Source organism: Gymnoscopelus braueri, assembly GCF_963280865.1.
Source record: "Gymnoscopelus braueri genome assembly, chromosome: 13".
Lineage (NCBI taxonomy): Eukaryota > Metazoa > Chordata > Actinopteri > Myctophiformes > Myctophidae > Gymnoscopelus > Gymnoscopelus braueri.
The window spans coordinates 15,467,845-15,717,844 of record NC_137615.1 but is presented as its reverse complement, the minus strand read 5'-3'; the positions used below and the strand labels follow the sequence as shown (position 1 = coordinate 15,717,844).

General features: G+C 42.3%; 5 protein-coding genes and 1 long non-coding RNA gene across 8 annotated transcripts in view; 5 read left to right on the top strand and 1 right to left on the bottom strand.

The window, feature by feature from the left end:
• Positions 1 to 60,319: 60,319 nt before the first annotated feature.
• Positions 60,320 to 112,717, top strand: ttyh2l (tweety homolog 2, like). The gene is made up of 14 exons (XM_080448021.1): positions 60,320 to 60,982; positions 71,841 to 72,013; positions 87,668 to 87,779; positions 91,422 to 91,642; positions 95,361 to 95,456; positions 98,191 to 98,263; positions 101,581 to 101,650; positions 101,853 to 101,908; positions 102,607 to 102,699; positions 102,810 to 102,902; positions 104,345 to 104,487; positions 105,942 to 106,127; positions 108,775 to 108,853; positions 110,392 to 112,717. Exons 1-14 carry the CDS (start codon positions 60,854 to 60,856, stop codon positions 110,470 to 110,472), a joined length of 1,605 nt encoding a protein of 534 aa, XP_080304147.1. The 5' UTR covers positions 60,320 to 60,853; the 3' UTR covers positions 110,473 to 112,717.
• A 445-nt stretch (positions 112,718 to 113,162) lies between these two features.
• LOC308098163 (charged multivesicular body protein 6-like) lies at positions 113,163 to 119,230 on the top strand. The gene is made up of 8 exons (XM_080446407.1): positions 113,163 to 113,353; positions 114,059 to 114,168; positions 114,553 to 114,640; positions 116,239 to 116,325; positions 116,946 to 117,011; positions 117,468 to 117,548; positions 118,577 to 118,652; positions 118,792 to 119,230. Exons 1-8 carry the CDS (start codon positions 113,288 to 113,290, stop codon positions 118,839 to 118,841), a joined length of 624 nt encoding a protein of 207 aa, XP_080302533.1. The 5' UTR covers positions 113,163 to 113,287; the 3' UTR covers positions 118,842 to 119,230.
• A 1,886-nt stretch (positions 119,231 to 121,116) lies between these two features.
• LOC308097886 (BAR/IMD domain-containing adapter protein 2-like) lies at positions 121,117 to 189,795 on the top strand. 2 transcript variants are annotated; one of them, XM_080445993.1, is made up of 15 exons: positions 121,117 to 121,396; positions 137,879 to 137,954; positions 142,835 to 142,921; positions 157,820 to 157,881; positions 159,933 to 160,004; positions 162,938 to 163,075; positions 172,654 to 172,806; positions 176,876 to 177,124; positions 177,675 to 177,900; positions 179,187 to 179,388; positions 180,006 to 180,074; positions 181,150 to 181,303; positions 181,708 to 181,745; positions 186,285 to 186,327; positions 186,800 to 189,795. In XM_080445993.1, exons 1-14 carry the CDS (start codon positions 121,325 to 121,327, stop codon positions 186,310 to 186,312), a joined length of 1,626 nt encoding a protein of 541 aa, XP_080302119.1. In that variant the 5' UTR covers positions 121,117 to 121,324; the 3' UTR covers positions 186,313 to 186,327; positions 186,800 to 189,795. The 2 variants fall into 2 exon arrangements, with proteins under 2 accessions (XP_080302119.1, XP_080302118.1); XM_080445992.1 differs by lacking the exon at positions 186,285 to 186,327.
• LOC308099428 (lysine-specific demethylase 6B-like) lies at positions 189,421 to 195,932 on the top strand (the record flags this gene model as incomplete). Its single annotated transcript, XM_080448172.1, has 6 exons — positions 189,421 to 189,424; positions 192,902 to 192,974; positions 193,405 to 193,592; positions 194,210 to 194,351; positions 194,661 to 194,789; positions 195,869 to 195,932. The coding sequence occupies 6 exons, from the start codon at positions 189,421 to 189,423 to the stop codon at positions 195,930 to 195,932; spliced, it is 600 nt and encodes a 199-aa protein (XP_080304298.1).
• A 3,765-nt stretch (positions 195,933 to 199,697) lies between these two features.
• Positions 199,698 to 204,430, top strand: LOC308098048. Its single transcript, XR_013934254.1, has 3 exons — positions 199,698 to 200,058; positions 201,605 to 201,721; positions 201,978 to 204,430. It is a non-coding gene; the product is annotated as an uncharacterized lncRNA (long non-coding RNA).
• Positions 204,431 to 215,326: 10,896 nt separating this feature from the next.
• The window catches only part of LOC308098158 (serine/threonine-protein kinase LMTK1-like), a 44,845-nt gene continuing 10,171 nt past the window's right edge, over positions 215,327 to 250,000 (bottom strand). Inside the window, exons 2-14 of one of the 2 annotated variants that reach the window (XM_080446400.1) lie at positions 240,909 to 241,042; positions 235,005 to 235,149; positions 229,149 to 229,228; positions 226,415 to 226,533; positions 226,027 to 226,114; positions 225,300 to 225,433; positions 224,173 to 224,257; positions 223,059 to 223,180; positions 222,337 to 222,486; positions 217,619 to 221,048; positions 217,347 to 217,527; positions 216,363 to 216,560; positions 215,327 to 215,707 (exon numbers count right to left, since the gene is read on the bottom strand). In XM_080446400.1, coding sequence (XP_080302526.1) covers positions 215,679 to 215,707; positions 216,363 to 216,560; positions 217,347 to 217,527; positions 217,619 to 221,048; positions 222,337 to 222,486; positions 223,059 to 223,180; positions 224,173 to 224,257; positions 225,300 to 225,433; positions 226,027 to 226,114; positions 226,415 to 226,533; positions 229,149 to 229,228; positions 235,005 to 235,149; positions 240,909 to 241,042 — 4,895 coding nt within the window. In that variant the 3' untranslated portion in view covers positions 215,327 to 215,678. Of the gene's footprint in view, positions 215,708 to 216,362; positions 216,561 to 217,346; positions 217,528 to 217,618; positions 221,049 to 222,336; positions 222,487 to 223,058; positions 223,181 to 224,172; positions 224,258 to 225,299; positions 225,434 to 226,026; positions 226,115 to 226,414; positions 226,534 to 229,148; positions 229,229 to 229,831; positions 230,525 to 235,004; positions 235,150 to 240,908; positions 241,043 to 250,000 lie in introns of those variants that run through there. The other variant, XM_080446401.1, reaches the window with a different exon arrangement.

Sequence of the window (250,000 nt, the reverse complement as noted above, 5' to 3'; positions counted from 1 at the left end):
TTTTAGCCCAAGGAGTGGTTTTGGTGCAAAACAAACGCTTGCAATGGATTCAGAATCATAAAAACACCCTAGTTTGACCCCTCACATGCTACTTAAAACAGAATTAAAATTAGATTTTTTTAAAACCAAGGTTATGGTGGGTACCCCAACTTTCAGGAGCTGTCAAAAATTCTCCTAGGGAAACTGCATTTCAGTCTTTGTGAGATGTGTTACTAGACACCTTTACAAACACATTGGTGAAGATTTTTTTTGGTAAGGAATTTATTCCAAGATTTTTTTAATATCCCCTGACTATTTGTACCGCAGAGGGTTATTTAAAGGAACTAACTGGGTTGATCATAATTGCAGAAGTGAAAACAGGCATAGCCTATGTGTGAAATAACACAACATTTACATGAATGTGATAATTAAATAACTACGTAGATGAATCAATTAATCATTAGGAAAAAAACAAAATCCCAAATCAGGGGGGACAAATGTAAAATTGCCAGTGCCTGAAGGTCTCAATGATGTCACGATTGTTGTAGCAAAGTTTAGCTATTGGTGCCCTTCCGATTTCCCGCGGCTATGTTATTTAAGTTTAAGAGCTCATAGGTAGGCCTAAAAAATAATTATAAAATAACAGCAATGTGTTTCGTGCCAAGGGTAACTAAACATGACTGTGTGTGCACTGTGCACCTGTCATGGAGGCTAATTGAAAATAAATTATGTTGAAATAACTGGATATTGTAGTCTAGTCACTAGTCAGAGATGACGTGGGCCTATACTGGAACATGGGCTATAGCATTCTCTGTAAAAGTATTTGCTACTAGCTGTGTGTTATCCATGGCCCTGCTCTAGAAAGATGCCAACGGTTGAATATAACAATTCAGAAATTAAATGATGGAATACATAATGATAGGTTAGGATATTAAGGGATAGGGAATATCAGACTATGACTGTCAAGAATGCACATTGCCATGACATAACTAATTCTCTCTACACCCAGAACCCAATTAAAAAGGCAAGGATCAAAAGCTTATACAAGTAAACAGAAATGATGATGCATCTGAACAGTAGAGATGGCTTTGTTGTCCTTACTCCTTTTGAAGTCAATGGTAAATACATGTAGGGCCGGGCAAACTTCAAACAGCATAAAACATGCACAAGTGTGCACTGTTCCACCTCAAAAACATACAGAGACGGGTGACAAATTATATTATTATTATTATAGGAAAAACATGAATAAATGAGAAGAGAAACATAAAGAATGCAGCTGCTTCCATATAGGTGTAGGCCTACTGAATGACATATTTAATCAAACATCTGATCATGCACTGTATGTTTGAAAAGGTCCAGCAGGTCCAGTTGACCTTGATTTTGGATCAAGATGGTAAGAAAGATCTAAGTGAATATGAAAGAGGGTTCGTATTGGGGCATGAACACATTCTCACACCCGTTTCGTCAAACAGGTGATGAGTTGGGACCAAGGGGCCAGCTTCCTGCTTTGAATTTGAGTCGATATAGGAAGAGAGTTCAAGTGACAGTTCATATGAGTGGCCTGTAGTTTCGCTGTTTTACCCCTGCTGGTGTCATAAAGAATTTATCTTAATGCAAGCGGATGGATTTTTGACAAGCTTTAGACTTGATTTTCTAACCTTAATAAACTTTGTCATAAATACTATATGCTTCCAGTCACTAGTTTAAAGTCTCCTTTCAATCATCATGATATGCGTTTTATTTTAAAATTGACGATAAAGTAGGTTATGCTCTAGGAGGGGCGGGATGATTTGATTGACAAGCTACACAACCAATAGCATTCATTCCCCGCCCCCGCTCTTGATTGACAAGCTACCCAACCAATAATGGTCTGGTTGCATTGCGCAGGATATGACTCGATATGACGCGATATTGAAAGATGGTGGATTTGAAATTCCTGAACAATCGGCTTCATTTTCGGTCTGTAGAAACCAGGGGTGTGGCGTAGTCCATTCTTTTTACAGTCTATGGTTGGGACACGATTTAACCATGTGGCACCCGTTTGACGTTACAGGGCTCCCCTGCATCAGACAGAAGTTGACGTGATGGGACGGTCCTGTTGCGTTGCACTTTGACGAGGACAGATGATATGATTCTCTGCCTATCGGTATGCAGCTCGAACAGCTCTGAGTCAGCAGAAGCAGACTTCGCACCGCTCGACACGGCCACTCGCTTGCCTAACAGCTCAGGAGTGCTTCACAGGGCTCAAGTCCGCTTTTGACGGTGCGCCTGCCTTGTTTTAAATGTTTTTAGCGGACACGTCGTCAACCTATTACGAGTTGGGAGTGAGAATGGCACTTCCGCTAATGGGCTGAACTGCCCAGAGCGTAGAACAATGATGTGACAGGGGATTCCCGTCGTGTCAGTGACACAATGGTCCGATTTTGCCGCAACTCAAACTTGTCATTTTTGCTCCAATTTGACACTAGAGTACGACTTGAGAGTGACTGTCTGAGAATAATGTTACAAAGACTGCTTCACTGGTGTTGCAGTGACTAATGTGACATCTGCATTTCAATGTATAAAAGAATACATCAGGGCAGTGTTGCCAGATTTTGCGAGTGAAATAAGCAACCAGGTGTACGAAAAAAAAGCCCAAATAAGCAACTACACTTTAGAAACAAGCCCAAAAAACTGCAACCCGCGACTACCAATATTTACTAGTGACATAACAGAAAAACAAGCCCAAAGTCGCTTATAATAAGCATACATGGCAACACTGTGTCAAGGTTCAAGGATATCTTTATTGTAGTCTTGCAGCCAGGGCTAATGTAAAAACATAAAAGCAGAAGACAAAAGGACAAGATCAACGACAAGATAATTAAAACACAGAGCAAGTACAGGGAATAGAAGTCATATAAAGGGAAATGGAAAGACAAACCAAGTAGCCTATAAATGTGCAAGTGTGTAATGTGCAGGTTAGTGCAAGTAGTGCAATTAATGTGCTATCTGGCATTAAAGGAGTAGTTCACCCAAAAAATTACTTATTTTCTATCAATTATGCACCCCATGAAGCCTTGAATTCATGGAGATTTTTTTGTTTATAGGAGACTCAAAGAAGGTGGATCCGTTTTGGCAGTCCAATATTGCGTTAGAGGAGGGCTACATCAGCAAAAAGGGTCATAAGTTGTGGTCAAAAGTGCACTTTCGATGACTGTAATGCTCATGCATTAGTGCAATATGTAAGGAAAAACAGAAGAGCGATTCTTCCTCAGGTGACTGAGAATATCAATGTGGGACGTGATCAGACTGTGTGTGTCAGCAACAGCAACTACAGAGAGGGATGTAGGGTGCAGTGCATAAACCCCCCATTACAAAGACAAATGCACATTTGAGAGTTCAGTGGTACAAAAACATAGACACTAGTCTATGGAGATGTGGAGATAAGTTATGGTTAGTTATCCTTCACCCGGGAATGTTTGACCCTTACAGTGAGGAGGTTAGGTGGCTCTGTTTTGCTGTGCATTTCCAATGTGTCATCTTCCAGGATGACAATGCCCCCACCCACAGGGTGTCACTCAGTCACTGAATTGTTTGATGAGTATGAAAATTATATGAACCATATGTTATGACTTTAACAGTCACCAGATCTCAACTCAATTGAACTATTACAGTAAGGGAGATTTTTTACTGATGTGTTTAGACCGCATTCACCACCACCATCACCAAAACACCAAATGAGAGACAATATTAATGTTTGAATGTTCCATCACTTTAGTAGAGAGTCCAGAAACTTGTACAAGGCGCACTGCAGCTGTTCTGTTGGCTTTTGGAGGCCCTACACCATACTAAGACGTTTTTCCATTAATGTCTCATGTGTATTTAATATTTAATGCATATTATTGTGCACTGCGAATTTTGAAGACCTGCACCAGTGGTGGAAAGTAACAAAGTACATTTACTCAAGTACAATTTGAGGTACTTTTACATACTCAAGTACTTAACATTTTTATACTGTATACTTCATACCCACTCCAGGTAAGTGGCAAATATGTTACTTTTTTACTCCACTACAATTATTTGACAGCTTTAGTTACTAGTTTACAGATTTACGTTATTAATACAAAAACATAAATTAACTGATACATGTTGATGTATTATTATAGGTTGAGTTACCCAGCAGCACATGAAGTAATTAAATCAGCCTCACCTTTACCAGGTGCAACATAAAAATTATGAACAAAGTAATGCATTAGTAATTGCAATCCAAAAATATGATCGTGAAATTTACATTTCACATTCTCTCATCCAAATTAACATTTTGAATGCAGGAATTGTAATTGTAATGGAATATTTCTACATTGTGGCATTGTGTGATTGGAATTCCACCACTGGCCAGCACTGACCCTTTGAGAACATTTGAGCTGCTGTTGGCTACTGGAGCCAAGAGTTGTTTAACACAGTGGTTCTCAAACATTTTCATGTCAAGGTCCTCCAAATTAATATGTATTAGGCCGCTGACCCACATCTGAAAAGTCTTTGTGCCAGGAACCCCCATAAGAGAAGGTATGTTTTTTGAAAATAGCACAACGGTTTGTTGATCGTCTACTTTCGAATAGCTGCAGAATTTAAAAAAAGTGGTTTAACTGATTTTTATGGTATATTAACACATTTTGTTAATATACCCACTTGAGAACCATTGGTCTAACGTAATGGTATATTAACAAAATGTGTTAATATACCATCAAAATCAGTTAAACCACTTAAATAAGTGGAAGTAGGGGTTCTACTCTGCCTCTGGGTGGTGGCTTCATGTCTGCATCGCACACAATCCCAAAGTGAATCTGCTCATCTGCAGCCCTCACAATACCACCCAGGCACCCACCCCGTCTTATAAAACCTTATCTGCAGCCTGAGGAATCATCTTGTGCCCCCTCCCCCCCTATTCCCTTTCCCTTGTCCTCACCCTGTCGCGTTTTCCACCCCATCCACCGGCCCCTTCTGCAAACGATGTGCTGATTATGAGGCTCTCAGACCCGGCAGATTGCTCTCCAGTCTCATTCACATGCAGCAGTAAATTGCTGCTGTCTTGTTGCTCTCCTGCTGTGCGTATCAGGCATGGGTTGACATTAGCAAGCTGCTGGGAACAGTGCTCAGGCATGGGGGCAGGTGTTCTGGAGGAGAGGCACCGGCTCCCTGCTGCTAGAAGCCACGCTGGAGGGGCTCTCTGGGCTGATGTCAAGCAGCAAGGCATTGTGTAGCTTGACAGACATACATTTACTGTCAATAGCGATTCCGAGCTGTCAAGTGAAAATTCACTTGTGTCCCTCCCTGTGCTCCATTCCAGATTTTGTGGTGTCAAATTTAGCAACCCCAAATTAACTCAAACAGATTCCCCAAATCATGGACCATGTAAATATTTATTTGAATTGCAAGGAGAATATAAACGACAGATGACTTGCCTCTTCCCAACCAGGGGCTTAGTGTTTTATACAGGACCTACTCGTAGACATGGAAATCTAGCCTACTTTTCAATAACATAATGGGACGCTTTTTTTTTTTCAAAACCCTTTGAGTTATTGTAACCTTTAACTACATGAACCCTAGTCTGGGCATATAATAATAAGAAAATATTTTCAGAAAATGAACGATCTCCAAGCTCACAACGCAATGCGTTTAGCTATTTTTGGTGAAGAGATTTGGTGTAGAGGGGAAAAAGGACAGGACCAAGTATAGACTCTCGTCAACAAAGTATAGGTATGGGGTTTTTAAGTGGTAAAGTATGCAAAAATAATGGCACCAATTTAAAAAAAAAGACCATGCAAGCATGCATGAGTAGGCCTACTTGATAAACAGACAATTTTAATGGCTTTACTTTTTGTCATGTTTTCATAAGCCATTAAAATGTTACAGAACTTACTTGGATAATTGAGTCAATATTGGCTAAACATCATTGTGTGGGAATGAACGGAACTCAATGACTTCCTAGAAAAAACGAACTATTATGTGTTTTGGAAAATGATCGACAGTAATGTCTCGTGAGTCGCAGTCAGTGGGCTAAACGTGCCAGACTACAGGTATACACCCTCAACATGCAGTTATTAGTGGTCCAACATGCTGTCATACTGGGTGACGAGGGCTTTCAGGCCACACATTAAATTACAGAATGGCCCAATTAGAGGAACTATGTTCATCTCGTGACTCCATGTCCAACCTCACATCTAAATAAAATATACACTACGGGCTGGGAAATGGGATAAGCATCATGGCCTTTTCGAGGCTGTTCTTTCTCCATCAGCCAGCTTGATTTGAAATGGGCCTGGGTTGAGATTGGAGCTGTCTTCACCCAGTGAAGTATGCAGGCATGGTGGAGCAAACGGAAACAAAGTGCCCATGAAATACCAATCCCAATCCATTAGACATCTGTGGGTATAAACAGTGAAATTACCCTGTCCTCCCTTTTTTAATCATGCAAACTGCATTGCCATTCACTCCAGTATGGTCCCCTGCTCTCTGCAGTCCTCTGTGGAGGCTGCCGTTATTTGACACAGATGTTGCTATTGTTTATTTTCCATTGTGGCTGGCTGCTCATATTTTTTATTTTGTTTTCAAATAAATATGGCTGCACACACAGAGGCAAAAGCACGAAATGTGCAAATGTCTGTGTGCATGCTCGTGTCCATGCGTGCACAGAACTGCACACACACACATGTGCGCACGTGCATACACGCACGCAGAGACACACACGCGCCATTGATGTTGCATCATCAGTCTTGAAGACCAGATCTATAGTGTCTCTTGGAGAAAATGTGATTTCTCACCACCAACAGATCATCTCACACAGCCCAGTCCTTGAGACAGTTGTAAAACCCAACTGCAAATTGAAACATGAAAAATACAACCAAACTGCTGCTGCGAGAGAAAAAAATAAAACACTCCTGAATGAAGAAATTAGTGGGTAGTTTCATATATCTCTCTGTTAGCCCTACGTTTCCCACAACTGACAATAGACATATTTTATATGTTTGTTATTGTGTTTTTAAATTGTGATTTTTGTATTTATTGTAAATGGTTGGTCAGTACCAACAATGATTATTTCATCATGCTGTAGCAACTGCAGATATGTATTTTAACCCTATACTTGAACCCTATATTCTTAAGTTGTACAATGAAATGAAAAAATCTCATCTACAAGCTCACAATGTCACAATTCAGATTTACTTGTGTCCTTTTTGCTATTTTTGAAAGTTTTTACGTAAAAAATAAAAAATTTATATTTTTTTATAATGACATGCCCAAAATATTCAAGCCAGGCTGAAAGTGGATACAGCCACATCACAATTGGCCTCTTCCGGTCTCACTTTGATAAATAAATACATTCTCCAGTCATTATGCATTGATCTTCCACTGTAGCAATATGTTGGAAAAAACTGCTGTACTGTATATTGAATGCTTGAAATTGGAGGTGTGTGAGGTATGCATTTCCCTCAAGCTGGCAGAGAAATTGCACTTCCGGAAAGATGCGACATTACCGGGATTGATTCTGTGCCTTGCCCAAGGCATTTTCTGTCCACCGCTCAGCCCTTGCTCAGACAAACACATCAATTGGTACCCATACACACGCAAGTCATTTTCTTGGCCAGTGCAGAAATCAACCAGTTACACTATGTTTGTGTGTTTTGATATGAACACAGCACCCATTCCAGACACTCCTCTCACCACACTGATTTACCATGCAGGCAATGTGCTGCTCGACTATTTGACATTTTGTTCTGGTGATAGCTGTGTTATATTTATGCTCCGAGCCATTCTGCGCCACCCCATTTCACCCTCCCATGTAGCTCCCTGTGACCTGCACCAGACTGATTGGCCGATGTAGTCTTTCAAGTTCCTCTCCCTTGTTTACAGTGTGCAATGCTTGCTGGAGAAGAAAATTGTGGCCCAAGTCGTGTATTATTATTACCACTGCCCTTTCTTTTCTTTAAGAAGCCATGCCACAGAGGTTCCCTCTAAGCAGCTGATTGCCAGGGTGAATGTAATTGTCAGCCCTGGGCGATGGGGGGGGGGGAAGGAATTGAAATGTAACAAATCAATACAATACTGCTCGTGCTCACGGATAATGCTGTCCTTTCTCGTGTAAAAGAGTGACCCACCAGACATACTGGATCGCTGCAATCAAAACGTGAATGATAATATATGTGTAATGTGTATATGTGATAATCATGTGTAATATAATAACATATTACACATGAAATGGGGAAGAAAAAGCGAGTGTGTCGAGTAGATAAAGGTCATCTTAATGAAAGGAGCTCAAGTGAATAACAAACCTATTTACCCGACTAGTTCTCCATTGTGTTGTTTTTGCCTGTCAAACAAATCCCTGAGCCTATACATCCTGTCATGGGATGTCTTGTCACACACAGTAGAGATTAGGTGGAGTAAATTGAGAGACCAGAGGTTCCTTTAGCACGTCTAAAGCCTATAATTCATACTCCATCATAAGAGTGTACGAGTGTACGTGATGTGTTGTTAGCTTGTATACAGTATCAGTTCTTTTTGGAACATAAATTAAGCTAATTCGTCCCTTCAGTATAAATCATCAGTCCACACTGATCCTGTGCACCTGTTAAGTCTAAAACAGAATCAAGTAAACAGAGAAGAATCCATATTGATTTTGATCACATTAGCTTCTCTGTGTGGGTTTGATGCCTCTGAGCAGCTGTTCATTACAACCTCTGTCATGCTTTGGTGATGCTACTATAATAGTAATACTGTATGTTCTCTGGCAGGGACTGTGTGAACTGATCCCCATCTGACCATAGTAAATTCTAAATGAGGGCAAAGACAGAGCCGAGTTTGAGGTGCTATAAAACTCCTTTCACTAGTAAGAGACCACACCTCTACTTAAGTTTAACGATTTTTTGAAACGTAATGAGGTGAATGTGGAACGGGAGAAGCCAAGGTAGGGCGAGACTCAGGGTGGGGGCGTAGACTCAGGCGCTGACGGCCATCGTTGCTGTGAGGATTGAGGAGGAAGGAGGAGGTTGGGGCGGAGGAGGAGGTGAAGCAGGTGTATTTATACTGTGGTGATTGCAACAAGGATTGGGTGCGGTGAGTGATTGTGAATGGGGGAGTGGCTAATGAGTGAAGGCAGGTGTGGTAGATATAATAGGGAAGCGATTGAGAACGGAGAGTGGCCGTGACAAGCAGAGGGTGGTCTCTACTCCTGAACTTCTATCTATGGAGATTTTTGGGGTGAGAAAAATACTTGACATGGACCATATTGATCAAACATTTATATTTCTGACCAAGTTTGGACGTGTGAACGGCAACTCAAAGACTTGAAAGCCAAATGACTAGTTGTTGTCCTAAGGTAGACAGAGTATTAACATGGTCCCACCGAGATTTGTTTTCTGAGTCACAGCTATGTATTCCCTATGTGTATTGTATATTAAATGGCCCGAGTGTATTTCTTTAGCAAGCTAAAGTGAAGCCAATTGAAATGCTCAAGAAGCCGAACAGTGACACAGTGATTTATTTGGAGTGTTTTCATGAAGCGTTGAATGTAGTAGTAATACAAATGAATACATTGAGGCTGGAGTTGTCCCTTGAGGGCCTCTCATAGCACAAGAGTAGGTTTGGAGGAAATTTGAATGCAGTTAGGAAGCACTGGGCCATCTTTTTTCGAATTACCCTGCCCGCAGCAATGGTAGGGTATTGTAATAGTTCCTCCTATCAGTATTCGTGTATCTTGTGTGTCTGTGAACAAAATAACGTGACAATGGATGGCAGAAATTCATGTTGAAACAAAATGACATAACTGGTCATATCTCAGGAAAGGAGAGATGTAGAAGAGAAAATTAAGCACTTAAACCCTAGGCCTATACTTCGTTGATCAGGGTCCCCAGGGGTTCTTTGCTTCCTTCCCCAGGGGTTCTTTGCTTCCTTCCCCAGGGGTTCTTTGCTTCCTTGGTCCCCTAGTCTCGCGTGGCCAGACTGTTGCCTCCCACAATTTTCAAATGTTTCCGGTCATACAGTCTGTGACTCGGAAGCTCTGATCATGATTAGAATATAAACCGGATGTGAAGCTTCCTCCCCACTTCCGTTTCGTTTTTACAGTCGCGCTAATTTATCCGACTATAAATCAAAATCATTTAAGTATATTTAGCTTGCTGCTTAGCAGAAATGGAAATTAAAAAAGAAAATGTAAAGATATTTTAAAATATATTTTTGTGAACGGAAGTGCCAGTTTCCTCAATCGGATTTTGGGAGTTGTAGTTCCTGACTCTATATAGCATTCGGAGATTGTGGAATAGTTGTCTGGCTACGCGAGACTATTGGTCCCCTAATTGTCTCGCTCTACACCTAATCTCTTCACCGAAAATAGCGTATCTACAAGCTCACATCGTGTCAAGTTGCGAGCTTGTACCGTAGATCTACTATTTTTGGTGAATGTTCACCTATTTCTGCAGAATGTTGTCCTATTGTATTATGACATATGAATAGGGATGCTAGGGTTCAAGTGGTTCAAGAAGATCTATTCCTTTGGTGTTTGTGACATGACACTGAGCCATCATATTATATAATTTGCAAAATAATAAACTTTGTTTTGCACTTTTTAAAATCAAAGGTACAAAGCACTTTACACAGCATTATATATAAAAACAATATAAAAATTGTGGAAGAAACATAATAAAAGAGCATGAAAGGATACACATTTGTTGCACATTTGCAAGAAACAGTAAACATGCATACTGTAAAAGGATATGAGATTCCATGAAACATAACAAGAGCATACAAAGAGAACAACACGTAAAAGCAAGTGTAAAGTACAGAGCCTGAACAAATCGGAACAAAATAACTTCAGAACAAATGGCCAGATTTTCATAAAATTGGGAATGATCAGTATGGCTGCCTTCAAGAAATTACTCACTTTTGGGTAAAAAAGAAAGGATGAATAGATTTCCAAATTTGAACAGATTTTTCAAACTTTGCGCAACTTGGCTGCAATCTGACTCAGAGCATGAATGAGATGGTTGCTTCATAACAAGTGAGTCAAGTTTTTCAAAAACTATTCAGGGCATACATTATGTAATAATTAAATTAAGTTGGGCTCCAAAGTTAAATGGAGAAGTTTACAAAAAAGACTAATTACTGTCTGTCTCCATAGAGACAGACAGTAATTAATACATGTATCTCTCAGAGAGACAGATGGACAGACAGAAATATCAGAAATATCAAAATAAAGTTTGGTTGGTAGGAGTGAACGATGACAAAGAGGATTCACAAGGATGCCTGGCCAGTGCTTTGGTGACTTCCCACAGAGATATTATACCCTCTAGAGTGAGACTTACTGTACACATTAGAGTCGTGCCCTGTAAATGAGGCATGAAACATGGCTCATATACTTTTCCCTATTTTAATTGGCCATCAGAGATTTGATGACCCATTTAGTGTGGAGTGACACAGTTTGTAAGAACTGCCATAAAATGACATATTGATTTTCATAAAGCAACAATAAAGTCAGCTGTAAAATACATCCACCCCTAACCTACCGAAAGTGGACAGATTTGATGGAGCCGTTAGGGTTATGTCCCTGACGTAGTTCCTCGTTTTGAGGAAGCACTACTCCAGCGTTTAACACCTGGGTGTTAAAGGTATCATGACATTCATTTTGACTTTTTTTATTTTCAATGTTTTATTTGGGGTTTTATGACCTCAATTACACCCAAAAAACCTGAACTTAAAACATTCAGTGGATTTTCTGTGGTCTGGGGTTTTCTGAATAATTAGGCTGAAAAGTAATCTGAGCTTGGCCCTTCGACAGTGAGGTCACTGTCGAATAATCCCGCCCACTCTCCTCCTCGCCCCTCCCCTCCCCTATCCTTTCCTTTGGGGGGGGCGGAGCTGAGGCGATGATTGACAGGCAAAATCCCTCACCAGCGACACCCGCAGGCAAAGATTTCTTTTTTCATTGCAGTTGAAAAGGCTTTAGAAATGTGAGAGAAAAACACCTGCCATTGATCACTGGAATGGAATTTTCACTTAAAACTTTTTGTACACTTTTGAAGGACCAGGACAAAGACTTTGAATGTGGTGTAAAAGTGAATGTCATTAAACCTTTAAAGCCACCCAAGGTTAACAAAGCGAGTCATCATTTTGATTAGAGAAGCTACTTGAGCTTAGCATAGAGAGCTCTCATAAATTGATTATGTCAGACACATAATTGGAGCCTGACACATGACGTCAGGACACTACGTTTGAAACTGGGCAGTTTCAGTAAATTGTACATACACTTATAACAGAGGTCTTTTTTGTCATTAGCACCCATAACCCAGCCTATTTTCTTGGTTCTGAATGTGGAGTTTTACATAAATTTGACACAGGCCTGAGGGTAATCGTGTCCCCTGAGTCCATCAATCATTTAATCGTTGAGCGGGCCTGATGTGGTTTCCTTTTAGTTACTGACAGTTTTGGGTCTGATTTACTGTGCATATCATTGCTGTCGGGCAGAAACCTTGTATCTCTATATTTCAACTTTTTTTGGTTTTCTTTTGTAAATGAATGGCCTACTTTGTCATATAAGAGTGTCGCACAAGAGTACCGAAAACAGCAGATTTACACGCTAACATCGTGTTGTGCCGCATTACATTGTGAGCTTGTGTATCTGTTACTTTCGCTATTCTTCAACACATTTGAAACTTGGAAAATAGGTTGTTCTTTCCATTTTCTGAAAAGTAACGCTTTTGGACATACAAGGTTTTTGCCCGATAGCAACGATATTCTAGGTGCACAAATATTAATATTTTCCACCTCAGGCAGAGAGGAAAGTCTGGGGACCTGATAGAGTTTGCTGTTGACGTATTAGCCAACATCAGACGGCGTACAGACAGCCTCCAACACCTGGGAAGAGCGCCTGAGGGCATGTGGCAGTTCGAGCTTTTATGGCGCCCTGGGCGAACCCCCTCCCAACTTAAAAGCATCATTCTGCACTGCACTGTCTTTTTTCCTCCCCAAGACATTTGTAACAACACAAACAACAGTTAAAACAATTTAAATATACAAATATAAGCACCAACTTAGTTCACGTAGTGATATGAAGATTGTTTTTTAATTGTTGTCTCCGCCAGGCCGAAAGGCATGGCGAGAGAGTATGTTTTACCCCCTGTCCGTCTGTCCGTCCGTGTGTCCGTGTGTCCGTCCGTCATTCTGTCATTTTGTGTACAGCTAATCTCCGGCACCGTTGGCTTGATTGCAGCGAAACTGTGCACACACACTCCCTGGATGCCAGAGCAGAACCTCTGCTCCAAATTTTTTACATGGGCCTTTTATAGCGCCACCAGGAGGCCGATTTGTGCAAAACACATTTCTGAACAGTACTCCTACAGATTTTGGCCAAAAATCCCCCAAATCGGTACACAGTATCTCTATAGTCATTAAAAGAAACGGCTAATTTCAGATTTTTCATATTCCATCCTGATTGGCAAAAATTGTCTTTCAAAGTTTGCAGGAGTACTCCGTTTCGAACAAAATGCCTCAAATCATGAACACAGCATGCAATTTCTGTGAAATTTTGCACACACATTCCCATTAGGCCGAGGAAGAAATGCCATTTGAAAATGTTCAAATCAGCCTCATGGTGGCGCTGTAACAGGCCGATTCGTGTTTTTACCTATAACTGCACCGATCAGTGTAAAACTTTGTATGCACACTCTCTAGAGGCCAAGGAAAAACATTTGCCCTGCATTTTTCACATTGCCTTTTATAGCGCCACCAGGAGGCCGATTTGTGCAAAACACATTTCTGAACAGTACTCCTACAGATTTTGGCCAAAAATCCCCCAAATCGGTACACAGTATCTCTATAGTCATTAAAAGAAACGGCTCATTTCAGATTTTTCATATTCCATCCTGATTGGCAAAAATTGTCTTTCAAAGTTTGCAGGAGTACTCCGTTTCGAACAAAATGCCTCAAATCATGAACACAGCATGCAATTTCCGTGAAATTTTGCACACACATTCCCATTAGGCCGAGGAAGAAATGCCATTTGAAAATGTTCAAATCAGCCTCATGGTGGCGCTGTAACAGGCCGATTCGTGTTTTTACCTATAACTGCACCGATCAGTGTAAAACTTTGTATGCACACTCTCTAGAGGCCAAGGAAAAACATTTGCCCTGCATTTTTCACATTTGCCTTTTATAGCGCCACCAGGAGGCAGACTTATGTAAAACACATTTTTTTATATTAAGCCTTCAGATTTGATCCAAATTTCACGCAAATCGGAACACATGATCTTTATAGTCATGTGATCAAGACGGATCTGTTTGATTTTCCATCCTGATTGGCTAACATTGACATGTAATGTTTGCAGGAGTGGCCCGTTTTGAACAAAATGCCGCAAATCATGAACGCAGCGTCCGATTGCGGTGAAACTTTTAATGCACATTTGCACTACGTTGAGGAACAAATGCCACCCTTTTAACATGTGATCAAGACGGATCTGTTTGATTTTTCATATTCCATCCTGATTGGCTAACATTGACATGTAATGTTTGCAGGAGTGGCCCGTTTTGAACAAAATGCCGCAAATCATGAACGCATCGTCCGATTGCGGTGAAACTTTTAATGCACATTTGCACTACGTTGAGGAACAAATGCCACCCTTTTAACATTGGCCTGTTATAGCGCCACCAGCAGGTCAAATTTAGCTAAACACATTTTTAGAACAAAATTTCTCAAATCATGCATGCAGTGTCCGATTGCTGTGCAAGGCCTAGGAATAAATGGCACCCTTTTCACATTGGCCTATTATAGCGCCACCAGGAGGCCATAATAACCTACCTGACCTGGCGGAGACTTGTGCTCCGAGGAGCACTTTTTCTAGTTCTTAATGGTTTACAAAGGTTGAAAATGCAATCAAACAAAACATGAAAAATAATGTATGTAATCTATTACCACTATTATGGATTAATTGTTGTTTATTTGGTAGCATTTTGTAGTGACTGATATAACTAATTGCATCAGTAATGTACAAACTATTTGATACAGTATTATTCCTCTGCTCCCCCTACTTCGGGCTTCCAGTAGGTACATCTAAATCCATCCTATACCTAACCTCCGCATTTTGTACTTCTGAGTGGGAGACCATCCCAGGTCTTCCCACAAATTAGAATCACGACACACACTCCAACAAGATTAATTGTCCCACACAGTGTTATGAAATTAGTACGCAACATGCAAATGAGTGATAGAAAACTGATCGGGCAAATGTCACCATTCCCTGCCCTGGGCGACCTGCTCATGTCGCCCATGCCTAAATCGGGCCCTGCCTGAGGGCTCCAGCAGCCTCAAAGCCTACAGCCAAGCCCTAATGCCCATTGTTTTGTACGGTGTCTTACTTTTCTGGTAATAACATACATACATATATGATAGGAACAGTACATCTCACAACTAACCACAAAGATTGATTTATTTCATGTAATAATTTTGAATGAAAACCACGCCCCCTCTTTATATTGTTTACGCATCAATTTAGTAACAATTGTTAGACTTCGTTTTTGTAAAAGTGGTTAAAATGATGATGATTATATGACGATGATGACGACGATGATAATAATCAAAGAAAGAAGCCCAGACGATGATAAATTGCAGTCAATAATTTTAGTAACTTTTTTACTAGCATTTTAATGCTGGCAATTGAGGTTTCTTTATGGCATTGGGGTCACACAATTTTCAAAAGGTTTTAAAAGCACAATTTGTCACTAGCTATGCAGTTATTACAGTAATAATGCCTTTAGAGGACGGGTAGAAAAAGGCCAAGGTTACGATTATAGACCAACCAATTGTTTGTTGACAATGTATTGTAACATTTCCACTTCAATCTGGTTTTGATACAGTCAGTTGACATTATATCACAAGTCATAAAGAATGGGATATAATTAAAAGAACCCCAATAAGTGCAGAAGTGCTCTTTCATTAATGCACTGTAATTAAGCATCATCCAACCATGAAAAGATATGATTCTCAGATTTAACCTGTTATTGGATCTGCCATAACGCTGTCGATGACTTTGTCATACTACAGTGTCACACAAAAGTTACAAAAATAGAAGATACAAGCTCAAAGCGTTTCGAGCTTGTAGATCTGCTATTTTGCAATTTATCCTGAAAAGTAACAGTTTTGGACACACAAGGTTTCCACCCAACAGCAACGATATAATACTCTTGAAAGTAAATGGGAAGTATAGCTAAACACAATAATAATTGAAGATACGACAGGAGCAATATTATGTACTGACTGTCATAAAGGTATAGCGTGAATGTAAAGAGTTTTATTGGAAAAGAAAAACCTGGTTCCACAGTTGACGGGTCCCCCAGGGCTCTATACTTGGCCCGCATCTTTTCCCCTCTACACCAAATCTCTTTGCAGAAAATAGCCGATCTACAAGCTCACGACATGTCACTTTGCAATGTGTTGTGATCTCTAAACTTAATCGTCTGACAGCAAAGAATTGTTGAAGGGACTATGGAATGATTGTGACCACTCACACATATTCAGAGTCGGGACTGTCCAAAACTTTCATTTTGGCAACTGGTAAAGGACGGATACAATTCTGGAAATGTTTCTACCATTGAACCCAAACTATTTCCTTGATGCAATACCTGATGACATACTGTAGGCCTATGTAACAGAAATCAGAGGTTTATTGGAAGTGTTTTGATGACCACAAATAAAACGATAACAATTAACTGAAAAAAAAGAAAGCACCGGTATTACCCATCAATAGTTAATACTAGAGTAGTGTGCCATCCTCTAGAGCACCATCACTCTTATAAGCGGGGCTGAATATAATATAATATACTATTATATACTATACTATAATATACTATAATAATAAAATATAATCTAATATAATACAATTATTATTAGTGGCAGATTTGGGGCTGGGGCATATACTGTATTGAGTATTATTCACTGTAGGAGGCCTGGCTAGAGGCAAATTCATGGGGTCACTCAAATGGATAGGGTTCATCCATCGTGCACAGCTCATTTTGTGGCAATCTGCCCATTTGAATTTGAGATATATTGTATGCAAGTTGAAAATTTGACCTAAGGGACCTCAACCAACCTCTGGCAAGCATGAATGCACACAGCAAGCAACTCATCTCAAAATCTAATCTAAAGACACAGTATCTTGTGTGCAAGTGACATCGAAGAAGGGCCAGAGCCGGCTTTACTTCCTGAGGAGGCTCAGGTCCTTTGGCGTGTGTAGGACTCTGCTGAACATGTTCTACCAATCAGTGGTTAGCCATCACAGTGTGTTGGGGGGGGGGGGGGGGCAGTAGTATCAAGGAAGGTGACAGCAGGAGGCTGAATAGGCTTATTAAAGCTGGTTTCTGTCCTCGGTACCACACTGGACACTGTGGAGGAGGTGGCCAAAAGCAGGATGGCCAGTCCAAACTCCTGGTCATCATGGACAATTCCCTCTCAACCCCTACATGACACTGTGGGAGGGCAGAGAAGCTCCTTTTGCAACAGACTGTTACACCTTACATTGCGAGAAGGAGCACTATAGGAGATCTTTTCTTCCTGCTGCAATAAGACTGTACAACTCCTCCTCTGGTTGCCTTGATCAGGCTAACTAGGATGGGGGATGTTGAAATCAAGCCATCTGTCTTTCAGTATTGTAGGTTGACTATTCTTAGATGCCTATTTTAGATGGTGTTATTATGATGTAATTTGATTGATGTTTCCTTTTATTGTCTGTTTATGAGAGCTGCTGTAACACCTTGATTTCCCCTCGGGATGAATAAAGTATACCTACCTACCTGCCTTACCTACCTATAGAAGTAAGAATTGTTAACTTTCTGAGAATGAAGCTAAATTATAACATTCAAAGAAACATGTTACTGTATACAAAGAGCAATGGCAAGTTAGGTATTTTTTGCATGGTGTATCAAGTTAAATGATAAAAATTCTTGCCTTGAAAAACGTGTCCTGACAATAGGGATATTTCCCCCTGCTGTATTCATCCTTTTGACCAAGTATGTGTGTGTAGTGTGTACTAAACACCATGATGAAACATGACGTAGGAGTGATTAGACAACAATATTAGAAGAGATATTTCTTCATATCTTGACAGGCTTCATGATACATGATTTTTAAATTCAGCTATAACTTTCTTTATAATGATGTTATCCCATTGATTTTATGTGCTGTTTTAGCTTGTATGGTTTAATGCTGCTCTTTTATCTTGTTCTGTAAAGCACTTTGTAACCCTGTTTGGAAAAGCGCTACACAAATAAATTCATTATCATTGTATTTGAACCCTGTCTTATTTTCTGTTATTTTCCTTTTTTTTTACCATCCTGGCCCCTGTTATCTCACTAATGAAATCATTTTCATTTTCCATCTCTCTGTTGTCATTGCACTTTTCTGTTCCTCCTTATGTCTAATTCTCATTCTCTGTTCAAATGTCAAGTAGCAGCTGCCAGGGCCTTTGCCCGTGTCAGAGTCTGCTACCCATAAATCTGGGCTAATTCTCCACCTCTCCACCACAGTGTATAAATCCTCTCGCTCACGAGAGCACTGGTGCTTTTGATGAATGAGCTCGAGCATGCCCTGGATGCCAACAGAGCTACCCTTGAGTACACTGTCCACACCCAGACAGTGGAGATACCAGCATAGAACCACCGCAAAGGAGCCTCTCTGTCTCTCATCCTATAGCATCTGGTGCTTCTAATTTTTTACATGCAGTTCAAACAGGAGCGTGTTTAGGGTCTCTTCTGGCGTGGCACTAGGGCCCCAGCCAGCCGTCTAGAAGAGGGTCTGTGAGTGTGCGTGTGTGTGTGTGTGTGTGCGTGTGTGTGTGCGTGTGTGTGTGCGTGTGTGTGTGTGCGTGTGTGTGTGCGTGCGTGCGTGTAAAAAAAGCGACAACCAAAAAAACTACCTAAAATGTTTCAAACCATTCAGACAGTACATACCTACTAGAAAATGTATGCAGATCTCCGCCAGGCCTGAATGGGTACCCAGGGCTTTGTCAGTCCATACCACCATAATGCCGCTTTGAAAAATGTGGTGTGGAGGCTCTTCCTTGGCCTACTGGGAATGTGCATGCAAAGTTTGACGCATGCAAAGTTTGACAGCGATCAGTATACAAAAACACCTATTGCCTGTATCGTGTCAGACCTGATGAAGAGCCGCTTGGGTTGAAACATCAAGCTTACATTCTCTACTGGGAGCTAAGACACAGTTGTGCGGACTTCCCTTCCTTCTCCAGTGTACATATTGTTGTTCAGCACCTGTACATTTTTGTTGGGATGTGTGTGCTTCCCTTTGGACTCTGTTTCCGAGATTAGCTGTGCACAGATGGATGGACACACACACGCACACGCACACACACACATGGACACATTGGCAGGGGTGAAAACATCCTCTCTGGCTATCGGCCTGGCGACCTGGCAGAGATAACAAAATCTGCCTGTGTCTATTGCAACTGTGTTTATCCAAGCTAAAAAATAAATGGCTAAATGAGATGACATCACTGTCACATTTGCCTGGGTTTGAATTACTATCTTTCAATTATACTTACTTTGAATGCAGTTATAATAGTTTAAATTCATGTAATGTAATTCTATTGCTTTATCCCAGGGAACCATTTTGAAATAGGTGAGGGGGAAGCAACGATAGTTAAAAATTTAATTTAGAGTAGATAAACAAGACAAAGATTTTGAAAGCCTTGCTAGTAAGTTTCATGGCAACCTGCCCATATTTTGTGTGCAAGCTGGTGGACATTTTGGCCTATTTGGCCTAAAGGTCTTTACACACCAGGCGAAAGAAAAACAAGTGCAACTAATTCGCATCAAACTATTCATGCCTCATTCATTCAGGTTTATGCATTTATTCACAGTGTAAAATCGAGTCTTGACCTGCAATGCTTTATCACCGGATTCTGTTTGCCTTCTGCGTATTTTGTTTCCCAGTTTTTTGGCATTTATTGTTAATTATATCTCCATTGTGCCCATGGATATGCTCTAGGAGTGTGAAAAACATATTTTTTGAGGTCTTTAAGGTCAGGGCTCTGTGGAGGCCAGTCAAGTCCTCACTCATTGAATTACACGCATAATTAATAAACGTGCATAGACTATATTACACTACTGTAGAAATGCTGTGATGCAACATGGCGGGCTCCATGGAGGAGGACCCTCTCCCTCTGAAGATATAAATAGTCCAGGCATTTTACCCAAAAATGTGGGTCAACCTCACACACAAATTGCAACAAAAACAAACTCAATGGATTGCGTGTCACCAATAATTATGCTCTGAATAAGAGACAAAAAGTCAGAAAGAATTGAATGAAGGGAAAGTTTTGAAAGTTTTTTACATTTTGTTCTACCAGCCATTATGTCGTGACCATACAAGCCTAATGTTGTGCATCCTAGATATGACCATGATGTACTTTTCCTTTATCTACCATCTATCTACCTATCCAAGAGTTACTTTCCAACCCTCTGCGACTGCTTGCAAATTATATTGTTGTTCATATGCCTCTATTTCCTGAAAGGGGGGGGGGGGGGATACATACAATTAATTACAACTGGGCCCATGAACTAATTTCTGTATGGGAGAGCATGGGGGCACAGGGGGATTGTTTTTCTGAAACAGGAAATTGCCTTCCGCAAAGTGTTGCCACAAAATTGGAAGCACACAATTGTCTAGAATGTCATTGTAGCCGTTGCATTAAGATTTCCATTCATTTGAAACAAAGGGCATTAATTAGAGACACAGATTAAAAAGGGTGTCCACTGACTTTTGGTCATATATTGTGTCGTGTATTATAGTCCTGTATAAGCTTATGCAAATGAAAGCCAAAGATGCTAAATCCACTGACTTGATTAACGCACAAAAAGTGGAATCCTGAAACCCCAGCAACTAACTCATCAATACACATAGATTCATGAATCCATAAGCAAAACATTCTCATGTGTTGATAATTGGATTCTGTGCGATGAATTGTGATAAGGGTGTACCAAGGCATACATATATAAGCACTGGTTAAGGTTTGACTAAGCATGAAATCAGATCTGCTCATTTTCTCCTAAACAAATGAGTGCAGGCTAGTTTGTGGCGTAAGACTTGCGTGTTATTATTATGAGGAGTCCCATGAGTGGGTGTTGTGCCTAATGAGAGGGAATGAGAGTTTGCACAGCCAATAGCTAACAAACAGTTGTTATTTTGTGCCTCATTAATAGCAGCTGCTTGAGCAGGCTCATTTGATCTCCATGTCAACACACATTACCAAGTCAATCCTGCAGATCGACTGCTTGCTGGGAAACCAATCATAAATCGATCCTGTTACCCCACTGCGGCTAAGAGAAAGGCAGAAGCACACTACCAGCTTGTCAAGTGCCAAAAACACTTCTTCAAAGGGACATCCATGATGACACGGTCCCTGGAAAGAAAGTCTGGGCATCTGTCCATCTCTTTGACCACTAAATGAAAGAACTACAGATGACATCAGTCATGATGAAAAGCCTGTCACCCTGCGTCTCCATCACTCTTCTAATCTTCCCCTGCATCTGGTACAGTATGCCATTGACAGAAGTTGCACGTTAAGCTCCCCAGCTAGCAGAAAGGGGAAAGAGCTGTTAGCTGAGCTGAACAAACGGAACATTCCAAAACATGACCAACAGTCATGTCGTAAAGAGTCTTTTGAAAAAAGTCCAAAACCCTTTGAACTACAACAAGACTGTGTTCCAGGGTATGGCATTGTAGCTTGTTTAGCATTCAAGCCACTAAAACTCATTTTATTTCAGTCTGTAATCCTCAGTGCCTGAGCCATCATCCAAACCTCACGGGCTGGGTTTGTGTTAAATTTCCCTTGATTTCCCTACTATTCAATAGGCTTCAACTTCAACTTTATGTGTCCCTGCAGGGCTATTGGTTTTGCAGCAAGACATATAAGATACAAGACGAGGCCATGGCTCAGGAGCTGAGGCCGTCTGGGAATAGGAAGGTCGCCGTTCGATCCTCAGATGCCTACTCAATGCTTCGTGTCGAAGTGTCCCTGAGCAAGACACTTAACCCTAGCTGCTCTCCGGATGCTGTTAAAAAATGTCACCACTGCTCCTAATAGTTAGGATTTGTAAATGTGAATGCAGAGGATGAACTGTGTCAACTAAAGGGGACAATTACTGTTACTAGAATTATGCTAGAGTTATGCAATACCTGTTGTACCTGTTGTCAGAGAACTTGCTGTATCCAGTGCAGCTCTGGTGACCAAAGTACTAATAACGTTAGATATTACAATCAATGGCTGATTTATAAACGGGCATCAGCTTACTCGGGAACGATGCAGGAATGATGCAAGTTGGGAATGCATGTCCCACCCATTTATACAATAACCATTGTACTTGTTGTCAGAGTATCTAGTCCGGTACCCAAAACCACTTGACCAACGGACCAAATTTGGTAATATCCCTGATATCATCAAAAACTGCTGATGTCGTGTGGATGATGTACAAGGGCATAAATGATAGACAGACAGAGTTCCATATTGGCACACGACACAAACATGATCCAAAGCTCGGTCAATTTGTGAAACCGATGGGTCGAGACCGCGGACAGACAGACATAGACTTTGGTGATGTTTCGGTTCTCGATAACCGTTGGACTGCTCGAATTCCACCTTGACACTGCACACCCCCGGATCATCTGCCAGCAAGAATCCTACAATGACATACAAGCCTAAGGCCTATTATCCTTTGTCGTACGTCTGCATTGCTTGCATAAAAGAACGGATTTTTCAACTGAAGAACATGAAGCATCGTATTTTTCAGTTGAAAATAAAAAAACGTTTTGCGTCGTATAACAAAGTATAAATTAGCCGTTGGCCTTACTGCTCTTAGCTACACACATACAGTATATCCCAGAGACTAATGCTTAATTTATGTGCCATCGTATGATGTCACGCACTGAAAAAAGCCGATATATAAGCTTGCGACGTGTTGAAGATGCGACGTGTTGTGAGCTTGTATGTCGGCTATTTTCTGTGCATGTCATCGTCGCACGATGAAGGACAGGTTAAATTGGACTTAAGCATGCTGAATTCAAAACATTACAAATGCAAACGGCCTAGTAACCTTTCTTGCAATGTCTCCTTTTATGTTTCTGTCTAAAATAGCCGGCCTTAGAGTGTTAGAGTGTTCTACAAACATTCTCTTTTGCCTTCCCTTCCTTTCACCTCTCTCCGTGGGGTTCGCTACCTGCCAATTAGATCCAACTTCCTGCCCAGTTGATAGGTGTGATGGAGAGATGCGAGGTGCTGGAGTACAGCCCTTGGGGGACGGCTGGGGTGAAATACGAGTGCCTTGCCAATCCAAATGAAATGCTGGAGTCGACTGTTACACAGTGTGCCCTCCCTGCTGCCATATATCAGCCCGCGCTGCCATATCTTTTCCGACAGGCTCAGTAAATCTCCCGCCGTTTTTACTGTTTAAACTGTTATTCATTGCCCCATCCTGAGTCATCCTCTGTAGTAGTCAGGGCGAGCAGAGGACCAGCCGGTGGACATCTGGCTGCATGTTGGTGTGGTCAGGTTTGGATATCCACAATTTGACTAAAATCATTTTTAACTTCAGTACATACTGTACCTTGAAGTGTGCGGACTGCGGACTCCCATGCACTTAATTTGTTTATTTTACCAGGTTTGTCCCATTGAGATTAAAATATGTTTTTTACAAGAGATACCTGGCCAAGAAGGGCAGCAATAAACGTAGTTACAACACAACATAAAAACTCACATAAAAACAGTAATCAAGCTAAAAAGTGCAAACCGTACTTCATAAAGAAAGTATTTCTGCATGAGAATACTAATTCTTGGGGATCTTTTCATTCTGTTCACTAGGTAAAGTGTGTTACGGACAGGGTTCGCAAGTGTGCGTGCGTGTGCGTGCGTGCGTGTGTGTGTGTGGTATCAGCACATAATTTAATTAGCCTGACACTAAGTGAGGGGCGCATAAGGATTACATAGGTTAAGTACTGGCTTCCATTAGCAGGCTGACACTTATCACCCCAATCAATTAATTATCTATAATTACCCTGATATCAGCTGAAAAGTCAGAGACTGAGAGAATCCAAGACTGCGCATGATATTGAATTAAGCATGCATTAAATCCCTTGTTGCGTCCTGCAGCATTTCCTTATTCCCAATGATTCACCAACAGGATGCCTCGCAGAGGAAGCTGAGGATTATCCTGGTGTTATCGGGGCTCGTGTGAGCGTGCTTTGGATATGAGAGCCAGAGTGAGCGAGAGCTGAAAGACGTTTAGTCGCCCCTGGCTGTAGTGGCATCCACTCATCGCAGGTATATAACGTAATGATACCTCGTGTGATTTATACTACAGTAAACACACTTCGGCAGTGGAGTGGTCATGTCAGATTGCTACAGAGTGAGTTTGTATGTGCATAATAGCCTTCATGTGAATACGCCAGTAGCACTTGCGTGTGTTCATGTGAATATGCCTTGTCCCTCCTGCAGTGCACGCGTGTCACTCCTATCCTGTGGCCGGTGTACGGGTGGGTGCAAACATGTGCGGGGAGGTGCTGCCTGAGCTCATCACAGGTGAGGGCTGACACCTGTCCTCCATCACCTTCTCCCTCCCTCCCTCCCTCCCTCCCTCCTTGCCTGTCCTGGTATCTCCCAGCTGTGTCATGTCACTCATTAATGGATGCCCTACGGCCAGCAATAGCACACCACAGCCTTTTATTACTGTCACTTCCCTATTGGAGGCGTCAAGGTCAAATCGACTTCACCACCGTTCACCTGTCACTCGTGGCTCACTGACATTTGTGTTATAAGCAGCAAGAGGAATTGTGTTGTGTTGTGCTGTGTGTGTGTGTGTGTGTGTGTGTGTGTGTGTGTGTGTGTGTGTGTGTGTGTGTGTGTGTGTGTGTGTGTGTGTGTGTGTGTGTGTGTGTGTGTTTCTAAGGGAGGGACACCAGGGAAGCATGCAGGAAAACAATAAAACGAATGTCAGGGGAGCTGCTATTTGAGCAGATGCACTCTTTTCTCTGTTCTTCATTATCTGTGATGAGTATTGGTGCCTTGAGAATTCCACACAGCCAGTAAAGATATAAGGCCAATCTGTTTTGCTGTTGAGAACTTTTATTCACCAGATAATTACAGCGAAAAAAATAACCCGCTTTGAAAAAGGACTGGAAGTTTAACAAAGCAAAAATTTGCAAATGTCATTCATCGTACTGCAAATTAAATTAGAGCAGCACCAGTAATGTGAATATTTATAGAAATGGAACACAATACCGTACTCAACGGCTTGTAATGGAGAAATATGTGTGCAACTGTACAAGCATTTTGATGAAAACCGTTAACATTTACGTATTTGCATTTACAAAGTCATACATTAGGAAACAGCAGACATTCATGCAAAGAATCTGGGATGGGTGGGGGGGCTGCAGTTCTATAACCTGTCCAACATCATTGTTACATATTAATGGTTATTTCCTATTAAATGGTGTATTTATATAGCGCTTTTATCCAAAGTGCTTTACATGTGCATTACATTCACCCATTCACACACACCGATGGCAGAGGAAACCATGCAAGGCACCAACCTGCTCATCGGGAGCAATTAGGGGTTCAGCGTCTTGCTCAAGGACACTTCGACACTAACTCTGGGGGAGCCCGGGATCGAACTGGAAACCTCACGGCTTCCATCCGGCCGCTCTACCGGCCACTCTACCCCTGAGCCACTGCCGCCCCAGTATTCTTGTCCTGTGTACTCTAATATGTTATATAGGCTACAGTAGTATAATACAATTTAGGATAATAATAACATGCATGTTCAGCCCCCTGTATGCAGTATAATGTATAATTTATACTGTTTGCTGTACATGCACAGTATTCTGATGCAGTCTAGCGGCCATGCTTGGTATTCTTTCAGCAAAATCATCAATTCCTGATGGCTTATCCTAACTGTCAATAATCATCCTAAAATAAAGTGGTTCCATTAGGCTCTGCATTGCTGAGGATGAAACTCAAATCTGAACTGTCGGTCTACTACGCTATAGCCAATGCATAAGAAAATCACAGCTCATAGTAGTGTCAAAACTAGTGCTATAGCAGGGAAACAAGAACAGACAGCCGACTGGAGCAGAGCAGGTGCAGTTCAAAAGATTCCATATACAAAAAGGATGTAGAAAGGTTTACAGGATGTTGAAGCAGACAATGACAAACCAATTCACAAAATCCCAAATTCAAGATCACACACAGCCACCCAGGTCAGGCAGGCAGGAACAGGTATCCAGGTAGCCAGAAAAACAGAACATAAAGACCAGAGGGTAGGAAGTCAAGACATCTCTCTCTCTATGTCGTCCTCAGACAATCGAGCCCTCCATCGTCCCCTCCAGTCATCCCGGTTCTCCATGCATCTGAATGACATGAAACACAAAAGGAAAATAGAAAAAGTGCTCCTCGGAGCACAGGTCTCCGGCTCCGCCAGGTCAGGTAGGTTATTGTGGCCTCCTGGTGGCACTATAATAGGCCAATGTGAAAAGGGTGCTATTTCTTCCTAGGCCTTTCAGGCAGTTTCACACAGATCGGCATTTCTCCCTCGGCCTAGTGGGAATGTGCATGCAAAATTCCACGGAAATCGCATGCTGCGGTCATGATTTGAGGCATTTGCCAACTTCCGGGAACTATTGAGAGGCTCCATGATCTGCCATTGCTGTAAAAGATTATTTGGTGCATTGGAGGGAACAGATTTGTTGCCACTCTCTCTATACATCCTCTGGATATTTGCGGCTGAGAGAAGTGGGAACAGGGTAGAAGGGAGGGGCAGTCAGGTGATGGGTAAAGGAGGGAAAGTCCTGGGGTATCTGCCATCTGGTGGACAGGTAGAGGATGGCAGGAGTTGAACAGGAGTTGAAGGAATGTGGCTGGAGTGAAGAGACACATAGTCAACTTTAAAGTTGCAGTGCTGGGGCTGACTTTATAGCTGAATAGTTAGGGTGCATATGCCACTTGGACGCAAAATGCCTTCTTGTACCGGATCGACTCCCAGGCGGCCAGGCTGTTTGCTGTGTGTAATTCCCTGCTCTCTGTCCACCTTTCCAGTCTCTCACTGTCACCATCAAAATAAAGCATTGGGTATTACTGCTGGGTATTACTGTTATCCCAATTCCTTCTCTTCCAAAAACCTGTACATTTAAATGGTAAAAAGCTGTATTTCTGTGGCCACATTCAAATACAAATACTGGATTTAATTTAGTCACTGCTCACTTGTGGTCTCACCAAAGACTTCTCTGTCTGTTTATCTGTGTCCCTTTTATGGCCATATATGGAGATCCGTGATGTCATTAGTATATGCCCATACCCTGTATATTTGTATACATATATACCGCATATCCGAACAATTTGGCGGCGGGCACCGCACTCCCTCGAGTTTGAAGTCGGTCGGTCCCATATATGCACATGACCATATAGTGCATAGCGCTCAGATCTGTGGCTCTGGACAACCGGATCTCTATATGCCTATATGGGCATATCGGGTTTGTTTATGGTTATATCTGAGTCAGAGTGACGTGGCCGTGGTCCTGCCTATATGGGCGTATGGGGTTTGTTTAAGGTTATATTTGAGTCAGAAGTGACGTGGCCGTGGTCCGCCGGCCCGCCAGCCGGTTCTCCCTTAAGCCAATTTGAATATAGGATCGATAGAGGATAGATACTGTGTGTCATGGACGACTGACGTCATAGATGACTGACATCTAGGGCTGGCTACATGAAGCCTGAGATCTGCAAGCCATGCTGTTCCCATGTGGATCTCGAGAGTCACATGATCTGGCTTGTTTTAGATACCATAAGTAATAATTCACCATTGGATGATGTTGTATTTGTTGGCTGGTGTGCTCTTATTAGTAAGGACGCTGCATTCAAGACACAGATTGCATGGTCTGATTAATGTGATTGCTTCCTGACAGATTTTTGTAATGATCAGCTATTTTCAGAGTTAGCTACAGTACCTGGTCCACATGCAGAAGGTTTAATTTGTCCAAAACCTTATTATGCAAAGTACGCAATCTGTCATTTTTTATTTTTTTTTTCATTTTGTGGGTGCTGCCTTTTTCTTCTTGATTACTTTATCATCATATAATTCAAGAGGTGCAAAATGAGATGCATTGCCATGATTTCACAATCAACCCGCAATTTTCCTCTTCAAACCTGTTTCTGATTAATCAACAAGCAATTGTGTTTTGTTTTGTTTTTCCTAAAAAGCTTCTGGTATCCGTAGGTACGCAATTACTGATTTTTCTTTCTATTTAAAGAAACTAACTGAATACATTTAGCCATGTTTTTGTAATCCAGTTACTGTAACCTTTTAATGTAATCCATTATTCCACAAGCATTCCTGCCACCACTACTGTGCCACTCTGAAGATCCCGTGATGATCTAGGCCAGAGAAGGAGCCTTCGGATTAAAGTAGTGCTTAAAGCAGAGAAAAGGGGGCCAGTCGGGGCTTATAAATTATGGTTTTAGTCAGAATACAAAAAGATGCTCTTTGTTGAGACTGATGACATTCAAGGATGTCACTTTCTTTTGGTGGTTCACTGACATATTCATCCTCTGTGTCTTAGGAATGCATGAACTGATAGCTTCAGGTATGGCCTCTGGGCCACAGTATGACGCATGCATACTGTAATGTCTCAAAGTTTGACAAATCGTCAGCAGGCATATCAGCATGTACACTGTATAATGTAGGTGGCTAGAACTTTGCACTAGGCTCGAGATAACGCTCAACTAAGTCAACTTCAACCGATGTTTAGGACAAGCTGCCAGCCAATTATCAGAAGTTTTTTTTCCCCCACCTCACAGAAACCGAGTTGCACGGTGCAAGCTGCTGCTCCAGCTGCTCTCAAGCCCCGGCTCTCAATTTGAAGAGCCAAGGATTTTTTCCAGACTGTGAGATCTCCTTAGATATCTTCTCCTCCAGTGTCGGTGTGTGGTTTTTAACAGGCAGACCCATGGGGCAGCAGTCCTGCAAGCCTTGCAGTTCCTGTCTGGAGAGTGAAGGGGAACACAGACTGGCTGGCGGCTGCTCATGTACATCTGAGGATTGGGGCAAATGCTCTGACCGCTGCTGTGATACCTCCTGCCAGCTGTGTGTGGACGTGTGCTCTGTTCTGTGTTCAAATGACTGCAGCTATACATTCTGCACTCTCTGCCTGCGTCTGGCCCAGACCTGCATCTCAGTCTTTACGACACAACCAATAGAGACAGCAGAGCCACCACAGCAACGTGAGTCCATCATTAATTCAGCAATGGTACACCTGTTCTCAACATTGAACCACATTGGAGAAAGTAATTTATTTGTGTCCGCTTATTCTTGATACCAGAATGAGGTTGTGATAAAAAAAAAAAGACAGAGAGGATGATGAATGTGTGCTGATTGAAAATATGGCAGCTAACCAATCAGCACACATATAAAGACCAATTGGCACAAGCAAAAGTGCCACTGTCTCTCTTGTTGCGTTCTTCAAATGCTATTTCTCATGTCTTTGTGACTAGATAAGGCTATGGGACAGGTTATGTGATAAAGTATCACAGGGCATTCGTCCTTACTCACATACGGCTAGGTCCGATACACCAGCCTTTGGTTGGGTCATAATCTATATAATCTGTTGTAGAAGCCATGATGGATGCAGCAGGTAGAGAGACCATGCCCAAGGAATGAAATAATGTCCAATTCAGGATAAAGGTTATTGGACAGCTCTGTCAGGTAAATCAAATCATGACTACTGTAGTATTTTTGTTCCACACCAAACACCTGTGACACCTTTGAGAATGGATTCAAATGTGTCTTTCTTCTTCTGAAAGACTAGATGAATGAAGATAAAATTACATGAATTGTATAGTTTTTTGTGACAAATTGATGCATTTCTTTTGAGATGAACTAACTTGAGTACTAAGTTGCAGGTTCATTCACCCTCGTTGACCCTTATTAGCAGGCTTACTGTGAAACAAATCCCGGCATTTGTATTTTTTACAAGTGCATTTCAAGTGCATTTCGGTGAGTGCAAATTGACTAGCTTAGATTTTTTAAAGTTATTTGATCCCACGATGATGAAAATGACCCCAAGAAAATCACATTGAATTCACCAACAATAACCGGCCATTTCATTGCAAATCCCTGAGTGTCAAGTTAACTCTGAAGTGTAACATTTGATCCATTAACAGGAAATTCTTACACTCTTGAGTTATATATTGAAATTCTTTATTGGGAATTACTCCTTGAGATAAACCATCTCGTTTTCAAGGGGCTCCGCAGTTACAGAATACATAATAATACATATATTAAGAAACAGAACAAAAACAAAACATACATAAACAGGACAAAAACAACATCAACCAAGGGGGGAAAACAAATCAAAACATACAACAATAACACAACAACAATGCACAGAGTACATATATGAATCATTGCGTCATTGATCTGTTATACTGAAAATTCGTGAAAAATTAACAGGTAGTCTCAAGGTGAGAGGACAGCGCTATTTTAAACAACTGAGGAGATGATATTGACCGAATATGAACAGGTGGATTGTTCCAGTCAGAAGGAGCTTTAAACCTAAAGGATTTTTTTGGAAACTGAATAGATACTTTTAAATACATTTAAAAATGAACCGTAACCAGTGCTGCTGTCGTCTTACTGTGGGAGATGGCAAGTTAAGGTTTTCATACATGGTGCAATGATGAGTCATATGGACAGCCAAGAACAAATCTACATAAACGGTTGTATATTGTATTAAGTGGAAGAAGGTTATTTTTAGATGCAGTCTGATAGACTACATCAGCATAGTATGAGTTGAAGAGCAAGTTTTTTTCTGACTGTTGTGTTCAATTGACACCACCTACACTTTTGCAGTGTAGGTGGTGCCCTGTGTTTTAGCATTCAGAGTACAGGGATAGACTTATATTTCCTGATATGACCCTAATATTAATTGGATTCTTCTTCCCAAGAAAACTCATACGGGTGTTTTCAGTTACTCTTCTTATAGGCTGTGAGGGCTTGCACAAACTAGGTTTGACTGACAGCTCCCTCACAATACTGTTAGATTTGTTGCACCTCCAAGGGCAGGACCATTTAACTTATCATTCTTTTTTGGCCCACAGGTTCTTGAGACATCGTAAAATTGTCAGCATTTTGTAGTTCCACCCAGCTTCAACCTGACTAGAGGTGCAATCAGCAAAGAGTAACTGAAAACAGTGTTTAGGGCTTTTAAAGTAATCTTTAAAAGACACCACAGTTGTAAGAGCTCACAGCCCAATACAGAAAGAACTTGAATGCACATGCACACCCGCACACACACACACACACCCTTTTGGGAATCTTGAGCAGGGATCGGTTGCTCAGCCAGTGTATTGTGACAAGAGAACAGGACTGTAGGGGCACATTTGAGAACTACATTCCTGTACTCCAGGAATAAAAAGATGTAAGAATACATTATTTGTTTTAAAAGAACAGGAGAAACTTTCATCAGTGCAGAAAGAAGCAGAGATTGCCACAGTGCAGCGCAAGGTAAATAAACATGTTTATCTGTAGTGCCTGGTTTTGTTTCCTTATCATAATGGCAGCTTTGGGAATGCAGTGCAGTATTTATGACTTTGGACACAAAAGCTGTGCTCAGTTTCAAGGACAGGGTAATTCTGTCAGGGGTGCCTCTGCCTTTATCATAACAGTGCTCAGGGTCTTGCAATGATTTCAGGGTTAAAATCCAACCTGTAAGCGTGTCCTCATTCGGCTGCGTGAGACACGCAACGTAACCTAGAGATTATTCTAGTTTATTATTATTGGTTATTGTTGTTGGGTTTTTTTCTTGTCATATATGATAAGATTTTATTTGTAATGCTGTGTCTAAGAACATTACAATTGTAGCCTTATGTACCTTGACACAAGATAACAAAGGATAAACTCATTAAAAAACCTTGAGATCATGAAATGGTCAGTCAATGTTGAAAAAATGTGTAAGGTGGGTGATGGCTGATTTAATGGTGGGTGGGTGATGGCTCACACCTGGCCTGAGTCAAACTAATGAGGCTCTGGGCTGGATGTGACTGCACACCTGTTGCACACTGAGCTAATCGATGCACATGGAATAAATCAGCCATTCCCACACACACACTCTCAGAGAGCTTCTGTAATACTTCTATCTGTGTGGTGATAGTGATGCTGGTCCCTCATACCGAGCCCTGCAACAGGATTGATTGACAGGAGAGAATAACGGACTGTTTCTACAGGGAAACGTAACTATGGGCTGTTGTCAGAGTGGGAGCGATGCAGAGGGAGATGAGAAGCCCAGAGACTCCCACTCCGACAGTGGCTGCAAGAGGTGCTGTGTGCAGACCAGGAATTGTCTGATGAGTGCGGAGTGTGGTCGTGCCCTCCACATCGCCAGTGTCTGTTCCATGTGTGGCATGTGCGTAAGCATGTGGACATGTAAGTTCCACGTTCACTGGTTTGGTGAAGCATAAAGAACAGATAAGGCATATTCAAGATTCTATTATTGCATCATTCAAAAGGGTAATGATGGCATTCTTGGGAAGAACTGTGATACTGATAGCATTCTTTGAAATCAACACATAATGTCTTGGCGTGTTATTTATGTTTGGTTAAACACATATCTAGTTCTCAGAAAGGATGGTGTCCAATGTGTAACTTATGTGTTCTGATGGACCTTAAATGTGGTATTCATATTTCCTTTTATTTACAGAGCAATCGTTTCCTGCAGTAAGTTTGGACAGGTCTCTTTGGGTTACCACTCTGCTCCAAGAACAAAACATTGGGACACACACCCAGATAACGATGGAGGTACTCCACCCTAAGAGCAGCCCCATTCAGGACCCAGTGACTAACACCTTAAAGAGCTGTGTGCTGGCCTACTTATCCAACAAGATGACTACTGCTGTACTGCATTTGCAGAACTGTTGCTGTGCAAGTAGCAAAAATAAAACTGAGAGGAACAGGGTTACTAAATGTGAACTCAACCTAAATACTGCATTTGTCCACATCGGGACCAATACAGTCAAGTCTAGAAATGGATTTATAGTGGCAAATAAATAATACTTATACTTCAACTTGGGGGTTTCTCAGAGAGAAACAGAGGTGGAGACTAAATATGAGGGGAAGCAGAGAGTGCATTGAGTGCAGCATTGTTGTTGAGGCAGTTACTCGACATGGAATCTTTGCCTGATTTCTGAACCATAATTACCTGACAAATGCATTACATTGATTTTCTCATTTATGGAACTCAATCATTTTCCGGTGGGATCATTATTTTTCTAAGTCTGAGGTGCAGGGAATATCTGCTGCTTGTGTGTCAGATTCTGATCTCTCCACATGAGATCAGGTTGCCTGAGGAGGCATGATGCTGTTTGGCTCGGCTGAATCAGACTCCCACCGCTGAAATTCTCTGGCTCATGTAAATTAGTATGATTGACTGGTGCAAAAACCCATACAAAATTGTCAGGGTAAGGATACAGGGTATACTGCATGCTACTGGACACAGTATCCAATGGTCTTGTACTACTTTCCTTCAAATTTCATTTATAACTTATACATACCTGTGTATACTATCGAAGCAAAAATGTTTATGCTCAACCTTTTTCGATGGGTTAGTTTTGTATGTTCTGTCAGAGTGGTCATACTGTGTATTTATTGTGCTCTGGTAATAGCTGGGGAGGAAAACATTGCTTTTGCAAAGGTTTTATTTGATATTAAGTTTCATTGTGGCTAGAAATGTTATCGGGTGTTCACAGATGATACATTGAAATCAATAAAATCAATAAAAGAAAGAAACAGTTGGTTTTATTGCTGAAAAACAAGGGCATAATATTCCAGCCCAGAGGACACGTCGGGCATCTCCAAATGTATCTCATTTGTAGTCGTTTGCTTGTTAATTGCGGAACAGTACATGATAGGACAGGCAGATATATTATGTATACTGTAGATCTTAACACACTGTAAATCTAGAGGTCTTGCCTTGAGGCATTGCGTTCACACCTAGCAGAATAATACTGGCACAGGCCTTGATCAGTGATATGAAACCAGGGCACAGGACCCTCCCTGGTTTGGCTCCTTCCAGTTACAACAAACAAAACAGGAATTTTGCAAGGATTTCTTCTCCCCCTCATTCTAGCTGTCTTTCATTCTCATCCCCGGTTATTTCCTCCTGACTGAATGCATTTCTCTCCCCTGGTCTCCCTCAGTTTCTGTTCTCTGCCAGTGATTTGTGTTGCTCTTTCAGCAGTGTCTTCTGGGTAGGTGTGGAGAAAAAGCATTGTACGCCGCTGCTGTCAGTCAACTAGATTAGAGCTCCAGAGGATCCTTATTGCTCTACCTCTAAAAATAAGCAGGTAGCTCCTTGTAGCTTCGCTGGTGAGATATATATCTCACATTACGGTGGCTCTCGTACAAAATCTCAACACCAGAAGCGTAGTCAATGATGGATGCCAAGCAGCTGTTTCAAACCTGATTCAGCAATGAAACGCCATCAATTATTCATCGCTCATTCAAAGATGAGATTGGAGACGAGGTCTGATCTTAAGTGCACCAGACAGTCCAAAGGAAAAAGGTTTATTTGACCCTTCACTCACTCTTCAGCTTGTTCCTCTGAAGTTATATCAATCTCCCATTTCTTTGAACAAAAATGGGAATCTGCAGCCATCTGTCAACACTCTTGACAGAGTTGTCAGCTTACTTAAGACCAGACCATGAGAGGTGTAAGGTGTGCCCCCCACAGACAACAGCAGAATGACTCCTGTCGTCTCTGACAGCTTGCCTGTTGCTGCTGCAGGAAAAAAAGCACTGCTGTGTCATTAGGTTTATTGGGGGGTGCACAAACCTTTTGATGGACAGATGGTGATTGAAAGAGACGAGGAGCTTGCTCTTAATGTGTCCAAGGGAGTCCGATCAAACCCGTCCCTCACCCACCTACATGTAGCTAGCCAGCTATCACAAGGCTCTGTCAACAGTGATGATACAAAGCCCGTTCAAAGCTTCAACTACCTATTTTTTTGGCTTCCTCTTTATAAAGTTCAGGAACTCTGATGAGACATTAACCATTGTTTGGAGCGGAGGCTCTTTTTCCTCCACTCCATCTCTTGCGACGAATTGAGTACTGACTTTGAATGGTGTGTGTCCAATCTGAGAAAGAGCAGAGGTGGGCTTGTGCGCTCCTATCTTGCCCTCCCGCCACATGGCGATCTTTGAGATTCAGGCGATGTGCAGACGAGCGATGCTGAAGATGGGATGGGACAGCTTGAAGGGCTGGGGTTGCAAGAGGCGTGTGTGTGTGTGTGTGTGTGTGTGTGTGTGTGCGTGTGCGTGTGTGTGCGTGTGTGCGCGTGTGCGTGTGCGTGTGCGTGTGCGTGTGCGTGCGTGCGTGCGTGCGCGCGCGTGTGTGTGTGTGTTGGGGGTGGGGGTTACTGGTAATGAGTTTTGTTGAGATTGGGTTTTATTTTTGTCCACTTTCACAGACCTCCATCTTATCCTACTTCCCATGCAGTCCTCCCACTCCATTTCCATCGCACTGTGTGAAAATTGGAGTGATATAAAGATGTGAGGTAGAGATGGAGAAAACAGTCAGAGATGGCAAAAGGAGGAGAGTGGAGGGATGTAGAGAGATATCAGGAGGGCGATAAGGGGAGAGAGAAAGAGAGAGAGAGAGAGAGTAGAGAGGGAGTACAATGTGGCTGCACATCCCTGTCAGGCAGAAACCTTGCAACTCCATTGTTTTTGTGTATTCTATACTTCATCATATGACAGTGTCATGCAAACGTACCAAAAATAGCTGATCTACAGACTCACCATGCATCGCAATGCTATGTGTTGTTGCAAATCTGCTATTTTCACAATTCTTGAACACGTTTGACAATTTTCACATAATGACATGCCCAAGGTTGGTTAAGTCTATCTGTCTGTGCGTTTTTATAACTATATTTAAGAAATGGATGTAGTAACGAGAGCTTTTGACTAAACTACTTGGATCCACTGGAACATGAGTTCTTTTCTTTTTTCCATTTCGTGAAAAAAACGAACTGTTATGGACATACAAGGTTTATACCCAACATCGATATACACATTTCAGTATTTCCAGTGTGTAGCAACGCCAAGGTCTTGAGCAAATGTCTAATGATGGCTTTTATTCCTGCTGTGAAACTGAGTGTATGGCTATCACACTCTCCTAGAAATTATTTGCCCTAAGCTGTTTCCTTGTGGCACCAAATACATACACAGCTAAACACAAATAAAACATACCTGCCCAGGAATTTCCAAGAATGATATATAGGGCATTTGAGAAAAATGATTCTAATCATTTAAATGGTAATATGGTGTGAAATTGCATATATCTAATCTTTCCAATCCACTTTGTATTCAAAACATGGGAGCATAGAGGAAAAAATAAACGATAGACAGCCGCCCCCCCACCCCTCCGGTGGACAGGCAGAGGTGCACTCATACATATAAACAGAGACAAAGACATTGCTCATTTTTCATGCATTACATAGTCTTAAATGAGAACAGGGCACAAAATATTTGTACATGCAAATGCATTCTAAAAACGTATCTTCCTGCAGACTATAATCCAAAGTATTCAAAGGCTTCGAACCCTAAAAAATAACTGACTTTGCTGGGAAGTATATGTACTGTAAATGCACGTTGGACCAGTGTAATCTAGATTTGTAGGAAGGGGTAATGAACATGAATCTAACACCACAATGAGTAAACAGAACACAAGGTTTAAGGTTCCCCACAGTCCTAGAGTTCGGGCAGTTACACGGCCCTCACACCTACGTCGCACAGCCGATCTGAGATCCCTGATCAGTAATATGCCCATATATGGGCATGTGAGTCATAGTGACGGGGTTATACAGTTCTATGAAAACAAGCATAAACAAGCTCTTATATTAAGTAGACCAAACCACTTTTTTTTTTTCCTTCTTTGCCTGTACCAATATTTCCAGTTCTTTGTTCCTCTTTTGTTCAGCTATTGTTGGTTTGCCTGTCCTGCACCGCAGTCTTCCTGTTTTACTCTGTACTGGGTGTTGGCTGGCAACCAAACTCCTCCTGCTTCCCTTTTTTTTCCTTCAACAGGGCCTGTTGTCTGCAAGCCTTGCCCTTTGAGCCTGCAGTGAGGATGCTGTCCTGTCAAGGACCTTGTCAACCTTTGAGAGCTTCACGTCTTTCCCTCTCGAATATCTGGATGGCTGTCTGAACCCTGGGCCATTGTGGTGCTTTTGTTGCTGATGTTGTTGTCTCCCATGGTACTGAATGATGACTCCACCATGTGTCCATAGAAAATGGAGAGAGCCCCTTGAACCACATAGTTCGAGGTGATTGACACTGGTAGAGTGTCAATCACTTTTGCCCAACGAGTTCAACATGTCGTCGCCATCAATGTACAGGGGAAGAGTGGAATCAACGGTCGGACGGTTCGCAAGATACGTGAACTACAGACGGACACACGGACAGAGATATTTGTGCATTTATTGTAGGTTTGTGTTGTAAACATCCGATGTGATACGTTATGAGCTTGTAGATCTGCTATTTTCGCTATTTGTCACATGATGAATTATACGTATAGGGCCTACACCGTATAGGGTCTACACCATGAAAATCACTTTTTTCTTGTTTTTTTGTATTTTTTGGGGTCCCCAGTGTCTCTTGTACCCAAAAAATTGAAAGTCAATTCAGTCATTCCTTCTCATTTCATGGATTTCCAGAATGGGCGTGTCTGAACAGGCAATCTCAGAATGGAAATGTTTATGATGTCACAAACATTAATGATGGCAAACCCAATGTTAAATGAAAAGTGCCCGAATCGCTCCGAAACTTTTTCTACCCCCCCTAAGTGGGGGTCTACGAACAAATACTTTGGGCTCGGATTTTGGCTCCGCCCCCCGGAAGTGGGTGAAACAGGCACCTCAAACACTTGGTGGAATTGTTCAAAAATGTTCAAAGTGTTTTTTTTTCGATTTTGTATTTTTCTTAGATGCTTGTTTTTATGCAGATTTTTTACTTTTTTTTTTTTTTTTTTTTTAAATAATTTTTTTTAATATTTTTTTTAATTAACAGACAGAATTGCTCAGTAGCCCCCCCCTGCCCAAGAGGACGTTTTGGTATTGCAGCTGAAAGTGCTGTATAAGCCAGAGACAATTGACTTGGGATGAGTATATCTGAGTGATGATTTAGGCTCAAACCTTTTGAAAAAGGTTTGAGGGACATACACCATATGATATTAAATATCAAATATTTTTTTTAAATTCATGGTGTAGCTCCTTTAAGTTGTTGAGGAAATGTCCCCCACTCGAACCCTGCCTGCCAGCCACATCAGGAGTATATGAGCAGACAGTAATTGTAGAGTCCTGCTGTTCAGTGGCAGGTTTTTCTGCATGTAGGCTGCTGTGGACACGTACGCAGTCTTCACTGTGTCAAGAAACTGCAGCACACTGGAAAACATTATCAAGAGGTCAATACATACTTTTACTTAGAAGTTAGATAGTTTTATGTGCCATTTTCAATACATTTATGAACTGAATAATGTGTATTACTCTTTTCTGCCTTCAGTTTCTTAGGCACCGGTACAACATACAAGCTCCCAGAGAAGCAGCATTTTGTCCATCTTCTCTGATGTGATGCGATGTGATGTGAAGATGTCTGCCTCGACAGAATGATATTGGTGACCACTCCAAGCTGTTGAACAACGATTTGGCTGCCCTGTGAATAACTATTTCCTGATCAACGGTGCAGCTTCAAGTACCTCGGGGAGCAAATCACAGAGGACCTGACTTGGAGAATGCAAACATACTCGTAGACTGTGGCCAAGAAGGTCGAGGCAAAGCCTGTACCACCTCAGGCAGCTGAGCTCAAGGTCTCAGAGAAGGTCAGAGAAACTTTCTACTCTGCCAAGTGCCAGGCTCCTGAAATCTTTCTGACATCCTGAAATCCTTCTCTGCTACAACCAGAGCATCCTGACAGAGGCCATTGTTCCCAGGATTTCTGAGTGCTGCGGAAGCTGGTGAGGTCGGCTGAGCGCACCATAGGGAGCTCTCTCCCATCCCTGCAGAACGCATACGACAGCATGGTGCTTGAGTAGGGCAAAAAGGATTATGAAAGACAAACACCATCCCAGTAATGGGTGTGTTTAAGATGATGCAAAATGGAAAGTGCTGGAGGTTTCTCACAGCCGGGGCTCAAAGCTCAGAAAGGGTTTTTTTCCCCTACGGCTATATCAGTGCCCTGAATGACACGGTCGAAAAACAAAAACAAAAACAAACTGCTTTAAAACCGCAATAATACTGAGCAGTTGCTCAAAATGTTACTTGCACAACATAGTCATGTGAAATAGACAAGTGAATGTGATTTTTTATATTATGTATACCTTCTGCTTCTTGAACATTTCCCACTGCTGCTAAAGACATCATACCTGCCTTAAGGGGTTATCATGCCGTTCTATCAGTACTTTAACTTTTTTTCAATCTTATGAAGTTTTTCTTACTTTTTATTTATTAGTATTTGTACTTCATTACATCCACTATTCATGTAAAATGTATCGTGTTAGCACAGTCTCTGTGAAACAGAGAACAACCAACATTTCGCTGCTTGTACCAGTACTAGAATGCGGCCCGAACGTCTAGCGTGACGCGTCGTCCACTTCGCATCGCAGATCCACCTTACAGCCACCTCACAGTGTGAGAGAGAGTATTGTGTGAAAGTAAGGCAAAGTCGCTTATGATTTTCAGACATGGCAACGCTGTGGGGAAAAGTAAGGCAAATGTGCATAGACTCCCGCGAGACCCTTGGGGGTTCCCTGGAGACCCTTGGGGGTCCCTGGAGACCTACAGACAGGGTTTGAAAATACCCACTTTACAAACGGGTGACGTGCATCACCGTTCCAATGACCAAAACTCCACTTCGGGATTTCGCAAAGACCCACAAAAGCGTTCAGTAGTCCATGTGTGTGTGTGTGTGTGTGTGTGTGTGTGTGTGTGTGTGTCGCACGGTGAAAGATGATCCCTCGCAAAGTGCAGAGGCACGTCCACGCATGCGCAGTGCGCAGTTTTTTGCAACAAACTGCAGGGGCACGTCCGTGCATGGGCAGATATGCCGATTGTATTATAGGATGAGTGAGTGACAAATAAACCCCTCTTGATTCTCTTGAAGGAGATCATCATGTGTTCGGCCCTGTGTGTGTGCGTGTGTGTGTATGTGCGTGTGTGTGTGCGTGTGTGTGTGTGTGTGTGTGTGTGTGTGTGTGTGTGTGTGTGTGTGTGTGTGTGCGTGTGCGTGCGTGTGCGTGCGTGCAATAATGTTGCGTACTACTAGGCCGATCAGCATCATGTTTCTTGTCCATGCTGACAGCAAGGCCAAGGCAAGGACCTCACTTCTTGAATATTTTTCCAAAGGGTCGACAACTGTACAATTTTGTTTTATTTATAATTGTAGAGCTAACACTACGATTCAGCGGTTAAAACACCACGAGGGCTATGCTAGTTCACAAATTAATTGGCTAGTGTGGGGTCTCTAGTGCACATGCTTTGATGTTCAGAACGTGCAGAGAAAAGAATAAAATGAAGATCAGATGTTCTCATGGTCGCTTCAATAGTTTACTCTTACCTACTCAAATAGTTTTAACTTTTTGCTGTACAGCACTATATCAAGTATCCTACAAGTAACAACTAATATCGCTTCACAATTTCAGTATCTGCTGTCCTCTCAATATGCTCCCCATTTTATTCACACTAGACAGCATCTCCCTAGCCTGAATGTAGAAGGCAGGGTTGTGTTTTTTCCAATAGAACACTTACTGGTGCAAAATGAAACCTCTGTTATTGTATTATTCAATATAGAATCAAATAAAGAATGTGATTATTAATTAAATAAGGAATTCTCAGTGAGGGAAAATAGTTCTAAATGTTCTAGTAACAATTGGTTGTCCAGCGGCTTAGAAAAACTAAATGGGGAAAATCATTAGGTAACAGTAAAGAAGAGAGAAATCAATGAATAGAAAAGAACCTAATGGCCAGATGGGATGGGCTTGTGTTCACTTGGCTTGCATTTATAATGTAAAGGTTGACAGCCCATTAGACACTGTTTAAGGGAAATCAGATCTTGGCGCTCCTCCAAAAGCCATTAGCTGGTGGGGGCTGCCTGAAGACAAACTGCTAATTGACTAATAGATTCAGGTAAATTGCAGGTAAATTGTTAGTCCCTGGGAGGAACAACAATGTTGTTAATTGCATATTTATAACAGGTGAGAGGATTTGGAATTACAGGTGGGAAAATGACCATGACCCATCACAGCTAAGGGCACAGTTATGAGACAGGCCTATTACTTCTTGTTCTATAAACACAGGTCTTCACGGCCCCTCCGCGAACATCACAAGGAGAATTAACATTCTCGAATGGCATCTCTGGGGCTACAGTATGTGCATGTTAGCCAGCAGAGACCATGTGAACAGGACAACATTCTGTATGAGATGTAATTTCATGGGAAAAAACAGTAGTTATAAGTGCTGCATGATTGAATAAAAAACACAGGTACGGGTTTATGGGGCCAGACCGACCGTCTATGACCACTGAATACTGATAAAATCTCAGTGGAGCCAGCTGTCACTCCCACGACAGAGAGCAGATACTGGTACAGTCAATATTTGCATTGTGCATTTTTGTGTGTACAATTTGCCCACATGACAACAGTGTGTTCAGTCTCTTTCATAAGCCACCAAAGAGCGAGCAGGATTGCCCACATCAATTGATCACGCTTTTCTTTTAAACAAGCTTGACCGTGATGTTTTACTCTTGCAAATTACTTATTGATCAAGTGTCACCGGAACTGTGATTGCACGCACATGGTCTAATAATCTTCTTAAATATCAATGTAGTCTATGGGTTCATGTGTGAGACAGTTGACAAATGCCCTCATTGGTTCCAGTGTCCAGTGATGAACTTTATTCATCCCATTTGTCTAAATGAAAAAGACCCAGCCACTGATTGCTCACAGGGGTTCCAGGGAATTTCAAGAGTCCAGTGACCAGTGATCAATACAGCCGTCATTGTAGCCTACATCCGTACAAACATGTCAATAATAAAATAAATTGAGCACACGAGAGCTGAAGGACACTCCACTGACACACAGCCTGTGAGGAAAGACATTAGTCCATGCACTGGATGGTCGCCGTTAGTGGCGATACTTTGTTATCATGCTGGTCTGGACACATCTACTGTGATTTGCAAACGCCAGTGGCCTTCCGCCCGCCACCTGACAGCCATGTAACACACTAAGTGAATTCCAGGCTTGGCGGTAAAGGACTGATTAGGGAGCATGATTTCACAATAATGCGCGGGCTTGGATTTCATCAAGTGGATCAGGGTAGGAAAGCCGGGGCGGCGGGCACACAATCACCCCAGGGAAATCTCCCCTCCCCTCAGACTCTCCAGGGCCCTCTACAGTACTGCAGAGGAAGCCGGTGGACGGCAGGGCGGGGTGGGGCGGAGGCAACGGAGACGGAGATGGACCCCCAAGCGTGCAGGTACTGTATGATGCTCGACCATAGGAGGGACCCCGTTGCTCAACAGCAGTGATGAACGAGTGTGCCAACCCTCTGATAATTGCTCACTCAGGGGCAGAGAGAGGTCCATTAATCAAAATGAGGAGAGGTGTTACAGTGCTTGTCCACCTATGGCAGCCTCTAACCTGCCTCTACAACCCCAGGGCACGCCCAGAGGCAAGGGCTTCAAAAGCATGCCCAGTAGGTTCGAAGATGCTGTCATTCTGTTATGACATCAGATGCTTCTACCTGACGTTCTGCAGCAGTCAAGCGTGCCAAACAGGGGAAGGTGACAGATGGAAGAGTTTCCTTATAGTGACTGCCAAGCAGAATGGTGTCTCTCTCTCTTTAGCCGGTCTTCCGAGCATACGCCTTATGGGAACACTGTCCAGACTATGTGGACATGCATGAGAGATGGATGACACAGTTGGTCAAGGGAGAGAAAGAGAGAGGGAGAGAGATTCATTCACGCATCCGTGCACTGGTATGACAAATAGGGGTGGGGTTGTGGGGGTAGGGTCTGGGTGGAGGCTAAAGCCCGATTAACGCTTTGTTACACGACCCCGTCGCTCACTGAAAAGAACCGATTTCCGTCAAAAAACAAAATGTGATGCGCAAACACAGTCACATGGCGAGGTATAAATTAGCCATTAGGGATTGATTCCCGCAATAATGCATCAGCTGTTTTCTTATGTCTGTTCGCGGGTGGCAGCAAAATGTTTGCATTTTCCGTAAACAAGGGAATTGAGGCAGCTAGATGACTTAGTCTCTGGAGTCAAATCCATTACAGTGAGGGAAGGTAATCTCGTTAAAGAACCATTGCCCTTGTTTAGATGGATTCATCATGTGGGAAATCACACTCAGCCCTCCTGTCAAAGTCATCAATTTCCCCGTGTTTGCCAGTGCATCGGTAGCCGGGAGCAAACGCTACAAAGGATTCATTCAAACTGTTTTGCAAAGGCAGGAGACATTATTCAACCAGGGAGAATAGTCAGATATTCATGAAAATACATACAGCGGCTCTGAGATTCATGTTTAAATCTGACGTGTAGTCTAATGAAGTGGTATGTTCAGCAGATGTATTGAATGGACCAGTGTGACTAAGGGAGGCGAGATGGGCAGCCGAATTCCGATCTTCCATCTGTCTGCCAGTCCTCCGAGAGCCCCCTCAAAGGCAGCATCTCCATGCCCCCCTCCCACCCACCACACCCCACTTCCCACCGAAATCTTACCTTTCATGTCAGCGGGAGCCAGATTTTATTAGGTTTCCCAGCTGAAGGCTGGCACAATGGATCTTCTTCTTTTTTTTTATTCCCACTGAATGGTGGCCGATGTTTTTAGATGGGCTGCATCGCTCCACATCACACGGATGGCCATTAAGGGAAAATCAGTTCCTCCCACCTCATCCTCACATAAAATGAGCTAGCTCCGCAGCTCTCGCCAATCTGCAGACACCCTCCTATTTCATGGCCCCAGTTTATGTGCTGTGCGTGTCCCTCCTGTCAGCATCCCTGTCTATACCGCACATCTGCCATAATGAGAGGCTGGAGAGAGAGGAGGGTGAGGCTTGGATTCAGGGACACACAGTGGAATCCATATTGTCATTGCTCAGCCTTGGCCACGCGGTAGCTTTTCTGCATATCAGCTCTGCCCATCACAATGTGCATCAGCATCTCATTTTCCAGGGGTGATTGAGGCCTGCTGTGTAAATGAGTAGTTGCGGGCACTCTGTCGAGCGCTGATAGAAAAGCACGATGCTGATGTCAGGTCGCTGCAGAGACAGAGCTTAACGTCGTTCTTTTCCCTTCTGATTCCCTGCTGCCGCATGCACATTTGTAGTCTTACTTCCTTTGGAAACATTGCCAGGCATTCATTACCCAGCTGTGCATTCAAGCCATCTGTTTTAAATACAATTGTAAAGACAGAGGAAGTGCACTCTCTCTCGCACACACACATACATACGCGTGTACGTGCGGATCATCTGCCAGACAGCTCCATGCATTAATGGTGGGTTGGAGCTCACGATGCCATCTCCCGTCTCCCTTCAGTGCAGAGACAGGTACAGCGGGCCTGCCAACGCTCCTGGTCTCAGCTGTCTATCCTGCAGGATGCCTTCCAGAAACTTCCCAGCAGTGCTGTCCGTCTTGGCACTCCCACAGTGCTTTGTAGTCATTACATGAAACATATTCTACTACTATTATTCAGTATTCTAAGAGAAATCATTGGAGATAACATTGCCTCGTCAACATCAGCTTAATGGGTTTTTTTCCCCGAGCGTTTCATGCCCATTCGGAACAGACACAACAGAAACACTTACTCTCTAGACAGTTTTATTGTAATTCATATTTGGCCTTAGATACAAGGAATCCTAATCCCCACCAAGAATTCACCAGACTGTGGCAGCATATCTGTATCATGCTCTGAGGGGAAGAGGGTTCATGTGGGCCTGCAGGGTAGGTTTCAGTGATGGATCTTTAAGCAGTACTCCATTCACATCGAGGCACGTGGTCTCTGGTGTGCTGGGCAGGGGGTGGGGCGGTGGCAGCGATGTGTGAGTGTGTGTGTGCGTGTTTGTGTGTGTGTGTGTGTGTGTGTGTGCGTGTGTGTGTGTGTGTGTGTGTGTGTGTGTGCGTGCGTGTGTGTGTGTGACTGTGTGACTGTGTGTGTGTGCGTATGCGTGTGTGCGCGCGCGCGTGTGTGTAAAGCTTTGGCAACCCTATGCATGGCCCAGGCCCCGGGATTAGTCAAGAAGAGTGATGGTGTGTTCAAGGTGAAAACCAACTCTTGAGTGTACGCTCATCTATCTTCCCTCTCTCATTCAGAGGATCATGGCACTCAATAAAAACATGTTCTGCACCAGCAGCACCAGCCAAAAAACAGTCCCGTTGTTTAAAACTAATGAAGACCCAGCTGGCCCAACTGTCCTCAAGCTGTAATAAACTACTCAGTGATAAGCCCTGATAAGCCCCCTCTGCAACGTGCAACACCACATATTGCCAGATTTATATTTTGTCGTACGACAGATTCAAGTGCTGAAATGAATAGCAGATCTACAAGCTCACAATGTGTTGTGGATTGTAGAATCTACTATTTTCAGCATGCGACACTGATAGATCTGAAATAAATATGGCATAAATGTATGTGTATCATTTTGTATAATTTCATAAATCATGTTGCCATGGCCTATTCAGATAGGCTATTCATGCTCACATCAAGGCCTATTTTTTTTTTTTTTTTTGGGCGGTGAAACCGCCCCTATATGTGAGGTTTGGACATCGACATTCGCTGCACTGTGATTGGCCACCATTGTACCCCCCCACCCATTGCACCCCCCCAACCCTGCGCTGTGATTGGCCACCAGTGTACCCCACTAACCCTGCACCGTGATTGGCCAATCACAGTCTATTCAGGACTGTGATTGGCTAGTGAAACATGACACATGTGCATAGCCCTATAAATAAGACTATGCACTTAAAACATTTATGGTTTTTTTTAAGTTAGGGGTGTACAATGGTTGGTCCACAATATTACTTTTCTTTAAATGAACTTCCATCACTGTGATGACCACTGTGACCACACCGCCCACTTCACACTGCGTGTGATTTTTTATTATCTTGCTTATGTCACTTTGACACAGAAAGCCTATCTCTGTGTACTGAATTGTACTGAAATGTCCCAACAAAATCTGACCACTGGTGCCTCGAAAGGCAGTCTCCAAGCTGATGGAGACAACATGACGACCACTCCAGCCGGACAATCGGACACACGTATATTGATAGCACCATTGCTCTGATGAAAATGTCCTTGATTCTATGACGTCTGTAAAACATTTCTAAACAATGTGATAGCATGTGCTATAAATTGTGTACCATTTGAAGTTGTACCTCAGGACACTTGAGAACAACTGAAGCAACCTTGTTGTTGTTGTATTTCTTCTCTCATAGAGTAAAAGCTGAATTGTAGGACTGCATTCTTGCCTTTTTCTTGGTATTGGTATTTCTTGTTAAAGCAAACAGTCTCTATTAAACATATATTTCAGACACTGTCGTGCGACGAAGTATAAATCTGGCTTATAACTCCACAGACCTCCCATAATTCAATACAACGCCGGCAGCTACGGTCCGAGTCAGAGTAGAAATTATACTTATTTTTTGTCTTTTTTTCCCTAGAAAATCCTTCCTTGAAAGTGTGTTCTTATTATTTGCTGAATGTGTTTGTCTATATAATGAGGAGCGGCAAGGGAAGTGAATAGAAAAACAACGCAATAATTCCCGCTGTAATGAAAGTGAAACCATGTGATGGAGAGCGTGGGCAGTATCTGTGCATCAGCGGGGAAGCAGGATGGTTATCATTACATGCTGTGCAGAGATGCCACTGGCGGTGGACCTGTTCCCCATGGCTGTGTTCCAACAAGCACACACACACACACACACACACACACACACACACACACACACACACACACACACACACACACACACACACACACACACACACACACACACACACACACACACACACAGAGCAGAAATTGATTACCACCTCTCCCTGATTGCAGTTCCTCTGTCTGCTAAATCTAAATTGCAACTCCAGACACGAAAGCAGCCCATGTTGCTCGAGTGCACTAAATCAATCTCCCACTTCCAGCCTCTCCACTGCCAAAAGTACAACAATCGCTGAGAGCTCCAAGGAGGCCTTGGAATATAAAATATATGCCATGTCAGACAGGTTCTCTAGGTACTATGACCTTGTCACGGCAAAATAAACTTTTCCTATCAAAAATAAATGGTCTGTATTGGTAAATGGTCTGCATTTCTATAGCGTTAAAAGGAAGGTTGACAACTCACTTTTTCGCTCCGTTTTGTCAAATCTTTTTACGTAAAAAAATTTCATTTTAACCGGAAGAAGATATGACCAGATGGAAAAGTTGTTGATGGAGAAATAACGTTTCATATGGAGCAAAAAAGTGAGTTGTGAGCCTTTATGAATCCAGTTATTTCACTGAATTTTGCAGTTCGGCTCAGCACGAACGTAGGGGGATGTGCGTGAAACTGATCACAACTGCACTCTTCTGTGCCGTACAAAAGATTAAAACAAATATATTAAAACTAAAGAACTAATAGAAAAAACGCTGAACTAAGCAAAACAACTATAACTGTTAAAATTAGAAAGGTAAAAAAAGACATAAATGGTGGGCTTTGAGAGCAGTTTTAAAGGAGGAGAGGAGAGGACAGCTTATGTGAGTTGTGAGTGAGTTCCATAGAGAGGGGGGCAGCAAGTGAGAAGGCCCTGTCACCCCATGTTCGGTGCTTTGTCCTGGGGACTACCAGAGGAGGTTGGCATCACCAGACCTGAAGATCAGGAGAGCATGGTGGTGGAGGAGGTCAGCGAAGTAGCGAGGACAGAGGTTGTTGAGGGTCTTGTAGGTAGGCAGTATTTTGAAATCTATTCTGTATTTGACTGGCAGCCAGAGAAGTGGGCAGGCAGTGGAGTGTTGCAGTGGTGGAAAAAGTACTCAACTTCTTTACTTAAGTAAAAGTACCAATACTGCAATATAGAAATACTCTGTTACAAGTTAAAGTCCCGAATTCAAAATCTACTTGAGTAAAAGTACAAAAGTATTGGCATCAAAATGTACTTAAAGTACCAAAAGTAAAAGTACTCACATGTTTGAAAATAGCCGATCTACAAGCTCACAACGCGTCGCAATGCGACGCGTTGTGAGCTTGTAGATCTGCTATTTTCAAATAGCCTATGTATAAAATAGGGCTTAGGTGGTTAATGTATGCATCATAATATCATCATTTATATCTGGAAAGTAACTAGTAACTAAAGTTTTCAAATAATAGTAGTGGAGTAAAAGTACGATATTTGCCTCTGAGATGTAGTGGAGTAGAAGTAAAAGTTCTGAAAATTGGACTTACTCAAGTAAAGTACAAATACCTCAAAATTGTACTTAAGTACGGTACTTAAGTAAATGTACTTGGTTACTTTACACCACTGGAGTGTTGTGCATGCTGTAGTTTCTTGCAGACACCATAGCAGTGGCACCATATAGGAGGCTATTGCAGTAGTCAAGTCTGGATGTGATAAAGGCATGAATGAGTGTTTCTGCAGGCAGCAGTGTGACATTTTGGGAAGAAGGCAGGCATTGTTGTGTTGGTGGAAAGGGGCTGTTTTGGTGATCTGGTTGGCTGGAAGAAGAGGGCGTCAAGGATGATTCCAAGGTTATGGACTTGTGTGGATATATCAACATACTGTACATCAAGATGAGTGAGAAGGGATAGCAATTGCACTTCTTGCCGAGTACCCTGTTTTGGGGTTTCCCGTTGATGCACAGTCAAATCCTGTGTTAGGTTACCCGCGCACCAAACTGGACTACATACCTCGCCCAGGTGCCGTGTTAAGTTCTTTGGGGTAACTACATTCCTTCCTCATCCTAAAGACAATTGGGCATTATTACACTAGCAAGCAATCTATCTAATTACCCATGGTCTCTCCACTCCATTGATTTGCATTCTTAGCTATTCAAATTATACAAACCACTGCATTTTAAACATGAGCAAAACCACTTAAAATTCAGTGATTAAACCCACTGAGGCATATCAGCAGTTTTGAGAGTACGAAGTTGTGGTGCCGATTCGAAGATAATTTCTCCTGTCCTCATTCATTGCATTTATCAACCACCCATCCCCAGGCCCTGACCTCCCCCATGCATTCCCCAGGGCTGGTCATGGGTATCATTTGTCATCACAGCCTGGTCTTTAATGTGTCCTTATCGCTCACTCAGACAAGGTACTTAACATGAGAATGAATCGGAGACCTTGTCCATATTGAATGCCTGGGCCATTATCTGTAATAGCTGTCAGCTGTTTGGAATGCATTACCTGTTTGCCACTAAAATTCTCTCATTTGTTCCTACGGCATGTCTTGTTTTGCATTGAATACGCATGAGGACTTCTAGTTATTTAAAAGTGGGAATTGGAAACATTGCCCAATGGACCGAATGGATGCTATTGTGACTTGGACTAGTCTCTACATACGGTCCTGAAATCGCCATGGCTGAGTGGTAAAATGGTCATTTTAACTGGAAATTCATATCTGTGATGGCCCTCACCTGTTAGCCTTGCATGAAGTTGTACACCTGCTTTCTCCAAGGAGGTGCTCATCACGAACATCACCAAGGCTATCCTTTCATCAGGGTTCTTACTATTTTCTCTTTTTCAAAAGCACTTTCACTTCTCTATTGGCACACAGTCACGCCTTCGGTTGGGCATATACAAGGACAACAGGCTGCAGATGCTATGACTCGAGCTGTGATATCACAATGAGTTGTCAGAATAACATCGTTCTGGAGAGGAAGGCACAAAAATGATGTTAGTCCCACATGTTATATTGTCCTTGGTATTAAAAAGGTTCACATTTTAAAGTAATACTTTTAAAATAAACCAAATGTGTCATTTTTTATATAATCTTTCACTGGTATATTTTTCACAATAACCACATAAATGTGTTTTTGACAACTTCTCTAAACATGATTTTAGTTGCGAGCGTCTGCCCTGACACTTGTGCCAAAATGACCCAGGCACTGGAAATGTATTTTTTGTAATGAATTTTAAAGTTAATACTGTTTCTGACAACATTGTTGTGCCTCGGCACTGGGATCCTAGAGCATTACTGTAGGCCTATACATAAATGGTGCTAAATTGCACTAAAACAGTTTATTTGGCTCATAATCAAAGGGGGACCTCTTTTAAAGGTGATTTATACTGTAGCATCTTTATCAAATAGAACGATTAGAGGAGCCTCAACTGCAGTAAGCCGAAAAACCAGTAGAGAACCTCTAAACAACCTCTAACGCAGTGGTTCTCAACCTTTTCAGGCCGCGACCCCCAAAATAATCATATTGGAACTGGGGACCCCCCAACATAATCTTATTTGAACTGGGTACCCCCCACCCTGCCAAGCACTTGGAATTGTAGGAGTTATTGAGGCATTACATTTTGTTTGACTCGGTTCCACAGATAAATATTGTGAAAATAGCAGATATACAAGATCTTGTACAGTAGATCAGCAATTTCTTTTTGCCTCTTTCTTATATTATCTGACAATTCGGCCAATGTTTGACCAGTTTTTATAGTATAGTTTGTTGATTACTTTTGAAGCAGTAATTGTCTTTTTTCTTTTCTTTCTTCCTTTTTTCTTTCTTAGTTATAAAAAGGTCTTAAAAATCCTTAAATTGTCACTTCACTGTCATCTGGGGACCCCCCAAAAATAATGTGGGGACCCCCCTAGAGGTCCCGAACCACAGGTTGAGAACCACTGCTCAAAGGAACCATTCAGGGGCTGAACAGCTTTGTTAACCACGTGAAATGTTTGTTTTTTTTACCTTTCCATGTGGCACGAACTGAGCTTTAGCACCTTAAGAACACTGTACCTGCTGCTATATATATTTTTAACCCAGCCACATGGCAGAACGTTACACACACACCTATGCTAATGTTTCTAAAATAACATTTACATACCTGATGTCACATACGTTATCTGTACATATTGTTTTATTTAACCTGTTTCTATTTCGTTCGCTTCTGCTCTCACTTTACCTCTATCCTCTCTCATCTCACAGAATACTACAATAAAAAGAGTTTCAACCACTTCTTTACACCTGTAAACCTGTGATGTGACAAATAAACCAGATTGTGATTCTCACCCTCTGCAAAGAACCACTGAAGCGCCACCAAAGACTGAAGAATCCAAATATGCGTGATGAAAAGGCTGTTTATATTACATTATGATGCAATCAAACTATTGCACATAAGAGGCAGCACATTTCTGTTGCATGTTGTCTAACAAACAAAGAAAAACAAATTCTCAACGCTGCTCCCATTGGTCTGGGTGAGTTTATAAGCTACTATCTATTGCTAGCACGGTGTTCCAACATTGAATAAATCATTAAGACCTGAGGCCGATTCTACAAATGTCAGTTTTCTGACAAAACAGTTTTCTAAAAAATGTATGTTAGTATATTAGTGGTGCTCAAACTTTTTCATGTCAACGACCCCCAAACTTACATGTAGACTATTTGGCCGCAGACACCCATCTCAAAATATTTTGTTCCAGGGACCCCCAGAAGCAAAGATTTTAGTAAAAAAAATCGCTTTAAAACTATATATATATTCAAAGATTTGCACACATTTTCAAATGTGAAAAAAAATAGCAGATCTACAAGCTCATAGCGCTAAGTGACACGCTATGAGCTTGTATATCTGCTATTTTTGAATAGCCAAAGTATAAAATAATGGTTAGAGTTGTTGAAATGATTGTGATGCTATACTATCTAAAATGACACAGATCTGCTTTCCCGGTTTTAATGGGATAAAGGAACACAAGGCATCATAGATGCTTTTTCATCACTGCCCAGACAATAAAACTTAAAGGCCTATACTTTATCTCAATGCCTCACTATTACATCTTCACAAACACTATAAACACACCACCAGCCATTATTGTACACGTGAAGCACCTTCTCTCAACGTGCTTTGTTTGTTCTTCCTCTGTGGGCCCACTAGAATAGATCAATAGAATGCTGTTGCAATTATTACCATCAGCGACCATTTGGAATGATTGGATTTGCTCCAACGGCTGAAAAATAGACTTAGTCTACATCATGTAGGACTTTTTGCACCACTGTAATTCTATAATTGGATAAATTGCAGGCTAAGAGAGCCATTTTCCTGGACGAGAATAGAAAAACATAACAAATATGTCAATAGCAGTTTAGTTTGTTCTTGACTCAAAAAAATCATTACTGCATGAAATACCCCTGGCAGCTGGGTAGTCCTAGAGGCAGTAATAGCATATTCTTGACACCCAAGGAGTTACTGTCCCAATGATGTCTGACTCAATCATTTCAAATGCCAAGCAACACAGAGTTGAACAAGAGTCTAAACACCTCTAGAAGCTGTGTCACGCACCCACCCATGCAACCAAAGTGGTTTGATCGGTCTGATATTGCCATCTATAGAGTTCCATGAACTCACAGTAGGGTTAAAACAACAACAACAAATAGGGGGGACATTTTTAAATGTAATAATGGCAGAATCGGGGGTTGGGGGGGGGGGGGGGGGGGGTTGCACAAGAGGTGCTAGAGCAAAAAGAATAAAAAAGAAGAAGAAAGAAATGAATAACTATTTATTAAAATATTCACCACCAGTTATTATCTAGCTGTGTGCGGCAGCCCTCGCCACTGTGCTCTGGCAAAGCTGCCTGTGTGTATCAAAAACAATGGAGGCAGCAGGTAGCCATCCGCTGTGTGTGGGAACCTACATGGGAGGGCTCTACTTACGCCATCTCACCCCTGCCCTGCATGTCAGCGCTGCAACAAAGCCAAGAGGGAGAGAGGGGCCTTGCAGGAGAAGTTATGCATATGCAAATATCAAAATCGATAAAATACATCTATGATAGTCTTGATCCAAGGCTAGTACGATGATGTAAATGTATAGGCCTATGTTAAATGTAGCAAAAGCCTGAACATTTTCAGAAATCTCAGCAATACGTTTGATTAAATCCAATGGACTCAACCATCAACAATTTATTTTTTCCGAAAATAAATGTTACACAGCCTGCTCTGCTACACTGAAGTCCACTGGTTGAGGAGAGGGTCTATGCTCAAGCATATTTCAGTCGGCTATGTCTGGAATTGGAAATTGGAATATTCATGAACAATAAAGTTGTTCAAGACAGAGCTTGAATGGGACTGGTATACTCACCAGTACAGTTACTGTATGCTGATTTTTTGCCCACCTGAGCACCATTATTAGCCTGCTTATAATTATGTACCACCACTTACTGCTGAATCTACTTGGTACTGTACTGCACTGTACGTATGCATGAGGGGAAACCATGTGCACTTCATTTGCACAGGAAATCCTGAAAAACTGTGAGTTTCAAAGTTGGATACAGTGATTAACTGCCACATATGAGACCAAAAACCACCACTGGCACTGGTACTACTTCTTTTGGGTGAACTAAATGAACAACTCACTTCCTGAAAAGATCTGTTATTTGTCAGTCAGTTGGGTTCCGGGTCAGTTGCACAATTTTGATTGGCCTAAAAGACAATTCAATACTCTTTCCTCGTTGGCCTGAAATACTAGCCGTTAGCCTGTAATTGCCAATGGCCAAATTGAGCTAATTGAGGGCTAATTGACAGCTAATTGGGCTCTCCTGTGTATCCCTGTGAACAAACAACATATTATTTCATTCAGTGAACGAGATCTGATCGTCAGTCCCTGGCTGCATAAGATCCCAGAGGGAAATTCCTTTGTCACAGCAGCAACACACATACAGTACAACACACGCCATGAGTAAAGTATAGAAACAAGTAACAATAAAACAAAATATGAGTGAGTGATATAATGTACGACAAATAATGGCAAACAATGAGTGGCAGAACAAAATATATAAGTGTCAATTATAACATTAAAATGTGAGTAGAGTATGCATAGTAACAAATAAGACTTGCAGAATTTGCAGATTTGTGCAATTTGTGAAAAAGAACACAGGGGGATTTTTTGTACTAGAGGTTCTACGCGTACTACTCGGCCCTCACACCTACGTCGCACCGCCAATCCGACTGATATGCCCATATCTGGAGATCTCTGTATCTGTCAATCCTTGTCTCCTTCATGCTCATACAGTATATGCAGATCTCTGTATCTGGCAGTCCTTGTATGCCCATATATGGAGATCTCTGTATCTGTCAGTCCTTGTCCCTAGTATGCCCATATATGGAGATCCCTGATGTCATTAATATATGGAGCTGAGTGTTTTGTTTGCGCCTGCTGCCATGACGACACATTGAGGTTAGACAACACACTCATATCATAGCTGAGTCATGGTGGCATGAGCGTGACATTTCCTATTTATTTTTAGTTTTATTTCCGTTTGTCAAGGAAAACATAAATGTGTGACCCTCTCCCCTTGTACACTTGGTTTCGTGAGAACCATGGGGCGTGAACCAGCGTCAGCTGTCAGAAATCAGTCAGTGGAGTGGAGTGGAGTGTAGGTTGGTGCCGTGCAGCACTGCAGGGGTTGTGAAGGATAGAGAAGGAAACAATTCCCCAAAAATGGGGAAAGTAAAAGCACTTAGCGCTTAGAAAATAACATTCAAAGTTTTTTGAATTTTACCTTTGAACTTCAAGCCACCATGTGCTTTCATTCTTGTTGTGCAAAGTGATCATCTCTCTCTCTCTCATTATGAATCTGATTGCTTACCTTATGATCTGGGCCATACTTTACCTGATTACATTCTTTCTAGTAGCTGGGTGAAACAGTTAACCTTTTAGTGTATTACTTAATATATTTTAAATGGAAATTAAAGCTGTTTCTCAACTCAGTTCATGTTTTTCCTTTAATTTGTCAACTGTCTGTAGGTTCAAATTAATGTTATCAAGCATCACATCACGCCCTATAGTCTCTAATTTATTCCACAATCTTCGAATGCTACAGAGTCTGTAGCATGTACAGAGTCTGTAGACTAATTTCGCCTTGTAAAAGTTGAGAACAGGAAGCAGTTGTTATCTGTTCTTCACGAAAATGTATTTAAAAATATCGTTAAAATATATTCTTTTCTAGCTAGCGAGGCGTAAATTAATCTGGTTTCCAGTAGGACTTGTTAAAGTGACTACAAAAATGAAGAAGTGTGTGTGTGTGTGTGTGTGTGTGTGTGTGTGTGTGTGTGTGTGTGTGTGTGTGTGTGTGTGTGTGTGTGTGTGTGTGTGTGTGTGTGTGTGTGTGTGTGTGAGGGCGCCGGATTTGTGTCATGGCCTGGTCTACAAATGTAGATAAAAATCTGTCAACATTTGTTCATTTGCGCAAATTCATTATGTGGATATGTAGCCCTGATACGTGACATGCCTTGGATCCATGGCTAGGGCAAATGTACAATAGCAAATACCCCGACAACTAAAGGGGACACAATTATTGTTATTGTAAAACACATATTCTATTTATTTATTATGCTGTTTGTTTAAAGGTGCCGTTTAAATACAATCTTTCAGTTGTTTAGTCTCTTAAGGGAACAATATTTGTATGTTGTAGTTCATTAAAGACAAAATGCATAATGCTAGCTGTTAAAGGAATGGTGCATGTACTTTCTGTTGTGCAAACATTTGTTTGCTGTGAAGTTTGGTGAACATGTAATGTATACGTATACATATTTTTTCATTCATTACACTTTGGACTTGAAGCCAGCACCATTGTGTCTGCTTCATTTCTTTCTAGCTCCCCTTAGAGGGGCATAACACCTATTCATTACCCCAGCAATCTCCTGCAAGCCATCCAATGAAACATTTCCTAAATAGACAAATCCCCTTGATCACACCATGAGGATATAGCATTGCAAGGACCTGAGCATTTTAAAGTGGCAATATCCCAGGGATTGCGGCATTGATATTACACCTTAATGCAATCTCAGGAGCCACTGAGCAGTCCAGTTTGATTGGATAATGCCGACACATTGAGCTCTGAGGCATAAATCTTCATTCATATGTATATATCACTCAAAATAGAGCGGGTGGGGTTGAGGGGGGGTGCGGTGGATTTGAGTCGCAAATCCCAAAAAAGCAATAACCATGAAGGAACAGTCCAATACAACACATATTTCCACATTCTGCTGAACAGTAACTGCTTTGGCTTGGAAGAAACCCAGCGGTAGTAAAATAACTAGAAGATGGAACACAAGGCACTTCAAACACTTGTAAATGAACCAATCATCCCTAGTAGTTATGGAAACAGTCAATCAAGAGATAAATCCTCCGCTCGTTTGACGACACTTGAGCACATGATGAGGAAGAAGTAATATACAATATATAACCGTGCTGCACGGAGATGGGCAAAAAATAATAGACACCAGCCACTGCAGACGAGTGTGAGTCATGTTGTGTCTGGGCAGCTCATACATTTCTTATTCTATTAGTGAGGCGTTTGGTATGACAGAAACAGTCACTGGAACAGGGGTTCATTGGAAAGTCCAATAGGGCTACTCTGTTATTCAAGGCAAGCCAAAGGTGCATGCGACACTATCCTTGAGCCGGTGCCAGCCGCCGGGCCCGAATGACATGGGACCACTTACAGGGGTCAAGGTTGGAGTGCCATTAGCTCCTATGGGAGTGGTGCGGATTTGCAATTCAATAGGCTTCAGTGCAATGTGCAACATTGCAGTATGTATGTTTGAAGACATGCCGACCTTCAGACTTGTCACATATGTGCCTTCCTTTCAATCCCCCACTTTTAGTTTTTCCCGAGCTCAGAGTAAGCTGCAACTTACTTGACTTCAAAGACCCCTTTGATATGTTGTTTCCGTAACATCAGTAGCTGATCAGTGTGCCCAGGAGATTCTTTCTGAAGCAAGACCCCAGACAGCATTGGGTGTGTGATCTATCAGCCACATTTCATTAAGATTAGATCTCCCTCTATAGGTAGAATAATGCACGAATGAGCTCTTCCAAGATGTTTTTTTTTAAACAGATATACAACAACAGTATACAAGTCTCAGCCAGCATGATGAATGAAAAGACAGTCATGTGGCTGTGCGTGGCAGTGTTGGGGTGCCACCTAATGGTTCAAGTTCCTTGTTTGTGCAAGGGGGTGCTGACTGCTGATAGAGAAAGGCTACATTTTCAGTGTGTTTCTAGTGAGTTCAATTAGAAGCAGACTCAAGGCTGTAATTTGACTTGAGCACACACGTTTTCATCACAAAATATTGAACGGGTGGAAAAGTGGATAAAGATTAATTTGGGTGCAGCTCAGGATAACAATAGTATTGAGAGGCTTCTTTCATATTTTATAATGGAGTGTGCCACATTAAAAGGGGTGGCGTTGTATTTTATGATGATTTTATAACCTGCTAAGCGGATACTATGGAGTCAGGCCAGCAGTGCTAAATGACATCATCCAGGAGGCTGACAGGCTTTATAAAATGTTTGAATTCATTTGAGTGATCTCTTGACCCAATGTTCATATTTTATATTATACTCTCTCCATTTTTATTATACTATTTATTTACAATACAATTATGCAAAGTACAATAGCATTAACCTGGCATGACACAGACATTCCTCAACAGCAGTGAAATATCAAAGCCCCAGCTGAGATTTAGTGGTACTTTTTAATCTATTAAGTACAGTGAGCCGTAATATACTGCAGTGTTAGACACACTCAGTGTGATATAGAAAATTGTCAAAAGAATAGTAATTAAAGACCACTTCTTTTCTAGAATTGTAAAGACATAACAGAATAATTCTCATGCTGTCATAAAATTGGCCAACAAAGCACATTAGGGAAATTGAAATGATTGTAGTTAGGCCATAAATATAAATTATATACATTATACATGATGTACAAATATATCATAGTATAATTAGCGTTATTAGTAACTAAATATATTACCTTTTTTTCATTATATTTTTACTGTTAATGTAAATACGACTTCATCATTGTCACAGTCCAGTGGTGTAAAGTAACTAAGTACATTTACTCAAGTACTGTACTTAAGTACAATTTTGAGGTAGTTTTACTTTACTGGAGTATTTCCAATTTTCAGTACTTTTACTTCTACTCCACTACATCTCAGAGACGAATATTGTACTTTTGAGTAACTTTAGTTACAAGTTACTTTGTCGATTTTGATTATTACTACAAAACATACAGCACTTTAACCACTTCAGAACCATATATTTCACCATTTGAAAATAGTCGATCTATGACAAGCTCACAATGCCACATTCTGAGCTTGTAGATCTGCTATTTTCAAAACTTGTGAAACGGGACATTCTGCATAATGAGTACTTTCTACAGTAACTTTTGGTATAAGTACATTTTGATGCCAATACTTTTGTACTTTTACTCAAGTAAATTTTGAATACCGGACTTTTACTTGTAACAGAGTATTTCTACATTGCAGTATTAATAAATGTACTTAAGTAAAACATGTGAGTAGTCCAGAGTAGCCTACTTCGTCCACTACTGTCACAGCAGTCGTCATTCACAGATGGCATGGGAGCTTCACCTCAGTGACCCTGGTCGTCCACAAGGTGTCAGACACAAACAGCACATGTCTTCAGGTTCATGTTGAAGGCCTCTGGCAGTTGACTGCTCAATTCGCCCCTCAATTCGTATGCGAGAGCTGGCGAAAACTTCTGGGAACTCAGATTAACTGCTCAACTACAGTCAAATTTCTACTTTAAGGTTAAACCACCAAAACGGGACGTAGCCTGCTATTCATCAAAAATGTGGAATGCCCTACAAAAAGGAGTAAAGGAGTGTAAAACCCGACTCACTTTCAAAACTGCCCTAAAGATACACCTTCAGGAGGCTGCAATTCGAAAATGGCCCCTGTCTAAGTCTTAACCTACCCCCTACCCCCCCCCCCCTATTTCTTTTTCTTCTCTTGTAATTTTTTTTTCACTCTTCATACCAGTAACCTGTAAGCTGATTGTATGACATTCTGTATAGTAGTGTGTATATCTGTCTGTCTCTTATATGTCATCATGATTTGTGTGCATGGGGATCTCATCTTAAACAAGCTCAGTGCTTAATGAGTCTTCCAGTTTAGTAGACCTTGTATTGTGAATTTGTACTTCCATGTACTGTTGTTCTCATGTCTTACTAAATAAAGTACATCAATCAATCAATCAATCAATCAAAACCCTGCTAATAACTGTTCGCTCACTATCGCTCTTAAGATTTTGATTTGACCCGGAGTCAAGAAAGATTTTTTGGGCGACAGCTGAGGTAAAATATTAAATAATAATAACTAAGGTAACTATGGCTTGCTTGCTTGTCCCAGTATGAGAGGTACAGTAGGCCAACTTTAGAGCTGCAGCGATTTCAATTATGCAAATTGTTCGTCTCTGTAAAGTGGGGGCAGCAAAGATAATTTAAACTCCACCTCTGGACCAAAAACGGCTGTAAGGACAATTTCCTTAAGTTTGCACACATAAACATGGATATACTTTAAACTCCGTTTACCAGATAATCAGATCTCGGTGCTATGGGCCCTGGTGGTGGTGTTGTTCTGCATTAAAGTGGCCCGTCATGCAATCAGGAGACAGGTTGATGTGATGTGATCATGTCGTCATTGGTGTGATGTCTCGGGATTCGTGCGCCAAACGTCGTCCAGTCCGCTCTGGTCCAGTCAAAGAAGCCGCGGTCAGCGTTGCCATGTCCGCTTATTATAAGCTACTCTGGGCTTGTTTTTCTGTAAAGTTGCGTGTAAATATTGGTAGTTGCTGATTGGTTTCTAAAGTTGCTTATTTAGGCTTGCTTCCAAATGTTTTAATCATTATTTAAACCTGTGGTTCTCAAATATTTTCATGAAAATGTTTTGTGCCAGGGACAAGGGAGCATTTGTGTTGTTTAATGTTTGGGGTGAGGGGGGGGGGGTCATTTTATTGCAAGAGGTTTTTTTTACAAGTTTTTTAGTACAAGAAAACAGCCGATCTACAAGCTCACAACACGTCGCATTGCGACGCGTTGTGCGTTGCCTATTTTCAAATAGCCAATGCAATGGGATGCATTTAGGTTTAAAGTGCTCATTTGGCCTAAGTTGCTTCTTTTGGGCTTGTTTTCCTAGACCTGGTGCTTGTTTCTCTCACAAACTCTGGCAACACTGACTGTAGGTCTCGCACTGTGCGCTCATGGGCAGATCACTGATCAGTCATACGGCAGGAGAGTTTTGACAACAAATCACATCGAAACATGGAAACAGAGTTAACAGACTACCAGGATACTAATAGTATGCCTTGTTTGAGGGGTACAATCAAGCGAAAGGAAGTTCTTCCTCTCTAATGTTCCGTGCTGCTCAAAACAGTCAAAGTCGCGGATTTTTGCTTGCTTTGCGCAGAACCTGGAAATATTTGAAGAAATTAAAGGGTATCGAGACGAAGACGCTCTCCGACGACTCCTAGAGGTGGGGTTGGTAACCGGAAGACTCGCCCCAAAACACGCTCGCCCCCCTTTTTTTCACGGACCACTCGCCCCCAGCGGTTCTTGTATTCTTCTATTTGTTTAACTGAGGATAATGTTAGAAAGAAGTTTAGGTTAAGGCATAGTTTACTGCGGTTACGTTTAGGAATACCAGGTGGCGACCGTTCCGAGGTCGCCGGATTTGCCCCGGGGTGACTGTGTTTTGGGGCGAGCGTTTTGGTATTCGGGGTCTGGTGTGTGAGTGAGCTTTAAAGTCGTCTGTTCGAGCGACTTTTCCAGCAGCTATGGCCATCGCCAGGCTCGACTACATCGCTCCGTGGTGGACGTACTGGCTGCACAACTTCCCTCACTTCAACCTCACTTTCCAGCCGGTTGGCAACACTTTCAGACCAGAAGATGCAAGCTATCAGCAGGTTGGTGATAATAACTTGGCTACTACGGTGCGTAAAGCGTGCGTACAATGTACAGTAGTTTGGGTGCGTAAAGCGTGCATTACTTTAACTCAACTTCAGCATTCCAGAGTGATACATAGTTATTGTATACATAATTTGTTAGGATCCCCATCAGCTGTGCCCTAAAGCAGTGGTTCTCAAACGTTTTTATGTCAAGGACCCCCAAATTGATAAATATTTGGCTGCGGACCCCCATCTGAAAATATGTTGTGCCAGTTACCCCCAGAAGCAAAGATGTGTGTAAAAATGTTTCACTAATGTTCAAGATGTTTGAAAAATAGCATATCTACAAGCTCACTTATAGCCAAATAGCCAAAGTATAAAAGGTTAAAGTGGTTAAAATGATTGTGGTCTTCCTGCCTGGGGTCCACATAAAAACAATACATACATTTAAAAACATACACTTGAAAAACATAAAGAAAAAGTACATTAAACTTTTTAGTCCATACAAAATCATTTTATGAACAAATATAAGACTATTTAAAAAGAATTAGAATCAATCTAGTACATCCTACAACAAATATTTTCCCTGTTGTTTCTTTATTAGCTTTTTGAAAGTGATTTCTGTGTCAGCTTGGTCATTAACAGTGGCAAAGAATTCCATGTTTCCATTTCTCTGTATTCTACTGTGGCTTCAAATGATTTGTGTTTGCCTTGGGAAGTGAAAACCGGCCTTGTGTTGCCTGTCTGGTGGCATATGTAAATGAGTCTAAATTGTGTTTCAGCTGAGTGTGCCAAAATGATGGGCTTTTGGATTGTAAAACCTTCCATGTTGAAAGTAGCAGTGCAGCATAGTCTACATAGTAGACCTGGTTCTCCAAGTCTGGTACCTGTCAACTCAAAGACTGACAGTGACGTGTCAGAAAGCAAATGTACCCTGTGACGCGTGACCTGTATGAACCTGAAAACGTTCATTTGAAAACATGGCATGGGTATACATTGACAAACTAAATCTAGTCACAGAAACGTTTCTGTGGTTCTCACAAGCCTCTTATCTTGCTCATCAATGTCTGTTTTTCTTAATTTTTTAAATTTAGTTTATTTAAAATTGAGTTTATGGTTTATCTTTCAACCTCGACAGTTAGAAGTAACTATTTTACAAAATACATTTCCTTTTGGATGTGAGTGCTTTTTGTGTACAGTAGTAGGCCTAACCAGACTACAGACTCAACTTTAGAATGATTACACATCCCATTATTGGATACAAAGTTTTGAATGTTTATGAAGGTTTGTGCCAAGACTCTATTATTGATTTGATGAAGCAGATGGTGGTCATTTGTCTCTCAATCCAGATCCGGATGCTGTGGCTTCCAAAAAATAAACGATCCCATTTATCCTCAAGTAAAACACTTGTGTTGTACATGGCTTGTGGCCATGTCGATGGGATAAATTGTCCCTGAGGAGGATTGGATGAACAAGATGTGGGCTATCAAGAAACTGAAATATTAAGGCAAGCTATGGTTGGCCACCACTGCCTCACTGAATGCCTTATGTGTAAAGGACTTTGATATTTTGGCTTTATGGATCTGTTATGTATCAAACATGTTAATTAGAGTTGTTCTAATACCAGTATCAGAAAAGCTGCCGATACGGATACTGCCTACAATTCTAGCATCGGTATCGGCGAGTATGTCACTCTATGCCATTCCGATACGGTACCATGTAATTTATCACATGATTATATGTCATTTACAGTCAACAATTATTTTGTATTTTGAATGCTTCAGTTCATTTGGAACTACTGTTTTATACTCTTACTGTACTATTTACATTATTATTTTACTAATTTGTAGCTGCACTTTAACAATTATTAATGGAAAGTTTCTTTATTCCTAGATCAGTGGTTCTCAAACTTTTTCATTTCAAGGACCCCCGATCCCCCATAACTCTTACGGGTCCACTTGGTTCCATTTGTACACTCGGAGTTACAGACCTGTAAGGGTCCATTTGGAACCCCCTCAAGGAACCTAGAGAGTCCCTGGACCCCACTTTGAGAGCCACCTCGGGATTTTAACCTGCGAATCGCTGCCAGGCTACAGTACATTAGAGATATATGGTATGCACCTTAACCGCTAGGCCATCGGCGCCCCCATATCGTATATTTCTAACGTAAAATGTTGTACTTTACCCAAAACATCACAATATAAAAAGTTCACATGACATCAGATTGCCGTAATGTGAGAGGGGTAACTAATTGGATTAAAAAAAAGAAAATCACAAATTAATGTCATGTGCCAGACTAAGAAAGCAGCGTGCTACTTATCTGATCTTTCTCACATAAAGTGAGATCAAGGGAGCCGTTCTGTTACAGAAAACTGCATTTTACTTCATTTATTATTCTGTGAAAATATTGTTCACAGAATTGCAAATTGAGTCTCACTGGATACTGGAAATGCATCTTTTGTACCTATTCATCAAAAGCCTTTTATTAATATGAAAGGCTCCATTTTCTAACACAACAAAAAAACTTGAATCAGCTAATTTCAGTGGTTCTCCACGTGGGGTCTGGATAACCCCAGGGGTCCTTGAAGGCATTCCAGGGGGTCCCCCAGAAAAAAAAATTGATAGTTAATCTCCACTATTATTACTATTGGCTCCAAGCCATTGTGAATGTACATAATATAGGCCCATTGCAGTGGCCCTAACACCGTTGTAGACGGAGCATAAATTAGGCATTAGTCTCTCCAGATCAGATTTTGTGTTCTCGGCTCCAAACTCTCCCTCCATGCATCAACGACACATACATGTGGGTCACTGAATCCCAGCAGTGTCACCGTAGTTCAGTTGAGAGCCAGTTCAAGAGGAGCGCGCTCTGCCATGTAGACTCAAGCCTAAATGATACTGAAGCGTAGCCTACGTATGTTCCCTCAGCCCTATGTTCCCTCAACCCCAACTCTAGGGATATGGGAACATAGGGCTGACCCCAAATATTCTATGACTGTTTCGCTCGCCGGAAATAACACAAACTTGGTTATTATCACTGAGCGATGCAGTTGTGCAATGAAGTATAACGCTTCCCTGAGCCTTTTCACTACTGTCTAGGCCTGACACAGCCTGGCAAGCCCGAAAATAACCCTTGTTCTTTTTGTTTCTGTGATGTGATGTTGTCTGCTGAGGAATCAATGCACCGTGAAGGTACAGAAGGACTTGCAATAGCATACCGTCTCTCCTGCAAAATTAAATCAGCGAAGCCTTCACACTTTAGGCCTAGTTTCAAACAGCCTTTATGAAAACATCTTCAGGGAAAAGAAAAATCAATGTATTTCCGGTCAGTGAGCTGTGATACTATATGCTCATTCTCTCTCTTTCGCTCTCTCACTTCCTTCACTTCTTTCTTCTATCCTCTCGGTTGCTTTGTTGTGGCATGGCAGTCAGTGGAAATTTGACTGCCTGCATGTCTAATTAAAAAACAATGGAGTGGAAAATTGGGGGAGGAGTGGGCGTTAATGGGTGCAGTGGGCTTGTAGTCTAGACTGGACTGAGCTGAGCTGTAGTGACAGTCAAATGAGGGCCGAGCCGAGGACACGGTAGGCTCTTTAGCCACTTACTGTAAGCCCCATGTACTAATTAAAGGTAGGGTGAGTGATACTTTTTTGTTAAAATAAGTGTTAATTAGCTATATATTCTGTTAGTACTCATTGCTATCAAGTGTTTGAAGAAAAAGCATTTTCAGATCGGTATACCAATTCTATCCAATCAGGAGAGATAATTTACACAGGATACAGATTAAACAAGTGAAATTGGAAGTGATGACACAAAGAAATGAGCAGACAAAATTGGAACTGGAACACTGAAAATTGACCCTGGTACTTTCTCCTGATTGGCTGAAGATTGGCCACCCACCTGAACATGTATTTTCTGTTTATTAAAAATCTGGAAAGATGCAGAGACCCCTGCTACTAAACAAACACTCTATAGAAATGATTACTGTCACAATAAAGTTAAAACTTTAACCTTTTATTTTATTTTGTTTTAACCAAAAAATATCGTACCCTACAATTTATTTTGTAATTAAATGTTTATTTAAAAAAAAAACTTACTTATATACAGTATATACAGTAAGTACAGTTCAATACAAGGTCTGTTAAGAGGATTTTAAAGCCAAGAAAGCACTATGGCTTGTTTCCATTGGGGTCCTTTGTACTCAATTCATCAAAACTTTGAATGACAGACTGACAATGACAAATATACAATACTATGCAAAAACATCATATAAACAGGTAGATATCGAAAATAGAAATATGTACAGTAAGCAGCAAGGATTGCAAGGAGAGTAAGGACATGTTGTTATGACTGTTGGGAGCCTATCACCAGTTTAGGCAAATGTATTTCTTTCAGTTGAAATTACTATTTCCATCACATAGTTATTAAGGTATCTTCCATCAACACTGCCCATTGCGAAATGGGGACTTTGGACCATAAAATACAAATGTGAAGTCAGTGGAACGGATTGCCTGGAATTTACCATCGATAGATGGAGATGACTATATACAGTGCTTTATAACACGAGACCAGCATCTCATGATATATACTCATCTAGTATGCTCCTTTGGCCTTTTCCCTCAAAGACGGCTATAGGGCTGGGCAAATCAGTATGAAGATTATTCCCAACTTTTGCCTTGATTACGATTAATGTAATGAATGATAGTTAAAATAGCTGATCTAGAAGCTCACAATGCATTACGACACGTTGTGAGCTTGTAGATCGGATATTTTTGCTATTTTTGTACGCCACCAATGTCCCACAAAGTATAGAACAGGGTTAAGGGGTAAATCAGACTGATTTAGTCGATTATAAAAAATCTATTCGATTTTTTTCGTGTTGATTCCTTGATATATAAGAAATTAAGAAACAAATATCCCCCAAAATATGCTTCCTCTATTATTCAGCTAACCTACGTGAGTAAGACCGTTATTGGTTCTAAAATAATGTCTGTTTCGATATATTTTCAGTTAATTGACCAGCCCTACTAGTACTAGTCAGTATTTTATTTTCATAACACGAGACCAGCATCTCATGATACATACGCGATATGCTTCTTTGACCTTTTTCCCTCAATGACGGCCATAAATCATGTTGTAACAAAGCTGTCACAGGAAGGTCACTCCAGCATTATACAGTACAGTACCATTAACTTGTACTGTACCATTAAACTTAACCATTAATTTAGCACGTGGTGGTTGCCCTCCCATGGCAATCACAGCTCCACATTTAACCGTATCAAATGTCTCCATTCGCAAAGCAACTCGTGTGATGTTAATTCCTGACTGCAAAAGCAAGTGCTGCTGTGTGCAGCTTACTGCTCCCAACGGCCTATCCTCTCTATTGCTTGTGTGCGTTCACAGTGCTTGATTGCCTTACAAAATAAAAAGCTGCTGGTTAAAGACCAAACATTTCATTCAAGCACATTGTCCATTCAGGTGAATTGCAGGACATTTTAAGATAGGGATATGGTTTGTTTTCTTGAGGGTAAATCCCCACATAACTGAAATCAAAACTCAGGCCGTTACTTAATTGGTTTGTGTTCACATTTTAAAATGTCAGCTGGTCCATTTCTATTTTTAAACTTTCCAAGTTAAATTCTCTGTCCTGGTCTTATAGTGTACCATCCAAACTACTGGTCCACTCTCAGGTCCTCTTACCAATCATTTGTCTGCTTCTGCAGGCCCTGACCGCTTTAAGAATCACAAGACTGTATGGAAGACAATTAGTCACATGACACCCCCCTGCTACAGCCACACATTTCTCTTTTTCCCCCTCTTAACCCCAGTCTGTACTGTTACCATGGAAATGAGCAGGGAAACAAGAGACCTGGTCTAGGACCACCTAATCTGCTCAAACCCCTCTCTCTCTCTCTCTCTCTCTCTCTCTCTCTCTCTCTCTCTCTCTCTCTCTCTCTCTCTTCTCTTCTCTCTCTCAGTCTTATCTGTCTACTAGCAATTGTCTTGTCCAGGAATCATCTCAGCATCAGCCAGTGATACTGCTGATTGATGGAGCAAACGCCATCCCTTGACCTCTGTATCTATACTACAATCCGAGATAAGGCGCATGCGCGAGGAGTAATTGGTATTTGGTGGTACTTGGTATTTGGTGGTACTTGGTAATAGGTAAAAAATAAAAAACTGCGCACTGCATATGCGTGGACTAGCACTTTCTCCTTTCTCTGTGCCATTCGTCTTTCACTGGTGTCGTCTTTCACCGGTGTTGCCAGATTGTGCGTGAGTAACAAGCAACCAGCTTCATGAAAAAACACAGAGCTACACAGAGCTGCGCGCTGCGCACTGCGCATGCGTGGACGCACAGCAGCTGCGCACTGCGCATGCGTGGACACGCTTACAACACCTGGACATGGCAACCCAACCTGAGCCTATCAGCGTCGTCGCTCATCGTTCTGTGATTGACAGCAAAAGTTGGTGCTATACAAATAAAATTAATTAATTAATTCATTCATGTGACAGTTCTTTTCTGGGGCACAGAAAGCAGAACTAAACTGGCTTTTAAAGTGAAGTAAAACTAACTAAAATCGAGAAAGAAAAAATTGCGCAGGAGAATGGTCTGGCTGGGAGCACCCGTTTAGCAGCGTGGGCGGCGACATCGAAGCCTCCTGCTCACTCCGTCTTGCGCCCGCCGGAAAACGTGCTCCTTTCTCGACCTGACTGAATTTCCACACGTACTGTAACATATATCATGTTTGTTTCATTTCATTCATTTCCTTTTTTTCTATTATGTTGTTGTTTTGCTTTGTTGTGCTATTTATTCGTTGATTTTGGGAGGGGGGAGGGGGAGGGGTTGTATGCTGTTTTGTAAAAAGAAAAAAAGTGAGTATATGCAACGACATTTGCCATGTTTTCACATGCGCTTGAGGAACAGCACAATTAGCAGGCAGGAGACAAATCAGCCGGACACAGCGTTCGTTGTGACTGGTGATTTCAATCGGGCTCAAGAACACCCCCTCGCCCGTCTGCCGCTTGGCAAATCAAATCATTGCTCCATCCTCCTCCTCCCTGCCCATATGCTGGGATGCGTTCAAGGAAAACGTTGTCACCCACAAGGGGAAAAAAAATCACAGCACGTCCTGCGAAGTGACGTGCTTACATTTTTGACATTATTATTAATTTCATCATGCGTCTCGCTAGCCAATCACAGCGCGTCTGCGAAGTTTGAAGTTAATTTTATCATGTGTCTCGCTAGCCAATCACAGCACGTCCTGCAAATCTTAGCCTATGGGCGTGTTTTCCACAGCATGACGTCACAGCGAAAGACACATTTTCACGACGGAAAGAAAAACTTTCACCACGGATGGGTCCTAAACCCTCTTATAGGAGCGGTTGCACCGCTCAAAAAAGCTTAGCCAGAACATCTACATTCGGCCATTGCAGACTCACACAGACAGACTGACCCTGACCCTCTTCTGACAAACGCTGGATGGCTCAACGATTTTGTGAACGTTTGGTCACCATGTTCGTTCCTTCAACCTTCACTATAACAGTCTTTGGATGGATGTCCCTGAGGTAGAAATTGAGACCCTTATGAGTTAAAAAACGCATTTCCTCGACTTCCATAGCCTGTCTTTGAGTATCAAGTCCAGGGGCCTTTCTCATTCGTTTCTTCTGGGCATGAGTACTCCCCTGTGGAAAATAGATGACAGTTACTATCTCCCTTACGCCTGTATCCTCCGTCGTATCATACTGGACTTCAATAAGACTAGCAGTCGGCTGGTCTTGTGGCAGTAATGTCACAAACTCATCCCAGTCTTTTACTCGCCTCGGGTAGCCAGTTCTTCTCCAATCTGCGGAAAGGGCCTACTCTGTGTGGAGTTTGCATGTTCTACCCGTGTCTCCTAGGGTAGTTAATACCCTCACAAAAACATGTAGTAATCCTGGTCGCTATACCGCCTCCCCCATAACAGCCGGGGCGCTACGTCCTACCGGGGAAACTCCCCCCTGTCAGGTGACAAGAAGGTCAGTTGGCTCTCATGCATTGAAGGAAGCATGAGCTCGGCCCTGGCCTCCCTAGTGGGAGACTGGGTGTAGTGCTGGTGTAGGGCTGGTGTAGCGCCCAGGATCACTTAGGAAATTGGCACCGGGTGAAAAAAATATCACACCCTGTGTGAAGTGGGCGGTGTCTTGCTAGCTAATCACAATACTGAATGGAGTCAACCAATCATGTATAATAAATAAATACATTTATTGAAACACTCTTTATGAAAGTCATGAAAGTCATATTCCGATGGAAGTGATGGAAGAAACCATAACTTTAAAAAAAAAGAAATTATGTTTTTTTTTAAAGTTATGGTTTCTTATATAGGGCTATGCACATGTGTCATGTGACACTGGCCAATCACAGTCCTGAATAGACTGTGATTGGCCAATCACGGTGCAGGGTTAGGCGGGGTACATTTTTGGCCAATCACAGCGCAGGATTTGCTGTACAAATATCCAAACCTCACATATAGGGGCGGTTTCACCGCCCAAAAATGGGTTACAAAAATCGCGGGATAAAATCGCGGGAAAAAAACTAAAATCGAGAAAAAAAGAAAAATAAATAAATAATGAAAACTATAATAACCTTGGTGGAGACTGTTGTCATCAGTTGCTGTTGGTAGTCATGGCTGCCAGTTCCCACCTAGTGTCATGGGGGAGCTCTGACTGCTCCAGACCATACTGAATAACTGCTAGCTTGCATAACGTCTTCAGACTAGGATTTAAATCTAAGATATATAGCTCATCAGAGGGATTTTCTCCGTTGAATCCTCCAAAGGTGATGATATGATCTCCCACCATGCAGCAGCGTATGCTTGTAATAGATGAACCTGGGCCTTTCCCCTTTGCCTCAACCTTCTTCCAGGACAAGGTCTCTGGATTGAACTTCAACAGATAATTTTTCGAGTTTTGTACGGCAAATATGCACAGCTCTCCATTGTAGGCAAAAGAATAATACAACATATGTTTTTCTGGAGGCTGTGCAGAAGGTGTGTTCATCCAGCAGTTGGTCTCTATGTCAAATATTCTGATGCCTATGTCAAATCCGTTGCCCTCATCAAATACAAACATCTTTGTCCCGACGACGGTGGCAGAGTGCGATACCGCGTCAGATGCCCGAGTGCCTCTGGCATAAATTGAAGACCAGACCATTGTGGTGGTGTCCAGCTTGTACACTAAGTCTCTGGAGGGTTTGTAATCATATGTTGTCTCTGACCATACCTTTTGTATATAAGGTGCCCTTATATACCCTCCATAGATATACATGACCTTTCCGAGGACACAGGCTGAGTGATCACACCGCCGTGCTGGAGCGGTCCCTGATACCGTGGGTTTGAACCATCTGTGGGTGTCGACGTCAAGTGCATAAACCACGTCGTAAAAGTTATTTGTTTGCTCATCATTACCCCCCAGATGTAGGCGATACCCTCTATCAGCACAGCTGTGTGCCCGCAGCACAGTGGGGGAACCTCAGGCAAACGCTCTCCTCTTCCAGTTGTCACCGGAGGCAACTTCATCCAGCATAAAGACACTGTGTTGAAGATACACACACTAATCTGATCATGGGTGACGTACTCCTTTCCGAAACGGTTACATCCAAAGCAGTACACTTTGTTCCCCACTGCAATAGAAGCACCATGGTTGTTATGTAGTCCTCCGTTCAGATACACTGTGAAGCGCAACATCTCATAAAGCAGAAACAAACAGATGAATGTTAAAGTCCAGTTGTGTAAATGAGTTGAGTCCCACCGCGCATGCTAGCACTTATTTAACACCGCACAAACGACACGCACAATCTGGCCAATCCACAAAGCCGATAGGTTGGGTTGGCCAATCAGGGAAGTGGATGCCTGTTGACAGTGGACACGTATTTATGTAAAGATATACTGGGAAGACTCCCACTAGACGTTCGGCCCGCATAGCGGGCCGAACTTCTAGTATCTTTACATAGGAGTGTTGCTTGATTCTCACGCTGGTTGTTGAACTGCAGGGTGGTGGGGTTGGGTGTGGGGGGGGGGGGGGTCACTAACCCCTCATGACCACGCAGAACAGATACACAGTGTCACTTAAGCAGATAATAGGCCTGTTGTTTTGGCCACTGGCTAACATCTTGACTTCGCAATGGACAAATTCTACTGTAAAGATAAGATGTTAGCTTCTAGTGCAGGGTCTTCAACATGGGGTCCGGGACCCCTAGGGGGTCCTCAGAGCTACTATAGGGGGTCCACCAAATCTTTGTGTGATAGGATGTTTTTTTTTACATTAACCACTTGAACCCTACCATCCCTATTCTGAGGGAAACATTAGCCGAACATAGGAGATCTACAAACTCACATCGCGCTGCGAGGCGAGGCGGTGTGTGCTTGTAGATCGGCTATTTTCGGCAAAGAGGTTTTGAGGGAAAAGGGAGCAAATCGAGGTCTAAGTATTGAAGGTTTAAGTGGTTAAATGTCTGAAATGAACAAAAAACATTAATTTACACAACACTGATGATAGTCAATGAAGCTATCTATGAAATCTATGATAAAGTTGAATCCGCAACACAATTTTATACAATATAGTGTGTGTGGGGGGTCCCTGCTTCATCTCTCTCTCAGCTAGGGGGTCCTTGGCCTGAAAAACGTTGAAGACCCCTGTTCTAGTGTAAAGACAAGGTGTTAACTTCTAATGTGAAGGCAAGATGGTAACTTTCAGTGTAAAGTCAAGATGTTCAACTTCCGGTGTAAAATCACCAGTTTCACCATGTACTGTGTATCACAATATACTGTACTGATATACTGTCTTATCATGTGTCTCCCATGTTGTCCCTTTCTCTCTCTGTCCCTGCTTCACCCAGTCACTGATCCTCCTAGCGTGCGTGGGGGCGTTGGGTTTGGCTCTGAGCCTCCTGCTGCTGGCTGGGTACCTGTGCTGTCTGTGCTGCTGCCGCAGGGATGCGGCCGACGAGACCAAGAGACCCCATGGCTGCTGTGTCACCTGGGTCGCTGTCATCACGGGCCTCATCATATGGTAGGTCTCTGTGCTCGTCTGTCTTGTAGCCCAGAAATGCAAGGGAGAGTCCCAACAGTGTCCTCCTCTCTTGTGCGTCTTTGTTTCAGACTAAAACTAGAAAATGTGTTCCTCGGAGCACAAGTCTCCGCCAGCAGACCTGTGCTATTTCAATAGCACGGGTCGTCTTGGTAGAACGGGTCGTCTTGGTAGAATGCGCGTGGTTTTTGGTGTTCTGCAGGGGCGACTGAATATGTAGTGTCTGCATCTAAAAAATGTTCTTCTTGAAGCAATGTGTCATATGGGAGTCCTCGTAATTGACTGGTTTGTTCAAATTCTTGTCTGTCTTCTTCATCTTCATTGTCTTGAACAGTTTCAGCAGTTGATTGGTGTGTTTGATCTATGTCAGTTTTCTCTAGTGCTACATAATGTATTTGATCAAGGTGGCCAATTGTTACAGTATTAAGACTTCGGCCTTGTTGTGGGATCAATTCAACTCTATAGTCCTCTTCTGTGTTACTGTTGTAGATGAGTATGCTTTCTTAGCTTTGGCCTTCTGCGCCTTTGCTTGACCAATGTTAGGTGTTCTCAGAGGGACACACACGCACGGACGGGTGATTTGTACTGGAAGGTACTGTTCCAATCAAGACTGATTGATCCTGTCTTACCTCACTTCAAAAACATAAAAGTGTGAGAGAAGTGACACACCTATTTATAGGATTTTATTTCGTCATGCGTCCCTCTAGCCCAGGGCTACTCAACTTAAGATGGCTAAGGGGCCACTCAGCAAAATACCAAAAGTCCAAGGGGCCGCCATAAAAATTACGGTCCTATTTTGGATTTTTTGATTTTGTAACACACAATAAAATGTACATTTTGACATCATATTCAGGGGTGCACATAACTTTCCGTTTTGTCAACGGGGGGGGGGGGGGGGGGTTTCAGCACGGTGCCCACCGGGACAGTTTTGTCAACGGGGGGGGGGGGGGGGGTGCTGCGCCGTTTTTTTTTTGTCACTCACGCAGTTTGGTGAACCCCCCAAGGTTGGTGCCCTGTGCTGCGCTGCTTTTATCCGCCAAATTTGGGACGTTCACGGCATATTTTTGCACCATTACGGTACGTTCATCATCGGTGACTGACGAGTGCCTCTAACAGCCGCTGCGTGCAGCGGGCTGCGAGTCGCAGCCTGTCTGTGTGTCAGGATGCGAGGCTCACACAATCACAGCATGCGTCCCCCTGCGCCTATGGCTGTACATGGGGCCGACACGTGCTTTAGCGTGAGTGTGTGAGTGTGGCTTCAGGAAGTAAATCTCCAGGCTTTTATTTTTTAGTTTTGCTAAAAAATTAAAGCTTGGAAATTCCGGTCCCAGCTGTTGGTACGCAAAAGCGCCTCGCGTCGTCTGATGTGGTGCTCATTATTTATTTTGGGTGCGCATGCGCACCTGCGCACCAGTTATGTGCACCCCTGATCATATTCTTTTCACTGTACCAGTTTATTTTGTGTGTATGTCCAGTGGCATCAGTTCAGCAAAAGCTAAGGTATGGCAAGGTTAGGGTTGCCAACTCCCAGAGATTGAAATAAGGGACACCTATCCTGGGCGGGAAAATGTGGGGGTCAAACCCCCCCAAAAACCCCAAATGCATAGAAAACTATGCATTATACCTGTAACAATTGACGCACCTGTATGTATGTCTGTCTGTTTGTTTTTGAAAAATGTTTTAGCAACCCATACATTTGAACGGAAATGTATATTTTTAAAATGTATATTTTTATTTAATTTTATTTATTAATTTATTTATTTTTTTTATTTTTTGGGGGGTTTGACCATCGGGCCGCCAAGACGCGGCGTGCGGGCCGCATGCGGCCCGCGGGCCGCGTGTTGAGTAGCGCTGCTCTAGCCAATCAAAGGCATTGGTGTCAACATATTGACACGTGTCACGTGGAGCTTGACCAATGTTAGCTTGGCTAGGAGGGAGGTGAACACACAGCGGGACGAAGCGAAAACATACTCTCCGCCTCCGGCGGAGACAATGAATAAAAAATATTGCAATTTAATTGCTGATTGATTATGTTAAATTGTTAATTTTCTACCAATTTAGCCGTTGTGCCAATGGCCAATTCCCCCCCATGCAGTCCCTGTCACTGCTGTCCGCTACTGGTTTGTCTTGGTGAGGGTATATGTAGACCTTAAGCACTTGCCTCCTCAGATTCACGTCCGCTTCTTTTTACCTGACAGTGATGAGTTTCACCAGGAGGACCACGGTATTCTACCCAGTTCACGATTATGTCATTTTACTTAACGATTAATTGTTGTTCAAATAATTGCGATTAACGATTTAATGTCTGTTTAATGTTTCTGTAGTTGAACGTTGGAACATTATAAATACAAATTACATTTCTGTTTGGCTTTTAGATTTCGTAAACAAAATGTGCACAGGGCAGATATGATAACTTACATAATGTAATAACTTTATACTTTATACTATAACTTTATACTATACTATACTTAAAACATGAATAGTGGACATAGCCGATCTACAAGCTCAAAACGCGTCACAATGTGACGCATTTGAATTTGTATAGATCTGCTATTTCCACTATTCTCAAAAATGGAAACCATGGAAACATGGAAACCACTATGACGATTATGCAAGTTGTGATCAAATAATTGTGATTAAGCGATTGTGACAGAGATCGTCCTTCCCACCACGCTTCACACACACACAATCATGTTGGTTGGAAGAACGCCCTACCAAGCGAATCAATCCCCAGGCTCCAGGTGGGAAAGAATTGTACCCCTGCCTGCACCACTTGGATGCCGTTGTTGGTGTACATGTCATGGTCTTGACCTGGTTACAGACTAAACGGTGATGTAGTCTGTGTTTGTGTACCGAAGGCTCAGAGGTTGGCCCACACTGTGAACATATTGACAGGAAATCCTTTCAGTCTCTCTCTGCATGCGCGTGTTGTGCTAACAGCTTGCAGGTTTGCCTCGCTGATCACAGCACCGAGCGCTGACTTTATGCTATCAAAACACATGGTCACTTGCTGGTCACGGCATGTTTCGCCGGTAGATTGATTATCCGGGGTCACTTTAACGAGGCACATAAAATTGTCAAAGGCAAAGGGCGATCAAAGCGAACTCGATTATATGTGCAATAATTTAGCTCCATCTGCTGTTTATTTAACGCAGGGTTCTTGTAATTGGATTGCCACATATACTCACCGTCAAATCTTTAGAATATAAATGATTTAAATAAGCATTTATTTATGGCAGACAGAAAAGTATAAGCATAATGATGATGCAGCCTGACCATCGTACTCTTGCTTAGTGAGAGAGCTAGTTGGGAGGCGTTCCTCTTGGGTTCTGTAGAACAGAAATGAAGGTAATTCAGTACAAATGATTCCTCCAAAGAGCTTGATTGAATCTTAATCTTGTGACTGTCATCTAAGTGCTGGGTCTTAATTGAGTTATCTTGCTGTTAACATTCCAAACCCCCAGTTACAGTACAGAAAGAAGGCTTGTTGCAGTGTTAAGTGCCTGAGCATGATACCGCTTATCCACAGAGCAATATTAACTCTTCCCTTTCTAGACACCTCTGGGTTTTTTTTGTCAAAGGAACGTGATATTTAAACACTTAAACCCACTATACTTGAGTTACCTCTGTATCTCACAACACGTCATGTTTTGTAGTGTGTTGTGAGCTTGTAGATCAGCTATTTTGGGTGAATGTTCCCCACCAGAATAGGGATGCTAGGGCTCAAGTGGTTAACGAACAAATAAAGCAACGCACACAGCCACACATTACTGATAAATGAGTATGTGATTGCACAGATAGCTTTTGGCTTCCTTCCTCTATTCGCTGGTGGAAAGCCTTAGTGATATTGATGCTTTTATGTCCTTGTGTAGTAACGAGTGTGGTATCAGGATGTACAGACACTGCAGGATGTTGTTTCTTTGAATAAACAACTCTCCTAGCTAGTTATCCAGCTGGTTCTCAACATGGGGTCTGGGGGACATTGAGGGGCCTCCAGGGGGTCCCCAGCTAAATGACTGATAGTTAGTTAGGAACCAACCAAACCGTGTTGGGGTCTGTAATTCAGAGTTCAACCATAATGTCCGAGCTAAAAAATCATATACAATGGGGGACTGTGGGCTAATGCATAATCAAACTGGGGGTCCTTGAAATTAAAAAAAGGTTGAGAATCACTCTCTGGAGCCTATATATGAAATAGAGCCTGAATTCACGAATACTGTATGTATTGAAGTAACTGTCAGTTTGACGGATATTGTGGTACTGTGCTTTTGTCACTGGATAGGAGCAAAAATCTACATTGTTACAACTGCAAACTTATGCGCACAAAAGGAACACACAAACCATTCCTTCTGTCCATCTCTGGCTTGACCTAATGCTTTTGTAAAACACTGTTCTAATCCAATAACACAGATTTGTCCTTTATTCTGTCCCACTGCATCACAAGATTTTTATTAGTAAAAAAAAAACTCCTCTTTGGTTGCTCTTAAAAAAAGCAAATGATATTGTGTGTGTGTGTGTGTGTGTGTGTGTGTGTGTGTGTGTGTGTGTGTGTGTGTGTGTGTGTGTGTGTGTGTGTGTGTGTGTGTGTGTGTGTGTGTGTGTGTGTGTGTGTGTGTGTGTGTGTGTGTGTGAGAATATATATATATATGTCTCAGGCCGTCTGAAATGAGGAAGGAACAGATATATATATATATATATATATATATATATATATATATATATATATATATATATATATATATATATGTATATATATGTATATGTATATATATATAAGAAATAAAAGCCTTTATTGTCAAGTAGCTACATATTGAAAAAGAACACCAGCATGTTTTGACCACACAGATGGTCCTCATCAATGCATAACAAAAGAGAAACATTCACCCATGTAGTCTAAACCAGGGGTGGGCGACCTTTTGGGGCACTTGGCCGTTTTCCAAGGCTGGCAAGATCTACCAGTGCCAAAGAGTGAAAACCAGCATTGCTTTTACATCTTATTATAGGCTGCTAATTAGAATAATACAAACACAGAATATTATTAATATTAATAATATTCAAACCTAACAAAGAATAGGGCATAGCAGTGGCGGCCATTTTCTGGTTCCACTCCAAAATATTTAATGCATTTTTCCCATTGACATTTCCAAAAATATTTATATAAATTATTTTAAGCCTAGAATCAAGCCATCCAGGGTCCTGGTGAATCATGACCATAAAACGTTTGATTCTGTGAAGAATTTTTTTTTGAAAACGGCAAAACAAATTGTATTTATTAAATATAGTATATCATATAATTAAATATAAAATAAAATAAAATCACAGAAAAAAATGTTTTATGGTCATGATTCACCAGGACCCTGGATGGCTTGATTCTAGGCTTAAATTAATTGATATAAATATTTTTGGAAATGTCAATGGGAAAAATGCATTGACTATTTTGGAGTGGAACCAGAAAATGGCCGCCACTGCTATGCCCTATAAGTCAATATTTCCATGTGAATAATAAAGGCAAGTTACTACATCTGGGAAGAAAGGTACTATGCACATGATCCTGTTTCATATATAAATCGAGTTTTGCCTAGTTTAGTTTTAAAATTCAATATTCGGGCTGCTGCACAGCCCTCACATCTACAGTTCGGGGCCCTCACACTTGCTTTGTCAGAGTACCCGTTGTAAACGTCTGAATGCCCTTTTGTCTGTCCTCCCTTAAGCCAATTTTAATATCAAATCAGATGACGCCACAGAATAATAACTGCTTTCTGTAAAAAGAAAAAAGGAAAAAAAACTACAAGCAGGCATCACTAGACTGGAAAGATCCACAGTTGGGCAACATTAGTAATATCTGTTGACTCATCCAAATGGATAGAGAAACACAGGATTTAATGTCTGCAGCTGTGCCTCCAAGTCTCTGAAATCCCCTAGCATCTGTGTCACTGTTCTCCTGGACAACTGTTGATGACATCCATGATTTCAAAATTCAAGCCCTGTTCTTAAAATGGCCAAACAAATCCTCTCCAGCTGAAAGCAATGCCTCGAATAACTCGCCATCAAGACATGCCGCATGAAACAGTAGGTAGGCTGCCTGCAGTGGTCGCCTTAACTTTACCAACCAGCTTCATGAAAACAGACTGATGTGTTGCCAGTTATGTTTTACAAAACTGTCGTTCCAGTTTCCCCTTCTTCGCTATTACATAGTTGTTACAGATGAGACAAATAAATGTTTCATTCAACATTATGAAAAGATTTGTCTTCCTATTCTGCGTGTAACTATATATTATACTGGAGGCTATATGGGTAAACCGTTCTCTCTTGTTATGTCCTGATGAAGACCAGCTGTGTGGTCAAAACATACTGTTTTTTCTTTATAATTATGTAGCCACTCGACAATAAAGCCTTTTAAATATATCTGTTCCTTCCTGTTGTTGTTTGACTGCCTAGTGGGAGCTACAGTATGTACTCTAGTTTGGATATGTCTTCATTCCTATTGTTCCAAGAGCACCAGATAGTATAATATTTGTGCCAGGGTATTTTTACTCACTTGCACACCTGGTTTTCTTTTCTGCAATTCTTAATTCACTTCAGAGTGAAACAAAAAGAACCACCTCCCCCTTCATCCAGCCCCCCCCCCCCCCCCCAATCTAGCACTAACCGCCTTTCTGATGGACCGCTCTCTCTGTCTGGTGGGTGTCAGTCAGTGTGCACATTTTTGCTTTTTCGTCCACATTTCTCATCATGTGTCTCACACGTCGACGACGCCTCTGTTATCTACTGAGCCACAGGATAATTGTTTCTTTTTTCCCCCCCCATTGCCATCTCAACAGGCTGTAGAGGCTCAGTAGAGGATTAACGATGAATGCTGGGCAAACATCTGTTTATTACTTAGCCATAGCATTATTTATTAACAAAGACAAATGAGAAAGTAGCACTTGATCAACAGTAATTAAATAAATAGATCAACATTACTGTCAACAACTAACTTCCCCAGCGAACAAAATGTCCCTCTGGGATTTCACAATGGTGTGGGCAGGGAGTAGGCTGAAAACACATTCGCTAAGCCCCCTCCGTACAATAGCAATTGTTCAAAACGGTTTAGCAACCGTTGCTAAACCGCCATAGACTAGGACACGTTCACATTCGTACAATATAAATCAATATAATCTACGCGTCACGATAAACGGCAACATTATAGGAATAATAACACTATGGTCAAATGCTGCTGCTGTGGGATATACAACAGGGATTCCAGGTGCTCAGAGCGGTTGGAGGGTGCATTTTTACCCCTTTACCCCAAGCTCCAAGTCCACTGAGAAACGGAGGCTGTGTTTTCAAACACACACACACACACACACACACACACACACACACAGCTTAATTTCTGGGAAATTACCTCACACAGCGCCTAGGTGATGACAATAACACTAATGATTTATGACATGAATTGTAACCGTGTTGACATCATGGTGACGTTGGCATGTTGCATAGTGAAGAACACTTTATTAGATTTATGAGCATGTGCAGTAGAAACACTTGCAGTTTAAGCCGTTTATATTTTTGATAACTGTTGTGTATTTGTGTGATGGGGACAGTCAAGTGGCTAGTTCAACACACCATAATCACAGAGCATTGCTACTATAACTTGTACCGCACTATAGAGAGCGGGCGTAGCGACGTCACAGTTGATACAAGCTGTTGTTATGGTTATCCAAGATGGCCACCGGAACTAGGGGCTTCTGGGCTCCAGGGACTTAGGCTCCTCCCTACGCCCTTTCCATAGCCTGGTAGACCATAGACCCCGCCCACTCTCTGAGTGAGCTCCTCTTGGTCTGGTGTCATAATGTGAGCCTATGGCTTTTCACGGTCGAAGAAAAACCTGTCAAATCAGAGTCGGAGGTGGGAGTGGTCTAACGACAAGCCAATCAGCGAATATCTGCTAGAACAAGCTGTGCGATGACGTCAGATGCAGGCGGATCCGTGGAGCTCTTGTGATTGGTTTAGGGAGATTTGAATCCCCTCCCCCTGGTAATCGTGGACACTGAAGCTAATGTCAGACTGAAGGTCCACGCAGCTTCAGGCTGATAATCAGGCTACCCTTTCCCTATACCGCTCGTTAGTGTTTATTCATTTGTTAGTCTATTTATTATCCGCTGCTATCTGCGCTCCAAGGAACGCACATTCCTACTTAATTTATCTTCTAATGATGGAGCTTGTATGACAAAAAAATGCACCCACTTTTTTTTATTCCTGTAAACCTGACGTGAGTTGAGATAAGTTCTGTACTGAATTCATCATTACCATCTTGCTTTCACAATAGTTTTTTTTGGTAATCACTAATTGTGATTTCCATACAGGATTACATTTGAGGGGAAATGTAATGGGAATAACACACCAGGAAGTGGCGTGCTGCTTTTGTTGCATTAATCTGTACTTTCTATTTCACTCACATATCTCAGTCTTACCCCTGAGAGCTATCATAGCTGAAATGCATTAGTTTCCTTTTGTTATTTATTCATGAAGTGTGGCTGAAATCTTAATTTTGCGCATTGCGCTGCACGATTCATCACTGAGATAGAACTGTGAAATGAAAAAAAATTCTGACTCCCTCCTCGCATTCATCAAAGAGCTGATCTTTGGTCACCATTTAACCCATTAAGACCTGAGGCCGATTCTACAAATATCTTCTAAACAGTTTTCTGAACAGACAAAATTATATGTATTTAGCCGCGGACCCCCATCTAAAAATGTTTAGTTCCAGGCACCCCCAGAAGCAAAGATTTGAGTTACAAATGTTCACTTTGAAAATATATATTCAAAGATTTGCACACATTTTCATGATCTTTCAAAAATAGCAGATCTACAGGCTTGTGGCGTGGCATCGAGTGCCGCACTAGGAGCTTGTAGATCTACTATCTTTGAATAGCCAAAGTATAAAATAATGGTTAAAGTGGTTAAAATCTAAAATGACATAGTATGCGTTCCTGGATTGAATGGCTTAAACATTCTGAACTCTGGAGTGAATCACTCATGTTTGAATCATATGCTTTGTTGTGAATGGCTGATGCTGCTAGATGTTGATGGAAGGCCCAGCTTCTGTCTCATGTCCAGAGCCACCCATTCATACACGAATACACAGTAGAATTCTCAGAGAGTTTAACCAAATGGACCCTTTTGGTCACATTTGTACACTCTCAGAGATACAAATTTGAATGCATTAAAACTAAGGATTTGACTGTGTAGATACCCTGGAAGCTAAACTTAGAAAGTCTAATGTCCCATGTCGTTACAGTGTCAGTAGTGTGTCATTAATGCCATTTATTTTGTCAGTCTGTCAGACTCACAAAACTGGAGGCTGTTGAACATATGGAAATGTATTAGAACGTCATTTATGTTGAACAGCTCACTTTAGGATAAGGGATTTAAATTATTTTATCACTTGATTTTCCTAAAGAAGGATTAGGATATTGACTGGTTGAAATGACTGCCGAGGTGCACTCGAAGTCTTGCAGCAGGCAGAGGCCTTTTGTGGTTTTGCATTTCCTGTATGTGAGCTTCACCCGCTGCACACAGTACGTGACATACAGCCTGTATTTATGACTGATCAGTGAGATCAAAGAATACCCAAGATTTGACAGATTTAACCAAAGGTTGCATGCACACTAGCAGGTGTGAATTATTTGATTTTCTCATTTATTTAATCTGACGTTATTAATGATTTAATGTGCACTGTATTTTGAGTACCACACTGTTTCCTAGTTAATATACAGTAATTCAGTGATTCCCAACCTGTGGGACGCCAAATAGTTTGCAAAATAGTAATATCCTATTGATAATATAACATTAATATTAAAAAAGTAATAAAATGTCTTGGTATTTTTACTTTAAAACATTGAAACAAACATTTGTTTCAATTGTGATACGGATAAATAGGAACTTAAAGTGTGCTATGTTAGTTCCATTGATCCAACCCGGAACGCAATTGGTTGATCATTCAAATAAACATGCTCTGAAAAGGCAGGCGGCCGACCCGCCTGATCCGTGGTCAGATGGGTGGGCTGAGAAGGCTTTCAAGATTTTAAAGTGGTTGCTGATCCTGAATAGGTTTGGAACCACTGCAGTAAGTCATGTTTATCTATCCATGGCTTGTGTTAGGAACTGATGTAATGGTCTGTGATGCTGTCCATGCACACACGTGACAGGACAGGGACACTGACATGGAAAGCATCTTCCCTCCCCTCAGGGAGACTGTGTGTGTGTGTGTGAGAGTGTGTGTGTGTGCGTGTGTGTGTGTGTGTGCGTGCAATGTATGTGTGTGAAGGGTCACTTTAGGCCGATAATTAGCGATTTGGGACGTTCTTTTATGACACATACCAGAAAATATAATTTCCTCCGACCTCCAGACATCCTGGCCGGTAAAAAAAACACAACACGGTGTGCTCTCTCTCTCTCTCTCTCTCTCTCACTCACTCACTCACTCACTCACTCACTCACTCACTCACTCACTCACACTCTCGCCCTCTCTCTCTCTCTCACTCACACACACACACACACACACACACACACACACACACACACACACACACACACACACACACACACACACACACACACACACACACACACACACACACACACACACACACAAACTTGTATGAGAAGTTTGGTTTAGTATGCCTAATGAAAACCAGGTCAAATGCAAGCTGTACAATGCCAAGTTGTCCTACCACTAATCAACAACAATGGACCTGCATATAAAGTCCATCCAACAGAGATGCCTAAAGAGACTTCACAACAACTGTCTGTTATTGGTGTCACTGTGAGGTCGCGCTGCGTGCAGGTGGAACCATATTATACCAGTCCTATAATCCTTATTTTTTTCCCCCTTTCATTCAAAGAACCGCGTCGCGTCTCTGCATAAAACAACAGCATGACTGAAGCTAGGTTTATACTTCGTCACGTGACGGTGTCGAGAGCCGAAAACAGCAGATCTACAAGCCCACAGTGCGTCGTGGATACGTACGCTGTGAGCTTGCAGGTCTGATATTATCTACGCTCACTGACAGCTTGAGCGTCACAGCGTTTGTAAATGCCCGCCACAAACAGCAGCTATAATCTGACTGGACAAACCGCACTTGACGCCTCAGATTATAATGCAATAATAACTAAATACGAACTCAACATTATTTTTACAGCATAGGTTTCAGTGCTCAATCTTTTCTGGTGTTGATAATAATTAGATGCATTAATTATTTCAAATGATTAAGCAGCAGTAGTGGGCAGTAACGAAGTAGGCTACATTACTATTACTATTTGTATTTTGGATACTTTCACTCCATTACATTCCAAAGACAAATATACTTTTGACTCCACTACATTTCTAGGAAGCGAAAAGGTATGTCATGATGCGATGTGTTGTGAGATTGTAGAAATGTAACTATAAAACATATTGCTTAGCAAAATGCAAGCACACCATTCCATATTTGACATACGACATGTGTCGTGTGTGTTCCATCAAAACTGTGGTAGGAGTAGCGTTTCGGGTTGCTCTACTCTTTAATAAAGGTGAACAAAAACTATAGTGTTGGTTGCCAGCCACAATAATAAGAACTGTATCCGTATAATGCTTTTTAAACCCATAGTTTACATAGGCACTTTACAGATTTTTTTTAAGAAACAAAAATGAAAAGAAAAGGCTAAAGCAAACACACACACACACACACACACACACACACACACACACACACACACACACACACACACACACACACACACACACACACACACACACACACACACACACACACACACACACTTTACAATTAAAAAAAAGGTAGACATTTAGTAGCACTGTTATCCAGAGTGCGAGTAAGTGATCCCACAAAGCAACAGGGTAAATACTGTACTAAATAGTCGTAAGTAGAGTGCAAAGAGAATAATAGTGCCTCAAAGTAGGCCTACTGTATCTAGGATACCTGGTAAACAATGAATCTAGTACAGCATGACCTGTAAATAACATTCTTGTTTGTCTGTCAGAAAGTATGCTCTAAAAAGGTCTGAATGGGAGGAGTTTTTGAACATTCGATCAATACGGAGTGTGTGTGTGTGTGTCTGGTCAGATGAGATCTGAGCTCTTATGCTAAGCTGTGCTAATAGCTCCTAAGCTGTGAGGTTATAGATCTGAACATTTTGGGAAATATTTATAATGTGAAAGTGGTTAATTCTGTCTGTGGTTTGAATACATATTTTAACCAACAAAAAAAATAACAAGAGCTTGTGATTAGATAAACAGCTGCATTGGATCCATCTGACCACATGCAGGTTATTTTTGTCCATTTCCTGTAAAGTAACGGTTTCGGACATACACGGTTTCCACCCCACAGCGACGATACACAAATACACAGAAGCGGGTACATGATATGACAGGATGTGCATCACCTCACTTGCACCCCCACCCCCACCAGTCACATTCTCACTTCAGAAGGTGATATCATTGCCTGTGGTGTCCATCTGGCCGTCGCATGGCCTATATTTATCGTGTGGCTTGGTAGAGAACGGAGGGTGCTAGGCGACATCGACGGTGTGACACGTTTATGAAAATATAAAAACAGAAGTTGATATCAGTCATCATCTCATCACTTCCCACTTCTTGGTGTGAATGGTGTGAATTAATCCAGTAAGACCGGGAACGCATCTGTGTCATTTTTAAATTTCTTTTGTTATTCAAAAAAAGTTTTTCAAAAATAGCAGATCTACAAGCTCATAGCGCGGCACTCGGTGCCGTGCTATGAGCTTGTAGATCTGCTATTTTTGAAAAACCTGTGAAAATGTGTGCACATTTTTTAATATATATACCGGTAACTCAAATCTTTGCTTCTGGGGGGGTACCTGGAACAACATATTTTGAGATGGGGGGTCCACGGCCAAATACATATAATTTTGACATGAAAAAGTTTGAGAACCACTGACATGTGTTTTTTCAAAAAACTGTTAGGATTTAGAAGACATTTGTAGAATCCCCAGAAGCAAAGATTTGAGTTAAAAATGTTTCGCTTTAAAAAATATATATTCAAAGATTTGCACACATTTTCAAGATTTTTCTAAAAGAATCTACAAGCGCAGCACTCGGTGCCACGCTATGAGGTTGTAAATTCTAAATGATAGTTAAAATAATAGTTAAAGTGGTTAAAATAAAAAATGACAGATGCTTTCCCGGTCTTAATGGGTTAAGAATGATGTAGCTTTCAAGTAGCTTGGGGGTAGCTTCATTACTTTCAGAATGATGTAACTTTCAAGTAGTTGAGCAATTCTTTTCCGCTGTGTACTTGGGCAGCTTGACAAAAGCTACATCACTAACATTTTCAGTGGCACATCAACATAAAGTAGCACGACAGACGAGTTTTGAGTGCAGTCTGTCCATCACGTAGTCTCTCGAGACTTGGCTCACTCAATTTTTCAAATGCTTCCGCCTAACATCTCTGTAGCATTCAAAGATTGTGAAAGAGTTGTCTGGCTTGACAGACTACCATCACATCAAAAAAGAGAATTCTCCATCTCCATCAATTTGTAGCTTTGATACAGTTTTATGTTTTATTTAATCACTCAATGTCATAGCATGTCCTCAGCCACATTGCCAACTTTATTAGGTACAAAGTGGCCTCAATATAGCTGAGCTACTGTACTTCTACTGAGTAACTTATTTTGAAAGGGAGCTTTTGGTGTGTTGTAGCTCACTAAGTAAGTAGATTTCTTTTTTTAAAGTAGATTGCCCAAAACTCTGTGTGTCTATGTCGTCATAATCTCTGCATTTAGAGGTTAGATTTAGGAGTAGCCGATACACTTTATTGCTAATAGAATATCTTCAAATACCTCTCATCTTGTAAAAATGTTGTGAACCCATTGGCTCCTGGATTTATTTATCTGTCTCAGCTCAATGCAGGAGCGTGTGTGCGTGTGCGTGTTTGAAATTCAGATTTTACAGTTTCAATTAGATACACATTCACATACTTCCAGAACAGCAAGACAATATTCTGCACGCACGCATGAGTGTTGTACTACAGCCACCCAGTCTCAGTAACCACAATTGTGTCTAGAATATGATGGATGAGGTTTTGCTCCCAAGGCAATGTGACCCTCCCCTAGAAGATGACCAGACCACTGGCCTCTGATCTCACTGCTATCGCATACAACAAAGTTGATTCATTCATTTCGATTCATTCATTACTCTTTCGGTCAATACAGCCTTGTCCGGTAACAGTGGACGTACACACATTGATGAGGCTGGTTATAGTCTCAGAGGCTTATGCCTGACTCATTACTTGGCTGTGCGCCATGACGCGCACCAAAAATAGAAGATCTGCAAGCTCACAGCGTCCCCATTTCTCTCATCACTGAGTCCAGAAGTGCACAGTTCACTGGCCACAAGGTCATTGGCCTGATTTAGTTTTTCATTCAGACTATACTGTACTTCACCTTTCATCAAAACAATAATAAATATTATGACAAAAAGGCAGTGGACACCCACAAATAGTGAGATTCATTAAAAAGTTCAAGAATAAAAACAAACGCACCTGCCCGCACAGATAGATGACCCAAAATGTTGACCCAAAAGTTAATTATCTTTTTGGGCCAGCCAACTGATCATTCCAACCAGGTTTCAGGGAAATCTGCCCACTCGTTTGCCAGTAATTTTGTTTGCAGACAGACACACAGAACACACAGAAAAACCTGTAATGATGTGACGCGTCTCGTAGTCTAGTGGTGTAAACTCAATACTCTCTTTCTGGATGTAGGAAAACAGTTATTCAACTAGAACAGCTGGTTTGTTTCTTCATGCAAAATAGATTATGGGTTCAAATTCAATGAAGACACTTGGTCATAGGCAGCTGCTCATTTATGACCCTTGTGGATGTCGGGTGCATAATATGAAGATTACACAAGGGTTAGAGCTGTAGACTTTTTTCAGGAGAGCAAAAACTTCATCAAGCATGAAATGAGAGGGATATCATGTTGCTTCAGTGTGTTTCGTGCAAGGCTAGGTCAGCCAGAAAGAAGAGAGGAATAGAAGAAAATCCATACTTTCTTTTTCCTTTATTTATTCAGGGAAGCCCATTGAGATATACTAACAATGAATGCACATGTGTTTTGGTCAGATCCAGGCCCAATTAGTCCGCTTACATAAATAGAAATGGGCGGAAAGTCTATACAGTACCATTGCTCCCAGAATCTGTAGTTTTAGTTCAATACATTTAATTATTTGTCCGCCCACAGTAGTAGCTGCCTTGACCCGAGTTCATTGCGAATGTTGGGAGTTGTCAGTAGCTTGTTAGTAGTTGTTATTTTATTGTGGGTTTAGGAAAGAGGAATAGAAAGAACAAACACACATGTTGGACAGGGAGGCTGGTACTCTGGCAGACTTTAATGACTGGGGGACTTTTTTGAAAAGAAAACGAAGCTAATGCAAAGTTATCTCACTTTGCCTCAAGGCTCTACCTTCCCCACAGGGAAATTGGAAACGACACTGTTCCGTCTCAGCTGTCACGGGACAGCCCGTGTGGTTGTCGTTCCAAAAAAAGCAATATGATGTAACATTGAATTAAATATACGCGTGCTTCATCTTAATCATCTCTTTTCTCTTTTGAACAGTTCCGCTGTTGGGGTGGGTTTCTATGGAAACAGTGAGACCAACGACGGGGTATACCAGCTGACCTACTCCCTCTACAATGCCAATCACACGTTGGGTGGCATCAACAATCTGGTGAGAAACACACACATGCCCAACCCTAGGGCTGAGTCTTAATTCAACACTGAGAGTGTACAAATGGGACCAAATGCACCCGTCAGGGTCCCAGGATCTGTTTTTGTTACGCATTATTATCATACACACTGCTTAATTGATTATCGTGCCCACCATTTCCCCTGCACTTGGGGCATTAACATGATATTACAGATAGTAAATAACAGAGATAACCCCCATTGATGAATGTAATGTGTATTTGCTTCTAACAGCAGACAACCATTGGGGGTCTGTTTCAGCTTCTTGGCACTGGGTGGGGGGATTGCAGTGTGGTGGCCCTGGCTGTGTAATTGGGGCTTGTTGCAAAACAACTCCTGACCTGCATCCAGAGTGGGCAGACTTATTTGCAAAGTGTAGCGGAAGAATGAACAGAGGAATAGAAGAGAGAGAGAGAGAGAGAGGGGCAGGGGGTCACCTAAGAGCCCAGGAGGAAACGGTAATCACAATAAGGAAGTAGGGGATTAACTCCCATCTGCATTGGATGAAAGGACAGTAAGCCTACCTCTCTCTCTTTCTCTTTCTCTTTCTCTTTATCTCTCTCTCTCTCTCTCTCTCTCTCTCTCTCTCTCTCTCTTGTTCTCTCTTTCTCTTTCTCGCTCTCTCTCTCTCTCTCTCTCTCTCTCTCTCTCTCTCTCTCTCTCTCTCTCTCTCTCTCTCTCTCTCTCTCTCTCTCTCTCTTTCTCATTATCTTCAAACATGCTCTCCCCTTCAAACTAGCTTTTATCCCACAATGTTGTACACAAATAGCCCAAAGTAGAAACCGGATCTTTGCTACGCATATTTATTTTCGACTGTGTGCACCGAATGGATTTGGATGATTTCATAGTTCATTACTGTGGGGTTTTGATGTTGCCTTAGTATTGATTTGATACTATAGCTGCATACTGGGGATAGCTTGTGAGAAATACAGCTATTCTCCAGGGGAGCAAACACTTCCTGCTAGAAAACAAAGAAACTAAAACAATGACAGCTGCATTTACAGAGTTGTTTTGCTGTCTTTCCCCATCTAATCCTAAAACTGACTTGGATGATGCCACGGTTTGAGTTGGAGAGAAAAGGAGCATTCTTTAATGAAGCTGTTATAGAGAATTGATATATTTTGCATTACTTACAGACAATAATGCCTATAGCAACAACTCCGTAGCAGTATTGGGTATATTGTACCATTAAGAATACATTGCAAGAAGGTGTGTTGTTTATTGCAAAAAAAAGTTGGCAAGATCTTATCTGGTATATCTAAACACATGTCCATCTTATTCTTTAGTACCTTGATAACATACTGTTAGTGTATAAAATATGATGTTTTTGTTCAGTAATTAAAGGGGTTTGAGGGCACTTTTATGAATGGGTTAGCGCTTAACCCTCGATCTTGCAACACACATTTCCATCAATCATTATGACATTATGGTCTATGTAAAATCACAGAATAAACTACCAATACAAGAACAATGTCCCTACCAACAATATCAACACTTTCAAAGTTCTGCTTCTTTCTCTGCTTTTTAAGGACCTGTCAGTTTGTTTGGTTGCTGTTTTATTTGTCTTATTTTGGACACTGCTGGCAAGTACTTCCAGACGATAATGAACCAGGCAGGTTGTGTCTTGTGATTGTTGGAGCAGGCTAGTGGTTACTGCTCATCTTATAAATTCTGATTCTAACCGGCAAGTCATCATAGCTTACACTACTTATTTTTTTACCTGTAATATCAGAGTTAAGGTCTCCCTCGTGTGCCTTATTTCACTTTCTATCAACCTGTTTCTCTTTTCACTGTCGTGATTGTAGATTTTTATTTGTGCGCTTAAGGCACATTTCAGGTGCTTGGTATCCCCAAAAGCATCACAGCAGGTGAGGTTGCATGGAAATTGGTGTTTAAAGAAGTGCTGCAAGCCTCAAGTGTGATCCATGTTGTTAGAAAGGCATGCCCAATCTAGAGAGGCTTTCTCACTATCTTTTTTAAGTTAAGAGACCCAGCTTCATCCAGACGCATTTTAAAGGCGTACATGATGGTTCACACCAGTGAAGGTTGAGGGCGCTGACTGCAGACCTGGCTAGTAGATAAGATTCACTCAGGGCTCCATGGCAGGGGCTGTGAAACATGATGAACATGGAGACTGGTAGTAGGAGTGTTTTTACGGGCAATCAGGTCTTTTTCCCTTGGGAGTACTGGAGTGCAGGATGAGCTGTGTATTATCTCAACACATGGCTGCTCTCTGGGGTCGCACGTAGACTGAAGACCGCATGGATTCACTCCAAGTTAATGGAAGGTGTTTGAAAGGTTTAAGGCTCAGTGATACCAAGAAATGATTTCAACTCAGTTGTGTCGAGTTCCCATGACCTTATAGCATATGTGGTCCGATATGACTCGATTGTATGGTGTCTTATTTCTGCCCACTGAATAAAATTAAAAAGTCCTGAAACCTGAACGTTTTTTTATTTTTTGCTCTTTTTTTTTGTCACAGTTCCGACTTTATGTTATATGCTGTACAGTAGAAGAAGAAAAAACTGAGATAAAGTCAAAATTACGAGAAATGAAACAATTCAGGCTTTTTAAAATTTATTCAGAGTCATAAATGGGCTTTCATATCGATTTCAAATTTAGGCGGTGAGAAATCAGAGATATCAATAATATAAGTGTTAATACAGCAACAACAGCACTCAAGTGGATCAGTTTCTTAACATTGTTTCTTAACATTGCCGTTTATAGTGCTTGTTAAACTACTACGTGTTTCAGAACAAAATCTATTTGAAACTAGCACAGCTTTCAAGTCGGTGCGATTGTATGTTTTGTTTATGTATTCTCTATTTCAGCCAAAGCACATCAACATAATGAGGTTTAAATATAGACTTCCTCTATTTGTCTTTATTTTAAGAAATCAGATCCTTCTATCCTGTTTCATGATATATACCCAAACACAGAACCATCCAAACCCACATGCAAATATAGACACAGATGTACAAACAATCACACATAAACAAAGCGCTGTGCCAACAAAAGCTGCAGGCAGGCACACGTGTCCGGGAAAATTCTTTTTCACTACATGAAACCGCCTTGGATTCGATTCGAAAAAAATAAAATGGGGGCAAATGTTATATGAATTGTTTGTGCTGCTTCAGTGTTTTTTTTAAGACAGTATCTGGCGGCTAAAATTGACCTGCTGTTAGCTGTATTGCTGCGTTTTTTTTCAGGAGGTTTTATAGCAATGACAGCCACTCTATCAAAGTAATGTACAAAAAGAAAAATTTGTTCATTCCTCCACACATCCCCCTAGGCTCTCAACTTCACACACATCAGTGATAAGATCTCTCACCCAGTGTTATCATCAGCATTCCTCTCAGCATCATTGTTTATCAGAATAAAACACAGATTGGGGGGGTTCTTCCAAAGGGTTTCTTTGATCTGTTCACCTTTTGGCTACATCTCCTCTCATCGTTTAATTTACAAATAGTTACTAGTTTCTGATCTCTTATCTCGTCTCCTGATGCACTCCTTCTCCCACCCCTCTCCTGTTAAACCTTCCTCTCCACGTCTCTCTTTCTGCCTCTTTTCCATTTACTGCAACCCCACCAAAACAGTCTGTTGCCCTCTTGCTTTTGTTCCCCAGGTTGGGGGTTCCCTATCCAGTATGGAAAGTGGTGTAAGGCAGCACCTGGAGCGACTGGATGAGATCTTTGCCAAGAGGAAAGACTTTGTCAAGGCTCTCCGCTTCATGCAGCTCATGTCTTCCAACATCATCAGCCAGCTGACTAACCTGCCGGATATTGGCAGGGCCAATGTGGACCTTGCAGCCATTGCTGACCAAACAGCCTTCTTTGAGTATTATAGGTTGGTGGAATTAACACATTTTTGTTTGTTTCTGTCAACCACTTAAACCTTCTATTCTTAGTAAAACTGACATGAGTTGCAACTGTACTTGGACTGAATTTATTTCCCCCAAAATAGCTATTTTCGGTGAACGTTCAATTTAAACAATTGAATCTATCTATACAATTGGAAACCGCGAGCATGCGCGACGGTGGTGTACGGTGTTACTCATACCAATATCAAATATCTCCATTATGCAACTATAAAGTACAATGTTATATCCATTGTTGGACATACATTGTGGGTGGTTGGTAATGAATATGGTATTGAATATATTGGAAGGGGTCCTTGGGGCCAAAAAGGACTGTTGCTGTACAACACATAACCAAATACAGAGATACAGAGATCTCCATATATGGCCATAAAAGGACTGACAGACACACAGATATATATATATATATATATATGGCCAAATCTGTCACATTGGCAGTGGCACGTACTGTAGGTGTCGAACTCTAGAGAATTTCTAGTATAATACGTACTGCTTGCACTCATGCGTTTTGAAAAAGCTATTCCATTGAGAAATAAATGAATGCACTTGGGTTGTTTTGTACTGCGTTATTGCACAATGTTTTGGCCTGAAAGGTACACCTATAAGGCAAGTAGTATACATTAGTGGTTCTCTACCTTTTCAGGCTGTGACCCCCCAAAATAATCACATTTAAACTGGGGACCCCCCACCCTGATAAGCACTTGGAATTGTGGGAGTTGAGGCATTACATTTAGTTTGACTCGGTTCCAGACCACAGATAAAGAATTTGAAAATAGTTGATAGGCAATTAATTATTTTTGCCTCTTTCTTATATTATTTGACAATTTGGCCAATGTTTGACCAGTTTTTATAGCATAGTTTGTTGATTACTTTTGATGCAGTAATGGTATTTTTCTTTTCTTTCTTTTTTTTTTTTAAGGTATTAAATTGTCTCACTGTCATCTGGGGACCCCCCCCCAAAAAAAAACAATCATGTTGGGACCCCCCTGGGGGTCCCTAGTCCGACCCACAGGTTGAGAACCACTGGTATACATGACTGTCTCTCTCTCTCTTCTCTCTCTCTCTCTCTCTCTCTCTCTCTCTCTCTCTCTCTCTCTCTCTCTCTCTCTCTCTCTCTCTCTCTCTCTGCGTGCAGCCATGTGTGCAAGTCATAGGGATTATGTGGTGAGTTATAAAGGGAGAGAGAGAGAATAAAGAGAATCAACTTTATTATAGTCACATCACTGGTTTACAGGTGTAAAGAAGTGGGTGGAATTCGTTTTTGTGTAAGCTCCATGATTATAGTTATTATAGTTGACTAATGCAGTGGTTTTCAAAGTGGGGTGCCAGGGTGGCCAATTGGACAGGATGGAAAAAAAGTAATTCCCAATTCAAATTCAATTCATGTCAGATACCTGTCAAATGGTTTGGAGTGAGTCTCAGTGTTGGAAGAGAAAATGAAGGAAGCAAGAACGTGACACATGATTGGTTATCTAATTAATGAGATAAAAGCACACCAATCACACACCATTGGCTGTCAGCACCGGAGACGGAACTCAGTCCCAGAAATGGGAAAATGCACATGCAATCTGTAATTGGCTAGTTCCTCCTCTTAGCCCATAGCCTGGAGGGATGGTTTACTAAATACTATTAGTATTTTTTCCTCCACCCGTCTAGATAATGACAGGAGGGCTTATATTTGTGGCTAGTCTATAATTACTGATTACTTAAAAAAATGCCTATAGCCTACTAAGTGATGGTTGGACCAAAACAGCAAAACACATCCCACTGCGAGCTCAACACATCTCCCCAAACCTTTACTATTAGGATTGTGGTGTTGCATTGTAGCAGTAGCGCCACCGGTCATTGCAATTACTTACTGATTCCTGACGTGATTAAATACAGGCAGCGACTGTTGTACTGTATCACAAGGCAGTGTTGCCTCCTTGACCTATTTATATAATTAATGTCATCAGTCTGTCCTCCATTGCCAGCTCCACATGGAGCGTTCTCTATAGCCTCAGGACCAGGTCTCACTGTTCTGGACCTGCTGCTGCTGCTGCTGCTGCTGTGTGCAACCTGACACCAATCTCCTGTGTAATGATTGGGTTTCATACAACCAGTCAGTGGGCTATAAAATGCTTGTGGAGAGGACTGTACAGTGCAAAATCCTGAGTGTCCTTAGTGCAAAATGGGTCCATTTTTACACTCTCAGCATTAACCACTTAAACCCTATATAAATTACTTCATTGACCGGTGTCACCCAGGGGCCTGTACTAGCTCCCATGTTTTTCCCCTCCACACCAAATCTCTTGGCCGAATATAGCCGATCAGATCTGCTATTTTCGCTGAATGGTCGCCCCAGAATAGGGACCCCAGGGTTCATGTGGTTAAATTGACACTGATGATTTTGCAGTACGTTGATGAAGGGCTCATGTTACAACCAGCCTAGAGTCATCGAATAGGGGAACAATGCCACCACTCCTTTTTTCCACTTCTCCTCCCTCCCTTGTATTGTATGTCTCTCCATTCCTTCATGCTCCATGTGTTCACCTGAAGGTTTTTAGTACTCTGTTTATGTGGAGAAATTGAATAGCAATCTGTGTTAAAAGCTCTCCTACTGCGTGCCCACTGCTTTCTGGCCTGATGAGTAGTTATTCCACACTCTTCTGGTGTACAATTACAAATCAGCCATTGTAAGAAGTAGCTTGGAGCACTCCAGGATTATTACTTCTAAAACCACAAGTGACTGCTACTGTAGTTAGTGGCAATCTTAATATGCATACGCTGCATTATACAGTACAGTATTGTGTTCCTCTTACACTTATCAGTATCAACTTTATTGTCACATCACACGATTACAGGTGTAAAATAGTGGGTCAATTTTTTTTAACTCATAATATCGCAGTTACAGGAAGAGTTAGAATAGGGAAGTGAGGATAGAGAGGAAAGGAACACAGAACAAAGGACAAGTAAAATAACAGGAAGGCACAGTCAAATCAAATATACAAAGTCCAATATAAATAAGGTGCATGATTCAAAAGTTGGTTAGATGCCACTGCGAAAGGCAGAAATGCTTCTTGTGCAGGTGGAAAACATATCCGGCATATAAAATTAGCAGGTATATAAAATTACAGTTTCATGTGCTAAACTGCATAGGGTATGAAATCACATAAAATAGCAGCAGGTATAAAATCATGGAATCATTTACAACATTTTATGAGTGAGTGACAAATGAGACCCCTCTTGATTCTTGACATTAATGCTTTGTGTCGTGTCCTGGCGATCGATGTTTTTGGCCGCTGTCATAAGGTTTACAGTTCCACAGGGCCTAGTGATGTTGAGAATGAGTCAGTTAAGTGCTCCCACGTGTGTCTGGATCAGAAGCCACATTCATACACACTTTAGTTAGGGATTCAGGACGCTGTGTGTTCCATTCCTGCAGAGGACACTTTAAGAGCATGAAAAATTCATGTGTATGGATTTTGTCCTGTTAAATTATTAAGCTAACAGGCTGGAAATGACCTGGAACAGATGGGCTCTAACTAATATACAAGCTTGCTAATATGTACTGTATACACACATAGACGCCTTGAGTCATGCGTGTATCACCTTTTTTTATTGTACATGTGTGTTCAGTAAACTGTCAGTCAAATCGATGGTGATGATCATTACGCTTACGCCTCATTTCCTGGCCTTGTCTTGTAGATGGTTGACCTATCTACTACTGCTGATCCTGGATCTGGTCATCTGCGTAGTCACCTGCCTGGCGGTGGCCAGGCAGTCGCGGTGGCTGCTTTCTATGTAAGTACTGGGTGGATTTTGTGCATGTGCATACCTATCAACCTCTATTTGAGTCTAAATTTGTGTGTATATATCCCCTTGCCAGCGTAATTACCTTAAATAGACGATCGTTGAAAAGTCCCCGTGGGTTGGCGGAGGGATCCGTGTATCCACTGGAACGATAACATTCCAACCGCGATCCACCATTTTGGGGCTATGGCCCGTTGAAAACGGGTGGTTTTCGTCACAAAAAAAAAATAACTGAGTTAGGAGTGTTTTTCAAAAAATTCTATAGTTGGGGCGGACGCATGTCTTGTCTTTTGGAATGACGTCACATCCGTCTTCTGCTTCTCTGAGTGACGAGGGACCATTCCAAAGCTGTGTTAGAGCGCCCCTTGTGGAATCCCCCCCCCCCCCAAAATAAAATTGATAATAGAATGCAGATCTGCGTTCTTGGCGGGCAAGTGATGCATTTAATAGAACGCAGATCTGCGTCTTTAGCGGGTAATGTGTTAATAATATATGCATATTTTTGGGAAACATTATTATTATGTTATGACAATTTTGACAATTATATAAAAAATACAAAGATAATTACTCATTTACATATTATACTGTAGGTCCTTAAACCATAACACCTTCCCCACCCAGCCCACGAGCCATGTGGCAAAATCTTCTCCAATCTGGTCACTAAAACTTTGTATAGTATTTTATTATCCACATTAAATAAGGATATTGGGCGATATGAGGAGCAAAGAAGTGGGTCCTTGTAAAAGTCTTATTGTTTCTTGTCGTAATGTTGCTGGGAGGTTACCAGATATCAAGGATTCGTTAAACATGGACTGAAGAAGAGGACTTAAGTCAGATTTCTTTGTAGAATTCTGAAATGTAGCCATCTGGTCCCAGTGTTTTATTTGTTTTTAAGGATTTAATGGCTTCCTGTATTTCTGCATTAGAGGTCTCAACCCCTAAGGAAGATTTCTGTTCTTCTGAAACAGAGGGGAAATTCAATTGAGGAAAAGAAAAACTACTGATGGCTATTTTAAGGATGACTGAAACATCTGTCTTTTTTATTTCCCCTTCGCACTTGAGAACTGGACACTGGACATTAGATCATGATTTATAATAGTCGTTAAAACAATTTCTCATGCCTCTGGGTGTATTTTGATGTGCCTGTTCGTGTTCAACAGTGTGTGGATGTTCTATACCCTGCCTATCACGATAAACCCTCCATGAGGGCATTCTTCCCGGAAGTTTATCTCTACTTTCTGTGGCTTCCTGCTGAGGCGAAGCAAGTTGGTCAGCCTCTCTGGCACCGTGTAGAGTGCTGCATGAACCTAGAGTAGGACTATCATACCATTCTCACTTGGTCCATGTATTTATTCCACTCACATGCTGCACAAGTGGAGATTGTAGAATTAGTGTTGAACCCAATTCAAAGTCATATGAATGCGCTATTCATTCGTTGTTTTCGGACAAGCAAACCAACAGATCAGTTGCCTGAATGCAGTTATTAGGTGCTAGATCTCAAAACTCTGCCCTGCCTTATGAAACCCTTTTTAATTTATGAAAATAATAATAATAATCTAAGTAAAGAGAAAGTAACCCTTTTGGACAATTTTCCACAGAAAGACAAAGAAGTCCAATATTGAATTGGAAGTGGCAACCGGTGTTTCAAAGCCTGCAAATCCAGTGGTTAAATTTCCTGCTGTCATGTCTCCCTCTATTAGGAGCAGTGTGTTGTGTTTCAGTGTCAGTGGATGATGTTGAGCATTCTCAGCTTCTCCTCACATCCCTCTCTGATGGACCTCACTAATGTCTATTGATCGCCGGGGCAGGATGAGCCCTATACTCCCCTAACTAAGTGCTTTTAGGATACTTCATTGGTGATTTCAAGACAATCAGGAGAAAGGGGGTTGGGAACTGAAGCGGCCTTTTACATCCATCAGGGAGCCACACACTCTCTCTCTCTCTGCTCACTGTTTATTACTTTCTGACTCCCAGCACTTTCTCTAGCCCGTTATCACTGTCACAGGGAGTGGAGTGATGTCTAGACATTGCGATGTTTATTCATAAGCAGCATCTGTTGTGTTAGAGTTATACTGTACATTTTCGTCAGAGACAAACTCAATATAACCCTCCCAATTTAGTCATTATGCCAATTTACCAATTCCTCACACGCTTGTGTTAAATCGTGTCACTGCAACAACCCCTACTGGTTGGTCTGCGGACTGGTTGGTCCTATAGGATGGTATCGAAACCACATGCCTTCTCCAATACACATGGGATTACCTGCCGCTACTTTTCACCTGCCAGTGAGGAGCCTCACCGGGAGGACGTAGCCGTAGCGCTTGCAGAGGAACACCCTATTCCTCACAACACCTCTGCTGACAGGTGCACTTCAGGCATGCAAACAGGCATTGTCGCTTGTTGGCGAAGATCGTTGTCTTGAATCCAAAATAGATCATTTATGTGATTCGTGCAGATCCGAGGAGAAAACGTTTTGGGGTGTGTCGTGTCGATCACATAGGCTCCGCTGGTTGATCGCATGGCATTCACAAGAGAAAGAAGGATGTCCTGGACTTAAATTAAACCTGTGTTGACTAATCATATTACTCTCGTTCTTGTGACCTGTACGATGTTTAGTTGAAAACTGGGTAAAGTATGAATGAAATAAGGTGGATAAAATGCTCTCATATTCTATCTGTTTTTAATGTGCCATTGTCTCTCTCTACATGTAACTTGTTTCATCCAGGAGCATGGCTTTTGTGGTGTTGTCACTGGTCCTGAGTTGGACTTCGCTTGGAGCAGGAACCGCTACGTCTGTGGTGAGAATAGACGCCATGCCGACGCATTGATACATTTATGTATGAGACATTATCATGTATACACACTTTAAATCCATCCCACACTTTTATCAAGGCAATGAAAATGCTCTTATTCTTTTAAGTGAGTGCTTATTTCTATATAAGTGAGCATCAGTGAGAAAGATCTATTGTATAATGATGTTGTATATTGATCCATACGGCTTTAAGCAGATTAGTGAGGCGTCTGGCTTGGTATTGTTGACTGACTGTGGTGGAATGACCGTCCAAATGTTACAGTCGTGATTCTACGGTTGTCAGAATTAGCAGCTGAGCCGTAAGCTTCCCATCCCTTGTAAATATTTACCTGGACCATTTCTAAAATAAGAATCTGTTCCTTAGTCAACTTGTCAGATTAAGTTAGAGTATTGTGCCTGCATTTTATGTTTCCCTATGGTCAGCCATGCTGTAAAGCTGATAACAAGCTCATGCTGTAGCCTTTTACGGTAGGATACTCAACCTTTGGCCTTATCGTAGTAAACAAAGCTGCTTCGGACAGTAATTACAGTGGCAAGCTAGCCAATCTCTCTCTCTCTCTCTCACTCTCGCCCTGTCTCTCTTGCTTTCTCTGCTCTCTCTTTCTCTCCCCTGCTCTCCTCAGCCCTCCACAGATTGGTTTTTTTCCTTATCTTTCGCTGTGGTCTGGCTTTAGTTCTCTTCCAACCCCCCCCCCCTTAGACCTGGCAGATTGCACTCTGCTCACTGATGTACAGTACATTTGGACTTAGTAGGTGTAAATGAGCCAAACTGTATTTGGGACAGATTCCAGGGAAGCAACCTTCCCCCGTGCCTGCCCTTCTCCTCTTCCTCGCTACAGTCTTCTGCCTCCAGCAGAGAACAGTCACATTTTATTCACTCCAGAAGAACACCACTACCAATGACCTTTTTCTCAATGGCCAGGTTCTGCTGAATGTGTTGGACTTAACCACTTAAACGGACCTGAGGCTGATTCTACAAATTTCTTTTTTTCCCAAAATGATATGTATTTGGCCGCGGACCCCCCATCTGAAAATGTTTTGTGCCAGGAACCCCCCCCCCCCCCCCCCCAGAAGAGAAGATTTTGTGTAAAAAAAAAATCTAATTCTCCAAAAATAGCAGATGTACAAGCTCGCAGCGTGGCACGAAGTGACGCGCTGTGAGCTTGTATATCGGCTATTTTTGAGAACCACTGTTCTAAATCCTAGTTTTTAGAAAAACTTATGTTGCTGTTTAGCCTATATATAGCTAAACTCTAAAATGACACAGATGCTTTCCCAGTTTTAAAGGGTTAAGCCCTATTTTATACTTTCAGAAATATAAACAAATAGCCACTCTACAAGCTCACAACGCGTTGCATTCGTGACACATTGTCAGCTCATATATTTTTATAGCTATTTTAGCTATTTTCTTTACATGTTTTAACACTGTTGAAATTACATTGCACATCCCTACTCTGAACTATTGGAACGGTCCAGATCTAGTGTAGTCAATGAGATTTGGGTCAGAGGTAAATCCTCCCCATGGAAGTGGATTATCGAAGATCCCTTCCTCCACAAGTTCACTGATGGGAAGTGAATGTGGGGCAGAGGGCCCAGAAGCAAGCATGACAATTTGGGACAGAGTCACATGCTGAACATCTCTTCAACATTACCCAAAGGTCCATAGCAGTTAGTCAGTAAAAACTGGAGTATTTCACTTTATGGTCCACATTATGGCGATGTCCTAGAAAATGCCAAATTCTTGAATATCTTATGAGAAGTGTGATATTTAAACAAAATGTACATGCTATGTGTTGATGGAGATGGATTGGTAGAATTGTTGCAGTATTCACATGCATTGGTGTGCAACCAAATGTTCAATCAAAATCCATCTGTGAATGCTATTGCTATGGTTTAGATATAATATTGTGATAGAAAGGACAATGAACTATGGACAGTGAAAGCAAAGACACTAATCATATTGCGTTTGACAGAGGTCAATGTGAGTTTAGGTTTCAGGCTATAAGATTATATGAGACATTGATATTTGACACATTTGACATGAATTTACCTCCATCCTTCGTAGCACATGTATGAATGGTAACCAGAGGGTTGTGTTGTGATTTGCCTTGCCTTGCCCTTTAAAAGTGATCCAAATGTAAACAAGTAGTTCCACCACCAAAATAATATTAATAATGACAATATTAATTATTATTATTATTATCTCAGCTCTTGATAGGGCTAAAAGTAGACAATAGATGCATTCTTTTTGTATTATTATAACACACTTATAGGCCTATTTGGATTTAACATGGGGTATGGAACATCCAAAGAGCATACTGGATTTTCCTTCTACAACTAAACTCTTCCAGAATAGGTGTGAATACATCCCAAAGTTTACAGCATCTTAAAAACATCCCAGATGTGGCATTTAACGCCATTAATGGCCTTATTGTGAGATTTTGAATTCATTAGCATTTTCTCCATAGTCATTAAAACATTACCGGACATTGATGAATAGAGTCAATGTTGGCTAAACAATAACATCATTACATCTGCATATCTTTTCTCCTGGGACTATTTTCATCTAGACTTTTCATTTCAATACATGCTTTAAAATCCATTAAAATGCAACATAACTGACAAAAAATATATAATTATAATTTCTGTGTTGGATTACCAATTCATCTTGTGTTGCTGTGACCATAGACATAAACAGGTAGACGCCTCATTGGGCAGTGGGACGGCATGTCAACACCACCCCCATGGTAACACTTGCTATGCATTATAATACATTATAAACAAACTTATAATGCATTATAATCTATTTATAACACATATAATTATAGTTATAAGCAAGTGTTACCAAAACCTTTTTCTGTTTTATACCCATTACTGTTACGGTGTTTTTGTATGGGATTGTTTTAACATACTGTAAATCTGGGCTGTATTCACACTTCTGATAAATGTGTTAATCCCATGCAAGTTTCAAGTCTCTTGCGAGTTCATTTTCATACCAAAATTAATGGAATCCAATGGCTTCCCTGAAAATCAAGCTAACTACGGTATGCTTGTGGTCAGCACAGCCTTTACAGTAATGTCAAGTATATTGCACCGTGATGGTCCTTTTGAAAGGTTGTAAATCTAAGTTGTATTAATATTTTCACAATCTGGGAACCCATTCTGTAAATAAAAAAAGGATTCTACTGTTAGCAGAATCTGTCTTGAGAGATTCATATTTTCATTGTTATCAAATGGCCAATGTAAAATTTCACAGCAGTTTATGCTCATGTTTCACATATTGTTGCTCCCCTTTGACTGCAGGGTGCCAGCGACTTCTGTGTGTCACCTGATAAGTTTATTGTAAATCAAACCAAGGAATTCCTTACTGCAGGCAAGTTATGTTTAAATACGTTATATGCACTTATCTACCAGAAATGCCCTGTCACAGAATGGTTAGCATATTGTCACACAGTGGTAAATATAAATCTCAGAATGGTTAGCATAATGTCACAGAATTATAAACGTGTCACAGGGTGGTAAAAAATTATGCAAAATTCTCTCTCTCTCTCTCTCTCTCACTCCCTCTCCTACAGATGTGGCACATTATTATTTGTTCTGCAGTCCAAATCTACCCAACCCCTTCCAACAGGTATTGGACAAATGTTATTTATATTAGTTGTCAGAGACTGTCTGAAGTCCTTTTCCTGATTTCAAGAACTATATTTACTCATTTCCAAAAATACATTTTTACACATTGCCAAGTAAAGCTCTTTATCAAACCCCAATTGGCTGAAAAATTAGTTTTGAACAATAATTTAATTACTTTCAAGCGATAACCCAAATAAAGTTTGATCAAAGAATATCCCTTCTTTTTCATGTGGGTCTTCAGTAATTAGCGGTGTCTAGACTGAACACAAACTGCCTCAGGGTATTCCCATGCTCATCGCTTTTTATTTATTTACTCATCATTATTTTATGCAAGGATTTAACATAATTTAATGGTATTTGTGCAGCCTCTGTTGAGCAGAATCAAGGACATTAAATGCGTGACCAATTATCACGAGCCTCATGCCTGTCTATCCTAACAGCTTCCATTTAGGTCTTAATATGATGCCTGTTAAGTAGATAGAGATTATCCGTTCTTTGATGACCTAGTTGATGTAAATATTGGTCTTTTATTTATGCTTGCGATCAGGGGGTAGGAATTTGGTGGAAAATGCCCTGTGGGCTACATTACTTAAAAGCCTTACATAAAAGTATTTGTTGAAATGCTTAACAGGGGCCACTTTTTGATTGTGTGTGTTTGTGGGCGTGCGTGGGTGCGTCCATCCGTTTTGTGGGTTGCAGTCTCTGACCGTCTTCCAGCGGTCCCTGACCACTATGCAAATCCAGATCCAGAACCTGCTCCGATTCTCGGTGCCGATCTTTCCCACCTCTGAGGTCAGTGGTTGGCCCAGACACTGCTATTCTCCGTCTGTGGTTCAAGTTGATGATGTCACTAAGTCCTCCCCCGCACCTTAAATGTATTCATTTATTTCTTCGTAACACAGAAGGATCTTCTGGGGATCCAGCGCCTTTTAAACTCTACCGAGTTCAATCTCCACCAGCTAACAGCTCTGCTGGATTGCCGCGGGCTGCACAAGGTGAGGTCAGATGCAGGCCAGCAGCCTCAAATAATTGGATGCTGCAATGTTGTGTTGCACCGTTTTGTTGTGCAGAAACTTTTCAGTCATTACTGTACAGTATGTGTGTGTGAGTGTGAGGATGCTTGTATACAGTACGGTATTTAATCATGATGTGTGCGTGCGTGTGTGCGTAAATAAATAGTAAAATCCTTACCTACAAGGCAACCCCCATATTTGCTAAATGCCCTAATTGCAATTAAATAAGATGTTAGCATACTCTGTATGGTAGATTATGCTAACACAATATAACATGTACATCCGCAGTGGTTGAAGGGGGTCTCCCTACTCTACCATTGAGAAATGTAGACCCTGGTGTCAGGTACAACAACTACTGGTTGACAGGTGGTACTGCCTGAAGGGCATGAGTGTAATATTTCCCCCGGCCAAGAGGGAAGGGTCAATGTGGTAGAAATGTGATCTCATGTGGGGGACCCGGGTTTGAATCCTGGGTAGGATATAAAAGTAATGGATTGCAGCTTTACATTAGCGGCCCATTTGGTTATATTTGTACGCTTTTATCTTAGAGTTACAAACGGATGAATGAACACTGAGGAATTTACTGTGTGTGTGTGTGTGTGTGTGTGTGTGTGTGTGTGTGTGTGTGTGTGTGTGTGTGTGTGTGTGTGTGTGTGTGTGTGTGTGTGTGTGTGTGTGTGTGTGTGTGTGTGTGTGTGTGTGTGTGTGTGTGTGTGTGTGTGTGTGTCTGTCTGTCTGTCTGTCTGTCTGTCTGTCTGTCTGTCTGTCTGTCTGTCTGTCTGTCTGTCTGTCTGTCTGTCTGTCTGTCTGTCTGTCTGTCTGTCTGTCTGTCTGTCTGTCTGTCTGTCTGTCTGTCTGTCTGTCTGTCTGTCTGTCTGTCTGTCTGTCTGTCTGTCTGTCTGTCTGTCTGTCTGTCTGTCTGTCTGTCTGTCTGTCTGTCTGTCTGTCTGTCTGTCTGTCTGTCTGTCTGTCTGTCTGTCTGTCTGTCTGTCTGTCTGTCTGTCTGTCTGTCTGTCTGTCTGTCTGTCTGTCTGTCTGTCTGTCTGTCTGTCTGTCTGTCTGTCTGTCTGTCTGTCTGTCTGTCTGTCTGTCTGTCTGTCTGTCTGTCTGTCTGTCTGTCTGTCTGTCTGTCTGTCTGTCTGTCTGTCTGTCTGTCTGTCTGTCTGTCTGTCTGTCTGTCTGTCTGTCTGTCTGTCTGTCTGTCTGTCTGTCTGTCTGTCTGTCTGTCTGTCTGTCTGTCTGTCTGTCTGTCTGTCTGTCTGTCTGTCTGTCTGTCTGTCTGTCTGTCTGTCTGTCTGTCTGTCTGTCTGTCTGTCTGTCTGTCTGTCTGTCTGTCTGTCTGTCTGTCTGTCTGTCTGTCTGTCTGTCTGTCTGTGTGTGTGTGTGTGTGTATGGCATTTGTGCGCACATGCATGTCTGTACAGGATTACGTGGACGCTCTGATGGGAGTGTGCTATGATGGCGTGGAGGGTATCTTGTACCTGTGCCTGTTCTCGCTGCTAGCTGGCAGTGCCCTCTGTGCCATGCTTTGTGCCATCCCCCGTGCCTGGACGCTCATCGCCAGCAGGTGAAATCCAAAACCCATTGTGCTAACTTTCTTACATTGGTAGTTCTCAACCTTTTCTATTTTTTTTGCTCTGAACCTCTATCCTCAAGGACCAGCCCACCCCACCTCACCTCCCCACAACAATATACATATTTAATATATAAGAAGGCATATATTGTTAAAATTTAACAATAATGATCTTAAAGCCAGATTTATACTTAGTTGCGTCTTGCGTGTGTCATGCACCGAAAATAACTGATCTACAAGCTCACAATGTGTCATTGTGCGACGCTTTGCGAACTTGTAGATCTACAATTTTCTGTATGACACTGCGTGCAACGAAGTATATCAAGCACTTACAGTCAATCTTTCATTTCAAGCTTTTTTTCCCACTCTACTATTACTTTAAAGATTTTCTTAAATTTGATGACCATTGATGAAATTAAAATAAACATTTTCCCGTAGGCCACCTGTAATTATGCCATGGACCACTGGTTGAGAAACAGCGAGTACAGTAATGCACACATGGCATCAGGGCAATATAGGCAAACTAGGCAATCACCTAGGGCGGCACTTGACAAGGGCGGCAAAATGTGGGCCAATTATCAAATAATTAGCCTATTGCTGTGGAATATATCAATCACATTCTACAAAACAGGAATGTGCCTTCAAGCTGCCATGCCGAGTTCACCCATGACCCATGACGATAAGGTCATAATGTCTAAACGACTGAAATTAACAGGCTGTTAATATAAAAAACAAGAGACTACTGAAGGAGTTGACTGCTTTGAGTAGACGTCGAGAAGCTGGAAATAAACCACTAGGCACACGTCAAGTTCACTTCTGACAATCTGTCTTTCCCATGTGTCATAAGCATTACGAGTGTCTTCCCCGTTTCAGTCGCTTCAGGAGAACTAACTATGTTTCTGAAAAACTAAAAATACACTCAAATAAAAACTCAGCAGTATGAAACCAGATAGACTCGATGTGTGAGTTTTATGCTCGAGAAAGTGGTGCATATGAGAGATTGATCTGGTATTATTTTGTTTGAGGAGCTGAGATTGTATTAGGTATTTGGAAAATAGCTTCACTGCTGAATTTATTTATTTTTTAACCACAGTTATTATGCGTATCCTACCAGTTTTTGTACATGATCCTCAAAATGCCAGCATATTACGTCCTGCATAGTTTACTCTTTACACTTTGCGCAAACAAGCGTTGCACTAGAATTTGAGTTGGCTATGTGTGTCATATTGACATGTGTATTGTTGCTTTTTTGCTGTATGGCATACTGTAACATGCATGAAATGATGATGACCTGTGTATGCCCCTTGTGTGTGTGTGTGTGTGTGTGTGTGTGTGTGTGTGTGTGTGTGTGTGTGTGTGTGTGTGTGTGTGTGTGTGTGTGTGTGTGTGTGTGTGTTGTGTGTGTGTGTGTGTGTGTGTGTGTGTGTGTGTGTCTTTGCGCTCTGCAGGGACAGAGATTATGACGACATAGACGAGGAGGACCCGTTCAACCCCCAGGCTCGACGGTTGTCGTCTTACAACCCCAGGTCCAACATCCACAGCTTCTGCAGCTACACCAGCAGCCTGGGCAGCCAGACCAGTCTGCATCCCCCTCCGCAGTCTGCCTCCAACATCATGCCGTCCACTGAGTACATGTAAAATGATCCTTTAATGATATATACATGTCTCTGTGTTTGTGTGTCTGTCTGTGTACTTGTATTATTACTTTACTTGCCAAATGTGGGGAAGTATAGTACAATTGGAGAAATAGACATCGTGAGGAACCTGGTCCTCACTAGAGAAATGGTTGTTTTATGATTTAGATTTTTAAAGTTATGCTAATTAGGAAAAGATTCAGGTTAGGATTAGACATTTAGAGGTTAGGTTTAGGAGTAGCCGATACACTTTGTTGCTAATAGAATATCTTCAAATACCTCTCATCTTGTAAGAATGTTGTGAACCCGTTGGCTCCTGGATTTATGTATCTGTCTCAGCTCAATGCAGGAGCTACTAACTGTCATCAAACTTTTAGAGCTCCGACACAAGGACGCAGCATCGCTCTCATGCTTTAATTAGTGGTTTTAAGAACATAACAAAAAATATACATGTGATTATTAAGTTGATATGTCGAGACATCATGGATGTGTCTGGGACATAAAAGAGACAATGCTGGAGGAAGGTGTGATTCTTTGCATGCCCAAAATGCCAGTTTCCCCCATCTCCTGAAATCATTATATCACATTATTAATACTGCTAGATGGTCGCACACTTTCATTTTCCTCAGCAGAAAATTCTTCGTGTCTCCTCCAATCTGTCATTTAGATCGTCCTTAGATCGTCTAAATAGGTCCCAAAATTGTTAAATGTTTTACACAGAGTAGTAACAATCAGTGTGCAGGCTTGAATGCGTTTTTCAGTCTTGAATATGAACAACGAGCTGCTTGAAGCAACCGAAAATATTGAACTGGACAAAGTCGGGCCCATTTATTAATTAACTTAGCAAAGATGAAATGTAGATAACATTCATTTGCAGGCTGAGTGCATTATTGATTCAAAAGTGTTGCTTTATTTGTGTGAGTCAGAAACAGGCTTTATAATGTGGAATAAACAGGAAGTATTATCTGATCATTTTATTCAGCATTCATCTAAATGAATCATCAATGGGATTAATTTAATTAGGAATGGAATGGAAATTGGCTCATGTAACTGCGAGCTGACAAGGCACACACTGGAATTCAGAATGAGTTATGGCTCGCAGTGTGCCGCCGATAATGCAAATGACTGTAGTTAAATAACGTCCTGATCCTAATTTAAACTATATTTCATGGCCATCTAGTCTGTGATATTTCTCGGTGGCCCATTCAAATGTGTATTTATTTAATATTTTACAACTTTTCACTGTTCCGTCTAAACCAGGGGTGGGCAACCACCTCTTTTTAACCACATTGACCGGATTCCCCCAGGAGTCTACACTACAGAAGGCCCCCTCCTTTTCTCCCTCTACTCCAAATCTCTTCTTCAAAAATAGCTCATCTACATGCACACAACGCTTCGCAACGCATTATGAGCTTGAAGATCTGCTTCTCTCCAAATGTTTGGACCCAGAATAGGAACGCTAAGCCTGGGGCGTAGCGTGGCGGTCCAGGCACCCTAGGCTGCAATGCCAGCCTGACAGTGTGTCGCGGGTTCGACTCCCGTTCCCGACGACCTTTGCTGCGTGTCACCCCCCCATCTCTCTCCCCATTTCCTGTCAGCCTACTTTCCCTATCCCTCTCTAATAAAGGCATAAAAGCCCCCCCAAAAAAAAGAATAGTGACGGTAGGTTGGGTTGGGCTATTGAGGTGGTCAATTGAGTTTACACCATTATCAACCATTATTGTTTCATGTGCATAAAACTTCTCTCATTATAAAAGAAAAATAGAGTCCGCTCACTTGATCATGCTCCAAACGTTTTACAATTTATTTTTCTGAAAAATAAATGTAAAATCTTGTGGAGCATGATCCAGTGTGCGGACTCTATTTTTCTTTTTTAGTTTGACTTCTGTCCTGCACCCGGCACTTTAGAGTGGATGTGCGTGCTTGTTTGTTTGTTTGTTTGTTCATAAAACTTCTCTCCCCTTTGTCTTACCTTCGATATTCATAAAATGATTCATTCATTCTTTGTTAGGTTTTTTATAAACTTAATGATTTATTCAATGTGCTTGTGTTAATCCAATCAGCAGCCTATAATCGGCTATAGCAGGGGTCTTCAACGTTTTCAGCCCAAGGACCCCCTAGCTGAGAGAGAGATGAAGCAGGGACCCCCTCTATATTGTATAAAATTGTGTTTCAGATTCAACTTTTTTTGTTTACGTGGTCTGCTCCTTTTTCCCTCTACACCGATAGCTCTTTGCCAAAAATAGCCGATCTACAAGCTCACAAGCTTGTAGATCTGCTATTTTTGGCTAAAGTTCTCCTCAGAAAAGGGATGCTAGGGTTCAAGTGGTTAATGTAAAAAAAAATATATATATGTATATATATATATCACACAAAGATTTGGCAGACCCCCTGTAGTAACTCTGAGGACCCCCTAGGGGTCCCGGACCCCCTGTTGAAGACCCTTGGAAAACGGCTAAGTGATCATGTGCCTGAAAAGATTGCCCACCGCTGCTCTTAAGTGAATAAAAATGGAATCAAACGAGCCATGTAATTGTTGTTTTCAAAGGCAAACACTTTGTAGAAAGATACTTCCTGTATAGGCCTGTGCACTCTTTGAGTTAAATTAACACCATGGACTTTTACTCTGTTGTGATCTCTGTGACAGGAATCAATCCATGCTGTTTGGAGGGAACCCTCGCTATGAGAATGTGCCACTGATAGGGAGAGGATCACCGCCCCCATCGGTGCGTTTTGGCCCCAAAGGCCCCAGTGTCTCAAATGTGACCACAGTGGCACGACTAATGTGAACACAACCATAGCACACAACAGAAACACTTTGTGCATGTTAATACTGTTGTCTACTGTGTCCACTGCCAGTGGTGTAATAGTTAAGGTGTATTGCAAGTGATGAAAGACTGCTCTCTGCTGGTCATTGACTGTCGTGCATTTATGTTTGTCTGTTGTAGTGCAGACAGTCTCACTGCTAAATTGTGTGTATATTACTCATATCCTTTTCATCATTGCATTAAATCTAAAGCATTTTTGATCCACAGTTAACACGGCTATCACTCAGGGTGAGCTGCTCTGGTTAAACTTTGGCTCTTTGTCAGTTTAAAGGCCACTACATATTGTACTCTGCCCGCTTGAACTTACCAGTCTCTATTTTTAATGGCATGGCTCATCAGTGTTTCCCTAATGCTGGCGTTAAATTAAAGCTAAGCCTGGTTAATCCACAGTTAACGCGACTATCACTTAGGCTGAGCTACTCTGGTCTGATTCTTGTCCTGGGTCACAACCATCTCTTTAATTTAGCACTCTCCTTATGCTAGGAGGTCTGGTACTTGAACCATGGCACCAAGGACAGATTTGTCATATCTTTATGTGTCATTATGTGAAACTTATAGTAGATTACATTGGGAAAGCTTAATTCCACTAAGGTATCAAGAATTCTGAACACTGACATGAATGGGAATGGGTCTTTTAGAAAGAGAGAAGGGTGGGAGCCTCTGACACAAATATGGAGACTTGTTCAAATTTTATAATATCTAATGTTCAGTAATGAAATGAACTGTCACAGTCCAAATTAACAGTCAAGTCTATGTGTAAAATGTTTATTTTATTGTCGTGCTTTGTTCACAGTAAATAATACAGAAGAGAATTTATGTTTGCTATATATTTTTGCTATGTTTTTTAATAACCTATTAGTGGTTGCATACTAGGCTATTCAGCTACAAAACATTAACCTATATTTTGCAACTTATGTATTTTTATAGTTTTTTGTTCTTTCTTTTCATTCTTTTACTCACAGGCATTTAGAAACAGTAAGTTTTGTGTTAAACAACTAAAACCTTATAATTTGACTTTTGCTGGCTGTGCCAAACTCAATGTCTTGCCATTCCTTCCATCTAACACTATTACCTCATCAGTGAAGCTGCTTGCCAGTTGCCAGTGCTAATCAGAATGTTTAGTGCCTTACCCAAAGATCTTCTAAAAGCTCTCTACCTCTGTCGCTGTCGTATCCACATTCATGTTACCTATGAGTGGAACTATTGCTTGGCCCCACAAATCTTGCCTTTAACCGCAGACTTCCTCCCCTTATTCATCGTCGTTCATCACTGTACCATCACCTTCAACTACCCCTGATTCGTCAGCTTCTAAAGACAAAACAAATGTTCCTCCATTTTGCACACACACACCCTTAAACATTTCACTCTGAGTCTTGATGTCTCCAGCCGCTGTGATGTAAATGTGCTAAACTGTTTTGTGTTGTGTTTCCCCACAGTATTCTCCCAGTATGAGGACTACGTACCTATCTATGACTGATGCCCAGATCAGACACTTTGGGACTGATTTCCAGGTATAGCCTGCCACCTACTGGTTCATTCTCAGGGAGGAACTGTCTGGGAGGTTGTCTGAATCCTTTTAAGAGCCAAGTGTCTTCTTCATGACCTCTAAACAATTCACAAACGCCATAGTGCGCTGTCTCAGTGTGGGACATTACAGCACAAAGAAGAATAACAATTCTGAGTGTTAATTTAACTCATTTAACTCATTTATTTGTATTTGTACATTTGTACGAATGGATAAATTAACACTGAGAATTTGACAGTGTACGTGTACGTACTCTGAAAGCCCTGCATACGGTTTTGAGTGCAGGTTGATGATTCTTGAGACTATTGTTGCTGTCATTATGTACAATGATGAATGATGCGGCTCTTACACAAGGATTTATTTTGAGCCAGAAGAGACTGTGAAGTCATTTATGGACCTATAAAAGAAATTGTGTGATGACTTGGCCTTTGTGAATATGATGGGACCACGGACAATGTGACTATTTTGATTTTATATGTATATAGATTTGGGGGGAATTTAAGTGATTGCCACTGTTGACAGACCTTTAATTGTGACACTTTCATAACAGTCAGCTAAACCATACAGCTCCAGGTTTCATGTTATTCCTTGAAGTGTCCATGTCTCCCTCTCCCAACGAAGAGACATAATTGCAACGATGTCCAAACTACGGTAAATATGGTTGCGTATCTAGTGTAAAACCCTCACGAAAAGACAGGAGGCAGAGCTGAAGGTGGCAGAATTGAAGATGTTTTCGATTCTCATTAGCAGTTACGAGGATGAACAAGATCAGGAATGAGCACATTAGAGAGACAGTCCAGATTGTAGGCACTGTGGGATAAAGTAAGAGAGGCAAGGTTGAGATAGTTTTTGGCATGTGCCGAGGACAGATAATGGGCTTATTGGGAGAAGGATGCTGAAGATGGGGCTGCCAGGCAAGAGGAGAAGAGGAATGCCAAAGAGGAGGTTTATGGATGCAGTGAGAGTGGATATGCAGGTGGCTGGAGTGACCGAGGAAGATACAGAGGACAGGAACAGATGGAAATAGATGATCCGTTGTGGCGACCCCTAACGGGTATTAATCGAAACAAGAAGATCTAGTGTAAAATCCATTTCGCCACCTGCCTCAAATAACTTTGACGTAATCAGCCAGTTGGTGTCTTTCCTGACACCTGGGTCTAAATATCTCAATGGAAGAGTATGAGGACCACCTCCAACGACTGCAAGTGTATTGGTTATTTGTATTAACATACTCTACTTACTATACAGATTGGTTCAAATAACCTTTTATTCATTCAAAAAAGTCTGTATTGTAGCTCTAATGCTGTGAGGACTTCATTTTCAGGGTGATGAAGTGAGTTAAGCACCATACTGCTCAATGTAGCATTTTATTGACATCAAAGAAATGTATACCAATATTATTTTGAAGTGCCAGACAAAGATGCTGTTCATGCTGGTCCATTGTGATGTCTTTGTTAGTTCTGTTTGCACAGAAAGGTTGCATGTTATCATGTATCATAAGATTGTGTCTTTTAGCCCCCATTTTTGTATTTAATTGTATTACTGCTCATCAGGGATGTTAAATAATAGCTTATTGCTAAGGGGTAAACTGCCTACATTAGCATGTGAAACATTGCCCTTGCAAAAAAGAAAGTTTTTTTTTGGTATGTTTTTGCATTACAGCTACACATTAGTAGCTACTGCAGAGCTCATCTAAAAGGACATAACCCAATCACAGAGAATATAGAAATGCACTGGTCATTTGTTTTTGTTTTTGTACTTATTTTCCATGTGGTTATGATCCCTTTGATGTACAACAAAATAGCCTATATAGGTTTTAAGTGTTTTGTGTTTAAGAATACCGGACTGAACTGTTGAAAAGCGTATAGGATCAAATCCAGTATGCTGCTATCACAGCAGTGTAAATATATCAGTACTGCAGCAGCTGGTAAAACGTGAACTGAATATGTACCTACCACTGGAAAGTTTAATATTACCCATCCACTCTATGATGCATATATTATTGTGGAAGTGAGTGAACTATGTCATCCTTTTCACTTCATGAGGTACCTATTCATCTCATACTCTCATGTGTTTGAGTATCAGGCTGAATTGATATGAATTATTTTATGCATAAACTAAATTAAGCAAATGTGTGTGTGGCTTTAAAATGTCTCTTTTCAGTTCATAAATACAATTCTGTGTTGATCATCATAGCATAACACCCTGTCACATAAAACCAAGCCATCCAGGCTCCTGGTGAGTCATGACCCTAAACATTTGATTCTGTGTCAAAAACTATTTAAAAAGACGGGAAAAAAATGTTATTAATTAAATATAGTATATCATATAATTATGTCAATTGTTCAATAGACAGGTGGCGTCATCTTGTGAGGTTTTCAGCTATTACTGTACTTTCATTGGTGTGATATTACACATTTGTCAAATAATTTCTAGATAAAAAAAAAAAATAGCAGATCTACAAGCTCACAACGCGTCGTGATGTGAATCGTTGTGAGCATGTAGATCGGCTATTTTCAAATAGCTGTGTCCTGTGTGTGTGCTCATATGGCCATACCATAATGGCCAATAGTTGTTTTTTGTTGTTGTTGTTTTTCATAGACCTGGTTACTTGTTTCCCTCGCAAAATCTGGCAACGCTGAGTGGGCGTGGCCATGTTAGCTAGCTAGCCTCAACCTGCTATTATAAACAATCTTATCACCATGGATATAGAATGGTTGTCACATGGCTTCGATTTTTTTGCAATAATAAGTAAGTAATAAGTTGCTCATTGGTGCAGGGGGGTCTAGCGGGGATGTGGCTGAATAATGGGAAACGTTTTTGGGAGAAAGAGTGGCCCTTCTCGGATAACGGAGCAAGACAAAGCTGTCCTGGTGAGTGGATTGTCTGTTTATTTACAGTAAAAGCCGATGACAGCCTGGCCATAGCTGATGGATTATAGTTCAACTTGAGTTCATTTAACTAGATTTAGAGTTGTCATCAATAAACACCCTTTAATTTAATCATTATGCTAACTGTAGGCACTGGGCAGTTAGTATTATTAGGTCACTAACTAATACATAGTAGTAACATAACAGAATGTGATGCTAGAAAGGAGAGCTAACAGCAGGTAGCCTACTGTAGATAAGTCCTATGGGGTAACAGGATAGGTGGGCATCAAGGAAGAGTTAAAAAATAAAATATTTGGAAAATGTTTTAAAGTATGTATGATTAGATTTCTCCAATTGCTACAAAACCTGTATATACAGTCATTTTGGGGCATAAACAAGAAGTTGAAGGATACAATTAAGTATGATAATGATGTTCCATGCATGTTCACATCATGTATACTTTACATTACTTAAAATATTTTACTTTTTAACATTATGGACAAAATTTCCAATTTAACATTGAGGTGCCCAGATGTCCCTAGTACCTGCCTATCCTGTATCCCATTTCTGAGTTCATTTTAGTAACCCAAGCAAAGCTGTCTGTATTTAGCAAAAACATGGCAGACATTCACACAGTACACCTTGCTGAACTAGTATGCCAAGCCTGTATGTTATTCCTGTAGACCTGTGTTGTCTGTGTTTCTCTAGCAACTGAAACAGCAGAGAGATAAGCTCAAGCAGTACCAGAAGAGAATCACCCTGCAGCAGGAGAAAGAGAGGCTTCTGGCCAGACAGCTGCTGAAGGATGGGAGGAAAGAGTAAGCATCGTGTGTCTGTCATTTATGTAGTTTATCTCATTACGTTGTTCTAAAAAACTACAACTGGGATGCTAGATTTAATACCATGTTGTTGTGAAAACCTGGAGAACACACACTTATAGTATTTTAATTTCAGAAAAGACATTCTGACAAAAGCCTAATTTATTGAAAATAAAAGGACTTTGAACTGTCTGGCAGTGGTTAGTCAACTATTCATTTACTGGCTACATAAATAACTTCTCAAATGCAATGTACTGTTAGTAAATGCTCCAGATGTGTGAGGCTCTGGGACATAGTAGTCTCTAATTGTATGTGGTAGTGTGCAATACCAGCCATTCTAGAACTAGCTTCATAATCATGTTTTTCATTTTCATTTTTCTACAGGAAGGCACTGCTACTTCTTAAGAAGAGGCGGTTCCAGGATCAGCTGCTAGACAAGACCGAAAATCAGATTTCAAATCTAGAGCACATGGTAGGCAGCCTTTTGGATTAAGCCTACTTTACACTTCGTTGCACAGCTGTATTGCTCAATGAAAGTAAAGTAACATTGCATCAGTTTTTTTCAGTTGAAAATCAGTTATAGCTGTTTTTTAACTATATGGTCACTTGCCGAAGTATAAAAGAGCCCTGAATTCACACCAGCAGTGTATTCCAGGGGCGCAGCCATGGGTGGGCCTGGGTGGGCCGTGGCATAGAGAGCTGGCCCACCCAATCGATTTAGCAAAAAATAAAATTGGGAGATTTTTTTTTTTTTAATACTTAATTTTTGTATAAAAAATAGGTAAAATCAGGCAAAAATAAGAATTAGATAACATAACCCTAACCCAACCATAACCCTAACCCTAAAACCGAAATAAAGTAACAAAAAACGCCCCAAAAATGTTGGCGCCTGCTCAGGCCCAGCCTATACTAGCGTTCTGGCTGCGCCACTGGTGTATTCCGCTTCTGCGTTCCGAGAAAGCGTCTGCGACGCGTTGTGAGCTTGTAGATCAGCTATTTTCGGCGAAGAGGTTTGGTGTACAGGGAAGAAAGAGCAGACTAAGTACAGAGCCAAAGGTCAAGTTTACAAAGTATTGAGGGTTTTAAGTGGTTAAATGTCTGAAAACACACATTTACATGAATCCAATATGTAGTGGGGGTCCCTGCTTCATCTCTCTCTCAGCTAAGGGGTCCTTGACATTGAAGACCCCTGATCTAGAGTGTTCAGTAACAGGTCTCCCCATCTCTCCAGCTCTTAAGTAAACAGAAAATGTATTTTCAGGTCAGGATACCAATATTATTAAATCAGGAGAGAGAACTGATACAGGATAAACAAGTGAAATTGGAAGTGATGACACACAGAAGTAAGCAGACAAAGTGGCAACCCACATGCAAATGTATTTCTGTTTATTAAAGAGCTGGAAAGACGGGGAGACCACTGTTATCGAACAAACACTATAACAGTGATTACTCTCTGAATATAGAGCTTTAACTTTTTTAACAAAGAATGTGACCATAAAATATCACTTACACTACCTTTTTTAAATAACCAACATAATCCTATATTAAAATTGGTTAATGGGTGGGCCGGCCGGCGGACCATGGCCAGTTACTATGACTCAGACATAACCAGAAATAAACCCGATACACCCATATATAGGCATATCTGCAGCCCGTCATTATGCGACCACCATGCCCATAGTCATGCGGACATGCGCTGATGCGCATATATGGGACCAACCGACTTCAAACTTGCTGCACGCATTGGTAAGGACTCAAGGGAGTGCAGTGCCTGCCGTCATGGCATTCAGATAGGTGGTTGTTTATAGATACAGATAGGTGGCCTATTTATGGTATGCTATGGTCCATGTGTTTAAAAATGCAAACATTGCTCATTATATTCCAACTTCCAACTTCAAATTAATTACTGCTCCCTTTTATTTTTATTAATTTTTTCCCCCATTTATAAGTGTTGTTTTATTGTTGCTTTTTTTCTGTGAGGGAACCGGGGAGGGTGGGGTATATGTGGGGTTGTAATTTAAAATCCTATAAATAAAGTTGTAAAAAAAAAATGCAAACATTTCTCAACAGGTTCAAGACATTGAGTTCATCCAGATTGAGATGAAAGTAATTGAGGGGCTCAAGGTCGGCAACGATTGTCTGAAGAGCATGCATAAGGTAATATATTCCTTTTACTATGTGCATTTGCCTGTTTTAATTTTGGAATGTGACCCTAACCCTGTCTTGTGATGATTCACCTTTAAGCTGTTGATATGTGTCAGTACCATACACAACCATACACAAATATTATTTCAGTACAATATCAAAACTTTGCTACAAGCATGTGATCTCTGGTGGGCAATTGTGAGTTTTTAGTTAGCTTAGCCTGTGCATATTGTTTGAGGATTAAAGGATTAAGAGGCAAATCCTTGACTACAGCAGTGTAGCTGCACCATATCCTTGGAAACAGTGCTCACATCTTGCTCATAACATTCTCTCATCTCACAAGTAAACCAAAAAAGGGAAATGAAATGCATGTTGGTTATGTGCTGTTATTTAAACAGCCATTTACTATTTGCTTGACCACAATGTTATTTATGTTATTTAGATAGCATTTTCTTTAGTTTAGTGAGTGAGTAAGTAGTTACTTTGTAGCTCTTAATTATCTTTCTTTGCACTCTATTTACTTGACCATTTACACTATCATTTGTTTACTAGAGTTCATGCCATTTACTCCAATCCGCTCTCTTGATAAGAGCATCTGCTAAATGCCTAGTTTTCTTGTCTTGTTCATGCAGGTCATGTCCATAGAAGATGTGGAGAGAATCATGGATGAGACACAGGAAGCTATTGAGTATCAGAGGGTAAAACATTTTCATTGCCCACCACATATTCGATGTCATGTACAAGCATTCTGAGCTGTGTAATTTTGTTTAGTGATCCTGGAATTGGATATCAGACAAATTGCCAGGCTCAAGTACTGCTACCTATAATTTCTCTCATTCATTAAAACTAAAAACTGAATTCCTATTTCCTGAATTGCTATTTAATGGCAGTGACATTTTGCTTGTTTGTTTGAATTATATAAATTCGGATGTTGGGAGGATACTGTTTGATTATATTAAATATGATGGAGACTTGTTTTCTCCACAATCTTTGACAGACTGACCAATACAAAAAAAAGCATTTAGAACATGACTCTGTAATAAAACCACAAATTAGACATAAAGGGAAATTATACTTTAACTTGGTTGGTCAGCAAATAATTCTACTGTGCCGTCATACACATCTAATACACAATTACTTTGTTGTTGTGACAGCAAATCGACGAGATGCTGGCTGGGTCCTTAACACAGGAAGATGACGACGCTGTTCTAGCAGAGCTGGAAGCTATCACTCAGGTTGGTGTCCATGTGCCTTTTTGCTGCCTTTAATGTATTGAAGGCAAGGTAAAATTGACTGAGCATATACTTCGTGCTCTTTCTTATAAGCAACAAAGCTTCGCATTCATACCAATGACATGCTATCACCCAAGGAGGACTGCAGGTCCAGTTGGGATTGAGTGCCTTTCTTAAAAGGAGAACAATTATTACATTACAACCCATATTGACAGAAACTTCCCATTTCTGTCTGGTAACTCTGATTCGGTGTTTCGCTGTGTTCCTAGTGACATTACTGGTCACCTTTCAGCAGCATTTCAGAGACACAGAATACTGCTCAGTTTCATAGCTCCAATTGGAACATTAGCCCTAAAACAAATGTATGAAGACAATGTTAAATATGATGGTGTACATTAAAGAGCACCTTAGTGTGAGGGGTTGTCCAGGGATTTGAACTGACAACCATCTGGCAATAAGTCCACTACCCTCACCCGGTCCCACGGATAATGTCATTTGTATGAGAATAAAAATCAATGACTGTCAAGCTTACTTATAATGGAAGTGCATGGGTATTGGATGGCAATTGAAAAAACATTCGAGGCACTCTTATTATACATTAGAAATCCTTTATTAAATGATGGATTCACTGGCGCGTTTCGACCAAGAGTGAAGTGACGGGGTATGTCACTTACCCTGATGAAGCCTCTCCGATTCCAATGGCATCAGTAAAGTCATGATTTAATAATGGATTTTTATTTTGTAATAATAAATAAGAGTGCTTAGGGTATCTTTTCGGCTTCTTACTCGACTACTTGCTCTATCCTTGAAGAGCATCTTTTTTTACTTACAGTGCCAACACAATTTTTCTTAACCCAGTGCAGCACTCCCTATTTTTTTTCTTCTATGTTATTTGTATATTGGCTTTTCTGAAAAGGTTGCATAAGGTTACCAGAACTTGGTACACCAGCATATTTTTGGTAATATTGGCCCCAACAGATAAGTGATGCAGATACAGATTGTATTATCTATTGTCTGTGTTCCTGAAACAGGGAGAAGATTTATCACTTCCAGAGGTCCCTGCTGAGCCACTGCCAGAGGTCCAAGATGCAGCTAAACCTGAGCCAGGTATTAGCTGTTCATCACTTTGTTATATACCATCATACAGTCACCTTCACCTACACTTCAAAAATGATCCCATCCCTATATACTGACATACTTTTTCCCTGAGGATGACCATTTATTTGTCTTTGATTCTGTTTTCTAGAGAGGAAACAAGCCAAGAACAAGTTGGACAGAGAGATGCTGACTGCTTAGAAAACTAGATTTGGTGTTTGATTCCTACATTTGCATACATTGCATGGATGGAGCAGGTGTAACGCCCGGGATTCGAACCCCGGTTTACGTATGGAAAGACAACATCTTATCCACCACTAGACTAAAGGAAGATTCTTATAGCCAGCCCAGGGGGAGATATTAGGCTTTTAGGTAATCAGGCTGAGGCTGTGAGCCACGCTGCTACCACAGGCATGCTGCTGTCTTACTGATTGTCTTGGTTACAGTATTTCATCTTCAAGGAAAGGAGGCTGTGTTTTTGACAGGATACACAGACATCAATGCTCCTTCACTCATTCCAGAAGACTAGCACTGTAGCTGTGCTCTTGTATCCTACATCCTGACTGTGCACAGTTTTACTTACTTATTTTTTAACAAATAATGAACTACATATTGCAAAGAAGATTGTTCTGTTCTTTGTATGAGTTGCATTGCAAGGGTATTTATTAGAATGATGGGAGTACTTTTAGATGTTTTACATATTAAAGTCAAGTGTGGCAAACAACATTTTTGTGGTTTTGTTGGTGGTTTTAACAAAATCATAGTCATATTTTACCTTTTTGTTATAATTATCTTACTGTGATTATAGTTAATGTAAATTACACTATAATAAAGCCTACAGTTAGAATGGAGAACTTGCATGCATTGACCAGAGGGGGGCACCACTCTCCAGTTCTTTATTTTTTGTTGGCACTAAAACAGGTGTCCACATTCACACCCCAAGTGATGTGTGGCATTATTGACAGAATGTAAAAGCCACTTGTAGATATGTGGGAAACAATTTACCCAGACAAGTCTTATCTTTAGCTACCAATACACTGTTTACAATCTTAATGGGGCACTCAGAATCTAATTACAATGTACAATGTCCAATGGCACTAACCTTACTCTAATTATCCACTGAGAAAAAAAACAACACCTTTGGTGCTACTGAAAACAATTGGAGTGCAACTGAGCTCACATAAAACAATTATACCAATTAATATTGACTGGGCAAGATGACATTTTATTGTGGGCTCTCAGATGCAGTGGTGGAAAAAGTACTCACATTTCTTACTTAAGTAAAAGTATCAATACTGCAATGTAGAAATACTCTGTTACAAGTAAAGGTCTGGTAATACAAATTTACTTGAGTAAAAGTACAAAAGTATTGGCATCAAAATATAGGCTACTTAAAGTACCAAAAGTAACTAGTAACTAATGTTTTCAAATTATTATAGTTGAGTAAAAGTACAATATGTCTCTGAGATGTAGTGGAGTATAAGTAAAAGTATTGAAATTGGAAATACTCCACTAAAGTAAAAGTACCTCAACATTTTACTTATAAGTACAGTACTTGAGTAAATGTACTTAGTTACTTTCCACCAATGTTCAGATGTTTGCATCATCATGGTGGATGCATTTTTATCTTTTTACACACACTTTATTAGAATACACAATTCCTTCTCAGTAGACAGGGATTTTGGTCATGGGCACAAGCCTTATAAAAGCGTTGTTTTCCGTTTGAGTTGTTAAAAATGTCTAACAAACTGATTCACTATCCACTGAGTTCATAGTGATAATTGTTGCATTTACTGCATAGGTATTTTAAAATGAGTTTGTTGCTTGGTAAAAACGAGTTTTTCGAGGGTTGATTCATTCATTGATTCTATATAAATGTGACTTATAATAGTTATATCATTGGTTCTCAAAGTGGGGTCCGGGGACCCCCAGGGGTCCTTGAGGGAGTTCCAGGGGGTCCCCAGCTAAATGATAGATTAGGCACCAAATCTAGCCATGGTTCACATGACGCTTGTATGACAGTCATGTTTCAGGGCTAGCACCAAATCGACCCTTATGGGTCTGTAACTCTGAGAGTGTACAAATGGAACCAAATGGACCCTAACGGGTCCATTTGGTTCCATTTGTACACTCTCAGAGTTAAGTTAACATTGATTTTACAATATGAATTGGGGTCCCAGATGTATAAATGCCATTAAATGGGGGTCTGTAGCCCTAATGCATGTCAAACTGGGGGTACTTGAAATTAAAATGGTTGAGAATCACTGATAGATAGAGCCGTAAAAAATCTTCTCTTATGGGGGTCCCTGGCATATCTTTTTAAATGGGGGTCCGCGGGCTAATAAGTGTCAATTTGGGGGTCCTTGACATGAAAAAGTTTGAGAACCACTGAGTTATATCATGGGAAGGCGGTGATTCAGGCACCGAGGCGGCGCATCAAAACCTTCTATCTCTAACACACAGCGACGCTCCACGTTGATCAGCTCAGAGTACTGAGGCTGCGTTCCGTTCGGTTGGAGTGCAGGGTGCTGAGAGAGAGAGGAGCGTTTGATTCAATACACACCGCTTCTCTGTTAGCTTATGTGATTGAGCTATAGTTTACTTACCTGTATATATTTTTTATTTTTTTTGCATTTTACGTTGGATACCTTTTTTTTTTCTTTCCTAAAAGGATAATACCGTTTATGGTCTTGGCTGAAGATTTCAAGATGTCTCGCACCGACGAGGTCCACCGCGTTACAGAGAATGTCTACAAGGTAAACGAGTGTCGTTCAACTAATGAAGAAAGTTTTCACCTTCGCGATACAATGTATCGTAACATATTATTGATTTATAAGACCCAGGCCATCGATATTGTAATTTGTGCCAAATGTGTCAAATATAATTTGCTCAGCCATTCCTCGATCATCAGCGCATGATCATTTTACATAGAGGTAGAGAGAGGTATAGTCTGTCTACCGAAGGATAGTCTTATTTACCTGATCAGTTATGATCAATCCTTTAAAATCAGTGGTTCTCAAACTTTTTCATGGCAAGGACCCCCAAATTAATATGTATTTGGCCGCGGACCCCCGTCTGAAAATGTTTTGTGCGGTGCCAGGGACCGACTTTTTCAAAAAATCTTCAAAAATAGCAGATGCCGCTAAAGGTTGCTTGGAGGACTCCTGAGGGTCCCCGGACCACACTTTGAGAACCAATGCTTTACATTGCTCTGTCAGAGTGCCACAACACAACAAATCCAAATTCATACAAGTTTGCCTCATAGTTGCGTATTTAACCTGTCTTGTTTGCCACAATGCCTTTATCTTTGTAGAATTTAAATCTCTCTCTCTCTCGCTCTCTCTCTCTCGCTCTCTCGAGCTTATTTATTAACCATTACGCGTTCAGAGTATTCCTGTGATGTACCTATTCATTCACCATTGGTCTAGTGGTGCTTTTACATTATGTTTAAACAAACCACACTTGCTGGAGTAGAGAGGGATTTCAGGAGTTAGTGTGCTGTGTTGGGTGGGCAGAAGGTCTGCTGTGTTGCAACAGGTAGCCTACTGCAAACATGAACCCTATAGGGATTTCAACATCCAAACCTGTTCTGCACAAATATGTCTCTCCCTCTCTCTCTCTCAGACTTATGCTCTCATTTTCTATACCTGTCCAGTCATGATTAATAATGTTTGAAAGTCTAATAGAATATTGTACCCATGAACTGAAGGTTATACTGTAGGATATATACTGTAGGAAGTCTAGGAACAAATCAGATTTCCTTAAAGCACCTCAGAATTTGACAGCCCCCTGCCTGTGCATACTACTGAGTATAGACTTGACTATTTGTGATTGTTTCAATGAAATTGATTGACAAAAAGTTCAACTTTGGCCCACATTAGACACCTGGATGGCTACTGTAGGAAGTTACTTTCCTTTCCAAGTCGAACCATTTGTCTCTAACACATGTTCCAGACTGAAAAGCACGGTCGATGCCAACAGAATGTGAGGGCAGGGCGCCACACCTGTGTTGGCACTGGGATTATTTTTTGCATAGCAAAAACGGAACCACGTCCCTACTGCCCTGGTCATCGTTCTGTTGCCCTAAACCCCCACTATTTCCCCTTTAAAGAAGGCCATACTCCAAAAATAGGATGAGGGGAGCTGCTTAATTCTCTACAGGGAATATGGCCATCTATCAGAAAGGAGGTCAGATGAGCAGAGAGTTGCCAGGGATGAGTGACTAGTGCTTCTTTTAGAGCCACCAGGGGAAGGGGACTCTCTGTGCTAAATTGGTTACAAAGCCAGGTCTTATCCAATACTCTATGCATTCTACCTAGTATGCGGGTTAGTCTGTATGGGCTACGTTGGACATGTGATCCTTCAGTAGAACCTGAGGTGGCACTGGCTCAGGCGGTGGAGTTGCCATCTTTTAATAGGATGGTTCCCTGTTCAATCCCCGGCTCCTGGCTTTTGTGTTGAAGTGTCCTTGAGCAAGACACTGAATGCACTGAACTGCTCCGCCAATGAGCAGGTTGGTGCATTGCCTCCAGCATCAGTGTGTTGATGTGAATTGAGGTGAAGGTAATGCACATTGTAAAGTGCGCAGACTGCGCACCATTTAGAACCGGCATCGTGTCTGTGGATTCTTCTCACCCCACAGCAGTGGTTGTTGGCTATTGAGAACTTAAGCTCTACTCAGACCTGTTGACACCTCAGTCCACTGGTGGGTGGTGAAGTGGAAGGCAAGAGAGACGGCATCACTGCCAAAAACCAGGGATCTGACCTACGGCCTGACAGCACACCGTTTCTCAGTTCTACCCAGCCCTGTAGCTTTGCATTAGGAAGGGAAGGGGTTAATTTGTTAAGACCCCAAGACGCCATGTCAATTGTAAATCGGCCTAGTCTTTCAAAGTACACATTCCACAACAATAAATGGTCTTCAAGGACTGGTAATGGACAGTTTCTTTTATTTTATTAAATACTCTCCAGTGACAAGTTGTTTGAGTTTTTGGCTCCATGATCTACCGCTATTACTTTATCAATATCTGGGGCTAAGACCACACTGTCCACTTTCATTTGGGGTGGGTATGAATGAATAGCTCGCCTCAAATGGACCTGTTACAAAGGGCCAGAAGCATTTAGATATATTCTATTCAGTAATCACACCGTGCCCTTAAAACATCACTCTTGACATCTTGTCAAATTCTCTTCCCAAGCCTTTTGGCATATCGGCTGCGATGGTGCATGTTTGGCTCTAGATTACATAGAGGTAGTGTGGAGTGGAGTACAATTGTTTGGCTGAATAAATCCAAGTGAACAAAGGTCCGCGTTATCAAGCCAGCTATGATTCATTCATCATGCTTGTTGTTTCTCCCTAATCTTATATAACGCAATATTGGTAGGGAGAACAAACAACCTTTTTGTAAGTAAATCATGACATCACGTGTACCTTTCAGGATCTTGAAGAACTTGTTTACTTGTTGTTTAATAACCTTTGCACTCAATATTGACTGCTGCCTGCCTCCTGAAAGCCATGTTGTGATGTTTGAGGCTTGTTCACCTCTTACGGCTAATTTATACTTTGTCACACGACCGTGGCGCTAAGATGAAAATAACAAATTTCCATATACATTTAAATATAAGTATAAATTAGGCTTAAGAGTCATTGTGTGCCACGTTTCTTATATGATTTAGCGTTGACAGTAACCTAAATCTGTCCATCGTTTCATACCAGAGCAGGAACAAAAACATCTGTCCAAATCCTGGCAGAGATGAGTATTTGAATCCCCATTGTGGCAGGTTATAGTACTGTAGATAGCATTCCATTGTGTCGGAAGCTGCTCCTCTGTGCTTGACTGCATGCGTGACCGTCTGTCTTGTTTGTTCACTTGAGGAAGAAAGGAAGAGAAAGATATTGGAGTCGGACTGATATCAGATTGGCCGATATATCGGCCAATATTTGCTTTCTTTAAACAACATCGGTATCGTCAATCACGCAGCCAATGTGTCCGGAATTTTAACCACATTAGGCTTGGTGTCGCTATCTTGGTATATGTCATTACAGGCAAAAAAAAAAATCCAAATTAGTTACAAGCTCACAACGTGTTGCGATGCGTTGTGAGTGAGCTGAGTTTTTTAAAACTTTAATCAAATCTACGCTTTTCAAATCGATTAGAATTGATTTAGCACTTTTTGACAAAATATCGGTCAAAACATTGATAATCGGTGGTCTAGGTCTTGTGATCGGCATCAGACCCACAAATCTGGCATCGGTCGGGCTCTATCACAGTTGGTGGAGGAGACGGTAGGATGGTTGTACAGATGCTGAGTGATCACAGGGGGGAGGAGAGGGGTGGACCAGCTTCCGCTGTGACGTGTGTGTGGGTGTGTGTGTGTGTGTGTGTGTGTGTGTTCAACAGGGCAGGGTTTGTAAGCACAGTGAGGGCGTGAGTTGGAATCCCATTATGAGCATTATTGGTTTGGTAAAGTCCAAAGGCACTCCTTGGCTTGTCGGGTGCCTTGATGCTAGTCAAAAGGAAAGAATCCTGTAAACCTTAGCAACCGAGCATGATCCATCAGTGATTCACTTCAACTCTCGCTCAGTCACGTTGACGGAGACATTTTCCAGACATGTTGATAAGGACCTAGTCATCCGTGCATGCGCTGACCAGCTGAGGGAAGATCTTTCCGGCTGACACATCGACATCGTGTGCACATGCATGTGTGTCACAGTGTTAACGGTGATCTCCACCAGCTGTCTGTGTCACCGGCGGGCAGCCCCTGCACCTCAGGGTCATGTACAATAGTGCACCAGGCCAAGCCTCTTAAGGCTGCTGTCACATCAAGTCTCATTACAGACTTGTGTGTGTGTCCAGTCTGGTACCATGTGAAGTTCAAGTGTAGCAGTGCTTAGTGTTCTCTCCATTTTGTGCACTAGGAGGGTTTTGTATATTCCCTGGCAGGTTTAGGGTGTGTACCATCTGTGCCAGCCCTCAGGACAACACTCCTGTTCTAATGCAACACACTCCCAGTCTGTCAACATAACTGGGGTAGAAACAAAAAAACAACAACCTGCTGCTACTTTTCCCAAATAGTAACAGTTGATCAAGTAGTTTATGCATCACACTCTCTGGATCTAAATGGTATGAAGTCCTGATATGACTGGTGATCATTTAAGTTAAATTAACCACATGAGCCATAGCATCCCTATTCTGGCCATATCATAATAATAGCTGAACATTTGACTGACATACAACAGTATGTATATACAGTAGGATTTAACATTCAGAAATGTATTGTCTACTTACCAAAACAGCTTCGCCACATACTCATGCAGAAGTTGTCAACAGGTGGTTTCTTAGCAACAATTGCTCCTGTAAAGAGGGAAAGGCAGAGAGAGAAAGTGTGTATTTGTCTACATGCATGTGAACACGAGTGTTGGAGACTCTTTATGTGGCAGTTGATGAAAAATGCATTGTTGTTTTAATAGTGAATAGCCATCGTCTTATATAGGCCATTGTGAAAAATGTTCCCCCCTGTCTAGCATTAAGAACTATGCAGTCAGTGCCAACGATTGGAATAAAGATGCTATCAATCACCTACTACTGTATTATTTTGTCATTTGTCAATGTCAGGCTGCACTGGCCTTCACAGTGCTTACATTTGATCAGAGCTTAATGGCTTGAGTTCCTGGACACCTAGCTCTAAAATAAGGCGCTTCAGCAACTTTAGCGATCCGTTCCTTTCGAATGATTGCATTATGTTATACAGGAGACATCATCATAATAACATCCATTGCCTGTGGATCTCTGTAGATTTCTTTCACTGGGCTTTTGTGTGTGTGCGTGCGCGGTGCAGAGTGAGCAGTGTGCTGTGTGCTCCATACGCCCACCTTCTCTCCGCGTCCGGGGGCGGATTGGTTTAGAGACCGAGACGTTCTCTCCTTTTCTTTTACAGAGCTCTGCTTTTTTTCCTCCACTGTTCTTTTTTCAATGATTTGAGATAGGAACCGAGTAGTGAGACTGAAGTAACGGCTTAAATGCGAGGCTATGCCGTTTTATTAGGTGCCATCACGGAAGGACGGTTCTCGGATGAGTCACTTTTCACTGACATGATCGCTGTAAAAAAAAGAAGGGAAAAAAAACAACTCACTTGAGTCCAGTGATTAGGCTATTCTTTGCATTAAGATGCATGAAGATGCTTTTGTGTGGGGGTGGTACTAGGGAGAGAAGGAGACATTCCACATCCTTGTTGAAATAGTCCATAATTACTGTGATCGGGCCTAGGCTGTAATTACCCATAGAGAGAGGGAGAGACATAAGGGAAGAAAGAACAGAGAGTAGAGGATTTCGGGGAGTGTTGTGGCAGTGGACGGTATTCTTCGGTCATGGGTTAAAGTTGACATATCTGTGGGTAGCAAATCATTCCTGTGGCAGCTTCCTCCTCCAGCTGCAGTAGCACTGGCCGACCGTGCACCGGCCATGGCTTGCACACGCCCACCAGGCCCACCCAGCTGAGCAGCGACCCACACCGATCCCCTCAGCCCCACACCATGCAGTCATGGCCATTATTGCTAGAATTGAAACTTAAACATGCATCACCCACACAGATGAAATGTTCCCTTTGATGAGGAGGCCATTTCTCCCGGCAGTGAAAGTTTGTGTAAACCAAGTTCATGGGATTTGAAGTCCATGGGATTTGAAGTTGAGGAATACAACTGGCATGTTGCCATTGTTGCACTAGGGCCAATGTTAAGTTCCTTGTGTACTACAGATGAACTCACCCGACTGAGTTCTCCCATATTGGGAGACACCAGGTCTGAGTTTTAGATCCAGAAGAGGAGAGGTATAGAGAAATACCTCTCCTAAATGGGAGTCATTCATCCGTCAACACCCTTCTAAACGAGCCTGGCTAGCTGTAATATTTAGATCTTCTAATTACTGGTAAGCCTACCTGTAATCCAACATTTTCAGCAAAGAGTGGAGAGAATTAATTTGCAGCAATACTGCAGTAGCCATTGCACGTGACCTCTTATCAAGTTATTCACTGACTCACTGAAATGTGTCAGGGTGACATGAACACTATCTGGATACTTCAGCTGTAACAAAACAATTCATCAATTTAAAATATGTTTTGAAGTAGTATTTTACCTTCTGCTTTCCTTCTAAATGCCTTGTACTGTACCTTCTGTTGCGGATGGCTCTAAAAGTTTTAAAAAGAGAGGCACTCGCTAAACTGCATCCATTAATAGTTACCGTACTGTTGATGTTGATGTCCAATCAATGGGGGTGCTGTAGAGAATTTCAATTAGCAACTTACTCTCCACTGAACTACCTCAGATACCTCAGAGCCTTAATGATTTTTTAATTGACTGGAGGAGTTATAAAACTAATTGCATGACACATGTTGATCTCCTCTTGAATCTGTTCTTTGGAAGAACTCCCAGTACACATTATGAAGTTGTATTTGGGGGTCAAGTTCTTGATGCTTTTGAATACTTTCCTCAATTTCTGTCACTTAGGATTACTTCCTGGAACTTGCATTTAGCAGAATAGTATATGCACTAAAAACATCTGATTGTTAATTTAACTGCCACTTTTATGTGACACTTTTGTGTTCAATGACACAAAGAGACTGTGACAGCCTGTGACTGGTTAAGGTTGCCAAATGTACTGTATGCGACTGATGTGGTACTCCAAACCAGTCTCTTGGTTGCCACAGTAACTGCGATCTGTGGTGTTGGATTTTCTGTGGTGTTGGATTTAGCCTATCTGGGGGGTGTTACTCTCTGGCCAGTAGTTATTTGCCAGTCTGTTTTCAGCAGGAGGCTGTAGCTTGGTGGAGGTGTGTACAGTAGTGTTGTGTTTGAGAAAAAAGGCTAGTGACCCGGTTTTGGTTTCCCCCAGCTGGGACCTCTATCCGGATGATGATTATTATGGATAAGATGGTTATCAAGTCCTCAAGTCAAGTATATGTGATTGAATCTGTGAAGTGTCAGTATTTGCATATCTGGCCCTTTGTTCCACATTGGCAACAGGCAAATGAAAACCCAATATGAATACATGGCAATGTCTCAAACATTGTTTCTTTCTCCTTCAGTCTCACTCCCTCTTTCTCTCTCTCGGTCAAACACGCACGCTCAGCGGTGCAGTAATGTTCTGTTAAGGGGTCCGCTGGGTCACAGCACAAGTCTCTAATTGGACCCCTGCTACCAGTGGGTTAGACTCGCACCTCACACTGATTTCAATAACTGAACAAAAGGCTGATCGTAGGCCAACTTAGTAGCCAGTTTCCCTGACACATCACAAATGCTCCGCCATGGAGGTTTGTTTGTATTCAGGTCACGGAACAGTTTCTGTTTTTCTCCTTAAGTGGGAACTGTATGCTTATAAACAATAAACAACAGGTTTTAAGGCTTTTTTCCTGTCTCAATACGGTACCATTACTCCAATGTGCACACATTTCATTTGCTTTAATGACATTGGGAAACACAATTCCGTGTAACTGCAGGGGAAGTGCCAAAAGTGCATGCCGGCCTATTTGTTTGGCTGGGTGACTGTTAGCAAACGTGATTTGTTGGGACACCAGCAAAGTTATGAGAGAAGAACCTGGTTTCTCATGAAGCACTCTCGCAACAAGCTCCAATTGCGTCACCAGTGTAGACCTGTGAGCTGAGCACCCAAAAAGCTGTCCTTACAAAAGTGTACAACTCGTGCTCACGCGGGCACTTGCCTCTTCACATACATTAACCCATTCTTCTTAGATTTCTTTGGCTATTCAAAAATAGCAGATATACAAGCGCACGGCACCGAGTGCCGCGCTACGAGCACGTAGATCTGCTATTTTTGAAAAATCTTGAAAATGTGTGCACATCTTTGAATATATATATATTTTTTTTAAAGCAAACATTTGTAACTCAAATCTTTGCTTCTGGGGATTCTACAAATGTCTTCTAAATCCTATAGTTTTTGTTGCTATGTCAGTGGTTCTCAAACTTTTTCATGTCAAGGGCCCCCCCCCCAATGTATTTGGCCGTGGACCCCCATCTCAAAATATTTTGTTCCAGGGACCCCCATGAAGCAAAGATTTGAGATGGGATTTGAGAAAATGTTCGTTTAAAATAATATATATTTCAATGATTTGCACAAAACTTCACACGATTTAAAAGAAAATAGCAGATCTACGAGCTCGTAGCGTAGCACTCGGTGCCGTGCTATGAGCTTGTAGATCTGCTATTTTTGAATAGCCAAAGAAACCTTAAAATGACCCGGATGCTTTCCTGGTCTTAATGGGTTAAGACGCAGCCTACTTAACAGCGGTTCCGCAGTGACTCTGTGGACTCACTGTATTGTACTGGCTAGTTTCTACCTCCTCACATAAAAGTGCACTACATCACAGTCCCCACAGAATCAGACGTATACTGGTAGCTTATCCGTGGATGTCTTTACGGGCTTGTTACCGTCTAGCCCAGTGGTTCTCAAACTTTTTCATGTCAAGGACCCCCAAATTGACACTTATTAGCCCGCGGACCCCCATTTAAAAAAATATGCCAGGGACCCTCATTTAATGGCATTTATATCTCTGGGACCCCAATTCATATTGTTAACGGGTCCATTTGGTTCCATTTGTACACTCTCAGAGTTACAGACCCATAAGGGTCCATTTGGTTCCTGTCCATCATTTAGCTGGGGACCCCCTGGAACCCCCTCAAGTACCCCTGGGGGTCCCCGGACCCCACTTTGAGAACCAATGGTCTAGCCTAGTGCAAGGTTATGGAGTCTAAAAACCATGTGACGAATTGTTTCTCCCGGACTATGATCTTTGAATTTTCATAATACCCTTTGGTAACATAATATCTAAATGAAAGGTTCAGAGCCTGAGTGTTGGTATTGTCTTAACATTATGAAGTTATCAAAGGCGTCCATGTTTCTCTGCGCTTGCTGCACTGTTAAAACAATATGTATTACCACCAGCGTAAGAGAGATGGACTGTTGGGATGCTACCAAATGTTCCTCATTAGTAATTTCACTAAGTTGCACTGCAACTAAAATAAGGTCCATAACCATTAGTGGGATAAATGAAGTTCATATTGAAGGTCTCAGCTCGACTCCAGCAATAGACCTTCCCTAACCCCTCAGAGCTTCCATAATGTGATTAAGGAATAGAGGACTAACAGCATGGCTGTCATTAGTCATATCCATTCACTATCCAGTTTATGCATTCCTCCCCGATTACATCAGTAACCAGCCACTTAAAGTTTCTTAAACCCTATAGTCCCCCAGGGGTTTAAGCACCCTCCTTTTTCCATCTACACAAAAATTCTTTGTCGAAAATAGCTGCATCAAGATGCGTTGTGAGTCTGTATTGCTATTATCGCCAAATATTCGTTCCAAAACAGGGACGCTAGGGTTCATGTGGTATATCATCTGCCTTATCCCTTATTATATTGAAACGACTAAAAATGAGAAAAGTTTGAATTACTGCCGGAAAGGTGACGGGTAGCACAATGTAATTGAAGCATCATGACATCACAAGCGGAGGAAGTTGATAGTTATACGTACTGTGCTTGGTACAATACTGGCTTATAAATGTACTTTGAAAAAATGTCTAGCATTCAAGCCCAGTTACAGTTGCAATGTTCTGGAAGCCTTCCTACTGTTAACTGTGAAATTAAATGCATACTGATATCTGTCCCTATATGAGTTTATGCAGAGCTTGGGCGAATTTGCTGGGGTGAACTGACACACTGACGGTGAAATCGATGATGACCCAGCTCCCACACACACCACCTCTTAGTCACTGTAACTAACACTACAACAGCACAGGTTTGTGCTTCGTCACACGGCCATGTTACACGGCATTACACGGCTCCACAGAAGTAAAATAAGGGTCAACATGAGGCGTGTGTTGACATGATTTGTTATGTGGACTGGACACTAATTGGATTTAATGGTAGCTCCTTTGGCAGGTTTACTTCCAACTGTGACATTATTTTCTGGAGTGTGGAGGATGTTGGGTAGCGGGGCAGGCAGACCTTTACAAACGCAGAATTTCTAAAATTGATAAAACGTGTTGTGGTGAGCTTGCGCGGAAGAATGAGTCGTCAGGCGGACATCTTCATTTTTATGCAAAACTGGGCCCCATACACGTCATGACTCCGGTAATGGCTTGTATTCAATATGCACAATGCAACAACAAACTCAATACAATGACAATGAGTGAATCAGATGGATGTAGCTTGTGGTGCCTGTGGGGGGGGGGGGGGGCACCAGAAGCTACATCTATCTGATTCACTCATGTTGGCTCTTTGATCTGGCACCGAATTACACCTCGAGCCACTTTAGTACACCGCCCCCCCCACCACCACACCATTCCCTTGAGCTATAACAGTGCCGAACGAGAGTAATTGCGCGACTGACCTCCCAGGGTCACCACAATATATATTGTTTACTAGAAAACATATATTAGAGGTTCTTTTATTTTACATTATTTGACTTTCCAGCGTTTAAAATGTTTCGTTGCCCTCTACTTAAAGCTGCACTATGTAACCTTCCTGTTCTACCCTGGATTTGAACCCGGGTCTCCTGTGCAAATGCTGCCATTTCTACCACTGAGCTAATAGAGCTTGCCTGCTTGCTCAGGGGAGGAGAAATTGAAGATTTGTGCCAAACCACAAACAGGATTGTGTCGGGTCGTGTCCAACCTAGACACAGGATCTAAATGTCTCAATAGAAGAGCATGGAGACCAAATTACAACCACCCCAATTGTATACGTTATATTGTATTAACATACACCCGCCAGATACCATACAGATTGGACAAAATACATTTTATTCACACAAAAAACTACATAATAGTACTTTTTTTACATTACAAGTCAATGCATGACATGATAATTGGTGTTCAAACAATGCCGGGTGGACTCAAGTATTTTCAGGCCTGATGCTGACTGCTACAGCATGTAGGGTGGAGAAACAGATGATGGCATTCACTACTCATTGTGAGTGATTCCCACTAGTGGTGGGAAAAAAACATGAACGGACGATTTCGTTCATGTTCACGGCAATGATCCGTTCAAATGATTCGTTCACGTTCACCGTTCAGTAGCGCAATTGTCTAGTGAGAAACACTATCGCGGGAGCGTTATGTCAGCGTTATGTCACGCGTACAGGCCGCCCTCCCGTCCTGTGTATGGGGGGAAGGGACGAGGGGCATGAACGTAACAGTTTCAGGAAGTGAGCGATTTTGTTCCTATTCACGGCAATGAACTAGTTCTTTTGAACGAATCGACCATGAACGACCCATCACTGATTCCCACTGGACCTCATCAGTTGGTGGTTCTCTCCTGAAATGGTTCCAGTTGCGTGTCATTTCCGTTTGTAATATGTTTGTGTGTATTTATGTGTGCACTGTTTGCAGGACAGAACAAGTAGCTTTTAGAGATGGATGAATGCCCTGGAGTGGAAATCAGCAATGTTTTCTCAAAATACACTGACCTCATTTTGTTTTGCTATCTCTAGCATTGAGGAGAAATCAATTTTGGCACAGAGGAAAATGTTTTTCTTCCCACCCCCTTCATCTTTTATTCTTCATTCTGTTCTGTTCACTTCAGCACTCCTAACATCATGGCACAAATCTATCAATCTGAATTCATTCATTTTGCATGAGAGACATTTTTCATGTTTTTTGCCCTATATCCTTTCATTGTCTCCTGAAATTTTTGGACCTGTCTAATAATGAATTGATTCAGTCCTCCTTTTAGACGCTCACAAAGACAGACATCCTCACTTTGGTCAAAACTGAAAGATGATACTCGACGCGATGGATATTTTAACTCTTGACTCTAAAGCAGGGGTCTTCAACAGGGGGTCCGGGACCCTTAGGGGGTCCTCAGAGTTACTACAGGGGTGGGGGGGGGGACTGCCAAATCTTCGTATGTTAGGGACTTTATTTTTACACTAACAACTTGAACCATATCATCCCTATTCTGAGGGGAATATTAGCGGAAAATAGCAGATCTACAAGCACACAACGTTGTGAACTTGTAGATCGGCTATTTTCAGCAAAAGGAAAAAAGAGCAGACCAAATGGAGCGCCAAATGAAGGTTTAAGTGGTTAAATGTCTGAAAACACACATTTAACATGAATACAATATGTAGAGGGGGTCCCTGCTTCATCTCTCTCTCAACTAGGGGGTCCTTGGGCTGAAAAACGTTGAAGACCCCTGCTCTAAGGACAAGCCTGCAAGGGTCCATCTTCACACTCTGTGACATACAGTATGTGTGTGTGAGAGATATGATATATTCCACTCTTTTCCATGCATCCTTCCTCTCACACCCCCCACCACCACCACTACCACCCACTTTTGTTCTCTACTTCCTGTGCTGACACTGAAGAGCTTTTAGACCCCCCCCACCCCACCCCCGCACCCCCTCTCTGTCTCTCCACGTCACACAACTTCAAGTGGCTCTCGACCCCATTTTCCAATTAGCCGCCATAATTAGGTTAACGAATGTAGTACAAGAGAACAGGGATGGCTAATTTAGCGACGTAGGGAAGAGATGCGGAACAGAGGCTACACTGTGAAGAATTCATCCTCACATCTCTTATGTAATATAGTCATAAGGGCAGCCAATCATCACCCTGCTTGTTTACGTGCCTTTGTTCCATAACTATAGAGATTTCCGATCCATCTTGCGTTGTTGTTTTGCCCCTGTGTGCTTGTGGTCTTATCTTATTCATTCAATGGGTGGAGGTCAAGCTGGATGTGGTGGTGCTGGTGGTGCACTGGGCTTTGCTTTATGTAATCCTCCCACCAGTTAGAAGAAACACCACCACTGTTTATTTATTATGAAGTGTTTGTGTGTGTGTGCCTGTTTGGGGAGGGGGGGGGGGGGTGGCGGGGGATGGTGTGAATGTACTGTATCTGTAAACTCTGCATGCTCAGTGTGTTTGTGCTCTCGAACCCGATCTGCCTCAATGACACATGCTCTAAAGAACAAGTACACAGAGGGAAGAGCGATGTAGGATGTGAATATTTTATCTTCCCAGAGATGCAGAGTGGAGCTGCCGTGTGTGTGTGTGTGTGTCCATGCGTTAGGCTGAATCCTCCTTCAATCATGCTTTATTTTTCCCGATAATTACAGCAGATAAATATAGCCATATGGAAAAAAATACACAATAATTAAGCAACCAGTAGCTATTGGATTTGACCATTTGCTTTTCCTGACAAAGACCTCACCTCTTTGAGAGAGTGCACCTACAATAGGATAAGTGGTAGGACAACACACTACCACGTCACTTATACAGTCAATATAACTAGAAATTGGAATTTGCAAGCTAGGGGGGAAAAAAACAGACATGCAAGATTGAACTAAAATAAACCTTAACCCAACCTAAAACATGGAAATACGAGAAAAACATTTGAAATAATCATAAAGTGACTTACCTCAGTTTGGTATCCCACTTCCTGACACCAAATTGTTGTGAATTTAGTTGACCAACCATGTGGTCCTAAGAGTCTCCGTCTAACTAAGGGTTAGACGGACTAACAAAAATAAAACTCTTTAAATGTTCCGTACTGTGGATAAAAGCAAAGGTCCTCAGACATACTGTATAAACATTCTGTGATGGTTCAGTTGAGTGACAAGCTTTTGAGCCATGGACCACCGTTTGATGAGATTTAGACTCTCAGACCCAAAACTTAAGAATATTTTGTTGTCGTTGGATACGATTTTGTCCACAATTCCATGTGTATTGATGTGATGCCATAGGAGAGATTAACAGGCAAACGTTGATCAAAAACAGTAACAATTCTTTAATTAAGTAATGCAGATGTTTAACAATAATTTTACTCTTGAGAGCGGTAACATTTTACACTCTCAAGAGTTAAAGATCTATGAGGGACCAATTGGTTTCCAACTCTTCCATCACTTAGCTGGGGACCACCTGGAACCCCCTCAAGGACCACTGGCGGTCCCCGGACCATTGGTTGAGAACCACTGATATACTGGGTCAAGTAGATAAAGGTCAGTCTAATCATAACAAGAGTTTCTAATAAAGTCTGTGAAGGGGGATGAGATTTGTACACGTTTTACACGGTATCTCCGGTGGTCTCAGCATCTGTCCTTCTGAGCCAGTGTGCTCCAGACGTGGTGGGTGGGCGGGCGTCCATTTCCCCTCGGGCCCAGACCCAGTTAGGAGAGCAAGAGGAAAACCATTGGCTAGGCAGAGGAAACGACCTCCGTTTTCAGCCTGAAGGGACCTGATGATCTCCTTGAAAGTGAACCTGAATGACCCCACATTCAGCATTGGTAAAGAAATATACAGCACACTATTGTGTTCTTTAAAAAGAAGAATATGCCACAAGCTCAGTTGATGGAAATAAGCTTGTGTTTTCCACAGGTTCTATTCTTATTATTTTGATGACCTGCATTGTAATCAGCCTGTCAACAGGCAAACCACTCCAGTCCAAAAGCAGCAGCAGTCAAGGAATGTTGTTTTTGTTGTCTGTTGCTGTACACACTGTAAGTTCCTGTTCCCACCATCTATTAAAGAACTCGCTCTGGCTACTTTAGATGCACACGCCGTCTCTTGACTCATTGTTGGCCATGAATTGTGTCATTGTGCGACCTGGTCCAGTGACTGACTCATTGGTATTTACAGGTAGGCTGTACTGCACTCAGGCCCCTTGAACCACTGTTGACCAGATAACACACACCAACATAGCAATCATGCGTGTGCTCTCTCTCTCACACACACACACACACACAAAGACTCTCTCGCTCGCTCTCTCGCTCTGTCTACCCATGAAACGACTCCTCATTAAAAATGAAAGACTTAGCGGTAAGATAAAGGAGATGGTGATGTCTGGCACAACATAACAGGGATATGAGGCTTTCTGTCCATCGTTTCAGGTAGTTGCAAATGGGCATATTGTGCCATTCCATTCCTTCCACAGTGTGGGGAAGGGCTAGCTAGCTAGAGCTATTATTATGGAGTATTCTCTCTTGCAGTATTGATGGCTAGTGTAGGGACTGGTGCTGGCTGCTGCTGCAGTGCTGTGGCTGTCTTTTCTCTGTCCCCTGGCTGTTCCTGACTAGCTGACTGGGGACCGGATAATTGGAGGAAGGCCTGAAGGAGGACAGCAACAGGCGAAGGGGGGGTGGAGGGGAAGGAGAGGTTGTGAGGCGAAGATGGAGATGGGAGATGTCAGGTGTCACCCAGGCTGGCTCCTCTCGCCGTCCATTGTGCGATACCAACACGTTATTTACATTGGTTTTGAGGTACGGTCGTCGTCTTCGGATGCGCCAAGTCGGCCAGTAGGATTGCGCAGCTGTCCTGTTATTTCACGGCCATGGTGGTTCTGCATAGCTTGCTGGGCAATGCAGTCAGTGGACTGTACACATGCTAACATGCTGTCACTCGGGCATTGAGTGTGAGCCTGTCCTACACAACATGGTGTCCCTATAATTGTGGCCATGATGGTTTGGACCACATGAAGGGGACGCGCATATTTTTGTGTCGCAGCACATTTATATGTGAGGTTTGTCCTCTGCATTTAACCCAGCTTAACTATTACTATAGGAGCAGTGGGTGCTATTAATACAGCGCCTGAGGAGCAGTTCAGGGTCAAGTGTCAGTCTTGCTCAGGGACACTTGAACACATGGGGGTGGGGGGCAGAACCGGGGACCTTCTGATTCCCAGACAGCCTCTCTACCATTTAGCTATGGCTGCCCCTCATCAACCCAAGCGTCCCTAATCAGGGGTGAACATTGAGCGAAAATAGCAGATCTGCAAACTCACAACACACAGAAATGTGATACTTGTAGATATTTTTAGAGAAGAGATTTGGTGTAGACGGAAAAAAGGAGGGGACCAAACTAGACTCCTTAGGGACCCAGTTCAACTGAAGTATATAGGATTTAAGTGTGTTTGAACGAGAAGGGGATTGGAGAGCAAGAGAGATGGAGTGTGGTCAAGGTTCAAGGCGATTGTCACATACAATACAGTTTGTAGCAGCATTGCTACAAACTGCATTAAGTGTGTGTGTGTGTGTGTGTGTGTGTGTGTGTGTGTGTGTGTGTGTGTGTGTGTGTGTGTGTGTGTGTGTGTGTGTGTGTGTGTGTGTGTGTGTGTGTGTGTGTGTGTGTGTGTGTGTGTGAGAGCTACACACACATGGCAGAAATGTATTTTCTTCTCTGCCCTTGAATCTCTGCTGACAACTGACATGCGTTCTCTGTCTCTCTCTTTTCAGACCATCATGGAGCAGTTCAACCCCTGCTTGCGGAACTTTGTTGCCATGGGGAAGAGCTACGAGAAGGCCCTTGCCAGTGAGTTTCTTTTTAATCTTTTATTAATTTCTCTCTCTCGCCATTTCTCGACTTCATCCTCACAGGTTGAGTCAGATGGCCAAGCTGCCAATATCTGCTATTGTCTGTGGGTCTCTCTCTTGCTCTCTCACCACCCTGGCCTGTATGTATATCCATCTCTCTTTCCTGATTCACTGAAAGAAAGAAAGACTATTTATTCCCCTGCTAAACAGGCAGGCCTTATCATCTGGTCTGCAGCCTCTGGCACCGGCTCTATGGGAAGAGTGTTTGGGGCAACACAAAGCCCTACGGCTCGCTAATCTGATGCAGTGCACATTCAGAACTGGATTGTTTTCGATCAGGTGATAGATCACTTGCAGTAGTAGATCAAATGAACAAAGGTAGGGGGATGGCGTGTGCATTGTAAGTTGTAGATGTTTCGTTTCCCAATGCGGGAGACCTGGGTTCAAATCCAGGTGATTGCATTGAAGGCCCGTCCGGATCGGGTTTTCCCAGTTGGATTGTGCTGGTCAAAGGGGGATGAATGTAGCGGAGCGGCCTTGCCCCAACAAGCCTATTATCTCTCTTGGCCATTAGGGGATTCCCCTTTGGTTGGCAATAGCTGTTTGATTCCCCATGCAAATCCAGGTGGTTAACACACACACACGCACATGCACACACACACACATTCACACACTTACAGCTGTAACATTGTGTGATGATGCTGAATGGGATTCAGACCTAATTAAAATTTTCAATTCATCCTTTGAATTAAGGACGGCTTTACTGAACCTTTTCCCTGGAACTCAACTCATCTTCATCTTCTGTGCGAGGTAGTAGATGATAACCCATACAGTCCAACAAATCCAGCCAAGGTTTAGGGGCCCTATCCCCCTCCATGCTCCCACCGCCTCTTACAGAGAGTATAACTAATCCTCGACTTAGTCTGGTAGGAACTCACTGAGCTAACCAGTAAGGACCCACTCTGCAGGATTGGCCTCAAACCAAACGAACTAAGAGGCTCTAGATTTGATTTGGGTGAAGGGAGTGGTTAAGGTCACACATGTATCCATATGGTCCAAATGCTGAGTACACTCTGTGTACACACACCAGTCAGGCTTTCTGGGGTACGTCTATACAAAAATGAATAACTTGCTTGGTTATCTGCTACAGAAGCTACAGTGCATCTCCCAAAACGTGGAGAAGTGTCCAGAAGTAAAAAGAAATTACTCATCTTCTCATTAACCACTTAAACTATTTTCCCCTCTACACCCCTCACCGACAATAGCCAATCTACAAGCTCATAATGTTTTCGTCATTTTGACACATTTGAGCCATTTCGTTTGTACGCCTATTTTTGCCGAATGTTCATCAACTATTATTATGATGTGCCCAGAATAGGGACACCAGGGTTAAGAGATGAGTGGTTAAGAAATAAGTTCCTCTTTCTCTTCTCCTCCGCAAACAGAGGAGAGGAAATGGATGAGTGTAGCTCTGAGATGAGCTACTCATCCCCACCCACCTCCCCTTCTTGGACCAACGGTCTGTCTGAGTCTGCCCTGCAATCAGAGGTCCGGTAATCCTCTCAGTCTGTCCGCGTCAGCCCCTCACCACACATGGCATCACAAGGAACTAAAGCACTCATATAGTAGATCCAGCTTATCTGCTCAGCTGCCCTGCAACTGAACACACACACACCCACACACACCACTGCCTTTAGTATGAGAACACATGGCAAAATATTCAGCCCTCTCCTAGGCCTGTCACAATTATTACATAATTGTCTAATCGCAATTATATGAGATAATCACAATTATTTCGTCCTAATCGTCATAATTGTTTCCATGTTGAAAAAGGTTTAAAAAAAAATAAAAAAAGAGTGGAAATAGCAGATCTACAAGTATACAACGCATTGCGATGCGACGCGTTGTGTGCTTGCAGATCGTCTGTTTCCACTATTAATGTTTTTTAAGTATAAGTATAAGAATTATATATAAGTATAAAGTTATTAAATATGTCATTTCTTTGCATATTTAGGTTATGTGTCATATTTGCCATGTGCAACTTCAAAGCCTAAAAGCCAAACAGAAATGTGATTTTCAATGACCAAAACACAATTAAATAGTTAATCGCAATTATTTGAGTGACAATTAATCGTCATGTAAAATTTCATAATCGCGACAGCCCTAGCCCCACACACACACACACACACACACACACTCCTTTCAGAGACTCTTGTCTCTCAGGTGTCCCCCTGTAAAATGTCTGCTGCCGTTGACTCAGCTGTAATTGGGATTAGCATTAGCGTATGTTCCTCCTCCTCGGCCACGGCGTCTGTGACAGCTCTGAGTGACTGACTACCAGTCTCAGTGTCTTCCTGGCAGCGCCTGGCTGGAGTTAAGCCTCACAGCCGTGTGACAAGTGTCGCTTGCTGAAATGTAAATACAGTATAAAATAAAAAGGCTTTAGTTTAGTTTCTTGGCCGGCCACTATCGTTGTAAACGTGTGTGTACCACTCGGTAGCTTGTCTGCAGGTGCGGCGCCCATCTGTCACCCAGCCTGGTGCATTATTCACCTCCAGAAGGCAGCCGCCATAATTCAATGGAGACGGCGTGATTGGCAGGCTGGCAGGCAGGCGAGGCAGACCACATGGCAATCAGGCCGACAGCGGCACGTCGACTCTGCCCTATGTAACCTTTTGCTTGGCAGCGCAGCTGTGGGTGGAATAATGGGATTTGTACGGATATTGATCGGAGTAAGGTAGCAGTACTTTAGAGATTGTTTGTTTTATTGGGAGTGGCGAAGATGTGTTTATTGATCAGGATTGACCTCACAGAGTGGCGGGGTCGGTGTTGGATTTGTAGCTCTAAATCAAAGGTGAAGCCGTGTGCGTGTGTTTACAAACTTTACATGCGTGCAAGCTACCATGGGATTTCTTTGAGTTGTTTGTATTGTACCAATACAATTTCAGGCATTTAGGCGCCGTAGTCATTTACTAAGTGCAAGGTTGGAGTAAGTGCCATGAACCTTTGTCAACCTAGAGTAGACGTACGTTTTATTTTTTGCTAGACAAGTGAGCCACTTAAGTTTCGGAGGCAAGATACGACAAGTTGCGTTAAAATATGAAACGAAAGTAACGGGGTAAATGAACATCCACAGTGTGATATACAGTATAGTAGGTTATCACCTGGGCATTCATCATTACACGTTATCCAACCAAGGTGTACCATGCATGCTGGGTGATAATTTGTTTATCACTGCATTACTGGGTGATAATTTGTTTATCACTGCCTTATTTATTAAGAGAGACAGTAGCATTTCAGCAACACTTTAATTGAATAAATAGATTGACATTGCTGTCAACGAGGAACTGCTCTGACAAACAAAATTATAGTCTTGCCAGCCCCCCCATTACACATCCATTCTGTAAATTGTCAAAGGTCGCTGTCGCGATGTGTTTGGGTCCCTTTTGCCTGAATAAACTCTAGTTTCTCCTCAGCAATGAATTCTAATACATCATCAGCAGTAATTGAGTTTCGTCCATGTTTGACATGGTTGAGTTTGTTCACCATCGAGGTTACCCACTTAAGCACTCGGGTTGCTATTCTGGGGGGCATGATGTCATAGTAGCTGAATATTTTTGAAAATAGCAGATCTAGAAACTCAACTTGATGTGTTGTTGATACGCGTTGTGAGCTTGTAGATCTGTCATTTGCAGTGAAGAGATTTAGTGTAGAGGGGGAAAAAGTAGGGGGCCAAGCATATACAGTGCAGTACCCCTGGGGAGCCCCGGTCAACAAAGTAAGGCGGGTTAACCCTTTAAAACCAGGAAAGCATCTGTGTTATTTTAGATTTTAGCGTTGACATTTTTGAAAAATCTTGAATAATTTATTTAATTTTTTAAAACACACAACCTCTCTTCTGGGGGCCCCTGGCACAAAACATTTTCAGATGAGGGTCCGCGGCCACATCTATATGAATTTGGGGGTCCTTGGCACGAAACAGTTTTGAGAACTACTGATTTAGAAGGAATTTGTGGGATCGGCCTCAGTTCTTAATGGCTTTTAAAGTGGTTACTCAAGGCGGAAGTTTAATGCCCTGTGGCACTTTAATTTGGCCTGCTGTCAAATCAGTGCAAGCTTGTTTTCACCTTCTCGATCCTTTTATCGTCCCCTCACCCAGGAGAAATATTCCATGGTATATGAAAGCATCTGATATCCTCTTATCGTACACAACTAGAGAAGTGTCAAGTGAAGCCAGTGTCACACTGTGGGCTCTAGATGGAGGGTGGTAACTCGATAACTACCAAGTGCCGTGTTTTCTCAGAGTTCCAAGCAGATGCTATCAAACCCTATGGAGACATGTGTGGTGCTTGTCGCTTGGCACAGCGCCAGGGTAGTCCAAAGAAAGTCCACCTCAAAGACAGGATATATAGCTCAGGGGAATCAGACGCTGCCAAAACAGAGTTTATTTCACACTTTCCTCCTACTTGACTACTTGTTTCTATTGGGCCGGCGGGGATTTTGCCACACTGTGACTGCGCCTCGTAAAAGTTCAATAATGTCTGCGTGTAAAATCTCAGCGCTGCACCACGTATCCTGCACCACTGTGTCTGCCACTTAGCGCCAGCTGTACCACTTATGCTACTGTGTCAAAGTACCCATTGATTGTGCCGCCTATTAACATTAAAGTTACTGCCCTAAAACTTGAGGCCTACGTGTTGTGTCTATTTGTCTATTTACCGATTTGATAGAGAGAACATTCGCTTCAAGGCTTTTTTCTTTTGTGTAATAGGAATATTGATGTGCTGTATGGTCAGTAATCATGTTATTTTATATCTCCAACCGTAGAGTTATTTTGCTGTCTCCTCTTGACTTCCTTCTGTTCTCTTCCATTTCCAGATGTGACATTTGCTGCCAAAGGCTACTTTGATGCCTTGGTGAGGATGGGTGAGCTGGCCAGCGAGAGCCAAGGATCCAAAGATCTGGGTAAGCCACTGATGGAGTTGATGGATGTCTGACGCTCCCCGTTACCCCCATCTCTTGGTTCTGCACTGGACGGCACTGGCACCGTATTATGGCAATGTGACTGCTACATGTTCTGACCACAACACACCCAAATCTAACAAATACACACATGAAGACACATGCACACACAATCCCAGCATGCAACATTGGCTCCCTGTCTGAAAATATGGAATCAGAAGTTAATCTGATGGGAGTTATGTTGGATCTATTTCAGTTCTAGGGCAAGCTGAGGCAAGATGTTGCCTCTGAGGAAATAATTTCATATTGACGCCGGGCCTACTCTCTCTGCCACAGCTTGCAGGAGGAAAAAAAGAAAGAAAAGACGAGAGAGACAGGCAAGTGTCAATAGGTGCAGTACCTCTCACCCTGCACCGAGTGAAGGGAGCCAGACATTTATTGTGACAAACATAGATGAGAGCCACAGGAGAAGATGGCAAAATGCTTTTCATCCGAGCTGCAGATTAGATTTTTGAGAAGGCATATCATGTGATAGTGCCCCAATTTGATGCAGTTCCACTGTAAAAAAAAATTGATTGGTTTCGCATGGAAGGAGCTTCTTCCTATGCTGTGTGTCTTATTGAGGGAGTGCGTGTAAATTGCGGTGTACCTGTTGTGGGAATGTTTGTGGGAGTTGCGTGGGTGATTGTGTGGGTGGAAGGGAGAGTGCATAAGAGTACTCGTGTAAATTCAATGCTTAGGTGGAAGCCTAGTATATAAGCTAACTGATAAAATAACTGTTTTTCAACATAAAAACATAATAATGTTTGGTGAGTGACACGTACCACAAAGTATAAGTTAAGCTAGGGAGGGACGTCACCCAGAGAACCACCAGCTGGCCCATTGTATCTCAGATCTACCGTACAGTATAGTATGTTGGCCATCGTCAGCCCATGGGGAAATCATCTGTTATTTGAGGAGATTTCACTGTCACTGTTTGTACCGTGGGCAGCTTGATCTGTGTAGAATTAGCTGTTCATATGACAGGGGCTTTGTGGCTTAATATGGAGGGATCCAGTTTGGGCTTCCCTCAGCGCAGCCAACAGGAACCGACTTGAAAGTGCTCAGTGAATATTTTATTCAGCAAACGGCCATTCCCTCTCGCTCACTCTCGGCCTCTTTTGAGCGTTTCCAATTCCATTGATTTGTGAGTTTACTTCGCTCCCACCGTGCAGAATTTGGGGTTTGCTCGCTTACAGTTGTGGAGCTGTCTAGTCCAGGCAGTCAGACGTATTAATCTGAATTTGGCAGCAGTAAACACATGATCTGACAGTATGCTCATCTTATCTTCACCTTGCTCTGTTCCGCTGCAAATCTTTCTCTCTCTGCCTGGAACTCAGCAGGGTTTAATCTCACTTTAAACACAGACAGTATATTGAGCGTGTGTCTCGTGCACTGCATGTGTTTGTTGTACTAGTATGTGTGTGCGCGGTTTGCTGTGGATACTGTATGTGTGTGTGTATGTATATGTACAGTATATATGTGCATGTATGTGTGTGTGAACTGACCCTTTTTGTGTCATTTTAGTTGCAACTGAAAGCTGATGCCATTTTCCAAAAGTGTGTGACTGTGTGCGTGTGATGGTGGTGGGGGGGGGGGGTCTTTCACTCACAGCTTTTGTCACTCACTAATATGTATGTATGAGGGAAGTGAAAACTGATTCCACTTTTTCAGAACCACTGCCTGAAGGCACTCAGTATTTGAAAGAATGACTCATTCTTCTCATTATTCTCATTCTATCTGCATTTACCATTATCTATCTGTTACCATTATCTACTCCATGCTGGTACCAGTATCTATCTGTTTCTGATTTAGTTTCACTATTCATCAAGCTTAACAAAACAAAACAAAAAGGGTTTCCAATTGAAGTCTTTCCTTAAAAAACATGTTGTGATGGAACAAAAGATATCAATCAAATGTATCTGTCATTCGGTTACAACATGCATGACCACACCCAGCACGCCCCCTGCTGTGATTTCCCAGGCAGATCACAGAGGCTATTTGATTTTCCAACCACCTGTTGACCGTGGTTTAAATGTAGGGTCTTTGATAGTGGTCTAGTGCTGTGGCCCCCTGTCACGTTTAGGTGCTGAGGCCATGCCCAGAGGGCTTGCTGCGTCCTGTTTCTCTGTGCACAGAGGGACAGGGATCACCTAACCTCGCATTCTCCTCAGAGGAAAGCCTGGTATTTGTTCTAAAACCAGCCGTGTGATCTGGTTTAGAAAAAAGGGAAAAAAATAATTGTGGTTCCGGTTGGCGTCGCATTGTTTTTGTTCCCAACATAATGCGAATCAATTAGTTTAGTCTCGCTAGTCGCGCTACGAGTTAGAATAGAAAATGCACATAATCTAACGATAATTATACCAAAAGAAACAAAACGATTATACCAAACTAAACACGTTTTTAAACTAGGGGAATCATTTTGCAGGTGCACGGCGCCGGTGGTGGATCAGAAACCCGAAAATGGCATTGATCCCAGGCTAGGGATCACCCAGCCCACCAAATGGGCCTTGACTCTTTTAGGTCACTGTTTCCCCAAACACTGGGTCGGGACCCATTTGTGGGTCACTCACGAGTAAAAACATCCCTTAATTTTTTGTTTCCTACATTTAGTTTTTAATTATTATTATTTCAAAACAAGAAATTCTATAAATTAGAAAAAAGGAAGTAGTGAAAATTGCCGATCCACAAGCTCACAATGCGTCACATCGTGATGCGTTGTGAGCTTGTGAGCTTTAGCTTTTGGGTCTCGAGCTAAAAGGTTTGGGACAACCAGTGCTTTTAGGTAGGATCCATTTGTAACTCCATCATACCAAACCCACTGCACAGAAACATTCTCTGTGTTCATTTAACACTGGTGTAAATGGACCCTTCAGGGTTGCATCATGAACACAGGAATCTACTGTTTAGCAATGGCCTGTTTGTCTAGACCTTTGGTTCTCAAAGTGGGGTCCGGGGACCCCCAGGGGTCCTTGTGGGGTTCCAGGGGGTGGGGGTTAATATAGCATGAAAATAATTTTAACCACTTTAACCTTTTATACGTTGGCCATTCAAAAATAGCAGATAACACAGCTCATAGCACGGCACAGGGTACTGCGCTGTGAGTTTGTAGATCTGCTTTTTTTTTTTTATCGTGAAAATTTGTGCAAATCTTTGAATATAATATTTTTTTAAGTGAACATTTGTAACTCAAATCTTTGCTTCTTGGGAGTCCCTGGAACAAAATATTTTGACATGGGGGTCCGCGGCCAAATACATATCATTTTGGGGGTCCTTGACATGAAAAAGTTTGAGAACCACTGGTCTAGGATCTATTTTCTCTATCCATAGCAAGTGGATGGGGAAATGATGTGCACAGTAAAAACCCATGCGTTAATTTAACTCTTGAGCGCTAAGTGTCAATTTAACTCTCAGAGTTAAAATGACAGTTTGGGATTTGACAATGTATTTGTGGTAATGTAGCACACTGAGCTTGTAGTAGTGCAAATTGGTCTAGATACTGTGTAGCTGATGATTGCCATTTGTGTGTGTGCGCGTGCGTGCGCACATGTGCAGGTACTGCGTGTGTGATAGAGAGCCGTGCATTGTTGATGTTGTTGTTGTTATTGCACCTCTTTTAAAGCCTGTTAATGCCATAGGGGCTCAGTATGAGACAGGCTGCAAATGGACCCACCTACACACATCTGAGAGCAGGCAGCTGCTCTCCATCCCTTAACCCCACCCCCCCCCCCCAATCGTTCACACATAAACATTAAAAGCTCAACGCGGGGAGTGCAATTTCCCTGTAAAATATTGCCCTCTGATGTTGGTTTTTCATTGTCCACATAAATCATCCTGCATTGTACCCCTGAGAGCTTTGCACATGTATGTGTGTGCATGCATGCATATTATGCAGGAATCTCTGCATATAATGTGCATGTGCTGTTAATTCTGTGTGCGTTTGTGCACACGCTTTTTAATCCACTTGCGTATATCTCTGCCTGGAGAAACGGACTCGCTCCATCTCTAAACAGTCCCCAGTACGCCCACCCGTTCCCTCCCACGCACCCTCCTCTGGTTGGTCTAACCATCGCCTGTCACTCTGGTACCCACCCACTCGCACGGACGGACACGTGCACACATACTGTATACACACAGTCACACACACACACACATACACACATGCACTCACTCGCACGCGCGAGCGCGTACACACACACACACACACACACACACACATACACACACACACACACACACACACACACACACACACATACACACACAGCATACAGTCACACACTCCTGCTCTTCCTCCCTCATCCCACATTCCCATTCTTTCTCTCTCCCGCCACCGTCTAACGTCACATGAAAGGAGCAGGCGTGCATTCACCCTGTGTGGCTTTTCTAGGTTTGGATTGTTGATGCCATCTTGGCCAGGTCTCCCTTGTAAGGTAGATGTGTATCTCAATGGGACTTCCTGGAAGGTTGCATGAAGAAAAAAAAGAGGGAAAAAAAGGTTCAAACTCACGGGGAAAACGGAGAGCTGGAAGCTGCCGAGGTGTTTACGATTGTCTGGAGCAATGAGCACAGCTCCACTCTATTTATGTTACTCTGAACTAAGTGCTTTGTAATTGATGAGGCTCCCACTGACTTGGCAAAGGTGTGTGTGTGTGTGTGTGTGTGTGTGTGTGTGTGTGTGTGTGTGTGTGTGTGTGTGTGTGTGTGTGTGTGTGTGTGTGTGTGTGTGTGTGTGTGTGTGTGTGTGTGTGTGTGTGTGTGTGTGTGTGTGTGTGTGTCTCTCTCTCTCTCTCCTCAGGTGAAATTGAGCTGAGGGCTGAACTATGTTATGCTGGGCGTGTTCCACCATGTCGTCTTATGGCTGAGGCTGATGTATATACTTGGCTGTGCATTGTGTCATGCACCGAAAACGGCAGATCAAAATGCATCGTGCTGAAATGCATTGTGAGCTTGTATTTCTTTCTGCTATTTGCGGTGTGCGACACCGGTGCACAACTAAGTATAATGGGCCCTTTACATGGCTAGTGTTTCACTGTCTAAATGGAAAGAAGGATTAGTGCAAAGCAAGGCAGCTCACCCAAACCTTAAATGGCAATTCCAGTGCATCCGTGAAAATATGTCTTTGTCAGGCAGTTAATGATAGTGTGCGTTATCCTCTCATCTGCCTTTGAGGATCATGAAAGGTCTTTACAGTATAGAAAGGTACTGTATAGCCCTTTCTGTAAGCTGAATAAAGTCAGTCTTTATTTGTGAAGGACTTGGAGAGGTATGCAAAGTATTGCCTTCGCATTCCAGAGCCCAGGGGCATCAAACATATTTTGTAGCCTCTTATCAACTTGAGTAACCGTCGTAAATTAATTTCCACCTTATGAAAAAAAAAATTCATGTATGATTCGGCACAGTGGCGCCCCGCGTAGGGAAATAACTTGTAACGGAGGAGAGAGGGGTCGTATTAAACTGTAGCCAGCAAATGTATTGCATAGGCTAGAAGTGGTGGGAGAGTTCCCAGGAAAAAACATCCCCTCTCCAATGGTAATTGAGAAAAGAAAGCATACTGCACACAGTGGGGAGGAAACGAGATGCATTAGGCACAAAGTGGCATGGCGTAATTGTCTTTGTTAGGTTAATGGATCTGGGACACTTGAACGTTAAATTGCTGCTGGTGAGTGGAGGCCATCTTGGGGGCTAAACTGATGACGGCAGGTCTGCGTTTGAGAGCAGAGTTTTGTGGCGGCAGGCCAGGCAGAATTGGCATCTAAACTCCACCATGGCCGTATTTGCACGAGTGCTCACAAGTAAACATACTGTTGTGTACAGCTAGCCTAGGACTGTCACTCACGGTCATGAAACTTTACTTAACAATTAATTGTCTCACAAATTATTGATGAATGATTTAATTGTGTTTTTGGCGTTCAACATTGGAGCATATAAATAAAATAAAAATACATTTCTGTTTGGCTTTTAGGCTATGTAAACAAATATTGCACAGGACAGATATGACAAATTACTGAAACAAGAGATAGTACAAATTTGCCGATCTACAAGCTCAAAAGGTGTCGCGTGTTATGAGCTTCTATTTCCACTACTGTTAGAAAATATATGAATTTCTTTCAACATGGAAACATTATTATCTGTTGGAAACATCTAATTATCTGGAATAATTGCGATTATGCGATTATGTAATAATTGTGGACAGCATGTGTTATTTGTGGACACACGTCTCTCTCTCTCTCTCATGTCTTTCCTTCACTGTCTGTGTCTCTTCCTCTTCCTCTTCCTCGCTTTGGTCTGGCCTACCTCTCTCTCGCTGCAACACCTGCCCCTGTTTAAATGAGAGCAGAGGAGCTCTTTTCTTAGCTCTGCACCATTATCCCTTGGGGTCCCCTGCCTTCTCCTGCCCCATTTCTGAGACACGCACTGCATGATGGGAGACCAGTGGCCGACACACTCTCCCAGGTCCCTGACAAACACACACACACACACACACACACACTCACACTCACACACAGGTTTGTATAACTATACTCGGGAGGACATCAAACTTTTAGGACGGCATTGAAAATAGCCAAACAATAGCCAAAAAATAGCAAATCTATAAGCTCAAAGTGCGTTGTGCGCCGACACGTTGTGAGCTTGCAGATTCAGATTTTTTTTCGGTGTGTGACGCAACTGGGTTTAGAAAACTCTTAACCCCTAAACCTAACCTTGAAATGTCTAATCTTAACCGTAACCTCAACCTGAATAATCTTTCGAATTGTAAACTCTAAAAATCGTTTTAACACTTTTTCTTATGATATTTTTTTCTTATGAGATTATGAAAATGGTACACACGCATGCGTACACGTACGCACACACATATTGTCCTTCATTTCTTCTGGGCTTGTAGAGTGTGTATATATACTGTACACCGCAAAATCCTGACTGTCAATTTAACTTGGTGTAAATCAATGTACTGGTATGGTTGTCTAATGTCAAAAGGTCATCATCAAAGCAGAACTTCCTAGTACAGTATGTGTTGGCCAGGTGAGTATTGAGTTAGTTTTCTGTCCTTGCTCTAGATGCTTTATTGGGGACAAGTATGCACTTTTTTCCTGTGTGTTCCTTACATAGCCCATTAAAACCTGAGGCCAATTCTACAAATGCCTTCGAAATCAGTTGTTCACACACTTTCAAGATTTTCTAAAATCACGAAGTGACGCACTGTGAGCTTGTATATCTGCTATTTTGAATAGCCAACGCAAAAATCGAAAATGACACAGATGCTTTCCTGGTTTTAACTTGTTTTTGCGTTTGCCCACTGCCAGAGATTTTTCATTGAAAAAAAAAAGTACTCAGGAGCCGAGATACAAAATGTTTAAGTTTTAAGTTAACAAGGAAGTGGATGGGAGTCTCCTTGGTCTTTGGGTTAAAAAATAAATAAATACGTCGTTTTAGTCGTTCTTGGCAGACAGGGCTTAAAGGACAGAAGTCGTTTTAGTCGTTCTAGGCAGGGAATGAGTTTATGGGATAGGCCACATTTTGGGACAAATTCTGGACATCAAACCAGTTAATTTGGGATTTCGGTTTCATCGAGTTATGCCTGGAGTTATGCCTGGTTTATGGTTTAAAGGCTACTGTTGTGCGCTGTTGCTGTGCACCAAAAACAGCAGACCTACCAGCTCACAACCCGTCGCAGCATGCCATATTGTGAGCTTGTAGATCTGCTATTTTTGGTGCTCGACCGGCATGGTCCTAAAACTTTTATGTCCTTAAAAGAACAGTACTACCCCTGTGTGTGTGTGTGTGGGGATGTGTGTGTGTGTGAGTGAGTGTGTGAGAGCACGACGCGTGTGCTTGTGAATTATGGAATCCTTTGAAGATCTGTGGGGGGTGCTTATTTTCCCCCTCATGTTTGATACTGTAGGCGTCTTCTCAGAGACTCATCTCATCTAAGTTCAAAGCCCAAAAAAATAAATGATGTTATTATGAAATGGGAACAGACATGTGCTGGTGAAAATTAAGTGAGAGGACGAGGGAGAGAGAGTTATTACATAGAGGAAATGGTGTTGGTAATAAGTGATAGAGAGTGACAGCTATATGTAACGGAACAGAGACTATTGTGCAACATAAGACTCAGGCGGCGGTGAAGTTTCACCCAGAAGGCTCCAGCTGAGCTCTTGATATGCTTAATAAGTGCCAATGGAAAAGAAAACACAGACTCATGCAGGTACCTGTTAAGGAATGGAGCTGCGTGCGTGCGTGCGTGTGTGCGTGCATGCGCGTGTGCGCGCGTGTGTGTAACACTGAGATTTCTGAATTTATCAAGCCATTTCAAGCTAGCAGAACACCAGGGTCACTGAAAACACTATGAAACATGCTGTACCTGAATAAGCATTAGGCCTGCATGTACAATTCATAGAGAACAGAAAAACATCTACTGTACTGTATATACACAGCCTATTGCAATCGCAATGTTTTAGAAGATTTGTGTCTTCTGCTGTCAACCTTTCCACCAGGTCTAATACACGCGTGTACGTACATACACACGCACGCACACACCCACTGTGCACTATACCCGGCTGTCAATGTTCTCCCTCTCAATTTGGCTCTTTCTTACTCTTGTCTCTCACGTCGGTTTGACTGCAGCACAATGTGTCTTCCTCTGTTCTCTCCGGTGACAAAGCAGTCAGTGTGCTTTGCAGCAAGGTCACTTACAGTACCGTGCAGTACATGTTCTGTATGCTGTTCAGAAGGAAGGAAAAGAGGTTTACCGAGTTTGTTTTGCGATGAGTCTTGTTTCACCTTCCTTAACGACATCACGTCTCATGGGTGCGATTTGCCGCATAGAACAATACATGGAATACAATACAAGTGTCACACAGGTGGCACAGTGATCGATGACCTACCTGGCTGAATGTAATGCAGTAAACCCCCATGTTTCAGACAGTCCAATGAACTTGGACTTGGTATTATTTGAAGGAAGTCATTCACACGATTCTCCTCTGGAGTCTACTGTACTGTTAACAACTGCATGGCCTAATACATCGAAGCCCTCTGTTAATTTATCCATTTGTAACTGAGAGTGTACTTTAATGTAACCAAATAACCAAATGGACCTGAAAGGGTCTTCTTCCTGTTTGAATTAGGAAGAAGATCTGGACAAGATCCACAGATAACCCTACGCTAAATCAAAATGGTAAAATTAACAGGAAGTTGAGACATTTTATTTGAACCAACCTGTATGGTAGAGTATATGTTAATATGGAGATGGTCTCCCTACTCTTCCACTCAGATGTGTAGACTCTGGTGTCAGGTAGGACACCTTTTGTACTGGTTAACAAGTAGTACCGCCATGAGCACCATATCTCCCCTGGTCAAGCAGGGATTGCCCCTTGTGTGAGTGGCAAAGATGTGGTTTCTCTGTCTCATGCAGGAGACTGGGGTTTGAATCCTGGGTAGGACTTTAAGTTACAGATTTGCAGCTTTTACATTAACTTAGCTTTGAAAAAAAAGGCAAATTAGCAGGATAGCCAAAGAGGTAGGTCAGATTTAGTCAATAAGAAAAAAATGGATGTACTGCATGTTTGAGGATGTGTGAGAGGGAGAGAGGGGACAGAGAGACCTTAGTTCTCATTAAAGATTAACTCTGTTTATTTGGTGTTGCTTGCGGTAAATGCTTTCAGCCACCCAGGCTCTCAGCTATTATCTGCATCTCGCACATTCTCTACCACACCATTATCTGTTCTTAAGCCTGTTTCCCTAGTGAATATAGAGGAAAGGACTGCCAGGTAGCCACGCACGCAAGCACGCACGCACGCACGCACGCACGCATGCACACAGAGTTGTAGTGCCAACTCCTCTATCCGCTTCCGAGCAGATGCTGAATGATGTAATGATGACTGATTGTGAGGGAAGAGATCTTTAAACTGTGTTTAAAGATCTGTGCTGTGTGGCGTAACGCCACACAGCACTTTTCAACCGTTGCCCCTCGCTTTGCAACCTCTCCCATAGCGACGACCCTGGCATTATCCTGCTTCCATGACAACCCGTAGTGAATGCGGTTTGACCTTCACCAATGATTCAGTGTCTCCCCATCCACGTCCACTTTCCCTGTCCATCTCTCTATGTCCCTCTCTCCCTCTCTAACTCCCTCTCGCTCTCTCTCGCTCGCACACGCTCTCTCTCTCTCACTCGTTTCTTTCTCTCGCTTGTCTCTCTCGACGCCACTGAAACATTTTTCGTTTTCTTTTTTTTTCCAAAGTGCTCAAACCAACATCGTGTTTGTCTCTACCTGTGTGGGTGTATCCGATGCCATCGTTACACAAGCATTGAATGCATCTGCAGGGGCTGATGTCATACTTCAGGGGGAGAGACTGAAGTTGAAGTTTCTGCGTTTCCGTGTTTCCTGTCCTGACTCAGTGTTTGTGGCTAATAGGCGTGTGCCTTCTTGTAGCAGAGCCGCAGGTGCAGATCAGCCTAAGCTCACCTAACCGAAACAGAACACTATTGTTCTCCCTCTGCCCTACGGGGTGGAGCCAGTGATGAGATTGGAAATATTGATACAATAATGACGGAGCATTCGAAGGTGGATTTACTGGTTTGTGTGTGTGTGTGTGTGTGTGTGTGGTCCAAATGTTTAAGTCATGGAAGGTATTTACTGTAGAGTAGTTTATTTTATTTGACATAAACTAATGTTTGGTTAGCCTACAGTAGGTATGTGGTTCTCACTTCATAAGGTCGTGAATTAGGAAGTGAATGAAAATCAACGCACATGTTCACGTGTGTCGGTGTCCAGAAAGACCACGCCTATCAACCAAGTCTGTCATGTATTTCATTGCTGTTGGGTGGAAACCTCTCAAGTCCAAAACCATTCCTTTTTATTATTATATAAAAAATTGTAATAGTCGATCTGCTGCCGATCTATAGCCGGTAAAGCTCAGAGCTTGTAGATATGCAAATTTTACTACTTTTGTGCGACACTCTTGTCTTGTATAATGAAGTAGGGCATTCATTTACAGCAAAACATAAAAAGATGAAATATGGAGATACAAGGTTTCTACCAGACAGCAACGATTTAGCATTTCACTGGTAGACATCCAGATATCCTTCAACAGAGCCTCTCGGGTTGCATACCTGTCTGCCTGGCACAGTCTCACGGCCTCGCCGTGTTGGTTGGTTCATAAAAAAAAACACTGGGGAATGTTACATAATCCAGTGAAATGTTCGACATGGTGCCTCTCGATACTTGATCGAATTAGTTTCTGTTACCACCACCAGCTGCCGAGGTTTGCAGTCGTCCAGCTTTCTGTTGTTGTTGAAGTTGCTATGGCAACTGTTTTGCAAAGTATTGGCAGTGCAGCAAAAGCGTATTTTTTTTTCTTCCCCCTGTTCACTGGCATCTCGTGTCCTGCAGTAATTAAAAATCAGATGACTGTCATAGATTCATTCATTTACTCATTCATTTTTGAGCAAACCTCATACTGCTTTGACCTGTTTCAACCCAAATGACGTGTGTGTGTGTGTGTGTGTGTGTGTGTGGGTGGGGGGGGTTTGTGTGTGAGACACAGACGGGGGGGAGGGGTATTGAGGGATGAGATGAGCTAATGAAGAGGTGAGATTTTGTGTGTGTGTCTCTATGAGGTCTGCTCATTCTGTTAATTGATCCAGCCAGTTCAAGCTGTTAGCAGAATGCCACAGCATCTAAGCCTGCAGGAGCAGTGATCAGGGATGAGTAGATCTGTAATCGGCTTAGCGTGCCTGGATGCGTTGGCCTCCCTCTGAATGACTCCAGATCAGCAGGGTTGCACAAAGACAACAAACAAACATCTCCTTAGCAACTACTTGAGGTCAGTGTTAATTTAACTCTGAGAGTGTGTGCAAATGTAACGGGTGCCTTTGGGTTATATTTACACACACTCTTCAGAGTTACAAAAGTTGCAGAGGTTACAAAAAGGAACACTATGAGGATATTACGGTGCGGAGCAGGCAGTGTCTGGTCTGTGATGGCATTAACCCATTCAATCCGGGAACACGTCTGTCATTTTAGATTTCTTTGGCTTTTCAAAAATGGCAGATATACAAGCTCATAGCGCGGCACAGAGTGCCACACTATGAGCTTGTAGATCTGCTGTTTTTGAAAAATCGTGAAAATGTGTGCAAATCTTTTGAATATATATTATTTTTTAAGCAAACACTTTTAACTCATCTTTGCCTCTGGGAGTCCCTGGAACAAAATATTGTATACAAATATTCGCTTTAGAAATATATATTCAAAGATTTGCACAAATATTCACGTTTTTTTTTCTCAAAAATAGCAGATCTACAAGCTCATAGAGCTGCACTCTGTGCCGCGCTATGAGCTTGTATATCTGCTATTTTGACAGAGATGCGTTCCGGGATTGAATGGGTTAAGCAGATGGGTCAGGTCGAGTGTCGCTTGAGGACCGTGGCTGATGGCTTTAGTTATGACAAGTACAATTGGTTATGGAAACACTGAACCGTATCAACATTCAATGATTAACACAGCGTTAAGTTAACAGAATCATTGAGCTGCCACATGTTTCAAGAGACAGTGATTAGATTGATTGACTGTGTGATCAAGGTTCATAGTTGTTTTGTTTGGAACTAGAAGAGGATCATACTGGTGGTCTGGGATTTTTTTGACCTTGTCCAAAGCATATGCCGAAATGTTTTAGATGTTGGATATGGAATAATTAAAACTTCTCTTGTCCAGGGACAGGGACTATTTCCGCCAGCAAGATTTTTTTCAAATCAGTCCATGCTTTCAACTGCATTGAAAATTGAATGCAACAAATAATATGATTTTGACAAACAATGGCAGCAGATTACTTTCACGTATCTCAAGCAAGTTTCAAGTCTCTTCAAGTTGACTTCAATGTTAAAATGAATGGAAACCAATCGCTTCTTTGGAAATACAAAGAAATTACAGCATGCTTTGGAGAATTGTTGGCAGCAGCAATAAAGTACACGTATACTGTACTTAAGTCATTCAGTCCCAATCAGTGCAGTCTAAACATGCAATGCCACCAGTATGATTCCTTTTAAATGGTGCAAGAAAATGCCAGAGCTTTTCAAGAGTTCCAAAGTGTGCTATTGATTTTATAAAACATTAAGCCAGTGATGCTCTCTCCTGATAAAAGAGCCAATCTACAAGCTCAGTACGACACCATCGTACAACAACTCACTACAAATGAAGCATAATGACTTACATTTTTATTTTCTGTCTGTCACAAGGGGATGGACGGCCAGGCTGCTTTGCTGCTCTTGTTGCTTTTTGTGTTGAGTTCAAGTCAGCGCTGGTGCACTTCAGCACCTCGGTGTCATCTGTATGTAGCAGCTTGCATTGTACACACTTTCTGTATATGGAGACCACTCCAAAGCCCCTTGTGCTGAGAGAACAAACTGAAAATCATAAGACTTACACCAAAGTTAATTAAGTTAAACCCTTTTTTTTTGGTTATGGAACAGGAAAGCATAGAAAAATGTTGATGTACGTTGACCTTACTATGATATTTGCCATAAATGTCCCTCGCTGCATGGGTCAGGCCTGAGTATTTGTTTGCATCAACATATACAGTATGTGTAGGTGTAATGATTAGATATTGATAAGATGCCATTTGTGATCATTCATTTGTGTGTTTTGCAGCTTAATCTTTTTATGACGCATTCAATTTGCGCCAAGTTCTAGATCACATAGAATGCACCCACCCAGCCATTTATAGTATATTGTGTAATACCAAACATAAAGGATATTGCAATAATTGCTATGGAAACCTCATGGCTTTCTATTTGTTATGTCCTTATTATGAGTTTTATGCAAAAGCTGGAAACAGTCACATGCAATCCATTAAAAAATGCTTCCAAAAGGTTCCAAAACATTTTTTTTTTAATTCAGGAAGGTGCCTGTTCATTTTGATTGATGAAAACAGGCTCATTAAAACTTAAGCAATCCAGTCTGACCTACTGACATACAGTACTGTGAGGACCCCCTCGAAAACGAGATGCTGCATCTCAAGGGGCTTTATCCTCCAGTGAAAATTCAAATAAATAAACGGACTGTATATTCTCTCACGGCACTAATATAATTAAATGACGCACTTACAGTCATAGCCACGATGCTATTCCATGTGCTAAAGGGGCTTTGGACCTTTGGGCTTTTGATCAGGGAAATCTGTATGTGTCTCATGTCTCTGTAGGTCTCTCACCGTCTCTCCACCAAGGTGTCTGTGTGTACTGTATGTGTCCTTCGCTCAATCTAGGTGTTTGTGTTCCTTTTCTTTACAATGCACTGCATATTCAGAAGAACCAGCATGTAGGTATAACAATGACACCCTTCCGCAAGCTGCATGACTCCCCCCTCCTTGGCTTTTTTTGTTTTGTTTTGGAGACCTTGCAATTTCTTTGATTTTTGTTTCCGTAAACAACATTGCTTGATCTTAAGAACAAATCACAGAAATCACTTCAGCTGATCTCAGCAGGGCATCAGTGCTGACATAACGCTTGAAGAATCATTATTCTGTAACCTGGACTGTTGAGAAGTTATTTCTCTTCCTCAGTACTTTGTTTGTGTTTTATTTTGCGTTATTACCTTTCTTCTGTCATTTCTTGTTAATGGTTCGGTCTCTGTTTTCTGTGCTTCTTGATGTTCCAAGAATAAAGTTCCATCATTTTCTTCATCGTCACAGTTACCTTACATTTGTCCTGTATATTTGTCTGTCTTGTGTTGCTGCATGGGCTCTGCACGCTAGGGTCTTTCTTTCTTTCTTTCTTTCCTTCTCGCTTTCTCTCTGCCCTAGTGATGCTCACATTCGTTCACTGCTGATCATGTCTTTCCTCCCTCTCTGTTGGTGTTTCTCTGTGTAGGGGACGTGTTGTTCCAGATGGCTGAAGTACACAGACAGATCCAAGTGCAGCTAGAGGAGATGGTATGTATTCCAAGCATCTATAGCTATACGACATGACACACATAATGTTGCACTCTAGTACACTGTTTCCAAAACAGTGGGTCGGGACCCATGTTTGGGTCGCTGACCAATTTTTATGGGTCGCGAGTAAATAGCCCCTTTTTCCGTTTCCTACATAAGATAAGATGGTTTCAAAAGTATTAAATAAATACAATAAAAAAATCTAATAATATCCATAAATATATATATTTTTTTAAATGTTTAAGAAGTAGTGGAAATAGCAGATCCACAAGCTTGCAACGCGGCGCGAAGCCTCGCGTTGTGAGCTTGTAGATCTGCTATTTTCTCTAGTTTGGGTCCCGGGCCAACGTCTAATTTCTCTTTTGGGTCTCGAGCTAAAAAGTTTGTGAGCCACTGCTCTAGTGCACTGGTTCTCAACTTTGGGTCCGGGGACCGCCAGCGGTCCAAATGGACCCTTGCTGGTCTGTAACTCTTGAGAGTGTACAATGGGTTATCGCTGGGACCCCAATCTACACTGTAAAATCCACAGTGTTAATTTAACTTTGTACAAATGGACCCGTTAGACCCGTAAGGGTCCATTTGGACCCTTGGTGGTTCCCGGACCGATGTTGAGAACCAATGCTTTAGTACACAAGGAGATGCAACACATGCGTAGCTCAGGCTATGCTAGCACAACTCTTGATTATGTGAAAATAGGCTAGACACATCAAGGTAGAATTGGCATTCTAAAGAGTACCAAATATCTCCTGATAACAGTATCACTCTGCCTTATTTACCATTAGATTATACCTGTAACCTAGCAACGGCCGGCAGCTGTCAGAAGCAAACGTAACGTCAGCCAGCCTTATTTTGTTACTGGGAGAAAATGAATCATAACAACTTTTGTCAAATCTAGTGAGACTCACTGTCAGGTCAAAAGAAGCAGCTGGTGTATACAGGAGAAAACGTGATAGTGTCTACGTGTGCCTCAAGGCCAAGTAGTAGGTGGGCGCTCGGGTGGCGCAGTGGTAAAGTCCCTGCCCACCACCACAGAGGTTGTGGGTTCAAAATCCACCGTGGTGCATCCGGCTTTGTCACAATTGGCCTGTGTTAGGGCGGGGAGGGTGATATTTGTCATTGCACGTACTCCTACGGGTTGGGGCGGCACCTGTCAGCAGGTGAGTGTTGGGCGGGAGGAGTAGGACGAAGGCCCAAGTCCTCCCAGTGGGGCTCCTCACTGACAGGTGAGTCAGTAGGGTGCAACAGCAGTGACAACACACAAATATGTGTGTGGGGAGGAATTAATTGGCATAACTACTAAATTGGGGAGAAACGGGGGTAAAACAATTATTGGCTACTCTACATTTTTTGGGGGGAAAAAATAAAAAGATAGACAGAGACAGGCGCAAATAAAATAAAAGTAGTAGTAGGGTTGGCAGTGAAAGGGGCCGTGGCGTGTACTGTACATGGGGGGGAATTGACATAATGACTAAATTGGGGAGAAAAGGGGGGAAAATTGTTTGTCAAATCTATTGACTTTGGACATATTCATTTGATAAAATCTTTCATGGCAATGAACCTAAAACCGACTAGCCAGCCTGCACCAACAACTATCCCAAATGGCCCCATCAGTTGTTAATCCCATTTAGGAATGAGGACGTGATGAAAGGAATGCTAAGGTTGTGTCATAGTTGTGTGCTTACTCTAAGCACTGTACAGTGTGCACCACTGTTATATCCACTGTGACATGTTATATCCACTACTATTACCCTATTACTGGTGAACGATTGTGCATTGTACATTATACTTATGCCTACTGTATATTTATATCTATTACCCACTCATTCCAAGTTCGTATTGGCCAGGCCAGACTTAAATATATTATCTTTAATTATTGTTGCCTTACTATTTCTTATGCATCTCTCTACTCTGACCTGTATCTGTGTTTCATGCCTACTGCGGTGCCGCTGTGACACCTGGAGTTCCCTTGGGATCAATAGAGGTCTATCTATCCGTCTATCTATCTATCTATCTATACTGAACTGCCTACTGTGCCACTTTCCCCTCCCCAGCTGAAGTCCTTTCACAACGAGCTGCTGTCTGAACTAGAGAAGAAGGTGGATCTGGATGCACGTTATCTGACTGTGAGTATCTAATTGCCTGTTTACATCCACCGGGTCCCCACCCACACGCACAGGCCCCCGGGACAGCCCCCCGCAACCAATAACTCGCAATGAGCATGTCGTTGTATTATGGAAATCCGTATAGTGTGGCGTGTTGCATAGGATGGTAATGGATGTGGAACTGCGTTCTAAACACTTGGATGTTACGCAACCGAGTCTGACTCTCTGAGGCAATTAAGGAATGTCTCTGTGAAAAGAAAGGCTTTGATATGGCATCTCTGCAGAGTGGGCTGAGATTTATTTTTTCATCTTCGGCGCCACCATTAAAGGCCGGATGATTACAACACAACCTTTTTTGGTGTGTGTGTGTGCGTGTGTGTGTATTACTATGCATGTGGGGACCAAAAATCCCCACAAGGATAATAAGAGGATATTAAAAGAGTCAGGTTGGGGTTAGGATTAGGCATTTAGGAGTTCGGTTTAGGGTGAGGGGTTAGGGCTAAAAATGCTGCACAAAAATGACATTTATTTTACGAAAAAATTGCTTTTGATGTACCCACGAGGATATAAGTGTGTGTGTGTGTGTGCGCGCGCATGTGCATTCGCATGTGTGCCATTCACGAGTGCAACCAAATCGGCAGAACAGAATGTTCGTGTTGTGCGTTTCTGCAAATCAAGGATGCATTGAATGTTTCTGAACCAATATGGACCATGTCTACTCCCTGTGTTTATTGTATTGCTGTTGTTAGCAGCCTTGTGGAACATGCCACACCAACATTTCCCTACTTGTACTGTACCTGTATAAGTGAGCGACAATTAAACCCCTCTTGATTCCTGACGTTTTGGTGTAGGGTTACAGGTCAGGTTTTGGGTTACGGGGTTAAGGGTAGTTTACACATGGGACATGCGTTGTGTCGACGTAATCCGCATTTCGTCATTGTCAACAAAGTATCTAGAAATGTTCATACGAAACGTTTTTTTTTTCTGAAACATTGAGACTCAACGTATCCCTGGTTTGCAGGAACGCACAATGCCAACATTTTTCTTCTGGCGACCAGGCTGGTGTGTGATATCTTTAGAACGAGTGGGCTGCAGGCTGCAGCGTGGAGCAGCACTGCGGTGCATTGGTTTGGGGGTGGGATGGTGCCATCTTACTGTAGTTGTGTATGCTTGAAAAGATCACATTGGGAGCCGTTTGATTTTTATTTAATTTTATGCCACATGCTGCGCATGAACAGAATTGCTTTCAAAGTGAAATGGATAAAGGCATTGATATACTTCTGAAAATAGCAGATCTACATGCTCACAGCAACACATGAGCGTATACTGTAGCTATTTCCGGTGCATAACACCAGTGCGCAAGTAAATATAAATCACCCTTAAGTTAGCCATGACTAGTAGTACATTTTTGAGTGATTGAAGTTAGAGGTTTATACAGAATTGTCTGTTATTGCTCTACTTGCATCATCCATATTGTTTTCGTTTTCAGCCCTTAAGTTTTCACAGATAACAGCCTTCTGATGTTATTTGCTGCAGACCATGTTCTGGGAAATGTTACAAAAGCAAGGTCATAGGATGCCTATTGCGATGCCAGATTTGGCTAATTTTCTGCCAACATTGATCCGAGATCAGGAAAGGGTTGATCCCTTCTTTAATCCATCAGCCAATTATTCTGTTGAACAGGCATCTTACCCACAACATTAGTTTCTGGCAAGTGTCAACTGTTACATGGATTTTCCCCTCAGTCTGATCTCACGGTATTAACATCTATTGCTTTGAATAAAATTTCAAAACAATCGTATCAGCAATAATGGCAAGCATTTTGCTTCGTGAATTATTCATATGCATTGTGTAATTCGGTCTCTGAAGACACAAGGGACAACCGTCTTCTGCTGTAGACAATGGTGTACAATACATCTCTCACTCTCTCTCTCTCTCTCTGTCTCTCCTTCTCTGTCCCCCTCTCTCTCTCTCTGTCTCTCACAATCAATCTCCAAATTCTCTTGCCTTTTATCTCCTGACCTGGTGACCCGAAACAATGACTTACCCACGGTTTTCCAACTCGTCTCAATCATTCACAGTTGGGGGGATGGCACAGCCTTGAAACGCTGAGTTGCCAAAATGGCCTCAGTCCACATAAGTTACCAATGAAGAGGGGCATTTCTCATACATCACCGTTTAGAGGCAAAGGTCACATTCAACCAGTGTACCCAAGTTCATCTGAGGGCCAGACAGGTCGTGACCACAATTAATCACTCATTAATGTGGCTGTGGCGTCGAATTTGGCTTTCTGATTGAGGGCCGTGAAGTGAACACGCGGTCTGACAAACCGGTCGAAAGGCTCTTGTGTTTAATTAAAGGGAACACGGCAGCTCATTTGCGCTTGGTGCTAAGGATATTGGCTTGTTCTGTTAGTGTTTCATGACCCTGCAAACTAAACTCTTAACTTTTCACAAGATCTAAATTGCATAGCAGATTGACACGATTGCTTCTGCTTAATTGAAGACTGAATGACTATTCTCCACCATGGTTGTCTGCATACAGTAGATGGCATAGTTTAACCTAGACATTTTAAAAGTCTTGCTGTGCATGTCCCTCGTGGCCCTGTGAGGGTAATCATTTAACAAACAGTTTACGGCTCGATAATTTACTCAACAGTGAATGAAAGTTAAATGTAAAACGTTAAACAGTTAACATAACATAATTGTCTACGATTGGGAGGAGCGAACCCACCCAAGTAGTTTTGTCTAACATGTCAAATCCAGCTCAACCTCACCATTATTATCCCTATCATTATCTTCATTCACAAAGCGTGCCAGACCCTCAATATCTCCTGTGACCGCATCTCCAACAATTCCCCCTGGCTTTAATTGTCTTTTATTTATTTTTTTTACTCTTTTGGTTCTGTGGGAGATCTAGCCATGTGCTCATGTGCTCTCTATCGCCCCCCGCAGGCTGCTTTGAAGAAGTACCAGGTGGAACACAAGACCAAAGGGGAGAGTCTGGAGAAATGCCAGGCTGAGCTGAAGAAGCTACGCAGGAAGAGCCAGGGAAGCAAGAACCCCTCCAAGTATGGAGAGAAAGAAATGCAGGTGAGTCACTGCAGGAGGGCCTGAGCTCTGCCCAACTGTTTGTTTGCATTTAAACTATTAAACCTCTTAAACCCTATACACTTTGTTGACCAGGGTCCCCCAGGGGTCTATAATTGGCCCCCCTCCTTTTTTCCCTCTACACTGAATCTCTTTGCTGAAAATAGCCGATCTACAAGCTCACAACGCGTCACATTTCAAGGTGTTGTGAGCTTGTGGATCGGCTGTTTTTGCCCTAAATACGTTTTCGTAGGACAAATGGCGAAAAAAACTTATCTACAGGAACATAGCCAATCATTTTCACCTATGATGACATGCCCAAAATAGGGACGCCGGGTTGAAAGTGGTATAACGTTTGCACCTCCAAGGCATGATTGGCCTGACCCTGGACTATAGTGTACTCCAGTATTCCTATGATGCAGTCATCTGAACCAGCTCCATGTCTCTCAAATCGGCCGTCTATTCTGTAATTATACTGTATGTCTGTGTTTGTGTTCCCTCTGCCAAAGCACACCCTTGCCAAACACAAAAATACAAGGCAAGAGTAGAGAGCTGATTGTTTGGAGAGGCTGCTTGAAAAGCCTCATTCAAGCATACAGTACATAACGTACAAGCATTTTACCATTACCGTCTCATCCCAAGCATTCTGCAGAGTGACAATGTACAGAAATGGCAAAATGAGAAACGAATCAATTAAAAGATATGGGCTCTGCAGAAGGCCCAATATGCCATCAGCCTTAATAGGAGAATCTGCGCATGTGGGCAACTATTGGAAAGTGGACAGTTTTGAATCGCACTGGGAAATAATGAGCTCACTCTTCATGAAAAAAACAGATAGCAGATTGCAGAGTGCACAAAACGGCAAGAACGGGGGTGGACGCAACATGTGACCTGAGTGGGAATTCTAAATAGCAGAGGCTTGGTATGAGCTGCAGTGAACATCCGACCAGATCTTGAGCATGCATAAACAAATACAGCAACACTCTGCATTGTTGGGGACGCTACTTGGAACGTTTTGCAAGCCGCCGGTTACGTCACACTGGACGAAGTTGATCTATAGCCAAAGTGCTTTCAGGATAAATAGTTTAGCAAATAAAGCTACTTACAAGTAGGTAGAACTGTGAACGGACTATGCTGTGCACAGCTTGAGTTGCATTGTCTGGGCATGCCTTCTCAGTGGTCAGGATGAAAGAAAAAAGCAGCCTTTCTTTCTTTGCTTTTATGGCTCTAACATTGTTGGTAGACTTAACTACACCAAAAAGGGCAAGACAAGTAATGACACTATTTAAATTGCAGTGCAAATGTTTATTTAGTTGAACTGCTAGCATGGTACTGCAAAATGTAGTTACTAGTTTAATTACATTAACCCATTAAGACCTGAGGCGATTCTTTAAAATGTTTTCTAAATCCTAACAGTTTTTTGAAAAAAATAGATTTTTTTTTTTCAATATTTAAAAAAAATAGCAGATCTACAAGCTTGTATATCTGTTATTTTTGAATAGCCAAAGCGATCTAAAGTGACACAGATGCGTTCCAGGTCTTAATGGGTTAATGACATGTACCACTGATGGTCTGTATACATTTTTAATACATTGTGCCACTTGTAACGGCAACGACACCAGCGCGCAACTAAGTGTAAATCAGGCATAACTCTAATACCTAAACCAAACTTCTAAATGTCTAATCCTAAACCTAACCTGAATCTTTTTCTAATTGTAAACATATCTTTTTACAACCATAAAGCAACGTCTATTTCTCATATTCTACCATACTTGTGGGAACACTTGGTCCTCACATGTATAGTAATAAACACACACACACACACACACACACACACACACACACACACACACACACACACACACACACACACACACACACACACACACACACACAGGCAGCTTTTTTCTGCTTTATTGACACTGACAGTGAGCAGAGAGAGGAAATGCAGGAGAGAGGGCATGACATGCAGCAAAGGTTCGATTCAAACCTGGGCCTGAGTCTCATGTATACTCATGTATACTCACTGTTGCTTGCCGATAGGACATGTTGTTAGCTTGAAAATCTGTTATTTTCGTCAAGCGATGGCGTGTAAAAACCAATAAGCCCAATGTTATACTTCATCACACAGTGGTGTCGTGTGGCAAAAGTAGCAGATCTAGAAGCTCACATTGCGACATGTTGCGAGCTTGTAGATCTGTTATGTACGTATGTACTGTTATGTGTGTATATCCTATAATAAAATTGGCTTAAGGGAATATGTGTGACAGCAATATATGTGTGTGTGTATATTGCTGTCAGTGCAAAACGTAGCACACAAACAGCCTGAAGCGCCATCCCTGGCCTGCCAGTGGCTGCTGCTCCTGCATTGGGATGCGTCAGGGGGGAAGGCTGGAGGCGCACAGCTCCACTGAGCTAACAGGCCAGGGCTTGCGGGGTAATTACTGAGCCAGTGTTGGTCTGGTTGTGAGGTGTGGCCAACCATGACAGCGGCATTCTAGGAGAATCGATACTCGGGCCAGAAACGTTGCTCCTGCTGCCGTTCAGGGATTCCGCGTTTTCCGGAGTTCACTGAGCGTGAAAACCCACCTCCTCGTCCGGCTACAGCAAAATAAGAGGGCAAGTCCCAAGGCTCTCATTACAAGCGCACGTACACACACAGGCGAGTGTGTATGCCTTAGCATTTCAGATTGATCTGACCCCCGTGTCGTGCCGTATTTGTTCCACCGTGCCAGGGGACATGCATTATAAACTGCATTATAAACTGTCATTTTCATGGCTCATAGTTGGTAGAGCAGCCAGCAAGCCCGGTGGTGGAAAAAAAGTACACCACTAGGGGACCTCCTAAATCTATGGATTTTACACCCGCGGCTTATAGTCCAGTGCGGCTTATATATGTACAAATCATTCAATTTAGCTGCTGCGGCTTATATTCAGGTGCGGCTTATAGTGCAAAAATTACGGTACTCAAGTACTGCACTTGAGTAAATGTACTTAGTTGAGGTGCTTTTACTTTACACATTTTTTGATACTTTATACTTCTATTCCAACAATACATCTCAGAGACAAATATTGTACTCTTTACTTTACTACTATTAGTTGACAGTTTTAGTTACTTTGTAGATTTAGATTATTGATACGAAAACATACATTAATAAATTAGGCCCTTCGGCTATTTGAAAATAGCTAACCTAAAAACTTGCAACGCGTCGCATCTAGCTTGTAGAGCTGCAATCTTTTAAAAGGTTTGACATTTTCTTTTTTTATTGGAGTACTTTTACTATGGTACTCTAAGTAATGTATATTTTGATGGCAATACCTTTGCACTTTTACTCAAGTAAAATATTTAATACAGGCTTTTTACTTGTGACATGGCATTTTTTATCTTGTACTTTTTCCACCACTGCCAGCAGCCCTACATTTCTGCGGAGGGGTGCTTTCCAGTGTATTGGAGTGAGTAATCTCTTCCCACAGAGAAGAGAGGAACAGGACTAATGTGGCATGTTGCTGCAGGTAGCCGTCTGCCTGGAGACTGTTTCAGGCGTTAGACGACCACACCTCTCTGAAGTTTCACATAATGTGACATTAACCAAAGGGTTTGACGAAGAACACAGCAAAAGCAGTAATCATTGGATGAACGTCATACCGAATCTAATAAACAAACAAAAAATAACCTCTATAAACATTTAAACTTTATTTAAGTACCACAACAAATATAACCACAAAAATACCACTTAAAGGGATAGTTCACCCCAAAAACTACTTTTTTTCTATCGAATAGTTACCCCATGAAAACAAAAATTCATGGATATTGCTTTGTTTTTGTCGCATTCCTAAGACAATAATTTGATGACCAGCGGACCGGTAGGCAGCGGTTCCGGTTGGAGGCGCAAAGGAGACTATTTGGTCTCCAGCGCTGGTCTGCTTTGGCTCTTTAACTATACACTATACACAGTATAACATATTGGGTCCTTATTGCACAGAGAGACTGACCCAATTGACAGACCCCGGACTCATAACACACGCCCTGTTCTGATGGAGATGAAAGGCAGAAAGCAATCTCTGTTCTCATTGTGAGTCTGCTCACTTTTACTGATCATATCACAAACCACGGGCGGGCAAGACGAAAATTATACCCATTTTCAATTGTACCACATGCAGGCATTCTAGTGATTGCCAATTCATAGTATTTGATCACAGAAATCTTGGTGGCAAACAGCAGGTCTACCTATCTTAATCTACCTACCTTTATTGATCCCATGAGGGAAATTCAGATGTCGTGGCAGTACCGCAGTTGGATATACAGAAAAAAAGAGATACAACTAATAATTAAATAAGAAATGGTGTGGCATTGCACCATATTGTGGGAAAACGCATCATGAGAATGCAAATGACTATCTCTCGATGACAGCACTCCAAACTATCACTTTATTTACCTTAGTATACAGAGTAGCCTAGCAACGGCCACCAGTACTAAGCAGTGCACTGATATTAACCACTCTGCTACTGGGCAAGAATGAATTACAATGACTTCAAACTAATTGGTTTTTATACCATTTTCAAGGACAATGAACCTAAATGGATGTCCAGCCTTGCACCTAAAAATACCACAAATGGGCCGAATCAACAGTTTATCCCACTTACAAAACAGGATGCACTACTAAGGGGAATAGAATATAGGGACAATTTTTCTTCATGGAATAAACTTCAGTAATAAGCTGAAGTATTAAAATTAGCCGCAGTCAGAACTTTGATGGCAGGGGCGAGGCAGAACATATACAGTGTATATATCATGTCATTTGCACATGAACGCACGCTCAAGGATTGCTTGTGTTTGTATCTGGCGGAGGTGGCCATAGAGATATATGAGAAATCCCCCCTGACTCTGTCATGTCGGCAGATAAGACACCCCGGGATCTCAGTTTTTATCTGTTCTCTTTTCATTAAAAAGTAAAGAATGTCTGAGCTCAGGCTGACGGCAGACGCAGATGGGGAGTGTGACAGCTCTCCTCATTTCATCTCTCTCTCTCTCTCTCTCTCTGCCTCTGCCTCTCTCTGCCTCTTCCCCCCATACAGCCCCGCTCACTCTTCCCTTCAGCATCTCTCTTCCCCTTACCCTCGTTTCCCTCCTGCTATCTCATCTCACTCTCTCTACACACCTCTCAGCATGTGGTGCGAAGCCCCTTGCCAAAAATCCTAACTACCTCATTATGTGGTTCAGTCAAGTGGACCGAGGCGCCGCGGGGAGGGGCCTAGTCCAGATAAACGCCTCACCACGGCACAGGTTTCTGGATGGAGAGAGAGAGTAACAACAGACGACGACCTAGCTCTCACTGTATTGGATATGAGAGGGAGAGAGTGGGCGGGGCATGTGTTTAGGTTAGATTATGTCATATCTCGTATCAGATTGTGTCAAGTAGAGATAGTAGAGATGGAACTTTTTCATGTCAAGGACCCCCAAATTTATACAGTATGTATTTGGCCATCTCAAAATGTTTTGTTCCAGGGACCCCCAGAAGCAAAGATTTGAGTGACAAATGTTGGCTTTAAGAAATACATTCTATGATTTGCGAACATTTTCAAGATTTTTCAAAAATAGCTCATAGCGCGACACTGAGCGGTGAGCTTGTATATCTGCTATTTTTGAATAGCCAAAGTATACAATAATGGTTAAAGTGGTTAAAATGATTGTGACCCCGTCCCCAGACCCCACTTTGAGAACCAATGCCATAAACCACCGTATGCAAAAGCACCGGTGATGAAGGGTGGAACAGCAAAGCCAACCTGTACCAGGAAATGCTTTGGATCCCAGTTCAAATATGATTATTTTGGGGGGTCGCGGCCTGAAAGGTTTGGGAACCCATGATATAGAGGGCATGGCTCCCCTAAAGTGAGTGCATTTACCTGCACACTATTACCTCCATTACTGAGAATAATCGGGTTGTGGCAATGATTTGATTGGAGCGTTGACATGTGTAGTATTGGTGAAGTGGTGGAACGTTCTCAGGGTTGAGTGAAATCGTTATGTTTTACACAATGTGTAGCGATATGCACACATTAACCACATTTACTCCAGCATCACTGTTCTAGGCATGCCATATTTGGCGGAAATAGCTGATTTACAAGCTCACTAGCTGTGAGCTTGTACATCAGCTAATTTGGGCTACTGTCCAAATGTAAAGCATTGTGCAAAAAAAAAACAGCAAATCTTGTCTATTTCTAGGCTATTTCTAAGTTGCCCTAATAATTCATTAGCCCATGTTGCCTGTATGAGCTGTCTGAATTAAGAGGTGAAATTATTTCAAAGTCACCAATTATGGCTCCTTTATAATTGGAGTCTCTAGCCTGTAGGTTTTTGAAGAAGTGACTTGATGATGTCATTAAGCACAGCTGTTCAAAAGCAGCAAACGTGCCATCTACCTATGTATAGATGTTGATTAATGTGTATCCGAGTTCTCTCTCGGCACCATTCCAGCTGATAATGTAACCCGAGGTAATTCTGATGTATTAGCACTTTTTCTTTTCTTCACAATTGTCATTGTCCTTGGTTACACTGGTTTTTCATTTGAATGGTGTGAGAATTGGGCCATAGGGAATCGACGAGAGGAGCGGACGGACTGGTTGAACAGCTCTAATTAGCTTGGCTTTAGAGCTCCTGGAGAGGAGGCTGGCAGACAATGAGTCATGGACCACAGAAAGTCAGGGTCCTTTAATAAAAGGTAGAACTGAGACGATCCCCTAATTGAATGCCGGGCGTCTCATTCTGTCCGTGATACGATCGGATTCCGATCCATTCACAAATGCTAATGCGGTCTTCTCTAGCCATAGCATATTTTTCTCTCTCTCCCTCTCTCTCTCTCTCTCGTTTTCTTCTCTTATATGCCTTATTTATGCTCCATCGTGCAACAGTGTCACGCGTCGAAAATAAGCTCACAACACGCCTCGGATGCGATTTATACTTAGTACGACTAAGTATAAATCGGACTATAGTCTTTTCTCTCTCTCTGCAGTATTGAGTGTGACTCATACCAAAAAAATATATATAAATCTATCTTTAACATTTCAGGAGAGAGGGAGAAAGAGGGGGAAAAAGGGAGTTCTCAACGTGACAGGCTTCAGTGTGACATACAGGATCGCTTTGCTCGTTCGAAACGTTCCTCCCTTCACAACCTTTCCGATACTGAACCAGGCCCCAGTCTAGAAATGAACACTGTGCTCGGGACAGAACTGCGCCAATAATTGAGGCGTTTTTGAAAGTGCTTAATTCGCACTTAAGTTGCACTGAAAAGAACAGAACGGGTCTTTAAGCTGCTCTCAGGGGAAAACTCCATTCCTAGTGCTTCCGTCGGCTCAGGATTTGTGTTTTAGCGGTGTGGGTAGATTTATTCCAAAAAGCACAGCGCACTAATGCACAGCGTTGCTAATGCACAGCAGGGCCATTTCTCAAAATGGTTTTGTTCAATAGACTTTTTTTTTTAAAGATCCTTCCAGCCAAATAATCTTGTGATTATCAATAGTGGAGAACTAGTGTGCTCTGGTGGCTGGAAAATGAAATGCATTTGGGTTTCCTGTCTTTGATGTTGTGTATAGTCGTTGGCAGGAATTTTAAAGTAGGCTACGTGGAGAGAATTCACAAACATGATCTCTTTCTGTCAGTCTGTATCTCAATGCATTGCCTATGTTTTCTCTCTTTCACTCCCACTCCCACTCTCTCTCTCGCGCTCTCTCTCTCTCTCTCTCCTGCCATGTGTGACTCCTCCGCTCAGGAACGTTGACTCAGTGTAGGTTAAAGTTCACCAAATGAACCCTATTGAACTTGTATTCAATAGGGTTCCAACAATACAGGTGGGAGGGATGTAGCCAGCATTCAAAGAAAAATCCGTTAACCAATTAAATCCTGTATACTACAGTTGATCGGGGTCCCCCAGGGGTCTGTATTTTAGTCCAGATAGCAGATCTACAAACTCACAACTAAGGCGTCGCAGCCTGTCGTGAGCTTGTAGATCGGCTATTTTTGTTATTCGTTGTGCAACAATTTATACAGGGCTTAAGTGGTGAAGCAAGGTGATTGGTGTCATTGATTGGAGAGAAACCAAGAGGTGTCTCTTTGAATATGCTACAGGCTGGCTTGACACATATAACACACACACACACACACACACACACACACACACACACACACACACACACACACACACACACACACACACACACACGCGCAGTGCCATAGTTATAGAAGTCAATAGCAAGGGTGAAGCAGCTACAGGGAACCTCTGTTGTTAGAAGAGGAAATGGCATTTGTGTGTGTGTGTGTGTGTGTGTGTGTGTGTGTGCGTGCGTGTGTGATGTGTAGTTAATGAGCTCGGTAAACGTTGACATTTCCTTGCGAGAGTTCACGCTGTGAGAAAATGCCAGGACAGGACTGAGTTCCACGGCAGCAAGAAAATCACTGGCACCTGCGTGGGAGTAGTAACCTGTTTTTATTTATTCACCCTCTCGCCAACAACTACACAGTCTCAATCTAACTCTGATGGTGAACAAATATGGTGAAGAAAATGTTATGAACAAATACATAAAATGTATAAATTGCTCCTGTCAATATCTCAGCTCAGTCGGCTTTGAATCTTTTATTCGTCAGTGGCTTTTTAACTACTTTCAACCTTGCATCCCTATTTTATAGGCGGACACTTAAAAAGATTTCCAAAAGGTTCCACAAAATGTTAAATGGTTTGTTGATCTGTATCTTGTTGAACAAAACACATTTATCTAAAATCCAATGCTAACATGCTAACATTCCCCCGGAAATCTGTAGTATGTCACCTCGTAGCACTCTATAGCACTATAGCAGTGATTCTCAACCGATTTAATTTCAAGGACCCCCCGTGTGATATTTCATCTCTGGGACCCCAATCTGAGCTGAAAAACCCTCCAGTGTTAATTTAACTCTGAGAGTGTTCAAATGGAACCAAATGGACCCATTTGCTTCCAATTGTTCATTCTCAAGAGTTACAAACGCGTAAGGGTCTTTTGGTTCTATCAGTCAGCGGCCAAACCTTTGTCGATTCTGATTAACCCATTAAAACCGGGAAAGCACCGTGTCATTCTAGATTTTAGCTATATATATATATATATATATAGCAACATAAGTTTTTCTGAAAACTCTTAGGATTTAGAACATCGCGCTGTGAGCTTGAAATATCTGCTATTTTTGAAATTTTTTTTTGAAAGTGTCTGAACATTTTTTAATAATTTTGATTTATTTTTACTCATATCTTCTATTCTGGGCTTCCTGGCACAAAACATTTTCAGATGGGGGGGTCCGCGGCCAAATACATTTGGGGGTCCTTGGCACAAAAAAGTTGGAAAACTACTGATATAGAAGGCATTTGTAGAATCGACCTCAGGTCTCAGTGGGTTAATGAAAGATTATTAAAAAAAATATGTCGTGAAAATAACAGATGTACAAGTCAAGATGTACAAGGTCACAATGCTACACATTGTTGTGACCTTGTAGATCTGCTATGATAACAGTATTATCCAGTAAATTAAGGGTAACAGTATGATCTCCTGTTGACTTGCAGTTTGTGGAGACCATCAGCAGTAAGCAGAGTGAACTGGACACCTTCATTGCTGAGGGTTACAAGACGGCCTTGTCAGAGGAACGCCGGCGATACTGTTTCCTGGTGGACCGTCAGTGCGCCGTGGCCAAGAACAGCAGTGCCTACCATGGCAAGGTAAGATTCAAGATTTTGTGAGCTTTAGATAATGCTATTTTCGGGAAAAGTCCCAGATTGCAGCTTTAATTTAACTTTAGGATTCATGAAAAGGGCCTCTTTAACTTTTTTTATTCCTTTTTATATCTCAGCAAATGACTTTCTCCAAGGCTATGAATGGACCATAAACTGTGATTGGAACCATTGATATTTTTGTCAAAGTGAGGACATTAACTTTCTGCCCCCCCGCTGGCGTGCGTTCACACCTCATGCATTGGCAATGCAAAACAAAGGGGTGGCAATGAACCATGGAAATGAAACACAGCAGCATTTCTCTTTAAATGAAATCGAATGTGATGCAAATAGTTTTTCATGTTCAGTAAAGAGCTTGTAAGCGTTGGAAATGACAAGTGTACTCTTCAGAGGGTGTGTGTGTGTCTGTGCGTGTTCGCGCACGTCTCTGTCTGTCTCCTGGGTTCTCTGGTGGGTGTGCACTGCCTGACTTTAAGAGGTGGCTGGAATAAGATTGTGTGCGTGTGTGTGTGTGTGTGTGTGTGTGTGTGTGTGTGCACATTATTGTGGTGCTGTTTCAACATGGAGTCTGGAGCCATTAATCAGGATGGGGGTGTGTGTGGGATGGATTCAACCTTGGGCAAGCTGAAGAGCCCTCTCTGGGAAATTGTGCGTGTTCCTGTATGAAAGACTGGGAGATTGAAAAGGAGAGAGAGAGAGCGCGAGGGAGAGGAAGCAAAGGCAGAGAGCGTGGGAGGCAGGGGGAGATATTGTCCTTCACTCTGTGCGTGTGTGTGTGTCTCTTTCTATTAGCACACATCCACATGTGTTGATGTGTCTGTCCACAAAGCTCCATTTGTACAGAGGTAGAAGAGAGTCATGTCCCAGGGCTGAGGGTTGTTTGAGTGGGCGGCTGGTTAGTCCTCCAGTCCGTCCCTCCACCTTGCCCACTCACCATTGTTAGAATGCTGTAGCTCTGCAGGGTGCAAGGGGGTTCAAGGACTCACATTCAAGGAAAACCTCGAGCCCTGAGTGAGAACACAGAGGAGATGGAGAATCTCAACACGTTGTGATCTTGTACAGTAGATCTGCTATTTAGTATTTTCAAATAGCCAATGTGACATGTAGGGTTAACGTGGTTAAACTGATTTTGATGCTACACGTATATCAACTCATTTTGCTAGGAACCCCCAACGCCCCCTTCAAGGACCCCCCTGTGGGTCCCCAGACCCCAGTTTGAGAAGCACTGCTCTAAGTAAACAGCTAAGCACTTTCAGATGGGAGGGAATGCAGTTGATAGCTTTTGTCAGCGGTCTCATGAATGTTGTACTCATAATAACAGTATGTGAGATATCAAAACACTGCAGATTTATTAGTTTGACAATGTGTATATATTAGGTTTGACAATGTGTATTTCTGAGTGACATTTCCTCTTATGATGGGCTAATTTACCATCTGCTGCTGTTTATATAAAACGTCTTCAGTGAGAACTCCCCCCGTGTGTGTGTGTGTGTGTGAAACGTCTTCAGTGAGAACTCCCCTGTGTGTGTGTGTGTGTGTGTGTGTGTGTGTGTGTGTGTGTGTGCCATGTTCATGCGCAATAATGAAAATGATGCCTTTTCAGATGTCACCGCTAATACACCAGATGTTGTTGTTGTTGATGAGGACAGTAGAGAAGTGACCATTTTGGAAGTGGCATGTACATTTGATCACAGCCTGGAAGAGGCATTCCTTACCAAGGTGCTTAAGTACCAACGTCTTAAGGATGCTATCATGCAGCTTGGTTACAAATGTAAACTGCTTGTGTTCACATTTGGAAGCCTCGGTAATGTCCATGAATCAGTTGTGAGAGGCCTGCAGATTGCAGGAATGCCCAAGCCAAAAGCTAAGGCATTGGCAAAATTCTGTTCAATGTCTGCGATAATTGGCAGTCGCCATATATGGAGGAGGTTATGCTTCCTGTACCCGTGATCTGTATTCTGAAATACTTGTCGTTGAGTTTTTTCCAAGTTTGTGCATCTACTATTGTTTGTGTTCAAGAATGTATTGTTACAAGACCAGGAGACCTGGTTCTGCCAGACCCAAAATGAAGTCCTAGTATGTAACACACCTACAAACCACTTTATAACTGAAGTTCATGATGTCATGAATAGTTCGTGACAAAAGAAAACGTCACAAACTTTTTTTTGGCTGGGGCCGGAGGACAAATGACCCCTGCCCATGTATGACGAAAGGGGACGTCACGAACTTTTTTTTGGCTGGGGCCGGGGGACAAATGACCCCTGCCCATGTATGGACGAAACAGATACAAAGCCTCATGTAAGCCCGACCCCTTGGGTCTGGCAACAAAAATGTGAACGCAAATAAAGGTGTGTGTGTGTGTGTGTGTGTGTGTGTGTGTGTGAGAGAGAGAGATTCGGCTAACTTGATGGAAGCTCTGGAACAGGATGTAATGCATTTTTGATTAGATTTTTGTTAGGAATTTAAAGGCACAATAACTCAAAGGAGTATCATGTCACAGAGTCCCAGAGGACAGCACTTAAAAGCCTAGAGGACAGCACTTAAAAGCCTGACTGAATAACACTTATTTCCAGAGTGGTCCTTCGATGCAAAGTTGCAAACCTTTATTGAAATAAATTAATTATTAAAGGAAATGGCCAACTATGATGAGCCCTTCACAGAAACCTCTCTGACATGACATCCTCTCTCCAGTCCAAAGAACTAGAGAGGAAATCAGCTGACGATGCAATGCGTTGGGTGGGCTAATAATCTGCCATTTTAGCTATTCTTGAAAACTTGTGACAAACATTTAAAGAAAAATAAATATAAATCAATAAATGTAAAAGTTTCAGCTATCATGACATAAATAGGGACAACAGGTTGAAAGCGGAATTTGCCTCTGTATTGGGCAATGAGTGCACATTATGCACTGATGTAGTACATTAAAAGCTAATTCATAACATCTTCTATAGTTCTATAGCAATAATAATGTGTGGTTGTCCTAAAAATCCCAAGGTACGCCAGTGTGCCCCTCGGCATACCGCTTGAGAACCACTGGTCTATTCACAGCTTTGGCCATAATATTATCATGCATAAACGGCCCATTTTTCTGTTAATACTGTAGTTTTATTTTTTGATTTCAAGTTTACATTTTCTCCATAGTCATTCAAACGTTACCAAACTTACCTGATATATATCATAATAATAATTGTGGAGCTGATGAATTTAATTTCTAATCAATCTTTTTCAATCTATTTTCATTAAAATGCAAGGATAACATAACTTTGATGAAAAATATAATGTCTTTGAGTTTGAATTGTATGTTAGCTTACCCATCATGTTTCATGTCTCTGCAAGTTGATTTTCATGCAGTACTGAAATGGCTTCCTCGAAAATCAAACAAACCACTTTCTGCTTTGTTAAAATAGCCAGCAGTAATGTCAAGTGTACCGTGTGAGTCATAGTGAAATGGCTCAACATGCCAGACCACCGTTATGGTGTTTCAACACACCTTAACCGGTGCAAATTATCACCGGAAATAAAAAAACGAATCTGTTCATCATACACCCTCAAAATGCAATAATATAACTGTATTTAACCCTACTGATCTAAAAGAATGAATTTACACAAATTCCCACCTCTGGATTACAGGTAGTTTAGACCAACACATATTACCAATACTTACAGTACTATCAACTTGTGAGCAATGCTTGGAAAGCTCTGTCTAATAATGTTTCTAGTCACTGTACTGAGGCTCGCTTTCAAACAAGCGTTGCTCAGCGGGAGGGTCTATTATGCCCAAGCCAAGAGGTAAGGCATTGGCAAAACTCTGTTCAGTGTCTGTGATAATTGGCAGTCGCCACATATGGAGGAGACGATGCTTCCTGTATCCACGATCTGTGTCCTGAAACAGTTATTGTTGAGTTTCCCAAGTTTGTGCACCTACTATTGTTTGCGTTCAAGAATTTCTCGTTATATGTGAACGCAAATAAAGATGTTAAATGTGTGTGTGAGAGAGGGGGAAAGAAATCTATCCGGAAAGTGTTGTAAGTCTGTCTGTGTGTCTCCCTCCATCCAGGGTAAAGACCTGCTGACCCAGAAGATCCCAGTGTGGCAGCAGGCGTGCTCGGATCCCAACAAGCTGCCTGAGAGGGCTATGCTCTTAGCCCAGCAGATGGGCTCTGGTGGGGGCTCCCTCGGGGGCACCAGTCCCCTGCACAGCTCCAAATCCAACCTGGTCATCTCGGACCCTATACCAGGGGCCCAGCCTCTCCCTGTACCCCCAGAACTGGCCGTCTTCATGGGCGGCGGCATGGGACACCAGGCGGTGAGTGGCGAGGCCGAGAAAGAGGCTCTGATTCAGAGTTAAGAGTTGTTTGGCCGACAACATGATTGAGGAGGGAGATGAATTATCGTCTCTCGCTCAGAAACATCCAGGGACTGCTTCTTTGTGCGCGTCCGTAGCAAGCTTCCTGTGAAGACGCTAATGAACTAAATCACACTGTCAGCTAGTACACCTTTAGCACCTCTGTGGGGAAGCAAAATAAACAAAATGTCTCTCTGGCATCACTTTAACGCTGGCACTTTTATTAATGAGCCCTGCAACTCAAGCTGGGCAACAGTCAGCGGAAGAAAGTTAAAGAGATGAATGCTCACTGAATATCAATTCCCGAGCCCTGCTGAGCTCCCAAGTCAAAACGTATATTATTTTAATCGATTAAACATAAGCATTAACTGCTGACTACTAATAACATATCCGTTACTGTACATCAGTTGTGCTATTAACAAGATACTTGTTAATGGTGAAGTCTTGTATGAGATGAACTGTATATCTACACATTGGCATAGATTGACACGCATTGTCCTGTGTCATACAGAGGCTGATGGGCCCGGGGCCAGAAGGCATGTCTATGGTCAACGGGACGACAGGAGTCCACGGCGAGGAGTACTGGACAGAGGCAGGGCCTGTGTCCCAGGGCAGGCCCACAACTCCCCAGGCCCAGCCTCAGGCCCAGCCTCCGCCTCAGAGACAGGTCAGCGAGGTCTACTCCAACACCCTGCCTGTCCGCAGGCCTGCCCCTGCCAAGACCAAGAATCCAGTGGGTAAGACATCCCGAGCACCGTCATACAGCAGCTGGTGAAGGATAGGAGCTTGAACGAGGGCTTAAAAAAACAAAAACATGATGTGGATCTCGGGATCCACACGGGAACAGCGTGGCCGTGGCTCCAAGGTGGATCTCAGACTTCATGTGGCCCGGCTGAGGAAATCCGTGACATCTATAACAGTCAGTCGTCTATGACATATCTATGATGTACAACTCCAAATTTGGGCAAGGTTTCAGCCTGATCCGAGCCCCTCTGACTTCCATTATGAAATTAAAGTTAAATATTTCAAAAGGTTTAAAAGTATGTTGGGGGGAAAACAAATGTGGAGCTTCTAAGTTAGCCTACTGGCAGTATGCACAAGAAATGTGGTTCTGGTCGGTCCAGCAGTTTGTGGGATAACTTCGGACACACAGACTGACTCTCTATAGAGGGCTAGCCTCCTACAGAGCCAAGCCGTAAAAAGGAACAAACTGAGAAGCTGAATGGTTTGATGGAGCGCTTGTATTCTGTTTTTGGTCTCCCATCATGTTTTGAGAAATACATTCCAGGCTAAATTTCAGTCCTGTCTCTCTGGCTGCACGCTGCACTTAATCAGTGGTGGAAAAAGTACTCACATTTTTTACTTAAGTAAAAGTATCGATACTGCAGTGTAGAAATACTCTGTTACAAGTAAAAAGTTCGGTATTCAAAATGTACTTGAGTAAAATTACAAAAGTATTGGCATCAAAATATACTTAAAGTACCGAAAGCAGAAGGTCCCATTTCACAAGTTCAAAATGTAAAAAAAAATCTTTTGAAAATGGCAGATCTACAAGCTCACAATGCATTGTGAGCTTGTAGATCGACTATTTTCAAATGGCCGAAATATACATAGGTCTGAAGTGGTTAATGTCCTGTATGTTTTGTGATAATAATCTAAATCTGCAAAGTAACTAGTAACTAAAGCTGTAGTGTGTGTAAAAGTACAATATTTGAGATATAGTGGAGTAGAAGTAAAATTACTGAAAATGGGAAATACGAATAAAGTAAAAATTCTTCAAAAGTGTACATAAGTACAGTACTTGAGTAAATGTACTTAGTTACTTTACACCACTGCACTTAATACAGATACATTCAAATCGTTACGACGGGTTGTTGCAATCTGATTCACCACAGCATTCTAATGTGCTGTCGTTGTCTAATATGCACACGGGATCGAGTAACAGTGTGGATCTCGGACTTCATGTGGCCAAGTCTATGATGTCGGGTCAGCTATGTCCACTCATCACTGTCTCTTCCTTCAGGAGAGACCAGGACCCTGCCCAGGTCCAGTTCCATGGCAGCAGGACTGGAGAAGAACGGCCGGGCGCGCGTGCAGGCCATATTCTCCCACGCCGCAGGGGACAACGGCACCCTTCTCAGCTTCAACGAAGGTGATATCATCACACTGCTGGTGCCTGAGGCACGTGACGGCTGGCACTACGGCGAGAACGAGAAGAACAAGATGTGAGTGGCCATCGATTGCTGTTTGCCGGGCAAAAAAACAAACAAACGATAAATAAAGGAACCGTTTTGCTTTGTGTTTGTATCTGCTGTGGAACGTATCTCAATGTGGGTTGGGAAGTCCCACTGTCCCACCTCAATATGGTATGTAGGCTATGTTTAGACTGGCAGCCCAAATCAAATTTTGGCCTATCCGGAATCAGATTGCGTTTTTTTTATCAAGATTGAACAGCAAAAAGCACATAGAACTTGATTTTTCTTAGGTGTTTTGAAATGCTAATTCAAATCAGATTTTTTAAACAAGTCTCAGCCTGGACACTCGGACACCAAAGCCTGATTAATACTTTGTTGTATGTCGGTGTCGCTCGCAGTGACACCATCGTACTACAGAGCATTGCTCGCGCTTGTGAGCCTGTGAGACGTTTGTTACCACAGAAAACAATCCAGATAGGTCGACAGTGTCTGTCACAAATCTGATCCAATCACTTGCAAATGACACTGGACAGGCAGTCCTAAAGATCAGATTTGAGAAACAAATTGGATTTGCCTGCAGTCTAATCAAAGCCTAAGTTGAAGTGCATACCGTGTCATGAGCACAGCGTTCACTTCCTGCGTTTCAGGCGTGGCTGGTTCCCGTTCTCCTACACGCGCGTGCTGCCCGAGAGCGACAACGAGAAGCTCCGAGTGAAGTAAGTTTCTGTCCTGAGGACATGGTTCGGTGCAGTCTTCACAGCCAGTTAATGATCCAGTAATGAACTTGTTTTCATGCTGGGTCATCAGTTAATCATACTCTCAATGTTCCTGTCACAAGGACATTTTGCTTTGGCCTCTGAATTTTTCAATAGGTGCTGTGCATAACTGTAGTCGCAGGTTTTCAGAAGGTAGCATACCCTTTTCCTGTTCCAGTTTGTTTTGATTGGCTGAGCAGTCAATTTGAACCGGAAACACAAATTGCACCACCAAAACTACGGGGGAAATGGCTATGCCACTATTGCCACCCTCTGGAAACCATGGACTACAGTTATGTACAGTACATAGCCTATCAGGTTGCACTGCTGGCCACACCTGGCCATGGCCCAATCGTGACATGATAGTAGTAGTTTAACCATTGTTGTCACCTGAGAAAAAATGGGTCCTGTTACATCATGACTAGGATGTGGCCAGGTGAAGTCAGCTGTGCAACCTAGTTGAAAGTTTCAACCTGCAGAGGCCAGTGCAACACTAGTTCTATGCATTACAGTATGTGACTTAGTGTGTGCGTTAGTATGTATTTCCTCTTTTAACGCTTAAAGGGATAGTTCACCCACAATTTTTTTTTCTTTCTATACGATTAGTCACTCCATGGAGCCTTGAATTCATGGATATTTTTTTGTTTTTGTCTCATTCCTAAGCCAATAATTTGATGACCGGCAGCGGTTCCGGTAGGAGTCAAATTATTTGCTTAGGAATGCGACAAAAACATATCCATGAATTCAAGTCTGCATGGGGTGACTAATCGATTAGACAAAAAGTATTTTTTGGGGTGAACTATCCCTTTAAGCCCCATTTTATTGTATGAATTCGATTTGCGTTACATATATTATATTATATTCCAAAACAGCCGATCTAGAAGCTCACGTAGATCTGCCGTTTTCGAAGAAGAAAAAGGGGAAAAATCTATAAAATTGAATGACATAGTCATTCAAAAATAGGGACTCTAGTAGGGTTAATGTGGTTCAATTGTATTGGATGTACTGTAATGTGTATGTGTCTTCACCTCTCCAGTCTGCACCATGGGAAAAGCAGCAGCACAGGGAACTTGTTGGAGAGTGACATGTCCCTGCCCATGCCTGACTATGGCTTGACGGCCCGTCTGCTGGCACAGAGCCTGGCACAGACCCGCCCACGCCCCTACAGCATGGCAGGCTTTGCTCCACAGGTGGGTAGTCGGTGAATAGCTCATGTTTCACTTGAAGCCTCCTTTTGATCGGCTTAATTTGATTGGTTTAATTGAAAAACACCCACCTTGTTCACTCACTGTGCATAATCATTTCAACAGAAGTAAGGGGTCAAGTGTTCTTAATCTTGTACCCGAAGGTAGATTTGTTTTGCAGAAAGGAAATAATAAGGCAATTAAGAACAAGACATCACAATAATATAGAGTTCAGACATTAAAAACAAGACAAATAGATTAAAATACCCCCCCCTCAGCCTGATAGGGGGGCTGGTGGGCTGGTTCTTTTAGGTCCTGCTGCCACCTGCTGGTCAAATCGTAGGATGGCAGACAGTCTCCTGTTTGTAACTCTAACAAGAGATTAAAACTCCATCTCTTGATTGTTTCAGCCTGCCCTCGAGGATTACGACAGTCGCTTCGCCACAAGGTAAGACCTTATTCTATCCCACCGTCTGAGTAGAGACCAGTAAGATCGGTGTCGCTGTCTGTAATGGGTCAAGTGATGTAGATGGAGATGGAGCTATCTCGTTTAGCAGGCAACATGGGATCATACGTGTCATTGTACCTGATCGATTAAAATGCTTTAATATGCTGGAGGGACTGCTACATAGCTGCCCGAACATTGTGTCCACTCTGCACTGAGGCAAGAGACATTCAAGTTTCAAATCAATTAATACATTTTTAATTGTTACTTTATTAAATGTCAATCGTATCAAAATTCTACAATATTATGTTGAATCGTTTGTATTTTCTCTGTCCTTTCCTCTTTGCTCTTGCTTGCTTTGCTTTTTTGTTTGTTTGTTTTTTTAAGTACTGTAGGCCTTTTAAATAAGAAGCCCAGTGTCAGTATATTAAATTATAGTTTAGTTCCAGAGTATTGCTGGCCAGTGTGTCTGAGCGATAATGTAGGGTTGCTTGAAGTCAGGGGTTATTCTGCTTCTTATCTCTGTTTAATGAGGGAATTACTTTTCTTGTATATCTATGTTTGAGTGTGTTTGTGCAAGGGTGTGAGTGTCTGAAATTACATATAAGTGTGTGTGTATGTGCACACGTGTTGGTTGGTTGGTTGGATTTCGTGTTGTGACAGCAGACATCATGCTGACATCATTCTGATCATCACTGTTTGTGAGCCTGGGGCTTTTCGTCTCCAGTCGTGTCACATAATTATGTCTCCGAATGTTGTTGTTGTTGTTGTTTTTTTTCTGGGTTGGCACAGTCCCTACGGGGGTGTATTCACCCCTCCCAGGCTTTCCTTTACTGATGGAACACTACAGACCCAACTCCTGCCATGGAGATTACTTCGGTGACTTCATCGATACCAAACCGTTTTGTTTTGTTTTTTGGCCGTGGCATTTATTTTTGCCCATCGATGAGGTAACATGAAGTAAAAATTCTCCAGATGGCGGCAGGCGCTTTTGTTTGGCGTTAGCAGCTATGGGTGGGAGGAAGTAGATTCCTTTGCTCCTCCTACAATGCCTACCTCCAAACTAAGCCTTGCCACCCCCCACCCTCCCCACCCCACACACACACACTCAAACACAAACACACTCAAACACACCACCCCCTCCCCCCTACTCCTGTGCCTGTCTTGTCTCTCTCCATTTCTCTCTGAGTGTGTCCGACCTGGCAAGCTTCCTTCTCTCTTTGTTCCACAGTGACAGTCCTGATGGCAAATTGATTTCGACTGTGTGAGAACAGACATACAGACAGACACAGACAGCATTCCGGATAGCACAGGGGCCTCCCCGTCCCCCCCGTCCCCCTGTCTCCCCCGTCCCCCTCTTTCCCTCCTGTTAGCCTCCCCCTCTGATCCCTTTTTTCCTCTCCGACCTCTTCCTTGCCTCCGCAAAACACAACCGCCTCCTCCAGTGGAAGCGGTCCAGTTTCATCCCTTCCTTTCTGTCCTCTCTTCTCCCCCGGGTCACTCCTTACCTCTCCTTTCCTTCCTCCCTCCCTCCCTCCCTCCCTCCCTTCCTTCCTTCCTTCCACCGTCCCTCTGGGGTGCTGCCGCCGGTGATGATGTCGGTGTGGACAGTAGCGGTTGGTGGGTGGAGGATGGCGCTGAGAGGGAGAGTCAAAACGGGGCCTACCTGCTCGGCGCGCAGCGATACGGACTCTGAGCCCTCTGACCCCTGTCCAATCCCCCCCCCACGGACTAATCTCTCAAGAGACTGCCTTCGCTACTGCTTGTGCTTCATGCATGTACATGGTGGTGTCATTTTGTCAGACTAAAGGACATTTTCATGTACTGTACAAGTGCCAAAATACTTAAAATGTCGTCGTAATGAAGCCCCTGGGTTGAATGGCCTTTGTAAGCACATGTGGACGGAACATTTAACCCCCATTCCCCTTCCCCGCTCCCACGCTCAAAAGCTTTGTTGACAGTACGGCTGTGCGCAGCAGGTTATTACTGTATGTTCTGAGAGAGTGCTTCCTTGTGTCAATGCTTAACCTGATTTTCTGTCTAGAGGGTGTGCGTGTGTGCGCGTGTGTGTGTTTGTGTGCGTGCGTGTGTATGTGTCATATTTGCCTTACTTCGCTACTTTTTTCTATAACAACTTGTAGTTATGTGCACCTGAAGTGAAATTGACATCACATTGATTTTGAAGGAATATATTAAATGTTTTGGGGGTTATTCAGTCCACTAAATCGCATTGCATTTGATATAATCATCTTGGAATAAAATCTAAATACTGTACACTGCACATACTCTTGTTATTCATAAAATAAAGTGTTCTTTTACCTTACTGAAAAAAAAGTAAAAGATTTTCACCGTTCCTAGATCTATCCCGAGAGTGGTTAACCACTTGAACCCTAGCGTCCTTATACTGGGGTGAACATTCGGCCAAAAATAACAGACCTACTGTACAAGCAACGCTTTGTGAGCTTGTAGATCGGCTATTTTGCGCGAAGATATTTAGCGTAAAGTGTAAACAGCAGGGTGGCTAGCGGTCAACCAAGTATAGGGTTTAAGTGGTTAACGTAAATGATGCCACACTGCAAAAAAACGTTGTTTTGTTTGGTGTGTTTTTATTCAAAATTTTGGCCCTTTTTTCAAAGTCAGGGCGATCAATCTTGTTGACCTTCACTGAGTATTCTCCATAACAGCTGTGAATTAGTTCAGTTTCCAAGGAAACTGCAAGCCTTGGAGCTCTCAATGTTTATTATGATTGTATAACGTTACACTGAGTGGCTATGTGGTTTTTGGTCTTTTTTTGGGGTGGGGGAAAAAAATTACTTGTTATTGTCCTTGTTGAAACTAAACATTTACAGAAACATTGAGAAAATTAGTTGCAAAGTGTTTTATCTTATGCATGCTATGGAGGGACATCAGAAATGTGATACAAAAAATTGACCCTGAATGTATATGGTGACTTTTTACAAAGGTATTACAAATAAAAACATATATCTATATATTAATAAACAGTTTGGTCTGATGAGAAATCTGTTCTGTCGGTAATATGACTTTTCTTTCCCAGTCATTTAATTTTGATATTTTTTCCCCCCCCTTATTTCATTTTTCATTTTTTTTCTTCTAAATTATTTTTGGTAACTCATCGTGAGCCGCACAACTGCATTGTGAGCATGCGTCATTAATCGGCATCAGACCTGTCGCACCCACCTGAGCCCTCGTACCCTGCTCACCCATAGTTTGGCTCTTTTGATGACTGTAAAGTTTGTAAACATTGTTGTGTGAGTGTGCGTGTGTGTGTGTGTGTGTGTGTGGTTGTTTTGTGTACCGTATTGTGTTATTGTGAGAGCACTGTGTACATGATTGCTGTCCTTTGCCTGCCTGCTTATTTACTTCCCTTTTGGTCGTTCATACGTATGATCCTGGGTTGTGTTTAGAGCCTGAGTTATGTGATGGTGTCGCCTGCCGAAAATAGTCGTGAGCTTGTAGATCTATTTTCGGTGTACGTATTTGTGTACAGAGAAATGATGCCTGTGCGGACGGAGTAATTAATCCTCTTGTGAATCAAATGCATTTAGCCTGCCTCTCTATTCAATATATTGGTTTCTGTAAATGTCCAGTGTCGAAATGTGCTGCACGGATGGAAAGGACCACGTCATCGCTGTCGGGTAGAAACTTTGTATGTCCCAAGTTGATACTTTGACACCTGTGTTCTGATGGAGCCAATGTAGTTATTATTTATTCACAAGCTCTTCTTAATACTTTTCATTGGGTCAATGTAAAAAAGAAGTTCACTTAAATTCTTTAAAAAATATGTATATACATCTACACTCAATGCGTTGCATCGAAACGTGTTGTGAGCCTGTAGATCGCCTATTTTTGCTACTTTTTTACGTGACACTATAGTAAGCATTATAATTTACGAAAAAACATAAAAATATGGAGACACAAGGTTTCTGCCCAACAGCAACGATATACAGTATGGCATGATGAGCATGAGTGTACCGCTGTTTTCCATCTCACATTTCAGTTACAGTCAATACTATTAAAGGAACACTTCGCCCATTTTCAACCTAATCTTCATATAATTGGTCCTCGCTAATGCTCATTATAAGATGGTAACGTCTCTGTCTACTTCCTCTGCATCTCAGAGTCGGGCTGTGGACAAAATAAAAACAAACGTATTGATGCAAGCACAATGGGTTCTATTTCAGTGTGCTAACTTTCCAGTAAGAGAGAGGCTGTAGTTTCCAATAGCTTGGAATCTCCATCGATGATGTCGTTGGAATAAGGTTTCTGATATGTCCAGCACAGCCCACCTCTGAGACACAGAGTGAGTAGACGGAAAGAGTGCCATCTTATAATTAGCATTAATCGAGGACCAATTATATGAAGATGAGGTTGAAAATGGGCGAAGTGCTCCTTTAACCTACAGTATTTTCATCTTACGCTAGCCTAACCAGCAGTGCCAAATGCCTTTAAGAACTGTGACCCATGCATGATCTTAACTGAGAGATGAGCCATTCAAACCCAAGGGTTCTCTTTACCTTCCAGTTTGGGTCCAGAATTGTCCCGGTTCTGAGGGAACAGGACCTCCGTAAGTCACCATCCTCCATCGCCATTCAGCCAACCAATCACCCTCTTATTATCTCCCTCTCTCTCTCTCTCTCCTTCTGGTTCTTTGTGCCGTCATTGGCTGTCTGGCTTCAGAAGTATGCTGGGTATCACTTATCTTTTCTATCCTTTGGCCTCCTGCATTGCGACTCCCAGAGGCCCTAGGTTGTAAAAGATTTATTTTATATGTATAACAGCATCATTCAGAGAAGACACTACTAACCTTGCATGCGTGCCTGTTCATACCTCCCCCCTGAGAGTTAACAATAAATTGCGCCAATGAGTTTTGTCACTGCATGCTTGCTAAAACTCACTATAGATCTGTTAACTGAACTTGGAAAACATAACTCTGGGAAGGCAGATTTCTCTGGGCGGGGGTGGTGTAGTATTTGTACATGATGCGTTTTGTTCAAGCTAACTTTCTCTGCCCCCTGCCTCCCCTCCTCTCCCCACAGTGACCGCTCCCTTGATGTCTACCTTCGCCCCACCTTCACCGAAGACAGACCCGAACCCATCTTCTACTAGCAGCCTACTGTCTGTCCTATACAAATCTCTGAGTGACAATTTAAAATGGCTGCCATTGACTTGTTGTCGGTTGTATATTGTGAATATTGTCAGAATCAAAATGGCCCCAAACACATGATGTGGGGGGGACATAAATCACCTCAAGGTTTTATTCTGCTAAATATTCAGCTTTGTGCTGTGGTAATTCCACAGCACGTCTACAGTACATATTAATCATGGTGTTTTGCAAAAGACTGTACAGTGCTTTGGGTAGACATAGGATGTCTCTTGCCTAGACGTAAGAACAGGCCACCCACTAGTTTTCTGATTAAATCACTCCACCAGTGGACAAGGCTTGGCTAATATTTTTCCTAGCAACTGGTGTCAACATAGACTGCTTGCTACCTGCGCCATTTACAGATTTAATTATAATTTTGCAGTTAAACAGATGTATATTTATCTTCTATCTCTATTCTTTTCTTTGACACTGTACGTTAAATTTCATGAAGATTACACAGATAGGATCTACCAAATGATGGCACAGAATGTCTTCATGAAATGTTTGAATAAACTTTGAACATAATACAAGGTGGTCACAAATAAAAGCATTCAAGAACATAATTATCCCTGCCAATGTATAGTTGTGGTACTGCAGGAGATTGGAACTCAATAATATCTCTAATGCTAACAGACAGCTCTACTTTTAGTAATTAGGCTACTATCCACTACATTACTAGTTGTGATACAGTATAGCCAGATTTATGATATGGGGACCGTGCCTTTTCTTTTTATTAAGGCTTTATGCAGCCTCAAGCTGCTAATAGTTCTATTCCCTGTTATCAGCAATGATTTATATTTTTTATTTTTTTATCTCCAGGACATAATGTAGTATGTCCGGCAGATAAAACATTTCATTGCAAATTAAACTAAAATACCACAGCATTTCTGCTCAAATAAGATTAAAAAAAAACGCTTGTGGACTTTCAATAATATTTAAGAGGCCTGCGTGCCCTGAAATGCATGTAAATAATGAGTCATTTTATATCAAGACATAGCTTTGAGGGAGTGGCGCTGTATAGTAGCCTAGCTAACTAAATAGGACGTCTCATAATGTTTGATCATTCATTCCCAGTATTACACAGTCAGCTGGGCTTAACTAAGTTTGCTTTAGAAGAGCTTAAATGAGTGACATTTAGCTACTCTATTGTGTGGGTATGAGATGATGTTGAAATCTTTAGTGAGGGGGGAAAACAAGAATGAATACCTGTGAACAACTGATTGCCATTGTGTTACCATTGTAACGTCAACCGAGGGTGATTGTGCCTTTGCGCGAAAACTCCAAGGTGGTCATCCCGGTCCGGGGTTCGAACTAGGATCCCATAACGCAACAAACTGCTGCATTAACCATTCAGCTGCTGAAGGGCCAGGCCCGCTAGCGAGTGGAAATACAGCTGTGTTGTATTTCACGTTGCAGTCGTCCGCCCTGCCTCTTATAGAGGACAGTGTATCATTCAGTCGTTTCTGGTAAACCTTAAGCTGCCTGGACGCACATTTGCTGTTTACCTTCTTTATAGCCCAGGGTGAGGCGTTCAGCTTACCCATTCTTTTCATGAGATAAACGTTCACTCCAGTCCCACAGCCAAGTTTCTTCATGAAAGGCGATGCAGGGATGGTGATGGGGGTCCCACCGCTGCTTAGAGAAGAACTCTTACAACGAACCGACGTGGGGGTCTTGAATGAATTGTCATCACTGAGGACAACCGGCGAGTCCATTCTGCGACTCTTAAACCGAACTGCTTCGGGGCTCTTGAATGCGTCGTCGTCGCTGAGGTTGACCGGTCGTGAGTCCTTGTCGTTAACTTGAGCGATTTGCTTTCCGCAGCCATGATTCCTCCCTGGTCATCTGCGCCTTCCAGCCAGCCAGTCAGCCGAGTCTGTTGGATGTACAACAGCTAGGCCATATTCTCTGCAGCCTGGTCTAGTGCTTTTTCCATGGCCTTCTCTGTCTTCTCCACAGCAAAAGGTTGTCGTTTGTCTGGCTCCAGTCCTCTGTAATTACAATGACCTCCATCTCTGGCAGGGACCAGACATGTCTGCTTCCTCTGTTGCCACGGGCACTTTTCTTATTGTTCATTTTGGTGGTGTGGATGAGGCCGACCACTCTGCTGCCTACTTGTAGCCCCTCCCCCCCCATCATCGGACGGGTCTGATTCAACGGGATGGAGATGTCCACCTCCAGGAAGATGGGACAGGCGGAGCAGAAGATGTGTCCACACACCAATATGTGGGCCACGTTGACTTGAGCTTGATCCTGAGGTAAAATGTAGCCAAGCCCACATAACTTGCAGTTCAAGGAGTTCCACTTTCCTTCTATCCTCTCTTCGTTTGCGTCTTGCTGTGTATCTCCTCTCCCTAGCGGGCCTGGCCCATAGCTGAATGGTTAATGCAGCTGCTCGGTGTGTTACGGGATCGGGGTTCGCACCCGGGACCGGACTGACCACTTTGAAGGTTTTTGCACTGTGTAGACAGTGATGATGGACGGTCCCCCTTGGTTGATGTTTCACTATCAACCATGGGTAAAGCCTGATTCATGCTCTATCGTACGATGGTATTGTGTGCTGAAAATAGCCGATTTACAAGCTCACAATACAACGCATCTGTGATGCGTTGTGAGCTTTTAAATTACCTATTTTCGGTGCACGACACCGCTATACGACGAAGTACACAGGTGTCATTCCCCTGGCCTACCAAGGTATTTAATGAGATGATCAAGCGTTTACTACAGTATATAGGTTCCTTGCTCAGAAAGTTTCAAATGCATTTTTTACTGTTTTATATTTTCTCACTCTGTCCAGTTCTCACCTTTGTCCCTGTTTGTATAACTGTGCTGTACATAAAGTGTGTATCAGTGACTTTGGTGCAAAATAAACTAAAGAGATAACATTAATTCCCATGTGTCTTGTTGTATACCATATGGGTCATTTTGCTGCCTTTTCAGCCTAGTAGCTTTCTCTTTAAAAATGTTTTATCTGGAGTAGGGCATGTTTAACTGAAAAACTGATTTGTCTAGCTCAGGTCATTATAGCCTAATGTTGACTGAAATGATCACATATGAAGTAGGACAAATGCCAACCCTGTTTTACAGGACATAGTCATACTCTATGAAAATGTACGTAATTTCAATCGAAATTTTCAGGATGAAATTACAATTTAATGTAATTTGACCCCATTTTCTTTTTTAATGCTTTTGTTTTACCAATCCCTTCCCTGCAATCATATGCATATTATTTGTTGATGTTGATGTCTGAATTGTGATTAAAAAAACACATGCAACAGGGTGGCCATCACACCAATGAGCAACAAAAATGTAATATAGAAAAAAGTATATAAAGACTAAAGAGTAATTTGAACAAACAACAGCGAAAATTGCAGATCGTCAAACTTTAATCTTGTGAGCTTGTAGATCAGCTATTTTTGGCAATAAGCCGTGTAGAACAGGAGGGAGCCTAGTATAGTGCCCTGGGGGACTCCGGTCAACTAAGTATATAGGGTTTAAGTGGTTAACTACTGTAGAAAGTTGCATTCATGTAGCGCAAATCTCTGCCAACATACTAGGCACACCCCAATTACACTGACACACTGACTACAGTAATATCAAACTGCATGTCTGCAACGAAATTATGACTTCATTTGAGGTTTTCAATGCCATTACTTGTTCTATTTTGACAACATAGTGTATAATATGACTTAAAAGATTATGGTAAAGTATGACTTTGTATTTAGTTTTTGTGGAAAAAGTTTGGGCGACATTGTAGACATTTATTCTAGTCAACATATTTATAATGGTCTACTTATGTAAGACCCAAATAATAGCTGCTACACAGCAATGGGACATTAGTTATTTACCTAAGCTAGGCTATTCATACACTGAGCTGGCAGTGTTGCAGTATCAAAGGTGAGTGCTTTACCAACTGTGCTACCCAGGCAGGCACTGGGTAATCTCTCAAGAACAGATTCAGAGCTGCGCTTGAAGTGAAAAACAGCAGAGGGTGCTGTTTTTCCTTTTTATATGACAATGGGTTCCCAGATTGGGCACTGGGTAGTGGGTACCATTCACATGGTACTGTACATGGAATTAGTGAGAGGTTTTATACTGAGGTGTATACGCAGTGGTTCAACCTATGGGTCGGGGTCCCCAACCCGCAACTACCAATAGATGGCGGTACACTCTAGGGCAGGGGTCTTCAACGTTTTGTTAGGCCAAGGACCCCTTAGTTGAGAGAGAGATGAAGCAGGAACCCCCCACTACAGAATATTGCATTAAATTGTGCAGATTAAAGTTTTTCATAGATTATATAGGTAGCTTCATAGACTTGTTTGACATCACTGTCGAGTTGGATTCATGTTAATGTGTATTTTCAGACATTTAACCACTTATACCGTCAATACTTAGTAAACTTGACCTTTCACTCAGTACTTGGTCTGCTCTTTTTTTCTATTTCCTGTTTACGGGCTCTTTAATGGCTTTTGGTAATGCATTCCACATGAAGTGGCAGCATGGTATAATGCATTTTACCCCTTGTTTGAGACGAGTTTCTGGGGAACAAGCCAAGGTCAGATGAGCTCCCTCTGGTGTTATGCCCATGGGCAATCACTCACTCTAGATAAGTACGAAAATAGCCGACCTACAAGTTCACAACGCGTCCCAGACGCTACACACTGTGAGCAACTCTGTGAGGTTGACTAGTTCCGGTGTGTGACACCATTGAGCAACGAAGTATAAATCAGGCTTATGAGTGTTAAAAAAAAGAAGTAATGTATGGAAGATGTTACGATTTTTCCACTGACAAGCGATGGCAATACATTTAGCTAGATGGTTCCATACTACCAGGTAAAAGCTGCCGTTTTTTCCAAATCTGAATTTTAAGATGGCTTTTTTTCAGGCTAGTAGAAGGGCAGTTTGTTGGCCATTAGGGTTGCATAATATATTGAAAATACATTTTCTGCGGCCTGCGGAGTGGAGGTTTAACACTCTTCCAACACTAGTTTTATTTTTGATTCTACTTACAGGAAGTAGATAGACATTTGAAGTACATGACACCAGAGCTAGTAACTGACGCTATAAATAAGTTGTTGGTCCCGGCAGCAGTTCGCTAGAGCGCTTCTTTTCGTTTTATTTGCAGCGCAACACGCATGTGCACCAGTTGTGTGCAGCCCTGAATATACAGTACATATCGCATTTCAACACATACACATAAGATGTGTACAAAGGATGTTTTTGTTAGAAGAAGGTTTTTAAGGGGAGCAGTGAGAAAACCGTATCGTTATAAAGGTGGTGGTATTCATAGTCAATAGCCACTGTAGCCAGGCGCAATGTTTTCAATACAACCGTATCGAGCTCTGTTCATGAACCTCTGTTCATGTAAGGACTTCAGCTACAATATGGGTACAAGTGTGCTGTGGTGCAGAGAGAGAGAGAGATGGAGTCAGTGAGAGATGGTCGAGTGATCATAGGTTTATATCAAGAGGTCTTTACTCAAGCGTGGTTCAGAGAGAGAGAGAGAGAGAGAGAGAGAGAGAGAGAGAGAGAGAGAGAGAGAGAGCGAGCTTATTAGCAAGGCTGCCTGGTCCCGTGGCGAAAACTGTTCAGTGACCAAAATGCTTCCGAGCAATGTTGACATACTAGAGAAAGGTGAAACTTAATAGGCTATATGTTGCATGGACCAACTACTGCAACTACAGTTAAAGTAGCTTCTCATCAAAAGACTAGTATCACGTGCTTACAGTCATCTCCCACGTGAGTATTAAGTACCCCCAAGAATGAGAAGGGACCATGCCATCTACTTGTACTGGTAAAGAGGGCATGTGCGAACGCCTTTCCCACTGCCTGTGCCAGCAGTTCATGTTAATGTGTTTTCCAACAATGTAACGGCATTCATGTCTACACACACAGCAATGTTATCGCATATTGCATGTTGTCCCAAATATCGTGCAGGCATATACCTTGTCCACCCAGTGTGCAAATGACTAAAAGCATTGCTTTGCCCCCACAGGCCACCAAGAGAACAACAACTTCTGCACGGTCAACATCAACATCGGCCCTGGAGACTGTGAGTGGTTCTCTCTGTGCACGAGAACTACTGGCATGATATCAGCGACTGCTGTGAAAAGTGAGTTTGATTGGCGGCACAGAGTCGCATATCGTTGCTGTCAGGTGGAAACGTACATTTTCAGGAAATGGGAAAAAATAACCTGTGTCCCAAATGGATCCAGTGTAGTTATTATTTTGATCAAAAGCTCTTGTTAAGACTTTTCATTGGTTACATTTTTACAAAACGCTCAGACAGACTTAATCACTTTTATGTTCTAAAAATGTCAGAAATAGGACATTCATTTACAGAAAAACACAAAAAGTTGGAATATGGAGATACAAGGTTTCTGACCGACGGCAACGATATGAAAACAACCTGATCTTTTAAAAATAAATCCTACTGTACATGAGCGGAAACCCCCCGCCTACATAACTCTTAACTCCACTCCTCCTATTTCCGCTCAGGCATGGAGTGGACTACCTGACGGGGTCCTGGTGGCCGGTTCTGGAGGACCTCTACAAGGCCAACATCCCGGTGTACCGGTTCATCCAGAGACCCGGGGATCTGGTGTGGATCAACGCCGGGACGGTTCACTGGGTGCAGGCTGTGGGCTGGTGCAATAACATCGCCTGGAACGTTGGCCCTCTCAACGGTGAGCAGGCCCTCTCAATACATCCACCGTTGCCGGATTGTTTGTGAGAAACAAGCAGACGGCAAAATGAGATGATATAGCATCCAAATAAATTGAACCACTTCAACCCTGTATACGTGCATTGGCTAATAGACGATCTGCAAGCTCACAATGTGTCGCTATTAAAAATAATTCATGAGTAAAATGTGAAAAATGTGGAATCTTTCTTTCTTTCTTTCTTTCTTTCTAACACAAATCGTATGTGGGGGTCCCTGTCACAAAATATTTTCTGATAGGGGTCTGCGGATAAATACATATGAATTTGGGGGGCCTTGACCAACCACTGGTTTAAACAACATTAGGAAGGAAGCAACACGCACATTTACAAGCAACTTTGCACAAAAACAAGCCCAAAGTAGCTTATTAAAAGCAGACTTTGAGTCACTGGCTAGATCTGCTATGGGAATTGAGTGGTCATAATGTACTGAGTCAAAAGTACAATATTTGTCTTGCAGTGGAGTGAAAGTTATAAAACAAATACAGTACTCGAGTAAATGTACTGTCCACCACTGCACTGGTTATGAATCACTTGAATAAATGGTAGTGAAACATGGATTGACGTGGTGTTGTCTCTGCAGCCTACCAGTACCAGCTGGCCCTGGAGAGGTTCGAGTGGAACGTGGTGATGAACGTCAAGTCCATCGTTCCCATGATCCACGTGTCCTGGGACGTGGCGCGCACCCTCAAGATCACCGACGAAGAAACCTACAAGATGATCAAGTGAGTAAACCTGGTCCAAATTACACGGCGGCCCACTGTCGTCTGCACGGTCCTAACGTTGCCGTCCTGTACCCTGCAGACACTGCCTCCTCTCTAGTCCATCGAACACATCCAGATCTTAACATCATGGATTAAAGTTCTCAGTCGCCACGACTGATTTCATTCATTTGGATTCCACAATAGTCTTTTATGGAAGCATGTCATACACTGAAAATAGGCTATCTACAAGATTAGCTTGTAGATAGCCTGTTTTCGGTTATTAGTTATATTTGTGCTAATTGTTTATGAAATGTTCCTTTGTCGCTCCAGACACTGCCTCCTCTCGAGTCCATCAAACACATCCAGATCTTACGGGACCAGCTGGTGGCTCTGGGGAAGAAGATCTCTTACCAGAGTCGTGTCAAAGACGAGCCGGCCTACTACTGCAACGAGTGCGCTGTGAGTCTGACGTGCTTTTCAAAGTATCTATATTTTGCTGTCATTGCCACTCTAATGTCGGGTCTATACTGTCACGCAACAAAAATAACAGATCTACATGCTCACAACGTGAGGTCGTGATTTGGCGCGTTGTAAGCATGTAGATCTGCAGTTTTCTATGTTCGGACTGAAATATGTTTTTTTTTTTGCCTTCTATCCAGATTGGAACGAGATTGGTTTGATCATGTCTGAACAGCAAACAACCACATGGAAACACATTTTTGCAAATCAGATTCGAACCAAAAGGGTACGGGGAGAAGGGGTGCAAATGGATTTTTAATGCCTTTATTTAGAGAGGGATAGGGAAAGTAGACTGACAGGAAATTGGGAGAGAGTTGGGGGGGGGGGGGGGGACATTGCAACCTAGGGTGCCTGGACCGCCACGCTACGGATTGGATGATATTTTTAATTAACCCATCTGAAAATGTATTTGCTGTGTACTAAAGAGCTGGAGATGGGGAGACCATTGTAGATTTAACCTTTAAACAATAAATTAATAAATAATTGGCAAAAAACTAACATTTTAATGATAAAATAACATTTATATTTGGAAAAAAATGTTTTCATTGTGATACCGATAAATAGGGGACTTGAAAGTATCCGTTGATCCAAGCCGGAACACAATCGATTGATTGATCATTAACTCATTCAGTGCCCGGCTTATTTATGGCAGTTTGGCTCTGAGTGCCACAGCCAAAATTCATTGTAAAAAGAAAGTGCTTAGGAGCCGAGATACAGCCTTTTTCAGTAAAAAGTTAAACAAAGAGTGAATGGAGCAGAATATTTTAAAATAATCATATCTTGGGTTCTGAACATTATTTTTTTACGTTTTAGACGTCCAGTGGCACTCAGGGGCCAGGGCTTATATTGACGGACGTCTTAGACGTCCAGTGGCACTGAATGAGTTAACATGAACATGCTCTGAAAATGTCAAGTGGGCCCTGATGCAGAAAAGGCTAGGGACCACACTGCTTTAAATGTTTGACAGACTAGTGTCGTGTGTTCTCAACTAACCGTCTCCTCCTGTCTCGTGTCCCCAGGCACTGCCCTCCAGCTCGCGGTGACACAGCCCCCGTCCTGTGTCCACCTCAGCGGCAGCCATAACCAAAACTCCTGCAAGCCAGGACAACGACAACAAGAAAGAAAGAAATACACCTTTCACTCTGCTTTTCAACTTTCCCTTCTTTAATTAAGATGATTTTTTCTACTACTACTGCTAATACTTGCCGAACAGCCAACTGAGAACCACTTTACAAAAATATTTAAAAAAACAAGCCGCCAATAAAATAAAATAAAATTAGGTTACGTATGTAACCACCGGTTCTATGAATCATGAGTAAATTCACCCATATCGAGTGAATTTCGAAGATGAAATAGAAAGCCAGTTTACTCTGAAAATGGTGCTCTCGCCCCTGGCAACGGTGAACTTGAAAACCAGTTCCAATCCTTCAGTTCCAATATGAGATTGAGTATTTCCTGGATTTTTTCTTTTATTATTTTAAATGTTTCTATTTATTGGATATCAATGTTCTCGCTGAGAATGTTTTTGTTCTTTTGTTGAAATGGTGATTGATTCCTCTTTTATGAACTGAAATGTAGGGGGCTTGTGTGTTCCAATGTCGGAGGCTGCTGTTTTTTTTTTTTTTTGGTGCTAGCAGCCTCTTACGACTCTTTGACCCTCTACCTTCTGGTATACAGTATGAAAAATGATATATGTATCTTGAATATAACACCACCTTTCCTGTAGACGCTAGACACACCACTCAAGTAGAGATGAACTAATGAAAGGCTGTCTTTGTATGCTCATTAAGAAAAGGAAAGGAGAAAAAAATAGATTTTCCAAACCATTTGAAACATTTTAATTTTTTTCTTTATTATTCCGTAGGGGGCTTTTTAGATGAGATTTGAATGATTTTTATTATATTATCTGTTGAACATCATAACGGGATAGATGGTGCTAAATGTTCTCTTTCAATTTTGTTTTTTTCTGTTTGTCTTCTTAAAATTAGATTATAATTTTTTTAATGTCAAATTACCCCACCCACTTTTTCTTTGTGGTCATTTATTTATACCTGCACTGTTTAGAGAATTCACACAAACACACATACTTGCATACACACCAAACTGAGCCAGACATGTCTTAAACACTTCAGCCAACACTTTGTGTGACATTATTATTGAATATTAATAATAAACGCTTTTTGATAAACTCACAACTGAGAAGCATCTTTCTTTTCTTTCCCCCATATGATATATTTTCACAGGCAAACCGTGTTTCATTCATGTTCAGCTGCTATCTTCCAACAGATGAATCGATGTAGTTACAGTTTTACATAGAATGTGCATTACATTAACCCATTCACACACAGATGACGGAGGAAACCATGCAAGGCACCAACCTGCTCATCGGGAGCAATTGGGGGTTCAATGTCTTGCTCAAGGACACTTCGACACTAACTCTGGGTAGCCCGGGATCGAACAGGGAACCTTGAGATTTCCAGGAGACTCTACCCGGCCACTCTCCTAACAGGCTGTGTCACGGCCTGGTACGGGAACTGCACTGCCCGAGAAAATATCAGCCTACAACGAGTAGTGCGATCGGCAGAGCGGATAATGGGAATCGAGCTCCCAGCGCTCCAGGAACTGTACAAAAAGCGGTGCGTGGTCAAAGCCAAGCGCATCATCAAGGACAAGCACCACCCAAGTCACAGACTGTTCAACCCCCTACAACGACCGCGACCGGGCAAGGGGCTCTACCGCAGTATCAAGAGTTCCACCACCAGGTTTTGGTGTAGTTTCAATCCAGCTGCTGTCAGAATGCTGAATGGGGCATAAGCCTGGATGAGTTCAGCAGCCTGACAGCAGGCGGCGCAGACTTTTCTGGCTCTTCCTGAACACACCTGTGGATTATACCAGGGACAATGACTTGGACTTTAGCCCCCCCCTCGGACACACCTGTGGACTACACCAGGTACTAATGACTTTTTGTTGCACTCCCTCATGGAGCTACTTGCGGATTATACTAGGGTCAGTCCACTCTAGGTGGACACGCACTGACCTTTTGCACCTTAATCCCTTGTATAACGCACTGACTTTTTTTGGGTCTTTTTTTATTGTGCTCCTTTTCCTCTAAGCACCTTAACGTCCATTGTCTATCATGCACAGTATAAGTAACATGCACAGTATACAATACATTGCTGCTATGCTCAGGCACCTTAGTTTAGTTTTTTTAGTTTTTTTTTATTATCTCAGGTAATTTGTAAATATGTAGATAACTTGTCTGGCCTTCTGTTGCTCTCTTGTTTTGATCTCCTTCCCACCTGCCCCCCACCCTCTTCTTCTCCCCCCCCCCTCTTCTTTCTATGGAAACTAACGTTGCGATGGGAACGATGTACAAAAAAGAATTTCACCCACTTTTTTACCTTGTAAACCTGTGATGTGACAATAAAACTGATTCTGATTCTGATTCTGATTCTACCCCTGAGCCACTGCCGCCGTAGTGAAGTGGAAGGGTGTCGGATTCCAATCGTAACCCCATTGTGTCCTGCCTGGCGCTTGTATCAAAGTGCCTTTGGAGCCAGGCATTCATTGTCTGACTCAGCATGTCAGGTCGAGGTCACATGACCAGCTGTACCAATGCAAAGACCAATATCCTCAAAAATGTGCTTACTGTGATTGCTATTCATTTTTGTTGAGTTGGATATGTTTATTGTATGGTATTTAGTTGACCTTATGGGGAGTCTTGATATCTGTAATACTGTGTTCTGTGATTGTTCTATTCCTTTATAGATGTAAAAGGGTCGGTGGATAGACAGATTGTTGCTACATGCCGCCCTCTGGTGGCTGAAAATCACATTCAAATAAAGTTGTGTGGGTGCCATTTCCACAACTGGCAACTTATTTTAAAATTACAGAACAGTTGTGTGGATCCCGGAAAAATGATTTTGTCAGTAAATAAAAGGAGTTTGGTGACTCTCCACCAAACAGACTAGTTCAGACTACTATATATGATGATATAGCCTACTACCGTGTCTCACCCCCTGTAATCAGGTGGAGATGGTGTGTCTTGCCAATTTTAGTCGGGAGAGTCTTGGTCGTTTTCGGCCAGCAGGTGGCGTGGCAACAAGATGAGACCAAAATACTAGTAGTTCCTGTTATTATAATAATTATAACATTATTATCATGAATAAATATAATAATTATTATTATTATTAAACATTGATGTAGCATAATGTACATAAACACGTTGATGAATACATTTGACTTGAAAAGGCACAACAAAATTAAGTATTTTGGTCTCATGTTGTTGCCAGGACACCCGCTGGCTGAAAAAAGGGTGCGGGGCTTTATAAACGGCACGGACAACATAATTATTCACGGCATGTTTTTATTTATGTGGATTTTGTCAGCACCTGTAATTACCTTATTTTTGGCATACAGCTTGGGAAAAGCCATCTAAACATTTTTTTTCAATACATTTCTCTTTTTTCAACAGACCTCTCTCTGTCTGCCCCACTGGGACAATGACACACCTGAAGTGTGTGTATATTATCTGTGCTGTGGCAAGTGGGCCGGCCAGCCATATGCAAATGTCTGTGTGTGTGTGTGTGTGTGTGTGTGTGTGTGTGTGTGTGTGTGTGTGTGTGTGTGTGTGTGTGTGTGTGTGTGTGTGTGTGTGTGTGTGTGTGTGTGTGTGTGTGTGTGTGTGTGTGTGTGTGTGTGTGTGTGCGTGCGTGTGCGTGCGTGTGCGTGTGCGTCTCAAGCCCCGCCCCCTTAGCAGCCTATTCACACGGCGGCCATATTGGAATTTAACATTGAAAGTGCCACGTTGACCCGGAAGTTACTCCGTGTTGTGATCTTGGTGAAAAACGTCTCATAAAGGAGGTGAAACCAGTCTCATAAAGGAGGTGAAAACCGTTCTTTAAAGGAGGTGAAAGACTTCTCATAATGGAGGTAAAAACAATGGAGTCTCTACGGCTGAAGATAAATGAACACATGACGTCGGTGGGAGAGGAGATATTGTGTGTTTTGGACAAACAGCAGTGTGGTGCTGATGTTTGTTGTGTGAAGCTTGTCAGAGTGTTTGTGTTGGAGCGCCTCAGTGCGGCTGCAGAGTTCATGTGCAACCTCTTCCAGAGAGAGATAGAGACACTAGAAACTCTGCTGGAGAAACAAAAGAAACTGCTGGACATTGATTTTGATATGGACATTGATCTTCTACACACTGCAGGTATGTCTGTTACACACACAACACCAAACTACACACTGCAGGTATGTCTGTTACACACACAACATCAAATAGCCCCTACGGAACCTCTCCCTCCGCTAAGTAGCTCCGAGATGAGGTCCCTCGTTGGTTCCTGCCGTTTGCGGTCGACATTGTCGCACATTTTCCAGTTTGACATGTTTCTTACCCCTTTGAACTTTCTGCACATCGTATCCAAAAAGCAAAGCAATTGCGCCACTCTCTCAGATGTTTTAAGTTCTAGCGGAACATAACAGCTTCCAACGAGTTGAAGAAAGTATTTAATTTGCCTCGGTTACATGTTTTTAAGACATTGCGCAAGAGTTGCGCCCGTAGAGATAACATTACTGATTACCCTACTGGTCAAATGTTGAATTGCATCTTCTAATGCAAAATTGCTTTGCTTTTTGGATACGATGTGCAGAAAGGGGTAAGAAACATGTAAAACTGGAAAATGTGCGACAATGTCGACCGCAAACGGCAGGAACCAACGAGGGACCTCATCTCGGAGCTACTTAGCGGAGGGAGAGGTTCCGTAGGGGCTAAACATCAAACTGCACACTGCAGGTATGACACAGCATGGTGGGGTGTTGTTTGGCTGTAGATCTGTGTTTGGGGATCATTACTTTTAGCCCACTGCTGTGACACACACACACACACACACACACACACACACACACACACACACACACACACAGTGTTATGGAATCCAATTGATGTAAATGTGTCTCCACGATGTAGAGTCTTAATGCATGTGATCACATGAAGTCAGAGATCATCATTGGAGCCACACCGTTCCCATGTGAATCCTGAGATCTACATGATTCTCACTGTTCTATTATAGCAGCTGTGTTTCCTTTTTGGGCGGTGAAACCGCCCCTATAATTGAGGTTTGGATATTTGTACAACAAATCCTGCACTGTGATTGGCCAAAAATGTACCCGCCTAACCCTGCACCGTGATTGGCCAATCACAGTCTATTCAGGACTGTGATTGGCCAGTGTCACATGACACATGTGCATAGCCCTATATAAGAAACCATAACTTTAAAAAAAAACATACATTTGTTTTTTTAAGTTATGGTTTCTTCCATCATAAAGAGTGTTTCAATAAATGTATTTATTTTTTGTACATGATTGGTTGACTCCATTCAGTATTGTGATTAGCTAGCAAGACACCGCCCACTTCACACAGGGTGTGATTTTTTGCATATTGTTGCTGTTGGGCAGAAACCCATATTTTAACCTTTTTGTATGTTTTTTGGGGTAAATTAATGCCCTAATTCACCATACTACAGTGTCACACAAAAGTAGAAAAATAGACGATCTACAAGCTTTTGATCTGATATTTTCTGAAAAGTAACATCTTGGACATAATAGGTTTCCACCTCACAGTAACAATATTACTATTACTACTTAAGAAGATTAATATTATAAATATGTATAGTCTCTATATATAGTCTAGTCCTTATTCATGTCACATCAAAGTCCTTATTTATTATTAAAGTGCGTATTGTATTCCTTCATTCCAGACCAGTTTGTGGAGTCCAGTCTGCAGGTGAAGATCAGTTCTCCAGCCAGGACTGTTTCTATTAAGCAGGAACCTGAAGACCACCTTAAACAGGAACCTGAAGACCACCTGGATCTCAGTAAGTTTTAAGCACTCTGTCTTTATTTATTTTATTGGTGAAAGTGGCTCGGTACTGAGGGTGTAAATATGAACCAATATGAATCGGGTCATCGATTTAAGCATTAACAATGTGACTACATCAATGCATGGAACCCTGCATCTATCTAACAGCACCATTGTTGATACTTTTTCTAGCTACAACTGGTCACTGAGGTGCTGCAGTGGAGGTACAAGATTCAAACCTTTTATAGAGTCTCATTGTATCTTTTTCCTAGACTTCCTGCACGTACCTGTGTGTAAAGGGGAGGTTTCACCTGAAGAGGAGTGGAGCCCCAATCTGGTCCAGGAGGAACCAGAACCTCCACAGATTAAAGAAGAACAGGAGGAGCTACTTGAAAGACCAGAAGAGGCTGGTGGGTCAACATTGACATTACTAGCAGTGAAAAGTATAGATGATGATGAAAACAGAGAGACAGAGCCTGTACCCTTCACATCAACTGAACACATGAATACACAAGCTGATGTAGAGGACTGTGGAACATCACAACCAACTAGTGTTGACCAGCTCCTCTCTTCACACTGTTCTGAATCAGACACTGAAGACAGTGATGAGTGGGAAGAGACTAGGGGAGATCAGTCAGCTTTAAACACACTGAAATCAGACAAGACACAAGATGTGGGAGGACAGCGCAAGCTGTCCCAGGACCTGAAATCATCGAAACAAACTCCCTCCATGATGAGTCTCACAGGGAAGAAAAGTTTTAGTTGTACAGAATGTGACAAAATGTTTAATAGAAAAGGAAATCTGGAGTGTCACACAAAGATTCATACAGGCGAAAAACCCTTTGCTTGTATAGTTTGTGGTAAAGGCTGTGCTCGCAAGGGTGATCTAAAAATACACATGAGGACTCATACAGGCGAAAAGCCCTATACTTGTACAATTTGTGGCCATGGATTTAGTCGAAGTGGTCAGCTAAAAACACATATGAGGATGCATACAGGTGAAAAGCAAAAGCCCTTTTCGTGCACAGTATGTGGTAAAGGCTATGCTCGCAGGGGTGTTCTAAAAATACACATGAGGACTCATACAGGCGAAAAGCCCTATACTTGTACAATTTGTGGCCATGGATGTAGTCGAAGTGGTCAGCTAAAAACACATATGAGGATGCATACAGGTGAAAAGCCCTTTTCGTGCACAGTTTGTGGTAAAGGCTATGCTCGCAGGGGTGATCTAAAAATACACATGAGTACTCATACAGGCAAAAAGCCCTATACTTGTACAGTTTGTGGCCATGGATGTAGTCGAATTGGTCATCTAAAAGCACATATGACGATGCATACAGGTGAAAAGCCCTTTTCGTGCACAGTTTGTGGTAAAGGCTGTGCTCGCAAGGGTGATCTAAAAATACACATGAGGACTCATACAGGCGAAAAGCCCTATACTTGTACAATTTGTGGCCATGGATTTAGTCGAAGTGGTCAGCTAAAAACACATATGAGGATTCATACAGGTGAAAAGCCCTTTTCGTGCACAGTATGTGGTAAAGGCTATGCTCGCAAGGGTGTTCTAGAAATACACATGAGGACTCATACAGGCGAAAAGCCCTATACTTGTACAATTTGTGGCCATGGATGTAGTCAAAGTAGTCAGCTAAAAACACATATGATGATGCATACAGGTGAAAAGCCCTTTTCGTGCACAGTTTGTGGTAAAGGCTATGCTCGCAGGGGTGATCTAAAAATACACATGAGGACTCATACAGGCAAAAAGCCCTATACTTGTACAGTTTGTGGCCATGGATGTAGTCGAAGTGGTCAGCTAAAAACACATATGAGGATGCATACAGGTGAAAAGACCTTTTCTAAAAACACACATGAGGACTCATACAGGCAAAAGGCCCTATAATTGTACAGTATGTGGTAAAGGCTGTGTTCACACGGGGAGGGACAGCGAGTGCATTTTCCGGCAGCGGCAGCTTCCGCGGAGCTGCCGGCGGCGCCAGCTTTGGGAGTGTGCTGCGTTTGTGTAACGCAGTCCCCACCAATATTATTTACGATTCTGTGCCTATCGGTACATAACTCGGACGGTGCTTAGTCGACTAGTAGACCATCGGCCGGTCGTCGCGGGCACGCGCGACTCCTTGGCCTCAAGGTCTACTGAGTCGGCGCGCCTCCGTCATGGTCCAAAACTATACTTTATCGGCGGAAAAAAGAAGTTGACTGCCGCTCCTCCTCCGGCAGTTCCGCGGCAGTTCCGCTCCACCACCGGCAGTCACTGCCGGGAGCTGCCGCTCCTCCACCGGCAGTTCCGTGGATTTTTGTTTTATCGTAGTTAGATCTTATTTTCTATTCAACATGATGGAATTAAATGATTATTTTTAAAATCTATATAGCATTATTCCCTCCAGCTCATTTACCTACTCAGTTACTGGTAGTACAATATGAGCATCACTGTGTCTGTCCACATTTGTCAGGATTTAACATATTCATATTCATCTAATAAATATTATGTTCATTGAAATGCAGTAAATAATGTTGCAGTAAAGTGCTGACACGCTGCTGGGTTTGTGTAGCTGTTCACTGTGTGTTGACGTGTGTTGTTTAGAGTGTTACAATATCATAGTATATAATATGGTAGATACCAGGGAGACAGTGTACATTGTCACTTAGTTTGATTACATGTTTATATTCTACAGAGTTTTGTGTATTTATAGGGGTGTTTTTATAGACTCAGATCCCCTTTTATCCCTTGGGGGAAATGATTATGTTTTTTGTTTTTGTTTAATAAAGGTTTCACCACTACAGTTCCTCTATGTGTGCTATATCATTCAAATATTCAACTTCTTGTTTATGCCCAGAATGACATGGATATCCACAGGTTCTGTAGAAATGTGTAGCAATTGTAGTGTAGCGGTTACCACCATAAAAGGTCACATAATAAAGGTGTTAAATGCAATGAGTTTTGTTTAAAGAAAAAAACTCAGAACAATGTGTTGTAAGCTTGTAGATATTTTAAATGTTCACTATTACATAGTTTGTTCATAATGCATTTTTTTGTATGTCTGAGACGAGTGTATTTTTGGGGTCTCAGCTTAAAATGTTTGAGAACCAAGTCCCTAGTGGTCTGTTCTATCACTGTAATATATATGTTACAGTACAAGAACCAATGCCCTAGTGGTCTGTTCTAGCACTGTAATATATATGTTACAGTACAAGAACCAATGCCCTAGTGGTCTGTTCTATCACTGTAATATATATGTTACAGTACAAGAACCAATGTAGTGGTCTGTTCTATCACAGTAATATACAGTACAAAAACCAATGTCCTAGTGGTCTGTTCTATCACAGTAGAACACGCCCGCTTTACTGATGCTAGATTTCCTATTTTCTGTGAATTTATGAATCTGGGTCCATGTGGTTAAGTATTTATTGCTTAAATCATTAAGGTATTAAAGCATCTGCTCTGAGCCTAAATAAAATAGCATATATTCTGAACTGGAAACACACGTATCTACTCCTCTTTTAAACCTGACGTTGGTTCTGAACTGTGAATTTTGTGGTATTCTCTTGAGTGAAAATCCCCGGGTGGCATAGTCTGGTATTCTGTTTTGGGCTTAAGTGCCCTGGTTAAATCTAATGTGTACAATCCAGTTGATTAAATGCCTCCTAAGCGTTGCCAAGTTTAATGGCCACATGTAGGAGTGACCTCCTGTGGCTCCCAGTGGTGTATGCTCCTTCTGCGCATATAGTGCATTTGTCTCTAGTTCTTAATCTGCCAGATCAGTGGATCTCAATGTAGGGTTTGGAGCCCTAAGGGTCCTTGGCAGGGTTCCAGGGGGTCCCCAGCTGAATGATTGATAATTAATCTTCATCATTCCAATATATTCAAATAAATACAACGAGATAACTATTTTTAATCTGATCATAATTTCACTGTGATCTCCATACCTACAGTACATAGACAGTAAAGGTATTATGGACTGACAATATTGGACTGAATCATTCCTATGAACAAAAATATCCTTAGATTTGGGTTCCAGAGATAAACATCTTGTCTTGAGAGTTTGAGAATCACATGTAGATCAACGACAACCAAGTCTAGATACTAGAATGTGTAAATTGGGGGATACTTGGAGTGTACGCACAACCATATGACGTACAACGTTACGTCCATACGCCGTGCATGCGCCGTCCGAGTCGGACCTCACTAGTTGCAAAACACATTAAAAAAGGCGTCCTCACAACGTTACGCCCATACGACGTCCGAGTCAGACCTCATTAAAGTCAGCTGCGTTGCAAAAACACCATCAAAGAAGACGTCCGTATGACGTTCATACAACGTCCAAGAAGAAGATTTCTATTCTACCATAAAGAACATAATATAAAGCAGGCTAAAATAATGTCAACAAGGCAGGGACATTAGCTGTTATTATTATTAAACATTGATAAACTATATAAACACACTGATGTAAATACATTTGACTACAAAAGGCCTGTTGAAGACCCCTAACCTAGTGTAAAAATGATTTAAAATCTGAAATACATTTTACACCCATATCGTCAGATAGATGTAGTATCTACTGATGGACACTAGATGGCGTCCAAACAGCAGTTTTTAGTCTTTTTAGTCTGTCCAAAAAGAGGGTTAAACACTCAAACACACCTGAACACATACACGAAACGTCTTTTTAAAAGCTGTTTATTTAAAGGGATATTTCACTTTCAAAAAAACTTTTGGTCATTTTATTGTCTACTCAGGCCTTTGTGAGCCCCCAGACAGTTTTTAAGATGCTTTATTCAATATTAAGATATTTGATATTCATTTTATCAGACACGCCCCCTTCCTATACAAACCCATTGTAACTTCAAACTCCATTTTAACCATGTTAGATTCATCGAAAACACCCGTCCTTGGTTCTGGTGACTCATACCGCCACCCTAATACGCGAGGGGGCCGCGTTTTTTCAATTACTTTTCTCATTTATTTTTTATATATTTTTTGGAAAATGAAAAAAATAAAATACAATAAAAATATTTAATAAAATAAATGAAAAAAAATCTCGGAAAAACACGGCCCCCTCACGCATTAGGAGGGCAGGGTGAGTCACCAGAACCAAGGACTGGTTAAAATGGAGTTTGAAGTTACAATGGGTTTGTATAGGAAGGGGGCGTGTCTGATTAAATTAATATCAAATATCTAAATACTGAATCGAGCAACTTAAAAACTGTCTGGGGGGCTCACAAAGGCTTGAGTAGATGATAAAATCACCAAAAGTTTTTTTGAAAGTGAAATATCCCTTTAAGATGTGACGGATGTCAACACAACAATCTGAAGGGAACAACAAACGCTTCAGTTAAAATAAGGTGACCGTTATTTAAAATGATTAAGCAGCAAAAACAGAACGATTGATGGAGTAATAACCAAGAATTAAACATGACAAAAATACAATAATTATGGGTCATCAACCAACTGTAATCACAAAGAGACACAAGACACAATTAACGGAACATCTTTATGTATCAGCTAACAGTATGGAAACTGTATAAGGCTATAGATATGATTTGTAATCAAACTGTACAATTTATTCAGTTAAATACAAAAATGTACCAGTCTGGTATTCACACTGTCACAAAATAATATATTTAGAGATTCAGCATCATTAGAATAATCATTGCATTTATATTCAATTGATAAATGATCAATACAAATAATCAGTTTTCTTCCCCTACATATTCATAATCACACAGGGAAATATGTTTGTCACAGTCAAGTCCTGACAGGAGTACTGTATATCTGTGCTGTCGGGCAGAAACCAGCTGTGTCCAAAATATTAACTTTTCAGGAAATGGAAAAAAAATAAACCTTTTAAGAACACCACAATACTGCCTCATTAAAGTTGGTGGTGACTTTATGCATTGTCAGATACTTGAATGTGTCCTTCCTTATATTATCATCACTTTACCCAAATACAGCTCAAGTGGAGTTAGGAGGTTTTTGACCATTCATGTTTTTCCGTCTGACTTTGTCATTCTAATCAATGATGGAAAAAACAGCAGATAGGTGGTTTGACCGACAGTTTGAGGATACAATGGAGTTAGGAGGTTTAGTCTTTAAGAACTTTTTAATACTTTTCATTGGTTCAATATTTGTAAAACCCACACACAGACATAAAGGGTGTTCAATAGCACTGATTTATGAAAAAAAAAGAAAAAGTAGAAAAATGGAGATGGAGAATGGCTGATTTCTGACCGATAGCGACATTATGGTATGTATGAATGGTACTGCATTATAAAATATAATACAATATATATCCTACCAGGACCTCTAGTAGCTACTGCTGGCTTTCTATCCTACCAGGACCTCTAGTACTGCTGGCACTGACAGATCTAACGTCAGTGATTATACCAGGAGAATACCAGGTTAACCACTTAAACCCTCGATATACACAGTGAAACGGACCTGAGTTGCAACTGTACTTGTCTGCTCTCGTTTCCTTTTACACCAAATCTCTTTGTCAGAAATAGCTGATCTCTAAGCTCACAACGCGTCGAATTTTGATTTTGGGGGATGGGCGGGCAGGTGGGGGGTGATGGGTGGGCAGGAGGGCAAGATGGGGCCATCCGCCGTTCTAGAACCATGTGACGGTATGCCAGGCTCTGCTGTGAAGTCATCACCTGGAGACGACTGCAGCAGCTCTGCGAGAGAGAGAGAATGGGGGAGTTATTAAAAGTTGAAAAGCTACGTTATAACTTTCTTCAACATAGTTCAATGAAAATGCATTTTAAGTTAACTAGTAGGGGTTCAAAGTGGGGTCCAGGGACCCTCAGGGTTCCTTGAGGGGGCTACAATTAAAATGGACCCTTACATGTTTGTAACTCTTGAAGCGTACAAATACAACAAAATGGACCATTTGGTTCCATTTGTACACTCTCAGAGTTATGGGGGTCTTTGAGATTAAAACGTCTTAGAACCACTGGTCTAGAGGGGTAGTCGACTCCATAGATCATGGTGCTAAGTCTTAGACCTGAGGCCCATTCTAGTAAAAATGCCTTCTAAATCCATTTCTGAAAAACCTGTGTGTGTGAGCACACACACACACACACACACACACACACACACACACACACACACACACACACACACACACACACACACACACACACACACACACTATACTGTTCCTTGTTAACTCACAAGTAAGACGCGCGAACGCGGTAAGCGAACGCAAAAATAGAAAAAAAAGAATGAAAAAAAATATTTAAAAAAAAGTAACCACTAAAAAAAATATTTTTTTTTTAAATAAAAATCTGCGTTAAAAGGAGCATCTTAGAAAAATACAAATTCACAAAAAAAAAACTTGGAATGTTTTTAAACAATTCAACAAAGTGTTTGAAGTGCCTGTTTCACCCACTTCCGGGGGGCGGAGCCAAAATCCGAGCCCGATGTATTTGTTCGTAGACCCCCACTTAGGGGGGGTAGAAAAAGTTTCGGAGCGATTCGGGCACTTTTCATTTAACATGGGGTTTCAATGGGGAGTTTTTAGGAGCCTTCTCCGGGGCGTGGCTTCCGGGGGAAGGGGCGGGCTTAAACACAACCTTGACAGGTGTGTTCAGTTTTCAAAGACCTTTCATTTGATGTATGGTACGTCTAAATTGGACATTTACTTATGTCAGAGGAGCTGCAGACAGGCAGTGCACACAGAGACACAGAGACACAGACAGAGATGCAGTGCACACAGAGACACAGAGACACAGAGACACAACCCAAGCAGGGTTACATAGTAAGCTCCACTTGGTCGGAGGCGCCTCCTCCCGCGTTCGCAACTACCTTTAACGGCAGACACAACACAACATACAAACTGTAGATTCACAGCAGCATTCAATTCCAGAGCCAGAAAGAAGAGTCAATGAACATGTTGGGTCATTGGGCCAAAATGACAGCAATAGCTTGAATACACACACAGCATACAACACAAGCAGCAGCAGCAGCTACCTTGAGCCATCTTCTACTTGACTTCATCAGTTGTGTGGCCAGGGTCAAACTTTGGAACCCATGGATAGAGAGTTAGAGCCCCCATCTCTCTAGGTCATCCCCGGATGAACCCTCCAGCGGCGTCTCCAGTCACGTCGATCATCCATACATCTTTCCTTACTCTTTCCTCCTCTGCTGGCATGGAAGCTCCCGGTGTCAATGGCAATGACCGACCAGCCCCATTCTCCCGGCTACCATCTTCTCACTCACCCTCGGTAGCCCGGCCCCCATACAGATGCTTGTTGGTAACATGTTCATCCTGGTTGATATTTAGTTCTGCACATAGCATTCTGGTGTAGCACAGTGGCCAGGGACTTCTGTAGAGCAGGCTTCATGGTCCAGCATTCACAGCTGTAAAGGAGAACGGACTGAGAAGAAGCTGAGCTTGATATGGTGGGGGGGCTGTGACACCCCAACAAAACATTGTGTACCATATTTATTTATTTATTTAGGCAATAAAAGTATATAGGACCCATGCACACAGTACCTCCAAGTACCTAAGGTAAGGTATAGTAAGTGATATTTTGTGGTTAAAACAAAAAGTGCTTTGTTAAAAGGTTAAATCACTATATTCTGATAGTAAGTATCGCTATAGTGTTTGTTCAGTAACAGGAGTCTCCCCATCTCTCCAGCTCTTTAATAAACAGAAAACACATTTTCAGCCAATCAGGGGAGAGTACCCATTTATCAGCTTCAATTTTATAGTGTTCAGGTTACAATATTTCATTTCATTGTGTCATTACTTCCATTTCACTTGTTTATCCTTTATCCTGAGTGAGTTCTCTCTCCTGATTGGATAACATTGGTATCCGGACCTGAAAATGCATTTTCTGTTCTCTAAAAAGCTGGACTGGAGAGAAAGGGAGACTCCGGTTCCTGAACAAACTATGGAACAAACTCTATTAGCAATGATTACTATCAAAATATAGACCCATTTAAAACGTAACAAAAAAATATCACTTACCCTATTCCGTTATGGTCTGTGGACAATATAAACACTGTTGGAAAGAAAATGGCACGGCCAGTCTTTCTGTCGCAGTGAGATGTGACTCTGCAGTTTCCACACCGTGACAACACTGACAAGTAGTTTATATCACTCTTTTACTTCCAAACATAAGGGAGCTTGTAATAATGGAGACCTCTCTGTTTGTTTACAACTGGAAAGCATGGTGTCATGTGACATGAGGGGGAATTGGGCGGGGCAACCGGAGGATTTTCAAAAGCCTGCATGAAGCTTATTTTTAACTCTATGGTAGGTATGTACCACAGAAAAATTAACCTCGCGTCACCAGTCTTTCCACCTCGGAGGAAAACAGACAAATAAACCCAAAGTCGCTTATAATAAGCAGACATGGCAACACTGATGTAGCCTGGTAAACACCCCCTCCCTCCGGAAATCTCATGCATTGCATTGCATTTGGTTTCAGGAAGGAGGGTCTGGGATTGCTCACAGAGTAAAGCTGCCCGAACCGCTGCGCATACGAACCAATCAGCGGCTGCTAGGGGCGGGATCATCCAATCACCTGCCTAGTAGCTTGAAAAAATGAAACTCCGTCTGTCATCGATTCTGCGCCCGAAGTCTCAGATGCAAGTACGCTGTGAAACAAAATGTGTGTCGCAAGCTTCTTCCATTTGACGGAGTGAGGTTAACACTGATGAGAGATACTCACAACTGAGATACTGCGTCATGCAGGGACAAGGGGCGGTACCCTTCAATGACACGTGATTGTGTTCAGCCAATAAATGGAGCTCAGGCTTTTCCCATCGTGCAAAGCGCTTGTGTTGTGAGAAACTCATTTAATTTCAACGTATTATTTTATCTGTAGTGTTTCGTTGTAGTATTTAAACGCAGAATTCTGAGTTATTTTATTCACTCTCAGTAGAGTGTGCATGTTAAAATTAGTTTTTTTTGTAGAACGTGACCAAAGTTGCTATGTCATTAAATATATTGGGGTCCAGTTGCAACATTCGGTAGTACACTCTTGGTTCTCTTCAGATCGTATAAATCTTTCGCCTTTTACTAAAGATTTCCGTGGGGAGGACCATTATGAGTATCAACTAATTTTTTGATGCCCTGCTTCACGGCGGGGCTTCCTCAAATGTAAAAAGCAATGATGGAAAAAGTACTTTAAGTTTATTACTGAAGTAAAAATATTAGAAAGTACTCATTATGCAGAATTAATGTCCCATTTCACAAGTTTTTCAAATGTATAAACATCTTTTGAAAATGGCAGGTGAGCTTGTAGATCGGCTATTTTCAAATGGCCTAAAGGGTTTATACTGTAGCCTATGTTTTGTAATAATAATCAATCTACAAAGTAACTAACGTTTTCCAACTATTGTAGTGGAGCAAAAAGTACAATATTTGCCTTGCCTCTGAGATACAGTGAAGTAGAAGTAAAAGTACTGGAAATTGGAAATACTCCAGTAGTCAAAATACAAAAAAAAATTACTTGCAGTACTTGAGTAAATGTACTTAGTTACTTTCCACCACTGGCAAAAAGAAACATCAACGGATAAGAACCTTACAAAATACTCACCAAAAAAATGGTAAATATAAGAAAGAGGCAAAAAACTCTGCTATTTTCACGATATTTATCTGTGGAACCGAGTCAAACAAAAATGTCATGCCTCAACTCCTACAATTCCAAATGCTTATCAGGGTGGGGTGGGGTGGGGGGTCCCCAGTTCAAATATGATTATACAGTGCCACAGTGGGGAGTCATGGCCTGAAAAGGTAGAGAACCACTGGTATATACTATAACTGGTTTGATATGAGTAATTTCGAGAGAAGTACAACTCCGTAAAAGATTCCTTTAAACAATACATTTCCATTTGCTTGGTTATATCCTTTCTTCTCACTATCTAAATCCTTGTACTGAACACTAATTGGCATGCTGACTCCCAAAAGTCAGGATTTAGATAGACAGTCTTGACTCCCAAGCACTTTCCCCTGGTATGGTAATGGAAACTGTCAAAATGTTCATGTTAAGTGTAGAGATACCATAGATAAGACTTGAATCTACAACCTTATATCTTCATAATGCATATGTGCTAATAGTCAACATACCATTTACTCAAGGCAATGTTCTATTCTGACTGATTAATATTCTGTTCTTTTGCTTTCCAAAGATGCAAGAGCAGAGACACAACTTAAACACTGAAATATTTGTTTTCATAATCTATGTCACAAGGAGTCATGTCTAAAATACTTCAATTATTGTTTTGGATGTTATATTTCAAAATTGAAATAATGAAACTGAAATGAAAACCTATCCCTTCTTTCTCTTTCATTCTTTTTCTCACAGAAGTCGTTATATACTTAAGTTTGTCTATGTCTCTCACCCTAGTCGTTGCTGCGCTATAAAAAAAAAAGAACTGAATGATGGGGCGAGAGACCTTCACAGCCAGGGAGAGATTTATCATATGCCATTATATCAAATAATAAAATACTGTATGTTTGTTTACGTCCTCTCCCGTTACCTATCTGTCTCATTATGTCAATGATTATTATGACATATTTGATACAAAATGTTACATAACTGTTCTGCATGGTTGTAGAGTAGTACAGCATATATTTGACAACCATTAGAGAGAGAGATACTGTAGTTCAAATTCACAGGCAATCACACTTAATTATCGACAGGTGAAGTCATATCATCCAGCACAAATAGCATTGAATAGTGAATAATAGGAATGACCCATATCATTATTTTATCATATACCAGGCTTTTGAATGTGTGTAACATCTCTCACATTTAAACAAGACACAATAAGTCAGAGACACAAGAAGGAAAAATGTATTTGAATTTATGTTTGGGATACTACAACAGCCATGACTGTGAGGGGAAAATGGAAACACAGCAATGATGTTACTACTGGTGCACGGAGCAACCCTCCTCACCTTCTCAACAAGTGTCTTCCATGTTAACCAATGGGGCTTCGTAATAGGCTATCTCTTTGGCAAATTTGAGAGATGAACATCCTCTATTGTTGGTAGATTGTGTTTTTAATATATATATAGTCATACAAAAATACAAGTAATGTGTTCTCTTCTTGAACAACTTGAAAGGCAAGCTAAAAGGATAACTTATGCTTCGTCAAACGACCGTGTCGCGTGACAAAAGTGACGCGTTTACAACTGTAAAAAGGATTGTTGAAAGCGTGTTGTCTTTGTCACAGGACACGGCCGTTGGACAAAGTATACGTTAACCTTAAGAAGAAACAGAATTGGCACTTTGAGCTACAGAAGAACAGAGAAGGGGAGGGAGCCGTCAATACAGCAGTAGTAAAATTCAAGTCTAACTACTACATGTAGATAACATTCATACAGTATATGAGAGAGAAGTCCTAAGTACCTCTTTTCGTTTTGATTTTGTACACCCCAAACCTAGGCATTCAGCATACGTGTAATAGAATACATCATGTAATTGGACCGTGTACTGTAGGTAGACTTAAAGGATACATAAAGATGTAAGTGACATTCACCGTTTATGGCTGATATATATTGCCATGTCACTGCTGAATTGTGTTCAAAGGCAATTTCGCACTAAAACGTGAGCTCAGCGGAGAGAAGAGCGTTCTCTCCCGATGTCACCGATACTCAACATCTCTCTGTCCCTTTACCGTCATCCTCTTGCAGATCAAATGTAACATGAGCAAAGCTAGTTTATGCTACCAAACAAAGTGTAACCTGTACTGTAGCTGACACGGCAAACATAAATATAGGGATCGTCGTGAGTCCACTCGTTTCATTCCAGGATGGGAAGATGCACAGCAACAGAGCCATCAATTGTACATAATATAGTCTGGGGGTTTGACCACACAAAGTGCTTTATACTGTAGACGCATACAAACGTATAAGTCATCACTGACCAAACAGTGAGGTGTAGCTAAAGGATGTATGTGTCTAATCATCATAACAGAACATATGGAACCCTGAATGTTCTCTCTGAAAGAAATCTCTGTATACGCAGCAAAATCCAGAGAGATAGTCTTATTTATAATTACTTCAATTTTTAAATGAACACTGGATTTTGCTGTGTCGTTCGTTACACGTGAGGCCTCCCCTAAACATGTAGGCTTTGGCAGGGTGTAAAAACAGGTTCAGGGGCACTGTACATTATAACCCCCCCTCCCACTTGCCAACACAACACCACCCGCTGCTATTATTGAATGGGGTGTGGGTGTTGTCTTTGGATATCCACAGCAGCATCCTAATGTACTAAAATCCCCGCTATACTTCGTTCCGTGCCGGTGTCACGTGCGCAAATAGCAAATCTACAAGCTTGCGTGTCGCGGTGCAACGCGCTGTGAGCTTGTCGTTTGGCTATTGTCGACGTGCGACACCAGCGCGCAACTATGTATAAATCAGGCGTATCTACTGTTACAATAGTTGTAACAGTCTTTATAAGAGGATCTGATCGATGAGAAAGCAAATGGACCAAGGCAGCCAATGAGAAGAGCAGCAATGAAAACCAGTCACTTGACTCTTTTTTTTCTTTTCTCGTTTCGTTTCACTAAACTATGAGCTGTTAAGTTGCTAATGGACACTAATGCTGAATTGTGCAAATAAGTTACAGTTGTTCTGTATTGTATGTTAGAACTTTAATATATTGGTATCTTTTAATTCATCACAACATGATTTCGTTTCACCTTCACTTCGCGGTCGTCTTCATTCGACTCTGTCATCCCTGCAGCTATCGTGCTTTCCCTAAGAAATTAAAATAAGAGCAAAAGTGCACAAATCGTCGAGTGTGTTTCACTAAGATATGAGGCACTGTCTCATAAAGGGTCACCGAGGTCAGATGACCCCCAAGGTCGATAAAAATAAAACTCTGTAAAACATCTAGATATAATATGACTGTAGAGAGCTGCGGTTCTGTTTGCGAGGACCTGCGATCATCCTCATCCAGTCAGAGCAATGGCACTCTCTCTCTCTCTCTCACTCCCTCTCTCCATCTTCACTGTTGCCTGTGGAACAACAGGAGAAAGAATGTGATAGCAATTATTAGTATCATAGAGTTATCATTGTAATAACTATGTTCAAAAGTAACCAGTACTATGTTCCTGTAGTCTTGTTCTGGAAATAGCCCTGTATTTGGCCTTTAACCCCTAGCAGGTCATCTTTTGCTGGACAGTCAGACAGTGTGGAGACTAGATAGTTATACAAGGAGATCTATGATTCTCATCTAAATGTCAACTTATAAGTTTGGAATACCAGGTATACGAATGTCTGTGTATTTAAGCTGATGAACTGATAGAGAAGTTTAAGACAAGGAACCACTCGAGGGCCATTTGATCCCAATGTCTAAGTCTGCCTTCATTTGCTGCAGCAAATTTAAAGATCCATTCATGAGCTAAAAACCAATCGGTGTCTTTGCCTTGTTTTTTTGTCTCTGTTGTTTGAGTTTCATCTTAACAGAGTCCAAGACATTTTAAGAATTCCGTAACGGAAATCCATGACAAGATCACAGAATAGAAGAGTATTAGATGTTGGTTTATTGAAGCCTTGTTGGTTTATTGAAGCCTTGATGCTTTGAAGATTTTCCACTCTATAACGATCTGCTTTCCTAGCTTCAATACTGTGTTTACAAAGTGAGGATAACTCTTTGTAGAAGATACAGACCTGCACCTGAGCCCATGTTGGGGTCAGAAACTTGTGTGATGGAGAATCGAGAGACACTGAAGCGGTTGTATGACACGGCCACCGTTTTGCAAGTCTCGGGACTCCTGGGGGGACATGGGGGAGGCGAGGGCTCTGGGACAGTAGCAGGGTTGGATGGGTTGGACATCAACGGAAGGTCATCTTCCCACTCATAACCTCCTGAATACATAAGCACACAAGCACACGGTCACAGTTACTGAAACCCATCCAGGTTGCCAATTTACACAGTAAAATCCGTAATTTAACTCTGAGAGTTTATAAATGTTTTTTTTCTTCAGAAAAACAGTTTTCTGAAAAACCTATGTTGCTATATCAGTGGTTCTCAAACTTTTTCATGTCAAGGACCTATAAATCATATGTATTTGGCCGCCGACCCTCATCTGAAAATGTTTTGTTCCAGGGACCCCCCCAGAAGCAAAGATTTGAGTTAAAAATGTTTGCTTTAAAAATAGATTTGAACAAATGTTAAAAAAAAAAAAAAAAAAATAGCAGATCTACAAGCTCATAGCGTGCCACGCTATGAGCTTGTAGATCTGCTATTTTTGAAAAGCCAAAGTATAAAATAATGGTTTAAGTGGTTACACAAATGCATTCCCGGTTTTAATGGGTTAAGGCGCAGCCTGACAGCGAGTCGCGGGTTCGATCCCCAAGCCCGACGACCTTTGCTGCGTGTCACTCCCCATCTCTTTCTCCCCGTTTCCTGTCACTCTTCTCTAGACCAGAGGACTTCAATGTATTTCAGGCCAAGGACCCCTTAGCTGAGTGAGAGATGAATCAGGACCCCCCCAGATTTGGCGGCCCCCCTGTAGTAACTCCGAGGACCCCCTGTTGAAGACCCATGCTCTAGACTATTCAAATAACGGCAGAAAAGCCTCAAAAAATAGTTTATACAGTAAATGTTCTATTTTCATACAGTAGAGTTCCGAACACCCTTGATAATAGCACCTTCTTCTGAGTTGTTCCCGTCTATGTCATCAGAGAATGTCGCTTGGGGTCGAGTGTCAACTTCAGGGTTTGGTTGTGGCTGGATGTTGCCGGTTTCCAACTCCTCTGGAGCTTCCTCCTCATTGGGCTCTGCTGCTCCTCCAGACAGGATGTAGTCAGACAGCACTCCTGTGGGGCTCTCCTGAAAGTCAGTCAAAAAACATCCCTTAAAAACGTTGTAATCTTAATTTATTGCGTTCATAATGTACAATTTGACAGATTGAAATACAGACCTGGTCAAAGAGGAACACGGTGACATCATCAAAGAAGGACACCGCCTTCTTCTTCCGCTCCAGCTCGTCACAGAAGGACTCGGTGAGCAGCGTGGGCATCCTCAGGAGGCTGCGGAGGTGCTGCGCCCGGCTGCAGTCGCTCACCACCACCGGCACTATGGGAGACTCTGCCTCGCTCTCCTCGCTCTCTTCCTCCTGGATGTTGTAGGTTCGCAGCTCTTCGTCCGACTCGCTGTCGTCCGAGTCGTCCTCTTCCTCGGCCTCCTCCAGCGGGGCGCGGACGTCCTCCCCGCACAGCTCCAGGAACGAGGAGGACGAGGAGAGGTCGGTCGGGCCGTTGGATTCACCGTTGGAATCACCGTTGGAATCCTCGCATATGCTGTCCTGTGAGTCGCACTCCTCCGCGTCAATGTCCTCGAAATCGTCTGCATCTATTGTCACGCTTTGGTCCCCTGCGTCCTCCTCCGATATGTGGTTGAACTCCAGCGTCTCCTCTTCTTCCGTCAATTCCTCCTCGTTCTCGTTGTCTTTGGAGCCCTCTTCTCCGGAGTCGGTTACGGTCGATTCTGAGGTCAGGGACTGAACAGGGGAATAGTCCTCGGAGCCTCTGTTCGGTTGGTCGTGATTCGACGACCCCTCCTGGACCATGGAGGAGGGCTCAGAGACAATGGAGGAGTTACACTCTGAGGGGTCCTCTACGGTCTGCTCCGTTTCCAACCCCAGGTTATCCTCAGCAGGGGCGGCCTCCTTGGTCAGGCAGCCCCCCATCTCCGGTGGGAACGGCGACAGCATGGACAGCCCAGGCGTGTGGGAGGCCGGTGAGCCGGGACTGCCCCGTTCAAAGTTCACCATGAGACAGCTTTTGTTTCGCCTCAGATTAGTCAAATGTCTTTCAGTGTCAACCTGCGGTTTGATAACATCATCTTCTATGGTCAAACTCAGTTTGCCAGGATGTAAGCCATCACCAGGACCAGAAAAAAAGTTGGTGCCTACGTCTCGAGGGCTCCTGTCATTCTCAGCATCGTAGTCAGAGAAGTAGGCTGAGTCCCTGTATGGGTTCTTGTTACTCAGGCCTTTCAGTTGTAGCTCCTTGCTGCCAGAGGAGGTGCAAACGGAGAACCCTTGATTCAGATCCACCTGCAGGACCAGTTCAGGTTCCCCACCCAGCCCAGGGCTCCCCTCATCACCATGGGCATCTCCGAGCTCCCTGAAGATGAACTCTGGAGACTCATTGTTCTCCGTGTCATAGCCGCTGTCCAGGGATTTTGGCAGGATGGGGGTGTTGAAGGCGTCTGGGCTTAAAGCCTGGTCACAGGGGCTGGTAGCTGAGCAGGACAGGTCAAGGGTGTCTTCAGAGTCGGGAGTTCCCACAGGGTTCTTCAATGGGCTGAGATCCTCATCCTCCACCTCAGCGTAGTCCAGGTTGAAGTCAGCAAAAATGCCCGATGTAATATCTGTGATGTCGTCGTCGTCACTGCAGTCACCCATGTCAATGAGGCTGGCGCCCGAGTGTCTGACACCCACACCACTGTCAAACCCTCTGCTTGACTCGGACATCTCGGGATGGCTCTGCCACGTACCCCCCACGCCTCCCGGGACCCCCACAGTGACCTTTGCGTCTTTCATGATTGACGGAACGTCCCAGATATTTGCTCTCTGCTGATCCGACAAAATTCGTATTTGCTCTGTGTGAGCCTCCATGTAAGAGGATGGAGATTTGATATAGCCGACCTCGGGTATCATTTGAGGCTCAGAGTGCAGTCGCTCTCCGGTGAGTATAGATGGCTTTTTACTGTCCCCCTCTCGTTTGTCCACTGCTTTCAAGTTGGAGCGAGAAAGATAATCAATACTTGAGATGGGCGTGTCCACTTGAGAGACAGTTTCCTCTTTTTCTTGGTGACACACTTGGATGTATGTGCCTAACTCTTTCATTTCATTGCCTGTGGCCTCCAAGTAGCCAAAAGACCTTGAGTTGTTGAAGGTGCTCACGTTGGCCTTGGTCACAGGCCTCAGATCTATCACATTTGTGGAGGGTGCGGTGTAGTTAAGGTCCAGATAGCTGTCCAGCCCACTGCCGGTCTGCCTGCCATCAAGGCTCAGGCTGTTGTTGTTAGCTGAATGGTTGGATGTCCAGTTGGTGGCTTCGCCCTCAGAGAAGAGGTCCCCATCATCCTCGGAGTTCCCAACCCTCCCCCGGCCTACCACCAGGCCATCCCCTGTCTCTACATCAATGCTAATATGGTTAGCAATAGGTAGAGGCTTCTTGAAAGGACCCATCATGTCATAGTAGGCTTCGCTAACTGTGCTCCTTGCCGTGGTTCCCTTGTTCGATTCTAGGTAGGGATCGCAGAATCCTAAGCTGGGGCTGCTTATTGCTTGTGACACGCCCCGTGGGTTATCCAATCTCCCCGGTGGATAAAGAAGGCTCTTTTGGGACTCTGCTGTTGTTTCTTCTTTAGCTACAGAGGATTGGCTGCCCGTCGTGTTGGCGGGCAGCGGCTCACAGTAAATGCTATCTTTGTGGCTAAGAGAGAGGCCGGTATGGGAATGGCGTAGCTGTACAGGGCTGGTGCTGGACTGTCCAAGCAACGGCTCCATCGTTAGGGAGACAGTGGGGCTTGCGTCCGAGTCATAGGCAGTGTGTTTGCCATTATTGGCCGCTGACCAGTAAGCATTGGGCTGGGCCGCAGGCAAACTGGTCCGACTCGAAGAGGACAGCCTGCTGTTGCTGGCCTCCTGTCCGGGGCTGTAATCGATCATTGCGCTGTCATCCAAGTCGATGTTACACTCTACTGGCTCCTCGATGCGAATGTAGTATTCACTGCTGACCGAGGGACTGTGGGCACTCAGCACCGGGACCACCCCTGGGTGATCGGGCTCGTAATAGGAAGGGGAGACGGCGGAGGCCAAGCTATCAGACTTGCAGCCCCCCGAGGTGCCTCCTTTCATGGGGTAGTAGATGTCCTGGTAGTGGGGGTTTCCCTGGCCCAGCGGTCCACTGGTGGAGGAGGAGCAGTACGGTTGCTCGGCTCTGGCCTGCTCCCACTTGTACTCAAAGTTGAGGCCGTGGATGCTCTCCGTGACGGTCAGCAGGTCGTCTCCGGTGTCGGAGTGGAAGCTGTCGGAGAAGTGTTCCAGGAGGGGGAACGACGAGGAGGTGGCGGAGGAGGCCAGCTCCGCCGCCTGCGTCTGGGTCGTGCCCGGTGGGGCGGGGGCGAGGCCAGGGCTGGGGGTCAGGGGCGGGGCCGTGGACGCGGCCGCGTGAGAGGCGCTGCCGAGCAGGTTGGGTCTGAGGGCGTTCCAGCGCTGCTCAAAGTCCTCCTCCGCCTCGCTGGAGCCTTTGGCACACAGGTAGGTCACCAGGAGGTGCACCTCCTCGGTGCAGGGTCTCAGCTCCGGCTGCAGCCAGCAGAACTGCATCACCTCATACCTGGGCGGAGATGAGAGCGAACAGAGAAAAGCCAGGCACAGAGGAGGGAAAAGAAATACGGAACGTATTGTTACTCACAGGTGAATTTATTTAAAGGCAGGCAGATTGAACAGGGAAAACAAATACACATGGTTTATTTAAGTAAGCACCATATTTGTTTTACATTTAGATGTGATATACTGTAGACACTAACCTGTTAATTAAACTACCAATATGGCGATATAAAGTACTGTGAAATAAATTATGTATCAGCTTCATCAACAGCTCAAGTATGGGTGAAAGAAAGTTAACATCAGGTCATGCTCTGTGAAATATTGTACTTCATATATTAACCACTCCAGCCCTATTTAAACTTTGGCTATTTGAAAATAGCCGATCTACAAGCTCACAACGTCGCAATGCAACTTTTTATATATTTTTGACTTAATGATAACTTGTGAAATGGGACATTCTGCATTATGAGCACTTTTACTTTTGGCACCTTAAGTACATTTTGATGACAATACTTTTGTACTTTTACTCAAGTAATTTTTTTATTCCGGACTTTTACTTGTAACAGAGTATTTCTACATTGCAGTATTGATACTTTGACTTTGACTGAAAAACAGAAGCAACTCTTCCTCAGGTAAATGAGAATATCAAAGAATCATGATCAGACTGCGTCGCCTCAAAGAGTGATTGTAAATTAAAGATTTACATGATGCTTGAAATCCTGAAATGTCATTCTGCATCTTCTCAGATTCAGGTGAATCAACGATTCACCTGAATGGTTTATGATATTGTATGTTGTGTGTATAATTGTAATCCTTGACCATAAAAACATAGTGGACAGCACCATTTCGGAAAATGTTCAGGGCCCTAAACTGTACAGGTGTAACGAGTTTCATGCTTTTATGATTTTTTTTTTACCTGGACTAACAGAAAGACAAAATGTCTAATATGGATGATGTCAAAGTGAACATAAAGAACATTAGGAATATCGATCATCTGTTTTATTTCTAGTGAAGAGGAAATATTACCACAGTGGCTTGATGCACAAGCATAAAAAGATATTGATTTTGAAAGCAGGACAGGCTGGCTATTATTTAATGTGCTGGCATTGATTGGTCAGTTGAGAGGATTATGTCTATTAATCATCTGTACTGTCTATAATGAGGCATGGAAATAACACTGTGTGTGTGTGTGTGTGTGCGTGTGTGTGTGTGTGTGTGTGTGTGTGTGTGTGTGTGTGTGTGTGTGTGTGTGTGTGTGTGTGTGTGTGTGTGTGCGCGTGCGTTATGTGTCTTACCAGCGTTCACTCAGGGGGATTTTCAGCTGCGGTTTGGGCAGTTTGAGCTGCTGTTCTTTCACAGCGTATGTGAGCACCTGTCTGTCAGAGTAGTGTCTGTAGGGCTGACCGCCCAGCTCAAACAGCTCCCACATAGTCACCCCCAAAGCCCTGGAAAACACCACATTGACCACATTAATCCTGGCATCCTATTTTGGGAACATTCTCAAAAGATTAAAAAATAAATAAAATGAAAAAGAAGTTAGATTTTTTTCTCAAATAATAGCATATCGTTGCTGTTGGGTGTAAAACATTTTTAAAATAGTGAAAATAGCCACTCTACAACGTGTCTGCTCACAACTCACAACGTGTCTGCCCTATTTGTCATACAGGCTTTAGTGGTTATACAACATGAAGAATATATATTCATGTGTTTTATTTGCTGATTTTTTTTGATTACTTTTTTCAACCTTGTAAAAACAAAAATCCATATATAGTACTATAATCAATAAAATTCATGCAAAGGCTAGCTCTTCTTTGCAGTGGAATGCTTAATTATCCACAAAAGAGTTGCGTCATTGAGTCCTGACCAATTTCTGTGATCAAGAATGTTACCGTAATTTGTAAGTATCTGTGCATCTGGATCACTTTGTAATACTGTGATCCTGAATGTCTCTGGATCAGTTTGTAGTACTGTGATCCTGGATCAGTTTATAGTAGTGGTGATGTCATGAGAAGCTCACCATACATTGCTGGTCTTGGTTTGGTCAACTATCAGGAGGTTCCCATGGACATCATCAATTAGTTCTGGGGCAATCCAGCGCAGGGGCACCCAAATCTGGTCTGGGGTCACAAAGTAGTCATCCTACGGGACAAAAGATGAGCATGTTTAGTGTGTTTACTGACAGTGACAAGTTACATAAAACAGTGACTGGTTACATCACTGGTTCTCAACCTTTTCAGGCCGCGACCCCCGAAAATAATCATATTTGAACTGAGAACCCCCCAAAATAATCATATTTGAACTGGGGACCCCCATCCTGACAAGCATGTGGAATGTGGGAGTTGAGGCATTACATTTAGTTTGACTCAGTTCCACAGATAAATATTGTGTTTTTTTTGCCTCTTTCTTATATTATTTGACAATTTGGCCAATGTTTGACCAGTTTTTATAGTATAGTTTGTTACTTTTGATGCAGTAATGGTCTTTACTCATTTCATTTATTTTATTTTTCGGTATTAGGTATTAAAAGTCCTTAAATTGTCACTTTAACACATTAACCGCCAAGAACGTAGTCCTACGGTCCGTTAAATCCAACTGTTAAGCACCGAGACCGTAGCCCTACGGTCCACGGTCTTTTCGCGCTATAAATGTCCGGGTTCACTTTCGGAATTTTTTTGATCCACTTCCGTTTCCGGTTTGATGACCGGAAACGGAATTATTTGGGATCCGGTTTTGACGATCACGTCCGCTCCCATTCTACAGACGAAACTGAAACTCAATTCTCTTCCTGTAGTTTTTTCTCCTCGCATTTCACTGTTTAACGTAATCCGCTCTAACTACAACATGGATGCCCCGTTTGACACGTGATTTTCACTGGGAGATACGTTGAGATGTCGCGGATGTAAACAGACTTTGTACGGCTCAATCTTAAGGATTTTAACAAGATCTATGGCGACATGAAAAAAACAAAAAAACAACAAAAACACCTTGGCACTGGTGAGTACATTATGAGATTAACCTCTGGCGGTCGATGTGTTAATGGCATCTGAGGACCCCCCCAAAATCATGTCCTGACCCACAGGTTGAGAACCTAATACAGAAATCACTGGAGTAAACTTGGTGGGGTACGGTACCTTATACCGGCTGTGGGAGAGGCCATAGTCTCCGATCCTAACGGTCATCTCTGAAGTGAGCAGGCAGTTCCGCAAGGCCAGGTCACTGTCGGAACAAGACAGAGAAATCAGCTTTCCCTCTAAAAATGCCATTATATTGCAACCTATCCTCATCATCATTCTTGCAGCTGTGTGGGAGTTTGTCTGGAGTAATGAAAGCATTAGGACAACACCATTTTTATACACTTATAGTGTTTTTGTACATGTATACTAACCGAGATGTACTCACAATACTCTTCCATAGATGAAAACACAGGTTTAGTGAAAAGTATAGCAGCATTGTTATGCAATATGCTCCACTAGTTTCTATTCATTGCAATGGCTTCTCTGACACTTCTGTACCCGGCAGCACAATGACTTAGACACTAATTGTGTCTGTCTGTACTAATTGTAATTGTTGATGTCATCTATATACCTATAACTACAGGGAACTCATCAGCCGTGAAGCCACTTATTGGTTGCCATAGCAATGGCAGCCGCTACAGGGTAGAGAAAGAGAGAGAGAGAGGGGTTCACCCCCGGCAACAAAATCACTGATGCTGGAGTCTGTGATAATCACTCAGGCAGCACCAGGATGTTGTTGCAGGGAGAGACCAGCAGGGGGAGCACAGTCCATTATGGTTAAGACACTTGCTGCTGACGCAAAGGACCTGTACCCAGTGGTGGAAATTAACTAAGAACATTTACTCAAGTAATGTAGCCTACTTAAGTGCAATTCTGAGGTACTTTTATTTTAGTATGTCCATTTTCAATACTTTATTCTACTTCACTACATCTCAGAGGCAAATATTGTGCTTTTTACTCCATTGCACTTACAAAACTTACATTAACCAATGAAGCCCTTTTTTATACTCTGACTATTGGAAAACAGCCGACCTACAAGTAGATCTGCAATTTTTTAAAGATTTTGAAAAACAAAAAAATAAAGATAAAAAAATCTTGTGAAATGAGACATTCTGCATAATAAGTACCTTGACTTTTGGTACTACAAGTATATATGATGCCAACACTTTAGCACTTTTACGTAAGTAACATCATGAATACAGGACTTTCACTTGAGTACTTTTACACTGTGGACCCACCATTACCTGTGTATGAAGTTGTATTTGTGGAGATGCAGCAGCCCCGAGGCGATCTCGCATGCCATCCGCTGAAGGATCAAAGGGTCGGGTGTCTCCGAGTCAGTTGCCTGGCAACTGCGGAGGTAGCTCTTCAGATCACCCTGATGAAGAGGACACAAACAGGCCACACAAACTATTAACCAAGAAAGTGCTGAATGAATTAAAGAATTTAAGAATGTATTTCACCTTCAAACCGTTAATCTGTCTACTTAGCCACGTAAAGCCCTACATACTTTGACATACGACGAATAGCAAAAATAGCGGGACTGGGACGGCACCTGTCTGCAGAGAGTGTTGGGCGGGAGGAGTAGGACGAAGGCTCTACATCCTCCCGGTGGGGGCTCCTCACTGGCAGGTGAGTCGGTAGGATGCAACAGAGGTAATCTCTCAAGACAGATTTTTTTTTTGACGATGGGTTCCCAGATTGCAACAGCAGTGCCTTTTTTTGTGTTATCCTTTTAGCCTTAATGTCTTACTGTACCACGTGCCGTTTACATTTCTGACTAATAACGTATTCAATCAATCAATTAAATCAAAATGTCTTTGGGACTGGGGAGGAATTAATTGGCAAAACTACTCAATTGGGGAGAAAAAGTAAAAAGGGTAAAAAGCACAAAAAAAGAAAAGAAAGAAAGTGGTTAACCTGGACTCAAAATGCCACGATACCAAACTGATATTGATAACAGGGTCTCACCAGAGGGCAGAACTCCATGACCAGCAGATAGGGAGTGACCTCTGAGCACTGGGCCAGGCACTGCAGCAGAGCAGGGTGCTGGAGAGACCTGCCAGAAGAACGAACACACACACACACACACACACACACACACACACACACACACACACACACACACACACACACACACACACACACACACACACACACACACACACACACACACACACACACACACACACACACACACACACACACACACACACACACACACACACACACACACACACACACACACACACACACAGAGGAGAGACAATGTATATTTCAAAACCATACCAACTATTATAAGAGTTCCTATGCAACAGTCACTAATCTAATTTCTACAGTGTGAGTCTGTTGTTCTGACCGGTATGGCTGAACCTCCTCCAGGAACTGCATCTGGTCTTGAACACTGGCACTGGCTTTGAGCTCTTTCACCACCACCTGGGTGGTACTGAGGCCCGCATTCACCTCACCCAACAGAACCTGGCAAAGACAAGGGCAAATCGCACAGAGTCAGTCAGCACAGGGCCCGAGCACCAATGCACAGACAGATGAAGAGGGAGGTCATCATGTGGCATGTACTGTATGTAAGCAAGCAAGAGCAAAATGTGACTATAGAGAATTGAAATGGTAATAGGCTCTGTGCATAATAGTAGTCCCGGGTTTCCAGGAGAAGGTACACACATATTAGTTGTACAAACTCTTGTTTTATTGTTGTATTGTTTTATTGGATCTTGTTTAGTCGATACACTTATTTGTTTTAGCTCTTGCTCATTTGATTTTGCTATTTTGTCTCATCTGTTTAAGAAAGTAGGTAGCTGATATATTGCACTTTTACCTTAGCGCTAGGTATACTCTTGGTTGCTTGTTTTTGCAGAAAATGCACTTAAGACTTCTGGTGATTAGTAGTTTCGTTCCCTACCTATGTTGAATACACTTATTGTAAGTCGCTTTGGATAAAAGCGTCAGCTAAATGACTGTAATGTAATGTAATGTATATGAAGGTGTCATACAGTATGATACTTTCATAATGTGTTTCCGGTTCAAATCTGCTGCAGAGCCAATCAAACGAAGCAACTGTATGGAGAAATTAACCCGGAACAGGAAATGGGGGGTATGCAATCATCTGGAAACCCGGGACAACAGTTATGCCCAGAGCCTATGATGTAACACCCGGAGAGCTGAACCAAGAAGTGCTAAAGTCTGATTTATTCTTAGTCGTACGATAGTGTCCTGCACCGAACATAGCTACTACTGTACATGATCAAAGTGTAGATCTGCTATTTTCAGCACATAGTTTCTGCCTTGAATAGTTTTTCAGAATTATTTTCCATTTGTAACCCATATGCATACACAAAGGAATGCTAATAAAACTGTCTATTTGATATAATGTAGATTCGGAAATAACAAAAAAGACCAACTAACAGTCATTTCAGAGAACCTTACAGTATGTACATTTCAAAGTAACAGGCAACCAAACACAAATTGACTGGGAATGATCAAAATAAAACTAGTAAAGAGGAGAAAAATAAAACACAAAGCTCAAAGCACAATCTCCACAGAAAGACGGACTCCACATCACCAGGAGAATATCAACACAATTAAAGACTTAAATATAGCCGGTGGATATTTGCTCCTCAAATCTCTCCATATTATGGTCTTTGCATAGATATACATTTCAGCATAGACTCTACAAAACCATCACCTCATACCAAGATAAAAATAAATTAATATCTTACATAACATAGCTCTTTAATAAAGACTTTGGATTACTTATAGAGTGACATCAAAGCAAAGAAAATCATCATGCTGTTTGTTACGTCCATAATATACTAAACTCTAGATCCTCTTAAGAAAGTGAATGAGCAACAAAACATTTACAGAAAAGATGTTGAATGTTTAATATGTTGTCTATGGACTGTAATTATCAGGCAACCCTGAAAACAGTAGTGTACAGAAAGGCTGCACAATTAATGGGGGAAAAAATGTAATGGCATTGCTGACACTAAATATACAAATGTACAAATCGAGAGTCTGAGATTTATCCCTCTTTAATTTTAAGTCACCTGGACTATTGTTCAACTGAATGGCCCTCTGCAAACAAAAGTACTGAGGAAACTACAAATCTAGACTAGTCTTATAATGCCCCAAATAAGAACAAACATCGTAAACTGCTATGGTTACCAGTAGAGAAAAGACTTGCCTTAAGCACAGTCACATTCTTCAGCAATAGCATTTATTATACTAAACCCAAGTTTATACAGTTTAATGATAAAATGCAGTAAGGTACAATACATACATACGTACATATTATAGTCATTTCACCAGAACAACAGGAGATGGGCTACCATGCCTTAAAACAAACGTACAGTATTGTACCATCAATCATTGGAATAGCTGCCCCTTCACATATGTCAATCTAACAGCAAATCCTCAATCTAATATAATTTCAGAACACATTACTTGAACATATATGAACACACACATATGTCTTAAAAAATGTCTTCTTCTTGTTCTCTGGTGATGGTCCTTGAGACAAATGTGACTAATTGTAAGATGATGTACAGAACCTAACACAATTGCATATGATGATGAATGAGGTAATGGATTCCGGACCCTGCAGGAAGACTAATGGGGATCTTTTAAAATGAATAAATAAATGGGACAGCCGCTGAGCAGATCCACACAGTGCTGTCCCAGCATGGTAATTGTAAGGAATTTGCTGTGAAAGTGCATTTCGACACTTCTCCCATGGACCCAACATGCTGATACTAGAGCCAAAGATTAGCCTGGCTAACGTGAGCTCATCATCACATTACCCACACATTCCATAGGGTACAAGGCACATTATAGAAGTGCCGGGTGAAAACTATCAAATGAAACAATTAAGGCAGACGATGATGTATCGTGTCATGAGACCCAGCTACCGGGTGTCTGTGTATCATGTCATGTGTGTGTGTGTGTGTGTGTGTGTGTGTGTGTGTGTGTGTGTGTGTGTGTGTGTGTGTGTGTGTGTGTGTGTGTGTGTGTGTGTGTGTGTGTGTGTGTGTGTGTGTGTGTGTGCCGTGTGTAGAAAATAATAAGGGGCGATAGCTCACCTTGCCGAACCAGCCATGCCCAATCTCCTTCAGATAGAGAAGACTGTGACGACCGAGGTCTGATGATTTCAGCAGCTGGACTGGAGTGACACAATACAAAAGACACGGTTAGATGAGTGAGAGACATACATGAGACGAGACAGGAGCAAAACTGAAATTGAGGACAAGATTCTCCACAGTTGTGGCTCGTCACCAGAGCACCACCTTTACACCTTTACAGTATACAGTGAGAGAGTTGTGAGCGCTCCTTTATACATTGAACTGCTGTATTTTACAGATTGTCTCAGCACCAAAGAAAGAGGGATGTGCATAAAATCGACAACCAACAGTCAAAAATTGTCATCAGAGCTCAACATAATATAATGAAAGAAACACAGAAGTCTCAGGGGCATTCGAAAAGAGACAGAAAATAGTCTGAAAGGGAGAGAAAAGCACAGAAAGAGAAAGACTGACAAAATATCACCACAGAACAAAAAGAGGATGAAAATGTGGAGCAGGAAAAAAAAGTGCCTCCCAGAAAGCCCGAGTACAGGAGACGGAAGATTTCCTGACAGCAAAGTTATGTTACTTGTCAACTACCATGAAGCAATAACGGTGAGGATCTCAGTACCGCAACAGCCCTATGTCATATTTTAACTACCGTACCACCAAAAGTAACCGTGAATAAAATCAAATACGTGTACCTCCTAGGAGCCTCATATTTTGATGGTGATGAAGACGGTGGTAATGATGACGATGACGATTTCAAGGTGGTGGAGCGGCCGGCCACTCGGAGCACCGTGGGAAGGACTGAGTCCCCCCGCCGAGGTCGCAGCTCGGAGTGTGAGAACCGAGAGCCCGTGGCCCCGACCCCAGCCATCCTCAGCCTCAGGGTGTATTTGTGAGAACGAGCCGATGGTCGCAGTGTGTGATCGGGAGGGAGAACACCGCAGTCACAGTGTGTGTGTGTGTGTGTGAGACAGAGCGTCGGCTAGGTTTAACCCTCCGAGCCCTCGCACAGCTGTACAAGCTTGCCGCGCTGCCTCTCCCTGTCTGGACCCGGCACATCCTCATGCTGGAACACACAAACACACACACACACATGCAGTCCTTGTCCTGGGGCCGGCCAGCTGTCACACACGCAGGAAGCTCTCCTCCCCGTTCACTGACTATTATGTGTAAAGCTAAACCGAACAGGTCCCAATAAGCTTCAAGACCCGATATTACTTTGGCCGATGGAGAGGTCTTCTGCCCCTGGGCTGGGCTGTGAGGGTTCTCTCGCCACGCGTGACTCTTGCTTCCCGTCCGTCATGCGAGTCGGCAATGTGCTGTCTGACGCGCTGGCTCCGCGCGCCACTTCAAGACACCCCGGCCGTGACATTGGAGGGCCCACATAATGCCCCTTGTCACCCCTGGACAGCGGCATTCCTCAGCCCTGCAGCATACAAACGCAGCTCTGTCGAGACGCAGAAAAGGCCTCTGTCACATGCCACACACACCCCTCCTATCTTCAAGCTCCCCCCCGCCCGCTCTCAGGCCGCGGTGCATGCCGCCACCCTGCCCCTCTCTCTGTCTCTTCTCCCTCTCGTCCTGGCACAGACCCCTCACTGTATTGGGCCCATAATGGCAGTCCTCCTCCTCCGCCACGACGTTCCACGGACACTTTGGCTCGGCCTCGTGTTCGCCCACTTCCCAGCCTTGCTAAATCAGGGTCATTGTTCAGGGTCACTCACACACACACACACACACACACACACACATCCCTCATTCTGCATTGCCTGGTACGCGGTACGCCACAAACACACACATACAAGGCCCATTCTCCTAAACACTGGATAACCGGGCAGAGGTTGTCACAGGGATTAAAAAAAAACACATCCCTCCACTCTAAACAACACATCATCCTGAGAGAGAGAGAGAGAGAGAGAGAGAACGAGAGAGAGAGAATGTGTGTGTGTGTGTGTGTGTGTGTGTGTGTGTGTGTGTGTGTGTGTGTGTGTGTGTGTGTGTGTGTGTGTGTGTGTGTGTGTGTTTCTCTCCTTATTCCACTGGAGCTGCTGAACTGGTCTTTTATATTATTCCCAGTATGGAATGTGTGAGTGTGCGTTCCCATCCTACTCATGGCATTCCCAGGGAACCTGGCAGCGACCACAGAGACCACAGTGGTGGTGGAATAATACACATGCTCCTCCTTAACACATGCACAAACACAGAGCCTTAGCAATGGGTTCAAAATGCTGTGTGTGATCTTTTGAATAATAATAATAATAATAACAATAATAATAACTAAGAATAACGTGTTACTGCAAGAGCAACAAGAGGGTAACTTGTTTTAGGTTGTCAGATCAAGTTAACACTGCTTTATGTGTGTGTGTGTGTGTGTGTGTGTGTGTGTGTGTGTGTGTGTGTGTGTGTGTGTGTGTGTGTGTGTGTGTGTGTGTGTGTGTGTGTGCTTAAATCACACATGCTATACATTTCCATACATGTAAGGAACTGTAAAAGGGATGTCTTTGTACAATGTATGATTACTACAGTATGCTTATATAAGCGTGTGTGTGTGTGTGTGTGTGTGTGTGTGTGTGTGTGTGTGTGTGTGTGTGTGTGTGTGTGTGTGTGTGTGTGTGCGTGTGCGTGTGCGTGTGCGTGTGCATGTGTGTGCGCGTGTGTGTGCGTGCATGTGTGCGCGTGTAGGCAGTTTATGACGTGTGCATAATGTGTGTGGGAGCTTTAATTGCTATGTCTGACGAACAACAAACTATAGAAAATTGCTAATCTTCCCGGCATTAAAGTCTCAAAGAGCTTCTGAAGGCATACCGACTTCATTATTTTAATTTTCAACCCACTTGACCTTTTCATGCTGCTGCGCACGTGCATACAGTATTTCTTTTTTTGCAGAGAAAGAAAGCGAGCGACCGACAGAGGGAGAGGAGAAGAAAGGGAGAGAGAGGGAGATAGAAAGAGAGAGAGGGAGTGTCATGGTCGACTTGCAGACACAAGTGGATGAAAAAGCAGCATTTTTAATCTAATATTTAGGATAACACAAATGTAATATTACAGAGGGGAGGGGAAACAAAAGCAATTCAAAGACAAAAAACAAGCACATTGTCCTGCCTGCAGCCATTCTAACTCAATGAAAGAAGTCTCTCTCTCTCTCTCTCTCTTTCCCCATCTCTCCATCTCTCCATCTCTCCACTCCTCGCCCTGCAACACCTGGACCAATCACACGGCGGCAGCTATGGAGGACAGGACCGAGGCTGGCGATTGGCTACGCGCCTGTGGCTGCCTTGTCCAATCAGTGCTGCCGCTCACATACTGGGATGCTGAGAGCCCGACTCGCCTCCCCTGTGCAGTGACTCATGCCGAGGGAGGGACGCATTGTGTGTGCTTGGGATCTGACTCATGCTGAGACACGCACGCACGCACACACACACAAACATACGTTTGGATTACTATACTTATGAGGACAATTTTATGAATGTCATTAAAAGAAAATGCTGCGACGCGTTGTGATCTTGAAGATCTGCTATTTCTGGTGTGCCTCACTGATGTGCAACTAAAGTATAAACCGGACATAACTCTAACCCTAACCTCTAAACGAAACCTAGTTTAATGTCTAGTCCTAATCCCACACTGAATCTTTTCCTAATTGTAAGCCGAACATCCCACATCTTTAACCATAAAATAACCATGAGGACTAGGAAAATTGTCCTCTGTATAGTAATACAAGTACACACTGCACACACACACACACACACACACACACACACACACACACACACACACACACACACACACACACACACACACACACACACACACACACACACACACACACACACACACACACACACACACACACACACACACACACAATAGTACACTATAAGGACATACTGTAGCAGTGAGGTGAGATGAGGATATCGTGGCCGTCAGGCAGAAACCTTGTACTGTATGTGCAGATGATGCAGAACAGTTACTTTTCAGGAAATGGAAAAAAGAAACTGTGTTCTTAGTTATTATTTAGTCCTAAGCTCTTGTTTATACTTATTTCTGGATTAAATATTTATAGAACCCACAGACAGACGGAGCTCACAATGCGTTGTGAGCTTGTATATCAGCTATTTTCTGTTTCTTTTCTGCATTTATTGATAGTACAGTGGAGAGAGACACTGTCTGATCGTACAACCCTGGCCCTTACGTCTTGGCTTAATTGTGTAATGCTGTCTCTATTCTTTTTGTTATTTTTGTTGATAAATTGGGTCATTTATTTTTCTGCTTTCTGTAGGCTTGTTTTTACAGCACTTACTGACCTCGTACAGCACTTTGGTTGGCGAGAGAGAGTAGAGGACTGACATGCAGCAAATGGTCTGCTTGGCCTGGGAGTCAAACTAGGGATTCATTGTTAGGCATCAGAGCCTATGGTACGCCCAACCACTTGGATAATGTACCCTATAGATCAGCATTTTTTTCTACTTTTGAGCGACACTGTCATACAACTAAATATAAAATAGGGCATTCATTTACAAAAAGAAAAAGAAAAGAAAAAAGATGAAATATGGAGATAAAAGGTTTCTGCCTGACAACGACTATATGCTACAGTATGCTACTGTAAGGCAATTGGTGTTACTGACGTCAAAGACACATTTCTATGCATAATAATATAACGTACAAACACTTTTTTTTTACCACATAATTATTCATGTAGTTAGAGGCCGCTGTCTCTCTCACACACACACACACACACACACACACACACACACACACACACACACACACACACACACACACACACACACACACACACACACACACACACACACACACACACACACACACACACACACACACACGCACGCACGCAAACACTATGGGTCAATCTCCCGAAGCATTACATAATGACCAGATGTCTGTCCTTTATTCAGAGAGAGGACAAGACGGAGAATGAAATGAAACAGAGTAAATGATAGAGATTGTGTCTCTCCTGACACTAGCCATAAAGAATTCCCTCAGTGTATGACTTGTGAAAATCGACAGAGCGCAGTGAGAGACTCATTGCCCTTGTGATGGGGCTAGGCCTCTGATAGCCCCCCCCCCCACCCCACCCCCCAGAGAATCAACAATCTTTTAATAGTGCTTAGTTGGCGTGATTAATTCTGAAAACTGATTAAGCATGACTAAAGAGCAGGGAATTAATGTTGCTGAGGACAACATGCATGAAAGTGTAAGTTCAAAGGAGAGGAGAGGAGAGGAGAGGCAGTGGTGTAAAGTAACTAAGTACATTTACTCAAGTACCGTACTTAAGTACAATTTTGAGGTATTTTTTACTTTACTGGAGTATTTCCAATTTTCTGTACTTGTACTTCTACTCCACTACATCTCAGAGGGAAGTATTCTATACTTCTAGTCCACTATAATTATTTGAAAACTTTAGTTACTAGTTAATTTGCAGATATACATTATTATATTATAAAGCATACATTAACCACTTTAGTCCTAATTTATACATAGGCTATTTGAAAATAGATGATTTTTTGGGGGGGAAATTGCAGACCGATCTGCAATTTTCAAACATTTTTACTTTGAAGCCAATACTTTTGTACTTTTACTCAAGTAACATTTTCAGCACAGCCTTTTACTTGTAACAGAGTATTTTTATATTGTGTTATTGCTACTTTTACATAAGTAAAATATCTGAGTACTTCTTCCACCACTGAGGAAAGAAAAGAAAAGAAAAGAAAAGAAAAGAAAAGAAAAGAAAAGAAAAGAAAAGAAAAGAAAAGAAAAGAAAAGAAAAGAAAAGAAAAGAAAAGAAAAGAAAAGAAACAAGGCAAATCTGTGTGTGTGATGTGATTGGTGTTTTTTTTTTTGCAATCTTACTGGATCTTCCAGGCTGTTTGGACACGGGCAGCGAGACCTCGGTGAGAGGGAGGATGTAGACCCCATCAGGGCCATTCTGGGAGGAGGGTGAGGCCAGGGTGGAGAGATCTGCCTGGTACTCCTCTCCATCTGTGTTGTCAAACTCCTGGTGCATGGGGCGGAGACATGGACACTGAGGTTAGTCATTCACTCCCCGGTCGTCCATTCTACTGTGCAGGGAGTGGGAGACAATAGGTCGACTGTGATGGCACGACTAATGTGCTAATACATGCCCCGCATAGCCTACATAGTCAACTAGTTACATTATGTGCCTGTTTCATTGCAGGGAAACATTTCTGATGCTAAGCAGGAGCTGCACCCACAGGCACACATACTGTGCACAGCACGCACGCACGCTCCCCATGGGGATGTCAAAAAGTATTTTTTTGTTGCCATTTTTAACTCTAATCCCAAATCCTAAACCTACAGTAATTCTATACTGCCCTACTGTAAATGCCTTAAATCCTAGCCGTGACCATAAACTGAATCTTTAACCTACTGTATAACTCTAAACATCTTTCTTTGCCCATTTCCCTCAAGGGGACCAGAAAAAAATCTATCCTTGAGGACATTTTGTGTGGATAGTACCACGCACACACGCACACGCACACGCACACACACAATCTATGTGCTAGTTGAACAGACAGATAGACAGACAGAAACAACATTTATGAACACATGCACGGATACACTGTCAGAGAGCGACACACGGATCTCTTGGCTCCAGCTGCAGATGTTGCCCCTCCCATCTCACCCTGTGGATGGATGTGGATCTTATACGGACAAAAGAGGTGTGTGTGTGTGTGTGTGTGTGTGTGTGTGTGTGTGTGTGTGTGTGTGTGTGTGTGTGTGTGTGTGTGTGTGTGTAGGGGTGAGGGAGGGGGTGAAAAACAGTGACCCTTTCTCCTTCCATCTTCATCCCACGTTTCTCTCCATCTGTTCACTCCTAACTTGGCCTCCTATCTATTCTACCTCCATCCCTCCGGGTTCTTTTCTCCCCAATCTGGTGTCCTTGTGTCCAGAATGTTCTGAAGTTGGCTCAGGTGCTCTCTCTCTCCCCCCCCCCCCTCTCTCTCTCTCTCTCTCTCTCTCTCTCTCTCTCTCTCTCTCTCACTGGTCTGTTCAATGACATAATGGGGGTGGGGGGTGGGACGGTACGAATGACCTCTTCTCTGTGTGTGTGTGTGTGTGTGTGTGTGTGTGCGCGCACAGCGCGCGTGCGTGCGTGTGTGGTGGGACAGAGTGTGTGTGAGCAGCTTCCTCTTTCTTAGAAAAGGAGTATTGATCGTAAAACCACAAGAAGGGTCATACTGTATATGAACCTTTGAACCTAACAGTGGCTTACAGGAAGAGACAGACAGTTCTCAGATTAACGCTGCGACCTGTAAAATGTGACCCCGCTCCACCTCCTCCTCTCCACACGAGGCTCCACTCTCTGAACAAGCTCCCCCCTCATCATCCACAGCGTGACGAAGTGTAGCAGAGGGTCATAGATATAGAAACCTAGATACCTCATTGGCCTCTGCAGTTCGTTGGAGGGACCTGTATCACGGCCGGCATTTTAGAGGGGGCAGGCTGCCACTCAAAGTGACTACTGGCCAATCACAGCGCATTGACTACTGGCCAATCACAGCGCGTCTAACTGACTAGTTGCCTCTTAAAGGGTTAAGGGCTGGGTTACGAAAATACCCGCCCCTACCCGCCCCCGCCTGCCTCTGATTGGCCTACCGAACGCCCCCTTCTGTGGCGCACGCGGAAGCTTGCCCCCTCCAATATGGCACCCGAGATACAGACGCCTCAGAGCCGGAGGAAGCGTCTACCATTATATGTCTATGCAGAGGGTAGTCTCAAAGATGATAAATTTAGGAAGATACACCATCGCGATTGGACGGCGAATCGCGAACGTCCTATGTTTACTGGTGCTAGATCCTGCGAGAGAGTGTTGCTGGGACAGAGAAAAGTTGATAATAAAGTAATTCTTTTTGTGATTTGTCTCTCTGAAAAAGGCCATTTTAGTATGAAAATCTTGGGAATATTGTGTGGCTTGTGAAGATCGGGTCCAATATTTAGTTCAGTGACCATGCATGGGGCTAAAGAATGGTTCAGAAGCTGCGTTCACGTTCACGCTTCCATTGGAAATAATAGACTCCAACCTGCTTCCGGTCTCCTAAAAAGGCGTCCGCCTACTTCACGTAGATACGGGAAGTAAACCGGAGATGGTGAGTCTTTTTTGCCTTGGGTACTCTACAGGAGCACTGCATGCCCCCAGTCTTAGATATGACTCATCTAACCATTAATGTATAAAAGTGGTATTTGGCCGCGAACCCCCATCTGAAAACATTTTGTTCCAGGGACGATCATAAAAGATCTATGTTGTTAATATGTTTCCAAATATTAAAAGTTTTAAAAGTACAAAACATTTTTTCACGATTTTTTTGAAAATAGCAGATTTACAATTGTGAGCTTGTAGATTGGTTACTTTCAAATGGACTATGTACATAGGGTTCATTTGGTTAAACTTGTGATGTTATATTTACTAATTTTGCTGGAAATTGGCGTGGCTTATTTTGGGAGTTGCATAATAATCCAAGGAATCTTGAAATCTTGTGGCATTTCGTGCAAAACGGGCCACTCCTGCAAACTTTGGAAGACAATCTTAGCCAATCAGGATGGAATATGAAACATCTGACGGATCCGTCTTGATTAAAAATTTTCTTGGCAAAAATCGGCCTTCTGCTGGTAATATTTGGATAGTATATCACACTACCAGTAGTCCAAGGAAGTAAGACACACATGAAGTCTGAGATCCACATGGAAGGCTAGCACTTACTAGACAGTGTTCACTGGCTGTTCCTGGGCTCAATGCAATCTTACAAACAGCGAACAGCTGCAATGTGACAAATTTGTTGGCTTGTGAATGTGGCTAAATATGTAAAATGTGTAAAAAAGTAATAAGTATACAGCAGAGTCCAATGACTGTGGCATCTACAGCCCAACTCCCTCCACTTGTCTCCTTGAGGCCAATTCTCCTTCTCCTAAATGCCAGCGTTCCTCTTGGTGCCATCCGAAAAGCCTGTCCACACACAGCGATGACGGCTCATAATGACGGCAGTGGTTAACGGCTGCTGTGGCAGCGGCTGGTAATACTGTGGAGTGGGGTTGGCAAGAGCACTCTGTTCAAAAGCATGCATCCATTGCCCCGCTTAATGAAGTGCTCCCCACAACAGGCCTATCTCCCACCACAGCGGGCTCAGAGGAGAGGGAAGGACTGAACAGAGAACTAAAATTATGGTTGAAATCAAATCAGCTGTGCTCACATGAATAGTTTCTGACTGGTTATTTGAATGATTATGTCTAGTTTTGTTTCACGAGTTAATGTATGATGATGTTAATTCATTATTATTACTAGTATATCTATGTTTATTCTTCTTTTTTTTTTTATTTGATTGGGTTTTAGAGTAGTGTTATTCTAGTGGACAGCCTACTGTGGACAGGTGTCGAAAACTAGCACTCGTGCTATATATATTTTAAGCAATCCAAATGCCTCCATTTCCCCATGTCAATACGAAAATGGCTTTTTCACTGCAGAAAAAAACGTGCTCGGATATGGCCATGAGCAAGTGTGTGTGTGTGTGTGTGTGTGTGTGTGTGTGTGTGTGTGTGTGTGTGTGTGTGTGTGTGTGTGTTCGTGCGCACGTGTGTGTACTTATGTGTTGGCTAAAATGTAATGCCCTGTGTATGTGTGTTTGTTTCACATTCAGAGGAACCATCTGCCAATCTCCCCAGAGCAAAGTGTGAAAGCAAGCACCTGGCTTTGAGTCAGCGTTCCATTGGTCCCCACGGACCAGCCTTCAGTTTAGAAAGCACTTAATACTCAACCTCACTCTTCCCGTTCCAATGAGAGCACAGCGGTGGAGGGGAATAATTAATCTCTTTTTCGATGTTGCACCGGCGCACTCTTGCTAATGGTCTCATGCTAATGCACACTTTTACAAAGTGAGTCGTTGAATAACAAACTGGAAGTTCTTGAAGTGCTTTGACGCTGAATGAGTTATGATCGAGTTAACGCGTTGCCGACACGTGATGGAACCGACATCTGCGGTTCACCGCCTAAACTGACAAAACATCATGAGGACTTAATGCAAGAACCGACGAGACTAAAGCTATGTCTGTCTACCAAACGTCATCCCAGCTTATGTGTATGTGTGCTGCTTGGGAATTAACCCATGAAAACCGGGAACGCATCTGTGCAACCATTTAAACCATTATTTTATACTTTGGCTATTCAAAAATAGCAGATATCCAAGCTCATAGCGCGGCACCGAGTGCACTATGAGCTTGTAGATCTGCTATTTAAAATATATATATATATTACTTTAAGCAAACATTTGTAACTCAAATCTTTGCCTCTGTGGGTCCCTGGAACTAAATATTTTGAGATGGGGGTCCGCGGCCAAATACATATAATTTTGGGGGTCCTTGACATGAAAAAGTTTGAGAACAACTGATATAGCAACATAAGTTTTTCAGAAAACTGTTAGGACTTAGAAGACATTTTGTAGAATCGGAACTTCAGGCCTTAATGGGTTAAGAAGTGAAAATCCCGGTCTTTTCACAGACAAAGTTCACTATGCTCAATGACGTGCTGTTATTTCTAAGGATGTCATTTTCTAATTTTCATAGCAAAGAGAAACAGAGTGGAACGGTTTTGTCACAGCTTTATATAATCTTTTTAATCTTTGACTATGTACGCAACATCTTCCACATCTGTCTTGCTCCTATTTCAGTTTTATACCTCATTGCACGATGGTGTCGCGCACCGAAAATAGCCAATCTACAAGCTCACAACACATCACAGGCTTGTAGGTCGGCTATTTATGGTGCGCAACACTGTCATGCAACCAAGTATAAATTGAACGTTACCCTTCAGGCCACAGAAACCCACTGAGATGCTACAGTAACCCAAGTTAAGGATGCTGGTCCCTCCCTGTTTACTGTGAGACCAAACACTCTTCTCTTATCTGCCTTCAGAGCTCACAGATCCATCAAATGATCCACTCAGTGTGTTAGTACTAGCACCACTAGCTCATCTTTGTCATATATACAGCACAATGAAATAAATCTGGCCTTTGTGCTAGTCTAGAATGTTTCAGGTAGAACTTTAGCATATTCTATCCAAGGGTGTTACTATGGCAGCCCTGATGAGCAAAGGGAGTGGATTTACCATTGGCAACCACTGTCATGGCCCCAGCCAGCACGTTATGGAATAGCGTACTCTGCTGGAGAGTGGAGACTGCCTTTTTTCAGGGCAGAAGTAGTTTAAAGGAAGCCTCACAGTCACATAGACCGTCTGTGACTACAGGTCATTAAAATACATTTCCACTTAATGAGCTGGTCTGAGCAAAGAGATACATACACACTTATTGGAGCCTTTCTGTTCATCCGTGTTCATTAGCAGTGTAGCATTGACATTTGCACACACTATGATGACTGTCAGCTCCACCCTGTGTCTACTGAGGTACAAGGCAGGATGTTGGATGGATCTCTCTCTCTCTCTCTCTCTCTCTCTCTCTCTCTCTCTCTCTCTCTGTCTCTCTCTGTCTCTCTCTCTCTGCTGACACAGCTAAGCTCTGCCATGCAGGCAGCTGAGGCCAGTACAGATACACTATGTACTAGATCTACAAGGTTATATGACAGGACAGCCTCTTCAGAGAATAAAACCAAAGCCATTCTGTTAAGTAAATAGTGTCATTTTGTAACTCAAGAGATTGCACCACACCAGCCAGCAGCTGTGTGTGCTTGCTGTGTCTTGGTTCAGTGTGTGCAACACTCATCTCCACAGGCAGGGGGCAGCAGCAGGCTCACCTTGAAGCCGATGTCGCCCTTCTTGCAGCAGAGGCAGGCCAGCATGAGGAAGACAAAGGTGAAGAGGCCAGAGAAGGAGACGGCTACCACTGCCAGAGACGAAGGCCACGACAGCTCGCTCAGTGGGGCCCCATCTGCAGGACAAGAACATGTTTGATTTGAACCATTGCACAAATGAGACAGTTTTTTAAAAAAATATATAGGAAGAAGACACTGAGAGAATTAGACATTTTGTGACACTTGAAACAAAGTCTTTGAAAAACACGCAATGCATGATCAGCTAATTCGCCTGCTTCACTTCTCCCTCCTGAGCCATTGTTGTTCACAGTTGAGTGCTACAAAGGGAATTGAAAGCTCATGATGTTTCGCAAAGGCCTCTTCTCTCCACCAGAATAGCTAGTGGGACTTAATTACATTAGTTCCTATGCGTACTCCTGAAAACTAAATGTCTCATATCACCCACAGTCACAGTGCTCTGCCTGAGGCTAATGATCTAATAAACGTGCGGTAGCGGGTTGCTGTGCCTTGCACCGTTTCAATGTAGGGAAAGGAAACCATGATAAATGAAAATGCTTAATAGGAAGTCCTAATACGCTTTTCACTTTCAACAATCCAGCAACCTACAATAATTATGTATGTGCATTATATACTTGCTCAAAAAGCTGTGTCGCGCCAAACGAAAGCACAATATAGCTGTGCATTATGAAAACAATACAAGCCAGCCTGGGGCGTAGCGTGGCGGCCCAGGCACCCTAGTAGTGCTGCACGATTAATCGAAAAAAGATTGTGATCTCGATTCAGACACCTATGCGATCTCGATTTTAAATTATGACGATTTGTTTTTCAATTTAAAAAAAATAAGTTTTTTTTTTTTTTTTGCTTAATATTTTTATATTTACAAGAGAATTGTGTGAGAATCGTGTGAGAATCGTGATCTCAATTCTTATGGAGGAAAATCGTGATTCACATTTGAGCAAGAATCGTGCAGCACTACACCCTAGGCTGCAATGCCAGCCTGACAGCGTGTCACAAGCTCGACTCACGTTCCCGACGACCTTTGCTGCTTGTCAACCCCCCCCCCATCTCTCTCCCCATTTCCTGTCAGACTACTTTCCCTATCCCTCTCTAAAATGAAAAAAGGCATAAAAAGCCCACCCAAAAATATAAATCTTTCCAAACTAAATAAAATGAGGGCAAGCCCTCGCATGCAGTGAGGGGTTACGTGCATTTAAATGGTGTGCTATATTTCGGAATAGTTCGTTAAGCTGCTACATAAAGAAGAAAAAACAACGGCACATTTTGTGTGTGAACCGTAGGTCTACTACACAGTGCATGGATGTCAAAGAATGAGTCATAGCTCATATATAACCCTTGCCAACGGTAGATCTTGACCAACCACGCCATGACCGACGGGCCTCGTGAAGGTTTTGTGCGCCTGAACTGTTTTTGCTGCCGTGTGCAAGTCAATGGCAATATCTCGTGTCGTTGCTTTGCACACGCAGCATGTGTGTGCTGCTGTTGCACATGTGTCTGGCTCCCTTTTCACCTGCAGTCAAAACAGACAGATTAGGCGATGGGTCAAAGAGTGGGTCAAACGGCTTAAAATCCCCTGCCAGAAATGATTAGAGTGAGAGAGAGAGAGAGCGAGAGAGTGAGAGAGTAAAGGAAGCTAGGGGCAGTGGTGTAAAGTAACTAAGTACTTTTACTCAAGTACTGTACTGAAGTACACTTTGGAGGAATTTTTACTTTACTGGAGTATTTCCCATTTTCAATAGTTTTACTTCTACTCCACTACTTTCTCAGAGGCAAATATTGTACTTTTACTCCACTTAACAGCTTTAGTTACTAGTTACTTTGCAGAGTTAGATTATTATCACAAAATATACAATAACCATGTGAGAATGTGCCATTTAGCGTCTGGAAATCCAGTACAGAGCCATGTAGTAGGTTGCAACCAGAAGGTGTATTTAAAATACATACAGGACATGAACACCACAGTAGCTCTTCACCATCAACAGACCTCAGTCGCGTCCTTACATAGTCTAAACCAGTTGTGCATGATTGGCCAATACGCTTGTGCAAGGACGCGCTGTGATTGGCCAGTAGCCACTTTGAGTGACAGTTGGGGCAAACGCTCTCACCAAAACATTATTTACTATTCTGTCCCTATTGGTACATAACTCGAACGCCGCTGAGTCGACTAGCAGACCATCGGCCGGTCGACGCGGGCACTCGCGCCTGGAGGCGCTCGGGCGCGACTCCTCGGCCTCAAGGTCTGCTGAGTCGGCGCGCCTCCGTCATGGTCCAAAACTATACTTTATCGGCGAAAAAAAACAGTGGCAAGTGACAGCCATTTATGCTCAGCTGATCTAATGAGCCAGCCTTGACCATATCACTATAAGGGGTGTATTCTAATCCAGAGCATAACATAAATAAACATACAATACAAACACACCATAAATATTTAAATACCCTTAACCCCCCCCCCCCCAAGTATATTAAAACTCACTGAACTACAAAATACTCTTTCCTAACTGCTACAACCAAGCAACACATCACAACCATTTGCCATTCTGACTTGGTCCAGCCCAATTGTACTGGACAGAACAGCTCCACTTGAACAGTAACTGTTAAGATTCCAATCATCACTCAACATTACCTATCTTACACCTCTATACATATTGCACTCAAGTCTCTATTGCACTCATTCCTATTCTACACATTGCATTACCACTAAACATTTCTGTCTCCAGGTGGAACGAATTAGCTGGGTGGCCAGCTCAACAAACAGGAAACACAATTCAAATGTAACAGTTAAAAATGTATCCAATCAACAATAAAATAAGGACTGTGCAAAATACAACTGTGCAGGTTAATAGTGCCAATACCTAAAGTGCCCATATACTGTGCAAATATTGTTCAATTAATAAGGGTTAAATTACATGTTTAAACATAGTAACAGAGGTCCTCTCTGTTACAAACCACTTCAGCCCTATATATATTTCGGCCATTTGAAAATAGCCGATCTACAAGCTCACAATGTGTTGCGATGCGACGCATTGTGAGCTTGTAGATCTGCTATTTTCAAAATATTTGTATACATTATGAACTTGTGAAATGGGACATTCTGCACAATGAGTACTTTTACTTTTGGTACTTTAAGTACATTTTGATGCCAATACTTTTTTACTTTTACTCAAGTACATTTTGATTACCGGACTTTTACTTGTAACAGACTATTTCTACACTGCAGCTGTGCAGCATTGATACTTTTACTTAAGTAAAAGATGTGAGTACTTTCTCCACCACTGGCTAGGGGAGCATATCACGCACATAACACAGACAACGCACATTTGGTGCCTCAGAGCCGGTGCAGCGTGATGGGTCCATGGAGGATGCGATTGGATTTCGCTGACACAGAGGAGACAGTTCCCTAACCTCATAGGACCTGATGACTTATCCACAGTTTCACCCCAAAGCAGTATATGCCAACGATGCACACATACAGTATAGACACCTACATACTGTAACATCATAACACGGGTCCATTTGGTTACATTTGTACATAACTCAGAGTTACAAATGGTAAATTAACACTGAGGAATTTAATGTGTACATACAGTAGTAAACACGCACAGACTCATCTAATTGGGGCTTGGACTACACTGTGTGTGTGTGTGTGTGTGTGTGTGTGTGTGTGTGTGTGTGTGTGTCTGTGTGTTTGGGGGGCGTGGAAAGCAGTTCTGTGTGTTACCCTTTAACACATCACCATGGTAACAGCCTGGCTGGCTGACCCATCATAGTTGATTGGCTTTCACGGTGCGGTAAACCGCCTCCCCTCTGCCGCTCTGTCTTCTTCTCCATTTTTGGAACCAGAGCAAGACACACATTTCTACGCTGATGCCTCAGTCCACCGGCAGCTGCTGCTCGCTCTCCTCTCTGTCTCCCCAAATTCTCCAGCGAGATTTTCAAAGTCTGTTTGCGCGTGTGTGTGTGTGTGTGTGTGTGTGTGTGTGTGTGTGTGCATGCATGCGTGCGTGTGTGTCTGTGTGCATGCGTGCGTGCCTGTGCGTGCTTGGAATGTAGTGGAATGAGCTGGAATGAATTGGACAGAATGGAATGAGAGGAGAAAAATACCATACGATGTTGAGCCAGGAAGTGCTTTTACTATACCCACACTATTTCTGTGGAAGATCTCACACACACACACACACACACACACACACACACACACACACACACACACACACACACACACACACACACACACACACACACACACACACACACACACACACACACACACACACACACACACACACACACACACACACACACACAGTTGATAAAACGCATCATCAACATATCTTGATCTCTCCGTTCTTCAGTTACGGCCGGTTATGTATCTGTGACCTTGACCATGATGGTGACCTTGACCGTTGACCCTTTTCGACCCAAAATCTCTTCAGGGTAGCACAGTTATCATTCCCACTGAGTTTCACAAAAATGTGCCCATCCATTCTCACAGACACACAGATGAGACCGAAAAAGATAGGCTCCCAATATTTAATTCACTTATTCTCAGTCATAGTAGACCTTCGTCATAGTACACAGTAACATAGTGTTCATTCATCCACTTGTAACTGGTGTACAAATGTAACCAAATGGACCCTCTCGGGTCCATTTGAATTAACACTGAGGATTTTACACACTGTGGATTTGACTGAATTAGACTATTTTTCGGTGCCGATGTTTCTTCTTTTTGCAGATGTGCGCAACAGTAACCTTACATAAACAATGCCCTAGCAAACTAGATTCCGCTCATCCCTCTGCTCTGGCAGTAGGGATGTTCACCCCAGGTGTTAGTTCAGACAGATAAACATACCGCACTAGATAGAAACATTTGTTCCTCCTATTTGTTCCTCCGGCTACTGTAAATAGACAAGACAAAGCAGCAGTAAATTGCATAGTGGCACTCAGGCATTTAATGTAGACTGTTATTCCGTTACTTTATGACTGTGTGTATGAAGGTTATGGTCTTTTGGGTTCTGTTACAAAGTGCTGTGGGATTTGATATGCTTCATATCAATTGCCTTCTTGGATTACAAGACTGCACTGGATGGAAAGATGGACAGACAGACAGACAGCTGCAGTAAAGTGGCTGCTCATACGGCTTTTTTACCCCTTTTTTTCTCCCCAATTTAGTCGTTATGCCAATTGACTCCTCCCCACGCACATTTCTGTGTTGTCACTGCTATTGTATCCTACTGGCTCACCTGCCAGGCAGTGAGGAGCCCCCACTGGGAGGATGTGTAGCCTTCGTCCTACTCCTTCCGCTCAACACTCTCCATTGACAGGCAGTGGAACCCCATTGGTGGGCTGGTACCGTACTTTACCCCTTGCGCCACCCGAGCGCTCAAAACACATGTGTTTTCATTTAGTCCTCTATGACAGTGGTTCTCAAACTTTTTCATGTCGAGGACCCCCAAATTGACACTTATTAGCCCGCGGACCCCCATTTGAAAAGATATGCCAGGGACCCCCATAAGAGAAGATCTTTACGGCTCTATAGCAGTGATTCTCAACCATTTTAATTTCAAGGACCCCCAGTTTTACATGCATTATGCCACGGACCCCCATTTAATGGCATTTCTATCTCTGGGACCTCAATTTATATTGTAAAATCAATGTTAATTTAACTCAGAGAGAGTAAAAATGGAACCAAATGGATCCATTTGGTTCCATTTGCACACTCTCTGAGTTACAGACCCGTAAGGGTCCATTTGGTTCCTATACTATCTAGCATTTAGCTGGGGACCCCCTGGAACTCCCTCAACGACCCCTGGGGGTCCCCGGATCCCACTTTGAGAACCAATGCTCTATGATGCTACAAAACACCTGAATCTGACGGTAACACAAATCAACGTTTCATACACTCTTCATTTGCCTAATAGGTCTAATAGCACACCGCAAAATCCTAAATTAATGTATCCATTTGTAACTGAGTGTACAAATGTAACCAAATGGCTACCTTTGTACACTCACAGAGTTAGATCTTACTGTGTGTGTAGTTTTTCCAGTATTTCCAGTGTTCAGTACTTTTACTTCTACCCACTACACCTCAGACGCAAATATTGTACTTTTACTCCACTACAATTCTTTGAAAACTTTAGTTACTAGTTACTTTTTAGACTTTGATTATTATTGATTATTATCGCAAAACACATTAACCACTAGCCCTATATACATTTCGGCATTTGAAAATAGCAGATCTACAAGCTCACAATGCGTCGCGATGCGGCGCATTGTGAGCTTGTAGATCGGCTATTTTCAAAAGATGTTTTACGCATTGAACTTGTGAAATTATGCACAATGAGTACTTTTACTTTTGTACTTTAAGTATATTTTGATACCAACACTTTTGTACTTTTACTTGAGTAAATTTTTTATTACGGACTTTTACTTGTTACTAGTATTTCTACATTGCAGTATTGATACTTTTACTTTTACTTTTTCCAGCACTGGCTGTGCTGCTCCAGAGATGAAACCGGTACACCCCCTATTTTTCACAAGTACTTCCATTTCAGAATTCATCTCCCCGTCTCTCTCTCTCCGGGGGCCCGTGACAGAGGGATGGCCCTGGGGCCTCCATAAATATTTGAAGGGTGCATGTGACTTCGCCAGCCGCACTGCGAGAAGGGGAATAAAGCACTAAAAGCCGGGCTCATCTCCCCTTTATTAAAAAGCTGTCCATGGGCCGGCCGGATGGTGAGTGATATCCTCGTGGACGCTGGAGGAGGGAGACGGGGTCGCCCCGACAACTCCACAGCTGTGTGTGTGTGTGTGCGTGTGTGCGTGTGTGTGTGTGTGTGTGTGTGTGTGTGTGTGTGTGTGTGTGTGTGTGTGAGAGAGAGAGAGAGAGAGAAAATGAGCAATTGCTGTTGTTTTTTAATCACGACTGTGAGCTATCCTTATTATACTGTACTAACCTGCAGTGACCTCAGGGAGAGTAAGGCTGACTAACAAACACAATGAGATGACACACACACACACACGTGCGCACACCCACACATACACACACACACACACACACACACACACACATACACACGCACACACTCAGGGACGTGCTGGCCACTGGGAAATTCAGATTTTTAATTTTTTGCTCCCGTTTTAGGATTATTATGGTCATTTCCGGGTCGCGCGGCCCAATTATTAGTTACGTTACTGTTTGGGCTGGGACGTTTTTCAGCAGTGGCGTAATTTACATAGGGTTGCTGGGTTAAAACGCCCCCCCCCCCCCCCCCCTTGACAAAACCGACCCCCCCCCCCGTTGACAAAACAATGGGCCGGTTTGGACAAAAATCCCAGGGCTGAATTTTGGTCCCAGCACGACCCCACACACACACACACACACACACACACACACACACACACACACACACACACACACACACACACACACACACACACACACACACACACACACACACACACACACACACACACACACACACACACACACACACACACACACACACACACACACACACACACACACACACACACACACACACACAATAGAAGAAGCATGAAAGCGTGTGTGTGCGCACGTTTGTTTCTTTGTTTGCTTGTGTGTGTGTTTTTGTTTGTGTGTGTGTTCCTGCTTTACATGCCCAGTTTTTTTTTTCACAACTAAGACATTTAGCACTGAGGCAAAGCCAAAACAACTACTGCATCAAGCAAAGCCAGATCCTCTCAATGTTGTATTTGTGAAGTTCAGAAAGACCAGAAGTGTCTCATTATTCAACATGTTTCCTGTTTATTCAACATGTTATATATTAGACACTGCAAAGACAAAACAGAAGTTGGAAATTATGTGGCATCTGCTTTATTTTCCACTCATTTTGATTTAGCATAATATTGGGTTCCCACAGACCCGGAAAATGTTTCCAGCTTTGGCGTTGGGCTTAGGGTCAAGGATTTAGGGTTACGGTTAAACATTAGCATTAGGGTTAAGGTTGGGGTTAAAGTTGGGGCTTAGGCAGCTACGGTAGGTTCTGGAAATGTGGTTCTAGCAGTGCAGTCTCCGGCTTTGCAGGAATCAACTACTCACTTAGCAGTGTGAGGTGATCTGTTTCTGCTGCTGATTGGTCTACTTTTGTGGCACAGAGATACAGATAAAACCCTAATTCTAGGCAGCCGGCCCCTTCGGCACCACTTTTGCCGAACAAGGGGGGAAAATATACAGAAAAATCCTTGAGTGCTCATTTAACTACTGTAACTATAATCTTTACACTCAGAGTTTGTGCTGTGTAATGCAAGAAACTGAGGAGAGGACACATGCAAGGCAAACGGAGGAGATGGGGGAGGAGTGTCTAATCAGAGAGGGAGAGAGAGAGAGAGAGAGAGAAAGAGATAGATTAAGTAGTTCGAGGCGGCTGCTATCCAGGTCAGGACTGCAGAGTTCTTTGGAAGAAGTCAGCAGTTCTGTAACTGGCCAAGTTTGTAACTTGGTTAAATTGAAGCCTATTACAATAACTCCAGTACAGGGATACTAACCATCGCCATGGCCAAAACTTTAACATACGGCCATGCACGAATACATGCACACAAACATAACTTTATAAAGCCTGTCAGAGTCTGAATTCCATACTATATACTGACACTATACAGTATACAATTTACTAATATTGATAGTACACATATTTAGGCAGTTCATATGAAAGAAATGTATGTACTGTTTTGAGCCAACAGGAAATTACATGGGTCATTCTGCAGCCATACATTATCGAGCTACAATTTAGCCTACAGCGAAAACTTGAAAATGATTATCGGACTGTTTATTTTGGTCTTTTTATCGTTATTCTTTGAGGCGGCGCTCCCAAAGAGTCGATTAGCTTTCCAGCTGTGAATAGGTCTTCCCCATTGCATTGTGGGTCTATAGTTTCCAACAACAGTGTTCATTAAAACTACAAGACTCTGAGATGGCCTCTCTCATCCATCATCACTCTCTCTCTCTCTCTAAATGTCGTTGTGTCTCCATTCTTACGGGCCTGGCTGGCATTTACTAAAAGCCTTATATTCTTCAT

Coding starts and splice junctions, on each gene's coding strand:
- ttyh2l (XM_080448021.1), top strand. CDS start 60,854: ATGGCCATCGCCAGGCTCGACTACATCGCTCCGTGGTGGACGTACTGG. Junction 95,457..98,190: donor TCGCGGTGGCTGCTTTCTAT/GTAAGTACTGGG, acceptor TGTTTCATCCAG/GAGCATGGCTTTTGTGGTGT. Junction 101,909..102,606: donor TACCCAACCCCTTCCAACAG/GTATTGGACAAA, acceptor TGTGGGTTGCAG/TCTCTGACCGTCTTCCAGCG.
- LOC308098163 (XM_080446407.1), top strand. CDS start 113,288: ATGGGAAACGTTTTTGGGAGAAAGAGTGGCCCTTCTCGGATAACGGAG. Junction 113,354..114,058: donor AGCAAGACAAAGCTGTCCTG/GTGAGTGGATTG, acceptor GTGTTTCTCTAG/CAACTGAAACAGCAGAGAGA. Junction 114,641..116,238: donor TTTCAAATCTAGAGCACATG/GTAGGCAGCCTT, acceptor ATTTCTCAACAG/GTTCAAGACATTGAGTTCAT.
- LOC308097886 (XM_080445992.1), top strand. CDS start 121,325: ATGGTCTTGGCTGAAGATTTCAAGATGTCTCGCACCGACGAGGTCCAC. Junction 177,901..179,186: donor CAAGACCAAGAATCCAGTGG/GTAAGACATCCC, acceptor CTCTTCCTTCAG/GAGAGACCAGGACCCTGCCC. Junction 181,746..186,799: donor GACAGTCGCTTCGCCACAAG/GTAAGACCTTAT, acceptor CTCTCCCCACAG/TGACCGCTCCCTTGATGTCT.